General features: G+C 37.4%; 5 protein-coding genes across 6 annotated transcripts; 1 reads left to right on the top strand and 4 right to left on the bottom strand.

Moving 5' to 3' along the window:
- Nucleotides 1-7,352: 7,352 nt before the first annotated feature.
- On the top strand, nt 7,353-17,533 carry LOC123733349 (NLR family CARD domain-containing protein 3-like). Of its 2 annotated transcripts, XM_082972050.1 has the most exons (10): nt 7,353-7,478; nt 8,169-8,267; nt 11,470-11,586; nt 11,910-11,994; nt 12,124-12,352; nt 12,714-14,478; nt 14,757-14,930; nt 15,764-15,937; nt 16,111-16,157; nt 16,555-17,533. In XM_082972050.1, the coding sequence occupies exons 2-10, from the start codon at nt 8,185-8,187 to the stop codon at nt 17,079-17,081; spliced, it is 3,201 nt and encodes a 1,066-aa protein (XP_082828176.1). In that variant the 5' UTR covers nt 7,353-7,478; nt 8,169-8,184; the 3' UTR covers nt 17,082-17,533. The 2 variants fall into 2 exon arrangements, with proteins under 2 accessions (XP_082828176.1, XP_082828177.1); XM_082972051.1 differs by lacking the exons at nt 7,353-7,478; nt 8,169-8,267 and having other exon boundaries at nt 11,585-11,609.
- Nucleotides 17,534-45,897: 28,364 nt separating this feature from the next.
- LOC145876259 (NLR family CARD domain-containing protein 3-like) lies at nt 45,898-95,329 on the bottom strand. The gene is made up of 3 exons (XM_082972056.1): nt 95,059-95,329; nt 58,113-59,887; nt 45,898-48,140 (listed from the first exon to the last, which is right to left on the bottom strand). Exons 1-3 carry the CDS (start codon nt 95,327-95,329, stop codon nt 47,598-47,600), a joined length of 2,589 nt encoding a protein of 862 aa, XP_082828182.1. The 3' UTR covers nt 45,898-47,597.
- Nucleotides 95,330-103,487: 8,158 nt separating this feature from the next.
- Nucleotides 103,488-227,125, bottom strand: LOC145876258 (NLR family CARD domain-containing protein 3-like). The gene is made up of 6 exons (XM_082972055.1): nt 227,026-227,125; nt 113,597-115,394; nt 113,199-113,364; nt 106,750-106,919; nt 106,524-106,570; nt 103,488-106,164 (listed from the first exon to the last, which is right to left on the bottom strand). Exons 1-6 carry the CDS (start codon nt 227,123-227,125, stop codon nt 105,638-105,640), a joined length of 2,808 nt encoding a protein of 935 aa, XP_082828181.1. The 3' UTR covers nt 103,488-105,637.
- A 17,653-nt stretch (nt 227,126-244,778) lies between these two features.
- On the bottom strand, nt 244,779-253,534 carry LOC145876257 (stonustoxin subunit beta-like). The gene is made up of 4 exons (XM_082972054.1): nt 253,512-253,534; nt 253,123-253,296; nt 252,799-252,845; nt 244,779-247,482 (listed from the first exon to the last, which is right to left on the bottom strand). Exons 1-4 carry the CDS (start codon nt 253,532-253,534, stop codon nt 246,959-246,961), a joined length of 768 nt encoding a protein of 255 aa, XP_082828180.1. The 3' UTR covers nt 244,779-246,958.
- Nucleotides 253,535-274,039: 20,505 nt separating this feature from the next.
- Nucleotides 274,040-275,833, bottom strand: LOC145876256 (NLR family CARD domain-containing protein 3-like; the record flags this gene model as incomplete). The annotated part of the gene is made up of 1 exon (XM_082972053.1): nt 274,040-275,833. A coding segment is annotated over one exon (1,779 nt), but the record flags the coding sequence as incomplete, so codon positions are not given.
- Nucleotides 275,834-288,358: the final 12,525 nt, after the last annotated feature.

Raw genomic sequence — 288,358 nt, 5'->3', positions numbered from 1 at the left:
TCAGACAGGTGCAGCTACAATAATTGATGAAGACTATGAGACAGGTGCAACTACAATAATTGATGAAGACTATCAGACAGATGCCGCTACAATAATTGATGAAGACTATCAGACAGGTGCAGCTACAATAATTGATGAAGACTATGAGACAGATGCAGCTGCAATAATTGATGAAGACTATGAGAAGGATGCAGCTACAATAATTGATGAAGACTATGAGACAGATGCAGCTACAATAATTGATGAAGACTATGAGAAGGATGCAGCTACAATAATTGATGAAGACTATGAGACAGATGCAGCTACAATAATTGATGAAGACTATGAGACAGATGCACCTACAATAATTGATGAAGACTATGAGGAGGATGCAGATACAATAATTGATGAAGACTATGAGACAGGTGCAGCTACAATAATTGATGAAGACTATCAGAAAGTAATAATACAAATCTGATACCTTTCCAACAAAGGAAGTATCAATGTCACGCAACATAACCTTAGCAGGGATCCAAACCTGCATGTTGACCATTCTCCCTCTTTATATGTCAGATAACCTTAGCAGGGATCCAAACCTGCATGTTGACCATTCTCCCTCTTTATATGTCAGATAACCTTAGCAGGGATCCAAACCTGCATGTTGACCATTCTCCCTCTTTATATGTATTGTATTCTACCACCTGATAGAATGGTAATGTATTGTATTATTACACCTGATAGAATGGTAATGTATTGTATTCTACCACCTGATAGAATGGTAATGTATTATATTCTACCACCTGATAGAATGGTAATGTATTGTATTCTACCACCTGATAGAATGGTAATGTATTGTATTCTACCACCTGATAGAATGGTAATGTATTGTATTCTACCACCTGATAGAATGGTAATGTATTGTATTATTACACCTGATAGAATGGTAATGTATTGTATTCTACCACCTGATAGAATGGTAATGTATTGTATTCTACCACCTGATAGAATGGTAATGTATTGTATTCTACCACCTGATAGAATGGTAATGTATTGTATTATTACACCTGATAGAATGGTAATGTATTGTATTCTAACACCTGATAGAATGGTAATGTATTATATTCTACCACCTGATAGAATGGTAATGTATTATATTATTACACCTGATAGAATGGTAATGTATTATATTCTACCACCTGATAGAATGGTAATGTATTATATTCTACCACCTGATAGAATGGTAATGTATTATATTCTAACACCTGATAGAATGGTAATGTATTGTATTCTAACACCTGATAGAATGGTAATGTATTGTATTCTACCACCTGATAGAATGGTAATGTATTATATTCTACCACCTGATAGAATGGTAATGTATTGTATTCTACCACCTGATAGAATGGTAATGTATTATATTCTACCACCTGATAGAATGGTAATGTATTGTATTCTACCACCTGATAGAATGGTAATGTATTATATTCTACCACCTGATAGAATGGTAATGTATTGTATTCTACCACCTGATAGAATGGTAATGTATTGTATTATTACACCTGATAGAATGGTAATGTATTGTATTCTACCACCTGATAGAATGGTAATGTATTTTAGTCGTTGCCTCAGACATAGCAATACATGCTGTTGATAACTTGGTTGACTTTCACTGTCATTGCTGGTACATTAATAAACAACTAAGATAACATGCTGTACTATAGAGATGGCAGCCCAGACTAGCATTGTGGACAGTGACAAATGGAAGATAGGTCCATGTACCTTTGCACTCATTTGGTTTCTGTCTTTCTGGCCCTCTGCAGTGCCAGTGTCCTCCTCCATGTTATTTGGTTTCTGTCTTTTCTGTTCCTCTGCAGTGCCAGTGTCCTCCTCCATGTAATTTGGTTTCTGTCTTTCTGGCCCTCTGCAGTGCCAGTGTCCTCCTCCATGTTATTTGGTTTCTGTCTTTCTGGCCCTCTGCAGTGCCAGTGTCCTCCTCCATGTTATTTGGTTTCTTCCGTTTTCATCAGGAATCTTGTTCCAAAGGCAGCTCTGCAGAGTGGTGACTAGCTGCCACAGACACAAAGTCATAAAATCTGTTTTTAAACCCTAACCACAATGCTAACCCTAATGCCTAACCCAGGGTTCTCCAACTGGCGGCCCGCGGGCCAAATCTGGCCGCCAACAATATTATTTGGCCCCTACAAAGCCCACCAAATAAATTAATATTTTGTTCATTCAAAAAATCAATTAAAAATGTTTTATCTTGCACCTGAGATGCAAAAAGTCCCAAAAGCAATGTCCCAAGAAGGATGTGACCTCACTACATTATGCAAAAGTTACATTTTTAACTTCATTCATGAGGGGCGGCAGGATAGCCTAGTGGTTAGAGCATTGGACTAGTAACCGAAAGGTACAAATCTGTTGTTCTGCAGAGGGCCAGTTAACCCACATTTCCTAGGCCGTCATTGAAAACAAGAATGTTCTTAACTGACTTGCCTAGTTAAATAAAAAAATGGAGAGAGAATGCAGGAGACAGTCAACTAATAAAGCAGGCCATTTAGTGGTGTTGAAATGTAAAGCTGCAACCACAGCGTAATCAATAGGAGGTGAACAGTGCCTGGTGCTGAAAATATAGATAACTTGTTATGCAAGTGGCGCCAATCAACAGGTGGAGAAAAACTACACCAGTCGAGTAATTCATTTCAACAATAATCTTCATTTTAATTTGACTTTACAAACAACAAGAGGGCTTAATTTGAGTCAATGTCTTCAGAGCGAAGGCCCATATAAATAACTGTCTGAGCTAGGCTGTGTGGGGGCGAAGGCCCATATAAATAACTTAACTGTCTGAGCTAGGCTATGTTGGGGTGAAGGCCCATATAAATAACTTAACTGGCTGAGCTAGGCTGTGTGGGGGCGAAGGCCCATATAAATAACTTAACTGGCTGAGCTAGGCTGTGTGGGGGCACAGGCCCATATAAATAACTTAACTGGCTGAGCTAGGCTGTGTGGGGGCGAAGGCCCATATAAATAACTGGCTGAGCTAGGCTGTGTGGGGGCGAAGGCCCATATAAATAACTGGCTGAGCTAGGCTGTGTGGGGGCGAAGGCCCATATAAATAACTGGCTGTGCTAGGCTATGTGGGGGCGAAGGCCCATATAAATAACTTAACTGGCTGAGCTAGGCTGTGTGGGGGCGAAGGCCCATATAAATAACTGGCTGAGCTAGGCTGTGTGGGGGCGAAGGCCCATATAAATAACTGGCTGAGCTAGGCTGTGTGGGGGCGAAGGCCCATATAAATAACTTAACTGTCTGAGCTAGGCTATGTGGGGGCGAAGGCCCATATAAATAACTTAACTGGCTGAGCTAGGCTGTGTGGGGGCGAAGGCCCATATAAATAACTTAACTGGCTGAGCTAGGCTGTGTGGGGGCGAAGGCCCATAATTTAACTTAACTGGCTGAGCTAGGCTGTGTGGGGGCGAAGGCCCATATAAATAACTTAACTGGCTGTGCTAGGCTGTGTGGCTTAACAGCATCTTTCACAAGAAAACAAAATGGCCTGATAGAAGAGGGATTTGTATTTATTTATTAGGCCGAGTTACAACTGCATCATGGCCAAAAAGGCAGCATCCTACATAAAACAATAATTTAAGAAAAACAGGTGATGTCTGTGTCTGAGTGTCTGTAGCCCTGTATCAGGAGTCTGGGATAATCTGAGTGTCTGTAGCCCTGTATCAGAGTGACCAGAGTAACCTGAGTGTCTGTAGCCCTGTATCAGAGTGACCAGAGTAACCTGAGTGTCTGTAGCCCTGTATCAGAGTGACCAGAGTAACCTGAGTGTCTGTAGCCCTGTATCAGGAGTCTGGGGATAACCTGAGTGTCTGTAGCCCTGTATCAGAGTGACCAGAGTAACCTGAGTGTCTGTAGCCCTGTATCAGAGTGACCAGAGTAACCTGAGTGTCTGTAGCCCTGTACCAGAGTGACCAGAGTAACCTGAGTATCTGTAGCCCTGTATCAGGAGTCTGGGATAACCTGAGTGTCTGTAGCCCTGTACCAGAGTGACCAGAGTAACCTGAGTGTCTGTAGCCCTGTATCAGAGTGACCAGAGTAACCTGAGTGTCTGTAGCCCTGTACCAGAGTGACCATAGTAACCTGAGTGTCTGTAGCCCTGTATCAGAGTAACCTGAGTGTCTGTAGCCCTGTACCAGGAGGTCTGGGGATAACCTGAGTGTCTGTAGCCCTGTATCAGGAGTCTGGGATAACCTGAGTGTCTGTAGCCCTGTATCAGAGTAAACCTGAGTGTCTGTAGCCCTGTATCAGAGTGACCAGAGTAACCTGAGTGTCTGTAGCCCTGTATCAGGAGTCTGGGGATAACCTGAGTGTCTGTCAGACCCTGTATCAGAGTGACCAGAGTAACCTGAGTGTCTGTAGCCCTGTATCAGGAGTAACCTGAGTGTCTGTAGCCCTGTATCAGGAGTCTGGGATAACCTGAGAGTCTGTAGCCCCTGTATCAGAGTGACCAGAGTAACCTGAGTGTCTATAGCCCTGTATCAGGAGTCTGGGATGACCTGAGTGTCTGTAGCCCTGTATCAGGAGTCTGGGATAACCTGAGTGTCTGTAGCCCTGTACCAGGAGTCTGGGATAACCTGAGTGTCTGGTAGCCCTGTGTCAGGAGTCTGGGGATAACCTGAGTGTCTGTAGCCCTGTATCAGGAGTCTGGGATAACCTGCTCCTTGTAACGACAAAACAAACAGAAAATACTGTCAGCATGAGACCTAAAATAGCCATTGATAAGGCACTAATAATCACAATAATAATAATAGCAATAATAACAATTATAATAATAATAATAATAATAATTACTATAATGTTAGTAGCCTATATGACTATTTATTAAATACTAAGTGATTTACTTAATGGGAAAAGTTGCATTTCCCCTCGGACACGATCTTGTGGATGTCAGGTGAGAGGGATGTGATGTTGATGAGCAGGCAGTCCTCGGTTGCCTTATGTGAAAAGCCGGTTCCTGTCGTGAGTCGATTGCATTCATAGAGGAAAAGGAGGACTCACAGGTGTAAGATGATCCAAACATAGTTAGCACATAAAAGGAATGGTGATGACTACAACAACGATGGTGGTCAGCTGCTGCCCTCATTGGGTATAGCGAGCACCATCCCCCTCTCTCTCCCTCCATCCCTCCTCTGTCCTCCCCCATCCCCCTCTCTCCCCCTCCATCCCCCTCCCTCTCTCCCTCCATCCCCCTCTCTCTCCCTCCATCCCCCCTCTCTCCCCCCCTCCATCCCCCTCTCTCTCCCTCCATCCCCCTCTCTCTCCCTCCATCCCCTCTCTCTCTCCCATCTCCATCCCCCTCTCTCTCCCTCCTTCCCCCCTCTCTCTCCCCCCATCCCCCTCTCTCTCCCCCATCCCCCTCTCTCTCCCCCATCCCCCTCTCTCTCCCTCCATCCCCCCTCTCTCTCCCTCCTTCCCCCTCTCTCTCCCTCCATCCCCCTCTCTCTCCCCCCATTCCCCCTCTCTCTCCCTCCATCCCCCTCTCTCTCCCCCATCCCCCTCTCTCTCCCTCCATCCCCCTCTCTCTCCCATCCTCTCCCCCTCTCTCTCCCTCCATCCCCCTCTGTCTCCCTCCCATCCCCCTCTCTCTCCCTCCATCCCCCCTCTCTCCCCCTCCATCCCCCTCTCTCTCCCTTCATCCCCCTCTCTCCCCCTCCCATCCCCCTCTCTCTCCCCTCCATTCCCCTCTCTCTCCCTCCATCCCCCTCTCTCTCCCTCCATCCCCCTCTCTCTCCCTCCATTCCCCTCTCTCTCCCTCCATCCCCCTCTCTCTCACCCAGGTTCTGTTATCTCAGGTCATAAATTCCTGGAGGAGACTCTCTCCCTCGTGCAGTATAGAGAGAGGGTTTCACACTCTGATGGATGAGACAATGCAAGCCATTCATTTGTGGGGCGATTTCCTTCAACCTGCTGACCAGGCCCCTGTGTCTGTCCACCATAGCAGGAGCCCTGACGGTGATCACAAAGTTGACTTTTTCGAATGACAGGCCATGCTACGTAAACAATTGTTCCAGCTTTGTGAATAGGATGTCCCCGGCGGTGTGTCCTTCCAGGGGAACGTCCCCGGCGGTGTGTCCTTCCAGGGGAACGTCCCCGGCGGTGTGTCCTTCCAGGGGAACGTCCCCGGTGGTGTGTCCTTCCAGGGGAACGTCCCCGGTGGTGTGTCCTTCCAGGGGAACGTCCCCGGTGGTGTGTCCTTCCCATGAAAATAACGGACATATACACACAACTGTGCTACATCGGTGTTGTCAGTACTCTCATCAATAGCCAGGGGAAAATGCTCAGCCTGACTGAGCCCCTCCAGAACAATCCTATGCACATCATCCGCCAGAGCACAGACACGGCGTCCGGCTGATGTCACAGACAGGGGCACCTGTTTGACAGACGCAATTATGCTATCCATAGACTTGTCTGTAGCCAATTCCTCCAAAACTGTCACCATGCATTTTTGTTACTTTTTGAGAACGACATGTTCTCTTGCTATCAAGCTCATTGTTCTGAATGAATGTTGATATTAATAAAGTAGTGTAGACTACAGTAGGCTACGTAGACCTGTTTTTCCCCACCAATCAACACACAGAGAAATAAACAAAAAGTTATAATTGAATAGAGATATTGGTGATTTTATGATTTTATCAGATCTAAATTATTTTATTGTCACTGAATGTACTATGTACTAATCAAATGTGTTAAACATGTTGTTAAATTTGTAGTGTTGGCGTATTAATTGTGCTAATATTATATGCTAATTATGTTCTGGCCTGCCGACTTTAACTCAGAAAAAAATTCTCCCGATGTCACGTCCTGACCATAGAAAGCTGTTCTTTTCTATGGTAGAGTAGGTCAGGGCGTGACAGGGGAGTTTTCTAGTTTCGTTTTTCTATGTTGTTTTCTAGTTTTGTATTTCTATGTTGGGTTTTGTTTGGGATGATCTCCAATTAGAGGCAGCTGGTCATCGTTGTCTCTAATTGGAGATCATACTTAAGTAGGTGTTTTTCCCACCTGGGTTTGTGGAAGATTGTTTTTGAGTAGTGTATGTTTCACCTCTGCATCACGGTTTGTTGTTTTTTTGTTCTTTAGTTTATGTGTATGTATTGCATAGTTTCACAGTTCAATAAAATATGTGGAACGATAATCACGCTGCACTTTGGTCCGCTCCTCTCTATGACAACCGTGACACCCGAAGCCAAATCTAGTTGACAAACCCTGTTTTATAGTATGTCATGGCCTTTTCTGGCCAACTGCTGTTATGTTTATAATATACTATGGTGTTGTGTCACTAGACTTTGACCAGATATTATTGCATCCAAAGATCAACTGTACCTAGAACATAGATACAGAGACACTTGTTATCAGGAAGCTGCTCTCTCAGCCCAACGGAAAATATCTCAATAACTTGACATGTTCTGGTTGTGAATTCAGGCTACAAGGTAAGAATCTTCCCAGGGATTATTGGAAAGTGTGTAGAGAAATTAAATGTATGGTGTTATTTTAGTATAGTGACTGACAGTAAAACACTCAGATTTAAAAGTCCATTTCACCTGGGACAGTTATGTGACAGTTCAATCATACAAAATGGCGCTAACTGGGCGTAGGCAAGTCAAATTCAAAAACATATTGTTCATATATTCGTATATTGTGGTTATTTTACAATTTGTATATTTTTATGTATAAGTTGTAAATCGTCTTTTCAAAATATCGTAAAATTTGTTTTCTAAACTACAATGAGCTCCTCTTTCCTGTGTAATTTGGTATGAAACCACTGAACATACTTTTCTTAACATTGTTATTATGAACTGAATTCAGTAACAGCATAATAATATCATACCTGTTGAACAAAGCAACACACTAGAATGAGAGAAATTATTAAAAGAGAAAGTGACTTATTAATATTATGTTATTATTATTATTATTACTATTAGTTCCACTACATGGAGAAAAGGTTAAAATATCAGTCACGACTACATGTTCATGTGATGCATTAAATCACCTGACTGTTGGGATGTATCTGTTAGGAAATGTTTTATTTCTAAGAGATAATGAATAAAATACAACAATTGACATTCAATAATTAGTTGTCACTGTGTTAATCACAACCAACATGCTGGATCTCTGTTTAGGGGTCACTGCTCTAAAATGAGTCTCTCTTGGAAGAGAGAGAAGGGGGGCCCTGCCTCTAAAAGGAGTGTCTCTGGGGAACATGGCACCAAATCTAAGAGGTAAGATTAGTTTTGTAAAGAATTTATGAAGAGTTTATATCCAAAACACTATATCCACCATTTCTTCTCATTTGTGTTTTTTTCTACAGAAATTAAGGCTTATGGGTGTGTAAAATATTACTGTTCTAAGATTTAAAATTCATAGATTTTAGCGCATGACATTTTACTGAGAACATCACAGCAAGATGAAACAAATATTGTTGCATTCTCTAGATTCTGCATTCACCAGATTCTCACATTTCATTTGCATTATAGAGCCCCACAGTGGAGGTGTTATAATACCCATAACACCTAGCGGTCAAACAGGGAAATGGTTCCAATAGTTTTATAGAGCCCCACAGTGGAGGTGTCATAATACCCATAACACCTAGCGGTCAAACAGGGAAATGGTTCCAATAGTTTTATAGAGCCCCACAGTGGAGGTGTCATAATACCCATAACACCTAGTGGTGAAACAGGGAAATGGTTCCAATAGTTTTATAGAGCCCCACGATGGAGGTGTCATAATACCCATAACACCTAGTGGTCAAACAGGGAAATGGTTCCAATAGTTTTTCCAATAAAAAACATGAGCTGTCGCACACCCAGATAATGTTTATTTATGTGGAGGTTCTGACTAACGGCTAAACTATAAGCTATACAAAAATAGAGTCCCACACTCCATATATAAACTCCCAGTAATTTATTGGGTATTTACCAACGTTTCAGCATCACTGTGCCTTCTTCAGGGTGATGTCATCAATACTTGAACCAGGTTATGTAGACAAACAGTGCAATTAGTGCAACCAATGACAATAGAGAGGGGTGTGTCATGATTATTAAGTTAATTAGAATGAATTGAATGAAACTGTTAAAAAAACAATAGTTTCTGGCATATTGAATATATCAGGCTATTGTTATCATATAGAAACATAACTGATAATTGTACATAACATTAGCGTCAACATACATTATTGTTTAATTCAATTTCACATATTTAATTGTTTCCTATTTCAATAAAAACGTTTGTTCCATGTAATGTTTTGGTTCAACCATAATGCATAATGAGCATCATCAACAGGGGAACATATTGGATGTACTCTGATAAGCTGTAGAAAGAATATATACATTTAAAACAGAGAACTGTTCATAAGGGCCAGGAGATCAAAGTCAATATTCAGACCACTAGGGGTCCATGTTTTTAGACAGGATCTCCAGTATAGCCGTCCCTTTGTAGTAGTAGGATCTCCATGTTACCTCCTCTCCTTGGTAGAGCAACATGCTCAATGCCTGTGTATTGGAGGGAGGAGATTGGATGGTCAGCTTCAACAAAGTGAGCTGCTATTGGACAGTCAATGTTCTTACACCTGATTGAGCTGCTGTGTTCAGCTATGCGTTGTTTTAATTGTCTTTTCGTTTGTCCTACGTAGGCTTTCCCACATGAACAGGTGATGAGATGGATTACTCCCTTGGTCTTGCATGAGATGATCCCTCTAACAGGGATTGTTCCACCTGTATGTTGATGTCTGAAGATGGATGTTTTTATAGTGCTGTTGCACTGTGCTCATGAGCCACGTTTGTAGTTCCCATTTGGGATGGGTGTCAAGAGTGTCTGAATGGGCTCAGGGGGCAGGTCAGATCTCACCAAGTTATCTCCAATATTGTGACCACGCTTATAGACCACCAGTGGGGGTTCATTATAGACCACCAGTGGGGGTTCCTTATAGACCACCAGTGGGGGTTCATTATAGACCACCAGTGGGGGTTCCTTATAGACCACCAGTGGGGGTTCCTTATAGACCACCAGTGGGGGTTCCTTACAGACCACCAGTGGGGGTTCCTTATAGACCACCAGTGGGGTTCCTTATAGACCACCAGTGGGGGTTCCTTATAGACCACCAGTGGGGGTTCCTTATAGACCACCAGTGGGGGTTCCTTATAGACCACCAGTGGGGGTTCCTTATAGACTACCAGTGGGGGTTCCTTATAGACCACCAGTGGGGGTTCCTTATAGACCACCAGTGGGGGTTCCTTATAGACCACCAGTGGGGGGTTCCTTACAGACCACCAGTGGGGGTTCCTTATAGACCACCAGTGGGGGGGTTCCTTATAGACCACCAGTGGGGTTCCTTACAGACCACCAGTGGGGGTTCCTTATAGACCACCAGTGGGGGTTCCTTACAGACCACCAGTGGGGTTCCTTACAGACCACCAGTGGGGGTTCCTTATAGACCACCAGTGGGGGTTCCTTATAGACCACCAGTGGGGGGTTCCTTATAGACCACCAGTGTGGGGGTTCCTTATAGACCACCAGTGGGGGTTCCTTATAGACCACCAGTGGGGGGTTCCTTATAGACCACCAGTGGGGGTTCCTTATAGAACCACCAGTGGGGTTCCTTGAAGAGGTGTGTGTTTATTTTTCGTCTGATTGTAGAATATTCCAGTGCTTTTCCAGTATTGCTATCTATCAGAATACTTGGTGTACTTGGTGCAAAAGACGGTTGTTTTTTCTTATTTGGTCGAATTTTTGTAAATTGATGTGCACATTCACCGATGGTTTTGGTGGGAATACATTTTCTGAACATCACGCGCCAATGTAAAATCCTGTTTTTGGATATAAATATGAACTTTATCGAACAAAACATACATGTATTGTGTAACATAATGTCCTAGGAGTGTCATCTGATGAAGATCGTCAAAGGTTAGTGCTTCATTTAGCTGTGTTTTGGGTTTTATTGACACATGTCCTTGCTTGGAAAATGGCTGTGTGATTATTTTTGTCTATGTACTCTCCTAACATAATCTAATCTTTTGCTTTCACTGTAAAGCCTTTTTGAAATCGGACAATGTGGTTACATCAAGGAGAAGTGTATCTTTAAAATGGTGTAAAATAGTCATATATTTGAGAAATTGAAATTATTAGATTTTTGCGCTAGCGTCCCACGTAGCCCATAGAAGTTAAACAGTTTTAGAAATGTCAGGGTGTTTTCTATCCAATACTACCATGCATATGCATATCCTAGCTTCTGGGCCTGAGTAACAGGCAGTTTACTTTGGTCACGTTTGTCATCGAAACTTCAAAATTCTGCCCCTACCCTAAAAGCTAATACATGAACGTTTCTGAAAGTGATACATAGCGTTTTGTAATGAAACTCTTCTTATGATTCCCCATCTGAGATCAGAGTAGATGAGAGATGTAATGTTTGTCTCTCTTGTGTTGAAGTCCAATCAAGCAGGAGAGACCAGCCTCCCCTGTTCCCAGCTGTGTGTCCATGAAGAGTGACCGGTCTATGGGTCGTCCTCCAAACTTTAGAGAGGGAGACGTTTCTACTGAACAAAGGTAAGAAGAACTCATGGGTCATGGTCAGTGAGTTAATCAACACTGTCTCTAGACATTTCTCCTCTCCCATTTTCCCGTTTCTTTTGGTTGTTTTCATAATCCATAGGCTAATACTTTTGTCCATTTTCATAGTCCTAAAACAATATTAAACAAACACAACGTTCCCTCCCTGTGTGTGTGTGTGTGTGTGTGTGTGTGTGTGTGTGTGTGTGTGTGTGTGTGTGTGTGTGTGTGTGTGTGTGTGTGTGTGTGTGTGTGTGTGTGTGTGTGTGTGTGTGTGTACTCCCTGGATGAGGAGATGTAATCTCATGTTTTGTCCACAGAAACCAACAGGACAGATCAGAGTCAGAGATTCTCAGTGGTCAGTCTTCCCAGAGTCATCAAACAGACCTGGCCTCCATATTCAATGTATGTGGTCCTGTTATGTACATTTGTTTTTGTTAACCTCGAGTAAAGTTGATCTGTCAAGCATTCAATAATGTGTTAATGAGAAAGCATTTCTTCTCTTGCTTAACTTATTTTATTTATTTATTTCAGATGCTTGAAGAGAATATTATGACATTTGTGAAGAACGAGCTGAAGATGTTCAAGAGGATTCTTAGTCCAGAACTCCCAGAAGGCTTTGAGAGTCAGAAGCAGGATAAGGAAGTGGTGGATGCTGAAGATGAGAAGCAGGAGAGCAGTGCCAGAGAGGGGGCTCTGAAGATCACACTGCACGTCCTGAGGAAAATGAACCAGAAGGAGCTTGCTGACACACTGGAGAAATGTAAGATCTGTCTGCCTCATGTTGAATGCTGTTTTATAACATTTAAAAGCTGTAGCTAAAGTACAGCTAAAGTAGCTGTGTAACTCAATGATATTGTAGCAGCCTTAACACAACACCTAGTGACCTCATCATGTAGCAGCAGAGAGAGAGAGAGACAACATTAATAATACCATCAATAACACCAATATTATTATAATCAGTCACACCAGTCTGTAATGTATTATGAAAACATTTACACATTTATACAGTCAGTTAATTAAGAGAATAAATGATTATAATTTAACTTTATAACAGTCCTACAATACTGTAGGCATTAAAACAAATGTAATATTAATATCCTCCTTGTTATTTCTTCATTCAGATGAACTTGCTGTGATTTGCCAACGTGAACTCAAATCTAATCTAAAGAAGAAGTTTCAATGTGTATTTGAGGGGATCGCGAAACAAGGAAACCCAACACTTCTCAATAAGATCTACACAGAGCTCTACATCACAGAGGGTGGAACAGGAGAGGTCAATAATGAACATGAGCTGAGACAGATTGAGACAACAACCAGGAAACAAGCAAGACCAGAGACTGCAGTCAAATGTAACGACATCTTCAAACCCTTAACTGGACAAGACAAACTCATCAGAACTGTGCTGACAAAGGGAGTCGCTGGCATTGGAAAAACAGTCTCTGTCCAGAAGTTCATTCTGGACTGGGCTGAAGGAAAAGCAAATCAGGATGTTCAATTTGTGTTTTCATTCCCTTTTCGGGAGCTGAATTTGATGAAAGGAGATGAACACACTTTGATTGAACTTCTCTATCACTTCTCAATGGAAACCAAACAATCAAGAATCTCCAACTACGACAAGTACAAAGTTCTGTTCATCTTTGATGGTCTGGATGAGTGCCGACTGCCCCTAGACTTCCAGAAGAACAAGATCTGTTGTGACATCACAGAGTCAACCTCAGTGGATGTTCTGCTGACAAATCTCATCAAGGGAAATCTGCTTCCCTCTGCTCTCCTCTGGATAACTACCCGACCTGCAGCAGCCAATAAGATCCCTTCAGGGTGTGTTGACCAGGTGACAGAGGTACGAGGGTTCAATGACCCACAGAAGGAGGAGTACTTCAGAAAGAGATTCAGTGATGAGGACCTGGCCAGCAGAATCATCTCACATGTAAAGACATCAAGGAGCCTCCACATCATGTGCCACATTCCTGTCTTCTGTTGGATTTCTGCAACAGTCCTCGAACACATGTTGAAACATAAGAGAGAAGAGATGCCCAAGACTCTGACTGAGATGTACACACACCTTGTGGTGTTTCATACCAAACAGAAGAATGAAAAGTATCTTGGGAAAGAAGAGACAGATCCACACTGGAATAACGAGAGCATTCTGTCACTGGGAAAACTGGCTTTTCAACAGCTAGTGAAGGGCAATCTGATTTTCTATGAAGAAGACCTGAAAGAGGCTGGCATTGATGTCAATGAAGCATCAGTGTACTCAGGATTGTGCACACAGATCTTTAAAGAGGAATGTGGGCTGTACCAGGACAAGGTGTACTGCTTCGTTCATCTGAGCATTCAGGAGTTTCTGGCTGCTGTGTATGTGTTCCTCTCATTCATCAACAACAATGAGAATCTAATGGACAAACTGCAAACAAAAGAGAAGCCTGAAGTTACTTTCTACAAGAGTGCTGTGGATAAAGCCTTACAAAGTGAGATGGGAAACCTGGACCTTTTCCTCCGCTTCCTTCTGGGCCTCTCACTGGAGTCCAATCAGAAGCACTTACGAGGTCTACTGACAAAGACAAGAAGCAGCTCACAGAGCCATGAAGAGACAGTCAAGTACATCAAGGAGAAGATCAGGGAGAATCCCTCTCCAGAGAGGAGCATCAATCTGTTCCACTGTCTGAATGAACTGAATGACCATTCTCTAGTGGAGGAGATCCAAAGCTACCTGAGCTCAGGAAGTCTCTCAGAAACCAACCTGTCACCTGCACAGTGGTCAGCTCTGGTCTTTGTGTTGCTGACTTCAGAAAAGGAGCTGGATGTGTTTGACCTGAAGAAATACTCCAGATCAGAGGAAGGTCTTCTGAGGCTGCTGCCAGTTGTCAAAGCCTCCAGAGCTGCTCTGTGAGTAAATAAAATGACATATAAGAAGTATTCATCAGGAAGAAATATTATGTTTAGAGAAAAATATGTATTATAATATGTATATAATATTATATTGCATAACATATTGAATCAGATATTCAATCTAGTATTACAATATGACCATACAATTCTAGGAGACGGAAGATGAATCTATGTGTTGTTTGGGAATATGAACCAAATGCATCTGCCATTGTCCTTCTACACTGCTGGTGTTAAATGAACAGTGTGTTTGTGAAGTCATGATGATCTCTTTGCAGGCTGTCAGGCTGTGGAGTCACAGAGAAAGGCTGTGCTTCTCTGGTCTCAGCTCTGAGGTCAAACCCCTCACACCTGAGAGAGCTGGACCTGAGTAACAATGACCTGAAGGATTCAGGAGTGGAGCTGCTCTCTGCTGGACTGGAGAATCCCCACTGTAAACTGGAGACTCTGAGGTCAGTATTCCTGTAGTTGGTCAACAAGTGATAACTGTTCACCAGATCCACATGTTTTTACCAGACACACATAGTCCACACCATATGTGTTTGGACAGTGAAGCTTACAGTTTTAAATGTGGTGCTATGCACCAGCATGTATCTTCTCACTTAGAAAACATCCACCATTTTAATATTGGGCAAAACATAACCCAAAACACAACCAAAACAAACTGCAAAATCAATCAACGAGTTTGAGTCACAAGCTTGATGTAGTCGCTGCGTTCAAGGAATATCGGATCAAATACTCAACTTGTGACTACTTTAATACACTATGAGTGAATTGGTCAGAAAACATGACTTCTTTAAATAGGGGGACTAGATACATAAAGTGCTTTCATTTTTCTAAATGGTGAAACAGATATGTATGAAAATATCCTCAAATAAAAGGTGACATTATATACTGTCACCTCATATGAAACATTTGATCTGAAATCCAAAATGTTGGAGTTTAGAGCCACATTTAAAATGTTATCTTCACTGTCAAAATAGATATATGGTGTGGACTGTATACTCAATACAATCTAAATCTGATACCTCACTGTCTGTCTTTTGACTGATACTGCTTTTAAACTGGTCTGGTCAGTCTACTCAAATATTTGTACTATACATGTTTCTATCTGCAGGCAAAACTTTGATAATTTGTCATTTTTAATGACGATATATTAATTTACGAATAGATATGGAAGGTTTCAGGACACTGATATATCTAAATATGTTGAAAAAATATACTGCCACTATTTTCACCACCAAAGAATAGCAGTGTGGTTTTAATATGATTTGACTCTTTGCAGGCTGTCAGGCTGTCTAGTCACAGAGGAAGGCTGTGCTTCTCTGGTCTCAGCTCTGAGGTCAAACCACTCACACCTGAGAGAGCTGGACCTGAACTACAATCACCCAGGAGACTCAGGAGTCAGACTGCTCTCTGCTGGACTGGAGGATCCACACTGCAGACTGGAGAAACTCAAGTATGTAGAGGGTTTATGTCAATGTTCATATCAGACATGTTGGACTTTTCAGGCTAGTTAAGACAAACATTCTGACCACCACTTGGACAAAGTTATATGCTAACTGTGTGTGTGTGTGTGTGAGTTCAGGTGTATCCCTCATTGACTGTCTGTTTTTCTGCTTACCGCTACAGTGTGGAACATGGTGGAGAGTTCAGAATGAAACCTGGACTTAGAAAATGTGAGTGTTGACTGCTGTGAAGAATATGACTAAGAATAAGTCTTAATTCAAGTTAAGTCAAAGTCAAAGACCACCATCATTACTGACTTGGTCATATTGAATATCAGCTGTCGTTCTACAGAAACAGAAATCAGGGACACCAACGTTTACAAAGAGTTACTTTGACAATGTATGTGTGTCTGTGTGTGTGTGAGTGTTTGTGTGTAATTAATGGGAATAAGTGTTTTTTATATTACCATACAGTATAACATGTGATCATTCAACAAGTCTCAAGTCACCTTAACTTCTCCTTTTGATACCTAGAAACATCTACATTAAATGAATTAGTGAAAAGTGAGTTAACATTCTAATGTGAATGATGATGATTTCTAATATTGTGTCTGGTTTCATCCATCAGATGTCTGTGATCTCACACTGGACCTAAACACAGTAAACAGACTCCTCTCTCTGTCTGAGGAGAACAGAAAGGTGACATGGAGGAGAGAAGAGCAGCCGTATCCTGATCACCCAGAGAGATTTGACTACTGTAGACAGGTGCTGTGTAGAGAGGGTCTGACTGGGCGCTGTTACTGGGAGGTAGAGTGGAGTGGGGGGGCTGTTATAGGAGTAACATATAAAGGAATCAGCAGGAGAGGAGGGGGTGAGGACTGTAGGATTGGATACAATGACAAGTCCTGGTGTCTGTTCTGCTCTGACAACAGATACATTGCCAGATATAATAATAACTCCACTACCATAGACGTCCCCTCCTCCAGCTCCCACAGAGTAGGAGTGTATCTGGACTGGCCAGCCGGCACTCTGTCCTTCTATAGAGCCTCCTCTGACACACTGACCCACCTGATCACATTCACCTCCACATTCACTGAGCCCCTCTATCCAGGGTTTGGGGTTTATTATATTGACTCTTCAGTGTCCCTGAAATAATAACTGGACACAAACACACACACACACACACACTGGACACACACACTGGATATACACACACTCAACACACACACTGGACACACACACACTGGTTGCACACACTCACACACTCACACACTCACACACACACACACTGGACACAAACACACACACACTGGACACACACTGGACACACACACACACACACTGGACACAAACTGGACACACACACACACACACTGGACACAAACTGGACACACACACACACACACTGGACACACACTGGACACACACTGGACACACACTGGACACATACAGACACTGGACGCACACACTCACACACACACACACACACACACACACACACACACACACACACACACACACACACACACACACACACACACACACACACACACACTGGACACAAACTGGACGCACACGCACACACTGGACACAGACACACACACACACACACTGGACACAAACTGGACACACACACACACACACACACACTGGACACAAACTGAACACACACACACACACTCAACACACACACTCTCAACACACAAACTGAACACACACACACACACACACACTGAACACACACACACACACACTCAACACACACACACACACTCAACACACACACACACACACACACACACATTCTGGACATACACACACACTGAACACACACACACACTGGACACAAACTGGACACACACACATAAACACACTCAACACACATACACTCAACACACACACACACTCACACTCGACACACACTCACACTCGACACACACACACACTCGAAACACACACACTCGACACACACACACTGGACAGACACACACACACACACACTGGACAGACACACACACACTGGAAACACACACACACACACACACACTGGACAGACAGACACACACTGGACAGACACACACACACTGGACAGACACACACACACACTGGACACACACACACACACACACACACTGGACACACACACACACACACACACTGGACACACACACACACACACACACACTGGACACACACACACACACACACACACACTGGACACACACAACACTGAACACACACACAAACATAAACACACACTCAACACACACACACTCAACACACACACACTCAACACACTCGACACACTCAACACACACACACACTGAACACACACAGACACTGGACACACACACACTGAACACACACACACACACACACACACACTGAACACACACACACACACACACACACACTGGGCACATACTCACACACTGAAACACACACACACACACACACACTGAACGGACACACACTGGACACACTCTGAACACACACACACACACACACACACACACACTGAAACACACACACACACACTGAACAAACACACACTCTGGACATACACACACACACACACTGGACCCACTGGACACACACACACACTGGACACACACACACTGGACCCACTGGACACACACACCCACTGGACACACACACACACACTGGACACACACACTCACTGGACACACACACTCACTGGACACACACACTGACACACTGGACACACACACGCTTGACACACTGGACACACACGCTTGACACACTGGACACACACACGCTTGACACACTGGACACACACACGCTTGACACACTGGACACACACACAAACACACTGGACACACACACATGACAGGCTTGTAATATTTTCTGATCTTTTACCACTTTGCATTTTTTATGATATATTTTACTGTTTATGTTTGTACCACAGGAGGTTGGTGGGACCTTATTTGGGGAGGACAGGCTTGTAATGGCTGGAGTGGAATAAGTGGAATGGTATCAAACACGTGGTTTCCATGTGTTCCATTTCATTCACTCTGTTCCAGACATTATTATGAGCCGTCCTCCCCTCAGCAGCCTCCTCTGGTATGTACTGTCCTGTATGTGAGAGAGATCCAACAAGGAATTACAATGTATGTATTACTTTTAATACCTGCAAATGGCAAATAAACTACTGGAACTCCTTATAAATGTCTGCAGCCGACAAGAGGTGAAAATACTACCGGAATATTCTGCAAATGTTGATGAAGACGTCACTCAATCCACCCAAAACAACATGCAGTCTTTCCACAAGACTCCCATGAAGTTATAGTGTGACGTTATGAGTCGACGTTAAAGTAACATTCTCACAACATACTGCAATTGTTTTATCCTGTTTTAGATGGATCCTCTGTTTAAACATTTCAACTCTGACAATAACACCGTTAAAATACCAATGTGATCATTTCTTGTCTTTTATGTTGGAAAAACAAATTGTACAATTATATGTGGACATACGCTCCATAGTTGTACAAGTATACATGGTTATATTGTACTTTTCATAATAAAACATACTTGAAACAAGAAAAAGCATGTTAACTGTGAAAACAATTTCGTTATTGATTTTTACATTGCTTCTCCCTGTCTCATGTTGACGTTTGTCATGAATCTTGACCTGGAGGTAGAACTGTGCGATTTCCTCTAGATATGTCAGCTGCAAAGTCAGAATTGGCTGTGGAAAATGTTTTATGGTCTTAATTTAAGGGAAGGATTAGCAGTGAGGTTAGGGTTGAGGTTAGGATTAAAATAGGATTGTATTACTTTGTGCCTGTGCAAGCCAGTGAATACTTTGCTGAACTGCCTCCAGGGCAAGATTCATGACAATAAATGCCAACCTGCCTCCAGGGCAAGATTCATGACAATAAATGCCAACCTGCCTCCCAGTCGTCCCCTCCTTATCTTTACAAGGCTGCAGAACATGCAAGCTAGTGATGTGGGGTTCTCTCATAACCCTCAGTCCCCAGGTGGGTAGATGGCAGGTTGAATAAAGAGAAGGTAGTGATGTGGGGGTTCTCTCATAACCCTCAGTCCCCAGGTGGGTAGATGGCAGGTTGAATAAAGAGAAGCTAGTGATGTGGGGGTTCTCTCATAACCCGCAGTCCCCAGGTGGGTAGATGGCAGGTTGAATAAAAAGAAAACAATAGGCTACATAAAAGAATCCATAAATGTATAATTATTATGTAATTTACACAAAACATTAAGGACACCTTTCTTTCCATGACAAACTGACCAGGCGTAACTCAATATTAGGAAGGTATCCTTAATATTTTGTCTACTCAGTGGCTCTGACCCTTTACGTAACAGTCAATACTCTTTGCCAGGAACCTTCTGTAACGGTTGGCGTCGGATGAAGCAGACCAAGACGCAGCGGGGAAATGTGCACTAATCTTTTTTTATTTAATTGGCAAAGAAGGTGAACCAAAAATAAACACATTCACCAAAAAGACACAGCGACGAATAACAGTCTAGTAAGGCACAAGGCACACAGAAAAATCTCCCACAAAACACAAACATAACACATACCAATATATAGGACTCTCAATCAAAGCCGACTACAAACACCTGCCTCCAATTGAGAGTCCAACACCCAAATACCTAACATAGAAATACTAAACTAGAGAGAACATAGAAATACAAAAAACATAGAACATAACCCAAAACCCGGGATTAATAAATCAAACACCCTTCTAAGCAAACCACCACCCCGAACCACATAAAACAAATACCCTCTGCCACGTCCTGACCAAACTACAAACACAAATAACCCTTATACTGGTCAGTACGTGACACCTTCTTTAAATGTTCCCAAATGCTCCCACACTGATGCTCACTCACAGCTGCTCCAGGGCCTCTTGGGTTGAGGAGTCATTCTCTTCTAACCTGATCACAGCTACTCCAGGGCCTCTTGGGTTGAGGAGTCATTCTCTTCTAACCTGATCACAGCTGCTCCAGGGCCTCTTGGGTTGAGGAGTCATTCTCTTCTAACCTAATCACAAACAAAGACAAGATTCAAACAAATAAACATGATGGCCCAACATAATAGGGGACGGGGGGGGGGGGTATAGGGAAGGTAGGGGAGAGGAGGGGGGGTATAGGGAAGGTAGGGGAGAGGAGGGGGTATAGGGAAGGTAGAGGAGAGGAGGGGGTATAGGGAAGGTAGGGGAGAGGAGGGGGTATAGGGAAGGTAGGGGAGAGGAGGGGGTTATGGGGAAGGTAGGGGAGAGGAGGGGTATAGGGAAGGTAGGGGAGAGGAGGGGGGTATAGGGAAGGTGGCAGAGAGGAGGGGGTATAGGGAAGGTAGGGGAGAGGAGGGGTATAGGGAAGGTAGGGGAGAGGAGGGGGTATAGGGAAGGTAGGGGAGAGGAGGGGGTATAGGGAAGGTAGGGGAGAGGAGGGGGGTATAGGGAAGGTAGGGGAGAGGAGGGGGGCATAGAGAAGGTAGGGGAGAGGAGGGGGCATAGTGAAGGTAGGGGAGAGGAGGGGGTATAGGGAAGGTAGGGGAGAGGAGGGGTATAGGGAAGGTAAGGGAGAGGAGGTGGGGGCACAGGGAAGGTAGGGCAGAGGAGGGGGGATAGGGTAAGATAGGGAGAGGAAGGGGGGTATAGGGAAGGTAGGGGAGAGCAGGGGGTATAGGGAAGGTAGGGGAAAGGAGGGGGTATAGGGAAGGTAGGGAGAGGAAGGGGGGTATAGGGAAGGTAGGGGAGAGGAGGGGGTATAGGGAAGGTAGGGGAGAGGAAGGGGGGCATAGGGAAGGTAGGGGAGAGGAGGGGGTATAGGGAAGGTAGGAGAGAGGAGGGGGTATAGGGAAGGTAGGGGAGAGGAAGGGGGTATAGGGAAGGTAGGGCAGAGGAAGGGGGGTATAGGGAAGGTAGGGGAGAGGAGGGGGGGCATAGGGAAGGTAGGGGAGAGGAGGGGGGTATAGGGAAGGTAGGGGAGAGGAGGGGTATAGGGAAGTTAGGGGAGAGGAGGGGGTATAGGGAAGGTAGGGGAGAGGAGGGGGTATAGGGAAGGTAGGGGAGAGGAGGGGGTATAGGGAAGTTAGGGGAGAGGAGGGGGGACTTCCTCCATGTCAGGTAAGCAGCCTCCAAGTCTACCCTCACCAACTGACCAGACTGAGTGAGTTCTGAACATCCCTCTCTGTCCTCTGATGCTGCGTCCAAGTCTTCTTGGGTCTTTCTGGTGTCTCTGTCTTGATTTTTTCAGTTCTTTCCCAGGCTGCCTGAAAAACACATAAAGATGGAACATTCATAAGAGTTATAAACTATCAAAATAAAGAGAGTCCCACACTCCATATATAAACTCCCAGTCATTTATTGGGTATTTACCATTGTTTCAGCATCACTGTGCCTTCTACAGGGTGATGTCATCAATACTTGAACCAGGTTATGTAGACGAACAGTGCAATTAGTGCAACCAATGACAATAGAGAGGGGTGTGTCATAATGATTAAGTTAATTACAATGAATTAATGAAACTGTTAACCTCTATGTGCTAGGTGGGACGTCCCACCTACGTAACAGCCACTGCCAGCCTGTGGCGCGATTTTCAAAACCTTAAAAATCCTATTACTTCAATTTCTCAAACATATGACTATTTTACAGCTATTTAAAGACAAGACTCTCGTTAATCTAACCACACTGTCCGATTTCAAAAAGGCTTTACAACGAAAGCAAAACATTAGATTATGTCAGCAGAGTACCAAGCCAGAAATAATCAGACACCCATTTTTCAAGCCAGCATATAATGTCACCAAAACCCAGAAGACAGCTAAATGCAGCACTCACCTTTGATGATCTTCATCAGATGACAACCCTAGGACATTATGTTATACAATACATGCATGTTTTGTTCAATCAAGTTCATATTTATATCAAAAAACAGCTTTTTACATTAGCATGTGACGTTCAGAACTAGCATACCCCCCGCAAACTTCCGGGGAATTCGCTAACATTTTACTAAATTACTCACGATAAACGTTCACAAAAAGCATAACAATTATTTTAAGAATTATAGATACAGACCTCCTCTATGCACTCGATATGTCCGATTTTAAAATAGCTTTTTGGTGAAAGCACATTTTGCAATATTCTAAGTACATAGCCCAGGCATCACGGGCTCGCTATTTAGACACCCGGCAAGTTTAGCACTCACCATAATCATATTTACTATTATAAAAGTTTCATTACCTTTTGTTGTCTTTGTCAGAATGCACACCCAGGACTGCTACTTCAATAACAAATGTTGGTTTGGTCCAAAATAATCCATCGTTATATCCGAATAGCGGCGTTTTGTTCGTGCGTTCCAGACACTATCCGAAATAGTAAAGAAGTGTCGCACGCATGGCGCAATTCGTGACAATAAAATTCTAAATATTCCATTACCGTACTTCGAAGCATGTCAACCGCTGTTTAAAATCAATTTTTACGACATTTTTCTCGTAGAAAAGCGATAATATTCCGACAGGGAATCTCCTTTTCGGCAAACAGAGGAAAAAATCCCAAAGGCGGGGGCGGTCGGGGTCACGAGCATAAGCCCAGTGTCCCTTGATCGGCCACTTGAGAAAGGCGATAATGTGTTTCAGCCTGGGGCTGGAATGACGACATTCTGTTTTTTCCCGGGCTCTGAGCGCCTATGGACGACGTGGGAAGTGTCACGTTAGAGCAGAGATCCTTAGTAAATGATAGAGATGGAAAATAAGTTCAAGAAATGGTCAGACAGGCCACTTCCTGTAAAGGAATCTCTCAGGTTTTGACCTGCCATTTGAGTTCTGTTATACTCACAGACACCATTCAAACAGTTTTAGAAAATTTAGGGTGTTTTATATCCATATGTAATAAGTATATGCATATTCTAGTTACTGGGTAGGAGTGGTAACCAGATTAAATCGGGTATGTTTTTTATCCAGCCGTGTCAATACTGCCCCCTATCCTAAACAGGCTAAAATACATGAGAGCCTTGTGTCAAAAGGGTGGGCCAGGAGGAGCGCAAGATAGAGAGCAGAAGGTAAGAATCACATAATAAGTCAGGATTGAGAGAAGATAGAAGTGATACAGAATTGTTAGATAACAGTTACTGAGTGGAGAGCAGCATAGTTAAGTTTTAGGCAGGTATAGATGCAAACTGAATTGTAGAAGTGAGAACTTAACCTGGGGTCCACTTAGACGTGGGGCCCGATTAATGCCAGGATGATTTGTTTTTAAATTAGGAACAGGAAGAAGAGTTAAAAGCGGTACCCTCCATGTTAGGGTCCCAAGGACCTATTGATGTGGGGTTAATTAAAGGAGTTATTTTAGTATAAGTAGTCCTGAAGTCAAATTTGAGATTTTATTAAAAGTAATTATTAGTAATTTAGGAAAATTTGGGCAGAGCCATGTGTCAAAAGGGGGGATAGTAGAGCAGGTTCGGAAACACTTTGTGGCCTATTGGATAACGAACTACTTAAAAAAACATTTTTTTTTATAGATAAGTATATTAAATGGGAAGAAGCGGTCCCAACTTACTGGTTGGACACGATTAGGGTAGTTGATTTACTAGGATCTATCTCTTTAAATAATGGATTACATTTTAGCTGATCAGGTAAACCATATAGAATGCCAGAGTTAGGGAGGCCAGAACAGGTAGACATAGAAGTTGAAGATATACTAACAGAACACATGGTTAACCAAACCCGTATGTCCGAGACTTTGTGTCCAACAGGTGAATTACAGTAGAAGATGATTCACTCAATCCAACCAGGAGACTGGGTGTGGATCCAGTCCCTGAGGAGAAAAGAACTGGAAGCAGCCATGGTGGGAGGGCCCATATCAAGTGTTCCTGGTAATAGCCTTCGCGGTGAGAATAGCAGAAAGAGCTACCTGGGTTCATATCACACAATGCGGGAGGGTAAGACACACTGACACTGTCGAACAATCACAGAGTTAGGAGAAGAACCGAATACCAATAAGGTTCGGGGGTTACCTCTCTAACGAAGATTCCCTAACCCGCCCGATACTCACTGTGTGCGTTCATAGAAGTGAAAGTTTGGGTTAGCCTCTAGCCAGTGATATATTCACCGGGAGGGGGTGGGGCTTTACAGGGGTACTGGTCAGTCTGAGCTGTCTGATTGTGTAAGCCATATTCCTAATACACCATGAACCACTCGAGAAGTCAGAAAGTGGTAACTTGACCCATAGTGTAGAAGATGAGGAGTTTTTATGGCCTAGGTACAAAAGGTCACTCGATCTGGATAAAAAGGAAGTGAGAGCAGAGTTAGGGAAGGATGTCTCAATAGAGTTCTATGCAGACCAAATGGGGTCCCTAACCTCCTGGCAGTCTAGGACTCGGACTTCATGGGGAAGATATGTGTAGATCCCGGTGTAACTCATGGAATCAGGTCATAGCTCACACAGAGAGAGAAGGCTATGTCTATCCACACACCCAATATAGAAACAGATGGTGTATAGTGAAAGCCAGGGTTTTTGACTGCAATCCAGAGCAAGGGAAGTATTGCTTGAAGATAGGAATGACCAATTAAAGCATAAAGAAAGAGGATTTAGGGTTATGGTATGTTGGCCTTGACCAGACCATTGTCGACACTGCGGTACCATTCTGAGTAGTAGAGGTTAGGACAGGAGATAGTTCTACCGCCAGCCAGAATACCAGTAGTACCCCTGATAAAACGGACATTACCCGTGTAGTCATCCAGAGCCAAGGACCGGTGAGGATAGTTCAGACGAAAGATCTTAAGGAAGTGATTGAGGTGGAGACTTGGTTTGGGGATTCCAACCTATGGCTGGAATGGATTCAGTATACAGCTAGATCAGTAGCTAAAGAAGAAGGTTATGCCTGCGCAACAGCCAAACTTCAGTTGACAACCATCCCCTTTCTACCCGATGGAATTAATTTACCAAGGGGAATGGCCTGAATGGTAAAGCTGTTCATGATGGCAAGGAAGCCAGACAGTTGCACTGATCTGCATTATCTGTATCCTATGTGCCCATTAGATCCAGACTTCCCCCTTTCACAGTCGCAGGAGGAGACTATTATTGTGTGGCTCGACACAACACACACGGATGGAACGTAGGGGAAGTAAGAACATGCAATAGGACAGAGAATGTTACAACTGACACGACAATGAGGGACCTGACTGGGTGGTTGAGTTCCGAGGACTTTAGTAAGATAAAAAGGCCGAGAGCGGATGTCTGGTGGTTGTGTGGAGGTATGAAGCTGTGGCCAAACCTGCCTGCAAATTGGACTGGTATTTGTGCATTGGTACTGTTAGGCATGCCCTTCACCCTTATACAACACAAAGACCTAGTGCCAGGTGAAAGAGATGGGAGGAGTGCTCCGTCAGGGTCCTTTGAGGATAGAATTTACATTGATAGCATTGGGGTTCCAAGGGGGGTGCCTGATGAGTTTAAAGCTAGGAATCAGATATGGGCTGGATTGGAATCAAGTCTTTTTGGTGGTCAACTCTGAATAAAAATGTGGATTGGATAAATTACATTTATTATAACCAACAGCGTTTCATCAACTATACCAGAGAGGCAATTCAAGGGTTAGCAGAACAGACAGCTGCGAACACTTTGATGGTATTGCAGAATAGAATAGCTTTGGATATGCTTCTGGCTGAAAAGGGTGGTGTGTGTGTGATGTTCAGATCTGAATGCTGTACTTTCATCCCTGAGAACACTGCTCCAGATGGATTATTGACCAAGGCCCTGGTCGGTCTAAACAATTTAGTTCAGGAGTTAGCAGAAAATTTCGGGGTGGACACGGCACTCACGGGATGGTTTGGTAGTACGTTCGGAAAATGGAAAAAGGTTGTAATCACTGTGTTGTGGGCTGCTTTCACCTGTATGACTGTGTTGATATTATGTGGTTGTTGTTTGGTCCCTTGTGCGAGAGGTCTTATTTCCAGGGCTCTGGAGAGATCGATGACGGAGCAGATGGTGAGATACGGACCGATTCCAAGTTCAGACCAGTGGGATGACAAATACCTACCGCCGAGCCTGGTGGAGGATTCATTCAATTACGAGGAGCCCATGTTTAGGAAGACTGTTTCTCTAAATGAAGGTCATAGCAAAAATCCTTAATCCTGACTGGACATAGGCTTAGAACAGTCATTGATAAGTATGTAATGAAAATACATGTATTCGTTTTCTTTGATCTAGTTTGATTTTGTGTGACATTTCTGAATCCAATAAAAATAGATGTGTTAATGTGTATGTGAAATATTTAGCCAATAGGGTGGATTGTAATGGAAATAATATGATTAACCTGTTAGGGCTAGGGGGCAGTATTGACACGGCCGGATAAAAAACGTATCCGATTTAATCTGGTTACTACTACTGCCCAGTAACTAGAATATGCATATAATTATTAGCTTTGGATAGAAAATACCCTAAAGTTTCTAAAACTGTTTGAATGGTGTCTGTGAGTATAACAGAACTCCTATGGCAGGCAAAAACCTGAGAAGGTTTCATGCAGGAAGTGGCCTGTCTGACAAGTGGTCGGTCTTCTTGTCTCTGTTTATTGAAGAGTCAGGATCTTAGCTGTAACGTGACACTTCCTACGGCTCCCAAAGGCTCTCAGAGCCTGGGAAAAAGCTGAACGATATTGAGGCAGCCCCTGGCTGAAACACATTATCGCCTTTGCCAAGTGGCCGATCAGAGGACAAAGGAATTAGGTGCGTGCCCGAGTCGACCCAGTGATATATTTTCTTTCGTCTGTTTACCTAATTGCAGATTCCCAGTCGGAATATTATTGCTTTTTTACGAGAAAAATGGCATAAAAATGGATTTTAAACAGCGGTTGACATGCTTCGAAGTACGGTAATGAAATATTTAGAAATCTTTTGTCACGAGATGCGCCGTGCGCGTGACCCTTATTTACCATTCGGATAGTGTCTAGAACGCACGAACAAAACGCCGCTGTTGGAACATAACTATGGATTATTTTGGACCAAACCAACATTTGTTATTGAAGTAGAAGTCCTGGGAGTGCATTCTGATGAAGAACAGGAAAGGTAATCAAACTTTTCTAATAGTAAATCTGATTTTGGTGAAGGCTAAACTTGCTGGGTGTCTAAATAGCTAGCCCTGTGATGCCGGGCTATCTACTGAGAATATTGCAAAATGTGCTTTCACCGAAAAGCTATTTTAAAATGGGACATATCGAGTGCATAGAGGAGTTCTGTATCTATAATTCTTAACCTGTTAGGGCTAGGGGGCAGTATTGACACGGCTGGATAAAAAACTTACCCGATTTAATCTGGTTACTACTCCTGCCCAGTAACTAGAATATGCATATAATTATTGGCTTTGGATAGAAAACACCCTAAAGTTTCTAAAACTGTTTGAATGGTGTCTGTGAGTATAACAGAACTCACTTATGTCAGGCAAAAACCTGAGAAGATTTCATGCAGGAAGTGGCCTGTCTGACAAGGTGTCGTTCTTCTTGTCTCTGTTTATTGAAGAGTGAGGACCTTAGCTGTCCCGTGACACTTCCAACGACTGCCATAGGTTCTCAGAAGGCGGCAAAACGCTGAATCGTGGCTTTGCAGGCTCTGGCTGAAACAAAGTAGCGCGTTTGGGTAGTGGCTGGTTACAGTACTGTGAGACTCAGGCTCGTGCCCGCGTCGACCGAAAGCTTTGTTTTCTTTCCTCTGTGTTAGCTAAATGGACATTCCCGGTCGGAATATTATTGCTTTTTTACGAGAAAAATGGCATAAAAATGGATTTTAAACAGCGGTTGACATGCTTCGAAGTACGGTAATGGAATATTTAGATTTTTTTTGGTCACGAATTGCGCCATGCGCGCGACCCTGATTTACCATTTCGGATAGTGTCTGGTACGCACGAACAAAACGCCGCTATTCGGATATAACGATGGATTATTTTGGACCAAACCAACATTTGTTATTGAAGTAGCAGTCCTGGGAGTGCATTCTGACGAAGACAACAAAAGGTAATCAAACTTTTATAATAGTAAATCTGATATTGGTGAGTGCTAAACTTGCCGGGTGTCTAAATAGCTAGCCCGTGATGGCTGGGCTATGTACTTAGAATATTGCAAAATGTGCTTTCACCAAAAAGCTATTTTAAAATCGGACATATCGAGTGCATAGAGGAGTTCTGTATCTATAATTCTTAAAATAATTGTTATGCTTTTTGTGAACGTTTATCGTGAGTAATTTAGTAAATTGTTAGTGAATTCGCCGGAAGTTTGCGGGGGGTATGCTAGTTCTGAACGTCACATGCTGGGACCGGCGGGACGAATTCGTCCCACCTACGTAACAGCCACTGCCAGCCTGTGGCGCGATTTTCAAAATCTTCAAAATCCTATTACTTCAATTTCTCAAACATATGACTATTTTACAGCCATTTAAAGATAAGACTCTCGTTAATCTAACCACACTGTCCGATTTCAAAAAGGCTTTACAACGAAAGCAAAACATTAGATTATGTCAGCAGAGTACCAAGCCAGAAATAATCAGACACCCATTTTTCAAGCCAGCATATAATGTCACCAAAACCCAGAAGACAGCTAAATGCAGCACTCACCTTTGATGATCTTCATCAGATGACAACCCTAGGACATTATGTTATACAATACATGCATGTTTTGTTCAATCAAGTTCATATTTATATCAAAAACCAGCTTTTTACATTAGCATGTGACGTTCAGAACTAGCATACCCCCCGCAAACTTACGGGGAATTCGCTAACATTTTACTAAATTACTCACGATAAACGTTCACAAAAAGCATAACAATTATTTTAAGAATTATAGATACAGACCTCCTCTATGCACTCGATATGTCCGATTTTAAAATAGCTTTTTGGTGAAAGCACATTTTGCAATATTCTAAGTACATAGCCCAGGCATCACGGGCTCGCTATTTAGACACCCGGCAAGTTTAGCACTCACCATAATCATATTTACTATTATAAAAATGTCATTACCTTTTGTTGTCTTCGTCAGAATGCACACCCAGGACGTCTACTTCAATAACAAATGTTGGTTTGGTCCAAAATAATCCATCGTTATATCCGAATAGCGGCGTTTTGTTCGTGCGTTCCAGACACTATCCGAAATAGTAAAGAAGTGTCGCGCGCTTGGCGCAATTCCTGACAATAAAATTCAAAGTATTCCATTGCCGTACGTCGAAGCATGTCAACCGCTGTTTAAAATCAATTTTTACGTCATTTTTCTCGTAGAAAAGCGATAAAATTCCGACAGGGAATCTCCTTTTCGGCAAACAGAGGAAAAATCCCAAAGGCGGGGGCGGTCGGGGTCACGCGCATAAGCTAGTGTCTCTTGATGGGCCACTTGAGAAAGGCGATAATGTGTTTCAGCCTGGGGCTGGAATGACGACATTCTCTTTTTTCCCGGGCTCTGAGAGCCTATGGACGACGTGGGAAGTGTCACGTTAGAGCAGAGATCCTTAGTAAATGATAGAGATGGCAAAGAAGTTCCAGAAATGGTCAGACAGGCCACTTCCTGTAAAGGAATCTCTCAGGTTTTGACCTGCCATTTGAGTTCTGTTATACTCACAGACACCATTCAAACAGTTTTAGAAAATTTAGGGTGTTTTCTATCCATATGTAATAAGTATATGCATATTCTAGTTACTGAGTAGGAGTGGTAACCAGATTAAATCGGGTATGTTTTTTATCCAGCCGTGTCAATGCTGCCCCCTAGCCCTAACAGGGGAGGTATAGGGAAGGTAGGGGAGAGGAGGGGGTTATGGGGAAGGTAGGGGAGAGGAGGGGGTATAGGGAAGGTAGGGGAGAGGAGGGGGGACTTCCTCCATGTCAGGGAAGGTAGGGAAGAGGAGATGAAAAGGAAAGACTTTGTGTCAGGTAAGCAGCCTCCAAGTCTACCCTCACCAACTGACCAGACTGAGTGAGTTCTGAACATCCCTCTCTGTCCTCTGATGCTGCGTCCAAGTCTTCTTGGGTCTTTCTGGTGTCTCTGTCTTGACTCTTTAGTGAGTTTTTTCAGTTCTTTCCCAGGCTGCCTGAAAAACACAAAAAGATGGCACATACATAAGAGTTATAAACTATCAAAATAAAGAGAATCCCACACTCCATATATAAACTCCCAATAATTTATTGGTTATTTACCAACATTTCAGCATCACTGTGCCTTCTTCAGGGTGATGTCATCAATACTTGAACCAGGTTATCTAGACAAACAGTGCAATTAGTGCAAACAATGACAATAGAGAGGGGTGTGTCATAATGATTAAGTTAATTACAATGAATTAATGAAACTTTTTAAAAAAAACAATAGTTTATGGCATATTAAATATTAAAAAATAGTAGGCTATATTATACATATACGGTTCTCCATGTAATCTGATTAATTACGATCTAGGATCAGGTCCCCCCCTCTCCATGTAATCTGATTCATTATGATCTAGGATCAGGTCCCCCCTCTCCATGTAATCTGATTCATTATGATATAGGATCAGGTCCCACCTTGTCCATGTAATCTGATTCATTATGATCTAGGATCAGGTCCCCCCTCTCCATGTAATCTGATTTATTATGATATAGGATCAGGTCCCCCCTCTCCATGTAATCTGATTCATTATGATCTAGGATCAGGTCCCCCTCTCCATGTAATCTGATTCATTATAATCTAGGACCAGGTCCCCCCTCTCCATGTTTTCTGATTCATTATGATCTAGGATCAGGTCCCTCCTCTCCATGTAATCTGACTCATTATTTTCTAGGATAAGGTCCCCGCTCTCCATGTAATCTGATTCATTATGATCTAGGATCAGGTCCCCCCCCTCTCCATGTAATCTGATTCATTATGATCTAGCATCAGGTCCCCCCTCTCCATGTAATCTGATTCATTATTATCTAGGATCAGGTCCCCCCTCTCCATGTAATGTGATTCATTATGATCTAGGATAAGGTCCCCCCCTCTCCATGTAATCTGATTCATTATGACCTAGGATCAGGTCCCCCCTCTCCATGTAATCTGATTCATTATGATGTAGGATCAGGTCCCCCCTCTCCATGTAATCTGATTCATTATGATATAGGATCTTTTTATTTTTTTTATTATAATATTTATTTAACCAGGTAGGCCAGTTGAGAACAAGTTCTCATTTACAACTGCGACCTGGCCAAGAATAAAGCAAAGCAGTGCGACCGAAACACCAACACAGAGTTACCTGGAATAAACAAGCGTACAGTCAATGACACAATATAAAAAAGAAAGTCTATATACAGTGTGTGCAAATGGCGTGAGGGGGTAAGGCAATAAAAAGGCCGTAGTAGCAAAGTAATCCCCATAATTTTATCAGATTAACACTGGAGTGATAGATGAGCAGATGATGATGTGTAAGTAGTGATACTGGTGTGCAAAAGAGCAGTAAAGTAAATAAAAACAGTATGGGGATGAGGTAGGTAGATTGGGTGGGCTATTTACAGATGGACTATGTACAGCTGCAGCGATCGGTTAGCTGCTCAGATAGCTGATGTTTAAAGTTAGTGAGGGAAATATAAGTCTCCGGCTTCAGCGATTTTTGCAATTCAAAGCCAAAGGAGGTGTTGGCTTTGGGGATGACCAGTGAGATGTACCTGCTGGAGCGCGTGCTATGGGTGGGTGTTGTTATCGTGACCAGTGAGCTGAGATAAGGCGGAGCTTTACCTAGCATAGACTTGTAGATGACCTGGAGCCAGTGGGGTCTGGCGACGAATATGTAGCGAGGGCCAACCAACTAAAATGACCTGTGTTGCAATCATGAAAAAAAACTACCGGCCTTCATCGTTTGACATTGAGAACATTGGGAGAGATGAGAGCTGACGTTTTAGTAAATGTGCAGATTACGTATCTCAGTCACAGACAAGACGCTCAATTAAGACATTATCTTCACCACTGGGACTGGGGACAACAGGACCACAGGCCAAATAATACACCTCAACACTTCCATACTACCACAGTGAGTAGAATCAGGCTTCTGAACACAGAAAACTTGCAGAATTATTAATGATGAATTGTATTAGACGTTATTAGACATTTCTGTTGTTGAGGAGGATGGGAGACCCACAGAGACGTCAAAATGTTTTTAAAAAATCGTCGAAGAGTCATTTTTTTAACCTAAAGCATTTAATAAAGACACTTATAGTACAATATTATGGGGAATAGGAATGAGAGGGCTACTTACACCAGTTTTGGGAAGGGATCACAGCAGTGATTGAATGAGGGTATGAGGCATGAGTTGAGGTGTTCAGAGGCTTGACCAGTGCAGGACAGGATTTGACTGGGAAGACAATAACACAACACACTACACAGTGAGACAAAAGAGCTAAGAATGAGTTAGTCCAAGCAAGGAGTAAAGATCATAGATGTGTAATAATGTCTTTGTGATTGACTCTACATAAAGTAATGAGAGAAAATTGACAGGGGTTCCCTCACAGTGCTGGAGAGGAAACATTCAATGTGCCAGTGGATGAGTGGGCCACATGAGACGTGGCTTCCAGTTCATGTGAGGAGGTAGTTGACAATGGTAGTGGAGTGGTCATCGCTTGTTAACTTGTTATGGATGGTGGGCAGTATTTTCACGGCCGGATAAAAAAAAGTACCCGATTTAATCTGATTATTACTCCTGCCCAGAAACTAGAATATGCATATAATTATTAGCTTTGGATAGAAAACACTCCAAAGTTTCTAAAACTGTTTGAATGGTGTCTGTGAGTACAACAGAACTCATTTGGCAGGCCAAAACCTGAGAAGATTCCTTACAGGAAGTGCCCTCTCTGACCATTTCTTGGCCTTCTACACTCTCTTTATTGAAAACGGAGGATCTCTGCTGTAACGTGACACTTCCTACAGCTCCCATAGGCTCTCAGAAGGTGGCGGAACGGTGAATGATGACTTTGCAGGCCATGGCTGAAAAACAGTAGCGCATTTGGATAGTGGTCGATCTGAGAACAATGAGACTGGGGGCGCGTGCAGAGAAGACCCCATGTTTTTATTTTCAGTCTTTGAACGAAAACAACGACTCCCAGTTGGAATATTATCGCTTTTTTACGAGAAAAATCGCATAAAAATTGATTTTAAACAGCGTTTGACATGCTTCGAAGTACGGTAATGGAATATTTTTAAAATTTTTGTCACGAAAAGCACCGGGCACGTCACCCTTCGTAACTCTTCGGATAGTGTCTTGAACGCACAACAAAATGCCGCTATTTGGATATAACTATGGATTATTTGGAACCAAACCAACATTTGTTATTGAAGTAGAAGTCCTGGGAGTGCATTCTGATGAAGAACAGCAATGGTAATCCAATTTTTCTTATAGTAAATCTGAGTTTGGTGAGGGCCAAACTTGGTGGGTGTCAAAATAGCTAGCCCGTGATGGCGAGCTATCTACTCAGAATATTGCAAAATGTGCTTTCACCGAAAAGCTATTTTAAAATCGGACATAGCGATTGCATAAAGGAGTTCTGTATTTATAATTCTTAAAATAATTTTTATGCTTTTTGTGAACGTTTATCGTGAGTAATTTAGTAAATTCACAGGAAGTTTCGGTGGGTATGCTAGTTCTGAACGTCACATGCTAATGTAAAAAGCTGTTTTTTGATATAAATATGAACTTGATTGAACAAAACATGCATGTATTGTATAACATAATGTCCTAGGAGTGTCATCTGATGAAGATCATCAAAGGTTAGTGCTGCATTTAGCTGTGGTTTTGTTTTTTGTGACATTATATGCTAGCTTGAAAAATGGGTGTCTGATTATTTCTGGCTGGGTACTCTGCTGACATAATCTAATGTTTTGCTTTCGTTGTAAAGCCTTTTTTAAATCAGACAGTGTGGTTAGATTAACGAGTCTTGTCTTTAAAATTGTGTAAAATAGTCATATGTTTGAGAAATTGAAGTAATAGCATTTCTAAGGTATTTGAATAACGCGCCATGGGATTCCACTGGCTGTTGAGTAGGTGGGACGATTTCGTCCAACATACCCTAGAGAGGTTAAGCTTCAACTTTTCCGACACACACACATTAGTACATTCATCTTATAATCACTCGGTTATACCTTTTCAGGGTGAAATCATTTAGTCAAACCTTTAATCATAGTATTTCCATTACAATCAACCCTATTGGCTAAATATTTCACATACACTATAACACATCTATTTTTATTGGATTCAGAAATGTCACACAAAATCAAACTAGATCAAAGAAAACAAATACATGTATTTTCATTACATACTTATCAATGACTCTTCTAAGCCTATGTCCAGTCATAACTCTTCGGATTAGGATTTTTGCTATGACCTTCATTTAGAGAAACAGTCTTCCTAAACATTAAAGATGGTCTCGTCTAACATGGGCTCCTCGTAATTGAATGAATCCTCCACCAGGCTTGGCGGTAGGTATTTGTCATCCCACTGGTCTGAACTTGGAATCGGTCCGTATCTCACCATCTGCTCTGTCATCGATCTCTCCAGAGCCCTGGAAATGAGACCTCTCGCACAAGGGACCAAACAACAACCACATAATATCAACACAGTCATACAGGTGAAAGCAGCCCACAACACAGTGATTACAACCTTTTTCCATTTTCCGAACGTACTATCAACCCATCCCGTGAGTGCCGTGTCCACCCCGGAATTTTCTGCTAACTCCTGAGTTAAATTGTTTAGACCGGCCAGGGCCTTGGTCACTGATCCATCTGGAGCTGTGTTCTCAGGGATGAAAGTACAGCATTCAGATCCTAACATCACACACACACCACCCTTTTCAGCCAGAAGCATATCCAAAGCTATTCTATTCTGCAATACCATCAAAGTGGTCGCAGCTGTCTGTTCTGCTAACCCTTGAATTGCCTCTCTGGTATAGTTGATGAAACGCTGTTGGTTATAATAAATGTAATTTATCCAATCCACATTTTTATTGAGAGTCGACCACCAAAAAAGACTTGATTCCAATCCAGCCCATATCTGATTCCTAGCTTTAAACTCATCAGGCACCCCCCTTGGAACCCCAATGCTATCAATGTAAATTCTATCGTCAAAGGACCCTGACAGAGCACTCCTCCCCTCTCTTTCACCTGGCACTAGGTCTTTGTGTTGTATAAGGGTGAAGGGCATGCCTAACTGTACCAATGCACAAATACCAGTCCAATTTGCAGGCAGGTTTGGCCACAGCTTCATACCTCCACACAACCACCAGACATCCGCTCTCGGCCTTTTTATCTTACTAAAGTCCTCGGAACTCAACCACCCAGTCAGGTCCCTCATTGTCGTGTCAGTTGTAACATTCTCTGTCCTATTGCATGTTCTTACTTCCCCTACGTTCCATCCGTGTGTGTTGTGTCGAGCCACACAATAATAGTCTCCTCCTGCGACTGTGAAAGGGGGAAGTCTGGATCTAATGGGCACATAGGATACAGATAATGCAGATCAGTGCAACTGTCTGGCTTCCTTGCCATCATGAACAGCTTTACCATTCAGGCCATTCCCCTTGGTAAATTAATTCCATCGGGTAGAAAGGGGATGGTTGTCAACTGAAGTTTGGCTGTTGCGCAGGCATAACCTTCTTCTTTAGCTACTGATCTAGCTGTATACTGAATCCATTCCAGCCATAGGTTGGAATCCCCAAACCAAGTCTCCACCTCAATCACTTCCTTAAGATCTTTCGTCTGAACTATCCTCACCGGTCCTTGGCTCTGGATGACTACATGGGTAATGTCCGTTTTATCAGGGGTACTACTGGTATTCTGGCTGGCGGTAGAACTATCTCCTGTCCTAACCTCTACTACTCAGAATGGTACCGCAGTGTCGACAATGGTCTGGTCAAGGCCAACATACCATAACCCTAAATCCTCTTTCTTTATGCTTTAACCTGTTGGGTCTAGGGGGCAGCATTTGCACGTCTGGATAAAAAAAATGTACCCGATTTAATCTGGTTACTAATCCTACCCAGTAACTAGAATATGCATATACTTATTATATATGGATAGAAAACACTCTAAAGTTTCCAAAACTGTTTGAATGGTGTCTGTGAGTATAACAGAACTCATTTGGCAGGCAAAACCCTGAGACATTTTCTGACAGGAAGTGGATACCTGATGTGTTGTATTGACTTTAAACCTATCCCATTGAAAAACACAGGGGTTTAGGAATATTTTGGCACTTCCTATTGCTTCCACTAGATGTCACCAGCCTTTACAAAGTGTTTTGAGTCTTCTGGAGGGAGATCTGACCGAACAAGAGCCATGGAACGGTGATGTCCCATTAGACACCTGGCGCGCTACTTCATGTTGGGTACCCTCGTTCCAATACGTTATAAAAGGCTATGCATTCGTCCACCTTGAATATTATTCATGTTCTGGTTAAAAAAGGCCCTAATGATTTATGCTATACAACGTTTGACATGTTTGAACGAACGGAAATATATTTTTTCCCCTCGTTCATGACGAGAAGTCCGGCTGGCTTACATCATGTGCTAACGAGACGGAGATTTTTGGACATAAATGATGAGCTTTTTTGAACAAAACTACATTCGTTATGGACCTGTGATACCTGGAAGTGACATCTGATGAAGAGAATCAAAGGTAATGGATTATTTACATAGTATTTTCGATTTTAGATCTCCCCAACATGACGTCTAGTCTGTATCGCAACGCGTATTTTTCTGGGCACAGTGCTCAGATTATTGCAAAGTGTGATTTCCCAGTAAGGTTATTTTTAAATCTGGCAAGTTGATTGCGTTCAAAAGATGTAAATCTATAATTCTTTAAATGACAATATAATATTTTACCAATGTTTTCTAATTTTAATTATTTAATTTGTGACGCTGACTTGACTGCCGGTTATTGGAGGGAAACGATTTCCTCAACATCAATGCCATAGTAAAACGCTGTTTTTGTATATAAATATGAACTTGATAGAACTAAAAATGCATGCATTGTCTAACATAATGTCCTAGGAGTGTCATCTGATGGAGATTGTAAAAGGTTAGTGTATCATTTTAGCTGGTTTTATGGTTTTGGTGACCCTGTCTTTGACTTGACAAAACATTACACACAACTCTTGTAAATGTACTGTCCTAACATACTCTAAATTTATGCTTTCGCCGTAAAACCTTTTTGAAATCGTAAAACGTGGTTAGATTAAGGAGATGTTTATCTTTCAAATGGTGTAACATAGTTGTATTTTTGAAAAATTGGAATTTTGACATTTATTTGGATTCAAATTTGCCGCTCTTGAAATGCACCTGCTGTTGATGGAGTGCACCACGGGTGGCACGCTAGCGTCCCACCTAGCCCCAAGAGGTTAATTGGTCATTCCTATCTTCAAGCAATACTTCCCTTGCTCTGGATTGCAGTCAAAAACCCTGGCTTTCACTATACACCATCTGTTTCTATATTGGGTGTGTGGATAGACATAGCCTTCTCTCTCTGTGTGAGCTATGACCTGATTCCATGAGTTACACCGGGATCTACACATATCTTCCCCATGAAGTCCGAGTCCTAGACTGCCAGGAGGTTAGGGACCCCATTTGGTCTGCAGAGAACTCTATTGAGACATCCTTCCCTAACTCTACTCTCACTTCCTTTTTATCCAGATCGAGTGACCTTTTGTACCTAGGCCATAAAAACTCCTCATCTTCTACACTATGGGTCAAGTTACCACTTTCTGACTTCTCGAGTGGTTCATGGTGTATTAGGAATATGGCTTACACAATCAGACAGCTCAGACTGACCAGTACCCCTGTAAAGCCCCACCCCCTCCCGGTGAATATATCACTGGCTAGAGGCTAACCCAAACTTTCACTTCTATGAACGCACACAGTGAGTATCGGGCGGGTTAGGGAATCTTCGTTAGAGAGGTAACCCCCGAACCTTATTGGTATTCGGTTCTTCTCCTAACTCTGTGATTGTTCGACAGTGTCAGTGTGTCTTACCCTCCCGCATTGTGTGATATGAACCCAGGTAGCTCTTTCAGCTATTCTCACCGCGAAGGCTATTACCAGGAACACTTGATATGGGCCCTCCCACCATGGCTGCTTCCAGTTCTTTTCTCCTCAGGGACTGGATCCACACCCAGTCTCCTGGTTGGATTGAGTGAATCATCTTCTACTGTAATTCACCTGTTGGACACAAAGTCTCGGACATACGGGTTTGGTTAACCATGTGTTCTGTTAGTATATCTTCAACTTCTATGTCTACCTGTTCTGGCCTCCCTAACTCTGGCATTCTATATGGTTTACCTGATCAGCTAAAATGTAATCCATTATTTAAAGAGATAGATCCTAGTAAATCAACTACCCTAATCGTGTCCAACCAGTAAGTTGGGACCGCTTCTTCCCATTTAATATACTTATCTATAAAAAAAAATGTTTTTTTAAGTAGTTCGTTATCCAATAGGCCACAAAGTGTTTCCGAACCTGCTCTACTATCCCCCCTTTTGACACATGGCTCTGCCCAAATTTTCCTAAATTACTAATAATTACTTTTAATAAAATCTCAAATTTGACTTCAGGACTACTTATACTAAAATAACTCCTTTAATTAACCCCACATCAATAGGTCCTTGGGACCCTAACATGGAGGGTACCGCTTTTAACTCTTCTTCCTGTTCCTAATTTAAAAACAAATCATCCTGGCATTAATCGGGCCCCACGTCTAAGTGGACCCCAGGTTAAGTTCTCACTTCTACAATTCAGTTTGCATCTATACCTGCCTAAAACTTAACTATGCTGCTCTCCACTCAGTAACTGTTATCTAACAATTCTGTATCACTTCTATCTTCTCTCAATCCTGACTTATTATGTGATTCTTACCTTCTGCTCTCTATCTTGCGCTCCTCCTGGCCCACCCTTTTGACACAAGGCTCTCATGTATTTTAGCCTGTTTAGGATAGGGGGCAGTATTGACACGGCTGGATAAAAAACATACCCGATTTAATCTGGTTACCACTCCTACCCAGTAACTAGAATATGCATATACTTATTACATATGGATATAAAACACCCTAAATTTTCTAAAACTGTTTGAATGGTGTCTGTGAGTATAACAGAACTCAAATGGCAGGTCAAAACCTGAGAGATTCCTTTACAGGAAGTGGCCTGTCTGACCATTTCTTGAACTTATTTTCCATCTCTATCATTTACTAAGGATCTCTGCTCTAACGTGACACTTCCCACGTCGTCCATAGGCGCTCAGAGCCCGGGAAAAAACAGAATGTCGTCATTCCAGCCCCAGGCTGAAACACATTATCGCCTTTCTCAAGTGGCCGATCAAGGGACACTGGGCTTATGCTCGTGACCCCGACCGCCCCCGCCTTTGGGATTTTTTCCTCTGTTTGCCGAAAAGGAGATTCCCTGTCGGAATATTATCGCTTTTCTACGAGAAAAATGTCGTAAAAATTGATTTTAAACAGCGGTTGACATGCTTCGAAGTACGGTAATGGAATATTTAGAATTTTATTGTCACGAATTGCGCCATGCGCGCGACACTTCTTTACTATTTCGGATAGTGTCTGGAACGCACGAACAAAACGCCGCTATTCGGATATAACGATGGATTATTTTGGACCAAACCAACATTTGTTATTGAAGTAGCAGTCCTGGGTGTGCATTCTGACAAAGACAACAAAAGGTAATGAAACTTTTATAATAGTAAATATGATTATGGTGAGTGCTAAACTTGCCGGGTGTCTAAATAGCGAGCCCGTGATGCCTGGGCTATGTACTTAGAATATTGCAAAATGTGCTTTCACCAAAAAGCTATTTTAAAATCGGACATATCGAGTGCATAGAGGAGGTCTGTATCTATAATTCTTAAAATAATTGTTATGCTTTTTGTGAACGTTTATCGTGAGTAATTTAGTAAAATGTTAGCGAATTCCCCGGAAGTTTGCGGGGGGTATGCTAGTTCTGAACGTCACATGCTAATGTAAAAAGCTGGTTTTTGATATAAATATGAACTTGATTGAACAAAACATGCATGTATTGTATAACATAATGTCCTAGGGTTGTCATCTGATGAAGATCATCAAAGGTGAGTGCTGCATTTAGCTGTCTTCTGGGTTTTGGTGACATTATATGCTGGCTTGAAAAATGGGTGTCTGATTATTTCTGGCTTGGTACTCTGCTGACATAATCTAATGTTTTGCTTTCGTTGTAAAGCCTTTTTGAAATCGGACAGTGTGGTTAGATTAACGAGAGTCTTGTCTTTAAATAGCTGTAAAATAGTCATATGTTTGAGAAATTGAAGTAATAGGATTTTTAAGGTTTTGAAAATCGCGCCACAGGCTGCCAGTGGCTGTTACGTAGGTGGGACGAATTCGTCCCGCCTAGCCCAGAGAGGTTAAACAGCGGTTGACATGCTTCGAAGTACGGTAATGGAATATTTAGACATTTTTTGTCACGCCATGCGGCATGCGCACCACCGTGGATTACCATTCGTACAGTGTCTAGAACGCACGAACAAAACGACGCTATTTGGATATAACTATGGATTATTTGGGACCAAACCTATATTTGTTATTGAAGTAGAAGTCCTGGGAGTGCATTCTGACGAAGAACAGGAAAGGTAAGAACATTTTTCTTATAGGAAATGTTATTATGGTGAAGGCTAATCTTGCCGGGTGTCTAAATAGCTAGCCGTGATGGCTGGGCTATGTACTTAGAATATTGCAAAATGGGCTTCATCCGAAAAGCTATTTTAAAATCGGACATATCGAGTGCATAGAGGAGTAATGTATCTATAATTCTTAAAATAATTGTTATGCTTTTTGTGAACGTTTATCGTGAGTAATTTAGCAAACTGTTAGTAATTTCCCCGGAAGTTTGCGGGGGGTATGCTTTTTCTGAACGTCACATGCTAATGTAAAAAGCTGTTTTTTGATATAAATATGAACTTGATTGAACAAAACATGCATGTATTGTATAACATAATGTCCTAGGGTTGTCATCTGATGAAGATCATCAAAGGTGAGTGCTGCATTTAGCTGTCTTCTGGGTTTTGGTGACATTATATGCTGGCTTGAAAAATGGGTGTCTGATTATTTCTGGCTTGGTACTCTGCTGACATAATCTAATGTTTTGCTTTCGTTGTAAAGCCTTTTTGAAATCGGACAGTGTGGTTAGATTAACGAGAGTCGTGTCTTTAAATGGCTGTAAAATAGTCATATGTTTGAGAAATTGAAGTAATAGGATTTTTAAGGTTTTGAAAATCGCGCCACAGGCTGGCAGTGGCTGTTACGTAGGTGGGACGCAAGCGTCCCACCTAGCACATAGAGGTTAACAGTTTCATTAATTCATTGTAATTAACTTAATCATTATGACACACCCCTCTCTATTGTCATTGGTTGCACTAATTGCACTGTTCGTCTACATAACCTGGTTCAAGTATTGATGACATCACCCTGTAGAAGGCACAGTGATGCTGAAACAATGGTAAATACCCAATAAATGACTGGGAGTTTATATATGGAGTGTGGGACTCTCTTTATTTTGATAGTTTATAACTCTTATGAATGTTCCATCTTTATGTGTTTTTCAGGCAGCCTGGGAAAGAACTGAAAAAATCAAGACAGAGACACCAGAAAGACCCAAGAAGACTTGGACGCAGCATCAGAGGACAGAGAGGGATGTTCAGAACTCACTCAGTCTGGTCAGTTGGTGAGGGTAGACTTGGAGGCTGCTTACCTGACATGGAGGAAGTCCCCCCTCCTCTCCCCTAACTTCCCTATACCCCCTCCTCTCCCCTACCTTCCCTATACCCCCTCCTCTCCCCTACCTTCCCTATACCCCCTCCTCTCCCCTAACTTCCCTATACCCCTCCTCTCCCCTACCTTCCCTATACCCCCCTCCTCTCCCCTACCTTCCCTATACCCCCCCTCCTCTCCCCTACCTTCCCTATACCCCCTTCCTCTCCCCTACCTTCCCTATACCCCCTCCTCTCTCCTACCTTCCCTATACCCCCCTCCTCTCCCCTACCTTCCCTATACCCCCTCCTCTCCCCTACCTTCCCTATGCCCCCCTTCCTCTCCCCTACCTTCCCTATACCCCCTCCTCTCCCCTACCTTCCCTATACCCCCCTTCCTCTCCCTACCTTCCCTATACCCCCTCCTCTCCCCTACCTTCCCTATACCCCCTGCTCTCCCCTACCTTCCCTATACCCCCCTTCCTCTCCCTATCTTACCCTATCCCCCCTCCTCTGCCCTACCTTCCCTGTGCCCCCACCTCCTCTCCCTTACCTTCCCTATACCCCTCCTCTCCCCTACCTTCACTATGCCCCCTCCTCTCCCCTACCTTCTCTATGCCCCCCTCCTCTCCCCTACCTTCCCTATACCCCCCTCCTCTCCCCTACCTTCCCTATACCCCCTCCTCTCCCCTACCTTCCCTATACCCCCTCCTCTCCCCTACCTTCCCTATACCCCTCCTCTCCCCTACCTTCCCTATACCCCCTCCTCTCTGCCACCTTCCCTATACCCCCCTCCTCTCCCCTACCTTCCCTATACCCCTCCTCTCCCCTACCTTCCCCATAACCCCCTCCTCTCCCCTACCTTCCCTATACCCCCTCCTCTCCCCTACCTTCCCTATACCCCCTCCTCTCCTCTACCTTCCCTATACCCCCTCCTCTCCCCTACCTTCCCTATACCCCCCCTCCTCTCCCCTACCTTCCCTATACCCCCCCCCCCGTCCCCTATTATGTTGGACCATCATGTTTATTTGTTTGAATCTTGTCTTTGTTTGTGATTAGGTTAGAAGAGAATGACTCCTCAACCCAAGAGGCCCTGGAGCAGCTGTGATCAGGTTAGAAGAGAATGACTCCTCAACCCAAGAGGCCCTGGAGTAGCTGTGATCAGGTTAGAAGAGAATGACTCCTCAACCCAAGAGGCCCTGGAGCAGCTGTGAGTGAGCATCAGTGTGGGAGCATTTGGGAACATTTAAAGAAGGTGTCACGTACTGACCAGTATAAGGGTTATTTGTGTTTGTAGTTTGGTCAGGACGTGGCAGAGGGTATTTGTTTTATGTGGTTCGGGGTGGTGGTTTGCTTAGAAGGGTGTTTGATTTATTAATCCTGGGTTTTGGGTTATGTTCTATGTTTTTTGTATTTCTATGTTCTCTCTAGTTTAGTATTTCTATGTTAGGTATTTGGGTGTTGGACTCTCAATTGGAGGCAGGTGTTTGTAGTCGGCTTTGATTGAGAGTCCTATATATTGGTATGTGTTATGTTTGTGTTTTGTGGGAGATTTTTCTGTGTGCCTTGTGCCTTACTAGACTGTTATTCGTCGCTGTGTCTTTTTGGTGAATGTGTTTATTTTTGGTTCACCTTCTTTGCCAATTAAATAAAAAAAGATTAGTGCACATTTCCCCGCTGCGTCTTGGTCTGCTTCATCCGACGCCAACCGTTACAGAAGGTTCCTGGCAAAGAGTATTGACTGTTACGTAAAGGGTCAGAGCCACTGAGTAGACAAAATATTAAGGATACCTTCCTAATATTGAGTTACGCCTGGTCAGTTTGTCATGGAAAGAAAGGTGTCCTTAATGTTTTGTGTAAATTACATAATAATTATACATTTATGGATTCTTTTATGTAGCCTATTGTTTTCTTTTTATTCAACCTGCCATCTACCCACCTGGGGACTGCGGGTTATGAGAGAACCCCCACATCACTAGCTTCTCTTTATTCAACCTGCCATCTACCCACCTGGGGACTGAGGGTTATGAGAGAACCCCCACATCACTACCTTCTCTTTATTCAACCTGCCATCTACCCACCTGGGGACTGAGGGTTATGAGAGAACCCCACATCACTAGCTTGCATGTTCTGCAGCCTTGTAAAGATAAGGAGGGGACGACTGGGAGGCAGGTTGGCATTTATTGTCATGAATCTTGCCCTGGAGGCAGGTTGGCATTTATTGTCATGAATCTTGCCCTGGAGGCAGTTCAGCAAAGTATTCACTGGCTTGCACAGGCACAAAGTAATACAATCCTATTTTAATCCTAACCTCAACCCTAACCTCACTGCTAATCCTTCCCTTAAATTAAGACCATAAAACATTTTCCACAGCCAATTCTGACTTTGCAGCTGACATATCTAGAGGAAATCGCACAGTTCTACCTCCAGGTCAAGATTCATGACAAACGTCAACATGAGACAGGGAGAAGCAATGTAAAAATCAATAACGAAATTGTTTTCACAGTTAACATGCTTTTTCTTGTTTCAAGTATGTTTTATTATGAAAAGTACAATATAACCATGTATACTTGTACAACTATGGAGCGTATGTCCACATATAATTGTACAATTTGTTTTTCCAACATAAAAGACAAGAAATGATCACATTGGTATTTTAACGGTGTTATTGTAAGAGTTTAAATGTTTAAACAGAGGATACATCTAAAACAGGATAAAACAAGTGCAGTATGTTGTGAGAATGTTACTTTAACGTCGACTCATAACGTCACACTATAACTTCATGGGAGTCTTGTGGAAAGACTGCATGTTGTTTTGGGTGGATTGAGTGACGTCTTCATCAACATTTGCAGAATATTCCGGTAGTATTTTCACCTCTTGTCGGCTGCAGACATTTATAAGGAGTTCCAGTAGTTTATTTGCCATTTGCAGGTATTAAAAGTAATACATACATTGTAATTCCTTGTTGGATCTCTCTCACATACAGGACAGTACATACCAGAGGAGGCTGCTGAGGGGAGGACGGCTCATAATAATGTCTGGAACAGAGTGAATGAAATGGAACACATGGAAACCACGTGTTTGATACCATTCCACTTATTCCACTCCAGCCATTACAAGCCTGTCCTCCCCAAATAAGGTCCCACCAACCTCCTGTGGTACAAACATAAACAGTAAAATATATCATAAAAAATGCAAAGTGGTAAAAGATCAGAAAATATTACAAGCCTGTCATGTGTGTGTGTCCAGTGTGTTTGTGTGTGTGTCCAGTGTGTCAAGCGTGTGTGTGTCCAGTGTGTCAAGCGTGTGTGTGTCCAGTGTGTCAAGCGTGTGTGTGTCCAGTGTGTCAAGCGTGTGTGTGTCCAGTGTGTCAGTGTGTGTGTCCAGTGAGTGTGTGTGTCCAGTGAGTGTGTGTGTCCAGTGTGTGTGTGTGTGTCCAGTGGGTGTGTGTGTCCAGTGGGTCCAGTGTGTGTGTGTCCAGTGTGTGTGTGTGTGTGTCCAGTGTGTGTGTGTGTCCAGTGGGTCCAGTGTGTGTGTGTGTGTATGTCCAGAGTGTGTGTTTGTTCAGTGTGTGTGTGTGTGTTTCAGTGTGTGTGTGTGTGTGTGTGTGTGTGTGTTCAGAGTGTGTCCAGTGTGTGTCCGTTCAGTGTGTGTGTGTGTGTGTGTGTGTGTTTCAGTGTGTGAGTATGTGCCCAGTGTGTGTGTGTGTGTGTGTGTGTGTGTGTGTGTGTGTGTGTGTGTGTTCAGTGTGTGTGTGTGTGTGTGTGTTCAGTGTGTGTGTGTCCAGTGTCTGTGTGTGTTCAGTGTGTGTGTGTGTTGAGTGTGTCGAGTGTGTTGAGTGTGTGTGTGTTGAGTGTGTGTGTGTTGAGTGTGTGTTTATGTTTGTGTGTGTGTTCAGTGTTGTGTGTGTCCAGTGTGTGTGTGTGTGTGTGTGTGTGTGTGTGTGTCCAGTGTGTGTGTGTGTGTGTGTGTGTGTGTGTCCAGTGTGTGTGTGTGTGTGTGTGTGTGTGTGTGTGTCCAGTGTGTGTGTGTGTCTGTCCAGTGTGTGTGTGTGTCTGTCCAGTGTGTGTGTGTCTGTCCAGTGTGTGTGTGTGTGTGTGTGTGTTTCCAGTGTGTGTGTGTGTCTGTCCAGTGTGTGTGTGTGTGTGTCTGTCCAGTGTATGTGTGTCGAGTGTGTGTGTTTCGAGTGTGTGTGTGTGTCGAGTGTGAGTGTGTGTCGAGTGTGAGTGTGTGTGTGTGTTGAGTGTATGGGTGTTGAGTGTGTTTATGTGTGTGTGTCCAGTTTGTGTCCAGTGTGTGTGTGTGTTCAGTGTGTGTGTATGTCCAGAATGTGTGTGTGTGTGTGTGTGTTGAGTGTGTGTGTGTGTGTTGAGTGTGTGTGTGTGTTGAGTGTGTGTGTGTGTGTGTGTGTTCAGTTTGTGTGTTGAGAGTGTGTGTGTTGTGTGTGTGTGTGTTCAGTTTGTGTCCAGTGTGTGTGTGTGTGTGTGTGTGTCCAGTTTGTGTCCAGTGTGTGTGTGTGTGTGTCTGTGTCCAGTGTGTGCGTGTGCGTCCAGTTTGTGTCCAGTGTGTGTGTGTGTGTGTGTGTGTGTGTGTGTGTGTGTGTGTGTGTGTGTGTGTGTGTGTGTGTGTGTGTGTGTGTGTGTGTGTGTGTGTGTGTGTGAGTGTGTGCGTCCAGTGTCTGTATGTGTCCAGTGTGTGTCCAGTGTGTGTCCAGTGTGTGTCCAGTGTGTGTGTGTGTGTGTCCAGTTTGTGTCCAGTGTGTGTGTGTGTGTGTCCAGTTTGTGTCCAGTGTGTGTGTGTGTGTGTCCAGTGTGTGTCCAGTGTGTGTGTGTTTGTGTCCAGTGTGTGTGTGTGTGAGTGTGTGAGTGTGTGAGTGTGTGCAACCAGTGTGTGTGTGTCCAGTGTGTGTGTTGAGTGTGTGTGTGTCCAGTGTGTGTGTCCAGTGTGTGTGTTTGTGTCCAGTTATTATTTCAGGGACACTGAAGAGTCAATATAATAAACCCCAAACCCTGGATAGAGGGGCTCAGTGAATGTGGAGGTGAATGTGATCAGGTGGGTCAGTGTGTCAGAGGAGGCTCTATAGAAGGACAGAGTGCCGGCTGACCAGTCCAGATACACTCCTACTCTGTGGGAGCTGGAGGAGGGGACGTCTATGGTAGTGGGATTATTATTATGCCAGGCAATGTAACTGTTGTCAGAGCAGAACAGACACCAGGACTTGTCATTGGCTCCAAGACAACAGTCCTTAACCACTCCTCTCCTGTTGATTCCTTTATATGTCACTCCTATTTCAGCCCCCATTATCCCACTCCACTCTACCTCCCAGTAACAGCGCCCAGTCAGACCCTCTCTACACAGCACCTGTCCCCAGTCCTCAAATCTCTCTGGGTGATCAGGATACGGCTGCTCCTCTCTCCTACATGTCACCTTTCTGTTCTCCTCAGACAGAGAGAGGAGTCTGTTTACTGTGTTTGGGTCCAGTGTGAGATCACAGACATCTGATGGATGAAACCAGACACAATATTAGAAATCATCATCATCATTCACATTAGAATGTTAACTCACTTTTCACTAATTCATTTAATGTAGATGTTTCTAGGTATCAAAAGGAGAAGTTAAGGTAACTTGAGACTTGTTGAATGATCACATGTTATACTGTATGGTAATATAATACACACTTATTCACAATAATTACACACACACACACTTATTCACAATAATTACACACACACACACACAGTCATATCAACTCTTTGTAAACGTTTGTGTCCTGATTTCTGTAGAACTACAGATGATATTTAATATGACCAAGTCAGTAATGATGGGGGTCTTTGACTTTGACTTAACTTGAATTAAGACTTATTCTTAGTCATATTCTTCACAGCAGTCAACACTCACATTTTCTAATCCCAGGTTTCATTCTGTTCTCTCCACCATGTTACACACTGTAGCAGTAAGCAGAAAAACAGACAGTCAATGAGGGATACACCTGAACACACACACACACACACACACACAGTCAGCATATAACTTTGTCCAAGTGGTGGTCAGAATGTTTGTCTTAACTAGCCTGAAAAGTCAAACATGTCTGATATGAGCATTGACATAATGTAACAGCTGTCTTCTGCGGAAATGGACCAAGGTGCAGCAGGTTGCGTGTTCATCATGATAATTTATTAAATAAACGTGAACACGGGAAAAACAATAAACAAAAGAGAACGACAGACCGACAGTTTTACAGGCTAAGTACTTACATACAGCAGTGCAAAATCAACTACCCACAAAACCAAGTGACAAACATACTCCTACATATATGACTCCCAATCAGGAACAACGATCCCCAGCTGTTCCTGATCAGGAGTCACAAGACCAACACAGAACAATCACACACACACACAAGACTGCCACGTCCTGACCCCAAAACTACAACAACAGCTCCATCTGCTGGTCAGGACGTGACACATAAACCCTCTACATACTTGAGTTTCTCCAGTCTGCAGTGTGGATCCTCCAGTCCAGCAGAGAGCAGTCTGACTCCTGAGTCTCCTGGGTGATTGTAGCTCAGGTCCAGCTCTCTCAGGTGTGAGGGGTTTGACCTCAGAGCTGAGACCAGAGAAGCACAGCCTTCCTCTGTGACTAGACAGCCTGACAGCCTGCAAAGAGTCAAATCATATTAAAATCACACTGCTATTCTTTGGTGGTGAAAATAGTGGCAGTATATTATAGTAGTCACAAGCTGCCCCCTATCCCCAACAGTTTATACATGAAATAAATCTTTCTTCAAAAAGCATAATGCATTAACAACATTACAGTTTAGGAGCAATTCAATCATCTTTTAAATATAATACCAATTAATTATAACAAATAAACTCAATACTTGGTTCAAACAAGGGTATTACACAAACATACAGTCAATAATACAGTAGAAAAATAAGTCTATATACAATGTGAGCAAATGAAGTGAAATAAGGGAGGTAAAGGCAAAAAAAGGCCATGGTGGCAAAGTAAATACAATATAGCAATTAAAACACTGGAATGGTAGATATGCAGTGGAAGAAAGTGCAAAGTAGAAATAATGGGGAGCAAAGGAGCTAAATAAATAAATACAGTAGGGGAAGAAGTAGTTGGGCTAAATTATAAATGGGCTATGTACAGGTGGAGTAATCTGTGAGCTGCTCTGACAGCTGGTGCTTAAAGCTAGTGAGGGAGATATTTGTTTCCAGTTTTAGATATTTTTGTAGTTCGTTCCAGTCATTGGCAGCAGAAAACTGGAAGAAGAGGCGGCCGAAGGAGGAATTGGCTTTGGGGGTGACCAGGGAGATATACCTGCTGGAGCGCGTGCTACAGTTGGGTGCTGCTATGGTGACAGCCAACCTCTACCGACTAGCAGCACTGTAGAAACTATTACATTACAACGGAACGACTTGATTAGTGTAGTGTTAGTGTTAGTTAGCTAGCATTTTCGTCATTTTAGTCAATAAGATTTTCGCAACGTAAGCTTAACTTTCTGAACATTCGAGACGTGTAGTCCACTTGTCATACCAATCTCCTTTGCATTAGCGTAGCCTCTTCTGTAGCTTGTCAACTATGTGTCTGTCTATCCCTGTTCTCTCCCCTCTGCACAGGCCATACAAATGCTTCACACCACGTGGCCGCTGCCACTCTAACCTGGTGGTCCCAGCGCGCACGACCCACGTGGAGTTCCAGGTCTCCGGCAGCCTCTGGAACTGCCGGTCTGCGGCCAACAAGGCTGAGTTCATCTCAGCCTATGCTACCCTCCAGTCCCTAGACTTCCTGGCGCTGACGGAAACATGGATTACCACAGATAACACTGCTACTCCTACTGCTCTCTCCTCGTCTGCCTACGTGTTCTCGCATACCCCTAGAGCATCGAGCCAGCGGGGTGGTGGCACTGGAATCCTCATCTCTCCCAAGTGGACATTCTCTCTTTCTCCCCTGACCCATCTGTCTATCTCCTCATTTGAATTCCATGCTGTCACAGTTACCAGCCCTTTCAAGCTTAACATCCTTATCATTTATCGCCCTCCAGGTTCCCTTGGAGAGTTCATCAATGAGCTTGACGCCTTGATAAGTTCCTTTCCTGAGGATGGCTCACCTCTCACAGTTCTGGGTGACTTCAACCTCCCCACGTCTACCTTTGACTCATTCCTCTCTGCCTCCTTCTTTCCACTCCTCTCCTCTTTTGACCTCACCCTCTCACCTTCCCCCCCTACTCACAATGCAGGCAATACGCTTGACCTCATCTTTACTAGATGCTGTTCTTCCACTAATCTCATTGCAACTCCCCTCCAAGTCTCCGACCACTACCTTGTATCCTTTTCCCTCTGCTCTCATCCAACACTTCTCACTCTGCCCCTACTCGGATGGTATAGCGCCGTCCCAACCTTCGCTCTCTCTCTCCCGCTACTCTCTCCTCTTCCATCCTATCATCTCTTCCCTCTGCTCAAACCTTCTCCAACCTATCTCCTGATTCTGCCTCCTCAACCCTCCTCTCCTCCCTTTCTGCATCCAAAATCCTTGATTTTCTCTGTCCCCTATCCTCCAGGCCGGCTCGGTCCTCCCCTCCTGCTCCGTGGCTCGACGACTCACTGCGAGCTCACAGAACAGGGCTCCGGGCAGCCGAGCGGAAATGGAGGAAAACTCGCCTCCCTGCGGACCTGGCATCCTTTCACTCCCTCCTCTCTACATTTTCCTCCTCTGTCTCTGCTGCTAAAGCCACTTTCTACCACTCTAAATTCCAAGCATCTGCCTATAACCCTAGGAAGCTCTTTGCTACCTTCTCCTCCCTCCTGAATCCTCCTCCCCCTCCCCCCCCCTCCTCCCTCTCTGCGGATGACTTCGTCAACCATTTTGAAAAGAAGGTTGATGACATCCGATCCTCGTTTGCTAAGTCAAACGACACCGCTGGTCCTGCTCACACTGCCCTACCCTGTGCTTTGACCTCTTTCTCCCCTCTCTCTCCAGATGAAATCTCGCGTCTTGTGACGGCCGGCCGCCCAACAACCTGCCCACTTGACCCTATCCCCTCCTCTCTTCTCCAGACCATTTCTGGAGACCTTCTCCCCTACCTCACCTCGCTCATCAACTCATCCTTGACCGCTGGCTACGTCCCTTCCGTCTTCAAGAGAGCGAGAGTTGCACCCCTTCTGAAAAAACCTACACTCCATCCCTCCGATGTCACCAACTACAGACCAGTATCCCTTCTTTCTTTTCTCTTGAACGTGCCGTCCTTGGCCAGCTCTCCTGCTATCTCTCTCAGAATGACCTTCTTGAACCTAATCAGTCAGGTTTCAAGACTGGGCATTCAACTGAGACTGCTCTTCTCTGTGTCACGGAGGCTCTCCGCACTGCTAAAGCTAACTCTCTCTCCTCTGCTCTCATCCTTCTAGACCTATCTGCTGCCTTTGATACTGTGAACCATCAGATCCTCCTCTCCACCCTCTCCGAGCTGGGCATCTCCGGCGCGGCCCACGCTTGGATTGCGTCCTACCTGACAGGTCGCTCCTACCAGGTGGCGTGGCGAGAATCTGTCTCCGCACCACGTGCTCTCACCACTGGTGTCCCCCAGGGCTCTGTTCTAGGCCCTCTCCTATTCTCACTATACACCAAGTCACTTGGCTCTGTCATATCCTCACATGGTCTCTCCTATCATTGCTACGCAGACGACACACAATTCATCTTCTCCTTTCCCCCTTCTGATAACCAGGTGGCGAATCGCATCTCTGCATGTCTGGCAGACATATCAGTGTGGATGACAGATCACCACCTCAAGCTGAACCTCGGCAAGACAGAGCTGCTCTTCCTCCCGGGGAAGGACTGCCCGTTCCATGATCTCACCATCACGGTTGACAACTCCCTTGTGTCCTCCTCCCAGAGTGCTAAGAACCTTGGCGTGACCCTGGACAACACCCTGTCGTTCTCCACTAACATCAAGGCGGTGACCCGAATCTGTAGGTTCATGCTCTACAACATTCGCAGAGTACGACCCTGCCTCACACAGGAAGCGGCGCAGGTCCTAGTCCAGGCACTTGTCATCTGCCGTCTGTATTACTGCAACTCGCTGTTGGCTGGGCTCCCTGCCTGTGCCATTAACCTCTATGGGACCGGCGGGACGAATTCGTCCCACCTACGTAACAGCCACTGCCATCCTGTGGCGCGATTTTCAAAATCTTCAAAATCATATTACTTCAATTTCTCAAACATATGACTATTTTACAGCCATTTAAAGATAAGACTCTCGTTAATCTAACCACACTGTCCGATTTCAAAAAGGCTTTACAACGAAAGCAAAACATTAGATTATGTCAGCAGAGTACCAAGCCAGAAATAATCAGACACCCATTTTTCAAGCCAGCATATAATGTCACCAAAACCCAGAAGACAGCTAAATGCAGCACTCACCTTTGATGATCTTCATCAGATGACAACCCTAGGACATTATGTTATACAATACATGCATGTTTTGTTCAATCAAGTTCATATTTATATCAAAAACCAGCTTTTTACATTAGCATGTGACGTTCAGAACTAGCATACCCCCCGCAAACTTACGGGGAATTCGCTAACATTTTACTAAATTACTCACGATAAACGTTCACAAAAAGCATAACAATTATTTTAAGAATTATAGATACAGACCTCCTCTATGCACTCGATATGTCCGATTTTAAAATAGCTTTTTGGTGAAAGCACATTTTGCAATATTCTCAGTAGATAGCCCAGGCATCACGGGCTCGCTATTTAGACACCCGGCAAGTTTAGCACTCACCATAATCATATTTACTATTATAAAAATGTCATTACCTTTTGTTGTCTTCGTCAGAATGCACACCCAGGACGTCTACTTCAATAACAAATGTTGGTTTGGTCCAAAATAATCCATCGTTATATCCGAATAGCGGCGTTTTGTTCGTGCGTTCCAGACACTATCCGAAATAGTAAAGAAGTGTCGCGCGCTTGGCGCAATTCCTGACAATAAAATTCAAAGTATTCCATTGCCGTACGTGGAAGCATGTCAACCGCTGTTTAAAATCAATTTTTACGTCATTTTTCTCGTAGAAAAGCGCTAAAATTCCGACAGGGAATCTCCTTTTCGGCAAACAGAGGAAAAAATCCCAAAGGCGGGGGCGGTCGGGGTCACGCGCATAAGCTAGTGTCTCTTGATGGGCCACTTGAGAAAGGCGATAATGTGTTTCAGCCTGGGGCTGGAATGACGACATTCTGTTTTTTCCCGGGCTATGAGAGCCTATGGACGACGTGGGAAGTGTCACGTTAGAGCAGAGATCCTTAGTAAATGATAGAGATGGCAAAGAAGTTCCAGAAATGGTCAGACAGGCCACTTCCTGTAAAGGAATCTCTCAGGTTTTGACCTGCCATTTGAGTTCTGTTATACTCACAGACACCATTCAAACAGTTTTAGAAAATTTAGGGTGTTTTCTATCCATATGTAATAAGTATATGCATATTCTAGTTACTGAGTAGGAGTGGTAACCAGATTAAATCGGGTATGTTTTTTATCCAGCCGTGTCAATGCTGCCCCCTAGCCCTAACAGGTTAAACCCCTACAACTCATCCAGAACGCCGCAGCCCGTCTGGTGTTCAACCTTCCCAAGTTCTCTCACGTCACCCCGCTCCTCCGCTCTCTCCACTGGCTTCCAGTTGAAGCTCGCATCCGCTACAGGTCCATGATGCTTGCCTACGGAGCTGTGAGGGGAACGGCACCTCCGTACCTTCAGGCTCTGATCAGGCCCTACACCCAAACAAGGACACTGCGTTCATCCACCTCTGGCCTGCTCGCCTCCCTACCTCTGAGGAAGCACAGTTCCCGCTCAGCCCAGTCAAAACTGTTCGCTGCTCTGGCACCCCAATGGTGGAACAAGCTCCCTCACGACGCCAGGACAGCGGAGTCAATCACCACCTTCCGGAGACACCTGAAACCCCACCTCTTTAAGGAATACCTGGGATAGGATAAAGTAATCCTTCTAACCTCCCCCCCCCTAAAAGATTTAGATGCACTATTGTAAAGTGGTTGTTCCACTGGATATCATAAGGTGAATGCACCAATTTGTAAGTCGCTCTGGATAAGAGCGTCTGCTAAATGACTTAAATGTTAAATGTGACCAGCGAGCGGAGATAAGGGGGGACTTTACCTAGCAGGGTCTTGTAGATGACCTGGAGCCAGTGGGTTTGGCGACGAGTATGAAGCGAGGGCCAGACAACGAGAGCGTACAGGTTGCAGTGGTGGATAGTACAGTGGGTGGAAAAAGTATTTGATCCCCTGCTGATTTTGTACGTTTGCCCACTGACAAAGAAATGATCAGTCTATAATTTTAATGGTAGGTTTATTTGAACAGTGAGAGACAGAATAACAGCAAAAAAAATCCAGAAAAAAACGCATGTCAAAAATGATATACAATTATTTGCATTTTAATGAGGGAAATAAGTATTTAATCCCTCTGCAAAACATGACTTAGTACTTGGTGGCAAAACCCTTGTTGGCAATCACAGAGGTCAGACGTTTCTTGTAGTTGGCCACCAGGTTTGCACACATCTCAGGAGGGATTTTGTCCCACTCCTCTTTGCAGATCTTCTCCAAGTCATTAAGGTTTCAAGGCTGACGTTTGGCAACTTGAACCTACATCTTCCTCCACAGATTTTCTATGGGATTAAGGTCTGGAGACTGGCTAGGCCACTCCAGGACCTTAATGTGCTTCTTCTTGAGCCACTCCTTTGTTGCCTTGGCCGTGTGTTTTGGGTCATTGTCATGCTGGAATACCCATCCACAACCCATTTTCAATGCCCTGGCTGAGGGAAGGAGGTTCTCACCCAAGATTTGACGATACATGGCCCCGTCCATCGTCCCTTTGATGCAGTGAAGTTGTCCTGTCCCCTTAGCAGAAAAACACCTCCAAAGCATAATGTTTCCACCTTCATGTTCGACGGTGGGGATGGTATTCTTGGGGTCATAGGCAGCATTCCTCTTCCTCCAAACACGGCGAGTTGAGTTGATGTCAAAGAGCTCTATTTTGGTCTCATCTGACCACAACACTTTCACCAGTTGTCCTCTGAGTCATTCAGATGTTCATTGGCAAACTTCAGATGGGCATGTATATGTATTCTTGAGCAGGGGGACCTTGCGGGCGCTGCAGGATTTCAGTCCTTCACGGCGTAGTGTGTTACCAATTGTTTTCTTGGTGACTATGGTCCCAGCTGCCTTAAGATCATTGACAAGATCCTCCCGTGTAGTTCTGGGCTGATTCCTCACCGTTCTCATGATCATTGCAACTCCACGAGGTGAGATCTTGCATGGAGCCCCAGGCCGAGGGATATTGACAGTTCTTTTGTGTTTCTTCCATTTGCGAATAATCGCACCAAATGTTGTCACCTTCTCACCAAGCTGCTTGACGATGGTCGTGCAGCCCATTCCAGCCTTGTTTAGGTCTACAATCTTTTCCCTGACATCCTCGGAGAGCTCTTTGGTTTTGGCCATGGTGGAGAGTTTGGAATCTGATTGATTGATTGCTTCTGTGGACAGGTGTCTTTTTTACAGGTAACAAGTTGCGGTTAGGAGCACTCCCTTTAAGAGTGTGCTCCTAATCTCAGCTCGTTACCTGTATAAAAGACACCTGGGAGCCAGAAATCTTTCTGATTGAGAGGGGGTCAAATACTTATTTCCCTCATTAAAATGCAAATCAATTTATAACATTTCTGACATGAGTTTTTCTGGATGTTTTTGTTGTTATTCTGTCTCTCACTGTTCAAATAAACCATTAAAATTATAGACTGATCCTTTCTTTGTCAGTGGACAAACGTACAAAATCAGCAGGGGATCAAATACTTTTTTCCCCCACTGTATATGGGGCTTTGGTGACAAAACGGATGGCACTGTGATAGACTGCATCCAATTTATTGAGTAGGGTATTGGAGGCTATTTTGTAAATGACATCGCCGAAGTCGAGGATCGGTAGGATGGTCAGTTTTATAAGGGTATGTTTGGCAGCATGAGTGAAGGATGCTATGTTGCGAAATAGGAAGCCAATTCTAGATTTAACTTTGGATTGGAGATGCTTATAGTGAGTCTGGAAGGAGAGTTTATAGTCTAACCAGACACCTAGGTATTTGTAGTTGTCCACATATTCTAAGTCAGAACCGTCCAGAGTAGTGATGCTGGACAGGCGGGCAGGTGCAGGCAGCGATCGGTTGAAGAGCATGCATTTAGTTTTACTTGTATTTAAGAGCAGTTGGAGGCCACGGAAGGAGAGTTGTATGGCATTGAAGCTCGTCTAGAGGTTAGTTAACACAGTGTCCAAAGAAGGGCCAGAAGTATACAGAATAACACCAATAACAGAGGGGGTCTGATCTTTGTGCCTCTGTAACTTTCTCATTCATCATCATTAACGATTCATTCATGATTATTCATAATCATGGTAGCATCCACATGAACGTAGAAGTGTTCAGAAACATCTTCTATTCTTACTGACAATACAAGTGAAGTGACTCCAAAATGACAGGACATTATTCACCATTCAGTTTCTATTAGGAAAAACATAATCCAAAACACAACCAAGACAAACTGCAAATGCATTCAACAAGTTTATAGAATCACAAGCTTGATGTAATCACCTCAGGCATGGAATATGGTACAACTACTAAACTTATGACTACTTTAATACAATATAAGTGAATTTGTCCAAATAATTAAGACTTCTTCAAATGGGAGAACTACGTACAGAAAGTGCTTTAATTTCTAAATGGTAAAACAGATATATATGAAAATACCCTCAACTAAAAGGTGACATTCTGTAAGGTCACCTAATATGAAACATCTCAAATCCAAAATGCTGGAGCATTGCACCACATTTAAAACTGTAAGTTTCACTGTCCAAACACATATGGTGTGGACTATGTGTGTCTGGTAAACACATGTGGATCTAGTGAACAGTTATCACTTGTTGACCAACTACAGGAATACTGACCTCAGAGTCTCCAGTTTACAGTGGGGATTCCCCAGTCCAGCAGAGAGCAGCTTCACTCCTGAATCCTTCAGGTCATTGTTACTCAGGTCCAACTCTCTCAGGTGTGAGGGGTTTGACCTCAGAGCTGAGACCAGAGAAGCACAGCCTTCCTCTGTGACTCCACAGCCTGACAGCCTGCAAAGAGATCATCATGACTTCACAAACACACTGTTAATTTAACACCAGTAGTATAGAAGGACAATGGCAGATGCATTTGGTTCATATTCCCAAACAACACATAGATTCATCTTCCGTCTCCTAGAATTGTATGGTCATATTGTAATACTAGATTGAATATCTGATTCAATATGTTATGCAATATAATATTATATACATATTATAATACATATTTTTCTCTAAACATAATATTTCTTCCTGATGAATACTTCTTATATGTCATTTTATTTACTCACAGAACAGCCCTGGAGGCTTTGACCACTGGCAGCAGCCTCAGAAGACCTTCCTCTGATCTGTAGTATTTCTTCAGGTCAAACACATCCAGCTCCTTTTCTGAAGTCAGCAATACAAAGGCCAGAGCTGACCACTGTGCAGGTGACAGGTTGGGTTCTGAGAGACTTCCTGAGCTCAGGTAGCTTTGGATCTCCTCCACTAGAGAATGGTCATTCAGTTCATTCAGACAGTGGAACAGATTGATGCTCCTCTCTGGAGAAGGATTCTCCCTGATCTTCTTCTTGATGTACTTGACTGTTTCTTCATGGCTCTGTGAGCTGCTTCTTGTCTTTGTCAGTAGACCTCGTAAGTGCTTCTGATTGGATTCCAGTGAGAGGCCCAGAAGGAAGCGGAGGAACAGGTCCAGGTTTCCTGTCTCACTTTGTAAGGCTTTATCCAGGGCACTCTTGTAGACAGTAACTTCAGTAACTTCAGGCTTGTCTCTGAACAGCGAGAAAACGTATCTGAACATTGATTGAGGTTCATCCATTAGATTCTCATTGTTGTTGATGAATGAGAGGAACACATATACAGCAGCCAGAAACTCCTGAATGCTCAGATGAACAAAGCAGTACACCTTGTTCTGGTACAGCCCACATTCCTCTTTAAAGAGCTGTGTGCACAATCCTGAGTACACTGAGGCTTCATTGACATCAATGCCAGCCTCTTTCAGGTCTTCTTCATAGAAAATCAGATTGCCATTCACTAGCTGTTGAAAAGCCAGTTTTCCCAGTGACAGAATGCTCTCTTTATTCCAGTGTGGACCTGTCTCTTCTTTCCCAAGATACTTTTCATTCTTCTGTTTGGTATGAAACACCACAAGGTGTGTGTACATCTCAGTCAGAGTCTTGGGCATCTCTTCTCTCTTATGTTTCAGCATGTGTTCGAGGACTGTTGCAGAGATCCAACAGAAGACTGGAATGTGGCACATGATGTGGAGGCTCCTTGATGTCTTAATGTGTGAGATGATTCTGTTGGCCAGGTCCTCATCCCTGAATCTCTTCCTGAAGTACTCCTCCTTCTGTGGGTCATTGAACCCTCGTACCTCTGTCACCTGGTCAACACACTCTGAAGGGATCTTATTGGCTGCTGCAGGTCGGGTAGTTATCCAGATGAGAGCAGAGGGAAGCAGATTTCCCTTGATGAGATTTGTCAGCAGAACATCCACTGAGGTTGACTCTGTGACGTCACAACAGATCTTGTTCTTCTGGAAGTCTAAGGGCAGTCGGCACTCATCCAGACCATCAAAGATGAACACAACTTTGTACTTGTCGTAGATGGAGATTCCTGATTGTTTGGTTTCCATTGAGAAGTGATTAAGAAGTTCAATGAAAGTGTGTTTGTCCTCTTTCATCAAATTCAGCTCCCGAAAAGGGAATGAAAACACAAATTGAACATCCTGATTTGCTTTTCCTTCAGCCCAGTCCAGAATGAACTTCTGCACAGAGACTGTTTTTCCAATGCCAGCGACTCCCTTTGTCAGCACAGTTCTGATACGTTTGTCTTGTCCAGTTAAGGGTTTGAAGATGTCGTTACATTTGATTGCAGTCTCTGGTCTTGCTTGTTTCCTGGTTGTTGTCTCAATCTGTCTCAGCTCATGTTCATTATTGACCTCTCCTGTTCCACCCTCTGTGATGTAGAGCTCTGTGTAGATCTTATTGAGAAGTGTTGGGTTTCCTTGTTTAGCGATCCCCTCAAATACACATTGAAACTTCTTCTTTAGATTAGATTTGAGTTCACGTTGGCAAATCACAGCAAGCTCATCTGAATCTAGAAATAACACAGAGGATATTAATATTATGTCTGTTTTAATGCCTACAGTATTGTAGGACTGTTATAAAGTTTAAATTATAATAATTTATTCTCTTCACTGACTATAAAAATCTGTAAATGTTTTCATAATGCATTACAGACTGGTGTGACTGATTCAATTATTATTGGTATTATTGATGGTATTATTAATGCAGCTCCGTCTCAGGTTCTGCTGTTGTGCAGTGGTTGCACATCCTTTCCTCTACAGGGAGCCAGGTTTTCCTGTGTCTCTCTCTCTGCCTCTCTGGCTCCCTCTCTCTGTGGCTCCCTCTCTGTGGCTCCCTCTCTGTGGCTCTCTCTCTGTGGCTCTCTCTCTGTGGCTCTCTCTCTGTGGCTCGCTCTCTGTGGCTCTCTCTCTGTGGCTCTCTCTCTGTGGCTCTCTCTCTGTGGCTCGCTCTCTGTGGCTCTCTCTCTGTGGCTCTCTCTCTGTGGCTCTCTCTCTGTGGCTCTCTCTCTGTGGCTCTCTCTCTGTGGCTCGCTCTCTGTGGCTCTCTCTCTGTGGCTCTCTCTCTGTGGCTCTCTCTCTGTGGCTCTCTCTCTGTGGCTCTCTCTCTGTGGATCTCTCTCTGTGGCTCTCTCTCTGTGGCTCTCTCTCTGTGGCTCTCTCTCTGTGGATCTCTCTCTGTGGCTCTCTCTCTGTGGCTCTCTCCTCTGGCTCTCATCTCTCTGGCTCTCCTCTCTCCTCTGGCTCTCCTCACTCTGGCTCTCCTCTCTCTCTCTCTCTGTCTCTCTAAATTAATCAACACAACACATCCCTGCTGCTACTTGATGAGGTCACTAGGTGTTGTGTTAAGGCTGCTACAATATCACTGAGTTACACAGCTACTTTAGCTGTACTTTAGCTGCAGCTTTTAAATGTTATAAAACAGCATTCAACATGAGGCAGACAGATCTTACATTTCTCCAGTGTCTCAGCAAGCTCCTTCTGGTTCATTTTCCTCAGGACGTGCAGTGTGATCTTCAGAGCCCCCTCTCTGGCACTGCTCTCCTGCTTCTCATCTTCAGCATCCACCACTTCCTCATCCTGCTTCTGACTCTCAAAGCCTTCTGGGAGTTCTGGACTAAGAATCCTCTTGAACATCTTCAGCTCGTTCTTCACAAATGTCATCATTTTCTCTTCAAGCAACTAAAATAAATCAAGTAAATAAGTTAAGCAAGAGAATAAATGCTTTCTCATTAACACATTAATGAATAATTGACAGATCAACTTTACTTGAGGAAAACAAAAACAAATGTAGATAACAGGACCACATACACTGAATATGGAGTCCAGGTCTGTTTGATGACTCTGGGAAGACTGACCACTGAGAATCTCTGACTCTGATCTCTCCTGTTGGTTTCTGTGGACGAAACATGAGATTACATCTCCTCATCCAGGGAGTACACACACACACACACACACACACACACACACACACACACACACACACACACACACACACACACACACACACACACACACACACACACACACACACACAGGGAGGGAACGTTGTGTTTGTTTAATATTGTTTTAGGACTATGAAAATGGACTAAAGGATTAGCCTATGAATTATGAAAACAACAAAAATAAATGGGAAAATCAGAGAGGAGAAATGACTAGAGACAGTGTTGTTTAACTCACTGACCATGACCCATGAGTTCTTCTTACCTTTGTTCAGTAGAAAAGTCTCCCTCTCTAAAGGATAGAGGTTGATACATGGACTTGTTACTCTTCATGGACACACAGCTGGGTACAGGGGAGGCTGGTCTCTCCTGCTTGATTGGTCTTCAACACAACAGAGACAAACATTACATCTTTCACAGACAGGGATTTGTTTAAAATCTATCACTTGATGGTTCCATTTCAGAGACAATAGTCATGTTTGTTTTTGCAAAATGCTATATATCTGCCTCACTCTCAAATGTGACCGACAGGCTCAATTTGGTAATTAACTGAATTAACTAAATGTATGGTGTTTTTGGTTTATGTCAGTTTAATTGTTTGTTATGGTATAAGTTGTTATTTTATGTTTGTAAGTTATAAAATTAACTAGTAATTCTGAGTAATTACTACTTTATTAAGGAATTACACATTATTCAGTACTACTGCAGTTGCTAAATAATTCTAATAGATGGCAGCATAAGACCACAAATGACATTTTAGAAGATTAGTTTAGTTATGGCTAAAATAGGTCATACGTAGGGTTAGTGTTTCTGTTTTGCACTTTGTGACATCTGCTGATGAAAATGGGCTTTATAAATACATTTGATTGATTAATTGTTAGGTTTAGGGTTCTTAAGGCAAAAAACTGTGTTGGTTTATTTATATCTCTCCGGCTCCTCCCTGTGGCCTTCTGTGGGTACTACATAACAAATGTATGACACCTGCTTGGCTCATTATATGAGGTAGCAATTGCTTTAGATCTACAACTAAATGAGCTAGACCTATCCATTTGTTTTGCAACTCAGTGAACCTGCGCAGCATTCGCTCAATTTGATGTCTACGAATGAAGATTTCGATGCATATCAAATTACCCAGCAGCCATTTAGAAACAACAAGTCATCAAAAAAGTGTTATTTCTTCATTTAAAAAAAAAGTATTCCGGCTGTTTATATTGGCCACATCTGGAAAAAGAGGACAGGGACATGCGTTTTGCTTGGGTTGTATACCTTTTTCTGAAAACAAATATGGTTAACCATGACCAGAAAATGTTTAACGTTTGTTGGGTATGTGCCAGCCATCATCAAGACTGAGTCACCACAACTTTGTGGTGTCTCACAGGTGAACATTGAGCTAGCGCACCAAGTAGCTGTAAGTTTGATAATAAAGCTAATTGAACAATAAAATTCGGTGTCTCAACACTGTTGCGAGCTCTGTCATTATTCCCCAAGATCACCACAGCCCGTTCTGCGCGTAACCAGACAATATGCTTGGTAGTGATGGGTTGTTCATGAATGAGTCGGCATAGAACCGGCTCTTGTAGGAGAATGTTGGAAGCTGGCTCGCATATCAGAAGAGTCAAATCTATTTAGAAAAATATAAAATAAGTAAGATATGAATAATCAAAAGATTTAAATGAATAGAATTAACTAATTCAAAGAACAGAAAAAGACATGTCACGTCCTGACCAGTAAAGGGGTTATTTGTTATTATAGTTTGGTCATTGGACGTGGCAGGGGGTGTTTGTTTAGAGTGTTTCGGGTTTTGTTGGGCTATGTTCTTGTTAGTTTATTTCTATGTTCGTTCTAGTCTTTCTATTTCTATGTTTAGTTAATGGGGTTGACCTTCAATTGGAAGCAGCTGATCCTCGTTGCTTCTAATTGAAGGTCCTACTTATTAAGAGGGGTGTTTTTTCTATGGGATTTGTGGGTAGTTGTTCCGTGTATAGCTGTATGCCTTACAGGACTGTTCGTCGTCGTTGTTTTTGTATACGTGTGTTTTGTTTTGGTTTTCCTTCTTCCTGCCTAATAAAAAGAAGATGAGTATATACATTCCCGCTGGACCTTGGTCCAATCCCTACGACGACCGTGACAAGACAAAATAATATTGGCCTAAATGCTCAAGCACACACACATTCGTTCTGTCTGCTCAGACTAACAGCCTCACTTGTTGTTCCTGTCAATTAGACACGCAGTGTCAACCAATGAACCAAAGATGCGTGAGGGAGGGCTGAGCCAACTGTGAAGCTAGCTGTAGCGGAGCTTCGAGAAACTTGCAGGCCTGCTAGTGATAGTGGTGGAGCCAGCACCTCCACACGTGGAGATGTATCCACTCAGTCCAGTAGACCTGCTAGTGATAGTGGTGGAGTCAGCACCTCCACACGTGGAGATGTATCCATTCAGTCCAGTAGGCCTGCTAGTGATAGTGTTGGAGCCAGCACCTCAACACGTGGAGATGTATCCACTCAGTCAAGTAGACCTGCTAGTGATAGTGGTGGAGCCAGCACCTCCACACGTGGAGATGTACCCACTCAGTCAAGTATGCCTACTCCATGACCCACAGCAACGCAGTCCTCTATGGACCAGTTTATGCCAAAGTCTATGTCTGGCAAATTGATGTTGCATTGGCTAAAATGATTGCCACCGATTTCCAGCCATTTTCGATCATGGAGGACAGAAGTTTTAGAAATTATAGCAATAGTCTAAATCCAATGTACACAATTCCAAGCAGGAAAACCCTTTCAAAATCACTTATTCCACAACTGTACAAGAGCACACAGGCTTCATTGCGGGAAAGAGTCCAAAAAGCTACTGCAGTTTGCCTTACCACTGACTGCTGGACATCAACTTCATACGTCGGTTACATGTTACTTCATTGAAGATTTTTCGATGTCTAGCTGTCTTCTGGACTGCTTTGAGTTCAGTGACAGACACACCTCAGAGAACTGTTGAGAGTGGCCAGAGAATGGCAAGTAGATGGTAAAGTGGTCTGTTGTGTTAGCAACAATGTAGCCAACTTAACCAAAGCCATGACATTTTAAAATGGACCCATGTCTTGCCCACACAATCAACCTGATTGTAAGAGATGCTCTGAAGGTGATGAAGCCCACTGTGGACAAAGTGAAATCAGCTGTGGAATACTTTCACAGGATCACAGTAGATGCTGAAAAACTAAAGTCTACACAACGCCAGACGGGGATGCCTGAGCTGAGGCCTAAACAAGACTGCACTACAAGGTGGAATTCAACATTGTATATGTTGAAGCGGTTTCTTGAGTCAAAGGATGCCATCATCTCTACCCTGGCCATTGTCAATGCACCTGTTGATGCTCTGACCCAGAGGCATGGGAGGTGGTGGAGGAGGTGTGCAATGTCCTGGAACCCTTTGAGCAGTTCACTGTGGAGATCAGTGGAGAGAGGTACAGGAAGCAGTTATTACTGCATCATTATTTAATCCAGTATTATATATGTATATGAGCAGTAGATGAGAATGTAGTATCAGTAGACAAAACATGAAGCTGAACTAATAAGTTACTGCTCTCTCTTTTCAGCTATGTGACAGCCTCAAAAATGATACTTCTGTGTAAGGGTCTGCAGCGAATCACAGCCAGCCACTAGAGAGAAGCAAATGTAACCACAGGACATGTGACAGAGTTGATGGACACCCTATGTTCATCAATGGACAGAAAGTTCCACAGAATGGAATATAATCACGTGCTATCAGAAACGCTGCACTTGACCCCAGGTTTAAGAAGTTAGCCTTCAGTGATGCCATAGCGATTGATGAGGCTCTTCAAAGAATAACCTCCTCAGCAGGGAGGGACAGCCCCAGCAGTCAGCTGGCTCAGGCACCAGGGCAACAGGAAGAAGAGGGATCAGATGGAGCAGAAGCACCAGCAGTAGTGTCACAAACGTCTGCTGTTTGGATGCTGTTTGACGAGAGAGCAACTGGGGATGCAGCACGAAGGAATCTCTCAGCAGATGCCATAATGGAGGTCCGATCCTATTTGGAGGAGACCCTCCGTTTGGGAGCCAAAAGAGCCGGAATGCCCGTCACTAATTCCCCAAGAGCACCTCAGCCCACTCTGTGCGTAACCGGACAATATGCTTGTCTCCACACCGTACGTAGCATTTTGTAGCATTAGCATTTTGTCTTCATTTTGGCAGATTAACTCATGCTTATTTCTGAAGATAAACTCAGGTTTTCACCCAGCAGCTAAGGAGTTGGAGATGTGGCAGGAGTTGGACCTGTGGCTGAAAGGTGGCTGGTTCAAATCCCGGGCTGTGCGCTGGAAAATACAGGCAGACTTGATCTGACCACTGGAGGGCTGCTGGGTTCACATCCTCAAAACATTAACCTTTCGTTGATCAGAACTCTAGAGGTTCTTCTTCACTGAACCCAAAAATATATATCACTTTTAGTGATTCCATATATTAAGGAAGTGATAGAAGCCTTTTTGGTTCTATAAGGAACCTTCTTTTCTGAGTGTAAAATTAACACATTTTTCTTTTGATTATTTAATTATCTACATCATGTTATTTCAAGATATCCCTTTGGGAGCGCAACATCACGTTGTTAAAAAATAATCCTAAATTGGGCGTGGCTATAAATTAGGCAAATTGAAGGCATCTCGGGCGTAATATGTGTTCGATGAAAATGAACATTGTATGCAATGTTGTAGGCAACATTACTGGCAAGGGACTTGATGCCTACTATGCTAAAGCTATTTAGAGTTGTTAAACGGGTGTGAAGAGTGTGTTGATATAACGGTAATATTGTCAAAATTCTTATTGTAACAACGATCATAATTGGTAAAGAAAATATGCATTCCATTATATTAGGCAATAATTAATAGTAGGCAAAGTGGTCGTGTCATGTGAAAATTCTATCAAATGTGTTACATTGCAACGAGTACAGTCAGGGTGCCGTGGAGCCCCTGCAGTACCTCCACAGACCCCGGATTGAGAACCCCTGATTTAGCAGATGCTCTTATCCAGAGAGATTTACAATAAGTGCGTTCATCTTAATATATATTTGGGAATAAACGTAAAAAATTCTTCATAAAAGGATATGAACTATGACCTGTCCACCAGACATGATATCGTGTAGTGCTTCTGATCCAGTTTCTACTGGTCTGACTGAGGATATGAACTCTGACCTGTCTACCAAACATGATACCTTGTAGTGCTTCTGATCCAGTTTCTACTGGCCTGACTAAGGATAGGAACTCTGACCTGTCGACCAAACATGATACCTTGTAGTGCTGCTGATCCAGTTTCTACTGGTCTGACTGAGGATATGAACTCTGACCTGTTCACCAGATGTGATACCTTGTAGTGCTGCTGATCCAGTTTCTACTGGTCTGACTGAGGATATGAACTCTGACCTGATCACCAGACGTGATACCTTGTCCCGAAACTGTAGTTTCAACCCCCTCCCTCCCTCCCTCACTCCCTCCCTCCCTCCCTCCCAATCCATCCCTCTTTCTCCCTCCCTCAACCTCTGAATGCTCAACTATGAAAAGCATCCTGACATTTACTCCTGAGGTGCTGACCTGTTGCAACCTCTATAACCACTGTGAATATTATTTCACCCTGCTGGTCATCTAGGAACATTTGAACATCTTGAAGAACGATCTGGCCTTAATGGCCATAATCTCCACCCGGAACAGCCAGAAGAGGACTGGCCACCTCTCAGAGCCTGGTTCCTCTCTACCCAGTACAGCCAGAAGAGGACTGACCACCCCTCATAGCCTGGTTCCTCTCTACCCAGTACAGCCAGAAGAGGACTGGCCACCCCTCATAGCCTGGTTCCTCTCTACCCAGCACAGCCAGAAGAGGACTGGCCACTCCTCATAACCTGGTTCCTCTCTACCCAGTACAGCCAGAAGAGGACTGGCCACCTCTCAGAGCCTGGTTCCTCTCTACCCAGCACAGCCAGAAGAGGACTGGCCACTCCTCATAACCTGGTTCCTCTCTACCCAGTACAGCCAGAAGAGGACTGGCCACCTCTCAGAGCCTGGTTCCTCTCTACCCAGCACAGCCAGAAGAGGACTGGCCACTCCTCATAGCCTGGTTCCTCTCTACCCAGCACAGCCAGAAGAGGACTGGCCACCCCTCAGAGCCTGGTTCCTCTCCACCCAGCACAGCCAGAAGAGGACTGGCCACCCCTCAGAGCCTGGTTCCTCTCCACCCAGCACAGCCAGAAGAGGACTGGCCACCCCTCATAGCCTGGTTCCTCTCTACCCAGCACAGCCAGAAGAGGACTGGCCACTCCTCATAGCCTGGTTCCTCTCTACCCAGCACAGCCAGAAGAGGACTGGCCACCCCTCAGAGCCTGGTTCCTCTCTACCCAGTACAGCCAGTAGAGGACTGGTCACCCCTCAGAGCCTGGTTCCTCTCTACCCAGCACAGCCAGAAGAGGACTGGCCACCCCTCAGAGCCTGGTTCCTCTCTACCCAGCACAGCCAGAAGAGGACTGGCCACTCCTCAGAGCCGGGTTCCTCTCTACCCAGCACAGCCAGAAGAGGACTGGCCCACCCCTCATAGCCTGGTTCCTCTCTAGGTTTCTTCCTAGGTTCCAGCCTTTCTAGGGAGTTTTTCCAGCCACCGGGCTTCAACATCCGAACATGATCTGTTCAGCACGAGACGACTGTTAGACACCATGACGTGTTTCTGCCAATGAGCTTCAAATCAAATCAAATTGTATTTGATAAAAAATTAATTAATAATAATAACAATAAAATAACAATAACGAGACTATAAGGAGTACCCATACTGAGTCAATGTGCAGGGGTACCAGGTAGTTGAGGTAATAATGAGACTATAAGGAGTACCAGTACTGAGTCAATGTGCAGGGGTACCAGGTAGTTGAGGTAATAATGAGGCTATAAGGAGTACCAGTACTGAGTCAATGTGCAGGGGTACCAGGTAGTTGAGGTAATAATGAGACTATAAGGAGTACCAGTACTGAGTCAATGTGCAGGGGTACCAGGTAGTTGAGGTAATAATGAGACTATAAGGAGTACCAGTACTGAGTCAATGTGCAGGGGTACCAGGTAGTTGAGGTAATAATGAGACTATAAGGAGTACCAGTACTGAGTCAATGTGCAGGGGTACCAGGTAGTTGAGGTAATAATGAGACTATAAGGAGTACCAGTACTGAGTCAATGTGCAGGGGTACCAGGTAGTTGAGGTAATAATGAGACTATAAGGAGTACCAGTACTGAGTCAATGTGCAGGGTACCAGGTAGTTGAGGTAATAATGAGACTATAAGGAGTACCAGTACTGAGTCAATGTGCAGGGTACCAGGTAGTTGAGGTAATAATGAGGCTATAAGGAGTACCAGTACTGAGTCAATGTGCAGGGGTACCAGGTAGTTGAGGTAATAATGAGACTATAAGGAGTACCAGTACTGAGTCAATGTGCAGGGGTACCAGGTAGTTGAGGTAATAATGAGACTATAAGGAGTACCAGTACTGAGTCAATGTGCAGGGGTACCAGGTAGTTGAGGTAATAATGAGACTATAAGGAGTACCAGTACTGAGTCAATGTGCAGGGGTACCAGGTAGTTGAGGTAATAATGAGGCTATAAGGAGTACCAGTACTGAGTCAATGTGCAGGGGTACCAGGTAGTTGAGGTAATAATGAGACTATAAGGAGTACCAGTACTGAGTCAATGTGCAGGGGTACCAGGTAGTTGAGGTAATAATGAGACTATAAGGAGTACCAGTACTGAGTCAATGTGCAGGGGTACCAGGTAGTTGAGGTAATAATGAGGCTATAAGGAGTACCAGTACTGAGTCAATGTGCAGGGGTACCAGGTAGTTGAGGTAATAATGAGACTATAAGGAGTACCAGTACTGAGTCAATGTGCAGGGGTACCAGGTAGTTGAGGTAATAATGAGACTATAAGGAGTACCAGTACTGAGTCAATGTGCAGGGGTACCAGGTAGTTGAGGTAATAATGAGACTATAAGGAGTACCAGTACTGAGTCAATGTGCAGGGGTACCAGGTAGTTGAGGTAATAATGAGACTATAAGGAGTACCAGTACTGAGTCAATGTGCAGGGGTACCAGGTAGTTGAGGTAATAATGAGACTATAAGGAGTACCAGTACTGAGTCAATGTGCAGGGTACCAGGTAGTTGAGGTAATAATGAGACTATAAGGAGTACCAGTACTGAGTCAATGTGCAGGGTACCAGGTAGTTGAGGTAATAATGAGGCTATAAGGAGTACCAGTACTGAGTCAATGTGCAGGGGTACCAGGTAGTTGAGGTAATAATGAGACTATAAGGAGTACCAGTACTGAGTCAATGTGCAGGGGTACCAGGTAGTTGAGGTAATAATGAGACTATAAGGAGTACCAGTACTGAGTCAATGTGCAGGGGTACCAGGTAGTTGAGGTAATAATGAGACTATAAGGAGTACCAGTACTGAGTCAATGTGCAGGGGTACCAGGTAGTTGAGGTAATAATGAGGCTATAAGGAGTACCAGTACTGAGTCAATGTGCAGGGGTACCAGGTAGTTGAGGTAATAATGAGACTATAAGGAGTACCAGTACTGAGTCAATGTGCAGGGGTACCAGGTAGTTGAGGTAATAATGAGACTATAAGGAGTACCAGTACTGAGTCAATGTGCAGGGGTACCAGGTAGTTGAGGTAATAATGAGACTATAAGGAGTACCAGTACTGAGTCAATGTGCAGGGGTACCAGGTAGTTGAGGTAATAATGAGACTATAAGGAGTACCAGTACTGAGTCAATGTGCAGGGGTACCAGGTAGTTGAGGTAATAATGAGACTATAAGGAGTACCAGTACTGAGTCAATGTGCAGGGGTACCAGGTAGTTGAGGTAATAATGAGACTATAAGGAGTACCAGTACTGAGTCAATGTGCAGGGGTACCAGGTAGTTGAGGTAATAATGAGACTATAAGGAGTACCAGTACTGAGTCAATATGCAGGGGTACCAGGTAGTTGAGGTAATAATGAGACTACAAGGAGTACCAGTACTGAGTCAATGTGCAGGGGTACCAGGTAGTTGAGGTAATAATGAGACTATAAGGAGTACCAGTACTGAGTCAATGTGCAGGGGTACCAGGTAGTTGAGGTAATAATGAGGCTATAAGGAGTACCAGTACTGAGTCAATGTGCAGGGGTACCAGGTAGTTGAGGTAATAATGAGACTATAAGGAGTACCAGTACTGAGTCAATGTGCAGGGGTACCAGGTAGTTGAGGTAATAATGAGACTATAAGGAGTACCAGTACTGAGTCAATGTGCAGGGTACCAGGTAGTTGAGGTAATAATGAGACTATAAGGAGTACCAGTACTGAGTCAATGTGCAGGGGTACCAGGTAGTTGAGGTAATAATGAGACTATAAGGAGTACCAGTACTGAGTCAATGTGCAGGGGTACCAGGTAGTTGAGGTAATAATGAGACTATAAGGAGTACCAGTACTGAGTCAATGTGCAGGGGTACCAGGTAGTTGAGGTAATAATGAGACTGTAAGGAGTACCAGTACTGAGTCAATGTGCAGGGGTACCAGGTAGTTGAGGTAATAATGAGACTATAAGGAGTACCAGTACTGAGTCAATGTGCAGGGGTACCAGGTAGTTGAGGTAATAATGAGACTATAAGGAGTACCAGTACTGAGTCAATGTGCAGGGGTACCAGGTAGTTGAGGTAATAATGAGACTATAAGGATTACCAGTACTGAGTCAATGTGCAGGGGTACCAGGTAGTTGAGGTAATAATGAGACTATAAGGAGTACCAGTACTGAGTCAATGTGCAGGGGTACCAGGTAGTTGAGGTAATAATGAGACTATAAGGAGTACCAGTACTGAGTCAATGTGCAGGGGTACCAGGTAGTTGAGGTAATAATGAGACTATAAGGAGTACCAGTACTGAGTCAATGTGCAGGGGTACCAGGTAGTTGAGGTAATAATGAGACTATAAGGAGTACCAGTACTGAGTCAATGTGCAGGGGTACCAGGTAGTTGAGGTAATAATGAGACTATAAGGAGTACCAGTACTGAGTCAATGTGCAGGGGTACCAGGTAGTTGAGGTAATAATGAGACTATAAGGAGTACCAGTACTGAGTCAATGTGCAGGGGTACCAGGTAGTTGAGGTAATAATGAGACTATAAGGAGTACCAGTACTGAGTCAATGTGCAGGGGTACCAGGTAGTTGAGGTAATAATGAGACTATAAGGAGTACCAGTACTGAGTCAATGTGCAGGGGTACCAGGTAGTTGAGGTAATAATGAGACTATAAGGAGTACCAGTACTGAGTCAATGTGCAGGGGTACCAGGTAGTTGAGGTAATAATGAGACTATAAGGAGTACCAGTACTGAGTCAATGTGCAGGGTACCAGGTAGTTGAGGTAATAATGAGGCTATAAGGAGTACCAGTACTGAGTCAATGTGCAGGGGTACCAGGTAGTTGAGGTAATAATGAGACTATAAGGAGTACCAGTACTGAGTCAATGTGCAGGGGTACCAGGTAGTTGAGGTAATAATGAGACTATAAGGAGTACCAGTACTGAGTCAATGTGCAGGGGTACCAGGTAGTTGAGGTAATAATGAGACTATAAGGAGTACCAGTACTGAGTCAATGTGCAGGGGTACCAGGTAGTTGAGGTAATAATGAGACTATAAGGAGTACCAGTACTGAGTCAATGTGCAGGGGTACCAGGTAGTTGAGGTAATAATGAGACTATAAGGATTACCAGTACTGAGTCAATGTGCAGGGGTACCAGGTAGTTGAGGTAATAATGAGACTATAAGGAGTACCAGTACTGAGTCAATGTGCAGGGGTACCAGGTAGTTGAGGTAATAATGAGGCTATAAGGAGTACCAGTACTGAGTCAATGTGCAGGGGTACCAGGTAGTTGAGGTAATAATGAGACTATAAGGAGTACCAGTACTGAGTCAATGTGCAGGGGTACCAGGTAGTTGAGGTAATAATGAGACTATAAGGAGTACCAGTACTGAGTCAATGTGCAGGGGTACCAGGTAGTTGAGGTAATAATGAGACTATAAGGAGTACCAGTACTGAGTCAATGTGCAGGGGTACCAGGTAGTTGAGGTAATAAGGAGACTATAAGGAGTACCAGTACTGAGTCAATGTGCAGGGGTACCAGGTAGTTGAGGTAATAATGAGACTATAAGGAGTACCAGTACTGAGTCAATGTGCAGGGGTACCAGGTAGTTGAGGTAATAATGAGACTATAAGGAGTACCAGTACTGAGTCAATGTGCAGGGTACCAGGTAGTTGAGGTAATAATGAGACTATAAGGAGTACCAGTACTGAGTCAATGTGCAGGGGTACCAGGTAGTTGAGGTAATAATGAGACTATAAGGAGTACCAGTACTGAGTCAATGTGCAGGGGTACCAGGTAGTTGAGGTAATAATGAGGCTATAAGGAGTACCAGTACTGAGTCAATGTGCAGGGGTACCAGGTAGTTGAGGTAATAATGAGGCTATAAGGAGTACCAGTACTGAGTCAATGTGCAGGGTACCAGGTAGTTGAGGTAATAATGAGACTATAAGGAGTACCAGTACTGAGTCAATGTGCAGGGGTACCAGGTAGTTGAGGTAATAATGAGACTATAAGGAGTACCAGTACTGAGTCAATGTGCAGGGGTACCAGGTAGTTGAGGTAATAATGAGACTATAAGGAGTACCAGTACTGAGTCAATGTGCAGGGGTACCAGGTAGTTGAGGTAATAATGAGACTATAAGGAGTACCAGTACTGAGTCAATGTGCAGGGGTACCAGGTAGTTGAGGTAATAATGAGACTATAAGGAGTACCAGTACTGAGTCAATGTGCAGGGGTACCAGGTAGTTGAGGTAATAATGAGACTATAAGGAGTACCAGTACTGAGTCAATGTGCAGGGGTACCAGGTAGTTGAGGTAATAATGAGACTATAAGGAGTACCAGTACTGAGTCAATGTGCAGGGGTACCAGGTAGTTGAGGTAATAATGAGACTATAAGGAGTACCAGTACTGAGTCAATGTGCAGGGGTACCAGGTAGTTGAGGTAATAATGAGACTATAAGGAGTACCAGTACTGAGTCAATGTGCAGGGGTACCAGGTAGTTGAGGTAATAATGAGGCTATAAGGAGTACCAGTACTGAGTCAATGTGCAGGGGTACCAGGTAGTTGAGGTAATAATGAGGCTATAAGGAGTACCAGTACTGAGTCAATGTGCAGGGGTACCAGGTAGTTGAGGTAATAATGAGACTATAAGGAGTACCAGTACTGAGTCAATGTGCAGGGGTACCAGGTAGTTGAGGTAATAATGAGACTATAAGGAGTACCAGTACTGAGTCAATGTCCAGGGGTACCAGGTAGTTGAGGTAATAATGAGACTATAAGGAGTACCAGTACTGAGTCAATGTGCAGGGGTACCAGGTAGTTGAGGTAATAATGAGACTATAAGGAGTACCAGTACTGAGTCAATGTGCAGGGGTACCAGGTAGTTGAGGTAATAATGAGACTATAAGGAGTACCAGTACTGAGTCAATGTGCAGGGGTACCAGGTAGTTGAGGTAATAAGGAGACTATAAGGAGTACCAGTACTGAGTCAATGTGCAGGGGTACCAGGTAGTTGAGGTAATAATGAGACTATAAGGAGTACCAGTACTGAGTCAATGTGCAGGGGTACCAGGTAGTTGAGGTAATAATGAGACTATAAGGAGTACCAGTACTGAGTCAATGTGCAGGGGTACCAGGTAGTTGAGGTAATAATGAGACTATAAGGAGTACCAGTACTGAGTCAATGTGCAGGGGTACCAGGTAGTTGAGGTAATAATGAGACTATAAGGAGTACCAGTACTGAGTCAATGTGCAGGGTACCAGGTAGTTGAGGTAATAATGAGACTATAAGGAGTACCAGTACTGAGTCAATGTGCAGGGGTACCAGGTAGTTGAGGTAATAATGAGACTATAAGGAGTACCAGTACTGAGTCAATGTGCAGGGGTACCAGGTAGTTGAGGTAATAATGAGACTATAAGGAGTACCCATACTGAGTCAATGTGCAGGGGTACCAGGTAGTTGAGGTAATAATGAGACTATAAGGAGTACCCATACTGAGTCAATGTGCAGGGGTACCAGGTAGTTGAGGTAATAATGAGACTATAAGGAGTACCCATACTGAGTCAATGTGCAGGGGTACCAGGTAGTTGAGGTAATAATGAGACTATAAGGAGTACCCATACTGAGTCAATGTGCAGGGGTACCAGGTAGTTGAGGTAATAATGAGACTATAAGGAGTACCAGTACTGAGTCAATGTGCAGGGGTACCAGGTAGTTGAGGTAATAATGAGACTATAAGGAGTACCAGTACTGAGTCAATGTGCAGGGGTACCAGGTAGTTGAGGTAATAATGAGACTATAAGGAGTACCAGTACTGAGTCAATGTGCAGGGGTACCAGGTAGTTGAGGTAATAATGAGACTATAAGGAGTACCAGTACTGAGTCAATGTGCAGGGGTACCAGGTAGTTGAGGTAATAATGAGGCTATAAGGAGTACCAGTACTGAGTCAATGTGCAGGGGTACCAGGTAGTTGAGGTAATAATGAGGCTATAAGGAGTACCAGTACTGAGTCAATGTGCAGGGGTACCAGGTAGTTGAGGTAATAATGAGACTATAAGGAGTACCAGTACTGAGTCAATGTGCAGGGGTACCAGGTAGTTGAGGTAATAATGAGACTATAAGGAGTACCAGTACTGAGTCAATGTGCAGGGGTACCAGGTAGTTGAGGTAATAATGAGACTATAAGGAGTACCAGTACTGAGTCAATGTGCAGGGGTACCAGGTAGTTGAGGTAATAATGAGACTATAAGGAGTACCAGTACTGAGTCAATGTGCAGGGGTACCAGGTAGTTGAGGTAATAATGAGACTATAAGGAGTACCAGTACTGAGTCAATGTGCAGGGGTACCAGGTAGTTGAGGTAATAACGAGACTATAAGGAGTACCCATACTGAGTCAATGTGCAGGGGTACCAGGTAGTTGAGGTAATAATGAGACTATAAGGAGTACCAGTACTGAGTCAATGTGCAGGGGTACCAGGTAGTTGAGGTAATAATGAGACTATAAGGAGTACCCATACTGAGTCAATGTGCAGGGGTACCAGGTAGTTGAGATAATAATGAGACTATAAGGAGTACCAGTACTGAGTCAATGTGCAGGGGTACCAGGTAGTTGAGGTAATAATGAGACTATAAGGAGTACCAGTACTGAGTCAATGTGCAGGGGTACCAGGTAGTTGAGGTAATAATGAGACTATAAGGAGTACCCATACTGAGTCAATGTGCAGGGGTATCAGGTAGTTGAGGTGTCCTCCTCCCAGAGTGCTAAGAACCTTGGCGTGACCCTGGACAACACCCTGTCGTTCTCCACTAACATCAAGGTGGTGACCCGATCCTGTAGGTTCATGCTCTACAACATTCGCAGAGTACGACCCTGCCTCACACAGGAAGCGGCGCAGGTCCTAATCCAGGCACTTGTCATCTCCCGCCTGGATTACTGCAACTCGCTGTTGGCTGGGCTCCCTGCCTGTGCCATTAAACCCCTACAACTCATCCTGACCGCCGCAGCCCGTCTGGTGTTCAACCTTCCCAAGTTCTCTCACGTCACCCCGCTCCTCCGCTCTCTCCACTGGCTTCCAGTTGAAGCTCGCATCCGCTACAAGACCATGGTGCTTGCCTACGGAGCTGTGAGGGGAACGGCACCTCCGTACCTTCAGGCTCTGATCAGGCCCTACACCCAAACAAGGGCACTGCATTCATCCACCTCTGGCCTGCTCGCCTCCCTACCTCTGAGGAAGCACAGTTCCCGCTCAGCCCAGTCAAAACTGTTCGCTGCTCTGGCACCCCAATGGTGGAACAAGATCCCTCACGACGCCAGGACAGCGGAGTCAATCACCACCTTCCGGAGACACCTGAAACCCCACCTCTTTAAGGAATACCTGGAATAGGATAAAGTAATCCTTCTAACCCCCCCCCCCCCTTAAAAAATTTAGATGCACTATTGTAAGTGGTTGTTCCACTGAATATTATAAGGTGAATGCACCAATTTGTAAGTCGCTCTGGATAAGAGTGTCTGCTAAATGACTTAAATGTAATGTAAATGTAATAATGAGACTATAAGGAGTACCAGTACTGAGTCAATGTGCAGGGGTACCAGGTAGTTGAGGTAATAATGAGACTATAAGGATTACCAGTACTGAGTCAAAGTGCAGGGGTACCAGGTAGTTGAGGTAATAATGAGACTATTAGGAGTACCAGTACTGAGTCAATGTGCAGGGGTACCATGTAGTTGAGGTAATAATGAGACTATTAGGAGTACCAGTACTGAGTCAATGTGCAGGGGTACCAGGTAGTTGAGCTAATAATGAGACTATAAGGAGTACCAGTACTGTATCAATGTGCAGGGGTACCAGGTAGTTGAGGTAATAATGAGACTATAAGGAGTACCAGTACTGAGTCAATGTGCAGGGGTACCAGGTAGTTGAGGAAAGTTGATGTAATATGTACATGTAAGTAGGGGTAAAAGTGACTAGGCAATCAGGATAGAGATTACATCTCCTCATCCAGGGAGAGTACACACACACACACACACACACACACACACACACACACACACACACACACACACACACACACACACACACACACACACACACACACACACACACACACACACACACACACACACACACACACACACAGGGAGGGAATGTTGTGTTTGTTTAATATTGTTTAAGGACTATGAAAATTGAAAAAAGAAATGTGAAAATGGGAGAGGAGAAATGACTAGAGACAGTGTTGTTTAACTCACTGACCATGACCCATGAGTTCTTCTTACCTTTGTTCAGTAGAAAAGTCTCCCTCTCTAAAGGATATAGGAGGTTCCATAGACTGGTCATTCTTCATGGACACACAGCTGGGTACAGGGGAGGCTGGTCTCTCCTGCTTTATTGGACTTCAACACAACAGAGACAAACATTACATCTCTCATCTACTCTGAGCTCAGATGGGGAAACAAGTGTTTCATTCCAAAACGCTATATATCCATTTTCAGAAATGTTGGGAAATGTAATTTTATTGTTTAAAGAAATTATTAAACCACTGCAAGGCTTTATAAAGGCTTCTAACGTTTGTAATTTCCACTTCAAAATGTCAGACTTGATTTGATGAAAAAAATGGATCATCAACTACAAAAAATGTCCCTTAATTTACAATCCACACGAACAAACACATTTGCTGCTGTTTTCCTGCTGTGAGAAACTGGGTCAAATTAAGAGATGGCATCTGTAAGTGCATTCATCTAAAGATATCTAGGTGAGACAACCACATATCACAGTCAGATATACAGGATACCAACATTCCATTCCTGTTAAACAATGGATATACAGCATTTAGCAACAAAACACATTTTCACACACACATCTAAAATCTAGAACAAAATAGTCAGCTCACCTCTTAGCTTTGGTATCATGTCCCCCAGAGACACTCATTTTAGAGGCAGGACCCCCCTCCTCTCTCTCCCCAGAGAGACTCATTTTAGAGGCAGGACCCCCCTCCTCTCTCTCCCCAGAGAGACTCATTTTAGAGGCAGGACCCCCCTCCTCTCTCTCCCCAGAGAGACTCATTTTAGAGACAGGACCCCTAAACAGAGATCCAACATGTTGGTTGTGGTTAACACAGTGACAACTAAACAGAGATCCAGCATGTTGGTTGTGGTTAACACAGTGACAACTAAACAGAGATCCAACATGTTGGTTGTGATTAACACAGTGACAACTAAACAGAGATCCAGCATGTTGGTTGTGATTAACACAGTAACAACTAATTATTGAATGTAAATTGTTCTCATTTATTCATTATCTCTTAGAAATAAAACATTTCCTAACAGACACATCCAAACAGTCAGGTGATTTAATGCATCACATGAACATGTAATCATGACTGATATTTGCCACCTCATCTCCATGTTTAGTGTCAATAATAATAATAATAATAATAATAATAATAATAACAATAATAATAATAATACTAATAATAGTAATAGTAATAATAATAATAATAATAATAATAATAACAATAATAATAATAATAATAATAACAATAATAATAATAATAATAATAATAATAATAATAACAATAATAATAATAATAACAATAATAATAATAATAATAATAATAACAATAATAATAATAATAACAATAATAATAATAATAATAATAATAACAATAATAATAATAATACTAATAATAGTAATAATAATAATAATAATAATAATAATAATAATAACAATAATAATAATAATAATAATAACAATAATAATAATAATAATAATAATAATAATAACAATAATAATAATAATAATAATAATAACAATAATAATAATAATAATAATAATAATAATAATAATAACAATAATAATAATAATAACAATAATAATAATAATAATAATAATAATAATAATCATAATAATAACAATAATAATAATAATGTGTCACTCTTCGTTAAGGCAGGGGTTCCCAGATGTGCTTGGTGACCCACCAACGGAGGTGTTTTTGAGTTGGGTTGAACGGTGAAAACCAAACCATCTGACATGGATAATCCTGTGTTCTGATGCTCTAACATGATAACAACATCAGTGGGGGCCTAATTGTCTAGCTTTTATTCAGCTGATTGAAAATTATCAAAGATTATATGCTATAATTGAAAAAGTCCATTATCTTTTCTACATACTTTCTATTTGGTTTTAGTCGTTTAATAAGTTAATACTGAAAATATTTGTTTTTGGCAATGTCATCCCTCGACCCACCTGTACCCCTGCCGTGATCCACAAGTGGTCCTGACAGAGTTCACATAGGCTACCAGTAGCAGGACTCATCACCTTCAAATCAGTTTCATTCTAAATAACTGAGCATGTAGCAATATTATCTAAACATTTCCTACAGAGACCATCAGGTCATCATCAATATAAAGGATATTATCTAAACATTTCCTACAGAGACCATCAGGTCATCATCAATATAAAGGATATTATCTAAACATTTCCTACAGAGACCATCAGGTCATCATCAATATAAAGGATATTATCTAAACATTTCCTACAGAGACCATCAGGTCATCATCAATATAAAGGATATTTAAAAACATTACCTACAGAGACCATCAGGTCATCATCAATATAAAGGATATTATCTAAACATTTCCTACAGAGACCATCAGGTCATCATCAATATAAAGGATATTATCTAAACATTACCTACAGAGACCATCAGGTCATCATCAATATAAAGGATATTATCTAAACATTACCTACAGAGACCATCAGGTCATCATCAATATAAAGGATATTATCTAAACATTTCCTACAGAGACCATCAGGTCATCATCAATATAAAGGATATTATCTAAACATTACCTACAGAGACCATCAGGTCATCATCAATATAAAGGATATTTAAAAACATTACCTACAGAGACCATCAGGTCATCATCAATATAAAGGATATTATCTAAACATTTCCTACAGAGACCATCAGGTCATCATCAATATAAAGGATATTATCTAAACATTACCTACAGAGACCATCAGGTCATCATCAATATAAAGGATATTATCTAAACATTTCCTACAGAGACCATCAGGTCATCATCAATATAAAGGATATTATCTAAACATTTCCTACAGAGACCATCAGGTCATCATCAATATAAAGGATATTATCTAAACATTTCCTACAGAGACCATCAGGTCATCATCAATATAAAGGATATTATCTAAACATTTCCTACAGAGACCATCAGGTCATCATCAATATAAAGGATATTATCTAAACATTTCCTACAGAGACCATCAGGTCATCAGCAATATAAAGGATCATATCTCAAGCCTACTCTCTCTATTGAATGTTTATATAAAGGATATTTAAAAACATAATAATTAGCCTAGACTTACCAGAGTCTGTCTGTCTTTCCTTCAAATCAACACAACACAGGAAATCAAATATTTTCTGATGCTCTTGCAGAGGAAGTAGTCTATATTACAGACTTCAAAATCCTTTTTATATTCATCTCAAATACACTACAAGTTTTAAATTCCCTACATGGCAGGAAAGTTCTCATGCAAAAGGTTATACAGTTCAGATCCTGTACAGAGTTTGTCTTTGGTTTCGGGAAGGCTGAAAGATAACATTGAAATCCCCCCAAGTATTGCAAACAGGATGTTAACTTAGTCACAAGGTTGCGCTAACTACAGTAGTGTTGCAAAATCCTTTACACCCCACTCTTCCCCATCAGTCTTAAGAACAAAACATGTGGTTTAATGTAGATACATTTAGATACAACAGAAACAATATGTGGTATTCTCAACTTCTCTTTTAACAGAACAGAGACATTTCAGAGGAGGCTGGTGGGAAGTGTTATAGGAGGACGGGTTCATTTTTATGGCTGAAATGGAATAAATAAATGAATTCCATTTATTCCATTCCAGTCTTTACACTGAGCCTGTCCTCATATTGCTCCTCCACCAGCCTCCTCTGGTTTGTATGTGAAAGTATGCAGGTATTCATGTTGTTGTGGAGGGAAATTATATTTAAACAAAATACTTTTAAAAGGTATAATGCAGCCGTAAAAATAAAATAAAATCAGACAGTAGAATCAGACCTGCTCCCTGACTTTTAACACTAGAATCAGTCCTATATGATAATATCAGTTTTTACCTTTATTTAACTAGGCAAATCAGTTGAGAAAAAATTCTTATTTTCAATGACGGCCTACGAACAGTGGGTTAACTGCCTTGTTCAGGGGCAGAACGACAGATTTTTACCTTCTCAGCTCAGGGATTCGATCCAGCAACGTTTCAAGTACTGGCTCAACACTCTAACCAGTTGGCTACCTGCCGCCTCTACACTCTAACCACTAGACTACCTGTCGCCTCTACACTCTAACCACTAGACTACCTGCCACCTCTACACTCTAACCACTAGGCTACCTGCCGCCCCTCCACTCTAACCACTAGGCTACCTGCCGTCCCTCCACTCTAACCACTAGGCTACCTGCCGCCTCCACACTCTAACCACTAGGCTACCTGCCGCCTCTCCACTCTAACCACTAGGCTACCTGCTGCCTCTACACTCTAACCACTAGGCTTCCTGCCGTCCCTCCACTCTAACCACTAGGCTACCTGCCGCCCCTCCACTCTAACCACTAGGCTACCTGCCGCCTCTCCACTCTAACCACTAGGCTAACTGCCGCCTCTACACTCTAACCACTAGGCTTCCTGCCGCCCCTCCACTCTAACCACTAGGCTACCTGCCGCCTCTACACTCTAACCACTAGGCTACCTGCCTCCCCTCCACTCTAACCACTAGGCTACCTGCCACCCCTCCACTCTAACCACTAGGCTACCTGCCGCCCCTCCACTCTAACCACTAGGCTACCTGCCGCCCCTCCACTCTAACCACTAGGCTACCTGCCACCCCTCCACTCTAACCACTAGGCTCCCTGCCCCCCCTCCACTCTAACCACTAGGCTACCTGCCTCCCCTCCACTCTAACCACTAGGCTACCTGCCCCCCCTCCACTCTAACCACTAGGCTACCTGCCGCCCCTCCACTCTAACCACTAGGCTCCCTGCCCCCCCTCCACTCTAACCACTAGGCTACCTGCCCCCCCTCCACTCTAACCACTAGGCTACCTGCCGCCTCTACACTCTAACCACTAGGCTACCTGCCGCCCCTCCACTCTAACCACTAGGCTACCTGCCGCCCCCAAATGAGGCCTAACTGAATGATAAGAAGGATGAAGGGGTTGATTTAATGTAGAAAGACAATAGTGTAATGATGAGTTTGTGTTATGCCTATTTATCAGCAGCAAATCATTTGACCACACCCCCTTGTGGGTTAATAATATTCTCTTTTATGTTTTACTTTCCACAAATAAACTGTTGTGGGTCTGTTTTATTGACTGTAACTCTAACACTAATCACATGTATTGTAAGGAAATGAACACATGCTATGAGTTACAGTAGGCCTTTAGAGTGATGTAAAACATGTCCTGGACTCTGTCCAAGTTGATGAGCGGGAAACAAACAATAGCAGTCAACCTTCACAGCCGGCCCATCGACACTACTCCTAAACTATACCACAACTAATTTCACACATGATAAGAGTTATCCTGATCAGCTGGCCCATCGACACTACTCCTAAACTGTACCAAAACTAATTTCACACATGATAAGAGTTATCCTGATCAGCTGGCCCATCGACACTACTCCTAAACTATACCAAAACTAATTTCACACATGATAAGAGTTATCCTGATCAGCTGGCCCATCGACACTACTCCTAAACTATACCAAAACTAATTTCACACATGATAAGAGTTATCCTGATCAGCTGGCCCATCGACACTACTCCTAAACTGTACCAAAACTAATTTCACACATGATAAGAGTTATCCTGATCAGCTGGCCCATCGACACTACTCCTAAACTGTACCAAAACTAATTTCACACATGATAAGAGTTATCCTGATCAGCTGGCCCATCGACACTACTCCTAAACTGTACCAAAACTAATTTCACACATGATAAGAGTTATCCTGATCAGCTGGCCCATCGAAACTATACCAAAACTAATTTCACACATGATAAGAGTTATCCTGATCAGCTGGCCCATCGACACTACTCCTAAACTGTACCAAAACTAATTTCACACATGATAAGAGTTATCCTGATCAGCTGGCCCATCGACACTACTCCTAAACTGTACCAAAACTAATTTTACACATGATAAGAGTTATCCTGATCAGCTGGCCCATCGACACTACTCCTAAACTGTACCAAAACTAATTTTACACATGATAAGAGTTATCTTGATCAGCTGGCCCATCGACAGTACTCCTAAACTGTACCAAAACTAATTTCACACATGATAAGAGTTATCCTGATCAGCCGGCCCATCGACACTACTCCTAAACTGTACCACAACTAATTTCACACATGATAAGAGTTATCCTGATCAGCCGGCCCATCGACACTACTCCTAAACTATACCAAAACTAATTTCACACATGATAAGAGTTATCCTGATCAGCTGGCCCATCGATACTACTCCTAAACTATACCAAAACTAATTTCACACATGATAAGAGTTATCCTGATCAGCTGGCCCATCGATACTACTCCTAAACTATACCAAAACTAATTTCACACATGATAAGAGTTATCCTGATCAGCTGGCCCATCGATACTACTCCTAAACTGTACCAAAACTAATTTCACACATGATAAGAGTTATCCTGATCAGCTGGCCCATCGATACTACTCCTAAACTATACCACAACTAATTTCACACATGATAAGAGTTATCCTGATCAGCTGGCCCATCGATACTACTCCTAAACTATACCAAAACTAATTTCACACATGATAAGAGTTATCCTGATCAGCTGGCCCATCGATACTACTCCTAAACTATACCAAAACTAATTTCACACATGATAAGTTATCCTGATCAGCTGGACCATCGACCCGCTGTGTTTTGGTCCCCCTTTTTCGATGTATGTGACAAAATGAGCATCTATTTACCAAATCCTCCTTCAGAGTCACATGCAGGTAAAACATTGTGATTTCTATATAGTACTGTATCTGAAAGAGCAGATTCTGCAGGTTAAACATTGTGATTTCTATATAGTACTGTATCTGAAAGAGCAGATTCTGTAGGTAAAACATTGTGTTTCTATATAATACTGTATCTGAAAGAGCAGATTCTGCAGGTTAAACATTGTGATTTCTATATAATACTGTATCTGAAAGAGCAGATTCTGCAGGTTAAACATTGTGTTTCTATATAGTACTGTATCTGAAAGAGCAGATTCTGCAGGTAAAACATTGTGATTTCTATATAGTACTGTATCTGAAAGAGCAGATTCTGCAGTTTCCTTGACACTTACCTTTATCAAATAACTCTCAACATTCAAGAGGTGCAGCTTTATTTCCAAAGTTCAATTTTTCTTCAACAATATCCGTGTTGTCCATGTTTTAATCACATGACCACTCCAGCAGCAGCATTAATCTGGCAACTACGCAAAAACTATTAACACAATCAAATTAAAATCTGCTATTCTGTCGTCAATGGATGAACGGCCAATAGAAACCAGATAGAAACTGATAGTGGTGCATGTGACCTCAGTTCTGGTTAGCCACAGATGTCCAAACCAACTTGCTCAAGGTCTTTCCATGTCTGGGGAAAGATGAAACCAGGCCAGCGGGTGACTGTCTGAGACTGTCTGAGACTGTGGTTTTGAGTCACGTGGAGCCTTACATGGGCAAAGGCAGAAATGTGACTGTGGACAGCTTCTTCACATCAGTTTCCCTGTCAGACAAGTCGATTGGGAAGAAGACTAGCAAGCTAGGAACAGTGAAAAAACTAAGTTGACTAGCCTAGCCAGGTCATTATAGTATATACAGTATCTCTACCATATACAGACACCAACTAGTATCCCCTTTATGATCTAGCCAGGTCATTATAGTATATACAGTATCTCTACCATATACAGACACCAACTACTATCCCCTTTATGATCTAGCCAGGTCATTACAGTATATACAGTATCTCTACCATATACAGATACCAACTAGTATCCCCTTTATGATCTAGCCAGCTCATTACAGTATATACAGTATCTCTACCATATACAGACACCAACTAGTATCCCCTTTATGATCTAGCCAGGTCATTACAGTATATACAGTATCTCTACCATATACAGACACCAACTAGTATCCCCTTTATGATCTAGCCAGGTCATTACAGTATATACAGTATCTCTACCATATACAGACACCAACTAGTATCCCCTTTATGATCTAGCCAGGTCATTACAGTATATACAGTATCTCTACTATATACAGACACCAACTAGTATCCCCTTTATGATCTAGCCAGGTCATTACAGTATATACAGTATCTCTACCATATACAGACACCAACTAGTATCCCCTTTATGATCTAGCCAGGTCATTATAGTATATACAGTATCTCTACCATATACAGACACCATCAAGTATCCCCTTTATGATCTAGCCAGCTCATTACAGTATATACAGTATCTCTACCATATACAGACACCAACTAGTATCCCCTTTATGATCTAGCCAGGTCATTACAGTATATACAGTATCTCTACCATATACAGACACCAACTAGTATCCCCTTTATGATCTAGCCAGGTCATTACAGTATATACAGTATCTCTACTATATACAGACACCAACTAGTATCCCCTTTATGATCTAGCCAGGTCATTACAGTATATACAGTATCTCTACCATATACAGACACCAACTAGTATCCCCTTTATGATCTAGCCAGGTCATTATAGTATATACAGTATCTCTACTATATACAGACACCAACTAGTATCCCCTTTATGATCTAGCCAGGTCATTACAGTATATACAGTATCTCTACCATATACAGACACCAACTAGTATCCCCTTTATGATCTAGCCAGGTCATTATAGTATATACAGTATCTCTACTATATACAGACACCAACTAGTATCCCCTTTATGATCTAGCCAGGTCATTATAGTATATACAGTATCTCTACTATATACAGACACCAACTAGTATCCCCTTTATGATCTAGCCAGGTCATTACAGTATATACAGTATCTCTACTATATACAGACACCAACTAGTATCCCCTTTATGATCTAGCCAGGCCATTACAGTATATACAGTATCTCTACCATATACAGACACCAACTAGTATCCCCTTTATGATCTAGCCAGGTCATTATAGTATATACAGTATCTCTACCATATACAGACACCAACTAGTATCCCCTTTATGATCTAGCCAGCTCATTATAGTATATACAGTGTCTCTACCATATACAGACACCAACTAGTATCCCCTTTATGATCTAGCCAGGTCATTACAGTATATACAGTATCTCTACTATATACAGACACCAACTAGTATCCCCTTTATGATCTAGCCAGGCCATTACAGTATATACAGTATCTCTACCATATACAGACACCAACTAGTATCCCCTTTATGATCTAGCCAGGTCATTACAGTATATACAGTATCTCTACTATATACAGACACCAACTAGTATCCCCTTTATGATCTAGCCAGGCCATTACAGTATATACAGTATCTCTACCATATACAGACACCAACTAGTATCCCCTTTATGATCTAGCCAGGTCATTATAGTATATACAGTATCTCTACCATATACAGACACCAACTAGTATCCCCTTTATGATCTAGCCAGCTCATTATAGTATATACAGTATCTCTACCATATACAGACACCAACTAGTATCCCCTTTATGATCTAGCCAGCTCATTATAGTATATACAGTATCTCTACCATATACAGACACCAACTAGTATCCCCTTTATGATCTAGCCAGCTCATTATAGTATATACAGTATCTCTACCATATACAGACACCAACTAGTATCCCCTTTATGATCTAGCCAGGCCATTACAGTATATACAGTATCTCTACCATATACAGACACCAACTAGTATCCCCTTTATGATCTAGCCAGGTCATTACAGTATATACAGTATCTCTACCATATACAGACACCAACTAGTATCCCCTTTATGATCTAGCCAGGTCATTATAGTGTATACAGTATCTCTACCATATACAGACACCAACTAGTATCCCCTTTATGATCTTGCCAGCTCATTACAGTATATACAGTATCTCTACCATATACAGACACCAACTAGTATCCCCTTTATGATCTAGCCAGGTCATTACAGTATATACAGTATCTCTACCATATACAGACACCAACTAGTATCCCCTTTATGATCTAGCCAGGTCATTACAGTATATACAGTATCTCTACTATATACAGACACCAACTAGTATCCCCTTTATGATCTAGCCAGGTCATTACAGTATATACAGTATCTCTACCATATACAGACACCAACTAGTATCCCCTTTATGATCTAGCCAGGTCATTATAGTATATACAGTATCTCTACTATATACAGACACCAACTAGTATCCCCTTTATGATCTAGCCAGGTCATTACAGTATATACAGTATCTCTACCATATACAGACACCAACTAGTATCCACTTTATGATCTAGCCAGGTCATTATAGTATATACAGTATCTCTACTATATACAGACACCAACTAGTATCCCCTTTATGATCTAGCCAGGTCATTATAGTATATACAGTATCTCTACTATATACAGACACCAACTAGTATCCCCTTTATGATCTAGCCAGGTCATTATAGTATATACAGTATCTCTACCATATACAGACACCAACTAGTATCCCCTTTATGATCTAGCCAGGTCATTACAGTATATACAGTATCTCTACCATATACAGACACCAACTAGTATCCCCTTTATGATCTAGCCAGGCCATTACAGTATATACAGTATCTCTACCATATACAGACACCAACTAGTATCCCCTTTATTATCTAGCCAGGTCATTACAGTATATAGAGTATCTCTACTATATACAGACACCAACTAGTATCCCCTTTATGATCTAGCCAGGCCATTACAGTATATACAGTATCTCTACCATATACAGACACCAACTAGTATCCCCTTTATGATCTAGCCAGCTCATTATAGTATATACAGTATCTCTACCATATACAGACACCAACTAGTATCCCCTTTATGATCTAGCCAGCTCATTATAGTATATACAGTATCTCTACCATATACAGACACCAACTAGTATCCCCTTTATGATCTAGCCAGCTCATTATAGTATATACAGTATCTCTACCATATACAGACACCAACTAGTATCCCCTTTATGATCTAGCCAGGTCATTACAGTATATACAGTATCTCTACCATATACAGACACCAACTAGTATCCCCTTTATGATCTAGCCAGCTCATTATAGTATATACAGTATCTCTACCATATACAGACACCAACTAGTATCCCCTTTATGATCTAGCCAGCTCATTATAGTATATACAGTATCTCTACCATATACAGACACCAACTAGTATCCCCTTTATGATCTAGCCAGCTCATTATAGTATATACAGTATCTCTACCATATACAGACACCAACTAGTATCCCCTTTATGATCTAGCCAGCTCATTATAGTATATACAGTATCTCTACCATATACAGACACCAACTAGTATCCCCTTTATGATCTAGCCAGGTCATTACAGTATATACAGTATCTCTACTATATACAGACACCAACTAGTATCCCCTTTATGATTTAGCCAGGCCATTACAGTATATACAGTATCTCTACCGTATACAGACACCAACTAGTATCCCCTTTATGATCTAGCCAGGTCATTATAGTATATACAGTATCTCTACCATATACAGACACCAACTAGTATCCCCTTTATGATCTAGCCAGCTCATTATAGTATATACAGTATCTCTACCATATACAGACACCAACTAGTATCCCCTTTATGATCTAGCCAGCTCATTATAGTATTTACAGTATCTCTACCATATACAGACACCAACTAGTATCCCCTTTATGATCTAGCCAGGTCATTACAGTATATACAGTATCTCTACCATATACAGACACCAACTAGTATCCCCTTTATGATCTAGCCAGGTCATTACAGTATATACAGTATCTCTACTATATACAGACACCAACTAGTATCCCCTTTATGATCTAGCCAGGTCATTATAGTATATACAGTATCTCTACCATATACAGACACCAACTAGTATCCCCTTTATGATCTAGCCAGGTCATTATAGTATATACAGTATCTCTACCATATACAGACACCAACTAGTATCCCCTTTATGATCTAGCCAGCTCATTACAGTATATACAGTATCTCTACCATATACAGACACCAACTAGTATCCCCTTTATGATCTAGCCAGGTCATTACAGTATATACAGTATCTCTACCATATACAGACACCAACTAGTATCCCCTTTATGATCTAGCCAGGTCATTACAGTATATACAGTATCTCTACCATATACAGACACCAACTAGTATCCCCTTTATGATCTAGCCAGGTCATTACAGTATATACAGTATCTCTACTATATACAGACACCAACTAGTATCCCCTTTATGATCTAGCCAGGTCATTACAGTATATACAGTATCTCTACCATATACAGACACCAACTAGTATCCCCTTTATGATCTAGCCAGGTCATTATAGTATATACAGTATCTCTACTATATACAGACACCAACTAGTAGCCCCTTTATGATCTAGCCAGGTCATTATAGTATATACAGTATCTCTACTATATACAGACACCAACTAGTATCCCCTTTATGATCTAGCCAGGTCATTATAGTATATACAGTATCTCTACCATATACAGACACCAACTAGTATCCCCTTTATGATCTAGCCAGGTCATTACAGTATATACAGTATCTCTACCATATACAGACACCAACTAGTATCCCCTTTATGATCTAGCCAGGCCATTACAGTATATACAGTATCTCTACCATATACAGACACCAACTAGTATCCCCTTTATGATCTAGCCAGGTCATTACAGTATATACAGTATCTCTACTATATACAGACACCAACTAGTATCCCCTTTATGATCTAGCCAGGCCATTACAGTATATACAGTATCTCTACCATATACAGACACCAACTAGTATCCCCTTTATGATCTAGCCAGGTCATTATAGTATATACAGTATCTCTACCATATACAGACACCAACTAGTATCCCCTTTATGATCTAGCCAGCTCATTATAGTATATACAGTATCTCTACCATATACAGACACCAACTAGTATCCCCTTTATGATCTAGCCAGGTCATTATAGTATATACAGTATCTCTACCATATACAGACACCAACTAGTATCCCCTTTATGATCTAGCCAGCTCATTATAGTATATACAGTATCTCTACCATATACAGACACCAACTAGTATCCCCTTTATGATCTAGCCAGCTCATTATAGTATATACAGTATCTCTACCATATACAGACACCAACTAGTATCCCCTTTATGATCTAGCCAGGCCATTACAGTATATACAGTATCTCTACCATATACAGACACCAACTAGTATCCCCTTTATGATCTAGCCAGGTCATTACAGTATATACAGTATCTCTACCATATACAGACACCAACTAGTATCCCCTTTATTATCTAGCCAGGTCATTACAGTATATACAGTATCTCTACCATATACAGACACCAACTAGTATCCCCTTTATGATCTAGCCAGGTCATTATAGTATATACAGTATCTCTACTATATACAGACACCAACTAGTATCCCCTTTATGATCTAGCCAGGTCATTACAGTATATACAGTATCTCTACCATATACAGACACCAACTAGTATCCCCTTTATGATCTAGCCAGGTCATTATAGTATATACAATATCTCTACTATATACAGACACCAACTAGTATCCCCTTTATGATCTAGCCAGGTCATTATAGTATATACAGTATCTCTACTATATACAGACACCAACTAGTATCCCCTTTATGATGTAGCCAGGTCATTATAGTATATACAGTATCTCTACCATATACAGACACCAACTAGCATCCCCTTTATGATCTAGCCAGGTCATTACAGTATATACAGTATCTCTACCATATACAGACACCAACTAGTATCCCCTTTATGATCTAGCCAGGCCATTACAGTATATACAGTATCTCTACCATATACAGACACCAACTAGTATCCCCTTTATGATCTAGCCAGGCCATTACAGTATATACAGTATCTCTACCATATACAGACACCAACTAGTATCCCCTTTATGATCTAGCCAGGTCATTACAGTATATACAGTATCTCTACCATATACAGACACCAACTAGTATCCCCTTTATTATCTAGCCAGCTCATTATAGTATATACAGTATCTCTACCATATACAGACACCAACTAGTATCCCCTTTATGATCTAGCCAGCTCATTATAGTATATACAGTATCTCTACCATATACAGACACCAACTAGTATCCCCTTTATGATCTAGCCAGCTCATTATAGTATATACAGTATCTCTACCATATACAGACACCAACTAGTATCCCCTTTATGATCTAGCCAGCTCATTATAGTATATACAGTATCTCTACCATATACAGACACCAACTAGTATCCCCTTTATGATCTAGCCAGGTCATTACAGTATATACAGTATCTCTACCATATACAGATACCAACTAGTATCCCCTTTATGATCTAGCCAGCTCATTATAGTATATACAGTATCTCTACCATATACAGACACCAACTAGTATCCCCTTTATGATCTAGCCAGCTCATTATAGTATATACAGTATCTCTACCATATACAGACACCAACTAGTATCCCCTTTATGATCTAGCCAGCTCATTATAGTATATACAGTATCTCTACCATATACAGACACCAACTACTATCCCCTTTATGATCTAGCCAGGTCATTACAGTATATACAGTATCTCTACCATATACAGACACCAACTAGTATCCCCTTTATGATCTAGCCAGGCCATTACAGTATATACAGTATCTCTACCATATACAGACACCAACAAGTATCCCCTTTATGATCTAGCCAGGTCATTACAGTATATACAGTATCTCTACCATATACAGACACCAACTAGTATCCCCTTTATTATCTAGCCAGGTCATTACAGTATATACAGTATCTCTACCATATACAGACACCAACTAGTATCCCCTTTATGATCTAGCCAGGTCATTACAGTATATACAGTATCTCTACCATATACAGACACCAACTAGTATCCCCTTTATGATCTAGCCAGCTCATTATAGTATATACAGTATCTCTACCATATACAGACACCAACTAGTATCCCCTTTATGATCTAGCCAGGTCATTACAGTATATACAGTATCTCTACCATATACAGACACCAACTAGTATCCCCTTTATGATCTAGCCAGGTCATTACTGTATATACAGTATCTCTACCATATACATACACCAACTAGTATCCCCTTTATGATCTAGCCAGGTCATTACAGTATATACAGTATCTCTACCATATACAGACACCAACTAGTATCCCCTTTATGATCTAGCCAGCTCATTATAGTATATACAGTATCTCTACTATATACAGACACCAACTAGTATCCCCTTTATGATCTAGCCAGGTCATTACAGTATATACAGTATCTCTACCATATACAGACACCAACTAGTATCCCCTTTATGATCTAGCCAGGTCATTACAGTATATACAGTATCTCTACCATATACAGACACCAACTAGTATCCCCTTTATGATCTAGCCAGTTCATTACAGTATATACAGTATCTCTACCATATACAGACACCAACTAGTATCCCCTTTATGATCTAGCCAGGTCATTACAGTATATACAGTATCTCTACCATATACAGACACCAACTAGTATCCCCTTTATGATCTAGCCAGGTCATTATAGTATATACAGTATCTCTACCATATACAGACACCAACTAGTATCCCCTTTATGATCTAGCCAGGTCATTACAGTATATACAGTATCTCTACCATATACAGACACCAACTAGTATCCCCTTTATGATCTAGCCAGCTCATTATAGTATATACAGTATCTCTACCATATACAGACACCAACTAGTATCCCCTTTATGATCTAGCCAGGTCATTACAGTATATACAGTATCTCTACCATATACAGACACCAACTAGTATCCCCTTTATGATCTAGCCAGGAAGCAGGTCCTGTTCTCCCTCTTCCCCCAGGCACCACATCTCCCTCGGGGGAGAAAGAAGCTACAGTCACCAAGCAGGCAGCAGGTCCTGTTCTCCCTCTTCCCCCAGGCACCACATCTCCCTCGGGGGAGAAAGAAGCTACAGTCACCAAGCAGGCAGCAGGTCCTGTTCTCTCTCTTCCCCCAGGCACCACATCTCCCTCGGGGGAGAAAGAAGCTACAGTCACCAAGCAGGCAGCAGGTCCTGCTCTCCCTTTTCCCCCAGGCACCACATCTCCCTCGGGGGAGAAAGAAGCTACAGTCACCAAGCAGGCAGCAGGTCCTGTTCTCCCTTTTCCCCCAGGCACCACATCTCCCTCGGGGGAGAAAAGAAGACACAATGTCAAGTCGGCAGGTGCACACCGAACAAGGCCAATGAAAACCGATTAGATTTGTTTGTGGACGCGAAGCATAAAGAGAAGATGGGATTGATTCACGTGTAAAGGTGCGGTACAATGTCTGATACAATCAACAAATTATTGTTTTAATATCTTGTCATCAATATATTTCCACAAATATGTATTTATGAAATTCATCTTTTACAATTGTTCCCTGGTGCTTTTGATTAGGAATACAGCAAATCGTTTCACCAGCGGACCTGGCTGGTTTTATTATTATTATAGATTTTTTTGTTTCTAATTTGTCAAAAGAAACTGTAACTGGACTTTATTAATTACTATAACTCCATTACTAATCGAATCTACAAATACAGTTGATCAAATGGATTACGCTGTAGTGTTTTATTGTCAGGGAAATAGGCTGTAGGACAATTTTATTTTCTACTTTGTAGAATTAACAATTGTTATTTTATTTATATATTTCCACTCATATTTCTTCATGTAATTTATCCTTTACAATAGTTTATACACTATGTATCAAGTGTTTATTTAACAAACCATGTTTTCACACCTTGCACCTTGCTGGTTGATATGCATCTGATGCTTATGCTAATGTGGACGCCTGGCAACTTTCTCTAGCGGGGACGTATATGCTGATAGACCAGGTGGTTCTAGTGTTAAGGACTGGTAGATGGGTGTTCTGATAGACCAGGTGGTTCTAGTGTTAAGGACTGGTAGATGGGTGTTCTGATAGACCAGGTGGTTCTAGTGTTAAGGACTGGTAGATGGGTGTTCTGATAGGCTGATAGACCAGGTGGTTCTAGTGTTAAGGACTGGTAGATGGGTGTTCTGATAGACTGATAGACCAGGTGGTTCTAGTGTTAAGGACTGGTAGATGGGTGTTCTGATAGGCTGATAGACCAGGTGGTTCTAGTGTTAATTAATGACTGGTAGATGGGTGTTCTGATAGGCTGATAGACCAGGTGGTTCTAGTGTTAAGGACTGGTAGATGGGTGTTCTGATGGGCTGATAGACCAGGTGGTTCTAGTGTTAAGGACTGGTAGATGGGTGTTCTGATAGGCTGATAGACCAGGTGGTTCTAGTGTTAAGGACTGGTAGATGGGTGTTCTGATAGGCTGATAGACCAGGTGGTTCTAGTGTTAAGGACTGGTAGATGGGTGTTCTGATGGGCTGATAGACCAGGTGGTTCTAGTGATAAGGACTGGTAGATGGGTGTTCTGATAGGCTGATAGACCAGGTGGTTCTAGTGTTACGGACTGGTAGATGGGTGTTCTGATAGGCTGATAGACCAGGTGGTTCTAGTGTTAATTAATGACTGGTAGATGGGTGTTCTGATAGGCTGATAGTCCAGGTGGTTCTAGTGTTAAGGACTGGTAGATGGGTGTTCTGATAGGCTGATAGACCAGGTGGTTCTAGTGTTAATTAATGACTGGTAGATGGGTGTTCTGATAGGCTGATAGACCAGGTGGTTCTAGTGTTAAGGACTGGTAGATGGGTGTTGACCATTCACTCATGCTGACCGGCTCCAGTACTTTGTTCTTGACTAAAGCCTCCAAGTCAGCCTCCACTTTTGGTCTGATAGCAGAAGCTACAGGTCCTGCTTTCAGAACCTTTGGTTTGCTGTCTGGCTTAATGCCAAGCTTCCCTGTGATGTCGTTCATACAACCCTGCTGTCCGTTAAATCCATCTGTTTCTTTAAGATGGCAGGTAGGTCTGTGTCTCCACGTGTCATTGTCTGCACTGATGGCCAGTCCAGTGTGATTATCTCCAACTATGAACATCCCAGTAGTGATGTATAGTCTCCTTTCAGGAGGTAGAGTGGCAGCTTTCAGTTTGTCTGTATACCTGAACTGTGACATCAGTGATGTCTCTCAAGGTGACAGATTCACCTGTGTAAGTCTTTAACACGAGGTGCGCTGGTTGAAGTGGAAGGTGTTTCAGTGTGATTTCCTGGTCTGATGAGTCACTCACCTCAGTGTTCTCTTACTCAATAGTGTGAACATGTTTCTTGTTTCCCGTTTTGCATTTTCTGTTCTCTTTTTGTTTCTAGAGGATTTGTCAAGTGTGTATTTTTTTACCACAGGCTGGACAATCCATGTCCTTACACCAGCATGTAGAATCCTGACATCCCTTTTTACCACAGGCTGGACAATCCATGTCCTTACACCAGCATGTAGAATCCTGACATCCCTTTTTACCACAGGCTGGACAATCCATGTCCTTACACCAGCATGTAGAATCCTGACATCCCTTTATACCACAGGCTGGACAATCCATGTCCTTACACCAGCATGTAGAATCCTGACATCCCTTTATACCACAGGCTGGACAATCCATGTCCTTACACCAGCATGTAGAATCCTGACATCCCTTTTTACCACAGGCTGGACAATCCATGTCCTTACACCAGCATGTAGAATCCTGACACCCCTTTATACCACAGGCTGGACAATCCATGTACTTACACCAACATGTAGAATCCTGACATCCCTTTATACCACAGGCTGGGCAATCCATGTCCTTACACCAGCATGTAGAATCCTGACATCCCTTTATACCACAGGCTGGACAATCCATGTCCTTACACCAGCATGTAGAATCCTGACATCCCTTTATACCACAGGCTGGACAATCCATGTCCTTACACCAGCATGTAGAATCCTGACATCCCTTTATACCACAGGCTGGACAATCCATGTCCTTACACCAGCAAGTAGAATCCTGACATCCCTTTATACCACAGGCTGGACAATCCATGTCCTTACACCAGCATGTAGAATCCTGACATCCCTTTATACCACAGGCTGGACAATCCATGTCCTTACACCAGCATGTAGAATCCTGACATCCCTTTATACCACAGGCTGGACAATCCATGTCCTTACACCAACATGTAGAATCCTGACATCCCTTTATACCACAGGCTGGACAATCCATGTCCTTACACCAGCATGTAGAATCCTGACATCCCTTTATACCACAGGCTGGACAATCCATGTCCTTACACCAGCATGTAGAATCCTCACATCCCTTTATACCACAGGCTGGACAATCCATGTCCTTACACCAGCATGTAGAATCCTGACATCCCTTTATACCACAGGCTGGACAATCCATGTCCTTACACCAGCATGTAGAATCCTGACATCCCTTTATACCACAGGCTGGGCAATCCATGTCCTTACACCAGCATGTAGAATCCTGACATCCCTTTATACCACAGGCTGGACAATCCATGTCCTTACACCAGCATGTAGAATCCTGACATCCCTTTATACCACAGGCTGGGCAATCCATGTCCTTACACCAGCATGTAGAATCCTGACATCCCTTTATACCACAGGCTGGGCAATCCATGTCCTTACACCAGCATGTAGAATCCTGACATCCCTTTATACCACAGGCTGGACAATCCATGTACTTACACCAACATGTAGAATCCTGACATCCCTTTATACCACAGGCTGGGCAATCCATGTCCTTACACCAGCATGTAGAATCCTGACATCCCTTTATACCACAGGCTGGGCAATCCATGTCCTTACACCAGCATGTAGAATCCTGACATCCCTTTATACCACAGGCTGGACAATCCATGTCCTTACACCAGCATGTAGAATCCTGACATCCCTTTATACCACAGGCTGGACAATCCATGTCCTTACACCAGCATGTAGAATCCTGACATCCCTTTATACCACAGGCTGGACAATCCATGTCCTTACACCAACATGTAGAATCCTGACATCCCTTTATACCACAGGCTGGACAATCCATGTCCTTACACCAGCATGTAGAATCCTGACATCCCTTTATACCACAGGCTGGACAATCCATGTCCTTACACCAGCATGTAGAATCCTGACATCCCTTTATACCACAGGCTGGACAATCCATGTCCTTACACCAGCATGTAGAAGAAGCCTGATGTCCCACCTTGCCACAGTGGAAGCATGTGACTTGATTTTCCCGTCTCTGATTTTCAGTTGAAACTCTGCGCACTTTTCCTTTTTTTGTGATCAACTTTTTTATTTATTATAAAGGAACACAGACAAGAACAAAAAGCAGCAGGAATGGTTATACAGCTAGAGACACAATACTGTTAAAATATAAATATCAGTATATTATGTAAACCAGGTATTGCAGGTAAATACAATTATAATTAACCACATATAAAATCACTCACCTGAGCTGCATCAACCCCTCCTGGGACCACCCCAACCCACCCTCCATCCCCTCCTGGGACCACCCCAACCCACCCTCCTACCCCTCCTGGGACCACCCCAATCCACCCTCCTACCCCTCCTGGGACCACCCCAACCCACCCTCCATCCCCTCCTGGGACCACCCCAACCCACCCTCCAACCCCTCCTGGTACCACCCCAACCCACCCTCCAACCCCTCCTGGGACCACCCCAACCCACCCTCCATCCCCTCCTGTGACCACCCCAACCCACCCTCCAACCCCTCCTGGGACCACCCCAACCCACCCTCCATCCCCTCCTGGGACCACCCCACCCCACCCTCCATCCCCTCCTGGGACCAACCCAACCCACCCTCCTACACCTCCTGGGACCAACCCAACCCACCCTCCAACACCTCCTGGGACAGATTTTGACTCATATTGAGTGATAAGACTGAGCTATTTAAAAACACTTTTTCAACATTTCAAGATAGCAGTTAGTTCAGTTTGATCTTATTAAAGACAGCTGTATCATTTTTTTATTCATTTTGACATATTGTTTGGGACCACTTTTTTTGCTCTGTTTGAAGGCTGTCAGCTTCTTCTCAGGAAGAGAATCCCTTAGCCTTTCGACTAATTTTGGGTTAGTTCGACTAATTTTGGGTTAGTTCTCTCAAGAAGAACTAACCCATCTCAACATGACAGAAAGTAAGACAGGGAAACCCATCTCAACATGACAGAAAGTAAGACAGGAGAACCTATTTCAACATGACAGAGAGTAAGTCAGGAGTCCCTGACCTTATCTTCTCTCAAGAAGATGTCTGGTAGGCCCATTTAAATACCTTTTTTGGACATTTCAAGAGCCGTCCGCCAGTCCGGAGCCGCCAGAGCCGCCCGCCAGTCCAGAGCCGCCCGCCAGTCCGGAGCTGCCCGCCAGTCCAGAGCCGCCCGCCAGTCCAGAGCCGCCAGAGCCGCCCGCCAGTCCAGAGCCACCTAAGTGGGCGAAGCCTAGGGTGGAGCGGAGTCCACGTCCCGAACCTAAGCCACCTCCAGTATAGGTGGGTTGGGGAGGGGGGGTGTAGCACTAGTGCCGTCGTTGACGGCAGCCACCCTCCCTTCCCTCCCTTTTTGTTTAGGGGGTATTTGGGTTTTGTTTTTGTTCTTGTTTTGGGGGGGATTTTGGTTTTTCTTTTTAGGTGCATTCTGGGGTCTGCACCTTTAGGGGGGGTACTGTCACGTCCTGACCAGCAGAGGGAGTAATTGTATTATATTTGGTCAGGACGTGGCAGAGGGGTATTTGTTTCATATGGTTCGGGTTGTGTGTGTTATTTAAGGGGTGTTTGATTTATGTAGTCTGGGGTTTAAGTTTTGTTCTAGTGTTGGTGTCACGTCCTGACCAGCAGATGGAGCTATTGTTTTAGTTTTGGGGTCAGGACGTGGCAGTTTTTTGTATGAGAATGTTTGTATTGTTGATTGGGACTTCCAATTGAAGGCAGGTGTGTTGAGTTGCCGTTGATTGGAAGTCCTATATAGGTGTGTGTGTTTTTCTTTGGGGTTATTGGTGGTTGTTCTTGCACTGCGTTTTTGTATGCCTGTAAGACTGTCCCTGTTGTGTTTATTGTTTTTTCAGTGGATGCTTTACTCCTTTTTTAAAAATTAAAATATGAGCATCCATATTCCCGCTGCGCCTTGGTCCTCCTTTCAACAGCACGAAGGATTTTGTGACAGAACCACCCACCAAAGGACCAAGCAGCAGAAGAGGAGGAAGCCACTGGAGAAAAAAATGGAGGAATGGACCTGGCAGGACGAAAGACAATTCTGGGAGGACAAGTTAAGGGAGCTAAGGGAACCTGAGAGGCAGCCCCAACATTTTTTTTGGGGGGGGGCACACGAGTAGTTTGGCCAGGCCAGGGAAGAGCCGTAAGCCAGCTACCCGTGACTACAGGGAGGTGCGTATGAGGTGGAGGGCGCCATGTTACGCTGAGGTACGCACCATCTCGCCTATACGGACGCACAGCCCAGTCCGCCCGGTACCAGCGCCCCGCAGGTGCCAGGGCAAGGTGAGCATCGAGCGGAAGGGGTGAAGCCAACCCTGCACTCAAGACCACCAGTGCGCCCTTTCGGTCCGGTGTTTCCCGCTAGACGCACTAGCATGGAGGTGCGTGTCTCCAGGCTGGCACGTCCAGTACCAGCCCCACGCATCAGGAGTCTAGTGCGTCAGCCCAGTCTCGCCAGGCGTAAGTCGCCAGAGCTGCCCGCAAGTCAACAGTCACCAGAGCTGCCCGCCAGTCAACAGTCGCCAGAGCTGCCCGCCAGTCAACAGTCACCAGAGCTGCCCGCCAGTCGTACGTCACCAGAGCTGCCCGCCAGTCGTACGTCGCCAGAGCTGCCCGCCAGTCGTACGTCGCCAGAGCTGCCCGCCAGTCGTACGTCACCAGAGCTGCCCGCCAGTCGTACGTCACCAGAGCTGCCCGCCAGTCGTACGTCGCCAGAGCTGCCCGCCAGTCGTACGTCACCAGAGCTGCCCGCCAGTCGTACGTCACCAGAGCTGCCCGCCAGTCGTACAACGCCAGAGCTGCCCGCCAGTCGTACGTCACCAGAGCTGCCCGCCAGTCAGGAGTCACCAGAGCCGCCCGCTAGTCAGAAGCTGCCAGAGTGGCCCGACCGCCCGGAACTGCCAGAGTGGCCCGACTGCCCGGTTCTGCCAGGGTGGCCAGACTGCCCGGTTCTGCCAGACTGCCCGGTTCTGCCAGAGTGGCCAGACTGCCCGGTTCTGCCAGAGTGGCCAGACTGCCCGGTTCTGCCAGAGTGGCCCGACTGCCCGGTTCTGCCAGGGTGCCCTGCCTGCCCTCCGGCCCAGCCCGAGTGGCCCTCCTGTCCTCCGGCCCAGCCCGAGTGGTCCTCCTGTCCTCCGGCCCAGCCCGAGTGGTCCTCCTGTCCTCCGGCCCAGCCCGAGTGGCCCGCATGTCTTCCGACCCAGCCCGAGTGGTCGGTCTGCCAGGGTCAGCCCGAGTGGCCCGTCTGCCTGGTGCAGCTATCGGCGCCACCAAAGTGGGCGACGCCGAAGGTGGAGCGAGGTCCACGTCCTGCACCTGAGCCACCTCCAGGATAGGTGGGTTGGGGAGGGAGGGTGTAGCACAGTGCCGTCGGTGACAGCAGCCACCCTCCCTTCCCTCCCTTATTGTTTAGGGGTTATTGTTTATGGGTTTTTTGTTGGTGTTTTCTGTTGGTAGGTGCATCCCGGGGTCTGCACCTTTAGGGGGGGGTACTGTCACGTCCTGACCAGCAGATGGAGCTATTGTTTTAGTTTTGGGGTCAGGACGTGGCAGTTTTGTGTATGAGAATGTTTGTATTGTTGATTGGGACTTCCAATTGAAGGCAGGTGTGTTGAGTTGCCGTTGATTGGAAGTCCTATATAGGTGTGTATGTTTTTCTTTGGGGTTATTGGTGGTTGTTCTTGCACTGCGTTTTTGTATGCCTGTAAGACTGTCCCTGTTGTGTTTATTGTTTTTTCAGTGGATGCTTTACTCCTTTTTTAAAAATTAAAATATGAGCATCCATATTCCCGCTGCGCCTTGGTCCTCCTTTCAACAGCACGAAGGATTTTGTGACAGAACCACCCACCAAAGGACCAAGCAGCAGAAGAGGAGGAAGCCACTGGAGAAAAAAATGGAGGAATGGACCTGGCAGGACGAAAGACAATTCTGGGAGGACAAGTTAAGGGAGCTAAGGGAACCTGAGAGGCAGCCCCAACATTTTTTTGGGGGGGGGCACACGAGTAGTTTGGCCAGGCCAGGGAAGAGCCATAAGCCAGCTACCCGTGACTACAGGGAGGTGCGTATGAGGTGGAGGGCGCCATGTTACGCTGAGGTACGCACCATCTCGCCTATACGGACGCACAGCCCAGTCCACCCGGTACCAGCGCCCCGCAGGTGCCAGGGCAAGGTGAGCATCGAGCGGAAGGGGTCAAGCCAACCCTGCACTCAAGACCACCAGTGCGCCCTTTCGGTCCGGTGTTTCCCGCTAGACGCACTAGCATGGAGGTGCGTGTCTCCAGGCTGGCACGTCCAGTACCAGCCCCACGCATCAGGAGTCTAGTGCGTCAGCCCAGTCTCGCCAGGCGTAAGTCGCCAGAGCTGCCCGCAAGTCAACAGTCACCAGAGCTGCCCGCCAGTCAACAGTCACCAGAGCTGCCCGCCAGTCAACAGTCACCAGAGCTGCCCGCCAGTCGTACGTCGCCAGAGCTGCCCGCCAGTCGTACGTCGCCAGAGCTGCCCGCCAGTCAACAGTCACCAGAGCTGCCCGCCAGTCAACAGTCACCAGAGCCGCCTGCTAGTCAGAAGCTGCCAGAGTGGCCCGACTGCCCGGAACTGCCAGAGTGGCCCGACTGCCCGGTTCTGCCAGGGTGGCCAGACTGCCCGGTTCTGCCAGACTGCCCGGTTCTGCCAGAGTGGCCAGACTGCCCGGTTCTGCCAGAGTGGCCAGACTGCCTGGTTCTGCCAGAGTGGCCAGACTGCCCGGTTCTGCCAGAGTGGCCAGACTGCCCGGTTCTGCCAGAGTGGCCCGACTGCCCGGTTCTGCCAGAGTGGCCCGACTGCCCGGTTCTGCCAGAGGTGCCTGCCTGCCCGGATCTGCCAGGGTGCCCTGCCTGCCCTCCGGCCCAGCCCGAGTGGCCCTCCTGTCCTCCGGCCCAGCCCAAGTGGCCCTCCTGTCCTCCGGCCCAGCCCGACTGGCCCTCCTGCACCCCAGCCCAGCCCGAGTGGCCCTCCTGCCCCCCGGCCCAGCCCGAGTGGCCCTCCTGCCCTCCGGCCCAGCCCGAGTGGCCCTCCTGTCCTCCGGCCCAGCCCGAGTGGTCCTCCTGTCCTCCGGCCCAGCCCGAGTGGTCCTCCTGTCCTCCGGCCCAGCCCGAGTGGCCCGCATGTCTTCCGACCCAGCCCGAGTGGTCGGTCTGCCAGGGTCAGCCCGAGTGGCCCGTCTGCCCGGTGCAGCTATCGGCGCCACCAAAGTGGGCGACGCCGAAGGTGGAGCGAGGTCCACGTCCTGCACCTGAGCCACCTCCAGGATAGGTGGGTTGGGGAGGGAGGGTGTAGCACAGTGCCGTCGGTGACAGCAGCCACCCCCCTTCCCTCCCTTATTGTTTAGGGGTTATTGTTTATGGGTTTTTTGTTGGTGTTTTCTGTTGGTAGGTGCATTCCGGGGTCTGCACCTTTAGGGGGGGGGGGTACTGTCACGTCCTGACCAGCAGATGGAGCTATTGTTTTAGTTTTGGGGTCAGGACGTGGCAGTTTTGTGTATGGGAATGTTTGTATTGTTGATTGGGACTTCCAATTGAAGGCAGGTGTGTTGAGTTGATTGGAAGTCCTATATAGGTGTGTGTGTTTTTCTTTGGGGTTGTGGGTGGTTGTTCTTGCACTGCGTTTTTGTATGCCTGTAAGACTGTCCCTGTTGTGTTTATTGTTTTTTCAGTGGATGCTTTACTCCTTTTTTAAAAATTAAAATATGAGCATCCATATTCCCGCTGCGCCTTGGTCCTCCTTTCAACAGCACGATGGATTTTGTGACAGTTGGTTTTCTATGGTTTATCTAGTTGTTCTGTTTCTTTGTTAGTCTGTGTGGCTCCCGATCAGGAACAGCTGTATGTCGTTGTTCCTGATTGGGAGTCATATATTAGGAGTGTGTTTTCACCTGGGGTTTGTGGGTTGTTGATTTTGCACTGCTGTATGTAAGTCCAAAAAATGACAAACCGACAGACAGGCTTTCTTGTTTTCCGTGTTCATTTTATTCTAATTAAATAGAAGAATGAGCATTCCCATCTGCGTTTTGTCATCCATTCACCACGACAGCCATTACAACATGAGACAGGGAGAAGCAATGTAAAATCAATAATGAAATTGTTTCCACAATTAACATGCTTTTTCTTGTTTCAAGTATGTTTTATTATGAAAAGTACAATATAACCATATATACTTGTACAACTATGGAGCGTATGTCCACATATAATTGTACAATTTGTTTTTCCAACATAAAAGACAAGAAATGATCACATTGGTATTTTAACAGTGTTATTGTAAGAGTTTAAATGTTTAAACAGAGGATACATCTAAAACAGGATAAAACAAGTGCAGTATGTTGTGAGAATGTTACTTTAACGTCGACTCATAACGTCACACTATAACTTCATGGGAGTCTTGTGGAAAGACTGCATGTTGTTTTGGGTGGATTGAGTGACGTCTTCATCAACATTTTGCAGAATATTCCGGTAATATTTTCACCTCTTGTCGGCTGCAGACATTCATAAGGAGTTCCAGTAGTTTATTTGTCATTTGCAGGTATTAAAAGTAATACATACATTGTAATTCCTTGTTGGCGCTCTCTCACATACAGGACAGTACATACCAGAGGAGGCTGCTGAGGGGAGGACGGCTCATAATAATGTCTGGAACAGAGTGAATGAAATGGAACACATGGAAACCACGTGTTTGATACCATTCCACTTATTCCACTCCAGCCATTACAAGCCTGTCCTCCCTAAATAAGGTGCCACCAACCTCATGTGGTACAAACACAAACAGTAAAATATATCATAAAAAATGCAAAGTGGTAAAAGAACAGAAAATATTAACAGCCTGTCACGTGTGAGTGTCCAGTGTGTGTTTGTCCATTGTGTGTGTGTCCAGTGTGTGTGTGTGTGTCCAGTGAGTGTGTGTGTGTGTTTGTTTCAGTGTGTGTGTGTGTGTTCAGAGTGTGTCCAGTGTGTGCGTGTTTCAGTGTGTGTGTGTGTGTTCAGTGTGTGTGTGTGTGTTCAGAGTGTGTGTGTGTCCAGTGTGTGTGTGTGTGTGTGTGTCCAGTGTGTGTGTGTGTGTGTGTGTGTGTGTGTCCAGTGTGTGTGTGTGTATGTATGTGTCCAGTGTGTGTGTGTGTCCAGTGTGTGTGTGTGTGTGTGTGTGTGTGTGTGTTTCAGTGTGTGTGTGTGTGTGTGTGTGTGTTTCAGTGTGTGTGTGTGTGTTCAGTGTTTGTGTGTGTGTGTGTCCAGTGTGTGTGTGTGTGTCCAGTGTGTGTGTATGTGCCCAGTGTGTGTGTGTGTGTGTGTGTTCAGTGTGTGTGTGTGTGTTCAGTGTTTGTGTGTGTGTGTCCAGTGTGTGTGTGTGTGTTCAGTGTGTGTGTGTGTGTGTGTGTGTTCAGTGTGTGTGTGTGTGTGTTCAGTGTGTGTGTGTGTGTGTTCAGTGTGTGTGTGTGTGTCCAGTGTGTGTGTGTGTGTGTGTGTCCAGTGTGTGAGTGTGTGTCCAGTGTGTGTGTGTGTCCAGTGTGTGAGTGTGTGTGTGTCCAGTGTGTGAGTGTGTGTGTGTCCAGTGTCTGTGTTCAGTGTGTGTGTGTTGAGTGTGTGTGTGTGTGTGTGTTCAGTGTGTGTCCAGTTTGTGTCCAGTGTGTGTGTGTCCAGTGTGTGTGTGTGTGTCCAGAATGTGTGTGTGTGTCCAGTGTGTGTGTCCATTTTGTTTCCAGTGTGTGTGTGTCCTGTGTATTTGTGTGTGTCTAGTGTGTGTGTGTCCAGTGTGTGTGTGTGTCCAGTGTGTGTGTGTGTGTGTGTGTGTGTGTGTGTGTGTGTGTGTGTGTCCAGTGTGTGTGTGTGTGTGTGTCCAGTGTGTGTGTGTGTCTGTGTCCAGTGTGTGTGTGTGTCTGTGTCCAGTGTGTGTGTGTCTGTGTCCAGTGTGTGTGTGTGTCTGTGTCCAGTGTGTGTGTGTCTGTGTCCAGTGTGTGTGTGTGTGTGTCCAGTGTGTGTGTGTGTGTGTCCAGTGTGTGTGTGTGTCCAGTGTGTGTGTGTCTGTGTCCAGTGTGTGTGTGTCTGTGTCCAGTGTGTGTGTGTGTGTGTATTTGTCAGTGTCTGTGTGTATCAGTGTGTGTCAGGTAATTATTTCAGGGACACAGAGTCGCCATCAAGCCAAACCCTAAACCCTGGATAGAGGGGCTCAGTGAATGTGGAGGTGAATGTGATCAGGTGGGTCAGTGTGTCAGAGGAGGCTCTATAGAAGGACAGAGTGCCGGCTGACCATTCCAGATACACTCCTACTCTGTGGGAGCTGGAGGAGGGGACGTCTATGGTAGAGGAGTTATTATTATACCAGGCAATGTAACTGTTGTCATCGCAGATCAGACTCCAGGACTTGTCATTGTATCCAAGCCAACAGTCATCAACCCCTCCTCTCCTGTTGATTCCTTTATATGTCACTCCTATAACAGCCCCCCCACTCCACTCTACCTCCCAGTAACAGCGCCCAGTCAGACCCTCTCTACACAGCACCTGTTTACAGTCCTCAAATCTCTCTGGGTGATCAGGATATGGCTGCTCCTCTCTCCTACATGTCACCTTTCTGTTCTCCTCAGACAGAGAGAGGAGTCTGTGTACTGTGTTTAGGTCCAGTGTGAGATCACAGACATCTGATGGATGAAACCAGACACAATATTAGAAATCATCATCATTCACAATAGAATATTAACTCACTTTTCACTAATTCATTTAATGTAGATGTTTCTAGGTATCAAAAGGAGAGGTTAAGGTAACTTGAGACTTGTTGAATGATCATATGTTATACTGTATGGTAATATAAAACACAGTTATTCACAATAATTATACACACACACACCAACTCTTTGTAAACGTTGGTGTCCCTGATTTCTGCTTCTGTAGAACTACAGATGATATTTAATATGACCAAGTCAGTAATGATGTTGGTCTTTGACTTAACTTGAATTAAGACTTATTCTTAGTCATATTCTTCACAGCAGTCAACACTCACATTTTCTAAGCCCAGGTTTCATTCTGTTCTCTCCACCATGTTCCACACTGTAGCGGTAAGCAGAAGAACAGACAGTCATTGAGGGATACACCTGAACACACACACACACACACACACACACTGTCAGCATATAACTTTGTCCAAGTGGTGGTAAGAATGTTTGTCTTAACTAGCCTGAAAAGTCAAACACGTCTGATATGAACATTGACATAAACCCTCTACATACTTGAGTTTCTCCAGTCTGCAGTGTGGATCCTCCAGTCCAGCAGAGAGCAGTCTGACTCCTGAGTCTCCTGGGTGATTGTAGCTCAGGTCCAGCTCTCTCAGATGTGAGGGGTTTGACCTCAGAGATGAGACCAGAGAAGCACAGCCTTCCTCTGTGACTAGACAGCCTGACAGCCTGCAAAGAGTCAAATCATATTAAAATCACACTGCTATTCTTTGGTGGTGAAAATAGTGGCAGTATATTTCTTCAACATATTCAGATACATCAGCGTCCTGAATGAATCATGAATAGTAATGAGCAGGAAAGTTACAGAGGCTACAACAAAACATGCTAACCTCTCACCATTACCAATAACAGAGGCTACAACAAAACATGCTAACCTCTCACCATTACCAATAACAGAGGATACAACAAAACATGCTAACCTCTCACCATTACCAATAACAGAGCCTACAACAAAACACTTGTTGACCAACTACAGGAATACTGACCTCAGAGTCTCCAGTCTGCAGTGTGGATCCTTCAGTCCAGCAGAGAGCAGCTTCACTCCTGAATCCTTCAGGTCATTGTTACTCAGGTCCAGCTCTCTCAGGTGTGAGGGGTTTGAACTGAGATCTGAGGCCAACACTTTACAGGATGTGTCTGTGAGTTTACAGCCAGTGAGTCTGCCAACACAGAAGAAATACAATGACAGACAGGTTGTATTAAAATGATACGCTTAGCTTTCCCTGTTTACGCTGTTACCCGTTTACAAATAATGTGTTGGGTTTGACCTCAGAGCTGAGACCAGAGAAGCACAGCCTTCCTCTGTGACTAGACAGCCTGACAGCCTGCAAAGAGTCAAATCATATTAAAATCACACTGCTATTCTTTGGTGGTGAAAATAGTGGCAGTATATTTCTTCAACATATTCAGATACATCAGCGTCCTGAAACCTTCCATATCTATTCATAAATTAATGTATCATATTATAAATGACAAATTATCAAAGTATTGCTTGTAGAGAGAAATATGTATAGTACAAATATTTGAGTAGACTGACCAGACCAGTTTAAAAGCAGTATCAGTCAGAAGACAGACAGTGAGGTATCAGATTTAGATTGTATTGAGTATACAGTCCACACATATCTATTTTGACAGTGAAGATAACATTTTAAATGTGGCTCTAAACTCCAACATTTTGGATTTCAGATCAAATGTTTCATATGAGGTGACAGTATATAATGTCACCTTTTATTTGAGGATATTTTCATACATATCTGTTCCACCATTTAGAAAAATGAAAGCACTTCATGTATCTAGTCCCCCTATTTGAAGAAGTCATAAGTATTCTGACCAATTCATTTATAGTGTATTAAAGTAGTTAAAAGATTAGTGTTTGGTTGTAAACTAGTTGGATGCATTTGCAGTTTGTTTTGGTTGTGTTTTGCCCAATAATAAAATGGTGGATGATGACTGGATAATTTTCTGTCTAAGTGAGTAGATAACATGTTTCTAAACACTACTAAATGAATCCTGATGATGACATGATTAATACAAATCATGAATGAATCATGAATAATAATAAGTGAGGAAGTTACAGAGGCTACAACAAAACATGCTAACCTCTCACCATTACCAATAACAGAGGCTACAACAAAACATGCTAACCTCTCACCATTACCAATAACAGAGGCTACAACAAAACATGCTAACCTCTCACCATTACCAATAACAGAGGCTACAACAAAACATGCTAACCTCTCACCATTACCAATAACAGAGGCTACAACAAAACATGCTAACCTCTCACCATTACCAATAACAGAGGATACAACAAAACATGCTAACCTCTCACCATTACCAATAACAGAGGCTACAACAAAACATGCTAACCTCTCACCATTACCAATAACAGAGGCTACAACAAAACATGCTAACCTCTCACCATTACCAATAACAGAGGCTACAACAAAACATGCTAACCTCTCACCATTACCAATAACAGAGGCTACAACAAAACATGCTAACCTCTCACCTTTACCAATAACAGAGGATACAACAAAACATGCTAACCTCTCACCATTACCAATAACAGAGAATACAACAAAACATGCTAACCTCTCACCATTACCAATAACAGAGGATACAACAAAACATGCTAACCTCTCACCATTAGCAATTTATTTATTTATTTCACCTTTATTTAACCAGGTAGGCAAGTTGAGAACAATTTCTCATTTACAATTGCGATCTGGCCAAGATAAAGCAAAGCAGTTCGACACATATAACAACACAGAGTTACACATGGAGTTAAACAAATGTAACCCTCTCACCAGGCTTGAATATGACTCTAACAATATTAACATATGTAGAGTATCTCAGCAGCATGGGATGTTAGGTGAGAAGGACATCTCCAATAAGAATTCCTATTGTAAACTATCTAGGGTTATGACAATAGGGTATTAACTTCAGATGAAATGATTATAGGTTTCTGTTATTTAATCAGGATAAACCATCCCATGCATTAAATTGAAACAATCAATGACTCCACCAAGGCAACATACATAATATTCCATATGTGTATTAAAACATTTTCAAACACAAATACATGTTCAGACACAACATCAAAATAATAAAAAAAAAAATAAACCCCAAAGAGTCGTGTCCAAATTAAGCACCTCACATTGTGGTTACTCACGACTTGGTAGATACTCCCTCAGCGAAGTATGGCAGTTCCATGCAGGTTTCCTCACAAAGTCCAAGGCAAGCACAGCTACCCATGCAGACAGTACTCCTTAGCCGTAACCGATATCCCCATGGCAACACGAACTCGTTAAGCTTCCCAAGCAATTATCTCCCGGTGTCACACGATGCTAGGCTAACCTCTAGCTGGCTAATACCTCCACGACGAGACGGTAGCTTCAGTCTTTACTAAGTTTTAACTAAATTATAACAACTCTTTTATTAAATAAAACATGTATTTCCCTTCATGTCTTAGTAGCTATGGGTTTTGTTCTAGTTCTGTCGTCTTCTTTTATAATTTTTCTTCACCAACCGTCCTGAGGTAAAACGTCCATCCTTCCATCAACGTCTTTTTCCCTCCCGTTAACCAGGTCAACTCCCATTGGCCACAACTTAACAAGCGACCTTATTGCTCAAAACTTAAACTTCAAAGTAAAACAAACTATTCACTTATACATTAAATAAATATTTCTTCAAAAAGCATAATGCATTAACAACATTACAGTTTAGGAGCAATTCAATCATCTTTTAAATATAATACCAATTAATTATAACAAATAAACTCAATACTTGGTTCAAACAAGGGTATTACACAAACATACAGTCAATAATACAGTAGAAAAATAAGTCTATATACAATGTGAGCAAATGAAGTGAAATAAGGGAGGTAAAGGCAAAAAAAGGCCATGGTGGCAAAGTAAATACAATATAGCAAGTAAAACACTGGAATGGTAGATATGCAGTGGAAGAAAGTGCAAAGTAGAAATAATGGGGTGCAAAGGAGCTAAATAAATAATTACAGTAGGGGAAGAGGTAGTTGGGCTAAATTATAGATGGGCTATGTACAGGGGCAGTAATCAATGAGCTGCTCTGACAGCTGGTGCTTAAAGCTAGTGAGGGAGATAAGTGTTTCCAGTTTTAGAGATTTTTGTAGTTCGTTCCAGTCATTGGCAGCAGAGAACTGGAAGAAGAGGCGGCCGAAGGAGGAATTGGCTTTGGGGGTGACCAGAGAGATATACCTGCTGGAGTGCGTGCTACAGGTGGGTGCTGCTATGGTGACCAGTGAGCGGAGATAAGGGGGGACTTTACCTAGCAGGGTCTTGTAGATGACCTGGAGCCAGTGGGTTTAGCGACGAGTATGAAGCGAGGGCCAACCAACGAGAGCGTACAGGTCGCAGTGGTGGGTAGTATATGGGGCTTTGGTGACAAAACGGATGGCACTGTGATAGACTGCATCCAATTTATTGAGTAGGGTATTGGAGGCTATTTTGTAAATGACATCGCCGAAGTCGAGAATCGGTAGGATGGTCAGTTTTATAAGGGTATGTTTGACAGCATGAGTGAAGGATGCTATGTTGCGAAATAGGAAGCCAATTCTAGATTTAGTTTTGGATTGGAGATGCTTATAGTGAGTCTGGAAGGAGAGTTTACAGTCTAACCAGACACCCAGGTATTTGTAGTTGTCCACATATTCTAAGTCAGAACCGTCCAGAGTAGTGATGCTGGACAGGCGGGCAGGTGCGGACAGCTATCGGTTGAAGAGCATTTACTTTTACTTGCATTTAACCTGTTAGGGCTAGGGGGCAGCATTTGCACGTCTGGATAAAAAAAATGTACCCGATTTAATCTGGTTACTAATCCTACCCAGTAACTACAATATGCATATACTTATTATATATGGATAGAAAACACTCTAAAGTTTCTAAAACTGTTTGAATGGTGTCTGTGAGTATAACAGAACTCATTTGGCAGGCAAAACCCTGAGACATTTTCTGACAGGAAGTGGATACCTGATGTGTTGTATTACCTTTAAACCTATCCCATTGAAAAACACAGGGGCTGAGGAATATTTTGGCACTTCCTATTGCTTCCACTAGATGTCACCAGCCTTTACAAAGTGTTTTGAGTCTTCTGGAGGGAGATCTGACCGAACAAGAGCCATGGAACGATGATGTCCCATTAGACACCTGGCGCGCGAGTTCATGTTGGGTACCCTCGTTCCAATACGTTATAAAAGAGTATGCATTCGTCCACCTTGAATATTATTCATGTTCTGGTTAAAAAAGGCCCTAATGATTTATGCTATACAACGTTTGACATGTTTGAACGAACGTAAATATATTTTTTCCCCTCGTTCATGACGAGAAGTCCGGCTGGCTTAGATCATGTGCTAACGAGACGGAGATTTTTGGACATAAATGATGAGCTTTTTTGAACAAAACTACATTCGTTATGGACCTGTGATACCTGGAAGTGACATCTGATGAAGAGAATCAAAGGTAATGGATTATTTACATAGTATTTTCGATTTTAGATCTCCCCAACATGACGTCTAGTCTGTATCGCAACGCGTATTTTTCTGGGCGCAGTGCTCAGATTATTGCAAAGTGTGATTTCCCAGTAAGGTTATTTTTAAATCTGGCAAGTTGATTGCGTTCAAGAGATGTAAATCTATAATTCTTTAAATGACAATATAATATTTTACCAATGTTTTCTAATTTTAATTATTTAATTTGTGACGCTGACTTGACTGCCGGTTATTGGAGGGAAACGATTTCCTCAACATCAATGCCATAGTAAAACGCTGTTTTTGGATATAAATATGAACTTGATAGAACTAAAAATGCATGCATTGTCTAACATAATGTCCTAGGAGTGTCATCTGATGGAGATTGTAAAAGGTTAGTGCATCATTTTAGCTGGTTTTATGGTTTTGGTGACCCTGTCTTTGACTTGACAAAACATTACACACAACTCTTGTAAATGTACTGTCCTAACATACTCTAAATTTATGCTTTCGCCGTAAAACCTTTTTGAAATTGTAAAACGTGGTTAGATTAAGGAGATGTTTATCTTTCAAATGGTGTAAAATAGTTGTATTTTTGAAAAATTTGAATTTTGACATTTATTTGGATTCAAATTTGCCGCTCTTGAAATGCACCTGCTGTTGATGGAGTGCACCACGGGTGGCACGCTAGCGTCCCACCTAGCCCATAGAGGTTAAGAGCAGTTGGAGGCCACGGAAGGAGAGTTGTATGGCATTGAAGCTCGTCTGGAGGTTAGTTAACAGTGTCCAAAGAAGGGCCAGAAGTATACAGAATAATACCAATAACAGAGGGGGTCTGATCTTTGTGCCTCTGTAAATTTCTCATTCATCATCATTAACGATTCATTCATGATTATTCATAATCATGGTAGCATCTACATGAATGTAGAAGTGTTCAGAAACATCTTCTATTCTTACTGACAATACAAGTGAAGTGATTCCAAAATGACAGGACATTATTCACCATTCAGTTTCTATTAGGAAAAACATAATCCAAAACACAACCAAGACAAACTGCAAATGCATTCAACAAGTTTGTAGAATCACAGCTTGATGTAATCACTGCAGGCATGGAACATGGGACTAAATACTAAACTTATGACAACTTTAATACAACATAAGTGAATTTGTCCGAATATGTAAAACTTTTTCAAATGGGAGAACTAAATACATAAAGTGCTTTCCTTTCTTAACCTCTTGGGGCTAGGTGGGACGCTAGCGTGCCACCCGTGGTGCACGATCTCAAATCCAAAATGCTGGAGCATAGCACCACATTTAAAACTGTAGGCTTCACTGTCCAAACACATATGGTGTGGACTATGTGTGTCTGGTAAACACATGTGGATCTGGTGAACAGTAATCATTTGTTGACCAACTACAGGAATACTGACCTCAGAGTCTCCAGTTTACAGTGTGGATCCTCCAGTCCAGCAGAGAGCAGATTCACTCCTGAATCCTTCAGGTCATTGTTACTCAGGTCCAGCTCTCTCAGGTGTGAGGGGTTTGACTTCAGAGCTGAGACCAGAGAAGCACAGCCTTTCTTTGTGACTCCACAGCCTGACAGCCTGCAACGAGATCATCATGACTTCACAAACATTCTGTTAATTTAACACCAGTAGTGTAGAAGGACAACGGTAGATGCATTTGGTTCATATTCCCAAACAACATATAGATTCATCTTCCATCAATGCATTTATTCAATATGTTTTTCAATATACATATTATAATACATATTTTTCTCTAAACATAATATTTCTTCCTGATGAATACTTCTTATATGTCATTTTATTTACTCACAGAGCAGCTCTGGAGGCTTTGACCACTGGCAGCAGCCTCAGAAGAGTTTCCTCTGATCTGGAGAATTTCTTCAGGTCAAACACATCCAGCTCCTTTTCTGAAGTCAGCAACACAAAGACCAGAGCTGACCACTGTGCAGGTGACAGGTTGGGTTCTGAGACACTTCCTGATCTCAGGTAGCTTTGGATCTCCTCCACTAGAGAATGGTCATTCAGTTCATTCAGACAGTGGAACAGATTGATGCTCCTCTCTGGAGAGGGATTCTCCCTGATCTTCTCCTTGATGTACTTGACTGTCTCTTCATGGCTCTGTGAGCTGCTTCTTGTCTTTGTCAGTAGACCTCGTAAGTGCTTCTGATTGGACTCCAGTGAGAGGCCCAGAAGGAAGCGGAGGAAAAGGTCCAGGTTTCCCATCTCACTTTGTAAGGCTTTATCCACAGCACTCTTGTAGACAGTAACTTCAGACTTGTCTCTGTACAGCAGAGAAAATATACTGGAATTTGTTTGCTGTTTGTCCATGAGATTCTCATTGTTGTTGATGAATGAGAGGAACACATACACAGCAGCCAGAAACTCCTGAATGCTCAGATGAACGAAGCAGTACACCTTGTCTTGGTACAAAACACATTCCTCTTTAAAGATCTGTGTGCACAATCCTGAGTACACTGAGGCTTCATTGACATCAATGCCAGCCTCTTTCAGGTCTTCTTCATAGAAAATCAGATTGCCCTTCACAAGCTGTTGAAAAGCCAGTTTTCCCAGTGACAGAACGCTCTCTTTATTCCAGTGTGGACCTGTCTCTTCTTTCCCAAGATACTTTTCATTCTTCTGTTTGGTATGAAATACCACAAGGTGTGTGTACATCTCAGTCAGAGTCTTGGGCATCTCTTCTCTCTTATGTTTCAGCATGTGTTCGAGGACTGTTGCAGAAATCCAACAGAAGACTGGAATGTGGCACATGATGTGGAGGCTCCTTGATGTCTTTATGTGTGAGATGATTCTTCTGGCCAGGTCATCATCACTGAATCTCTTCCTGAAGTACTCCTCCTTCTGTGGGTCATTGAACCCTCGTACCTCTGTCACCTGGTCAACACACCCTGAAGGGATCTTATTGGCTGCTGCAGGTCGGGTCGTTATCCAGAGGAGAGCAGAGGGAAGCAGATTTCCCTTGATGAGATTTGTCAGCAGAACATCCACTGAGGTTGACTCTGTGACGTCACAACAGATCTTGTTCTTCTGGAAGTCTAGGGGCAGTCGGCACTCATCCAGACCATCAAAGATGAACAGGACTTTGTACTTGTCAAAGTTGGAGATTCTTGATTGTTTAGTTTCCATTGAGAAGTGATTCAGAAGTTCAATGAAAGTGTGTTTGTCCTCTTTCATCAAATTCAGCTCCCGAAAAGGGAATGAAAATACAAATTGGACATCCTGATTTGCTTTTCCTTCAGCCCAGTCCAGAATGAACTTCTGCACAGAGACTGTTTTTCCAATGCCAGCGACTCCCTTTGTCAGCACAGTTCTGATACGTTTGTCTTGTCCAGTTAAGGGTTTGAAGATGTCGTTACATTTGATTGCAGTCTCTGGTCTTGCTTGTTTCCTGGTTGTTGTCTCAATCTGTCTCAGCTCATGTTCATTATTGACCTCTCCTGTTCCACCCTCTGTGATGTAGAGCTCTGTGTAGATCTTATTGAGAAGGGTTGGGTTTCCTTGTTTAGCGATCCCCTCTAATACACATTGAAACTTCTTCTTTAGATTAGATTTGAGTTCACGTTGGCAAATCACAGCAGGATCATCTGAATCTAGAAATAACACAGAGGATATTAATATTATGTCTGTTTTAATAACTACAGTATTGTAGGACTGTTATAACATTTTAAATTATAATCATTTATTCTCTTAACTGAATGTATAAATGTGTAAATGTTTTCATAATGCATTACAGACTGGTGTGACTGATTATATTATTATTGGTATTATTGATGGTATTATTAATGTTGTCTCTCTCTCTCTCTCTAAATTAATCAACACAACACATCCCTGCTGCTACTTGATGAGCTCACTAGGTGTTGTATTAAGGCTGCTACATTATCATTGAGTTACACAGCTACTTTAGCTGTACTTTAGCCACAGCTTTTAAATGTTATAAAACAGCATTCAACATGAGGCAGACAGATCTTACATTTCTCCAGTGTGTCAGCAAGCTCCTTCTGGTTCATTTTCCTCAGGACGTGCACTGTGATCTTCAGAGCCCCCTCTCTGGCACTGCTCTCCTGCCTCTCATCTTCAGCATCCACCACTTCCTCATCCTGCTTCTGACTCTCAAAGCCTTCTGGGAGTTCTGGACTAAGAATCCTCTTGAACATCTTCAGCTCGTTCTTCACAAATGTCATCATTTTCTCTTCAAGCATCTGAAATAAATCAAGTAATTAAGTTAAGCAAGAGAAGAAATGCTTTCTCATTAACACATTAATGAATAATTGACAGATCAACTTTACTTGAAGTAAACAAAAACAAATGTTCATAACAGGAACACATACACTGAATATAGAGTCCAGGTCTGTTTGATGACTCTGGGAAGACTGACCACTGAGAATCTCTGACTCTGATCTCTCCTGTTGGTTTCTGTGGACAAAACACACACACACACACACACACACACACACACACACACACACACACACACACACACACACACACACACACACACACACACACACACACACACACACACACACACACACACACACACACACACACACACACACACACACACACACACACACACAAGGAGGGAATGTTGTGTTTGTTTAATATTGTTTTAGGACTATGAAAATGGACTAAAGGATTAGCCTATAGATTATGAAAACAACCAAAAGAAATGTGAAAATGGGAGAGGAGAAATGACTAGAGACAGTGTTGTTTAACTCACTGACCATGACCCATGAGTTCTTCTTACCTTTGTTCAGTAGAAAAGTCTCCCTCTCTAAACTCTATAGGATGATCCATAGACCAGTCACTCTTCATGGACACACAGCTGGGTACAGGGGAGGCTGGTCTCTCCTGCTTGATTGGTCTTCAACACAACAGAGACAAACATTACATCTCTCATCTACTCTGAGCTCAGATGGGAAACATAAGAAGACTTTCATTCCAAAATGCAACATATCACTTTACAGAAATGTTCATAAATTAGTCTTTATTGTTTAAAGAAATTAGTAAAGAGATTGTTGTGTTTTTTCACTATCTAATCATGGCATGGGGTTGTTCAATGACAGACATGTATTTGTTTAAAATCTATCACTTGATGGTTTCATTTCAGAGACAAATAATGTTTTTTGCTAAATGCAATATATCTGCCTCACTCTCAGAGAAATCAGTAGTACTGCTAGGTTTTACACAGTAATAATATATATCTGCCTCACTCTCAGAGAAATCAGTAGTACTGCTAGGTTTAATAAAGTAATACTATATATCTGCCTCTCAGAGAAATCAGTAGTACTGCTAGGTTTAACACAGTAATAATATATATCTGCCTCACTCTCAGAAAATCAGTAGTACTGCTAGGTTTTATACAGTAATAATATATATCTGCCTCACTCTCAGAGAAATCAGTAGTACTGCTAGGTTTTATACAGTAATAATATATATCTGTCTCACTCTCAGAGAAATCAGTCTTACTGCTAGGTTTTATACAGTAATAATATATATCTGCCTCACTGTCAGAGAAATCAGTAGTACTGCTAGGTTTAATACAGTAATAATATATATCTGCCTGTCAGAGAAATCAGTAGTACTGCTAGGTTTTACACAGCAATAATATATATCTGCCTCACTCTCAGAGAAATCAGTAGTACTGCTAGGTTTTACACAGTAATAATATATATCTGTCTCTCAGAGAAATCAGTAGTACTGCTATGTTTTATACAGTAAAAAATAACATAGTACTACATTTTTAATAAAGAAATGTACAAATGATACATTTGTGACATCAATATATATATATATTTTAAAAAATATTCAAGAAATTTGTATGTGATCTGTTTGTAAAACATTTACATTTGACACTTTTGTCATTTAGCAGATGTCCTTATCCAGGGCCTGGTTTCCCAAAAGCATCTGAATGAATCGTTAGAACCTTCATAGGAACATCGTTAAATCTCAGAGCTTGAAAGAGAGCGACCCGTCTCTACATATTTTACTGGTTTGTGACTCACTGACTCCACCCCCAGCCAGAGGGGAATAAAGTAGCCCAGGAGTTAACCTGTTATGGCTAGGGGGCAGTATTTTCACAGCCGGATAAAAAACGTACCCGATTTAATCTGATTATTACTCCTGCCCAGAAACTAGAATATGCATATAATTATTAGCTTTGGATAGAAAACACTCCAAAGTTTCTAAAACTGTTTGAATGGTGTCTGTGAGTATAACAGAACTCATTTGGCAGGCCAAAACCTGAGAAGATTCCATGCAGGAAGTGCCCTGTCTGACAATTTCTTGCCCTTCTTGATTATCTCTATCATTACAGAGGATCTCTGCTGTTACGTGACACTTCCTATGGCTCCCATGGGCTCTCAGAAGGCGGCAAAAAGCTGAATCGTGGCTTTGCAGGCTCTGGCTGAAAAAAAGTAGAGCGTTTGGGTAGTGGCTGGTTACAGTACTGTGAGACTCAGGCGCGTGCACGAGTCGACCGAATGCTTTATTTTCTTTTGTCTGTTTACCTAAACGCAGATTCCCGGTCGGAATATTATCGCTTTTTTACGAGAAAAACGGCATAAAAATTGATTTTAAACAGCGGTTGACATGCTTTGGAGTACGGTAATTGAATATTTAGAAATCTTTTGTCACGAATTGCGCCATGCTCGTCACCCTTATTTACACTTCGGATAGTGTCTTGAACGGACGAACAAAACGCCGCTTTTTGTATATAACTATGGATTATTTTGAACCAAACCAACATTTGTTATTGAAGTAGCAGTCCTGGGAGTGCATTCTGACGAAGACAGCAAAGGTAATAACATTTTTCTTATAGTAAATCTGACTTTGATGAGTGCTACATTTGCTGGGTGTCTAAATAGCTAGCCGTGATGGCTGGGCTATCTACTCAGAATATTGCAAAATGTGCTTTCACTGAAAAGCTATTTTAAAATCGGACACCTCAATTGCACAAATGAGTTCTGTATCTATAATTCTTAAAATAATTATTATGTTTTTTGTGAACGTTTATCGTGAGTAATTTAGTAAATTCACCGGAGGTTTGCGGGGGGTATGCTAGTTCTGAACGTCACATGCTAATGACAAAAGCTGGTTTTTGATATAAATATGAACTTGATTGAACAAAACATGCATGTATTGTATAACATAATGTCCTAGGTGTGTCATCTGATGAAGATCATCAAAGGTTAGTGCTGCATTTAGCTGTGGTTTTGTTTTTTGTGACATTATATGCTAGCTTGAAAATGGGTGTCTGATTATTTCTGGCTGGGTACTCTGCTGACATAATCTAATGTTTTGCTTTCGCTGTGAAGCCTTTTTGAAATTGGACATTGTGGTTAGATAAAGGAGAGTCTTGTCTTTAAAATGCTGTGAAATAGTCATATGTTTGAAAAAATGGAAGTTTTTGTATTTTACAGGAATTTGTAATTCGCGCCACGCCTATCATTGGATATTGGAGCAGGTGTTCCGCTAGCGGAACGTCTAGATGTAAGAGGTTTTTTAACACACTCAGGTCAGGGAGAGTTGGAGAGGCAGGTTTATGGTTCCCCCCTAGACTCTCAGGAGTTAAAACACTCAGGTCAGGGAGAGTTGGAGAGGCAGGTTTATGGTTCCCCCCTAGACTCTCAGGAGTTAACACACTCAGGTCAGGGAGAGTTGGAGAGGCAGGTTTATGGTTCCCCCTAGACTCTCAGGAGTTAACACACTCAGGTCAGGGAGAGTTGGAGAGGCAGGTTTATGGTTCCCCCTAGACTCTCAGGAGTTAACACACTCAGGTCAGGGAGAGATGGAGAGGCAGGTTTATGGTTCCCCCTAGACTCTCAGGAGTTAACACACTCAGGTCAGGGAGAGATGGAGAGACAGGTTTATGGTTCCCCCCTAGACTCTCAGGAGTTAAAACACTCAGGTCAGGGAGAGATGGAGAGGCAGGTTTATGGTTCCCCCCCTAGACTCTCAGGAGTTAATTAACACACTCAGGTCAGGGAGAGTTGGAGAGGCAGGTTTATGGTTCCCCCCTAGACTCTCAGGAGTTAACACACTCAGGTCAGGGAGAGTTGGAGAGGCAGGTTTATGGTTCCCCCTAGACTCTCAGGAGTTATAACACTCAGGTCAGGGAGAGTTGGAGAGGCAGGTTTATGGTTCCCCCCTAGACTCTCAGGAGTTAACACACTCAGGTCAGGGAGAGATGGAGAGGCAGGTTTATGGTTCCCCCCCCCTAGACTCTCAGGAGTTAACACACTCAGGTCAGGGAGAGATGGAGAGGCAGGTTTATGGTTCCCCCCTAGACTCTCAGGAGTTAACACACTCAGGTCAGGGAGAGTTGGAGAGGCAGGTTTATGGTTCCCCCTAGACTCTCAGGAGTTAACACACTCAGGTCAGGGAGAGTTGGAGAGGCAGGTTTATGGTTCCCCCCCTAGACTCTCAGGAGTTAACACACTCAGGTCAGGGAGAGTTGGAGAGGCAGGTTTATGGTTCCCCTAGACTCTCAGGAGTTAACACACTCAGGTCAGGGAGAGTTGGAGAGGCAGGTTTATGGTTCCCCCCTAGACTCTCAGGAGTTAACACACTCAGGTCAGGGAGAGTTGGAGAGGCAGGTTTATGGTTCCCCTAGACTCTCAGGAGTTAACACACTCAGGTCAGGGAGAGTTGGAGAGGCAGGTTTATGGTTCCCCCCCCCCTAGACTCTCAGGAGTTAACACACTCAGGTCAGGGAGAGTTGGAGAGGCAGGTTTATGGTTCCCCCCCCTAGACTCTCAGGAGTTAAAACACTCAGGTCAGGGAGAGTTGGAGACCAGGTTTATGGTTCCTCCTAGACTCTCAGGAGTTAATTAACACACTCAGGTCAGGGAGAGTTGGAGAGGCAGGTTTATGGTTCCCCCCCCCCTAGACTCTCAGGAGTTAAAACACTCAGGTCAGGGAGAGTTGGAGAGGCAGGTTTATGGTTCCCCCGTAGACTATCAGGAGTTAAAACACTCAGGTCAGGGAGAGATGGAGAGGCAGGCTTATGGTTCCCCCCCCCCCCCCTAGACTCTCAGGAGTTAAAACACTCAGGTCAGGGAGAGATGGAGAGGCAGGTTTATGGTTCCCCCCCTTGTCTCTCAGGAGTTAACACACTCAGGTCAGGGAGAGTTGGAGAGGCAGGTTTATGGTTCCCCCCTAGACTCTCAGGAGTTAAAACACTCAGGTCAGGGAGAGTTGGAGAGGCAGGTTTATGGTTCCCCCTAGACTCTCAGGAGTTAAAACACTCAGGTCAGGGAGAGTTGGAGAGGCAGGTTTATGGTTCCCCCCCTAGACTCTCAGGAGTTAACACACTCAGGTCAGGGAGAGTTGGAGAGGCAGGTTTATGGTTCCCCCCCCCTAGACTCTCAGGAGTTAACACACTCAGGTCAGGGAGAGTTGGAGAGGCAGGTTTATGGTTCCCCCCCCTAGACTCTCAGGAGTTAACACACTCAGGTCAGGGAGAGTTGGAGAGGCAGGTTTATGGTTCCCCCTTGACGATCAGGCTCTGGTTGTGGGGGATGTTCAGCTTGGGGTTGTGAGGAGCTGATAACAGTAACCCGCATGGATTTCGTAAAAGAGCTGTTTCCCGAAACCATCAATAACATTACACTTGGAAAATGCTTGTGATCTACCTCCTGTCTTAGACCACTAGAACAGCTGAGTGATCTACCTCCTGTCTCAGACCACTAGAACAGCTGAGTGATCTACCTCCTGTCTCAGACCACTAGAACAGCTGAGTAATCTACCTCCTGTCTCAGACCACTAGAACAGCTGATTAATCTACCTCCTGCCTCAGACCACTAGAACAGCTGAGTAATCTACCTCCTGGGTTAAGACCTCTGGGGACTGAAGTATCCATAACATACTATAGTCCTTCTGTAGGTTTAGACCTCTGGGGACTGAAGTATCCATAACATACTATAGTCCTTCTGTAGGTTTAGACCTCTGGGACTAAACATACTATAGTCCTTCTGTAGGTTAAGACCTCTAGGACTAAACATACTATAGTCCTTCTATAGGTTAAGACCTCTGGGACTAAACATACTATAGTCCTCTAGGTTTAGACCTCTGGGGACTGAAGTATCCATAACATACTATAGTCCTTCTGTAGGTTTAGACCTCTGGGACTAAACATACTATAGTCCTTCTGTAGGTTAAGACCTCTGGGACTAAACATACTATAGTCCTTCTATAGGTTAACCTCTTGGGGCTAGGTGGGACGCTAGCGTGCCACCTGTGGTGCACTCCATCAACAGCAGGTGCATTTCAAGAGCGGCAAATTTGAATCCAAATAAATGTCAAAATTCAAATTTTTCAAAAATACAACTATGTTACACCATTTGAAAGATAAACATCTCCTTAATCTAACCACGTTTTACGATTTCAAAAAGGTTTTACGGCGAAAGCATAAATTTAGAGTATGTTAGGACAGTACATTTACAAGAGTTGTGTGTAATGTTTTGTCAAGTCAAAGACAGGGTCACCAAAACCATAAAACCAGCTAAAATGATACACTAACCTTTTACAATCTCCATCAGATGACACTCCTAGGACATTATGTTAGACAATGCATGCATTTTTAGTTCTATCAAGTTCATATTTATATACAAAAACAGCGTTTTACTATGGCATTGATGTTGAGGAAATCGTTTCCCTCCAATAACCGGCAGTCAAGTCAGCGTCACAAATTAAATAATTAAAATTAGAAAACATTGGTAAAATATTATATTGTCATTTAAAGAATTATAGATTTACATCTTTTGAACGCAATCAACTTGCCAGATTTAAAAATAACCTTACTGGGAAATCACACTTTGCAATAATCTGAGCACTGTGCCCAGAAAAATACGCGTTGCGATACAGACTAGACGTCATGTTGGGGAGATCTAAAATCGAAAATACTATGTAAATAATCCATTACCTTTGATTCTCTTCATCAGATGTCACTTCCAGGTATCACAGGTCCATAACGAATGTAGTTTTGTTCAAAAAAGCTCATCATTTATGTCCAAAAATCTCCGTCTCGTTAGCACATGATGTAAGCCAGCCGGACTTCTCGTCATGAACGAGGGGAAAAAATATATTTCCGTTCGTTCAAACATGTCAAACGTTGTATAGCATAAATCATTAGGGCCTTTTTTAACCAGAACATGAATAATATTCAAGGTGGACGAATGCATAGCCTTTTATAACGTATTGGAACGAGGGTACCCAACATGAAGTAGCGCGCCAGGTGTCTAATGGGACATCACCGTTCCATGGCTCTTGTTCGGTCAGATCTCCCTCCAGAAGACTCAAAACACTTTGTAAAGGCTGGTGACATCTAGTGGAAGCAATAGGAAGTGCCAAAATATTCCTAAACCCCTGTGTTTTTCAATGGGATAGGTTTAAAGTCAATACAACACATCAGGTATCCACTTCCTGTCAGAAAATGTCTCAGGGTTTTGCCTGCCAAATGAGTTCTGTTATACTCACAGACACCATTCAAACAGTTTTGGAAACTTTAGAGTGTTTTCTATCCATATATAATAAGTATATGCATATTCTAGTTACTGGGTAGGATTAGTAACCAGATTAAATCGGGTACATTTTTTTTATCCAGACGTGCAAATGCTGCCCCCTAGACCCAACAGGTTAAGACCTCTGGGGACTGAAGTATCCATAACATACTATAGACCTTCTGTAGGTTAAGACCTCTGGGGACTGAAGTATCCATAACATACTATAGTCCTTCTATAGGTTAAGACCTCTGGGGACTGAACATACTATAGTCCTCTAGGTTAAGACCTCTGGGACTAAACATACTATAGTCCTTCTATAGGTTAAGACCTCTGGGGACTGAAGTATCTATAACATACTATAGTCCTTCTATAGGTTAAGACCTCTGGGACTAAACATACGATAGTCCTTCTATAGCTTAAGACCTCTCTGGACTGAAGTATCTATAACATACTATAGTCCTTCTATATGTTAAGACCTCTGGGACTAAACATACTATAGTCCTCTAGGTTAAGACCTCTGGGACTAGACATACTATAGTCCTCTAGGTTAAGACCTCTGGGACTAAACATACTATAGTCTTTCTATAGGTTAAGACCTCTGGGGACTGAAATATCTATAACATACTATAGTCCTTCTATAGGTTAAGACCTCTGGGGACTGAAGTATCCATAACATACTATAGTCCTCTAGGTTAAGACCTCTGGGACTAAACATACTATAGTTGTTCAATAGGTTAAGACCTCTGGGACTAAACATACTATAGTCCTTCTATAGGTTAAGACCTCTGGGACTAAACATACTATAGTCCTTCTATAGGTTAAGACCTCTGGGACTAAACATACTATAGTCTTTCTATAGGTTAAGACCTCTGGGGACTGAAATATCTATAACATACTATAGTCCTTCTATAGGTTAAGACCTCTGGGGACTGAAGTATCTGTAACATACTATAGTCCTTCTATAGGTTAAGACCTCTGGGGACTAAACATACTATAGTCCTTCTATAGGTTAAGACCTCTGCGACTAAACATACTATAGTCCTTCTATAGGTTAAGACCTCTGGGGACTGAACATACTATAGTCCTCTAGGTTAAGCCTTCTATAGGTTAAGACCTCTGGGACTAAACATACTATAGTCCTTCTGTAGGTTAAGACCTCTGGGACTAAACATACAATAGTCCTTCTATAGGTTAAGACCTCTGGGGACTGAAGTATCTACAACATACTATAGTCCTTCTATAGGTTAAGACCTCTGGGACTAAACATACTAAAGTCCTCTAGGTTAAGACCTCTGGGGACTGAAGTATCTATAACATACTATAGTCCTTCTATAGGTTAAGACCTCTGGGGACTGAAGTATCTATAACATACTATAGTCCTTCCTTCTATAGGTTAAGACCTCTGGGACTAAACATACTATAGTCCTTCTATAGGTTTAGACCTCTGGGACTAAACATACTATAGTCCTTCTGTAGGTTAAGACCTCTGGGACTAAACATACTATAGTCCTCTAGGTTAAGACCTCTGGGACTAAACATACTATAGTCCTTCTATAGGTTAAGACCTCTGGACACACACACACACACACACACACACACACACACACACACACACACACACACACACACACACACACACACACACACACACACACACACACACACCACACACACACACACACACACACACACACACACACACAGGGAGGGAACGTTGTGTTTGTTTAATATTGTTTTAGGACTATGAAAATGGACTAAAGGATTAGCCTGTGGATTATGAAAACAACCAAAAGAAATGTGAAAATGGGAGAGGAGAAATGACTAGAGACAGTGTTGTTTAACTCACTGACCATGACCCATGAGTTCTTCTTACCTTTGTTCAGTAGAAAAGTCTCCCTCTCTAAACATTATAGGAGGTTCCATAGACTGGTCACTCTTCATGGACACACAGCTGGGTACAGGGGAAGCTGGTCTCTTCTGCTTGATTGGTCTTCAACACAACAGAGACAAACATTACATCTCTCATCTACTCTGATCTCAGATGGGAAACATAAGAAGAGTTCCAAAACGCAACATATCACTTTACAGAAATGAGCTTTTATTGTTTAAAGAAATTATGTATTAATTATTACATCTCTCACAGACAAGGATTTGTTTAAAATCTATCACTTGATGGTTTTATTTCAGAGACAGAAATCATGTTTTTTTATGCAAAATGCTATATATCTCCCTCACTCTCAGATGTGACCGACCGGCTCAATTTGGTAATTAACTAAATAACTACATATATAGTGATTTTGGTTTATGTCAGTTTAATTGTTTGTTATGGTATAAGTTCTTATTTTATGATTGTAAGTGATAAAATTAACTAGTAATTCTCAGTAATTACTACTTTAGTAAGGAATAACACATGTTATCAGCACTACTTCAGTTGCTAAATAATTCCAATAGATGGGAGCATAAGACCTCAATGACATTTCAGAATATTAGTTTAGTTTTCTCCCTGGATACACCACCACTCCCCACGCTTCCTGCAGAACCCCTGCAGTACCTCCGCAGACCCCGGATTGAGAACCCCTGATTTAGCAGATGCTCTTATCCAGAGAGATTTACAGTAAGTGCATTCACCTTAAGATAGCTATTTATTTAGGAAATAAACTTAATGAATTATTCATGAAATTGTTATCTCACCTCTTAGCTTTGGTGTCATGTCCCCCAGAGAGATGCATTTTAGAGGCAGGGCCCCCCTCCTCTCTCTCCCCAGAGAGACTCATTTTAGAGGCAGGGCCCCCCTCCTCGCTCTCCCCAGAGAGACTCATTTTAGAGCACTGTCCCCTGTAAACAGAGATCCAGCATGTTGGTTGTGGTCAACACAGTAACAACTAAACAGAGATCCAGCATGTTGGTTGTGGTTAACACAGTGACAACTAAACAGAGATCCAGCATGTTGGTTGGGTTTAACACAGTGACAACTAAACAGAGATCCAGCATGTTGGTTGCGGTTAACACAGTGACAACTAAACAGAGATCCAGCATGTTGGTTGTGGTCAACACAGTGACAACTAAACAGAGATCCAGCATGTTGGTTGTGGTCAACACAGTAACAACTAAACAGAGATCCAGCATGTTGGTTGTGGTTAACACATTGACAACTAAACAGAGATCCAGCATGTTGGTTGTGGTTAACACAGTGACAACTAAACAGAGATCCAACATGTTGGTTGTGGTTAACACAGTGACAACTAAACAGAGATCCAGCATGTTGGTTGTGGTTAACACAGTGACAACTAAACAGAGATGCAGCAGGTTGGTTGTCGTTAACACAGTGACAACTAAACAGAGATCCAGCATGTTGGTTAACACAGTAACAACTAAACAGAGATCCAGCATGTTGGTTGTGGTTAACACAGTAACAACTAATTATTTTATTCATTATCTCTTAGAAATAAAACCGTTTTCTAACAGACACATCCAAACAGTCAGGTTATTTAATGTAATTACTTTTTCTAGCCCAATGACTACTCAAAACCCTCCCACAAGGCCTGAACACTAACTAATAGCCCCTGATTGGCCTACATCTTATTTTGGGGCGGCAGGTAGCCGGACGCGCGCACACGCACACGCACACAGGGAGGAAATGTTGTGTTTGTTTAATATTGTTTTAGGACTGTGAAAATGGACAAAAGGAAAAGCCTATGGATTATGAAAACAACAACAATAAATGGGAAAAGGGGAGAGGAGAAATGACTAGAGACAGTGTTGTTTAACTCACTGACCATGACCCATGAGTTCTTCTTACCTTTGTTCAGTAGAAAAGTCTCCCTCTCTAAACAGTATAGGTAGACCCATAGACTTGTCACTCTTCATGGACACACAGCTGGGAACAGGGGAGGCTGGTCTCTCCTGCTTGATTGGGCTTCAACAGAACAGAGACAAACATTACATCTCTCATCTACTCTGAGCTCAGATGGGGAAACATAAGAGTTTCATTACAAAACGCTAAATATCACTTTTCAGAAATGTTTGTAAATTATCTCATTGTTTAAAGAAATGATTAAACCACTACAAGGCTTTATATAGACTTTTAAAGTGGGTAATTTCCACAACAAATGCACATTTGCTGTTATTTTCCCAACGTGAGAAACTGGGTCAAATTAACATGGCATCTGCAAGTGAATTCATCTTTAGATATCTAGGTGGGACAACCACATATCACAGTTAAATATACTGGATACCAACATTCCACTCCTGATAAACAATGGATATATAGATATCTAGGTGGATATATAGATATCTAGGTGGATATATAGATATCTAGGTGGATATATAGATGTCTAGGTGGATATATAGATGTCTAGGTGGATATATAGATATCTAGGTGTATATATAGATATCTAGGTGAATATATAGATATCTAGGTGGATATATAGATATCTAGGTGGATATATAGATATCTAGGTGGATATATAGATATCTAGGTGGATATATAGATATCTAGGTGTATATATAGATATCTAGGTGGATATATAGATATCTAGGTGGATATATATATGTCTAGGTGGATATATAGATATCTAGGTGGATATATAGATATCTAGGTGGATATATAGATATCTAGGTGGATATATAGATATCTAGGTGGATATATAGATATCTAGTTGGATATATAGATATCTAGGTGGATATATAGATATCTAGGTGGATATATAGATATCTAGGTAGATATATAGATATCTAGGTGGATATATAGATATCTAGGTGGATATATAGATATCTAGGTGGATATATAGATATCTAGGTGGATATATAGATGTATAGGTGGATATATAGATGTCTAGGTGGATATATAGATATCTAGGTGGATATATAGATATCTAGGTGGATATAGCGTTTTGCAAAGAAACACAGTTTCATACACATCTAAAATCTAGAACAGTTATATAGAATGTACCCATAAGCAATCGTTTCTGAATAAAAAGCATTTTAGAATATACATTCTTAAACAATATTGTCAGCTCACCTCTTAGCTTTGGTGTCATGTCCCCCAGAGATGCTCATTTTAGAGGCAGGACCCCCCTCCTCTCTCTCCCCAGAGAGTCTAATTTTAGAGGCAGGGCCCCCCTCCTCTCTCTCCCCAGGGAGACTAATTTTAGAGGCAGGACCCCCCTCCTCTCTCTCCCCAGAGAGACTCATTTTAGAGCACTGAGCCCTAAACAGAGATACATGTTGGTTGTGGTTAACACAGTAACAACTAAACAGAGATCCAACATGTTGGTTGTGGTTAACACAGTGACAACTAAACAGAGATCCAGCATGTTGGTTGTGGTTAACACAGTAACAACTAAACAGAGATCCAACATGTTGGTTGTGTTTAACACAGTGACAACTAAAGAGAGATCCAGCATGTTGGTTGTGGTTCACACAGTGACAACTAATAATTTTATTCATTATCTCTTAGAAATAAAACAGTTTACTAACAGACACATCCAAACAGTCAGGTGATTTAATGTAATTTCTTTTTCTAGCCCAATGACTACTCAAAACCCTCCCACAAGGCCTGAAAACTAACTAATAGCCCCTGATAGGCCTACATCTTATTCTGGGGCGGCAGGTAGCCTAGTGGTTAGAGCGTTGGGGCGGCAGGTAGCCTAGTGGTTAGAGCGTTGGGGCAGCAGGTAGCCTGGTGGTTAGAGCGTTGAGGCGGCAGGTAGCCTAGTGGTTAGAGCGTTCGGGCGGCAGGTAGCCTAGTGGTTAGAGCGTTGGGGCGGCAGGTAGCCTAGTGGTTAGAGCGTTAGGTAGCCTAGTGGTTAGAGCGTTAGGTAGCCTAGTGGTTAGAGCGTTAGGTAGCCTAGTGGTTAGAGCGTTGGGGCGGTAGGTAGCCTAGTGGTTAGAGCGTTGGGGCGGCAGGTAGCCTAGTGGTTAGAGCGTTAGGTAGCCTAGTGGTTAGAGCGATAGGTAGTGGTTAGAGCGTTAGGTAGCCTAGTGGTTAGAGCGTTGGGGTGGCAGGTAGCCTAGTGGTTAGAGCGTTGGGGTGGCAGGTAGCCTAGTGGTTAGAGCGTTTGGGCGGCAGGTAGCCTAGTGGTTAGAGCATTGGTGCGGCAGGTAACCTAGTGGTTAGAGCGTTGGAGCGGCAGGTAGCCTAGTGGTTAGAGCGTTGGAGCGGCAGGTAGCCTAGTGGTTAGAGTGGAGGGGCGGCAGGTAGCCTAGTGGTTAGAGCGTTGGAGCGGCAGGTAGCCTAGTGGTTAGAGCGTTGGAGCGGCAGGTAGCCTAGTGGTTAGAGCATTGGTGCGGCAGGTAGCCTAGTGGTTAGAGCGTTGGGGCAGCAGGTAGCGTAGTGGTTAGAGCGTTGGGGCGGCAGGTAGCCTAGTGGTTAGAGCGTTGGGGCGGCAGGTAGCCTAGTGGTTAGAGTGTTGGGGCAGTAACCGTTAGGTTGCAGGGATGAATCCCAGAGCTGCCAAGGTAAAAATCTGTCGTTCTGCCCCTGAACAAGGCAGTTAACCCACTGTGTTCCCCGGTAGGCCATCATTGTAAATAAGAATTTGTTATCAACTGACTTGCCAAGTTAAATAAAGGTTTAAAAAAAATAATGTGTTAACCTTCAGTAGCTGTAGTATAATACTATGGTAATGAACTGAACAGGTCTATCTAATATTAATACTATGGTAATGAACTGAACAGGTCTATCTACTATTAATACTATGGTAATGAACTGAACAGGTCTATCTAATATTAATACTATGGTAATGAACTGAACAGGTCTATCTAATATTAATACTATGGTAATGAACTGAACAGGTCTATCTAATATTAATACTATGGTAATGAACTGAACAGGTCTATCTAATATTAATACTATGGTAATGAACTGAACAGGTCTATGAATCTAATATTATTACTATGGTAATGAACTGAACAGGTCTATCTAATATTAATACTATGGTAATGAACTGAACAGGTCTATCTATTATTAATACTATGGTAATGAACTGAACAGGTCTATCTAATATTAATACTATGGTAATGAACTGAACAGGTCTATCTAATATTAATACCATGGTAATGAACTGAACAGGTCTATCTAATATTAATACTATGGTAATGAACTGAACAGGTCGATGAATCTAATATTAATACTATGGTAATGAACTGAACAGGTCTATGAATCTAATATTAATACTATGGTAATGAACTGAACAGGTCTATCTAATATTAATACTATGGTAATGAACTGAACAGGTCTATCTAATATTAATACTATGGTAATGAACTGAACAGGTCTATGAATCTAATATTAATACTATGGTAATGAACTGAACAGGTCTATGAATCTAATATTAATACTATGGTAATGAACTGAACAGGTCTATGAATCTAATATTAATACTATGGTAATGAACTGAACAGGTCTATCTAATATTAATACTATGGTTATGAACTGAACAGGTCTATCTAATATTAATACTATGGTAATGAACTGAACAGGTATATGAATCTAATATTATTACTATGGTAATGAACTGAACAGGTCTATCTAATATTAATACTATGGTAATGAACTGAACAGGTTTATCTAATATTAATACTATGGTAATGAACTGAACAGGTCTATGAATCTAATATTAATACTATGGTAATGAACTGAACAGGTCTATCTAATATTAATACTATGGTAATGAACTGAACAGGTCTATCTAATATTAATACTATGGTAATGAACTGAACAGGTCTATCTAATATTAATACTATGGTAATGAACTGAACAGGTCTATCTAATATTAATACTATGGTTATGAACTGAACAGGTCTATGAATCTAATATTAATACTATGGTTATGAACTGAACAGGTCTATCTAATATTAATACTATGGTAATGAACTGAACAGGTCTATCTAATATTAATACTATGGTAATGAAATGAAAAGGTCTATGAATCTAATATTAATACTATGGTAATGAACTGAACAGGTCTATGAATCTAATATTAATACTATGGTAATGAACTGAACAGGTCTATCTAATATTAATACTATGGTAATGAACTGAACAGGTCTATGTAATATTAATACTATGGTAATGAACTGAACAGGTCTATCTAATATTAATACTATGGTAATGAACTGAACAGGTCTATCTAATATAAATACTATGGTAATGAACTGAACAGGTCGATGAATCTAATATTAATACTATGGTAATGAACTGAACAGGTCTATGAATCTAATATTAATACTATGGTAATGAACTGAACAGGTCTATCTAATATTAATACTATGGTAATGAACTGAACAGGTCTATCCAATATTAATACTATGGTAATGAACTGAACAGGTCTATGAATCTAATATTATTACTATGGTAATGAACTGAACAGGTCTATCTAATATTAATACTATGGTTATGAACTGAACAGGTCTATCTAATATTAATACTATGGTAATGAACTGAACAGGTTTATCTAATATTAATACTATGGTAATGAACTGAACAGGTCTATGAATCTAATATTAATACTATGGGTATGAACTGAACAGGTCTATGAATCTAATATTAATACTATGGTAATGAACTGAACAGGTCTATCTAATATTAATACTATGGTTATGAACTGAACAGGTCTATGAATCTAATATTAATACTATGGTAATGAACTGAACAGGTCTATCTAATATTAATACTATGGTAATGAACTGAACAGGTCTATCTAATATTAATACTATGGTAATGAACTGAACAGGTCTATGAATCTAATATTAATACTATGGTAATGAACTGAACAGGTCTATCTAATATTAATACTATGGTAATGAACTGAACAGGTCGATGAATCTAATATTAATACTATGGTAATGAACTGAACAGGTCTATGAATCTAATATTAATACTATGGTAATGAACTGAACAGGTCTATGAATCTAATATTAATACTATGGTAATGAACTGAACAGGTCTATCTAATATTAATACTATGGTAATGAACTGAACAGGTCTATGAATCTAATATTAATACTATGGTTATGAACTGAACAGGTCTATCTAATATTAATACTATGGTAATGAACTGAACAGGTCTATCTAATATTTATACTATGGTTATGAACTGAACAGGTCTATGAATCTAATATTAATACTATGGTAATGAACTGAACAGGTCAATCTAATATGAATACTATGGTAATGAACTGAACAGGTCTATCTAATATTAATACTATGGTAATGAACTGAACAGGTCTATGAATCTAATATTAATACTATGGTAATGAACTGAACAGGTCTATCTAATATTAATACTATGGTAATGAACTGAACAGGTCGATGAATCTAATATTAATACTATGGTAATGAACTGAACAGGTCTATGAATCTAATATTAATACTATGGTAATGAACTGAACAGGTCTATGAATCTAATATTAATACTATGGTAATGAACTGAACAGGTCTATCTAATATTAATACTATGGTAATGAACTGAACAGGTCTATCTAATATTAATACTATGGTAATGAACTGAACAGGTCTATGAATCTAATATTAATACTATGGTAATGAACTGAACAGGTCTATCTAATATTAATACTATGGTAATGAACTGAACAGGTCTATCTAATATTAATACTATGGTAATGAACTGAACAGGTCTATGAATCTAATATTAATACTATGGTAATGAACTGAACAGGTCTATCTAATATTAATACTATGGTAATGAACTGAACAGGTCGATGAATCTAATATTAATACTATGGTAATGAACTGAACAGGTCTATGAATCTAATATTAATACTATGGTAATGAACTGAACAGGTCTATGAATCTAATATTAATACTATGGTAATGAACTGAACAGGTCTATGAATCTAATATTAATACTATGGTAATGAACTGAACAGGTCTATGAATCTAATATTAATACTATGGTAATGAACTGAACAGGTCTATGAATCTAATATTAATACTATGGTAATGAACTGAACAGGTCTATCTAATATTTATACTATGGTTATGAACTGAACAGGTCTATGAATCTAATATTAATACTATGGTTATGAACTGAACAGGTCTATCTAATATTAATACTATGGTAATGAACTGAACAGGTCTATCTAATATTTATACTATGGTTATGAACTGAACAGGTCTATGAATCTAATATTAATACTATGGTAATGAACTGAACAGGTCAATCTAATATGAATACTATGGTAATGAACTGAACAGGTCTATCTAATATTAATACTATGGTAATGAACTGAACAGGTCTATGAATCTAATATTAATACTATGGTAATGAACTGAACAGGTCTATCTAATATTAATACTATGGTAATGAACTGAACAGGTCGATTAATCTAATATTAATACTATGGTAATGAACTGAACAGGTCTATGAATCTAATATTAATACTATGGTAATGAACTGAACAGGTCTATGAATCTAATATTAATACTATGGTAATGAACTGAACAGGTCTATCTAATATTAATACTATGGTAATGAACTGAACAGGTCTATCTAATATTAATACTATGGTAATGAACTGAACAGGTCTATGAATCTAATATTAATACTATGGTAATGAACTGAACAGGTCTATGAATCTAATATTAATACTATGGTAATGAACTGAACAGGTCTATCTAATATTAATACTATGGTAATGAACTGAACAGGTCTATCTAATATTAATACTATGGTAATGAACTGAACAGGTCTATGAATCTAATATTAATACTATGGTAATGAACTGAACAGGTCTATCTAATATTAATACTATGGTAATGAACTGAACAGGTCGATGAATCTAATATTAATACTATGGTAATGAACTGAACAGGTCTATGAATCTAATATTAATACTATGGTAATGAACTGAACAGGTCTATGAATCTAATATTAATACTATGGTAATGAACTGAACAGGTCTATGAATCTAATATTAATACTATGGTAATGAACTGAACAGGTCTATGAATCTAATATTAATACTATGGTAATGAACTGAACAGGTCTATGAATCTAATATTAATACTATGGTAATGAACTGAACAGGTCTATGAATCTAATATTAATACTATGGTAATGAACTGAACAGGTCTATCTAATATTTATACTATGGTTATGAACTGAACAGGTCTATGAATCTAATATTAATACTATGGTAATGAACTGAACAGGTCAATCTAATATGAATACTATGGTAATGAACTGAACAGGTCTATCTAATATTAATACTATGGTAATGAACTGAACAGGTCTATGAATCTAATATTAATACTATGGTAATGAACTGAACAGGTCAATCTAATATGAATACTATGGTAATGAACTGAAGAGGTCTATCTAATATTAATACTATGGTAATGAACTGAACAGGTCTATCTAATATTAATACTATGGTAATGAACTGAACAGGTCTATCTAATATTAATACTATGGTAATGAACTGAACAGGTCGATGAATCTAATATTAATACTATGGTAATGAACTGAACAGGTCTATGAATCTAATATTAATACTATGGTAATGAACTGAACAGGTCTATGAATCTAATATTAATACTATGGTAATGAACTGAACAGGTCTATGAATCTAATATTAATACTATGGTAATGAACTGAACAGGTCTATCTAATATTAATACTATGGTTATGAACTGAACAAGTCTATGAATCTAATATTAATACTATGGTTATAAACTGAACAGGTCTATGAATCTAATATTAATACTATGGTAATGAACTGAACAGGTCTATCTAATATTAATACTATGGTAATGAACTGAACAGGTCTATGAATCTAATATTAATACTATGGTAATGAACTGAACAGGTCTATCTAATATTAATACTATGGTAATGAACTGAACAGGTCTATCTAATATTAATACTATGGTAATGAACTGAACAGGTCTATGAATCTAATATTAATACTATGGTAATGAACTGAACAGGTCTATCTAATATTAATACTATGGTAATGAACTGAACAGGTCTATGAATCTAATATTATTACTATGGTAATGAACTGAACAGGTCTATCTAATATTAATACTATGGTAATGAACTGAACAGGTCTATGAATCTAATATTAATACTATGGTAATGAACTGAACAGGTCTATCTAATATTAATACTATGGTAATGAACTGAACAGGTCGATGAATCTAATATTAATACTATGGTAATGAACTGAACAGGTCTATGAATCTAATATTAATACTATGGTAATGAACTGAACAGGTCTATGAATCTAATATTAATACTATGGTAATGAACTGAACAGGTCTATGAATCTAATATTAATACTATGGTAATGAACTGAACAGGTCTATGAATCTAATATTAATACTATGGTAATGAACTGAACAGGTCTATGAATCTAATATTAATACTATGGTAATGAACTGAACAGGTCTATGAATCTAATATTAATACTATGGTAATGAACTGAACAGGTCTATCTAATATTTATACTATGGTTATGAACTGAACAGGTCTATGAATCTAATATTAATACTATGGTAATGAACTGAACAGGTCAATCTAATATGAATACTATGGTAATGAACTGAACAGGTCTATCTAATATTAATACTATGGTAATGAACTGAACAGGTCTATGAATCTAATATTAATACTATGGTAATGAACTGAACAGGTCAATCTAATATGAATACTATGGTAATGAACTGAAGAGGTCTATCTAATATTAATACTATGGTAATGAACTGAACAGGTCTATCTAATATTAATACTATGGTAATGAACTGAACAGGTCTATCTAATATTAATACTATGGTAATGAACTGAACAGGTCTATGAATCTAATATTAATACTATGGTAATGAACTGAACAGGTCTATGAATCTAATATTAATACTATGGTAATGAACTGAACAGGTCTATGAATCTAATATTAATACTATGGTAATGAACTGAACAGGTCTATGAATCTAATATTAATACTATGGTAATGAACTGAACAGGTCTATCTAATATTAATACTATGGTTATGAACTGAACAAGTCTATGAATCTAATATTAATACTATGGTTATAAACTGAACAGGTCTATGAATCTAATATTAATACTATGGTAATGAACTGAACAGGTCTATCTAATATTAATACTATGGTAATGAACTGAACAGGTCTATGAATCTAATATTAATACTATGGTAATGAACTGAACAGGTCTATCTAATATTAATACTATGGTAATGAACTGAACAGGTCTATCTAATATTAATACTATGGTAATGAACTGAACAGGTCTATGAATCTAATATTAATACTATGGTAATGAACTGAACAGGTCTATCTAATATTAATACTATGGTAATGAACTGAACAGGTCTATGAATCTAATATTATTACTATGGTAATGAACTGAACAGGTCTATCTAATATTAATACTATGGTAATGAACTGAACAGGTCTATGAATCTAATATTAATACTATGGTAATGAACTGAACAGGTCTATAAATCTAATATTAATACTATGGTTATGAACTGAACAGGTCTATAAATCTAATATTAATACTATGGTTATGAACTGAATAGGTCTATCTAATATTAATACTATGTTAATGAACTGAACAGGTCTATCTAATATTAATACTATGGTAATGAACTGAACAGGTCTATGAATCTAATATTAATACTATGGGTATGAACTGAACAGGTCTATGAATCTAATATTAATACTATGGTAATGAACTGAACAGGTCTATCTAATATTAATACTATGGTTATGAACTGAACAGGTCTATGAATCTAATATTAATACTATGGTAATGAACTGAACAGGTCTATCTAATATTAATACTATGGTAATGAACTGAACAGGTCTATCTAATATTAATACTATGGTAATGAACTGAACAGGTCTATGAATCTAATATTAATACTATGGTAATGAACTGAACAGGTCTATCTAATATTAATACTATGGTAATGAACTGAACAGGTCGATGAATCTAATATTAATACTATGGTAATGAACTGAACAGGTCTATGAATCTAATATTAATACTATGGTAATGAACTGAACAGGTCTATGAATCTAATATTAATACTATGGTAATGAACTGAACAGGTCTATCTAATATTAATACTATGGTAATGAACTGAACAGGTCTATGAATCTAATATTAATACTATGGTTATGAACTGAACAGGTCTATCTAATATTAATACTATGGTAATGAACTGAACAGGTCTATCTAATATTTATACTATGGTTATGAACTGAACAGGTCTATGAATCTAATATTAATACTATGGTAATGAACTGAACAGGTCAATCTAATATGAATACTATGGTAATGAACTGAACAGGTCTATCTAATATTAATACTATGGTAATGAACTGAACAGGTCTATGAATCTAATATTAATACTATGGTAATGAACTGAACAGGTCTATCTAATATTTATACTATGGTTATGAACTGAACAGGTCTATGAATCTAATATTAATACTATGGTAATGAACTGAACAGGTCAATCTAATATGAATACTATGGTAATGAACTGAACAGGTCTATCTAATATTAATACTATGGTAATGAACTGAACAGGTCTATGAATCTAATATTAATACTATGGTAATGAACTGAACAGGTCAATCTAATATGAATACTATGGTAATGAACTGAAGAGGTCTATCTAATATTAATACTATGGTAATGAACTGAACAGGTCTATCTAATATTAATACTATGGTAATGAACTGAACAGGTCTATCTAATATTAATACTATGGTAATGAACTGAACAGGTCGATGAATCTAATATTAATACTATGGTAATGAACTGAACAGGTCTATGAATCTAATATTAATACTATGGTAATGAACTGAACAGGTCTATGAATCTAATATTAATACTATGGTAATGAACTGAACAGGTCTATGAATCTAATATTAATACTATGGTAATGAACTGAACAGGTCTATCTAATATTAATACTATGGTTATGAACTGAACAAGTCTATGAATCTAATATTAATACTATGGTTATAAACTGAACAGGTCTATGAATCTAATATTAATACTATGGTAATGAACTGAACAGGTCTATCTAATATTAATACTATGGTAATGAACTGAACAGGTCTATGAATCTAATATTAATACTATGGTAATGAACTGAACAGGTCTATCTAATATTAATACTATGGTAATGAACTGAACAGGTCTATGAATCTAATATTATTACTATGGTAATGAACTGAACAGGTCTATCTAATATTAATACTATGGTAATGAACTGAACAGGTCTATGAATCTAATATTAATACTATGGTAATGAACTGAACAGGTCTATAAATCTAATATTAATACTATGGTTATGAACTGAACAGGTCTATAAATCTAATATTAATACTATGGTTATGAACTGAATAGGTCTATCTAATATTAATACTATGTTAATGAACTGAACAGGTCTATCTAATATTAATACTATGGTAATGAACTGAACAGGTCTATGAATCTAATATTAATACTATGGTAATGAACTGAACAGGTCTATGAATCTAATATTAATACTATGGTAATGAACTGAACAGGTCGATGAATCTAATATTAATACTATGGTAATGAACTGAACAGGTCTATGAATCTAATATTAATACTATGGTAATGAACTGAACAGGTCTATGAATCTAATATTAATACTATGGTAATGAACTGAACAGGTCTATGAATCTAATATTAATACTATGGTAATGAACTGAACAGGTCTATCTAATATTAATACTATGGTTATGAACTGAACAGGTCTATAAATCTAATATTAATACTATGGTTATAAACTGAACAGGTCTATGAATCTAATATTAATACTATGGTAATGAACTGAACAGGTCTATGAATCTAATATTAATACTATGGTAATGAACTGAACAGGTCTATCTAATATTAATACTATGGTAATGAACTGAACAGGTCTATGAATCTAATATTATTACTATGGTAATGAACTGAACAGGTCTATCTAATATTAATACTATGGTTATAAACTGAACAGGTCTATCTAATATTAATACTATGGTAATGAACTGAACAGGTCTATCTAATATTAATACTATGGTAATGAACTGAACAGGTCTATCTAATATTAATACTATGGTAATGAACTGAACAGGTCTATCTAATATTAATACTATGGTAATGAACTGAACAGGTCTATCTAATATTAATACTATGGTAATGAACTGAACAGGTCTATCTAATATTAATACTATGGTAATGAACTGAACAGGTCTATCTAATATTAATACTATGGTAATGAACTGAACAGGTCTATCTAATATTAATACTATGGTAATGAACTGAACAGGTCTATCTAATATTAATACTATGGTAATGAACTGAACAGGTCTATCTAATATTAATACTATGGTTATGAACTGAACAGGTCTATCTAATATTAATACTATGGTAATGAACTGAACAGGTCTATCTAATATTAATACTATGGTAATGAACTGAACAGGTCTATGAATCTAATATTAATACTATGGTAATGAACTGAACAGGTCTATGAATCTAATATTAATACTATGGTAATGAACTGAACAGGTCTATCTAATATTAATACTATGGTAATGAACTGAACAGGTCTATGAATCTAATATTAATACTATGGTAATGAACTGAACAGGTCTATAAATCTAATATTAATACTATGGTTATGAACTGAACAGGTCTATAAATCTAATATTAATACTATGGTTATGAACTGAATTGGTCTATCTAATATTAATACTATGGTAATGAACTGAACAGGTCTATGAATCTAATATTAATACTATGGTAATGAACTGAACAGGTCTATCTAATATTAATACTATGGTAATGAACTGAACAGGTCTATCTATTATTAATACTATGGTAATGAACTGAACAGGTCTATCTAATATTAATACTATGGTAATGAACTGAACAGGTCTATGAATCTAATATTAATACTATGGTAATGAACTGAACAGGTCTATGAATCTAATATTAATACTATGGTAATGAACTGAACAGGTCTATGAATCTAATATTAATACTAGGGTAATGAACTGAACAGGTCTATGCATCTAATATTAATACTATGGTAATGAACTGAACAGGTCTATGAATCTAATATTAATACTATGGTAATGAACTGAACAGGTCTATGAAGCTAACATTAATACTATGGTAATGAACTGAACAGGTCGATGAATCTAATATTAATACTATGGTAATGAACTGAACAGGTCGATGAATCTAATATTAATACTATGGTAATGAACTGAACAGGTCTATCTAATATTAATACTATGGTAATGAACTGAACAGGTCTATCTAATATTAATACTATGGTAATGAACTGAACAGGTCTATCTAATATTAATACTATGGTAATGAACTGAACAGGTCTATGCATCTAATATTAATACTATGGTAATGAACTGAACAGGTCTATGAATCTAATATTAATACTATGGTAATGAACTGAACAGGTCTATCTAATATTAATACTATGGTTATGAACTGAACAGGTCTATCTAATATTAATACTATGGTAATGAACTGAACAGGTCTATCTAATATTAATACTATGGTAATGAACTGAACAGGTCTATGAATCTAATATTAATACTATGGTAATGAACTGAACAGGTCTATGAATCTAATATTAATACTATGGTTATGAACTGAACAGGTCTATAAATCTAATATTAATACTATGGTTATGAACTGAATTGGTCTATCTAATATTAATACTATGGTAATGAACTGAACAGGTCTATGAATCTAATATTAATACTATGGTAATGAACTGAACAGGTCTATCTAATATTAATACTATGGTAATGAACTGAACAGGTCTATCTATTATTAATACTATGGTAATGAACTGAACAGGTCTATCTAATATTAATACTATGGTAATGAACTGAACAGGTCTATCTATTATTAATACTATGGTAATGAACTGAACAGGTCTATCTAATATTAATACTATGGTAATGAACTGAACAGGTCTATGAATCTAATATTGATACTATGGTAATGAACTGAACAGGTCTATGAATCTAATATTAATACTATGGTAATGAACTGAACAGGTCTATGAATCTAATATTAATACTATGGTAATGAACTGAACAGGTCTATGAATCTAATATTAATACTATGGTAATGAACTGAACAGGTCTATGCATCTAATATTAATACTATGGTAATGAACTGAACAGGTCTATGAATCTAATATTAATACTATGGTAATGAACTGAACAGGTCTATGAAGCTAACATTAATACTATGGTAATGAACTGAACAGGTCGATGAATCTAATATTAATACTATGGTAATGAACTGAACAGGTCGATGAATCTAATATTAATACTATGGTAATGAACTGAACAGGTCGATGAATCTAATATTAATACTATGGGAATGAACTGAACAGGTCTATCTAATATTAATACTATGGTAATGAACTGAACAGGTCTATCTAATATTAATACTTTGGTAATGAACTGAACAGGTCATTCTAATATTAATACTATGGTAATGAACTGAACAGGTCTATGAATCTAATATTAATACTATGGTAATGAACTGAACAGGTCTATCTAATATTAATACTATGGTTATGAACTGAACAGGTCTATCTAATATTAATACTATGGTAATGAACTGAACAGGTCTATCTAATATTAATACTATGGTAATGAACTGAACAGGTCTATGAATCTAATATTAATACTATGGTAATGAACTGAACAGGTCTATCTAATATTAATACTATGGTAATGAACTGAACAGGTCTATCTAATATTAATACTATGGTAATGAACTGAACAGGTCTATCTAATATTAATACTATGGTAATGAACTGAACAGGTCTATCTAATATTAATACTATGGTTATGAACTGAACAGGTCTATCTAATATTAATACTATGGTAATGAACTGAACAGGTCTATCTAATATTAATACTATGGTAATGAACTGAACAGGTCTATCTAATATTAACCTGTTGGGTCTAGGGGGCAGCATTTGCACGTCTGGATAAAAAAAATGTACCCGATTTAATCTGGTTACTAATCCTACCCAGTAACTAGAATATGCATATACTTATTATATATGGATAGAAAACACTCTAAAGTTTCCAAAACTGTTTGAATGGTGTCTGTGAGTATAACAGAACTCATTTGGCAGGCAAAACCCTGAGACATTTTCTGACAGGAAGTGGATACCTGATGTGTTGTATTGAGTTTAAACCTCTCCCATTGAAAAACACAGGGGTTTAGGAATATTTTGGCACTTCCTATTGCTTCCACTAGATGTCACCAGCCTTTACAAAGTGTTTTGAGTCTTCTGGAGGGAGATCTGACCGAACAAGAGCCATGGAACGGTGATGTCCCATTAGACACCTGGCGCGCTACTTCATGTTGGGTACCCTCGTTCCAATACGTTATAAAAGGCTATGCATTCGTCCACCTTGAATATTATTCATGTTCTGGTTAAAAAAGGCCCTAATGATTTATGCTATACAACGTTTGACATGTTTGAACGAACGGAAATATATTTTTTCCCCTCGTTCATGACGAGAAGTCCGGCTGGCTTACATCATGTGCTAACGAGACGGAGATTTTTGGACATAAATGATGAGCTTTTTTGAACAAAACTACATTCGTTATGGACCTGTGATACCTGGAAGTGACATCTGATGAAGAGAATCAAAGGTAATGGATTATTTACATAGTATTTTCGATTTTAGATCTCCCCAACATGACGTCTAGTCTGTATCGCAACGCGTATTTTTCTGGGCACAGTGCTCAGATTATTGCAAAGTGTGATTTCCCAGTAAGGTTATTTTTAAATCTGGCAAGTTGATTGCGTTCAAAAGATGTAAATCTATAATTCTTTAAATGACAATATAATATTTTACCAATGTTTTCTAATTTTAATTATTTAATTTCTGACGCTGACTTGACTGCCGGTTATTGGAGGGAAACGATTTCCTCAACATCAATGCCATAGTAAAACGCTGTTTTTGTATATAAATATGAACTTGATAGAACTAAAAATGCATGCATTGTCTAACATAATGTCCTAGGAGTGTCATCTGATGGAGATTGTAAAAGGTTAGTGTATCATTTTAGCTGGTTTTATGGTTTTGGTGACCCTGTCTTTGACTTGACAAAACATTACACACAACTCTTGTAAATGTACTGTCCTAACATACTCTAAATTTATGCTTTCGCCGTAAAACCTTTTTGAAATCGTAAAACGTGGTTAGATTAAGGAGATGTTTATCTTTCAAATGGTGTAACATAGTTGTATTTTTGAAAAATTTGAATTTTGACATTTATTTGGATTCAAATTTGCCGCTCTTGAAATGCACCTGCTGTTGATGGAGTGCACCACAGGTGGCACGCTAGCGTCCCACCTAGCCCCAAGAGGTTAATACTATGGTAATGAACTGAACAGGTCTATGAATCTAATATTAATACTATGGTAATGAACTGAACAGGTCTATGAATCTAATATTAATACTATGGTAATGAACTGAACAGGTCTATGAATCTAATATTAATACTATGGTAATGAACTGAACAGGTCTATGAATCTAATATTAATACTATGGTAATGAACTGAACAGGTCTATGCATCTAATATTAATACTATGGTAATGAACTGAACAGGTCTATGAATCTAATATTAATACTATGGTAATGAACTGAACAGGTCTATGAAGCTAACATTAATACTATGGTAATGAACTGAACAGGTCGATGAATCTAATATTAATACTATGGTAATGAACTGAACAGGTCGATGAATCTAATATTAATACTATGGTAATGAACTGAACAGGTCGATGAATCTAATATTAATACTATGGTAATGAACTGAACAGGTCTATCTAATATTAATACTATGGTAATGAACTGAACAGGTCTATCTAATATTAATACTATGGTAATGAACTGATCAGGTCTATCTAATATTAATACTATGGTAATGAACTGAACAGGTCTATCTAATATTAATACTATGGTAATGAACTGAACAGCTCTATGAATCTAATATTAATACTATGGTAATGAACTGAACAGGTCTATGAATCTAATATTAATACTATGGTAATGAACTGAACAGGTCTATGAATCTAATATTAATACTATGGTAATGAACTGAACAGGTCTATGAATCTAATATTAATACTATGGTATTGAACTGAACAGGTCTATGAAGCTAACATTAATACTATGGTAATGAACTGAACAGGTCTATGAATCTACTATTAATACTATGGTAATGAACTGAACAGGTCTATCTAATATTAATACAATGGTAATGAACTGAACAGGTCTATGAAGCTAACATTAATACTATGGTAATGAACTGAACAGGTCTATGAATCTAATATTATTACTATGGTAATGAACTGAACAGGTCTATCTAATATTAATACTATGGTAATGAACTGAACAGGTCTATCTAATATTAATACTATGGTAATGAACTGAACAGGTCTATCTAATATTAATACTATGGTAATGAACTGAACAGGTCTATCTAATATTAATACTATGGTAATGAACTGAACAGCTCTATCTACTATTAATACTATGGTAATGAACTGAACAGGTCTATCTAATATTAATACTATGGTAATGAACTGAACAGGTCTATCTAATATTAATACTATGGTAATGAACTGAACAGGTCTATCTAATATTAATACTATGGTAATGAACTGAACAGGTCTATCTAATATTAATACTATGGTAATGAACTGAACAGGTCGATGAATCTAATATTAATACTATGGTAATGAACTGAACAGGTCTATGAATCTAATATTAATACTATGGTAATGAACTGAACAGGTCTATGAATCTAATATTAATACTATGGTAATGAACTGAACAGGTCTATCTAATATTAATACTATGGTAATGAACTGAACAGGTCTATCTAATATTAATACTATGGTAATGAACTGAACAGGTCTATGAATCTAATATTAATACTATGGTAATGAACTGAACAGGTCTATGAATCTAATATTAATACTATGGTTATGAACTGAACAGGTCTATAAATCTAATATTAATACTATGGTTATGAACTGAATTGGTCTATCTAATATTAATACTATGGTAATGAACTGAACAGGTCTATGAATCTAATATTAATACTATGGTAATGAACTGAACAGGTCTATCTAATATTAATACTATGGTAATGAACTGAACAGGTCTATCTATTATTAATACTATGGTAATGAACTGAACAGGTCTATCTAATATTAATACTATGGTAATGAACTGAACAGGTCTATCTATTATTAATACTATGGTAATGAACTGAACAGGTCTATCTAATATTAATACTATGGTAATGAACTGAACAGGTCTATGAATCTAATATTGATACTATGGTAATGAACTGAACAGGTCTATGCATCTAATATTAATACTATGGTAATGAACTGAACAGGTCTATGAATCTAATATTAATACTATGGTAATGAACTGAACAGGTCTATCTAATATTAATACTATGGTTATGAACTGAACAGGTCTATCTAATATTAATACTATGGTAATGAACTGAACAGGTCTATCTAATATTAATACTATGGTAATGAACTGAACAGGTCTATGAATCTAATATTAATACTATGGTAATGAACTGAACAGGTCTATGAATCTAATATTAATACTATGGTTATGAACTGAACAGGTCTATAAATCTAATATTAATACTATGGTTATGAACTGAATTGGTCTATCTAATATTAATACTATGGTAATGAACTGAACAGGTCTATGAATCTAATATTAATACTATGGTAATGAACTGAACAGGTCTATCTAATATTAATACTATGGTAATGAACTGAACAGGTCTATCTATTATTAATACTATGGTAATGAACTGAACAGGTCTATCTAATATTAATACTATGGTAATGAACTGAACAGGTCTATCTATTATTAATACTATGGTAATGAACTGAACAGGTCTATCTAATATTAATACTATGGTAATGAACTGAACAGGTCTATGAATCTAATATTGATACTATGGTAATGAACTGAACAGGTCTATGAATCTAATATTAATACTATGGTAATGAACTGAACAGGTCTATGAATCTAATATTAATACTATGGTAATGAACTGAACAGGTCTATGAATCTAATATTAATACTATGGTAATGAACTGAACAGGTCTATGCATCTAATATTAATACTATGGTAATGAACTGAACAGGTCTATGAATCTAATATTAATACTATGGTAATGAACTGAACAGGTCTATGAAGCTAACATTAATACTATGGTAATGAACTGAACAGGTCGATGAATCTAATATTAATACTATGGTAATGAACTGAACAGGTCGATGAATCTAATATTAATACTATGGTAATGAACTGAACAGGTCGATGAATCTAATATTAATACTATGGGAATGAACTGAACAGGTCTATCTAATATTAATACTATGGTAATGAACTGAACAGGTCTATCTAATATTAATACTTTGGTAATGAACTGAACAGGTCATTCTAATATTAATACTATGGTAATGAACTGAACAGGTCTATGAATCTAATATTAATACTATGATAATGAACTGAACAGGTCTATCTAATATTAATACTATGGTTATGAACTGAACAGGTCTATCTAATATTAATACTATGGTAATGAACTGAACAGGTCTATCTAATATTAATACTATGGTAATGAACTGAACAGGTCTATGAATCTAATATTAATACTATGGTAATGAACTGAACAGGTCTATCTAATATTAATACTATGGTAATGAACTGAACAGGTCTATCTAATATTAATACTATGGTAATGAACTGAACAGGTCTATCTAATATTAATACTATGGTAATGAACTGAACAGGTCTATCTAATATTAATACTATGGTTATGAACTGAACAGGTCTATCTAATATTAATACTATGGTAATGAACTGAACAGGTCTATCTAATATTAATACTATGGTAATGAACTGAACAGGTCTATCTAATATTAATACTATGGTAATGAACTGAACAGGTCTATGAATCTAATATTAATACTATGGTAATGAACTGAACAGGTCTATGAATCTAATATTAATACTATGGTAATGAACTGAACAGGTCTATGAATCTAATATTAATACTATGGTAATGAACTGAACAGGTCTATGAATCTAATATTAATACTATGGTAATGAACTGAACAGGTCTATGCATCTAATATTAATACTATGGTAATGAACTGAACAGGTCTATGAATCTAATATTAATACTATGGTAATGAACTGAACTGTTCTATGAAGCTAACATTAATACTATGGTAATGAACTGAACAGGTCGATGAATCTAATATTAATACTATGGTAATGAACTGAACAGGTCGATGAATCTAATATTAATACTATGGTAATGAACTGAACAGGTCGATGAATCTAATATTAATACTATGGTAATGAACTGAACAGGTCTATCTAATATTAATACTATGGTAATGAACTGAACAGGTCTATCTAATATTAATACTATGGTAATGAACTGATCAGGTCTATCTAATATTAATACTATGGTAATGAACTGAACAGGTCTATCTAATATTAATACTATGGTAATGAACTGAACAGCTCTATGAATCTAATATTAATACTATGGTAATGAACTGAACAGGTCTATGAATCTAATATTAATACTATGGTAATGAACTGAACAGGTCTATGAATCTAATATTAATACTATGGTAATGAACTGAACAGGTCTATGAATCTAATATTAATACTATGGTATTGAACTGAACAGGTCTATGAAGCTAACATTAATACTATGGTAATGAACTGAACAGGTCTATGAATCTACTATTAATACTATGGTAATGAACTGAACAGGTCTATCTAATATTAATACAATGGTAATGAACTGAACAGGTCTATGAAGCTAACATTAATACTATGGTAATGAACTGAACAGGTCTATGAATCTAATATTATTACTATGGTAATGAACTGAACAGGTCTATCTAATATTAATACTATGGTAATGAACTGAACAGGTCTATCTAATATTAATACTATGGTAATGAACTGAACAGGTCTATCTAATATTAATAATATGGTAATGAACTGAACAGGTCTATCTAATATTAATACTATGGTAATGAACTGAACAGCTCTATCTACTATTAATACTATGGTAATGAACTGAACAGGTCTATCTAATATTAATACTATGGTAATGAACTGAACAGGTCTATCTAATATTAATACTATGGTAATGAACTGAACAGGTCTATCTAATATTAATACTATGGTAATGAACTGAACAGGTCTATCTAATATTAATACTATGGTAATGAACTGAACAGGTCGATGAATCTAATATTAATACTATGGTAATGAACTGAACAGGTCTATGAATCTAATATTAATACTATGGTAATGAACTGAACAGGTCTATGAATCTAATATTAATACTATGGTAATGAACTGAACAGGTCTATCTAATATTAATACTATGGTTATGAACTGAACAGGTCTATGAATCTAATATTAATACTATGGTAATGAACTGAACAGGTCTATCTAATATTAATACTATGGTTATGAACTGAACAGGTCTATGAATCTAATATTAATACTATGGTTATAAACTGAACAGGTCTATAAATCTAATATTAATACTATGGTAATGAACTGAACAGGTCTATCTAATATTAATACTATGGTAATGAACTGAACAGGTCTATGAATCTAATATTAATACTATGGTAATGAACTGAACAGGTCTATCTAATATTAATACTATGGTAATGAACTGAACAGGTCTATGAATCTAATATTAATACTATGGTAATGAACTGAACAGGTCTATAAATCTAATATTAATACTATGGTTATGAACTGAACAGGTCTATAAATCTAATATTAATACTATGGTTATGAACTGAATTGGTCTATCTAATATTAATACTATGGTAATGAACTGAACAGGTCTATGAATCTAATATTAATACTATGGTAATGAACTGAACAGGTCTATCTAATATTAATACTATGGTAATGAACTGAACAGGTCTATCTATTATTAATACTATGGTAATGAACTGAACAGGTCTATCTAATATTAATACTATGGTAATGAACTGAACAGGTCTATGAATCTAATATTAATACTATGGTAATGAACTGAACAGGTCTATGAATCTAATATTAATACTATGGTAATGAACTGAACAGGTCTATGAATCTAATATTAATACTAGGGTAATGAACTGAACAGGTCTATGCATCTAATATTAATACTATGGTAATGAACTGAACAGGTCTATGAATCTAATATTAATACTATGGTAATGAACTGAACAGGTCTATGAAGCTAACATTAATACTATGGTAATGAACTGAACAGGTCGATGAATCTAATATTAATACTATGGTAATGAACTGAACAGGTCGATGAATCTAATATTAATACTATGGTAATGAACTGAACAGGTCTATCTAATATTAATACTATGGTAATGAACTGAACAGGTCTATCTAATATTAATACTATGGTAATGAACTGAACAGGTCTATCTAATATTAATACTATGGTAATGAACTGAACAGGTCTATGCATCTAATATTAATACTATGGTAATGAACTGAACAGGTCTATGAATCTAATATTAATACTATGGTAATGAACTGAACAGGTCTATCTAATATTAATACTATGGTTATGAACTGAACAGGTCTATCTAATATTAATACTATGGTAATGAACTGAACAGGTCTATCTAATATTAATACTATGGTAATGAACTGAACAGGTCTATGAATCTAATATTAATACTATGGTAATGAACTGAACAGGTCTATGAATCTAATATTAATACTATGGTTATGAACTGAACAGGTCTATAAATCTAATATTAATACTATGGTTATGAACTGAATTGGTCTATCTAATATTAATACTATGGTAATGAACTGAACAGGTCTATGAATCTAATATTAATACTATGGTAATGAACTGAACAGGTCTATCTAATATTAATACTATGGTAATGAACTGAACAGGTCTATCTATTATTAATACTATGGTAATGAACTGAACAGGTCTATCTAATATTAATACTATGGTAATGAACTGAACAGGTCTATCTATTATTAATACTATGGTAATGAACTGAACAGGTCTATCTAATATTAATACTATGGTAATGAACTGAACAGGTCTATGAATCTAATATTGATACTATGGTAATGAACTGAACAGGTCTATGAATCTAATATTAATACTATGGTAATGAACTGAACAGGTCTATGAATCTAATATTAATACTATGGTAATGAACTGAACAGGTCTATGAATCTAATATTAATACTATGGTAATGAACTGAACAGGTCTATGCATCTAATATTAATACTATGGTAATGAACTGAACAGGTCTATGAATCTAATATTAATACTATGGTAATGAACTGAACAGGTCTATGAAGCTAACATTAATACTATGGTAATGAACTGAACAGGTCGATGAATCTAATATTAATACTATGGTAATGAACTGAACAGGTCGATGAATCTAATATTAATACTATGGTAATGAACTGAACAGGTCGATGAATCTAATATTAATACTATGGGAATGAACTGAACAGGTCTATCTAATATTAATACTATGGTAATGAACTGAACAGGTCTATCTAATATTAATACTTTGGTAATGAACTGAACAGGTCATTCTAATATTAATACTATGGTAATGAACTGAACAGGTCTATGAATCTAATATTAATACTATGGTAATGAACTGAACAGGTCTATCTAATATTAATACTATGGTTATGAACTGAACAGGTCTATCTAATATTAATACTATGGTAATGAACTGAACAGGTCTATCTAATATTAATACTATGGTAATGAACTGAACAGGTCTATGAATCTAATATTAATACTATGGTAATGAACTGAACAGGTCTATCTAATATTAATACTATGGTAATGAACTGAACAGGTCTATCTAATATTAATACTATGGTAATGAACTGAACAGGTCTATCTAATATTAATACTATGGTAATGAACTGAACAGGTCTATCTAATATTAATACTATGGTTATGAACTGAACAGGTCTATCTAATATTAATACTATGGTAATGAACTGAACAGGTCTATCTAATATTAATACTATGGTAATGAACTGAACAGGTCTATCTAATATTAATACTATGGTAATGAACTGAACAGGTCTATGAATCTAATATTAATACTATGGTAATGAACTGAACAGGTCTATGAATCTAATATTAATACTATGGTAATGAACTGAACAGGTCTATGAATCTAATATTAATACTATGGTAATGAACTGAACAGGTCTATGAATCTAATATTAATACTATGGTAATGAACTGAACAGGTCTATGCATCTAATATTAATACTATGGTAATGAACTGAACAGGTCTATGAATCTAATATTAATACTATGGTAATGAACTGAACAGGTCTATGAAGCTAACATTAATACTATGGTAATGAACTGAACAGGTCGATGAATCTAATATTAATACTATGGTAATGAACTGAACAGGTCGATGAATCTAATATTAATACTATGGTAATGAACTGAACAGGTCGATGAATCTAATATTAATACTATGGTAATGAACTGAACAGGTCTATCTAATATTAATACTATGGTAATGAACTGAACAGGTCTATCTAATATTAATACTATGGTAATGAACTGATCAGGTCTATCTAATATTAATACTATGGTAATGAACTGAACAGGTCTATCTAATATTAATACTATGGTAATGAACTGAACAGCTCTATGAATCTAATATTAATACTATGGTAATGAACTGAACAGGTCTATGAATCTAATATTAATACTATGGTAATGAACTGAACAGGTCTATGAATCTAATATTAATACTATGGTAATGAACTGAACAGGTCTATGAATCTAATATTAATACTATGGTATTGAACTGAACAGGTCTATGAAGCTAACATTAATACTATGGTAATGAACTGAACAGGTCTATGAATCTACTATTAATACTATGGTAATGAACTGAACAGGTCTATCTAATATTAATACAATGGTAATGAACTGAACAGGTCTATGAAGCTAACATTAATACTATGGTAATGAACTGAACAGGTCTATGAATCTAATATTATTACTATGGTAATGAACTGAACAGGTCTATCTAATATTAATACTATGGTAATGAACTGAACAGGTCTATCTAATATTAATACTATGGTAATGAACTGAACAGGTCTATCTAATATTAATACTATGGTAATGAACTGAACAGCTCTATCTACTATTAATACTATGGTAATGAACTGAACAGGTCTATCTAATATTAATACTATGGTAATGAACTGAACAGGTCTATCTAATATTAATACTATGGTAATGAACTGAACAGGTCTATCTAATATTAATACTATGGTAATGAACTGAACAGGTCTATCTAATATTAATACTATGGTAATGAACTGAACAGGTCGATGAATCTAATATTAATACTATGGTAATGAACTGAACAGGTATATGAATCTAATATTATTACTATGGTAATGAACTGAACAGGTCTATGAATCTAATATTAATACTATGGTAATGAACTGAACAGGTCTATCTAATATTAATACTATGGTTATGAACTGAACAGGTCTATGAATCTAATATTAATACTATGGTAATGAACTGAACAGGTCTATCTAATATTAATACTATGGTTATGAACTGAACAGGTCTATGAATCTAATATTAATACTATGGTTATAAACTGAACAGGTCTATAAATCTAATATTAATACTATGGTAATGAACTGAACAGGTCTATCTAATATTAATACTATGGTAATGAACTGAACAGGTCTATGAATCTAATATTAATACTATGGTAATGAACTGAACAGGTCAATCTAATATTAATACTATGGTAATGAACTGAACAGGTCTATCTAATATTAATACTATGGTAATGAACTGAACAGGTCTATCTAATATTAATACTATGGTAATGAACTGAACAGGTCTATGAATCTAATATTAATACTATGGTAATGAACTGAACAGGTCTATCTAATATTAATACTATGGTAATGAACTGAACAGGTCTATCTAATATTAATACTATGGTAATGAACTGAACAGGTCTATGCATCTAATATTAATACTATGGTAATGAACTGAACAGGTCTATGAATCTAATATTAATACTATGGTAATGAACTGAACAGGTCTATCAAATATTAATACTATGGTTATGAACTGAACAGGTCTATCTAATATTAATACTATGGTAATGAACTGAACAGGTCTATCTAATATTAATACTATGGTAATGAACTGAACAGGTCTATGAATCTAATATTAATACTATGGTAATGAACTGAACAGGTCTATGAATCTAATATTAATACTATGGTTATGAACTGAACAGGTCTATAAATCTAATATTAATACTATGGTTATGAACTGAATTGGTCTATCTAATATTAATACTATGGTAATGAACTGAACAGGTCTATGAATCTAATATTAATACTATGGTAATGAACTGAACAGGTCTATCTAATATTAATACTATGGTAATGAACTGAACAGGTCTATCTATTATTAATACTATGGTAATGAACTGAACAGGTCTATCTAATATTAATACTATGGTAATGAACTGAACAGGTCTATCTATTATTAATACTATGGTAATGAACTGAACAGGTCTATCTAATATTAATACTATGGTAATGAACTGAACAGGTCTATGAATCTAATATTGATACTATGGTAATGAACTGAACAGGTCTATGAATCTAATATTAATACTATGGTAATGAACTGAACAGGTCTATGAATCTAATATTAATACTATGGTAATGAACTGAACAGGTCTATGCATCTAATATTAATACTATGGTAATGAACTGAACAGGTCTATGAATCTAATATTAATACTATGGTAATGAACTGAACAGGTCTATGAAGCTAACATTAATACTATGGTAATGAACTGAACAGGTCGATGAATCTAATATTAATACTATGGTAATGAACTGAACAGGTCGATGAATCTAATATTAATACTATGGTAATGAACTGAACAGGTCGATGAATCTAATATTAATACTATGGGAATGAACTGAACAGGTCTATCTAATATTAATACTATGGTAATGAACTGAACAGGTCTATCTAATATTAATACTTTGGTAATGAACTGAACAGGTCATTCTAATATTAATACTATGGTAATGAACTGAACAGGTCTATGAATCTAATATTAATACTATGGTAATGAACTGAACAGGTCTATCTAATATTAATACTATGGTTATGAACTGAACAGGTCTATCTAATATTAATACTATGGTAATGAACTGAACAGGTCTATCTAATATTAATACTATGGTAATGAACTGAACAGGTCTATGAATCTAATATTAATACTATGGTAATGAACTGAACAGGTCTATCTAATATTAATACTATGGTAATGAACTGAACAGGTCTATCTAATATTAATACTATGGTAATGAACTGAACAGGTCTATCTAATATTAATACTATGGTAATGAACTGAACAGGTCTATCTAATATTAATACTATGGTTATGAACTGAACAGGTCTATCTAATATTAATACTATGGTAATGAACTGAACAGGTCTATCTAATATTAATACTATGGTAATGAACTGAACAGGTCTATCTAATATTAATACTATGGTAATGAACTGAACAGGTCTATGAATCTAATATTAATACTATGGTAATGAACTGAACAGGTCTATGAATCTAATATTAATACTATGGTAATGAACTGAACAGGTCTATGAATCTAATATTAATACTATGGTAATGAACTGAACAGGTCTATGAATCTAATATTAATACTATGGTAATGAACTGAACAGGTCTATGCATCTAATATTAATACTATGGTAATGAACTGAACAGGTCTATGAATCTAATATTAATACTATGGTAATGAACTGAACAGGTCTATGAAGCTAACATTAATACTATGGTAATGAACTGAACAGGTCGATGAATCTAATATTAATACTATGGTAATGAACTGAACAGGTCGATGAATCTAATATTAATACTATGGTAATGAACTGAACAGGTCGATGAATCTAATATTAATACTATGGTAATGAACTGAACAGGTCTATCTAATATTAATACTATGGTAATGAACTGAACAGGTCTATCTAATATTAATACTATGGTAATGAACTGATCAGGTCTATCTAATATTAATACTATGGTAATGAACTGAACAGGTCTATCTAATATTAATACTATGGTAATGAACTGAACAGCTCTATGAATCTAATATTAATACTATGGTAATGAACTGAACAGGTCTATGAATCTAATATTAATACTATGGTAATGAACTGAACAGGTCTATGAATCTAATATTAATACTATGGTAATGAACTGAACAGGTCTATGAATCTAATATTAATACTATGGTATTGAACTGAACAGGTCTATGAAGCTAACATTAATACTATGGTAATGAACTGAACAGGTCTATGAATCTACTATTAATACTATGGTAATGAACTGAACAGGTCTATCTAATATTAATACAATGGTAATGAACTGAACAGGTCTATGAAGCTAACATTAATACTATGGTAATGAACTGAACAGGTCTATGAATCTAATATTATTACTATGGTAATGAACTGAACAGGTCTATCTAATATTAATACTATGGTAATGAACTGAACAGGTCTATCTAATATTAATACTATGGTAATGAACTGAACAGGTCTATCTAATATTAATACTATGGTAATGAACTGAACAGGTCTATCTAATATTAATACTATGGTAATGAACTGAACAGCTCTATCTACTATTAATACTATGGTAATGAACTGAACAGGTCTATCTAATATTAATACTATGGTAATGAACTGAACAGGTCTATCTAATATTAATACTATGGTAATGAACTGAACAGGTCTATCTAATATTAATACTATGGTAATGAACTGAACAGGTCTATCTAATATTAATACTATGGTAATGAACTGAACAGGTCGATGAATCTAATATTAATACTATGGTAATGAACTGAACAGGTCTATGAATCTAATATTAATACTATGGTAATGAACTGAACAGGTCTATGAATCTAATATTAATACTATGGTAATGAACTGAACAGGTCTATCTAATATTAATACTATGGTTATGAACTGAACAGGTCTATGAATCTAATATTAATACTATGGTAATGAACTGAACAGGTCTATCTAATATTAATACTATGGTTATGAACTGAACAGGTCTATGAATCTAATATTAATACTATGGTTATAAACTGAACAGGTCTATAAATCTAATATTAATACTATGGTAATGAACTGAACAGGTCTATCTAATATTAATACTATGGTAATGAACTGAACAGGTCTATGAATCTAATATTAATACTATGGTAATGAACTGAACAGGTCAATCTAATATTAATACTATGGTAATGAACTGAACAGGTCTATCTAATATTAATACTATGGTAATGAACTGAACAGGTCTATCTAATATTAATACTATGGTAATGAACTGAACAGGTCTATGAATCTAATATTAATACTATGGTAATGAACTGAACAGGTCTATCTAATATTAATACTATGGTAATGAACTGAACAGGTCTATCTAATATTAATACTATGGTAATGAACTGAACAGGTCTATCTAATATTAATACTATGGTTATGAACTGAACAGGTCTATCTAATATTAATACTATGGTAATGAACTGAACAGGTCTATCTAATATTAATACTATGGTAATGAACTGAACAGGTCTATCTAATATTAATACTATGGTAATGAACTGAACAGGTCTATCTAATATTAATACTATGGTAATGAACTGAACAGGTCTATCTAATATTAATACTATGGTAATGAACTGAACAGGTCTATGAATCTAATATTAATACTATGGTAATGAACTGAACAGGTCTATGAATCTAATATTAATACTATGGTAATGAACTGAACAGGTCTATCTAATATTAATACTATGGTAATGAACTGAACAGGTCTATCTAATATTAATACTATGGTAATGAACTGAACAGGTCTATCTAATATTAATACTATGGTAATGAACTGAACAGGTCGATGAATCTAATATTAATACTATGGTAATGAACTGAACAGGTCTATCTAATATTAATACTATGGTTATGAACTGAACAGGTCTATGAATCTAATATTAATACTATGGTAATGAACTGAACAGGTCTATCTAATATTAATACTATGGTTATGAACTGAACAGGTCTATGAATCTAATATTAATACTATGGTTATAAACTGAACAGGTCTATGAATCTAATATTAATACTATGGTAATGAACTGAACAGGTCTATCTAATATTAATACTATGGTAATGAACTGAACAGGTCTATGAATCTAATATTAATACTATGGTAATGAACTGAACAGGTCAATCTAATATTAATACTATGGTAATGAACTGAACAGGTCTATCTAATATTAATACTATGGTAATGAACTGAACAGGTCTATCTAATATTAATACTATGGTAATGAACTGAACAGGTCTATCTAATATTAATACTATGGTAATGAACTGAACAGGTCTATGAATCTAATATTAATACTATGGTAATGAACTGAACAGGTCTATCTAATATTAATACTATGGTTATGAACTGAACAGGTCTATCTAATATTAATACTATGGTAATGAACTGAACAGGTCTATCTAATATTAATACTATGGTAATGAACTGAACAGGTCTATGAATCTAATATTAATACTATGGTAATGAACTGAACAGGTCTATGAATCTAATATTAATACTATGGTAATGAACTGAACAGGTCTATCTAATATTAATACTATGGTAATGAACTGAACAGGTCTATCTAATATTAATACTATGGTAATGAACTGAACAGGTCTATCTAATATTAATACTATGGTAATGAACTGAACAGGTCTATCTAATATTCATACTATGGTTATGAACTTAACAGGTCTATCTAATATTAATACTATGGTAATGAACTGAACAGGTCTATCTAATATTAATACTATGGTAATGAACTGAACAGGTCTATCTAATATTAATACTATGGTAATGAACTGAACAGGTCTATCTAATATTAATACTATGGTAATGAACTGAACAGGTCTATCTAATATTAATACTATGGTAATGAACTGAACAGGTCTATGAATCTAATATTAATACTATGGTAATGAACTGAACAGGTCTATGAATCTAATATTAATACTATGGTAATGAACTGAACAGGTCTATGAATCTAATATTAATACTATGGTAATGAACTGAACAGGTCTATGCATCTAATATTAATACTATGGTAATGAACTGAACAGGTCTATGAATCTAATATTAATACTATGGTAATGAACTGAACAGGTCTATGAAGCTAACATTAATACTATGGTAATGAACTGAACAGGTCGATGAATCTAATATTAGTACTATGGTAATGAACTGAACAGGTCGATGAATCTAATATTAATACTATGGTAATGAACTGAACAGGTCGATGAATCTAGTATTAATACTATGGTAATGAACTGAACAGGTCTATCTAATATTTATACTATGGTAATGAACTGAACAGGTCTATCTAATATTAATACTATGGTAATGAACTGAACAGGTCTATCTAATATTAATACTATGGTAATGAACTGAACAGGTCTATCTAATATTAATACTATGGTAATGAACTGAACAGGTCTATCTAATATTAATACTATGGTAATGAACTGAACAGGTCTATGAATCTAATATTAATACTATGGTAATGAACTGAACAGGTCTATGAATCTAATATTAATACTATGGTAATGAACTGAACAGGTCTATGAATCTAATATTAATACTATGGTAATGAACTGAACAGGTCTATGCATCTAATATTAATACTATGGTAATGAACTGAACAGGTCTATGAATCTAATATTAATACTATGGTAATGAACTGAACAGGTCTATGAAGCTAACATTAATACTATGGTAATGAACTGAACAGGTCGATGAATCTAATATTAGTACTATGGTAATGAACTGAACAGGTCGATGAATCTAATATTAATACTATGGTAATGAACTGAACAGGTCGATGAATCTAGTATTAATACTATGGTAATGAACTGAACAGGTCTATCTAATATTTATACTATGGTAATGAACTGAACAGGTCTATCTAATATTAATACTATGGTAATGAACTGAACAGGTCTATCAAATATTAATACTATGGTAATGAACTGAACAGGTCTATCTAATATTAATACTATGGTAATGAACTGAACAGGTCTATGAATCTAATATTAATACTATGGTAATGAACTGAACAGGTCTATCTAATATTAATACTATGGTTATGAACTGAACAGGTCTATCTAATATTAATACTATGGTAATGAACTGAACAGGTCTATCTAATATTAATACTATGGTAATGAACTGAACAGGTCTATGAATCTAATATTAATACTATGGTAATGAACTGAACAGGTCTATGAATCTAATATTAATACTATGGTAATGAACTGAACAGGTCTATCTAATATTAATACTATGGTAATGAACTGAACAGGTCTATCTAATATTAATACTATGGTAATGAACTGAACAGGTCTATCTAATATTAATACTATGGTAATGAACTGAACAGGTCTATGAATCTAATATTAATACTATGGTAATGAACTGAACAGGTCTATGAATCTAATATTAATACTATGGTAATGAACTGAACAGGTCTATGAATCTAATATTAATACTATGGTAATGAACTGAACAGGTCTATGAATCTAATATTAATACTATGGTAATGAACTGAACAGGTCTATCTAATATTAATACTATGGTTATGAACTGAACAGGTCTATGAATCTAATATTAATACTATGGTAATGAACTGAACAGGTCTATCTAATATTAATACTATGGTTATGAACTGAACAGGTCTATGAATCTAATATTAATACTATGGTAATGAACTGAACAGGTCTATCTAATATTAATACTATGGTTATGAACTGAACAGGTCTATGAATCTAATATTAATACTATGGTTATAAACTGAACAGGTCTATGAATCTAATATTAATACTATGGTAATGAACTGAACAGGTCTATCTAATATTAATACTATGGTTATGAACTGAACAGGTCTATGAATCTAATATTAATACTATGGTTATAAACTGAACAGGTCTATGAATCTAATATTAATACTATGGTAATGAACTGAACAGGTCTATCTAATATTAATACTATGGTAATGAACTGAACAGGTCTATGAATCTAATATTAATACTATGGTAATGAACTGAACAGGTCAATCTAATATTAATACTATGGTAATGAACTGAACAGGTCTATCTAATATTAATACTATGGTAATGAACTGAACAGGTCTATCTAATATTAATACTATGGTAATGAACTGAACAGGTCTATCTAATATTAATACTATGGTAATGAACTGAACAGGTCTATGAATCTAATATTAATACTATGGTAATGAACTGAACAGGTCTATCTAATATTAATACTATGGTTATGAACTGAACAGGTCTATCTAATATTAATACTATGGTAATGAACTGAACAGGTCTATCTAATATTAATACTATGGTAATGAACTGAACAGGTCTATGAATCTAATATTAATACTATGGTAATGAACTGAACAGGTCTATGAATCTAATATTAATACTATGGTAATGAACTGAACAGGTCTATCTAATATTAATACTATGGTAATGAACTGAACAGGTCTATCTAATATTAATACTATGGTAATGAACTGAAAAGGTCTATCTAATATTAATACTATGGTAATGAACTGAACAGGTCTATCTAATATTAATACTATGGTTATGAACTGAACAGGTCTATCTAATATTAATACTATGGTAATGAACTGAACAGGTCTATCTAATATTAATACTATGGTAATGAACTGAACAGGTCTATCTAATATTAATACTATGGTAATGAACTGAACAGGTCTATCTTATATTAATACCATGGTAATGAACTGAACAGGTCTATCTAATATTAATACTATGCTAATGAACTGAACAGGTCTATGAATCTAATATTAATACTATGGTAATGAACTGAACAGGTCTATGAATCTAATATTAATACTATGGTAATGAACTGAACAGGTCTATGAATCTAATATTAATACTATGGTAATGAACTGAACAGGTCTATGCATCTAATATTAATACTATGGTAATGAACTGAACAGGTCTATGAATCTAATATTAATACTATGGTAATGAACTGAACAGGTCTATGAAGCTAACATTAATACTATGGTAATGAACTGAACAGGTCGATGAATCTAATATTAGTACTATGGTAATGAACTGAACAGGTCGATGAATCTAATATTAATACTATGGTAATGAACTGAACAGGTCGATGAATCTAATATTAATACTATGGTAATGAACTGAACAGGTCTATCTAATATTTATACTATGGTAATGAACTGAACAGGTCTATCTAATATTAATACTATGGTAATGAACTGAACAGGTCTATCTAATATTAATACTATGGTAATGAACTGAACAGGTCTATCTAATATTAATACTATGGTAATGAACTGAACAGGTCTATGAATCTAATATTAATACTATGGTAATGAACTGAACAGGTCTATCTAATATTAATACTATGGTTATGAACTGAACAGGTCTATCTAATATTAATACTATGGTAATGAACTGAACAGGTCTATCTAATATTAATACTATGGTAATGAACTGAACAGGTCTATGAATCTAATATTAATACTATGGTAATGAACTGAACAGGTCTATCAATCTAATATTAATACTATGGTAATGAACTGAACAGGTCTATCTAATATTAATACTATGGTAATGAACTGAACAGGTCTATCTAATATTAATAATATGGTAATGAACTGAACAGGTCTATCTAATATTAATACTATGGTAATGAACTGAACAGGTCTATCTAATATTAATACTATGGTTATGAACTGAACAGGTCTATCTAATATTAATACTATGGTAATGAACTGAACACGTCTATCTAATATTAATACTATGGTAATGAACTGAACAGGTCTATCTAATATTAATACTATGGTAATGAACTGAACAGGTCTATCTAATATTAATACTATGGTAATGAACTGAACAGGTCTATGAATCTAATATTAATACTATGGTAATGAACTGAACAGGTCTATGAATCTAATATTAATACTATGGTAATGAACTGAACAGGTCTATGAATCTAATATTAATACTATGGTAATGAACTGAACAGGTCTATGAATCTAATATTAATACTATGGTAATGAACTGAACAGGTCTATGAATCTAATATTAATACTATGGTAATGAACTGAACAGGTCTATGCATCTAATATTAATACTATGGTAATGAACTGAACAGGTCTATGAATCTAATATTAATACTATGGTAATGAACTGAACAGGTCTATGAAGCTAACATTAATACTATGGTAATGAACTGAACAGGTCGATGAATCTAATATTAGTACTATGGTAATGAACTGAACAGGTCGATGAATCTAATATTAATACTATGGTAATGAACTGAACAGGTCGATGAATCTAATATTAATACTATGGTAATGAACTGAACAGGTCTATCTAATATTTATACTATGGTAATGAACTGAACAGGTCTATCTAATATTAATACTATGGTAATGAACTGAACAGGTCTATCTAATATTAATACTATGGTAATGAACTGAACAGGTCTATCTAATATTAATACTATGGTAATGAACTGAACAGGTCTATGAATCTAATATTAATACTATGGTAATGAACTGAACAGGTCTATCTAATATTAATACTATGGTTATGAACTGAACAGGTCTATCTAATATTAATACTATGGTAATGAACTGAACAGGTCTATCTAATATTAATACTATGGTAATGAACTGAACAGGTCTATGAATCTAATATTAATACTATGGTAATGAACTGAACAGGTCTATCAATCTAATATTAATACTATGGTAATGAACTGAACAGGTCTATCTAATATTAATACTATGGTAATGAACTGAACAGGTCTATCTAATATTAATAATATGGTAATGAACTGAACAGGTCTATCTAATATTAATACTATGGTAATGAACTGAACAGGTCTATCTAATATTAATACTATGGTTATGAACTGAACAGGTCTATCTAATATTAATACTATGGTAATGAACTGAACACGTCTATCTAATATTAATACTATGGTAATGAACTGAACAGGTCTATCTAATATTAATACTATGGTAATGAACTGAACAGGTCTATCTAATATTAATACTATGGTAATGAACTGAACAGGTCTATGAATCTAATATTAATACTATGGTAATGAACTGAACAGGTCTATGAATCTAATATTAATACTATGGTAATGAACTGAACAGGTCTATGAATCTAATATTAATACTATGGTAATGAACTGAACAGGTCTATGAATCTAATATTAATACTATGGTAATGAACTGAACAGGTCTATCTAATATTAATACTATGGTAATGAACTGAACAGGTCTATCTAATATTAATACTATGGTAATGAACTGAACAGGTCTATCTAATATTAATACTATGGTAATGAACTGAACAGGTCGATGAATCTAATATTAATACTATGGTAATGAACTGAACAGGTCTATGAATCTAATATTAATACTATGGTAATGAACTGAACAGGTCTATCTAATATTAATACTATGGTTATGAACTGAACAGGTCTATCTAATATTAATACTATGGTAATGAACTGAACAGGTCTATCTAATATTAATACTATGGTAATGAACTGAACAGGTCTATGAATCTAATATTAATACTATGGTAATGAACTGAACAGGTCTATGAATCTAATATTAATACTATGGTAATGAACTGAACAGGTCTATCTAATATTAATACTATGGTAATGAACTGAACAGGTCTATCTAATATTAATACTATGGTAATGAACTGAACAGGTCTATCTAATATTAATACTATGGTAATGAACTGAACAGGTCTATCTAATATTAATACTATGGTTATGAACTGAACAGGTCTATCTAATATTAATACTATGGTAATGAACTGAACAGGTCTATCTAATATTAATACTATGGTAATGAACTGAACAGGTCTATCTAATATTAATACTATGGTAATGAACTGAACAGGTCTATCTAATATTAATACTATGGTAATGAACTGAACAGGTCTATCTAATATTAATACTATGGTAATGAACTGAACAGGTCTATGAATCTAATATTAATACTATGGTAATGAACTGAACAGGTCTATGAATCTAATATTAATACTATGGTAATGAACTGAACAGGTCTATGAATCTAATATTAATACTATGGTAATGAACTGAACAGGTCTATGAATCTAATATTAATACTATGGTAATGAACTGAACAGGTCTATGCATCTAATATTAATACTATGGTAATGAACTGAACAGGTCTATGAATCTAATATTAATACTATGGTAATGAACTGAACAGGTCTATGAAGCTAACATTAATACTATGGTAATGAACTGAACAGGTCGATGAATCTAATATTAGTACTATGGTAATGAACTGAACAGGTCGATGAATCTAATATTAATACTATGGTAATGAACTGAACAGGTCGATGAATCTAATATTAATACTATGGTAATGAACTGAACAGGTCTATCTAATATTTATACTATGGTAATGAACTGAACAGGTCTATCTAATATTAATACTATGGTAATGAACTGAACAGGTCTATCTAATATTAATACTATGGTAATGAACTGAACAGGTCTATCTAATATTAATACTATGGTAATGAACTGAACAGGTCTATGAATCTAATATTAATACTATGGTAATGAACTGAACAGGTCTATCTAATATTAATACTATGGTTATGAACTGAACAGGTCTATCTAATATTAATACTATGGTAATGAACTGAACAGGTCTATCTAATATTAATACTATGGTAATGAACTGAACAGGTCTATGAATCTAATATTAATACTATGGTAATGAACTGAACAGGTCTATGAATCTAATATTAATACTATGGTAATGAACTGAACAGGTCTATCTAATATTAATACTATGGTAATGAACTGAACAGGTCTATCTAATATTAATACTATGGTAATGAACTGAACAGGTCTATCTAATATTAATACTATGGTAATGAACTGAACAGGTCTATCTAATATTAATACTATGGTAATGAACTGAACAGGTCTATCTAATATTAATACTATGGTAATGAACTGAACAGGTCTATCTAATATTAATACTATGGTAATGAACTGAACAGGTCTATCTAATATTAATACTATGGTAATGAACTGAACAGGTCTATCTACTATTAATACTATGGTAATGAACTGAACAGGTCTATCTAATATTAATACTATGGTAATGAACTGAACAGGTCTATCTAATATTAATACTATGGTAATGAACTGAACAGGTCTATCTAATATTAATACTATGGTAATGAACTGAACAGGTCGATGAATCTAATATTAATACTATGGTAATGAACTGAACAGGTCTATGAATCTAATATTAATACTATGGTAATGAACTGAACAGGTCTATGAATCTAATATTAATACTATGGTAATGAACTGAACAGGTCTATCTAATATTAATACTATGGTTATGAACTGAACAGGTCTATGAATCTAATATTAATACTATGGTTATAAACTGAACAGGTCTATGAATCTAATATTAATACTATGGTAATGAACTGAACAGGTCTATCTAATATTAATACTATGGTAATGAACTGAACAGGTCTATGAATCTAATATTAATACTATGGTTATAAACTGAACAGGTCTATGAATCTAATATTAATACTATGGTAATGAACTGAACAGGTCTATCTAATATTAATACTATGGTAATGAACTGAACAGGTCTATGAATCTAATATTAATACTATGGTAATGAACTGAACAGGTCAATCTAATATTAATACTATGGTAATGAACTGAACAGGTCTATCTAATATTAATACTATGGTAATGAACTGAACAGGTCTATCTAATATTAATACTATGGTAATGAACTGAACAGGTCTATGAATCTAATATTAATACTATGGTTATGAACTGAACAGGTCTATGAATCTAATATTATTACTATGGTAATGAACTGAACAGGTCTATCTAATTTTAATACTATGGTAATGAACTGAACAGGTTTATCTAATATTAATAATATGGTAATGAACTGAACAGGTCTATGAATCTAATATTAATACTATGGTTATGAACTGAACAGGTCTATCTAATATTAATACTATGGTAATGAACTGAACAGGTCTATCTAATATTAATACTATGGTTATGAACTGAACAGGTCTATGAATCTAATATTAATACTATGGTAATGAACTGAACAGGTCTATCTAATATTAATACTATGGTTATGAACTGAACAGGTCTATCTAATATTAATACTATGGTAATGAACTGAACAGGTCTATCTAATATTAATACTATGGTAATGAACTGAACAGGTCTATCTAATATTAATACTATGGTTATGAACTGAACAGGTCTATAAATCTAATATTAATACTATGGTTATGAACTGAACAGGTCTATCTAATATTAATACTATGGTAATGAACTGAACAGGTCTATGCATCTAATATTAATACTATGGTTATGAACTGAACAGGTCTATCTAATATTAATACTATGGTTATGAACTGAACAGGTCTATCTAATATTAATACTATGGTAATGAACTGAACAGGTCTATCTAATATTAATACTATGGTAATGAACTGAACAGGTCTATCTAATATTAATACTATGGTAATGAACTGAACAGGTCTATGAATCTAATATTAATACTATGGTAATGAACTGAACAGGTCTATCTAATATTAATACTATGGTAATGAACTGAACAGGTCTATCTAATATTAATACTATGGTAATGACCTGAACAGGTCTATCTAATATTAATACTATGGTAATGAACTGAACAGGTCTATGAATCTAATATTAATACTATGGTAATGAACTGAACAGGTCTATCTAATATTAATACTATGGTTATGAACTGAACAGGTCTATCTAATATTAATACTATGGTAATGAACTGAACAGGTCTATCTAATATTAATACTATGGTAATGAACTGAACAGGTCTATGAATCTAATATTAATACTATGGTAATGAACTGAACAGGTCTATGAATCTAATATTAATACTATGGTAATGAACTGAACAGGTCTATCTAATATTAATACTATGGTAATGAACTGAACAGGTCTATCTAATATTAATAATATGGTAATGAACTGAACAGGTCTATCTAATATTAATACTATGGTAATGAACTGAACAGGTCTATCTAATATTAATACTATGGTAATGAACTGAACAGGTCGATGAATCTAATATTAATACTATGGTAATGAACTGAACAGGTCTATGAAGCTAACATTAATACTATGGTAATGAACTGAACAGGTCTATGAATCTAATATTATTACTATGGTAATGAACTGAACAGGTCTATCTAATATTAATACTATGGTAATGAACTGAACAGGTCTATCTAATATTAATACTATGGTAATGAACTGAACAGGTCTATCTAATATTAATACTATGGTAATGAACTGAACAGGTCTATCTAATATTAATACTATGGTAATGAACTGAACAGGTCTATCTAATATTAATACTATGGTAATGAACTGAACAGGTCTATCTAATATTAATACTATGGTAATGAACTGAACAGGTCTATCTAATATTAATACTATGGTAATGAACTGAACAGGTCTATCTAATATTAATACTATGGTAATGAACTGAACAGGTCTATCTAATATTAATACTATGGTAATGAACTGAACAGGTCTATGAATCTAATATTAATACTATGGTAATGAACTGAACAGGTCTATCTAATATTAATACTATGGTAATGAACTGAACAGGTCTATCTAATATTAATACTATGGTAATGAACTGAACAGGTCTATCTAATATTAATACTATGGTAATGAACTGAACAGGTCTATCTAATATTAATACTATGGTAATGAACTGAACAGGTCTATCTAATATTAATACTATGGTAATGAACTGAACAGGTCTATCTAATATTAATACTATGGTAATGAACTGAACAGGTCTATCTAATATTAATACTATGGTAATGAACTGAACAGGTCTATCTAATATTAATACTATGGTAATGAACTGAACAGGTCTATGAATCTAATATTAATACTATGGTAATGAACTGAACAGGTCTATGAATCTAATATTAATACTATGGTAATGAACTGAACAGGTCTATCTAATATTAATACTATGGTAATGAACTGAACAGGTCTATCTAATATTAATACTATGGTAATGAACTGAACAGGTCTATCTAATATTAATACTATGGTAATGAACTGAACAGGTCGATGAATCTAATATTAATACTATGGTAATGAACTGAACAGGTCTATCTAATATTAATACTATGGTTATGAACTGAACAGGTCTATGAATCTAATATTAATACTATGGTAATGAACTGAACAGGTCTATCTAATATTAATACTATGGTTATGAACTGAACAGGTCTATGAATCTAATATTAATACTATGGTTATGAACTGAACAGGTCTATGAATCTAATATTAATACTATGGTAATGAACTGAACAGGTCTATCTAATATTAATACTATGGTAATGAACTGAACAGGTCTATGAATCTAATATTAATACTATGGTAATGAACTGAACAGGTCAATCTAATATTAATACTATGGTAATGAACTGAACAGGTCTATCTAATATTAATACTATGGTAATGAACTGAACAGGTCTATCTAATATTAATACTATGGTAATGAACTGAACAGGTCTATCTAATATTAATACTATGGTAATGAACTGAACAGGTCTATGAATCTAATATTAATACTATGGTAATGAACTGAACAGGTCTATCTAATATTAATACTATGGTTATGAACTGAACAGGTCTATCTAATATTAATACTATGGTAATGAACTGAACAGGTCTATCTAATATTAATACTATGGTAATGAACTGAACAGGTCTATGAATCTAATATTAATACTATGGTAATGAACTGAACAGGTCTATGAATCTAATATTAATACTATGGTAATGAACTGAACAGGTCTATCTAATATTAATACTATGGTAATGAACTGAACAGGTCTATCTAATATTAATACTATGGTAATGAACTGAACAGGTCTATCTAATATTAATACTATGGTAATGAACTGAACAGGTCTATCTAATATTAATACTATGGTAATGAACTGAACAGGTCTATCTAATATTAATACTATGGTAATGAACTGAACAGGTCTATCTAATATTAATACTATGGTAATGAACTGAACAGGTCTATCTAATATTAATACTATGGTAATGAACTGAACAGGTCTATCTAATATTAATACTATGGTAATGAACTGAACAGGTCTATCTAATATTAATACTATGGTAATGAACTGAACAGGTCTATCTAATATTAATACTATGGTAATGAACTGAACAGGTCTATCTAATATTAATACTATGGTAATGAACTGAACAGGTCTATGAATCTAATATTAATACTATGGTAATGAACTGAACAGGTCTATGAATCTAATATTAATACTATGGTAATGAACTGAACAGGTCTATGAATCTAATATTAATACTATGGTAATGAACTGAACAGGTCTATGCATCTAATATTAATACTATGGTAATGAACTGAACAGGTCTATGATCTAATATTAATACTATGGTAATGAACTGAACAGGTCTATGAAGCTAATATTAATACTATGGTAATGAACTGAACAGGTCGATGAATCTAATATTAGTACTATGGTAATGAACTGAACAGGTCGATGAATCTAATATTAATACTATGGTAATGAACTGAACAGGTCGATGAATCTAGTATTAATACTATGGTAATGAACTGAACAGGTCTATCTAATATTAATACTATGGTAATGAACTGAACAGGTCTAATCTAATATTAATACTATGGTAATGAACTGAACAGGTCTATCTAATATTAATACTATGGTAATGAACTGAACAGGTCTATCTAATATTAATACTATGGTAATGAACTGAACAGGTCTATGAATCTAATATTAATACTATGGTAATGAACTGAACAGGTCTATCTAATATTAATACTATGGTTATGAACTGAACAGGTCTATCTAATATTAATACTATGGTAATGAACTGAACAGGTCTATCTAATATTAATACTATGGTAATGAACTGAACAGGTCTATGATCTAATATTAATACTATGGTAATGAACTGAACAGGTCTATGAATCTAATATTAATACTATGGTAATGAACTGAACAGGTCTATCTAATATTAATACTATGGTAATGAACTGAACAGGTCTATCTAATATTAATACTATGGTAATGAACTGAACAGGTCTATCTAATATTAATACTATGGTAATGAACTGAACAGGTCTATGAATCTAATATTAATACTATGGTAATGAACTGAACAGGTCTATGAATCTAATATTAATACTATGGTAATGAACTGAACAGGTCTATGAATCTAATATTAATACTATGGTAATGAACTGAACAGGTCTATGAATCTAATATTAATACTATGGTAATGAACTGAACAGGTCTATCTAATATTAATACTATGGTTATGAACTGAACAGGTCTATGAATCTAATATTAATACTATGGTAATGAACTGAACAGGTCTATCTAATATTAATACTATGGTAATGAACTGAACAGGTCTATGAATCTAATATTAATACTATGGTAATGAACTGAACAGGTCTATCTAATATTAATACTATGGTTATGAACTGAACAGGTCTATGAATCTAATATTAATACTATGGTAATGAACTGAACAGGTCTATGAATCTAATATTAATACTATGGTAATGAACTGAACAGGTCTATCTAATATTAATACTATGGTAATGAACTGAACAGGTCTATGAATCTAATATTAATACTATGGTAATGAACTGAACAGGTCTATCTAATATTAATACTATGGTAATGAACTGAACAGGTCTATCTAATATTAATACTATGGTAATGAACTGAACAGGTCTATCTAATATTAATACTATGGTAATGAACTGAACAGGTCTATCTAATATTAATACTATGGTAATGAACTGAACAGGTCTATGAATCTAATATTAATACTATGGTAATGAACTGAACAGGTCTATCTAATATTAATACTATGGTTATGAACTGAACAGGTCTATCTAATATTAATACTATGGTAATGAACTGAACAGGTCTATCTAATATTAATACTATGGTAATGAACTGAACAGGTCTATGAATCTAATATTAATACTATGGTAATGAACTGAACAGGTCTATGAATCTAATATTAATACTATGGTAATGAACTGAACAGGTCTATCTAATATTAATACTATGGTAATGAACTGAACAGGTCTATTCTAATATTAATACTATGGTAATGAACTGAACAGGTCTATCTAATATTAATACTATGGTAATGAACTGAACAGGTCTATCTAATATTAATACTATGGTTATGAACTGAACAGGTCCTATCTAATATTAATACTATGGTAATGAACTGAACAGGTCTATCTAATATTAATACTATGGTAATGAACTGAACAGGTCTATCTAATATTAATACTATGGTAATGAACTGAACAGGTCTATCTAATATTAATACTATGGTAATGAACTGAACAGGTCTATCTAATATTAATACTATGGTAATGAACTGAACAGGTCTATGAATCTAATATTAATACTATGGTAATGAACTGAACAGGTCTATGAAGCTAATATTAATACTATGGTAATGAACTGAACAGGTCGATGAATCTAATATTAAGTACTATGGTAATGAACTGAACAGGTCGATGAATCTAATATTAATACTATGGTAATGAACTGAACAGGTCTATGATCTAATATTAATACTATGGTAATGAACTGAACAGGTCTATCTAATATTAATACTATGGTAATGAACTGAACAGGTCTATCTAATATTAATACTATGGTAATGAACTGAACAGGTCTATCTAATATTAATACTATGGTAATGAACTGAACAGGTCTATCTAATATTAATACTATGGTAATGAACTGAACAGGTCTATGAATCTAATATTAATACTATGGTAATGAACTGAACAGGTCTATCTAATATTAATACTATGGTTATGAACTGAACAGGTCTATCTAATATTAATACTATGGTAATGAACTGAACAGGTCTATCTAATATTAATACTATGGTAATGAACTGAACAGGTCTATGAATCTAATATTAATACTATGGTAATGAACTGAACAGGTCTATGAATCTAATATTAATACTATGGTAATGAACTGAACAGGTCTATCTAATATTAATACTATGGTAATGAACTGAACAGGTCTATCTAATATTAATACTATGGTAATGAACTGAACAGGTCTATCTAATATTAATACTATGGTAATGAACTGAACAGGTCTATCTAATATTAATACTATGGTTATGAACTGAACAGGTCTATCTAATATTAATACTATGGTAATGAACTGAACAGGTCTATCTAATATTAATACTATGGTAATGAACTGAACAGGTCTATCTAATATTAATACTATGGTAATGAACTGAACAGGTCTATCTAATATTAATACTATGGTAATGAACTGAACAGGTCTATGAATCTAATATTAATACTATGGTAATGAACTGAACAGGTCTATGAATCTAATATTAATACTATGGTAATGAACTGAACAGGTCTATGAATCTAATATTAATACTATGGTAATGAACTGAACAGGTCTATGAATCTAATATTAATACTATGGTAATGAACTGAACAGGTCTATGAATCTAATATTAATACTATGGTAATGAACTGAACAGGTCTATGCATCTAATATTAATACTATGGTAATGAACTGAACAGGTCTATGAATCTAATATTAATACTATGGTAATGAACTGAACAGGTCTATGAAGCTAATATTAATACTATGGTAATGAACTGAACAGGTCGATGAATCTAATATTAGTACTATGGTAATGAACTGAACAGGTCGATGAATCTAATATTAATACTATGGTAATGAACTGAACAGGTCGATGAATCTAATATTAATACTATGGTAATGAACTGAACAGGTCTATCTAATATTTATACTATGGTAATGAACTGAACAGGTCTATCTAATATTAATACTATGGTAATGAACTGAACAGGTCTATCTAATATTAATACTATGGTAATGAACTGAACAGGTCTAGATCTAATATTAATACTATGGTAATGAACTGAACAGGTCTATGAATCTAATATTAATACTATGGTAATGAACTGAACAGGTCTATCTAATATTAATACTATGGTTATGAACTGAACAGGTCTATCTAATATTAATACTATGGTAATGAACTGAACAGGTCTATCTAATATTAATACTATGGTAATGAACTGAACAGGTCTATGAATCTAATATTAATACTATGGTAATGAACTGAACAGGTCTATCAATCTAATATTAATACTATGGTAATGAACTGAACAGGTCTATCTAATATTAATACTATGGTAATGAACTGAACAGGTCTATCTAATATTAATACTATGGTAATGAACTGAACAGGTCTATCTAATATTAATACTATGGTAATGAACTGAACAGGTCTATCTAATATTAATACTATGGTTATGAACTGAACAGGTCTATCTAATATTAATACTATGGTAATGAACTGAACAGGTCTATCTAATATTAATACTATGGTAATGAACTGAACAGGTCTATCTAATATTAATACTATGGTAATGAACTGAACAGGTCTATCTAATATTAATACTATGGTAATGAACTGAACAGGTCTATGAATCTAATATTAATACTATGGTAATGAACTGAACAGGTCTATGAATCTAATATTAATACTATGGTAATGAACTGAACAGGTCTATGAATCTAATATTAATACTATGGTAATGAACTGAACAGGTCTATGAATCTAATATTAATACTATGGTAATGAACTGAACAGGTCTATCTAATATTAATACTATGGTAATGAACTGAACAGGTCTTATCTAATATTAATACTATGGTAATGAACTGAACAGGTCTATCTAATATTAATACTATGGTAATGAACTGAACAGGTCGATGAATCTAATATTAATACTATGGTAATGAACTGAACAGGTCTATGAATCTAATATTAATACTATGGTAATGAACTGAACAGGTCTATGAATCTAATATTAATACTATGGTAATGAACTGAACAGGTCTATCTAATATTAATACTATGGTTATGAACTGAACAGGTCTATGAATCTAATATTAATACTATGGTAATGAACTGAACAGGTCTATCTAATATTAATACTATGGTAATGAACTGAACAGGTCTATGAATCTAATATTAATACTATGGTAATGAACTGAACAGGTCTATCTAATATTAATACTATGGTTATGAACTGAACAGGTCTATCTAATATTAATACTATGGTAATGAACTGAACAGGTCTATCTAATATTAATACTATGGTAATGAACTGAACAGGTCTATGATCTAATATTAATACTATGGTAATGAACTGAACAGGTCTATGAATCTAATATTAATACTATGGTAATGAACTGAACAGGTCTATCTAATATTAATACTATGGTAATGAACTGAACAGGTCTATCTAATATTAATACTATGGTAATGAACTGAACAGGTCTATCTAATATTAATACTATGGTAATGAACTGAACAGGTCTATCTAATATTAATACTATGGTAATGAACTGAACAGGTCTATCTAATATTAATACTATGGTAATGAACTGAACAGGTCTATCTAATATTAATACTATGGTAATGAACTGAACAGGTCTATCTAATATTAATACTATGGTAATGAACTGAACAGGTCTATCTAATATTAATACTATGGTAATGAACTGAACAGGTCTATCTAATATTAATACTATGGTAATGAACTGAACAGGTCTATGAATCTAATATTAATACTATGGTAATGAACTGAACAGGTCTATGAATCTAATATTAATACTATGGTAATGAACTGAACAGGTCTATGAATCTAATATTAATACTATGGTAATGAACTGAACAGGTCTATGAATCTAATATTAATACTATGGTAATGAACTGAACAGGTCTATGCATCTAATATTAATACTATGGTAATGAACTGAACAGGTCTATGAATCTAATATTAATACTATGGTAATGAACTGAACAGGTCTATGAGCTAATATTAATACTATGGTAATGAACTGAACAGGTCTATGAATCTAATATTAATACTATGGTAATGAACTGAACAGGTCGATGAATCTAATATTAATACTATGGTAATGAACTGAACAGGTCGATGAATCTAATATTAATACTATGGTAATGAACTGAACAGGTCTATCTAATATTAATACTATGGTAATGAACTGAACAGGTCTATCTAATATTAATACTATGGTAATGAACTGAACAGGTCTATCTAATATTAATACTATGGTAATGAACTGAACAGGTCTATCTAATATTAATACTATGGTAATGAACTGAACAGGTCTATGAATCTAATATTAATACTATGGTAATGAACTGAACAGGTCTATCTAATATTAATACTATGGTAATGAACTGAACAGGTCTATCTAATATTAATACTATGGTAATGAACTGAACAGGTCTATCTAATATTAATACTATGGTAATGAACTGAACAGGTCTATGAATCTAATATTAATACTATGGTAATGAACTGAACAGGTCTATGAATCTAATATTAATACTATGGTAATGAACTGAACAGGTCTATCTAATATTAATACTATGGTAATGAACTGAACAGGTCTATCTAATATTAATACTATGGTAATGAACTGAACAGGTCTATCTAATATTAATACTATGGTAATGAACTGAACAGGTCTATCTAATATTAATACTATGGTAATGAACTGAACAGGTCGATGATCTAATATTAATACTATGGTAATGAACTGAACAGGTCTATGAAGCTAATATTAATACTATGGTAATGAACTGAACAGGTCTATGAATCTAATATTATTACTATGGTAATGAACTGAACAGGTCTATCTAATATTAATACTATGGTAATGAACTGAACAGGTCTATCTAATATTAATACTATGGTAATGAACTGAACAGGTCTATCTAATATTAATACTATGGTAATGAACTGAACAGGTCTATCTAATATTAATACTATGGTAATGAACTGAACAGGTCTATCTAATATTAATACTATGGTAATGAACTGAACAGGTCTATCTAATATTAATACTATGGTAATGAACTGAACAGGTCTATCTAATATTAATACTATGGTAATGAACTGAACAGGTCTATCTAATATTAATACTATGGTAATGAACTGAACAGGTCTATCTAATATTAATACTATGGTAATGAACTGAACAGGTCTATCTAATATTAATACTATGGTAATGAACTGAACAGGTCTATCTAATATTAATACTATGGTAATGAACTGAACAGGTCTAATCTAATATTAATACTATGGTAATGAACTGAACAGGTCTGATGAATCTAATATTAATACTATGGTAATGAACTGAACAGGTCTATGAATCTAATATTAATACTATGGTAATGAACTGAACAGGTCTATGAATCTAATATTAATACTATGGTAATGAACTGAACAGGTCTATCTAATATTAATACTATGGTAATGAACTGAACAGGTCTATGAATCTAATATTAATACTATGGTTATAACTGAACAGGTCTATGAATCTAATATTAATACTATGGTAATGAACTGAACAGGTCTATCTAATATTAATACTATGGTAATGAACTGAACAGGTCTATGAATCTAATATTAATACTATGGTAATAACTGAACAGGTCTATGAATCTAATATTAATACTATGGTAATGAACTGAACAGGTCTATCTAATATTAATACTATGGTAATGAACTGAACAGGTCTATCTAATATTAATACTATGGTAATGAACTGAACAGGTCTAATCTAATATTAATACTATGGTAATGAACTGAACAGGTCTATCTAATATTAATACTATGGTAATGAACTGAACAGGTCTATCTAATATTAATACTATGGTAATGAACTGAACAGGTCTATGAATCTAATATTAATACTATGGTTATGAACTGAACAGGTCTATGAATCTAATATTAATACTATGGTAATGAACTGAACAGGTCTATCTAATATTAATACTATGGTAATGAACTGAACAGGTCTATCTAATATTAATACTATGGTAATGAACTGAACAGGTCTATGAATCTAATATTAATACTATGGTAATGAACTGAACAGGTCTATCTAATATTAATACTATGGTAATGAACTGAACAGGTCTATCTAATATTAATACTATGGTTATGAACTGAACAGGTCTATGAATCTAATATTAATACTATGGTAATGAACTGAACAGGTCTATCTAATATTAATACTATGGTAATGAACTGAACAGGTCTATCTAATATTAATACTATGGTAATGAACTGAACAGGTCTATCTAATATTAATACTATGGTAATGAACTGAACAGGTCTATCTAATATTAATACTATGGTTATGAACTGAACAGGTCTATAATCTAATATTAATACTATGGTAATGAACTGAACAGGTCTATCTAATATTAATACTATGGTAATGAACTGAACAGGTCTATGCATCTAATATTAATACTATGGTAATGAACTGAACAGGTCTATCTAATATTAATACTATGGTAATGAACTGAACAGGTCTATCTAATATTAATACTATGGTAATGAACTGAACAGGTCTATCTAATATTAATACTATGGTAATGAACTGAACAGGTCTATCTAATATTAATACTATGGTAATGAACTGAACAGGTCTATGAATCTAATATTAATACTATGGTAATGAACTGAACAGGTCTATGAATCTAATATTAATACTATGGTAATGAACTGAACAGGTCTATGAATCTAATATTAATACTATGGTAATGAACTGAACAGGTCTATCTAATATTAATACTATGGTAATGAACTGAACAGGTCTATGAATCTAATATTAATACTATGGTAATGAACTGAACAGGTCTATCTAATATTAATACTATGGTAATGAACTGAACAGGTCTATCTAATATTAATACTATGGTAATGACCTGAACAGGTCTATCTAATATTAATACTATGGTAATGAACTGAACAGGTCTATGAATCTAATATTAATACTATGGTAATGAACTGAACAGGTCTATCTAATATTAATACTATGGTTATGAACTGAACAGGTCTATCTAATATTAATACTATGGTAATGAACTGAACAGGTCTATCTAATATTAATACTATGGTAATGAACTGAACAGGTCTATGAATCTAATATTAATACTATGGTAATGAACTGAACAGGTCTATGAATCTAATATTAATACTATGGTAATGAACTGAACAGGTCTATCTAATATTAATACTATGGTAATGAACTGAACAGGTCTATCTAATATTAATACTATGGTAATGAACTGAACAGGTCTATCTAATATTAATACTATGGTAATGAACTGAACAGGTCTATCTAATATTAATACTATGGTAATGAACTGAACAGGTCGATGAATCTAATATTAATACTATGGTAATGAACTGAACAGGTCTATCTAATATTAATACTATGGTAATGAACTGAACAGGTCTATCTAATATTAATACTATGGTAATGAACTGAACAGGTCTATCTAATATTAATACTATGGTAATGAACTGAACAGGTCTATCTAATATTAATACTATGGTAATGAACTGAACAGGTCTATCTACTATTAATACTATGGTAATGAACTGAACAGGTCTATCTAATATTAATACTATGGTAATGAACTGAACAGGTCTATCTAATATTAATACTATGGTAATGAACTGAACAGGTCTATCTAATATTAATACTATGGTAATGAACTGAACAGGTCTATCTAATATTAATACTATGGTAATGAACTGAACAGGTCTATCTAATATTAATACTATGGTAATGAACTGAACAGGTCGATGAATCTAATATTAATACTATGGTAATGAACTGAACAGGTCTATGAATCTAATATTAATACTATGGTAATGAACTGAACAGGTCTATGAATCTAATATTAATACTATGGTAATGAACTGAACAGGTCTATCTAATATTAATACTATGGTTATGAACTGAACAGGTCTATGAATCTAATATTAATACTATGGTTATAAACTGAACAGGTCTATGAATCTAATATTAATACTATGGTAATGAACTGAACAGGTCTATCTAATATTAATACTATGGTAATGAACTGAACAGGTCTATGAATCTAATATTAATACTATGGTTATGAACTGAACAGGTCTATGAATCTAATATTAATACTATGGTAATGAACTGAACAGGTCTATCTAATATTAATACTATGGTAATGAACTGAACAGGTCTATGAATCTAATATTAACACTATGGTAATGAACTGAACAGGTCAATCTAATATTAATACTATGGTAATGAACTGAACAGGTCTATCTAATATTAATACTATGGTAATGAACTGAACAGGTCTATCTAATATTAATACTATGGTAATGAACTGAACAGGTCTATGAATCTAATATTAATACTATGGTTATGAACTGAACAGGTCTATGAATCTAATATTATTACTATGGTAATGAACTGAACAGGTCTATCTAATATTAATACTATGGTAATGAACTGAACAGGTCTATCTAATATTAATAATATGGTAATGAACTGAACAGGTCTATGAATCTAATATTAATACTATGGTTATGAACTGAACAGGTCTATCTAATATTAATACTATGGTAATGAACTGAACAGGTCTATCTAATATTAATACTATGGTTATGAACTGAACAGGTCTATGAATCTAATATTAATACTATGGTAATGAACTGAACAGGTCTATGAATCTAATATTAATACTATGGTAATGAACTGAACAGGTCTATGAATCTAATATTAATACTATGGTAATGAACTGAACAGGTCTATGAATCTAATATTAATACTATGGTAATGAACTGAACAGGTCTATCTAATATTAATACTATGGTAATGAACTGAACAGGTCTATGAATCTAATATTAATACTATGGTAATGAACTGAACAGGTCTATCTAATATTAATACTATGGTAATGAACTGAACAGGTCTATCTAATATTAATACTATGGTAATGACCTGAACAGGTCTATCTAATATTAATACTATGGTAATGAACTGAACAGGTCTATGAATCTAATATTAATACTATGGTAATGAACTGAACAGGTCTATCTAATATTAATACTATGGTTATGAACTGAACAGGTCTATCTAATATTAATACTATGGTAATGAACTGAACAGGTCTATCTAATATTAATACTATGGTAATGAACTGAACAGGTCTATGAATCTAATATTAATACTATGGTAATGAACTGAACAGGTCTATGAATCTAATATTAATACTATGGTAATGAACTGAACAGGTCTATCTAATATTAATACTATGGTAATGAACTGAACAGGTCTATCTAATATTAATACTATGGTAATGAACTGAACAGGTCTATCTAATATTAATACTATGGTAATGAACTGAACAGGTCTATCTAATATTAATACTATGGTAATGAACTGAACAGGTCGATGAATCTAATATTAATACTATGGTAATGAACTGAACAGGTCTATGAAGCTAACATTAATACTATGGTAATGAACTGAACAGGTCTATGAATCTAATATTATTACTATGGTAATGAACTGAACAGGTCTATCTAATATTAATACTATGGTAATGAACTGAACAGGTCTATCTAATATTAATACTATGGTAATGAACTGAACAGGTCTATCTAATATTAATACTATGGTAATGAACTGAACAGGTCTATCTAATATTAATACTATGGTAATGAACTGAACAGGTCTATCTAATATTAATACTATGGTAATGAACTGAACAGGTCTATGAATCTAATATTAATACTATGGTAATGAACTGAACAGGTCTATGAATCTAATATTAATACTATGGTAATGAACTGAACAGGTCTATGAATCTAATATTAATACTATGGTAATGAACTGAACAGGTCTATGAATCTAATATTAATACTATGGTAATGAACTGAACAGGTCTATGCATCTAATATTAATACTATGGTAATGAACTGAACAGGTCTATGAATCTAATATTAATACTATGGTAATGAACTGAACAGGTCTATGAAGCTAACATTAATACTATGGTAATGAACTGAACAGGTCGATGAATCTAATATTAGTACTATGGTAATGAACTGAACAGGTCGATGAATCTAATATTAATACTATGGTAATGAACTGAACAGGTCGATGAATCTAATATTAATACTATGGTAATGAACTGAACAGGTCTATCTAATATTTATACTATGGTAATGAACTGAACAGGTCTATCTAATATTAATACTATGGTAATGAACTGAACAGGTCTATCTAATATTAATACTATGGTAATGAACTGAACAGGTCTATCTAATATTAATACTATGGTAATGAACTGAACAGGTCTATGAATCTAATATTAATACTATGGTAATGAACTGAACAGGTCTATCTAATATTAATACTATGGTTATGAACTGAACAGGTCTATCTAATATTAATACTATGGTAATGAACTGAACAGGTCTATCTAATATTAATACTATGGTAATGAACTGAACAGGTCTATGAATCTAATATTAATACTATGGTAATGAACTGAACAGGTCTATGAATCTAATATTAATACTATGGTAATGAACTGAACAGGTCTATCTAATATTAATACTATGGTAATGAACTGAACAGGTCTATCTAATATTAATACTATGGTAATGAACTGAACAGGTCTATCTAATATTAATACTATGGTAATGAACTGAACAGGTCTATCTAATATTAATACTATGGTAATGAACTGAACAGGTCTATCTAATATTAATACTATGGTAATGAACTGAACAGGTCTATCTAATATTAATACTATGGTAATGAACTGAACAGGTCTATCTAATATTAATACTATGGTAATGAACTGAACAGGTCTATCTACTATTAATACTATGGTAATGAACTGAACAGGTCTATCTAATATTAATACTATGGTAATGAACTGAACAGGTCTATCTAATATTAATACTATGGTAATGAACTGAACAGGTCTATCTAATATTAATACTATGGTAATGAACTGAACAGGTCGATGAATCTAATATTAATACTATGGTAATGAACTGAACAGGTCTATGAATCTAATATTAATACTATGGTAATGAACTGAACAGGTCTATGAATCTAATATTAATACTATGGTAATGAACTGAACAGGTCTATCTAATATTAATACTATGGTTATGAACTGAACAGGTCTATGAATCTAATATTAATACTATGGTTATAAACTGAACAGGTCTATGAATCTAATATTAATACTATGGTAATGAACTGAACAGGTCTATCTAATATTAATACTATGGTAATGAACTGAACAGGTCTATGAATCTAATATTAATACTATGGTTATAAACTGAACAGGTCTATGAATCTAATATTAATACTATGGTAATGAACTGAACAGGTCTATCTAATATTAATACTATGGTAATGAACTGAACAGGTCTATGAATCTAATATTAATACTATGGTAATGAACTGAACAGGTCAATCTAATATTAATACTATGGTAATGAACTGAACAGGTCTATCTAATATTAATACTATGGTAATGAACTGAACAGGTCTATCTAATATTAATACTATGGTAATGAACTGAACAGGTCTATGAATCTAATATTAATACTATGGTTATGAACTGAACAGGTCTATGAATCTAATATTATTACTATGGTAATGAACTGAACAGGTCTATCTAATTTTAATACTATGGTAATGAACTGAACAGGTTTATCTAATATTAATAATATGGTAATGAACTGAACAGGTCTATGAATCTAATATTAATACTATGGTTATGAACTGAACAGGTCTATCTAATATTAATACTATGGTAATGAACTGAACAGGTCTATCTAATATTAATACTATGGTTATGAACTGAACAGGTCTATGAATCTAATATTAATACTATGGTAATGAACTGAACAGGTCTATCTAATATTAATACTATGGTTATGAACTGAACAGGTCTATCTAATATTAATACTATGGTAATGAACTGAACAGGTCTATCTAATATTAATACTATGGTAATGAACTGAACAGGTCTATCTAATATTAATACTATGGTTATGAACTGAACAGGTCTATAAATCTAATATTAATACTATGGTTATGAACTGAACAGGTCTATCTAATATTAATACTATGGTAATGAACTGAACAGGTCTATGCATCTAATATTAATACTATGGTTATGAACTGAACAGGTCTATCTAATATTAATACTATGGTTATGAACTGAACAGGTCTATCTAATATTAATACTATGGTAATGAACTGAACAGGTCTATCTAATATTAATACTATGGTAATGAACTGAACAGGTCTATCTAATATTAATACTATGGTAATGAACTGAACAGGTCTATGAATCTAATATTAATACTATGGTAATGAACTGAACAGGTCTATCTAATATTAATACTATGGTAATGAACTGAACAGGTCTATCTAATATTAATACTATGGTAATGACCTGAACAGGTCTATCTAATATTAATACTATGGTAATGAACTGAACAGGTCTATGAATCTAATATTAATACTATGGTAATGAACTGAACAGGTCTATCTAATATTAATACTATGGTTATGAACTGAACAGGTCTATCTAATATTAATACTATGGTAATGAACTGAACAGGTCTATCTAATATTAATACTATGGTAATGAACTGAACAGGTCTATGAATCTAATATTAATACTATGGTAATGAACTGAACAGGTCTATGAATCTAATATTAATACTATGGTAATGAACTGAACAGGTCTATCTAATATTAATACTATGGTAATGAACTGAACAGGTCTATCTAATATTAATAATATGGTAATGAACTGAACAGGTCTATCTAATATTAATACTATGGTAATGAACTGAACAGGTCTATCTAATATTAATACTATGGTAATGAACTGAACAGGTCGATGAATCTAATATTAATACTATGGTAATGAACTGAACAGGTCTATGAAGCTAACATTAATACTATGGTAATGAACTGAACAGGTCTATGAATCTAATATTATTACTATGGTAATGAACTGAACAGGTCTATCTAATATTAATACTATGGTAATGAACTGAACAGGTCTATCTAATATTAATACTATGGTAATGAACTGAACAGGTCTATCTAATATTAATACTATGGTAATGAACTGAACAGGTCTATCTAATATTAATACTATGGTAATGAACTGAACAGGTCTATCTAATATTAATACTATGGTAATGAACTGAACAGGTCTATCTAATATTAATACTATGGTAATGAACTGAACAGGTCAATCTAATATTAATACTATGGTAATGAACTGAACAGGTCTATCTAATATTAATACTATGGTAATGAACTGAACAGGTCTATCTAATATTAATACTATGGTAATGAACTGAACAGGTCTATGAATCTAATATTAATACTATGGTAATGAACTGAACAGGTCTATCTAATATTAATACTATGGTAATGAACTGAACAGGTCTATCTAATATTAATACTATGGTAATGAACTGAACAGGTCTATCTAATATTAATACTATGGTTATGAACTGAACAGGTCTATCTAATATTAATACTATGGTAATGAACTGAACAGGTCTATCTAATATTAATACTATGGTAATGAACTGAACAGGTCTATCTAATATTAATACTATGGTAATGAACTGAACAGGTCTATCTAATATTAATACTATGGTAATGAACTGAACAGGTCTATCTAATATTAATACTATGGTAATGAACTGAACAGGTCTATGAATCTAATATTAATACTATGGTAATGAACTGAACAGGTCTATGAATCTAATATTAATACTATGGTAATGAACTGAACAGGTCTATCTAATATTAATACTATGGTAATGAACTGAACAGGTCTATCTAATATTAATACTATGGTAATGAACTGAACAGGTCTATCTAATATTAATACTATGGTAATGAACTGAACAGGTCGATGAATCTAATATTAATACTATGGTAATGAACTGAACAGGTCTATCTAATATTAATACTATGGTTATGAACTGAACAGGTCTATGAATCTAATATTAATACTATGGTAATGAACTGAACAGGTCTATCTAATATTAATACTATGGTTATGAACTGAACAGGTCTATGAATCTAATATTAATACTATGGTTATAAACTGAACAGGTCTATGAATCTAATATTAATACTATGGTAATGAACTGAACAGGTCTATCTAATATTAATACTATGGTAATGAACTGAACAGGTCTATGAATCTAATATTAATACTATGGTAATGAACTGAACAGGTCAATCTAATATTAATACTATGGTAATGAACTGAACAGGTCTATCTAATATTAATACTATGGTAATGAACTGAACAGGTCTATCTAATATTAATACTATGGTAATGAACTGAACAGGTCTATCTAATATTAATACTATGGTAATGAACTGAACAGGTCTATGAATCTAATATTAATACTATGGTAATGAACTGAACAGGTCTATCTAATATTAATACTATGGTTATGAACTGAACAGGTCTATCTAATATTAATACTATGGTAATGAACTGAACAGGTCTATCTAATATTAATACTATGGTAATGAACTGAACAGGTCTATGAATCTAATATTAATACTATGGTAATGAACTGAACAGGTCTATGAATCTAATATTAATACTATGGTAATGAACTGAACAGGTCTATCTAATATTAATACTATGGTAATGAACTGAACAGGTCTATCTAATATTAATACTATGGTAATGAACTGAACAGGTCTATCTAATATTAATACTATGGTAATGAACTGAACAGGTCTATCTAATATTCATACTATGGTTATGAACTTAACAGGTCTATCTAATATTAATACTATGGTAATGAACTGAACAGGTCTATCTAATATTAATACTATGGTAATGAACTGAACAGGTCTATCTAATATTAATACTATGGTAATGAACTGAACAGGTCTATCTAATATTAATACTATGGTAATGAACTGAACAGGTCTATCTAATATTAATACTATGGTAATGAACTGAACAGGTCTATGAATCTAATATTAATACTATGGTAATGAACTGAACAGGTCTATGAATCTAATATTAATACTATGGTAATGAACTGAACAGGTCTATGAATCTAATATTAATACTATGGTAATGAACTGAACAGGTCTATGCATCTAATATTAATACTATGGTAATGAACTGAACAGGTCTATGAATCTAATATTAATACTATGGTAATGAACTGAACAGGTCTATGAAGCTAACATTAATACTATGGTAATGAACTGAACAGGTCGATGAATCTAATATTAGTACTATGGTAATGAACTGAACAGGTCGATGAATCTAATATTAATACTATGGTAATGAACTGAACAGGTCGATGAATCTAGTATTAATACTATGGTAATGAACTGAACAGGTCTATCTAATATTTATACTATGGTAATGAACTGAACAGGTCTATCTAATATTAATACTATGGTAATGAACTGAACAGGTCTATCTAATATTAATACTATGGTAATGAACTGAACAGGTCTATCTAATATTAATACTATGGTAATGAACTGAACAGGTCTATCTAATATTAATACTATGGTAATGAACTGAACAGGTCTATGAATCTAATATTAATACTATGGTAATGAACTGAACAGGTCTATGAATCTAATATTAATACTATGGTAATGAACTGAACAGGTCTATGAATCTAATATTAATACTATGGTAATGAACTGAACAGGTCTATGCATCTAATATTAATACTATGGTAATGAACTGAACAGGTCTATGAATCTAATATTAATACTATGGTAATGAACTGAACAGGTCTATGAAGCTAACATTAATACTATGGTAATGAACTGAACAGGTCGATGAATCTAATATTAGTACTATGGTAATGAACTGAACAGGTCGATGAATCTAATATTAATACTATGGTAATGAACTGAACAGGTCGATGAATCTAGTATTAATACTATGGTAATGAACTGAACAGGTCTATCTAATATTTATACTATGGTAATGAACTGAACAGGTCTATCTAATATTAATACTATGGTAATGAACTGAACAGGTCTATCAAATATTAATACTATGGTAATGAACTGAACAGGTCTATCTAATATTAATACTATGGTAATGAACTGAACAGGTCTATGAATCTAATATTAATACTATGGTAATGAACTGAACAGGTCTATCTAATATTAATACTATGGTTATGAACTGAACAGGTCTATCTAATATTAATACTATGGTAATGAACTGAACAGGTCTATCTAATATTAATACTATGGTAATGAACTGAACAGGTCTATGAATCTAATATTAATACTATGGTAATGAACTGAACAGGTCTATGAATCTAATATTAATACTATGGTAATGAACTGAACAGGTCTATCTAATATTAATACTATGGTAATGAACTGAACAGGTCTATCTAATATTAATACTATGGTAATGAACTGAACAGGTCTATCTAATATTAATACTATGGTAATGAACTGAACAGGTCTATGAATCTAATATTAATACTATGGTAATGAACTGAACAGGTCTATGAATCTAATATTAATACTATGGTAATGAACTGAACAGGTCTATGAATCTAATATTAATACTATGGTAATGAACTGAACAGGTCTATGAATCTAATATTAATACTATGGTAATGAACTGAACAGGTCTATCTAATATTAATACTATGGTTATGAACTGAACAGGTCTATGAATCTAATATTAATACTATGGTAATGAACTGAACAGGTCTATCTAATATTAATACTATGGTTATGAACTGAACAGGTCTATGAATCTAATATTAATACTATGGTAATGAACTGAACAGGTCTATCTAATATTAATACTATGGTTATGAACTGAACAGGTCTATGAATCTAATATTAATACTATGGTTATAAACTGAACAGGTCTATGAATCTAATATTAATACTATGGTAATGAACTGAACAGGTCTATCTAATATTAATACTATGGTTATGAACTGAACAGGTCTATGAATCTAATATTAATACTATGGTTATAAACTGAACAGGTCTATGAATCTAATATTAATACTATGGTAATGAACTGAACAGGTCTATCTAATATTAATACTATGGTAATGAACTGAACAGGTCTATGAATCTAATATTAATACTATGGTAATGAACTGAACAGGTCAATCTAATATTAATACTATGGTAATGAACTGAACAGGTCTATCTAATATTAATACTATGGTAATGAACTGAACAGGTCTATCTAATATTAATACTATGGTAATGAACTGAACAGGTCTATCTAATATTAATACTATGGTAATGAACTGAACAGGTCTATGAATCTAATATTAATACTATGGTAATGAACTGAACAGGTCTATCTAATATTAATACTATGGTTATGAACTGAACAGGTCTATCTAATATTAATACTATGGTAATGAACTGAACAGGTCTATCTAATATTAATACTATGGTAATGAACTGAACAGGTCTATGAATCTAATATTAATACTATGGTAATGAACTGAACAGGTCTATGAATCTAATATTAATACTATGGTAATGAACTGAACAGGTCTATCTAATATTAATACTATGGTAATGAACTGAACAGGTCTATCTAATATTAATACTATGGTAATGAACTGAAAAGGTCTATCTAATATTAATACTATGGTAATGAACTGAACAGGTCTATCTAATATTAATACTATGGTTATGAACTGAACAGGTCTATCTAATATTAATACTATGGTAATGAACTGAACAGGTCTATCTAATATTAATACTATGGTAATGAACTGAACAGGTCTATCTAATATTAATACTATGGTAATGAACTGAACAGGTCTATCTTATATTAATACCATGGTAATGAACTGAACAGGTCTATCTAATATTAATACTATGCTAATGAACTGAACAGGTCTATGAATCTAATATTAATACTATGGTAATGAACTGAACAGGTCTATGAAGCTAACATTAATACTATGGTAATGAACTGAACAGGTCGATGAATCTAATATTAGTACTATGGTAATGAACTGAACAGGTCGATGAATCTAATATTAATACTATGGTAATGAACTGAACAGGTCGATGAATCTAATATTAATACTATGGTAATGAACTGAACAGGTCTATCTAATATTTATACTATGGTAATGAACTGAACAGGTCTATCTAATATTAATACTATGGTAATGAACTGAACAGGTCTATCTAATATTAATACTATGGTAATGAACTGAACAGGTCTATCTAATATTAATACTATGGTAATGAACTGAACAGGTCTATGAATCTAATATTAATACTATGGTAATGAACTGAACAGGTCTATCTAATATTAATACTATGGTTATGAACTGAACAGGTCTATCTAATATTAATACTATGGTAATGAACTGAACAGGTCTATCTAATATTAATACTATGGTAATGAACTGAACAGGTCTATGAATCTAATATTAATACTATGGTAATGAACTGAACAGGTCTATCAATCTAATATTAATACTATGGTAATGAACTGAACAGGTCTATCTAATATTAATACTATGGTAATGAACTGAACAGGTCTATCTAATATTAATAATATGGTAATGAACTGAACAGGTCTATCTAATATTAATACTATGGTAATGAACTGAACAGGTCTATCTAATATTAATACTATGGTTATGAACTGAACAGGTCTATCTAATATTAATACTATGGTAATGAACTGAACACGTCTATCTAATATTAATACTATGGTAATGAACTGAACAGGTCTATCTAATATTAATACTATGGTAATGAACTGAACAGGTCTATCTAATATTAATACTATGGTAATGAACTGAACAGGTCTATGAATCTAATATTAATACTATGGTAATGAACTGAACAGGTCTATGAATCTAATATTAATACTATGGTAATGAACTGAACAGGTCTATGAATCTAATATTAATACTATGGTAATGAACTGAACAGGTCTATGAATCTAATATTAATACTATGGTAATGAACTGAACAGGTCTATGAATCTAATATTAATACTATGGTAATGAACTGAACAGGTCTATGCATCTAATATTAATACTATGGTAATGAACTGAACAGGTCTATGAATCTAATATTAATACTATGGTAATGAACTGAACAGGTCTATGAAGCTAACATTAATACTATGGTAATGAACTGAACAGGTCGATGAATCTAATATTAGTACTATGGTAATGAACTGAACAGGTCGATGAATCTAATATTAATACTATGGTAATGAACTGAACAGGTCGATGAATCTAATATTAATACTATGGTAATGAACTGAACAGGTCTATCTAATATTTATACTATGGTAATGAACTGAACAGGTCTATCTAATATTAATACTATGGTAATGAACTGAACAGGTCTATCTAATATTAATACTATGGTAATGAACTGAACAGGTCTATCTAATATTAATACTATGGTAATGAACTGAACAGGTCTATGAATCTAATATTAATACTATGGTAATGAACTGAACAGGTCTATCTAATATTAATACTATGGTTATGAACTGAACAGGTCTATCTAATATTAATACTATGGTAATGAACTGAACAGGTCTATCTAATATTAATACTATGGTAATGAACTGAACAGGTCTATGAATCTAATATTAATACTATGGTAATGAACTGAACAGGTCTATCAATCTAATATTAATACTATGGTAATGAACTGAACAGGTCTATCTAATATTAATACTATGGTAATGAACTGAACAGGTCTATCTAATATTAATAATATGGTAATGAACTGAACAGGTCTATCTAATATTAATACTATGGTAATGAACTGAACAGGTCTATCTAATATTAATACTATGGTTATGAACTGAACAGGTCTATCTAATATTAATACTATGGTAATGAACTGAACACGTCTATCTAATATTAATACTATGGTAATGAACTGAACAGGTCTATCTAATATTAATACTATGGTAATGAACTGAACAGGTCTATCTAATATTAATACTATGGTAATGAACTGAACAGGTCTATGAATCTAATATTAATACTATGGTAATGAACTGAACAGGTCTATGAATCTAATATTAATACTATGGTAATGAACTGAACAGGTCTATGAATCTAATATTAATACTATGGTAATGAACTGAACAGGTCTATGAATCTAATATTAATACTATGGTAATGAACTGAACAGGTCTATCTAATATTAATACTATGGTAATGAACTGAACAGGTCTATCTAATATTAATACTATGGTAATGAACTGAACAGGTCTATCTAATATTAATACTATGGTAATGAACTGAACAGGTCGATGAATCTAATATTAATACTATGGTAATGAACTGAACAGGTCTATGAATCTAATATTAATACTATGGTAATGAACTGAACAGGTCTATGAATCTAATATTAATACTATGGTAATGAACTGAACAGGTCTATCTAATATTAATACTATGGTTATGAACTGAACAGGTCTATGAATCTAATATTAATACTATGGTAATGAACTGAACAGGTCTATCTAATATTAATACTATGGTAATGAACTGAACAGGTCTATGAATCTAATATTAATACTATGGTAATGAACTGAACAGGTCTATCTAATATTAATACTATGGTTATGAACTGAACAGGTCTATCTAATATTAATACTATGGTAATGAACTGAACAGGTCTATCTAATATTAATACTATGGTAATGAACTGAACAGGTCTATGAATCTAATATTAATACTATGGTAATGAACTGAACAGGTCTATGAATCTAATATTAATACTATGGTAATGAACTGAACAGGTCTATCTAATATTAATACTATGGTAATGAACTGAACAGGTCTATCTAATATTAATACTATGGTAATGAACTGAACAGGTCTATCTAATATTAATACTATGGTAATGAACTGAACAGGTCTATCTAATATTAATACTATGGTTATGAACTGAACAGGTCTATCTAATATTAATACTATGGTAATGAACTGAACAGGTCTATCTAATATTAATACTATGGTAATGAACTGAACAGGTCTATCTAATATTAATACTATGGTAATGAACTGAACAGGTCTATCTAATATTAATACTATGGTAATGAACTGAACAGGTCTATCTAATATTAATACTATGGTAATGAACTGAACAGGTCTATGAATCTAATATTAATACTATGGTAATGAACTGAACAGGTCTATGAATCTAATATTAATACTATGGTAATGAACTGAACAGGTCTATGAATCTAATATTAATACTATGGTAATGAACTGAACAGGTCTATGAATCTAATATTAATACTATGGTAATGAACTGAACAGGTCTATGCATCTAATATTAATACTATGGTAATGAACTGAACAGGTCTATGAATCTAATATTAATACTATGGTAATGAACTGAACAGGTCTATGAAGCTAACATTAATACTATGGTAATGAACTGAACAGGTCGATGAATCTAATATTAGTACTATGGTAATGAACTGAACAGGTCGATGAATCTAATATTAATACTATGGTAATGAACTGAACAGGTCGATGAATCTAATATTAATACTATGGTAATGAACTGAACAGGTCTATCTAATATTTATACTATGGTAATGAACTGAACAGGTCTATCTAATATTAATACTATGGTAATGAACTGAACAGGTCTATCTAATATTAATACTATGGTAATGAACTGAACAGGTCTATCTAATATTAATACTATGGTAATGAACTGAACAGGTCTATGAATCTAATATTAATACTATGGTAATGAACTGAACAGGTCTATCTAATATTAATACTATGGTTATGAACTGAACAGGTCTATCTAATATTAATACTATGGTAATGAACTGAACAGGTCTATCTAATATTAATACTATGGTAATGAACTGAACAGGTCTATGAATCTAATATTAATACTATGGTAATGAACTGAACAGGTCTATGAATCTAATATTAATACTATGGTAATGAACTGAACAGGTCTATCTAATATTAATACTATGGTAATGAACTGAACAGGTCTATCTAATATTAATACTATGGTAATGAACTGAACAGGTCTATCTAATATTAATACTATGGTAATGAACTGAACAGGTCTATCTAATATTAATACTATGGTAATGAACTGAACAGGTCGATGAATCTAATATTAATACTATGGTAATGAACTGAACAGGTCTATGAAGCTAACATTAATACTATGGTAATGAACTGAACAGGTCTATGAATCTAATATTATTACTATGGTAATGAACTGAACAGGTCTATCTAATATTAATACTATGGTAATGAACTGAACAGGTCTATCTAATATTAATACTATGGTAATGAACTGAACAGGTCTATCTAATATTAATACTATGGTAATGAACTGAACAGGTCTATCTAATATTAATACTATGGTAATGAACTGAACAGGTCTATCTAATATTAATACTATGGTAATGAACTGAACAGGTCTATCTAATATTAATACTATGGTAATGAACTGAACAGGTCTATCTACTATTAATACTATGGTAATGAACTGAACAGGTCTATCTAATATTAATACTATGGTAATGAACTGAACAGGTCTATCTAATATTAATACTATGGTAATGAACTGAACAGGTCTATCTAATATTAATACTATGGTAATGAACTGAACAGGTCTATCTAATATTAATACTATGGTAATGAACTGAACAGGTCTATCTAATATTAATACTATGGTAATGAACTGAACAGGTCGATGAATCTAATATTAATACTATGGTAATGAACTGAACAGGTCTATGAATCTAATATTAATACTATGGTAATGAACTGAACAGGTCTATGAATCTAATATTAATACTATGGTAATGAACTGAACAGGTCTATCTAATATTAATACTATGGTTATGAACTGAACAGGTCTATGAATCTAATATTAATACTATGGTTATAAACTGAACAGGTCTATGAATCTAATATTAATACTATGGTAATGAACTGAACAGGTCTATCTAATATTAATACTATGGTAATGAACTGAACAGGTCTATGAATCTAATATTAATACTATGGTTATAAACTGAACAGGTCTATGAATCTAATATTAATACTATGGTAATGAACTGAACAGGTCTATCTAATATTAATACTATGGTAATGAACTGAACAGGTCTATGAATCTAATATTAATACTATGGTAATGAACTGAACAGGTCAATCTAATATTAATACTATGGTAATGAACTGAACAGGTCTATCTAATATTAATACTATGGTAATGAACTGAACAGGTCTATCTAATATTAATACTATGGTAATGAACTGAACAGGTCTATGAATCTAATATTAATACTATGGTTATGAACTGAACAGGTCTATGAATCTAATATTATTACTATGGTAATGAACTGAACAGGTCTATCTAATTTTAATACTATGGTAATGAACTGAACAGGTTTATCTAATATTAATAATATGGTAATGAACTGAACAGGTCTATGAATCTAATATTAATACTATGGTTATGAACTGAACAGGTCTATCTAATATTAATACTATGGTAATGAACTGAACAGGTCTATCTAATATTAATACTATGGTTATGAACTGAACAGGTCTATGAATCTAATATTAATACTATGGTAATGAACTGAACAGGTCTATCTAATATTAATACTATGGTTATGAACTGAACAGGTCTATCTAATATTAATACTATGGTAATGAACTGAACAGGTCTATCTAATATTAATACTATGGTAATGAACTGAACAGGTCTATCTAATATTAATACTATGGTTATGAACTGAACAGGTCTATAAATCTAATATTAATACTATGGTTATGAACTGAACAGGTCTATCTAATATTAATACTATGGTAATGAACTGAACAGGTCTATGCATCTAATATTAATACTATGGTTATGAACTGAACAGGTCTATCTAATATTAATACTATGGTTATGAACTGAACAGGTCTATCTAATATTAATACTATGGTAATGAACTGAACAGGTCTATCTAATATTAATACTATGGTAATGAACTGAACAGGTCTATCTAATATTAATACTATGGTAATGAACTGAACAGGTCTATGAATCTAATATTAATACTATGGTAATGAACTGAACAGGTCTATGAATCTAATATTAATACTATGGTAATGAACTGAACAGGTCTATGAATCTAATATTAATACTATGGTAATGAACTGAACAGGTCTATCTAATATTAATACTATGGTAATGAACTGAACAGGTCTATGAATCTAATATTAATACTATGGTAATGAACTGAACAGGTCTATCTAATATTAATACTATGGTAATGAACTGAACAGGTCTATCTAATATTAATACTATGGTAATGACCTGAACAGGTCTATCTAATATTAATACTATGGTAATGAACTGAACAGGTCTATGAATCTAATATTAATACTATGGTAATGAACTGAACAGGTCTATCTAATATTAATACTATGGTTATGAACTGAACAGGTCTATCTAATATTAATACTATGGTAATGAACTGAACAGGTCTATCTAATATTAATACTATGGTAATGAACTGAACAGGTCTATGAATCTAATATTAATACTATGGTAATGAACTGAACAGGTCTATGAATCTAATATTAATACTATGGTAATGAACTGAACAGGTCTATCTAATATTAATACTATGGTAATGAACTGAACAGGTCTATCTAATATTAATAATATGGTAATGAACTGAACAGGTCTATCTAATATTAATACTATGGTAATGAACTGAACAGGTCTATCTAATATTAATACTATGGTAATGAACTGAACAGGTCGATGAATCTAATATTAATACTATGGTAATGAACTGAACAGGTCTATCTAATATTAATACTATGGTAATGAACTGAACAGGTCTATCTAATATTAATACTATGGTAATGAACTGAACAGGTCTATCTAATATTAATACTATGGTAATGAACTGAACAGGTCTATCTAATATTAATACTATGGTAATGAACTGAACAGGTCTATCTACTATTAATACTATGGTAATGAACTGAACAGGTCTATCTAATATTAATACTATGGTAATGAACTGAACAGGTCTATCTAATATTAATACTATGGTAATGAACTGAACAGGTCTATCTAATATTAATACTATGGTAATGAACTGAACAGGTCTATCTAATATTAATACTATGGTAATGAACTGAACAGGTCTATCTAATATTAATACTATGGTAATGAACTGAACAGGTCGATGAATCTAATATTAATACTATGGTAATGAACTGAACAGGTCTATGAATCTAATATTAATACTATGGTAATGAACTGAACAGGTCTATGAATCTAATATTAATACTATGGTAATGAACTGAACAGGTCTATCTAATATTAATACTATGGTTATGAACTGAACAGGTCTATGAATCTAATATTAATACTATGGTTATAAACTGAACAGGTCTATGAATCTAATATTAATACTATGGTAATGAACTGAACAGGTCTATCTAATATTAATACTATGGTAATGAACTGAACAGGTCTATGAATCTAATATTAATACTATGGTTATAAACTGAACAGGTCTATGAATCTAATATTAATACTATGGTAATGAACTGAACAGGTCTATCTAATATTAATACTATGGTAATGAACTGAACAGGTCTATGAATCTAATATTAATACTATGGTAATGAACTGAACAGGTCAATCTAATATTAATACTATGGTAATGAACTGAACAGGTCTATCTAATATTAATACTATGGTAATGAACTGAACAGGTCTATCTAATATTAATACTATGGTAATGAACTGAACAGGTCTATGAATCTAATATTAATACTATGGTTATGAACTGAACAGGTCTATGAATCTAATATTATTACTATGGTAATGAACTGAACAGGTCTATCTAATATTAATACTATGGTAATGAACTGAACAGGTTTATCTAATATTAATAATATGGTAATGAACTGAACAGGTCTATGAATCTAATATTAATACTATGGTTATGAACTGAACAGGTCTATCTAATATTAATACTATGGTAATGAACTGAACAGGTCTATCTAATATTAATACTATGGTTATGAACTGAACAGGTCTATGAATCTAATATTAATACTATGGTAATGAACTGAACAGGTCTATGAATCTAATATTAATACTATGGTAATGAACTGAACAGGTCTATGAATCTAATATTAATACTATGGTAATGAACTGAACAGGTCTATGAATCTAATATTAATACTATGGTAATGAACTGAACAGGTCTATCTAATATTAATACTATGGTAATGAACTGAACAGGTCTATGAATCTAATATTAATACTATGGTAATGAACTGAACAGGTCTATCTAATATTAATACTATGGTAATGAACTGAACAGGTCTATCTAATATTAATACTATGGTAATGACCTGAACAGGTCTATCTAATATTAATACTATGGTAATGAACTGAACAGGTCTATGAATCTAATATTAATACTATGGTAATGAACTGAACAGGTCTATCTAATATTAATACTATGGTTATGAACTGAACAGGTCTATCTAATATTAATACTATGGTAATGAACTGAACAGGTCTATCTAATATTAATACTATGGTAATGAACTGAACAGGTCTATGAATCTAATATTAATACTATGGTAATGAACTGAACAGGTCTATGAATCTAATATTAATACTATGGTAATGAACTGAACAGGTCTATCTAATATTAATACTATGGTAATGAACTGAACAGGTCTATCTAATATTAATAATATGGTAATGAACTGAACAGGTCTATCTAATATTAATACTATGGTAATGAACTGAACAGGTCTATCTAATATTAATACTATGGTAATGAACTGAACAGGTCGATGAATCTAATATTAATACTATGGTAATGAACTGAACAGGTCTATGAAGCTAATATTAATACTATGGTAATGAACTGAACAGGTCTATGAATCTAATATTATTACTATGGTAATGAACTGAACAGGTCTATCTAATATTAATACTATGGTAATGAACTGAACAGGTCTATCTAATATTAATACTATGGTAATGAACTGAACAGGTCTATCTAATATTAATACTATGGTAATGAACTGAACAGGTCTATCTAATATTAATACTATGGTAATGAACTGAACAGGTCTATCTAATATTAATACTATGGTAATGAACTGAACAGGTCTATCTAATATTAATACTATGGTAATGAACTGAACAGGTCTATCTACTATTAATACTATGGTAATGAACTGAACAGGTCTATCTAATATTAATACTATGGTAATGAACTGAACAGGTCTATCTAATATTAATACTATGGTAATGAACTGAACAGGTCTATCTAATATTAATACTATGGTAATGAACTGAACAGGTCTATCTAATATTAATACTATGGTAATGAACTGAACAGGTCTATCTAATATTAATACTATGGTAATGAACTGAACAGGTCGATGAATCTAATATTAATACTATGGTAATGAACTGAACAGGTCTATGAATCTAATATTAATACTATGGTAATGAACTGAACAGGTCTATGAATCTAATATTAATACTATGGTAATGAACTGAACAGGTCTATCTAATATTAATACTATGGTTATGAACTGAACAGGTCTATGAATCTAATATTAATACTATGGTTATAAACTGAACAGGTCTATGAATCTAATATTAATACTATGGTAATGAACTGAACAGGTCTATCTAATATTAATACTATGGTAATGAACTGAACAGGTCTATGAATCTAATATTAATACTATGGTTATAAACTGAACAGGTCTATGAATCTAATATTAATACTATGGTAATGAACTGAACAGGTCTATCTAATATTAATACTATGGTAATGAACTGAACAGGTCTATGAATCTAATATTAATACTATGGTAATGAACTGAACAGGTCAATCTAATATTAATACTATGGTAATGAACTGAACAGGTCTATCTAATATTAATACTATGGTAATGAACTGAACAGGTCTATCTAATATTAATACTATGGTAATGAACTGAACAGGTCTATGAATCTAATATTAATACTATGGTTATGAACTGAACAGGTCTATGAATCTAATATTATTACTATGGTAATGAACTGAACAGGTCTATCTAATATTAATACTATGGTAATGAACTGAACAGGTCTATCTAATATTAATACTATGGTAATGAACTGAACAGGTCTATGAATCTAATATTAATACTATGGTTATGAACTGAACAGGTCTATCTAATATTAATACTATGGTAATGAACTGAACAGGTCTATCTAATATTAATACTATGGTTATGAACTGAACAGGTCTATGAATCTAATATTAATACTATGGTAATGAACTGAACAGGTCTATCTAATATTAATACTATGGTTATGAACTGAACAGGTCTATCTAATATTAATACTATGGTAATGAACTGAACAGGTCTATCTAATATTAATACTATGGTAATGAACTGAACAGGTCTATCTAATATTAATACTATGGTTATGAACTGAACAGGTCTATAATCTAATATTAATACTATGGTTATGAACTGAACAGGTCTATCTAATATTAATACTATGGTAATGAACTGAACAGGTCTATGCATCTAATATTAATACTATGGTTATGAACTGAACAGGTCTATCTAATATTAATACTATGGTTATGAACTGAACAGGTCTATCTAATATTAATACTATGGTAATGAACTGAACAGGTCTATCTAATATTAATACTATGGTAATGAACTGAACAGGTCTATCTAATATTAATACTATGGTAATGAACTGAACAGGTCTATGAATCTAATATTAATACTATGGTAATGAACTGAACAGGTCTATGAATCTAATATTAATACTATGGTAATGAACTGAACAGGTCTATCTAATATTAATACTATGGTAATGAACTGAAAAGGTCTATGAATCTAATATTAATACTATGGTAATGAACTGAACAGGTCTATCTAATATTAATACTATGGTAATGAACTGAACAGGTCTATCTAATATTAATACTATGGTAATGACCTGAACAGGTCTATCTAATATTAATACTATGGTAATGAACTGAACAGGTCTATCTATTATTAATACTATGGTAATGAACTGAACAGGTCTATCTAATATTAATACTATGGTAATGAACTGAACAGGTCGATGAATCTAATATTAATACTATGGTAATGAACTGAACAGGTCTATGAATCTAATATTAATACTATGGTAATGAACTGAACAGGTCTATCTAATATTAATACTATGGTTATGAACTGAACAGGTCTATGAATCTAATATTAATACTATGGTAATGAACTGAACAGGTCTATGAATCTAATATTAATACTATGGTAATGAACTGAACAGGTCTATCTAATATTAATACTATGGTAATGAACTGAACAGGTCTATCTAATATTAATACTATGGTAATGAACTGAACAGGTCTATCTACTATTAATACTATGGTAATGAACTGAACAGGTCTATCTAATATTAATACTATGGTAATGAACTGAACAGGTCTATCTAATATTAATACTATGGTAATGAACTGAACAGGTCTATCTAATATTAATACTATGGTATTGAACTGAACAGGTCTATCTAATATTAATACTATGGTAATGAACTGAACAGGTCTATCTAATATTAATACTATGGTAATGAACTGAACAGGTCGATGAATCTAATATTAATACTATGGTAATGAACTGAACAGGTCGATGAATCTAATATTAATACTATGGTAATGAACTGAACAGGTCTATGAATCTAATATTAATACTATGGTAATGAACTGAACAGGTCTATGAATCTAATATTAATACTATGGTAATGAACTGAACAGGTCTATCTAATATTAATACTATGGTAATGAACTGAACAGGTCTATCTAATATTAATACTATGGTAATGAACTGAACAGGTCTATCTAATATTAATACTATGGTAATGAACTGAACAGGTCTATCTAATATTAATACTATGGTTATGAACTGAACAGGTCTATCTAATATTAATACTATGGTAATGAACTGAACAGGTCTATCTAATATTAATACTATGGTAATGAACTGAACAGGTCTATCTAATATTAATACTATGGTAATGAACTGAACAGGTCTATCTAATATTAATACCATGGTAATGAACTGAACAGGTCTATCTAATATTAATACTATGCTAATGAACTGAACAGGTCTATGAATCTAATATTAATACTATGGTAATGAACTGAACAGGTCTATGAATCTAATATTAATACTATGGTAATGAACTGAACAGGTCTATGAATCTAATATTAATACTATGGTAATGAACTGAACAGGTCTATGCATCTAATATTAATACTATGGTAATGAACTGAACAGGTCTATGAATCTAATATTAATACTATGGTAATGAACTGAACAGGTCTATGAAGCTAACATTAATACTATGGTAATGAACTGAACAGGTCGATGAATCTAATATTAGTACTATGGTAATGAACTGAACAGGTCGATGAATCTAATATTAATACTATGGTAATGAACTGAACAGGTCGATGAATCTAATATTAATACTATGGTAATGAACTGAACAGGTCTATCTAATATTTATACTATGGTAATGAACTGAACAGGTCTATCTAATATTAATACTATGGTAATGAACTGAACAGGTCTATCTAATATTAATACTATGGTAATGAACTGAACAGGTCTATCTAATATTAATACTATGGTAATGAACTGAACAGGTCTATCTAATATTAATACTATGGTAATGAACTGAACAGGTCTATGAATCTAATATTAATACTATGGTAATGAACTGAACAGGTCTATGAATCTAATATTAATACTATGGTAATGAACTGAACAGGTCTATCTAATATTAATACTATGGTAATGAACTGAACAGGTCTATCTAATATTAATACTATGGTAATGAACTGAACAGGTCTATCTAATATTAATACTATGGTAATGAACTGAACAGGTCTATCTAATATTAATACTATGGTTATGAACTGAACAGGTCTATCTAATATTAATACTATGGTAATGAACTGAACAGGTCTATCTAATATTAATACTATGGTAATGAACTGAACAGGTCTATCTAATATTAATACTATGGTAATGAACTGAACAGGTCTATCTAATATTAATACTATGGTAATGAACTGAACAGGTCTATGAATCTAATATTAATACTATGGTAATGAACTGAACAGGTCTATGAATCTAATATTAATACTATGGTAATGAACTGAACAGGTCTATGAATCTAATATTAATACTATGGTAATGAACTGAACAGGTCTATGAATCTAATATTAATACTATGGTAATGAACTGAACAGGTCTATCTAATATTAATACTATGGTAATGAACTGAACAGGTCTATCTAATATTAATACTATGGTAATGAACTGAACAGGTCTATCTAATATTAATACTATGGTAATGAACTGAACAGGTCGATGAATCTAATATTAATACTATGGTAATGAACTGAACAGGTCTATGAATCTAATATTAATACTATGGTAATGAACTGAACAGGTCTATGAATCTAATATTAATACTATGGTAATGAACTGAACAGGTCTATCTAATATTAATACTATGGTTATGAACTGAACAGGTCTATGAATCTAATATTAATACTATGGTTATGAACTGAACAGGTCTATCTAATATTAATACTATGGTTATGAACTGAACAGGTCTATGAATCTAATATTAATACTATGGTTATAAACTGAACAGGTCTATGAATCTAATATTAATACTATGGTAATGAACTGAACAGGTCTATCTAATATTAATACTATGGTAATGAACTGAACAGGTCTATGAATCTAATATTAATACTATGGTAATGAACTGAACAGGTCTATCTAATATTAATACTATGGTTATGAACTGAACAGGTCTATCTAATATTAATACTATGGTAATGAACTGAACAGGTCTATCTAATATTAATACTATGGTAATGAACTGAACAGGTCTATGAATCTAATATTAATACTATGGTAATGAACTGAACAGGTCTATGAATCTAATATTAATACTATGGTAATGAACTGAACAGGTCTATCTAATATTAATACTATGGTAATGAACTGAACAGGTCTATCTAATATTAATACTATGGTAATGAACTGAACAGGTCTATCTAATATTAATACTATGGTAATGAACTGAACAGGTCTATCTAATATTAATACTATGGTTATGAACTGAACAGGTCTATCTAATATTAATACTATGGTAATGAACTGAACAGGTCTATCTAATATTAATACTATGGTAATGAACTGAACAGGTCTATCTAATATTAATACTATGGTAATGAACTGAACAGGTCTATCTAATATTAATACTATGGTAATGAACTGAACAGGTCTATGAATCTAATATTAATACTATGGTAATGAACTGAACAGGTCTATGAATCTAATATTAATACTATGGTAATGAACTGAACAGGTCTATGAATCTAATATTAATACTATGGTAATGAACTGAACAGGTCTATGAATCTAATATTAATACTATGGTAATGAACTGAACAGGTCTATGCATCTAATATTAATACTATGGTAATGAACTGAACAGGTCTATGAATCTAATATTAATACTATGGTAATGAACTGAACAGGTCTATGAAGCTAACATTAATACTATGGTAATGAACTGAACAGGTCGATGAATCTAATATTAGTACTATGGTAATGAACTGAACAGGTCGATGAATCTAATATTAATACTATGGTAATGAACTGAACAGGTCGATGAATCTAATATTAATACTATGGTAATGAACTGAACAGGTCTATCTAATATTTATACTATGGTAATGAACTGAACAGGTCTATCTAATATTAATACTATGGTAATGAACTGAACAGGTCTATCTAATATTAATACTATGGTAATGAACTGAACAGGTCTATCTAATATTAATACTATGGTTATGAACTGAACAGGTCTATCTAATATTAATACTATGGTAATGAACTGAACAGGTCTATCTAATATTAATACTATGGTAATGAACTGAACAGGTCTATCTACTATTAATACTATGGTAATGAACTGAACAGGTCTATCTAATATTAATACTATGGTAATGAACTGAACAGGTCTATCTAATATTAATACTATGGTAATGAACTGAACAGGTCTATCTACTATTAATACTATGGTAATGAACTGAACAGGTCTATCTAATATTAATACTATGGTAATGAACTGAACAGGTCTATCTAATATTAATACTATGGTAATGAACTGAACAGGTCTATCTAATATTAATACTATGGTAATGAACTGAACAGGTCTATCTAATATTAATACTATGGTAATGAACTGAACAGGTCTATCTAATATTAATACTATGGTAATGAACTGAACAGGTCGATGAATCTAATATTAATACTATGGTAATGAACTGAACAGGTCTATGAATCTAATATTAATACTATGGTAATGAACTGAACAGGTCTATGAATCTAATATTAATACTATGGTAATGAACTGAACAGGTCTATCTAATATTAATACTATGGTTATGAACTGAACAGGTCTATGAATCTAATATTAATACTATGGTTATAAACTGAACAGGTCTATGAATCTAATATTAATACTATGGTAATGAACTGAACAGGTCTATCTAATATTAATACTATGGTAATGAACTGAACAGGTCTATGAATCTAATATTAATACTATGGTTATAAACTGAACAGGTCTATGAATCTAATATTAATACTATGGTAATGAACTGAACAGGTCTATCTAATATTAATACTATGGTAATGAACTGAACAGGTCTATGAATCTAATATTAATACTATGGTAATGAACTGAACAGGTCAATCTAATATTAATACTATGGTAATGAACTGAACAGGTCTATCTAATATTAATACTATGGTAATGAACTGAACAGGTCTATCTAATATTAATACTATGGTAATGAACTGAACAGGTCTATGAATCTAATATTAATACTATGGTTATGAACTGAACAGGTCTATGAATCTAATATTATTACTATGGTAATGAACTGAACAGGTCTATCTAATATTAATACTATGGTAATGAACTGAACAGGTTTATCTAATATTAATAATATGGTAATGAACTGAACAGGTCTATGAATCTAATATTAATACTATGGTTATGAACTGAACAGGTCTATCTAATATTAATACTATGGTAATGAACTGAACAGGTCTATCTAATATTAATACTATGGTTATGAACTGAACAGGTCTATGAATCTAATATTAATACTATGGTAATGAACTGAACAGGTCTATCTAATATTAATACTATGGTTATGAACTGAACAGGTCTATCTAATATTAATACTATGGTAATGAACTGAACAGGTCTATCTAATATTAATACTATGGTAATGAACTGAACAGGTCTATCTAATATTAATACTATGGTTATGAACTGAACAGGTCTATAAATCTAATATTAATACTATGGTTATGAACTGAACAGGTCTATCTAATATTAATACTATGGTAATGAACTGAACAGGTCTATGCATCTAATATTAATACTATGGTTATGAACTGAACAGGTCTATCTAATATTAATACTATGGTTATGAACTGAACAGGTCTATCTAATATTAATACTATGGTAATGAACTGAACAGGTCTATCTAATATTAATACTATGGTAATGAACTGAACAGGTCTATCTAATATTAATACTATGGTAATGAACTGAACAGGTCTATGAATCTAATATTAATACTATGGTAATGAACTGAACAGGTCTATGAATCTAATATTAATACTATGGTAATGAACTGAACAGGTCTATGAATCTAATATTAATACTATGGTAATGAACTGAACAGGTCTATCTAATATTAATACTATGGTAATGAACTGAACAGGTCTATGAATCTAATATTAATACTATGGTAATGAACTGAACAGGTCTATCTAATATTAATACTATGGTAATGAACTGAACAGGTCTATCTAATATTAATACTATGGTAATGACCTGAACAGGTCTATCTAATATTAATACTATGGTAATGAACTGAACAGGTCTATCTAATATTAATACTATGGTAATGAACTGAACAGGTCTATCTAATATTAATACTATGGTAATGAACTGAACAGGTCGATGAATCTAATATTAATACTATGGTAATGAACTGAACAGGTCTATGAATCTAATATTAATACTATGGTAATGAACTGAACAGGTCTATCTAATATTAATACTATGGTTATGAACTGAACAGGTCTATAAATCTAATATTAATACTATGGTTATAAACTGAACAGGTCTATGAATCTAATATTAATACTATGGTAATGAACTGAACAGGTCTATGAATCTAATATTAATACTATGGTAATGAACTGAACAGGTCTATCTAATATTAATACTATGGTAATGAACTGAACAGGTCTATCTAATATTAATACTATGGTAATGAACTGAACAGGTCTATCTAATATTAATACTATGGTAATGAACTGAACAGGTCTATCTACTATTAATACTATGGTAATGAACTGAACAGGTCTATCTAATATTAATACTATGGTAATGAACTGAACAGGTCTATCTAATATTAATACTATGGTAATGAACTGAACAGGTCTATCTAATATTAATACTATGGTATTGAACTGAACAGGTCTATCTAATATTAATACTATGGTAATGAACTGAACAGGTCTATCTAATATTAATACTATGGTAATGAACTGAACAGGTCGATGAATCTAATATTAATACTATGGTAATGAACTGAACAGGTCAATCTAATATTAATACTATGGTAATGAACTGAACAGGTCTATCTAATATTAATACTATGGTAATGAACTGAACAGGTCTATCTAATATTAATACTATGGTAATGAACTGAACAGGTCTATGAATCTAATATTAATACTATGGTTATGAACTGAACAGGTCTATGAATCTAATATTATTACTATGGTAATGAACTGAACAGGTCTATCTAATATTAATACTATGGTAATGAACTGAACAGGTTTATCTAATATTAATAATATGGTAATGAACTGAACAGGTCTATGAATCTAATATTAATACTATGGTTATGAACTGAACAGGTCTATCTAATATTAATACTATGGTAATGAACTGAACAGGTCTATCTAATATTAATACTATGGTTATGAACTGAACAGGTCTATGAATCTAATATTAATACTATGGTAATGAACTGAACAGGTCTATCTAATATTAATACTATGGTTATGAACTGAACAGGTCTATCTAATATTAATACTATGGTAATGAACTGAACAGGTCTATCTAATATTAATACTATGGTAATGAACTGAACAGGTCTATCTAATATTAATACTATGGTTATGAACTGAACAGGTCTATAAATCTAATATTAATACTATGGTTATGAACTGAACAGGTCTATCTAATATTAATACTATGGTAATGAACTGAACAGGTCTATGCATCTAATATTAATACTATGGTTATGAACTGAACAGGTCTATCTAATATTAATACTATGGTTATGAACTGAACAGGTCTATCTAATATTAATACTATGGTAATGAACTGAACAGGTCTATCTAATATTAATACTATGGTAATGAACTGAACAGGTCTATCTAATATTAATACTATGGTAATGAACTGAACAGGTCTATGAATCTAATATTAATACTATGGTAATGAACTGAACAGGTCTATGAATCTAATATTAATACTATGGTAATGAACTGAACAGGTCTATGAATCTAATATTAATACTATGGTAATGAACTGAACAGGTCTATCTAATATTAATACTATGGTAATGAACTGAACAGGTCTATGAATCTAATATTAATACTATGGTAATGAACTGAACAGGTCTATCTAATATTAATACTATGGTAATGAACTGAACAGGTCTATCTAATATTAATACTATGGTAATGACCTGAACAGGTCTATCTAATATTAATACTATGGTAATGAACTGAACAGGTCTATCTAATATTAATACTATGGTAATGAACTGAACAGGTCTATCTAATATTAATACTATGGTAATGAACTGAACAGGTCGATGAATCTAATATTAATACTATGGTAATGAACTGAACAGGTCTATGAATCTAATATTAATACTATGGTAATGAACTGAACAGGTCTATCTAATATTAATACTATGGTTATGAACTGAACAGGTCTATAAATCTAATATTAATACTATGGTTATAAACTGAACAGGTCTATGAATCTAATATTAATACTATGGTAATGAACTGAACAGGTCTATGAATCTAATATTAATACTATGGTAATGAACTGAACAGGTCTATCTAATATTAATACTATGGTAATGAACTGAACAGGTCTATCTAATATTAATACTATGGTAATGAACTGAACAGGTCTATCTAATATTAATACTATGGTAATGAACTGAACAGGTCTATCTACTATTAATACTATGGTAATGAACTGAACAGGTCTATCTAATATTAATACTATGGTAATGAACTGAACAGGTCTATCTAATATTAATACTATGGTAATGAACTGAACAGGTCTATCTAATATTAATACTATGGTATTGAACTGAACAGGTCTATCTAATATTAATACTATGGTAATGAACTGAACAGGTCTATCTAATATTAATACTATGGTAATGAACTGAACAGGTCGATGAATCTAATATTAATACTATGGTAATGAACTGAACAGGTCTATGAATCTAATATTAATACTATGGTAATGAACTGAACAGGTCTATGAATCTAATATTAATGCTATGGTAATGAACTGAACAGGTCTATCTAATATTAATACTATGGTTATGAACTGAACAGGTCTATGAATCTAATATTAATACTATGGTTATAAACTGAACAGGTCTATGAATCTAATATTAATACTATGGTAATGAACTGAACAGGTCTATCTAATATTAATACTATGGTTATGAACTGAACAGGTCTATCTAATATTAATACTATGGTAATGAACTGAACAGGTCTATCTAATATTAATACTATGGTAATGAACTGAACAGGTCTATGAATCTAATATTAATACTATGGTAATGAACTGAACAGGTCTATGAATCTAATATTAATACTATGGTAATGAACTGAACAGGTCTATCTAATATTAATACTATGGTAATGAACTGAACAGGTCTATCTAATATTAATACTATGGTAATGAACTGAACAGGTCTATCTAATATTAATACTATGGTAATGAACTGAACAGGTCTATGAATCTAATATTAATACTATGGTAATGAACTGAACAGGTCTATGAATCTAATATTAATACTATGGTAATGAACTGAACAGGTCTATCTAATATTAATACTATGGTAATGAACTGAACAGGTCTATCTAATATTAATACTATGGTAATGAACTGAACAGGTCTATCTAATATTAATACTATGGTAATGAACTGAACAGGTCTATCTAATATTAATACTATGGTTATGAACTGAACAGGTCTATCTAATATTAATACTATGGTAATGAACTGAACAGGTCTATCTAATATTAATACTATGGTAATGAACTGAACAGGTCTATCTAATATTAATACTATGGTAATGAACTGAACAGGTCTATCTAATATTAATACTATGGTAATGAACTGAACAGGTCTATGAATCTAATATTAATACTATGGTAATGAACTGAACAGGTCTATGAATCTAATATTAATACTATGGTAATGAACTGAACAGGTCTATGAATCTAATATTAATACTATGGTAATGAACTGAACAGATCTATGAATCTAATATTAATACTATGGTAATGAACTGAACAGGTCTATCTAATATTAATACTATGGTAATGAACTGAACAGGTCTATCTAATATTAATACTATGGTAATGAACTGAACAGGTCTATCTAATATTAATACTATGGTAATGAACTGAACAGGTCGATGAATCTAATATTAATACTATGGTAATGAACTGAACAGGTCTATGAATCTAATATTAATACTATGGTAATGAACTGAACAGGTCTATGAATCTAATATTAATACTATGGTAATGAACTGAACAGGTCTATCTAATATTAATACTATGGTTATGAACTGAACAGGTCTATGAATCTAATATTAATACTATGGTTATGAACTGAACAGGTCTATCTAATATTAATACTATGGTTATGAACTGAACAGGTCTATGAATCTAATATTAATACTATGGTTTTAAACTGAACAGGTCTATGAATCTAATATTAATACTATGGTAATGAATTGAACAGGTCTATCTAATATTAATACTATGGTAATGAACTGAACAGGTCTATGAATCTAATATTAATACTATGGTAATGAACTGAACAGGTCTATCTAATATTAATACTATGGTTATGAACTGAACAGGTCTATCTAATATTAATACTATGGTAATGAACTGAACAGGTCTATCTAATATTAATACTATGGTAATGAACTGAACAGGTCTATGAATCTAATATTAATACTATGGTAATGAACTGAACAGGTCTATGAATCTAATATTAATACTATGGTAATGAACTGAACAGGTCTATCTAATATTAATACTATGGTAATGAACTGAACAGGTCTATCTAATATTAATACTATGGTAATGAACTGAACAGGTCTATCTAATATTAATACTATGGTAATGAACTGAACAGGTCTATCTAATATTAATACTATGGTTATGAACTGAACAGGTCTATCTAATATTAATACTATGGTAATGAACTGAACAGGTCTATCTAATATTAATACTATGGTAATGAACTGAACAGGTCTATCTAATATTAATACTATGGTAATGAACTGAACAGGTCTATCTAATATTAATACTATGGTAATGAACTGAACAGGTCTATGAATCTAATATTAATACTATGGTAATGAACTGAACAGGTCTATGAATCTAATATTAATACTATGGTAATGAACTGAACAGGTCTATGAATCTAATATTAATACTATGGTAATGAACTGAACAGGTCTATGAATCTAATATTAATACTATGGTAATGAACTGAACAGGTCTATGCATCTAATATTAATACTATGGTAATGAACTGAACAGGTCTATGAATCTAATATTAATACTATGGTAATGAACTGAACAGGTCTATGAAGCTAACATTAATACTATGGTAATGAACTGAACAGGTCGATGAATCTAATATTAGTACTATGGTAATGAACTGAACAGGTCGATGAATCTAATATTAATACTATGGTAATGAACTGAACAGGTCGATGAATCTAATATTAATACTATGGTAATGAACTGAACAGGTCTATCTAATATTTATACTATGGTAATGAACTGAACAGGTCTATCTAATATTAATACTATGGTAATGAACTGAACAGGTCTATCTAATATTAATACTATGGTAATGAACTGAACAGGTCTATCTAATATTAATACTATGGTTATGAACTGAACAGGTCTATCTAATATTAATACTATGGTAATGAACTGAACAGGTCTATCTAATATTAATACTATGGTAATGAACTGAACAGGTCTATCTACTATTAATACTATGGTAATGAACTGAACAGGTCTATCTAATATTAATACTATGGTAATGAACTGAACAGGTCTATCTAATATTAATACTATGGTAATGAACTGAACAGGTCTATCTACTATTAATACTATGGTAATGAACTGAACAGGTCTATCTAATATTAATACTATGGTAATGAACTGAACAGGTCTATCTAATATTAATACTATGGTAATGAACTGAACAGGTCTATCTAATATTAATACTATGGTAATGAACTGAACAGGTCTATCTAATATTAATACTATGGTAATGAACTGAACAGGTCTATCTAATATTAATACTATGGTAATGAACTGAACAGGTCGATGAATCTAATATTAATACTATGGTAATGAACTGAACAGGTCTATGAATCTAATATTAATACTATGGTAATGAACTGAACAGGTCTATGAATCTAATATTAATACTATGGTAATGAACTGAACAGGTCTATCTAATATTAATACTATGGTTATGAACTGAACAGGTCTATGAATCTAATATTAATACTATGGTTATAAACTGAACAGGTCTATGAATCTAATATTAATACTATGGTAATGAACTGAACAGGTCTATCTAATATTAATACTATGGTAATGAACTGAACAGGTCTATGAATCTAATATTAATACTATGGTTATAAACTGAACAGGTCTATGAATCTAATATTAATACTATGGTAAGGAACTGAACAGGTCTATCTAATATTAATACTATGGTAATGAACTGAACAGGTCTATGAATCTAATATTAATACTATGGTAATGAACTGAACAGGTCAATCTAATATTAATACTATGGTAATGAACTGAACAGGTCTATCTAATATTAATACTATGGTAATGAACTGAACAGGTCTATCTAATATTAATACTATGGTAATGAACTGAACAGGTCTATGAATCTAATATTAATACTATGGTTATGAACTGAACAGGTCTATGAATCTAATATTATTACTATGGTAATGAACTGAACAGGTCTATCTAATATTAATACTATGGTAATGAACTGAACAGGTTTATCTAATATTAATAATATGGTAATGAACTGAACAGGTCTATGAATCTAATATTAATACTATGGTTATGAACTGAACAGGTCTATCTAATATTAATACTATGGTAATGAACTGAACAGGTCTATCTAATATTAATACTATGGTTATGAACTGAACAGGTCTATGAATCTAATATTAATACTATGGTAATGAACTGAACAGGTCTATCTAATATTAATACTATGGTTATGAACTGAACAGGTCTATCTAATATTAATACTATGGTAATGAACTGAACAGGTCTATCTAATATTAATACTATGGTAATGAACTGAACAGGTCTATGCATCTAATATTAATACTATGGTTATGAACTGAACAGGTCTATCTAATATTAATACTATGGTAATGAACTGAACAGGTCTATGCATCTAATATTAATACTATGGTTATGAACTGAACAGGTCTATCTAATATTAATACTATGGTAATGAACTGAACAGGTCTATGCATCTAATATTAATACTATGGTTATGAACTGAACAGGTCTATCTAATATTAATACTATGGTTATGAACTGAACAGGTCTATCTAATATTAATACTATGGTAATGAACTGAACAGGTCTATCTAATATTAATACTATGGTAATGAACTGAACAGGTCTATCTAATATTAATACTATGGTAATGAACTGAACAGGTCTATGAATCTAATATTAATACTATGGTAATGAACTGAACAGGTCTATGAATCTAATATTAATACTATGGTAATGAACTGAACAGGTCTATGAATCTAATATTAATACTATGGTAATGAACTGAACAGGTCTATCTAATATTAATACTATGGTAATGAACTGAACAGGTCTATGAATCTAATATTAATACTATGGTAATGAACTGAACAGGTCTATCTAATATTAATACTATGGTAATGAACTGAACAGGTCTATCTAATATTAATACTATGGTAATGACCTGAACAGGTCTATCTAATATTAATACTATGGTAATGAACTGAACAGGTCTATCTAATATTAATACTATGGTAATGAACTGAACAGGTCTATCTAATATTAATACTATGGTAATGAACTGAACAGGTCGATGAATCTAATATTAATACTATGGTAATGAACTGAACAGGTCTATGAATCTAATATTAATACTATGGTAATGAACTGAACAGGTCTATCTAATATTAATACTATGGTTATGAACTGAACAGGTCTATAAATCTAATATTAATACTATGGTTATAAACTGAACAGGTCTATGAATCTAATATTAATACTATGGTAATGAACTGAACAGGTCTATGAATCTAATATTAATACTATGGTAATGAACTGAACAGGTCTATCTAATATTAATACTATGGTAATGAACTGAACAGGTCTATCTAATATTAATACTATGGTAATGAACTGAACAGGTCTATCTAATATTAATACTATGGTAATGAACTGAACAGGTCTATCTACTATTAATACTATGGTAATGAACTGAACAGGTCTATCTAATATTAATACTATGGTAATGAACTGAACAGGTCTATCTAATATTAATACTATGGTAATGAACTGAACAGGTCTATCTAATATTAATACTATGGTATTGAACTGAACAGGTCTATCTAATATTAATACTATGGTAATGAACTGAACAGGTCTATCTAATATTAATACTATGGTAATGAACTGAACAGGTCGATGAATCTAATATTAATACTATGGTAATGAACTGAACAGGTCAATCTAATATTAATACTATGGTAATGAACTGAACAGGTCTATCTAATATTAATACTATGGTAATGAACTGAACAGGTCTATCTAATATTAATACTATGGTAATGAACTGAACAGGTCTATGAATCTAATATTAATACTATGGTTATGAACTGAACAGGTCTATGAATCTAATATTATTACTATGGTAATGAACTGAACAGGTCTATCTAATATTAATACTATGGTAATGAACTGAACAGGTTTATCTAATATTAATAATATGGTAATGAACTGAACAGGTCTATGAATCTAATATTAATACTATGGTTATGAACTGAACAGGTCTATCTAATATTAATACTATGGTAATGAACTGAACAGGTCTATCTAATATTAATACTATGGTTATGAACTGAACAGGTCTATGAATCTAATATTAATACTATGGTAATGAACTGAACAGGTCTATCTAATATTAATACTATGGTTATGAACTGAACAGGTCTATCTAATATTAATACTATGGTAATGAACTGAACAGGTCTATCTAATATTAATACTATGGTAATGAACTGAACAGGTCTATCTAATATTAATACTATGGTTATGAACTGAACAGGTCTATAAATCTAATATTAATACTATGGTTATGAACTGAACAGGTCTATCTAATATTAATACTATGGTAATGAACTGAACAGGTCTATGCATCTAATATTAATACTATGGTTATGAACTGAACAGGTCTATCTAATATTAATACTATGGTTATGAACTGAACAGGTCTATCTAATATTAATACTATGGTAATGAACTGAACAGGTCTATCTAATATTAATACTATGGTAATGAACTGAACAGGTCTATCTAATATTAATACTATGGTAATGAACTGAACAGGTCTATGAATCTAATATTAATACTATGGTAATGAACTGAACAGGTCTATGAATCTAATATTAATACTATGGTAATGAACTGAACAGGTCTATGAATCTAATATTAATACTATGGTAATGAACTGAACAGGTCTATCTAATATTAATACTATGGTAATGAACTGAACAGGTCTATGAATCTAATATTAATACTATGGTAATGAACTGAACAGGTCTATCTAATATTAATACTATGGTAATGAACTGAACAGGTCTATCTAATATTAATACTATGGTAATGACCTGAACAGGTCTATCTAATATTAATACTATGGTAATGAACTGAACAGGTCTATCTAATATTAATACTATGGTAATGAACTGAACAGGTCTATCTAATATTAATACTATGGTAATGAACTGAACAGGTCGATGAATCTAATATTAATACTATGGTAATGAACTGAACAGGTCTATGAATCTAATATTAATACTATGGTAATGAACTGAACAGGTCTATCTAATATTAATACTATGGTTATGAACTGAACAGGTCTATAAATCTAATATTAATACTATGGTTATAAACTGAACAGGTCTATGAATCTAATATTAATACTATGGTAATGAACTGAACAGGTCTATGAATCTAATATTAATACTATGGTAATGAACTGAACAGGTCTATCTAATATTAATACTATGGTAATGAACTGAACAGGTCTATCTAATATTAATACTATGGTAATGAACTGAACAGGTCTATCTAATATTAATACTATGGTAATGAACTGAACAGGTCTATCTACTATTAATACTATGGTAATGAACTGAACAGGTCTATCTAATATTAATACTATGGTAATGAACTGAACAGGTCTATCTAATATTAATACTATGGTAATGAACTGAACAGGTCTATCTAATATTAATACTATGGTATTGAACTGAACAGGTCTATCTAATATTAATACTATGGTAATGAACTGAACAGGTCTATCTAATATTAATACTATGGTAATGAACTGAACAGGTCGATGAATCTAATATTAATACTATGGTAATGAACTGAACAGGTCTATGAATCTAATATTAATACTATGGTAATGAACTGAACAGGTCTATGAATCTAATATTAATGCTATGGTAATGAACTGAACAGGTCTATCTAATATTAATACTATGGTTATGAACTGAACAGGTCTATGAATCTAATATTAATACTATGGTTATAAACTGAACAGGTCTATGAATCTAATATTAATACTATGGTAATGAACTGAACAGGTCTATCTAATATTAATACTATGGTTATGAACTGAACAGGTCTATGAATCTAATATTAATACTATGGTTATAAACTGAACAGGTCTATGAATCTAATATTAATACTATGGTAATGAACTGAACAGGTCTATCTAATATTAATACTATGGTAATGAACTGAACAGGTCTATGAATCTAATATTAATACTATGGTAATGAACTGAACAGGTCAATCTAATATTAATACTATGGTAATGAACTGAACAGGTCTATCTAATATTAATACTATGGTAATGAACTGAACAGGTCTATCTAATATTAATACTATGGTAATGAACTGAACAGGTCTATGAATCTAATATTAATACTATGGTTATGAACTGAACAGGTCTATGAATCTAATATTATTACTATGGTAATGAACTGAACAGGTCTATCTAATATTAATACTATGGTAATGAACTGAACAGGTTTATCTAATATTAATAATATGGTAATGAACTGAACAGGTCTATGAATCTAATATTAATACTATGGTTATGAACTGAACAGGTCTATGAATCTAATATTAATACTATGGTAATGAACTGAACAGGTCTATCTAATATTAATACTATGGTTATGAACTGAACAGGTCTATCTAATATTAATACTATGGTAATGAACTGAACAGGTCTATGCATCTAATATTAATACTATGGTAATGAACTGAACAGGTCTATCTAATATTAATACTATGGTAATGAACTGAACAGGTCTATCTAATATTAATACTATGGTAATGAACTGAACAGGTCTATCTAATATTAATACTATGGTAATGAACTGAACAGGTCTATCTAATATTAATACTATGGTAATGAACTGAACAGGTTTATCTAATATTAATACTATGGTAATGACCTGAACAGGTCTATGAATCTAATATTAATACTATGGTAATGAACTGAACAGGTCTATGAATCTAATATTAATACTATGGTTATGAACTGAACAGGTCTATGAATCTAATATTAATACTATGGTAATGAACTGAACAGGTCTATCTAATATTAATACTATGGTAATGAACTGAACAGGTCTATCTAATATTAATACTATGGTAATGAACTGAACAGGTCTATCTAATATTAATACTATGGTTATGAACTGAACAGGTCTATAAATCTAATATTAATACTATGGTTATGAACTGAACAGGTCTATCTAATATTAATACTATGGTAATGAACTGAACAGGTCTATGCATCTAATATTAATACTATGGTAATGAACTGAACAGGTCTATCTAATATTAATACTATGGTAATGAACTGAACAGGTCTATCTAATATTAATACTATGGTAATGAACTGAACTGGTCTATCTAATATTAATACTATGGTAATGAACTGAACAGGTCTATCTAATATTAATACTATGGTAATGAAATGAACAGGTCTATGAATCTAATATTAATACTATGGTAATGAACTGAACAGGTCTATGAATCTAATATTAATACTATGGTAATGAACTGAACAGGTCTATCTAATATTAATACTATGGTAATGAACTGAACAGGTCTATCTAATATTAATACTATGGTAATGAACTGAACAGGTCTATGAATCTAATATTAATACTATGGTAATGAACTGAACAGGTCTATGAATCTAATATTAATACTATGGTAATGAACTGAACAGGTCTATCTAATATCAATACTATGGTAATGAACTGAACAGGTCTATCTAATATTAATACTATGGTAATGAACTGAACAGGTCTATCTAATATTAATACTATGGTAATGAACTGAACAGGTCTATCTAATATTAATACTATGGTAATGAACTGAACAGGTCTATCTAATATTAATACTATGGTAATGAACTGAACAGGTCTATCTAATATTAATACTATGGTAATGAACTGAACAGGTCTATGAATCTAATATTAATACTATGGTAATGAACTGAACAGGTCTATCTAATATCAATACTATGGTAATGAACTGAACAGGTCTATCTAATATTAATACTATGGTAATGAACTGAACAGGTCTATGAATCTAATATTAATACTATGGTAATGAACTGAACAGGTCTATCTAATATTAATACTATGGTAATGAACTGAACAGGTCTATGAATCTAATATTAATACTATGGTAATGAACTGAACAGGTCTATGAATCTAATATTAATACTATGGTAATGAACTGAACAGGTCTATCTAATATTAATACTATGGTAATGAACTGAACAGGTCTATCTAATATTAATACTATGGTAATGAACTGAACAGGTCTATCTAATATTAATACTATGGTAATGAACTGAACAGGTCGATGAATCTAATATTAATACTATGGTAATGAACTGAACAGGTCTATGAATCTAATATTAATACTATGGTAATGAACTGAACAGGTCTATCTAATATCAATACTATGGTAATGAACTGAACAGGTCTATCTAATATTAATACTATGGTAATGAACTGAACAGGTCTATGAATCTAATATTAATACTATGGTAATGAACTGAACAGGTCTATCTAATATTAATACTATGGTAATGAACTGAACAGGTCTATGAATCTAATATTAATACTATGGTAATGAACTGAACAGGTCTATCTAATATTAATACTATGGTTATGAACTGAACAGGTCTATAAATCTATTATTAATACTATGGTTATGAACTGAACAGGTCTATGAATCTAATATTAATACTATGGTAATGAACTGAACAGGTCTATGAATCTAATATTAATACTATGGTAATGAACTGAACAGGTCTATCTAATATTAATACTATGGTAATGAACTGAACAGGTCTATCTAATATTAATACTATGGTAATGAACTGAACAGGTCTATGAATCTGATATTAATACTATGGTAATGAACTGAACAGGTCTATAAATCTATTATTAATACTATGGTTATAAACTGAACAGGTCTATGAATCTAATATTAATACTATGGTAATGAACTGAACAGGTCTATGAATCTAATATTAATACTATGGTAATGAACTGAACAGGTCTATCTAATATTAATACTATGGTAATGAACTGAACAGGTCTATGAATCTAATATTATTACTATGGTAATGAACTGAACAGGTCTATCTAATATTAATACTATGGTAATGAACTGAACAGGTCTATCTAATATTAATACTATGGTTATGAACTGAACAGGTCTATCTAATATTAATACTATGGTAATGAACTGAACAGGTCTATGAATCTAATATTAATACTATGGTAATGAACTGAACAGGTCTATCTAATATTAATACTATGGTAATGAACTGAACAGGTCTATGAATCTAATATTAATACTATGGTAATGAACTGAACAGGTCTATCTAATATTAATACTATGGTAATGAACTGAACAGGTCTATCTAATATTAATACTATGGTAATGAACTGAACAGGTCTATCTAATATTAATACTATGGTAATGAACTGAACAGGTCTATCTAATATTAATACTATGGTAATGAACTGAACAGGTCTATGAATCTAATATTAATACTATGGTAATGAACTGAACAGGTCTATAAATCTAATATTAATACTATGGTTATGAACTGAACAGGTCTATAAATCTAATATTAATACTATGGTTATGAACTGAATTGGTCTATCTAATATTAATACTATGGTAATGAACTGAACAGGTCTATGAATCTAATATTAATACTATGGTAATGAACTGAACAGGTCTATCTAATATTAATACTATGGTAATGAACTGAACAGGTCTATCTATTATTAATACTATGGTAATGAACTGAACAGGTCTATCTAATATTAATACTATGGTAATGAACTGAACAGGTCTATGAATCTAATATTAATACTATGGTAATGAACTGAACAGGTCTATCTAATATTAATACTATGGTAATGAACTGAACAGGTCTATGAATCTAATATTAATACTATGGTAATGAACTGAACAGGTCTATGAATCTAATATTAATACTATGGTAATGAACTGAACAGGTCTATGCATCTAATATTAATACTATGGTAATGAACTGAACAGGTCTATGAATCTAATATTAATACTATGGTAATGAACTGAACAGGTCTATGAAGCTAACATTAATACTATGGTAATGAACTGAACAGGTCGATGAATCTAATATTAATACTATGGTAATGAACTGAACAGGTCGATGAATCTAATATTAATACTATGGTAATGAACTGAACAGGTCGATGAATCTAATATTAATACTATGGTAATGAACTGAACAGGTCTATCTAATATTAATACTATGGTAATGAACTGAACAGGTCTATCTAATATTAATACTATGGTTATGAACTGAACAGGTCTATCTAATATTAATACTATGGTAATGAACTGAACAGGTCTATCTAATATTAATACTATGGTAATGAACTGAACAGGTCTATGAATCTAATATTAATACTATGGTAATGAACTTAACAGGTCTATGAATCTAATATTAATACTATGGTAATGAACTGAACAGGTCTATCTAATATTAATACTATGGTAATGAACTGAACAGGTCTATCTAATATTAATACTATGGTAATGAACTGAACAGGTCTATCTAATATTAATACTATGGTAATGAACTGAACAGGTCTATCTAATATTAATACTATGGTAATGAACTGAACAGGTCTATCTAATATTAATACTATGGTAATGAACTGAACAGGTCTATCTAATATTAATACTATGGTAATGAACTGAACAGGTCTATGAATCTAATATTAATACTATGGTAATGAACTGAACAGGTCTATAAATATAATATTAATACTATGGTTATGAACTGGACAGGTCTATAAATCTAATATTAATACTATGGTTATGAACTGAACAGGTCTATCTAATATTAATACTATGGTAATGAACTGAACAGGTCTATGAATCTAATATTAATACTATGGTAATGAACTGAACAGGTCTATCTAATATTAATACTATGGTAATGAACTGAACAGGTCTATGAATCTAATATTAATACTATGGTAATGAACTGAACAGGTCTATCTAATATTAATACTATGGTAATGAACTGAACAGGTCTATGAATCTAATATTATTACTATGGTAATGAACTGAACAGGTCTATCTACTATTAATACTATGGTAATGAACTGAACAGGTCTATCTAATATTAATACTATGGTAATGAACTGAACAGGTCTATGAATCTAATATTAATACTATGGTAATGAACTGAACAGGTCTATGCATCTAATATTAATACTATGGTAATGAACTGAACAGGTCTATGAATCTAATATTAATACTATGGTAATGAACTGAACAGGTCCATGAATCTAATATTAATACTATGGTAATGAACTGAACAGGTCTATGCATCTAATATTAATACTATGGTAATGAACTGAACAGGTCTATGAATCTAATATTAATACTATGGTAATGAACTGAACAGGTCTATGCATCTAATATTAATACTATGGTAATGAACTGAACAGGTCTATCTAATATTGATACTATGGTAATGAACTGAACAGGTCTATGAAGCTAACATTAATACTATGGTAATGAACTGAACAGGTCGATGAATCTAATATTAATACTATGGTAATGAACTGAACAGGTCGATGAATCTAATATTAATACTATGGTAATGAACTGAACAGGTCGATGAATCTAATATTAATACTATGGTAATGAACTGAACAGGTCAATGAAGCTAATATTAATACTATGGTAATGATCTGAACAGGTCTATGAAGCTAATATTAATACTATGGTAATGAACTGAACAGGTCGATGCTTGTCAACAACAGCCAGTGTTTTATTACCTGTAGCCTAATCTGACTGTTACCTTCAATCTAATGCATTCTAACATCTGATCAGCCATTGAGATATAACTGTTACCTTCAATCTAATGCATTCTAACATCTGTCCAGCCATTGAGACAGAACTGTTATCTTCAATCTAATGCATTCTAACATCTGATCAGCCATTGAGATAGAACTGTTACCTTCAATCTAATGTATTCTAACATCTGATCAGCCATTGAGATAGAACTGTTACCTTCAATCTAATGCATTCTAACATCTGATCAGCCATTGAGATAGAACTGTTACCTTCAATCTAATGTATTCTAACATCTGATCAGCCATTGAGATAGAACTGTTACCTTCAATCTAATGCATTCTAACATCTGATCAGCCATTGAGATAGAACTGTAACCTTCAATCTAATGTATTCTAACATCTGATCAGCCATTGAGATAGAACTGTTACCTTCAATCTAATGTATTCTAACATCTGATCAGCCATTGAGATAGAACTGTTACCTTCAATCTAATGCATTCTAACATCTGATCAGCCATTTAGACAGAACTGTTACCATGGTCACACTTGATAACTTCCAATTGAATTAACTAAACTTGGACATTAATAGTTGCATAATAACACAAGGCTACAACAACAATAAACTGAAGTTACAGGCTATTTATTCAATCATTTTACCAGCTCCAGGTAGGCTACACAAGTGACACAAAATGATTTGCAACGACTCCAGTCATTTCAACATATTTATAGTATTAAATGGTACAGTAGCCTAGATAGGCATAAAGATTAATAGGTTACAGTAGCCTAGGTAGGCATAAAGATTAATAGGCTACAGTAGCCTAGATGGGCATAAAGATTAATAGGCTACATTAGCCTAGGTAGGCATAAAGATTAATAGGCTACAGTAGCCTAGATAGGCATAAAGATTAATAGGCTACAGTAGCCTAGATGGGTTTAAAGATTAATAGGCTACAGTAGCCTAGGTAGGCATAAAGATTAATAGGCTACAGTAGCCTAGATGGGCATAAAGATTAATAGGCTACAGTAGCCTAGATAGGCATAAAGATTAATAGGCTACTTGACGGCCAACAGATGTTTCATTCTCCACATTTAATGTCAGTTTCATTGTGGAGTTTTTCTCATAACAGAAGCACATGTTGGAGTTCCAGAACTTTCATTTCTAATTTCCACTCCAGAGACCCAATAACAGAGCATGAGTAGAAACCTCCTCATGATATGGTTTTCCATCAGCAAAGTCACATTATAACGCAGTTTAAACCACCTGCAAGGGAATTTATCTAACGCGCTCTAGAGAACCTACAGTAGTTTTCCTGTGTTTTGTCCCCTTATCTCTAGAGAAACTAAAGTAGTTTTCCTGTGTTTTGTCCCCTTATATCTAGAGAACCTAAAGTAGTTTTCCTGTGTTTTGTCACCTTATCTCTAGAGAACCTAAAGTAGTTTTCCTGTGTTTTGTCCCCTTATCTCTAGAGAACCTAAAGTAGTTTTCCTGTGTTTTGTCCCCTTATATCTAGAGTCACTACAGTAGTTTTCCTGTGTTTTGTCACCTTATCTCTAGAGAACCTAAAGTAGTTTTCCTGTGTTTTGTCCCCTTATCTCTAGAGAACCTAAAGTAGTTTTCCTGTGTTTTGTCCCCTTATCTCTAGAGAACCTAAAGTAGTTTTCCTGTGTTTTGTCCCCTTATCTCTAGAGAACCTAAAGTAGTTTTCCTGTGTTTTGTCCCCTTATCTCTAGAGTCACTACAGTAGTTTTCCTGTGTTTTGTCACCTTATTTATTGATGCGACTCAGTTCTAGAGAGTAAATATGTTTTATGGAAAAAGGGTTGTAAAATAGGTGTCTCCATAATGACAATTTAAATAGCCTACCTTATAACATGCAGGGCTACTAATTAGTTTCCACTTTTAAAACTGCTTGTTACGGAGTCTAGTTGATAGGTAATCGACTCCCCGGACTCTGTGTGACATGAACAAGGATATTGAACTTGACATTTGTGTCTGTCTTTATTATTTATCCAACATATCATACTGAAACACTGCTGTCTATCAGCAACTCAGCTCAAGTAGCAGTTCTACTAACTAGTAATATCTCATTCCAGGTATTCATTCACATACTCTGTCCTTTAGAATAGATTATTGTTCAGAAAACTTACTTTATTTTTCAGTAATATCCATATAGTGTTTTCTGCTCTGTCATCTCAAAATGGATCCTTTACAAAATAACAAATGGACAATCTGTTCCACCCTGACAATAGTGTTTTATTGGTATCTTCCACTAGATGGCAGTAAACACCTGCTGTAACTAGACTTTTCAACAACAGTGACCACGTTTACATGCACACCAATATCCCGCTTTTATTCGGGGTACTCAAATATTCTGTTTTTAAATTGATGCATGTACACATCTTACCCATTTACTGTTGTTTCTGCTGTCTGCTCAGGCTGTTCACATATTAAGTTTTCATCTGATTGTCAAAAAAATCTAATTCAAAAAGTAGGCTACCTGTGTGGTTTGATACTCTGTACTGGACTGTATAGCCTGCTGACTACAATTTAGATACATTTCTGCTTATCATTTTCAACATTTCGTAGGCCATTTGTTTGTCAATTATAGTTTGATACATGCAGCTTCTCTTCTGGCATAAATTGTTGCCCCAGAAGACTAAATAAAGTAGTTCTCTCCAGAATAATGTTTTACATTGATAGACTAAATAAAGTAGTTCTCTCCAGAATAATGTTTTACATTGATAGACTAAATAAAGTAGTTCTCTCCAGAATAATGTTTTACATTGATAGACTAAATAAAGTAGTTCTCTCCAGAATAATGTTTTACATTGATAGACTAAATAAAGTAGTTCTCTCCAGAATGATGTTTTACATTGATAGACTAAATAAAGTAGTTCTCTCCAGAATAATGTTCTACATTGATAGACTAAATAAAGTAGTGCTCTCCAGAATAATAATTTACATTGATAGAATGAATGCATTAGTTATCTACTAGTTAACACTAGTAAAATTGACGTTTAGTTTAGGGACCGGGGAGAAAACGCAATAACTCCAGAACAGTGGAAAGACTGGTCCTGTGCAAAATGTCCATATCTCATCAGTCTGAAGGGTTTTAAGGAAATGAAAAGCTGAGAAAACGATGAAACACGTTTCTGATAAGGTTGAAAATACTGTCTGCTTGCATCATATTGTAAAAGATAACACCTTACACTCTCATTCACATTATCTCAAGAGATACTGAAATAAATAATATTTATCCACCCCTAAATTATCATTTGTTGTTTCATTTAAATTCAAGAAATGCATAATTCTGCAGTTAATATTATATTAGATTATAGACCTACAGTCAGTATCCAGATTTCAGATCATATTTTATTAGATTATAGACCTACAGTCAGTGTCCAGATTTCAGTTAATATTATATTAGATTATAGGCCTACAGTCACTACAGTCAGTGTCCAGATTTCAGTTCATATTATATTAGATTATAGGTCTACAGTCAGTGTCCAGATTTCAGTTCATATTTTATTAGATTATAGACCTACAGTCAGTGTCCAGATTTCAGTTAATATTATATTAGATTATAGGCCTACAGTCACTACAGTCAGTGTCCAGATTTCAGTTAATATTATATTAGATTATAGGCCTACAGTCAGTGTCCAGATTTCAGTTAACGTTACTATTTAATTTAACCCATTTGAATTGAAATGAGGAATATTCTGTTTATTTATGCCTACAGGGATACTCGTGAACGGGATATCAGAGAACACCGCAGTTCCGGGAGAGTAGTGGGTGAAACCATTCACCTCAGAAAGAGGGGTGATATGAATAACGTTTCCTTTCATTATGTGTTGTCGAATTCATAAAAATATATTTTCTGCCATTGTAGTAAGGTTGTTAATACGAGAGGTCTTCAGACTTACCATTATTTTTGTATTATTTTCCTTGAAAGAACAAGTAGAGGGTTTTGAGTGCTTCTCCCCTATTGGAAAGTTGGTCTGCCTGCTGTTCAGTCAGAGATATTCTGACAGGACGTCTCCTTCTGCTGGACATAAAAACTGTTTAAAACTGTATAACACTATAGTGTATCTGGAACACTGGGTCATATATCACAAAGTCAATAGTGAATGTGACTATGTATATATTTATTGTGTATTTAAAGCATATTTCTGCAAGTTTATCAAGTGTCTGCTAGCTTAGCTAGCCATGTTAATGACGAATTAACCAGCACCGTCAATCAGTGCACTGTAATGTCACGCTAGCTATTGCTAGCAGGGGATTTATTGGTAATTCAAGACTTCTTTATTGAAATATTAAGTCAATGTTTATTTTCTTACTACCTTAAAAGGTTTATATAAAAAGGGTGGTACTTGTGCTCTGTATTTATGGTTTAATGTCACTTCACATTGAGGGCATGTATCATTACTGTTGTTCCTATCTAACAGTTATGTTGTGTCCTACCTAACCATGTATCATTACTGTTGTTCCTATCTAACAGTTATCTTGTGTCCTACCTAACCATGTATCATTACTGTTGTTCCTATCTAACAGTTATCTTGTGTCCTACCTAACCATGTATCATTACTATTGTTCCTATCTAACAGTTATCTTGTGTCCTATCTAACCATGTATCATTACTGTTGTTCCTATCTATCAGTTATCTTGTGTCCTACCTCACCAGTGAACGTGTGGCTGTGACCGTCCTGTCAATGCCTGTCCTGGAGACTCATTTTACATTTTAGTAATTGAGCAAACACTCTTATCCAGAGCAATTTAAAGTTGGTCCTGGTGACTCCTGGGCCCTAATTCATAAAGGAAGTGTCTCAGAGCTGATCTAGGATCAGGTCCTCCTCTCCATGTAATCTGATTCATTATGATCTAGGATCAGGTCCCCCCTCTCCATGTAATCTGATTCATTATGATCTAGGATCAGGTCCTCCTCTCCATGTAATCTGATTCATTATGATCTAGGATCAGGTCCCCCCTCTCCATGTAATCTGATTCATTATGATCTAGGATCAGGTCCCCCTCTCCATGTAATCTGATTCATTATGATCTAGTTGTCAGAGCTAGAGTGGTGTTTGTCAGACCATGAGACATCCTGAAAATCTGTATTCTCACAAAATCGTATGTAGAGTCTGAATGGTTTGGCCAACAAACTATTATGGTACCACTCTATTGAAAGCTGAGATTCGTATGGACATGATGGTGTTCTCTGTTTTGCTCTAGGAATTACAACAAACTAACAGGGTGGAAGTGATATTAGGGGGACACAGAAAAACTTAAATTAAATAATATGAATGAAAAATGAATGAATGAATGACATTTTATTTTTGTGTCAAATCGCCAACTGGTAACCCATCCCTTATGGGGTTAATTGCCACATAAATAAACATTACAATAATTCACTGTGGTAATTAAATGATAATTCCTCTTCAGTGCTCTCTGCATTGAGCATCACATGAAGAATGAAAACAACGTAAGGTAAAAATCAATACATAATAGTAAATAAGGTGATGCAAACAATAATTATATCCCTAGAGCAGAACAATAATATACATATATACACACACTGTATATATGCACATACATACATACACACTGTATATATACACATACATACATACATACTGTATATATACACATACATACATACACACACACTGTATATATACACATACATACATACACACTGTATATATACACATACATACATACACACTGTATATATACACATACATACACACTGTATATATACACATACATACATACACACTGTATATATACACATACATACATACATACACACTGTATATATACACATACATACATACATACATACACACTGTATATATACACATACATACATACATACATACATACACACTGTATATATACACATACATAACATACATACACACTGTATATATACACATACATACATACATACATACATACACACTGTATATATACACATACATACATACACACTGTATATATACACATACATACATACACACTGTATATATACACATACATACACACTGTATATATACACATACATACATACACACTGTATATATACACATACATACATACACACTGTATATATACACATACATACATACACACTGTATATATACACATACATACATACACACTGTATATATACACATACATACACACTGTATATATACACATACATACATACACACTGTATATATACACATACATACATACACACTGTATATATACACATACATACATACACACTGTATATATACACATACATACATACACACTGTATATATACACATACATACATACACACTGTATATATATACATACATACATACATACACACTGTATATATACACATACATACATACACACTGTATATATACACATACATACATACACACTGTATATATACACATACATACATACACACTGTATATATACACACACATACATACACACTGTATATATACACATACATAACATATACACTGTATATATACACATACATACATACACACTGTATATATACACATACATACATACACACTGTATATATACACATACATACATACACACTGTATATATACACATACATACATACATACACACTGTATATATACACATACATACATACACACTGTATATATACACATACATACATACACACTGTATATATACACATACATACATACACACTGTATATATACACATACATACATACACACTGTATATATACACATACATAACATATACAGAAAAAAATAAACAGAAGGCATTTGAACCCAGTCTGGCACAAAGAGAAGATTCATATGGGAGACAGTCTAGGTACATATCTGTTGTTCTGCCCCTGAACAAGGCAGTTAACCCACTGTTCCTAGTATGTGATGAGGACAAATTAAATGTTTTTTGTCCATTGTGTATTTCCATTTGCAGAATATTTAGGTTTTACCTTTATTTAAACTAGGCAAGTCAGTTATGAACAAATTCTTATTTTCATTGAGCTGTCATTGAAAATAAGAATTTGTTCTTAACTGACCTGCCTAGTTTAAATAAAGGTAAAACCTAAATATTCTGCAAATGGAAATACACAATGGACAAAAAAACATTTAATTTCTCCTCATCACATACTGCCAGGGTATATGTGGTGGTCTTTCTGGAATAAGAGCAAGCGTATATCGTGGTAGAAAGGGCAATAGAGGATCAAATTAGTTTCATTCTCTATTTCTTTGAGTTCACAATAGTTACATACAATTTACTGGAAACCAGGTTTAGTTGGGGTTTTTTATCTCCAAAATATGAGTTACTGTAGGACTTTAATAATTGTTTACAGGCCTACAAACCCAAAAGGTTTTAATTTGAGAATGTTAATTTGTATGCCTCAAATATTAAACTGTCTTAAAATATTTAATGATTAGTTGAATCAGGTGTGTACGTGCTGGTAAGAACAAAAGGATTGAGAAACCCTGAGATAAACATAAAACCATATAATGTAAAAGCTCCTCCACCATCTTTACCAGACGTTTTACTGATAACATGTAGACCTACTGATTAGTTTCCACTTTGAAAACTGCTGTCTGTCAGCAACTCAGCTCAAGTAGCAGTTCTACTAACTAGTAATATCTCATTCCTAGTATTCATTCTCTTACTCTGTCCATTAGAATAGATTATTGTTCAGAAATACTTACTTTATTTTTCAATAATCTCCATATAGTGTTTTCTGCTCTGTCGTCTCAAAATGGATCCTGAACAAAAGAACAACTTTACTTTCTGTTTCAGCTCAGCCGCCTCCCGAGTGGTGCAGAGTCCCGCCTCTTGCGTCACTGCAGTACCTGGTTAGAGTCCAGGCTGCATGACTGGGAGTCCCATAGGGCGGCGCACAATTGGCACAGCATCGTCAAGGTTTGGCCGGGGTAGGCCGTCATTGTTAATAAGAATTTGTTCTGACTTACCTAGTTAAATAAAAGTGAAATAAAAATACAATATCTTCCACTAGATGACAGTAAACACCTGCTGTAACCTGACTTTACAGGAGTATTATTATGATATAAACAGCTAAACTGATCTTAGATTAGCTCTCTTATGAAGACTGTCACAGGTTTACAGCAGTATCAATATGATATAATAAGCTAAACTGATCCGAGATCAGCTCTCCTATGAAGACTGTCACAGGTTTACAGCAGTATCAATATGATATAATAAGCTAAACTGATATGAGATCAGCTCTCCTATGAAGACTGTCACAGGTTTACAGCAGTATCAATATGATATAATAAGCTAAACTGATCCGAGATCAGCTCTCCTATGAAGACTGTCACAGGTTTACAGCAGCTGACAGTTGCTACTTCATCGCTACTAACTCAAACTACCTTGGTTTAAATAAAGACAATATATGTAAAGATTAAAAGGTATATAACTTATAAATCATGAGCCTCATCTTGAGGAGTATGTGATTGGATGTTATAGACCCCATCTGAACAGTTTATTTTCCCATGCTGTGGCCCTCACCATCTGGCCCATAGAGACTAAAGGACTATGCTGTGGCCCTCACCATCTGGCCCATAGAGACTAAAGGACTATGCTGTGGCCCTCACCAACTGGTCCATAGAGACTAAAGGACTATGCTGTGGCCCTCACCATCTGGCCCATAGAGAGTAAAGGACTATGCTGTGGCCCCCACCATCTGGCCCATAGAGACTAAAGGACTATGCTGTGGCCCTCACCATCTGGCCCATAGAGACTAAAGGACTATGCTGTGGCCCTCACCATCTGGCCCATAGAGACTAAATGACTATGCACTCTACGCACTTACACACCTTTTTATTTGTAAAATAGCGTTTACTCAACACTGTATTTTGTTAATTATCGTTTACCACTTCTTATGCGTTTCCAGCGTTAAGTCTAAATTCTATCGCAGAAACCGGGCCCAGGTTGGTCAGCATGATAAAGAATCATATCTCAAGGTTACTCTGTCTATTGAATGTCTGACTACGACCTAACTTTATAATAGTTATATGTAGCCAAGACTTACCAGAGTCTGTCAGTCTGTCCTTCAAATCAACACATTTATCCTACTTCTAATTTTGCAGAGAAATGTGCGCTACATTTTCTACAGTCATGTTGTAACGGTGTAGACTACACAGTTACTTTCACTTTCATATGAGGAAATCACGTCCCTTCTGACGTCACTGGTGTATGGGAAAATAATGATGACAGAAGAGATCTACTAACTAGTAATAATATGTCATTCCAGGTATTCATTATCTTACTCTGTCCTTTATTGTTCAGAAATACTTTATTTGTACTTCTCTCCATATAGTGTGTTTTCCTCTTTTGTCATCTCACCATGGATCCTGCACTCAGCCGTCTCCCCACCCTGATAATAAAGTGTTTTATTGGTATCTTCCACTAGATGGCAGTAAACACCTGCTGTAACTAGACTTTACAACAGCATTCCTTATTCATAAAGGCAGTGTCTCAAAGGAGGAGTGCTGAATCAGGATCAGGTCCCCCTGTCTATGTAATCTGATTCATTATGATCTAGGATCAGGTCCCCCCTCTCCATGTAATCTGATTCATTATGATCTAGGATCAGGTCCCTCCTCTCCATGTAATCTGATTCATTATGATCTAGGATCAGGTCCCTCCTCTCCATGTAATCTGATTCATTATGATCTAGGATCAGGTCCCTCCTCTCCATGTAATCTGATTCATTATGATCTAGGATCAGGTCCCCCCTCTCCATGTGATCTGATTCATTATGATCTAGGATCAGGTCCCCCTCTCCATGTAATCTGATTCATTATGATCTAGGATCAGGTCCCTCCTCTCCATGTAATCTGATTCATTATGATCTAGGATCAGGTCCCCCCTCTCCATGTAATCTGATTCATTATGATCTAGTTGTCAGAGCTAGAGTGGTGTTTGTCAGACTATGAGACATTCCGGTTTGGCCAACAAACTATTATGTTACCTCTCTATTGTAAACTGTGACTCGTACAAACAAGCTGGTGTTCTATGTGTTGCTCTAGGAATTACAACAAACTAACAGGGTGGAAAGTGATATTAGGGGGACACAGAAAAACTTAAATTAAATAACATGAATGAACAAATGAATGAACAAATGAATGAATGAATGATATTTTATTTTTGTGTCAAATCGCCAACTGGCAACCCATCCCTTATGGGGTTAATTGCCACATAAACAAACATTACAATAATTGACTGTGGTAATTAAATGATAATTCTCCTTCCGGTGTTCTCTGCATTGGGCATCGCATGAATAGTGAAAAAAATAAGGTAAAAATCAATACATAATAGTAAATAAGGTGATGCAAACAATAATTATATCCCTAGAGCAGAACAATAATATACACATATACACACTGTATATATGCACATACATACATACACACTGTATATATACACATACATACATACACACTGTATATATACACATACATACATATATACATACTGTATATATATACATACATACATACACACTGTATATATACACATCACATACATATATACATACTGTATATATATACATACATAACATATACAGATAAATAAATACAGAAATACAGTCTGACACAAAGAGAAGATTCATATGGGAGACAAGTCTATACACAATCTATATATACACATACCATTTACCACATAGAAGACTCATATGGGAGACAAGTCTATACACAATCTATATATACACATACCATTTACCACATAGAAGACTCATATGGGAGACAAGCCTATACACAATCTATATATACACATACCATTTACCACATAGAAGATTCATATGGGAGACAAGTCTATACACAATCTATATATACACATACCATTTACCACATAGAAGAGTCATATGGGAGACAAGTCTATACACAATCTATATATACACATACCATTTACCACATAGAAGACTCATATGGGAGACAAGTCTATACACAATCTATATACACATGTACCATTTACCACATAGAAGACTCATATGGGAGACAAACCTATACACAATCTATATATACACATACCATTTACCACATAGAAGAGTCATATGGGAGACAAGTCTATACACAATCTATATACACATGTACCATTTACCACACAGAAGCTAAATATTTTTACAATTTAATTATAGATAAACATTTTTCTTATATTCCAGGATTTATCTAAATATTCCACAAACGGAAATACACAATGGACAAAAAAACATTTCAATTTCTCCTCATCACTCATCACATACTGCCAGGGTATATCTGGTGGTCTTTCTGGAATAAGAGCAAGCGTATATCATGGTAGAAAAGGAAATAGAGGATTAAATCAGTTTAATTCTCTATTTCTTTAAGGTCACAATAGTTACATAGTCTTTCCTCCATTTCACCACAATACTGACCTGTTTCAATACTCAGAGAAAATATCCCTGATCTTACCTGTTTCAATACTCAGAGGCAATATCCATGATCGTACCTGTTTCAATACACAGAGACAATATTCCTGAAATAATCTGTTTCAATACTCAGAGACAATATCCCTGATCTGACCTGTTTCAATACTCAGAGACAATATCCCTGATCTGACCTGTTTCAATACTCAGAGGAAATATCCCTGATCTGAACTGTTTCAATACTCAGAGACAATATCCCTGATCTGACCTGTTTCAATACTCAGAGGAAATATCCCTGATCTGAACTGTTTCAATACGCAGAGACAATATCCCTGATCTGAACTGTTTCAATACGCAGAGGCAATATCCCTGATCTGACCTGTTTCAATACACAGAGACAATATCCCTGATCTTCCCTGTGCACATAGAGATCTCTTGCTTTTAGGTAGGTTATACATAATATATCTCTCACACACCAATTCACCCTGAATCAAACAAAAGGTTCTCAATTTGGGTTTATGATTCATCTCCTCCACCCATCTTTTTTTCATGTCGCATCAACAGTTGTTTTTTAATCATATCTATGTCTCCCTTCATTTGGTTTTGGTACAGATGTTCATAGTTACACTGTTGAAAAAGCTCAGACATTTCAGTTGCCCAGGCTTCCCCTATGGATAGATAAATACAATAATCATGAAAAAAGTCATTGATGAAAGAGACTTCAACTAGGACTATAAAATAATGAAGAAACAGTTTAACATTTTGTTATTTTATGGCTTATATTTCTTGTAGAAGTTGATAAATAACACCTGGGGACAAAAACGCCTACATCTTCTGACAAAAAGTGTTAAAATGCATAACATTCCCTTTCAGGATCCATATTTTGGTGTTTATAAGGTAAAGGACACCTTATATTTAAAGCCTTTTTGAATCCACATTTTACACTAAATAAGAACTGATTTTTCCCGGGGACAGAAAAGACACCACATGGTAGGAATGACTCAGCAGCACTCCTACACTAGTTTAGTGGATTCCAAATGTTCCCTCTACTTTATTCTAGATTATTGACCTGAAATACTCACTTTACTTGGAAACTGAGTTGCAGTTTAGAGGTTAAACTATGAGCTGCTCTGTCATCTCAAAATGACCCTGTACAGATACTTTCTTATATTCAGTTTCAACTGTAGTCAAGGAGTCACCCTTCATATAACAACAGTAACCAGAGGGTGGAGCTAACAGTCAGTTTCAACTGTAGTCAAGGTGTCACCCTTCATATAACAACAGTAACCAGAGGGTGGGGCTAACAGTCAGTTTCAACTGTAGTCAAGGTGTCACCCTTCACATAACAACAGTAACCAGAGGGTGGAGCTAACAGTCAGTTTCAACTGTAGTCAAGGAGTCACTCTTCATATAACAACAGTAACCAGAGAGTGGAGCTAACAGTCAGTTTCAACTGTAGTCAAGGAGTCACCCTTCACATAACAACAGTAACCAGAGGGTGGAGCTAACAGTCAGTTTCAACTACAGTCAAGGAGTCACCCTTCACATAACAACAGTAACCAGAGGGTGGAGCTAACAGTCAGTTTCAACTGTAGTCAAGGAGTCACCCTTCATATAACAACAGTAACCAGAGGGTGGAGCTAACAGTCAGTTTCAACTGTAGTCAAGGAGTCACCCTTCATATAACAACAGTAACCAGAGGGTGGAGCTAACAGTCAGTTTCAACTGTAGTCAAGGTGTCACCCTTCATATAACAACAGTAACCAGAGGGTGGAGCTAACAGTCAGTTTCAACTGTAGTCAAGGAGTCACCCTTCACATAACAACAGTAACCAGAGGGTGGAGCTAACAGTCAGTTTCAACTGTAGTCAAGGAGTCACCCTTCATATAACAACAGTAACCAGAGGGTGGAGCTAACAGTCAGTTTCAACTGTAGTCAAGGAGTCACCCTTCACATAACAACAGTAACCAGAGGGTGGAGCTAACAGTCAGTTTCAACTGTAGTCAAGGAGTCACCCTTCATATAACAACAGTAACCAGAGGGTGGAGCTAACAGTCAGTTTCAACTGTAGTCAAGGTGTCACCCTTCACATAACAACAGTAACCAGAGGGTGGAGCTAACAGTCAGTTTCAACTGTAGTCAAGGTGTCACCCTTCACATAACAACAGTAACCAGAGGGTGGAGCTAACAGTCAGTTTCAACTGTAGTCAAGGTGTCACCCTTCATATAACAACAGTAACCAGAGGGTGGAGCTAACAGTCAGTTTCAACTGTAGTCAAGGAGTCACCCTTCACATAACAACAGTAACCAGAGGGTGGAGCTAACAGTCAGTTTCAACTGTAGTCAAGGTGTCACCCTTCACATAACAACAGTAACCAGAGGGTGGAGCTAACAGTCAGTTTCAACTGTAGTCAAGGTGTCACCCTTCATATAACAACAGTAACCAGAGGGTGGAGCTAACAGTCAGTTTCAACTGTATTCAAGGAGTCACTCTTCATATAACAACAGTAACCAGAGGGTGGAGCTAACAGTCAGTTTCAACTGTAGTCAAGGAGTCACCCTTCACATAACAACAGTAACCAGAGGGTGGAGCTAACAGTCAGTTTCAACTGTAGTCAAGGAGTCACCCTTCACATAACAACAGTAACCAGAGGGTGGAGCTAACAGTCAGTTTCAACTGTAGTCAAGGTGTCACTCTTCATATAACAACAGTAACCAGAGGGTGGAGCTAACAGTCAGTTTCAACTGTAGTCAAGGAGTCACCCTTCACATAACAACAGTAACCAGAGGGTGGAGCTAACAGTCAGTTTCAACTGTAGTCAAGGAGTCACCCTTCACATAACAACAGTAACCAGAGGGTGGAGCTAACAGTCAGTTTCAACTGTAGTCAAGGAGTCACCCTTCACATAACAACAGTAACCAGAGGGTGGGGCTAACAGTCAGTTTCAACTGTAGTCAAGGAGTCACCCTTCACATAACAACAGTAACCAGAGGGTGGAGCTAACAGTCAGTTTCAACTGTAGTCAAGGAGTCACCCTTCACATAACAACAGTAACCAGAGGGTGGAGCTAACAGTCAGTTTCAACTGTAGTCAAGGTGTCACCCTTCACATAACAACAGTAACCAGAGGGTGGAGCTAACAGTCAGTTTCAACTGTAGTCAAGGAGTCACCCTTCATATAACAACAGTAACCAGAGGGTGGAGCTAACAGTCAGTTACAACTGTAGTCAAGGAGTCACCCTTCATATAACAACAGTAACCAGAGGGTGGGGCTAACAGTCAGTTTCAACTGTAGTCAAGGTGTCACCCTTCACATAACAACAGTAACCAGAGGGTGGGGCTAACAGTCAGTTACATGAGACAGCAGTAACGTGACATTGTTCTGAATCTTGCTTAAAAAATGTTATAGTCCTTCTTCAAGACATCTCTCTTACATTATTTTAGCTAAACTTATAATTTACTCGAAATCAGGTTTAGTTGTGTTTTTCCCCTGTAAGGTGTGTACGTGCTGGATAAGAACCAAAGGATGAGAAACCCTGAGATAAACATAAAACCATATAATGTAAAAGCTCCTCCACCATCTTTACCAGACGTTTTACTGATAACATGTAGACCTACTGATTAGTTTCCACTTTGAAAACTGCTGTCTGTCAGCAACTCAGCTCAAGTAGCAGTTCTAACTAGTAATATATCATTCCTAGTATTCATTCACATACTCTGTCATTTAGAATGAATTATTGTTCATAAATACTTACTTTATTTGTCAGTATTGTCCATATAGTGTTTTCTGCTCTGTCATCTCAAAATGGATCCTGTACAAAATCACATATTTACTTTCAGTCACCTCCTGGGTGGTGCAGTGGTCTAAACCACCCCATCTGAACAGTTTCTCACCAACTGGCCACCTGGTCTATAGAGACTAAATGACTATACACTCTACGCTGCACACCACATCAACGGGGATGTAGTGGAGGGTAAACCCACGTTAACACGCTTACGCACCTTTTTATTTGTAAAATAGCGTTTACTCAACTTTGTATTTTGTTAATTATCGTTTACCACTTCTTATGCGTTTCCAGCGTTAAGCCTAAATTCCATCGTGGAAAACGGGCCCAGGTTGGTCAGCATGATAAAGAATCATATCTCAAGGTTACTCTGTCTATTGAATGTCTGACTACGACCTAACTTTATAATAGTTATATGTAGCCAAGACTTACCAGAGTCTGTCAGTCTGTCCTTCAAATCAACACATTTATCCTGCTTCTAATGTTGCTGAGAAATGTGCGCTACATTTTGTAACCACAGTTACTTTCACTTTCATATGAGGAAATCACGTCCCTTCTGACGTCACCGGTGTATGGGTAAATAATGATGACAGAAGAGATCTACTAACTAGTAATAATATGTCATTCCAGGTATTCATTATCTTACTCTGTCCTTTATTGTTCAGAAATACTTTATTTGTACTTCTCTCCATATAGTGTGTTTTCCTCTTTTGTCATCTCACCATGGATCCTGCACTCAGCCGTCTCCCCATCCTGATAATAAAGTGTTTTATTGGAATCATCCACTAGATGGCAGTAAACACCTGCTGTAACTAGACTTTACAACAGCATTCCTTATTCATAAAGGCAGTGTCTCAAAGGAGGAGTGCTGAATCAGGATCAGGTCCCCCTGTCTATGTAATCTGATTCATTATGATATAGGATCAGGTCCCTCCTCTCCATGTAATCTGATTCATTATGATCTAGGATCAGGTCCCCCTCTCCATGTAATCTGATTCATTATGATCTAGGATCAGGTCCCCCCTCTCCATGTAATCTGATTCATGATGATCTAGGATCAGGTCCCCCCTCTCCATGTAATCTGATTCATTATGATCTAGGATCAGGTCCCCCTCTCTCCATGTAATCTGATTCATTATGATCTAGGATCAGGTCCCCCCTCTCCATGTAATCTGATTCATTATGATCTAGGATCAGGTCCCCCCTCTCCATGTAATCTGATTCATGATGATCTAGGATCAGGTCCCCCCTCTCCATGTAATCTGATTCATTATGATCTAGGATAAGGTCCCCCCTCTCCATGTAATCTGATTCATTATGATCTAGGATCAGGTCCTCCTCTCCATGTAATCTGATTCATTATGATCTAGGATCAGGTCCCTCCTCTCCATGTAATCTGATTCATTATGATCTAGGATCAGGTCCCCCTCTCCATGTAATCTGATTCATTATGATCTAGGATCAGGTCCCCCCTCTCCATGTAATCTGATTCATTATGATTCATCATTATGCTTTGTTTGGCGACTTTTTATCCATTGCCTATTGTGGTGAAATGTCAGGAACACATTTTTTTAAATGTACTTCGTATCGTTTTAGAAACGTTTAAATGACCCACATGGATTCTAACTGGGGATTCAGCTAAAACTTGTATTTTTGGGACCAAATAAATTGATACCAACAGTGGACAATTCACAGCAAAAGCATGGAGCTACAACTGTCAAGAGGAGAATAGGGGGAGTATTCCCCTTGGAGAACCCAGAGTGCAACACTGAAGAAAAACATATTGGAGAATAACAACAATCTCAATCTGAAGCTCTAAAGAAAAAATAGGAATTGTGGAAATCAGGACCACCATTCTTCCTCCTGCCCACCTATTGTCCCTGTATGAATCAGGACCACCATTCTTCCTCCTGTCCACCTATTGTCCCTGTATGAATCAGGACCACCATTCTTCCTCCTGTCCACCTATTGTCCCTGTATGAATCAGGACCACCATTCTTCCTCCTGCCCCACCTATTGTCCCTGTATGAATCAGGAACACCATTCTTCCTCCTGTCCACCTATTGTCCCTGTATGAATCAGGAACACCATTCTTCCTCCTGTCCACCTATTGTCCCTGTATGAATCAGGACCACCATTCTTCCTCCTGTCCACCTATTGTCCCTGTATGAATCAGGACCACCATTCTTCCTCCTGTCCACCTATTGTCCCTGTATGAATCAGGAACACCATTCTTCCTCCTGTCCCACCCATTGTCCCTGTATGAATCAGGACCACCATTCTTCCTCCTGTCCACCTATTGTCCCTGTATGAATCAGGACCACCATTCTTCCTCCTGTCCACCTATTGTCCCTGTATGAATCAGGACCACCATTCTTCCTCCTGTCCACCTATTGTCCCTGAATGAATCAGGACCACCATTCTTCCTCCTGTCCACCTATTGTCCCTGTATGAATCAGGACCACCATTCTTCCTCCTGTCCACCTATTGTCCCTGTATGAATCAGGAACACCATTCTTCCTCCTGTCCACCTATTGTCCCTGTATGAATCAGGAACACCATTCTTCCTCCTGTCCACCTATTGTCCCTGTATGAATCAGGAACACCATTCTTCCTCCTGTCCACCTATTGTCCCTGTATGAATCAGGGCCACCATTCTTCCTCCTGCCCCACCTATTGTCCCTGTATGAATCAGGAACACCATTCTTCCTCCTGCCCCACCTATTGTCCCTGTATGAATATTAGTTGGCATCTAATTGAAGAACATACTGCTTTATAGATCCCAGCCTGACAAACAATTGTCTGGACCTTACTTTGAGCACTTGCACTGGGCCTCCATTGAGTCTCCATGTGTCAAGCAGTACAGAGAAACCCCCTCTAGATGACAGCAGAGGCTCTTGGATCTACCCTGTCTATCCACCAGTTTAGTGACCTTGTTCCATCAATATGTCCATACTACTTCACAACCCATTTGAGGTCTTGACCAGCAATGTCCCATTGGGCTCAACCAAGCCGAGAGTGAGGTTCTAGAAAGAGTACTGACTTTCATACCAACTCCTAAACAGGTGGACTGACTTTCATACCAACTCCTAAACAGGTGGACTGACTTTCATACCAACTCCTAAACAGGTGGACTGGCTTTCATACCAACTCCTAAACAGGTGGACTGACTTTCATACCAACTCCTAAACAGGTGGACTGACTTTCATACTAACTCCTAAACAGGTGGACTGACTTTCATACCAACTCCTAAACAGGTGGACTGACTTTCATACCAACTCCTAAACAGGTGGACTGACTTTCATACCAACTCCTAAACAGGTGGACTGACTTTCATACCAACTCCTAAACAGGTGGACTGACTTTCATACCAACTCCTAAACAGGTGGACTGACTTTCATACCAACTCCTAAACAGATGGACTGACTTTCATACCAACTCCTAAACAGGTGGACTGACTTTCATACCAACTCCTAAACAGGTGGACTGACTTTCATACCAACTCCTAAACAGGTGGACTGGGAGGAGCTCCGGAGGGGATCTACACGTCTATCATAGAAGATTGAAGTTATCAGATCATTTTGAATATGAAACAGATTTTCCTCAGATACTATTTCCAAACCCCTCACATTGGGAACCTCAGTTGGAGTCAGAAACTATACAGACTCTGATATGTAGGGATGTGACTTCCTTTTCACAATTCAGAACCAGACCTTTTTTATCACCTTAACCTTACAAATGGTTAAAAATCAAGCTCTAGAAATATAGTGATTAAACCAGCAGATAAGGGGCTCAGATTGTTGTAATGGATAAAGTGAATATCTTCTTGAAGCCAATAGACAATAGGATCATGTTAAACACTATGTTCCATTGTCCCACTCAACACAACCGGAAAACACAAAGATGAATCCAGGAGATAAACTGTATGAGGATAAGTACATTACAGATAAACAGATGGTCTGTCTTTTTGGGACAGATTCTCCAAGGCCTAGGCAGTTTTACTTACTGCCTAAAATACATATCTCCTGAGACGTGGGCGGTTCCCTGCAGCTGACCAATAGGAAGTGATTGTGTCTCAGAGACGTTTACGGTTCCCTGCGGCTGACCAATAGTAAGTGATTGTGTCTCAGAGACGTGGGCGGTTCCCTGCGGCTGACCAATAGGAAGTGATTGTGTCTCAGAGACGTGGGCGGTTCCCTGCAGCTGACCAATAGGAAGTGATTGTGTCTCAGAATCTTACTGTATTGCTGAATATATAGACTTTTATTGCTGAATATATAGACTTTTATATCAACCCTCTATCCCAGAAACACCCAGCTATGTTCAAGGTACTGATGAATGAAGGTTTTATTACTATTGTAGTACTGACTTTAATATCAACCCTCTATCCCAGAAACACCCAGCTATGTTCAGGATACTGATAAATGAAGGGTTTATTACTATTGTAGTACTCTTTTTATAAACTTAGCTACTGACTTGTTCTATTGTTGTTGCATTGTCAAGAAGTTAACCTGCAAGGAAGCATTTCAGTACATAATACTTGTATTGTACTTTATATTATTATAGATATTTTAGGGTTGCCATGGATTTCAAGCAGGCAATGCCATCAGGTCCAAACCCAAAACAAGGAAATTGTAGGAGACAGGCGTGTTGGGGTTTCCTGCCAGCATGACCATCCGCTTCACTTCCTGAACATGAAAAAGGGTGAAAGGTGGGATGCAGTAATAAGGAGGTTTTTTTCAGTTTCTTTTTCAGTATTTTATTTCAGTGTTGATTAATTTAGTTAATTTAGTAAATTGTATTTAGTTATTTAGTGCAGATAATGATGTACTTCTTCTGTAGTTTGTCAAATGCAGTGAACCTGCTGAGAGATGAAGGAGGGGATGAGAGGCCAGAACATCAACCTCATCTTCATGGAGGACATTGATGCCAGATGCAGTGAACCTGCTGAGAGATGAAGGAGGGGATGAGAGGTCAGAACATCAACCTCATCTTCATGGAGGACATTGATGCCAGATGCAGTGAACCTGCTGAGAGATGAAGGAGGGGATGAGAGGCCAGAACATCAACCTCATCTTCATGGAGGACATTGATGCCAGATGCAGTGAACCTGCTGAGAGATGAAGGAGGAGATGAGAGGCCAGAACATCAGTCTCATCTTCATGGAGGACATTGATGCCAGATGCAGTGAACCTGCTGAGAGATGAAGGAGGGGATGAGAGGCCAGAACATCAGTCTCATCTTCATGGAGGACATTGATGCCAGATGCAGTGAACCTGCTGAGAGATGAAGGAGGGGATGAGAGGCCAGAACATCAACCTCATCTTCATGGAGGACATTGATGCCAGATGCAGTGAACCTGCTGAGAGATGAAGGGGATGAGAGGCCAGAACATCAATCTCATCTTCATGGAGGACATTGATGCCAGATGCAGTGAACCTGCTGAGAGATGAAGGAGGAGATGAGAGGCCAGAACATCAATCTCATCTTCATGGAGGACATTGATGCCAGATGCAGTTTTATTTATTTATTTATTTAACCTTTATTTAACCAGGAAGGGCTCATTGAGATTTAAAATTCAAGAGCGTCCTGGCCAAGATAGGCAGCGCCAAGTCATTACAAAAATTACAGACAAACATGAAAAACTACAAGCAATCTAGTAAAAACCATAGAATTCACAAGAGTATAACAAAATCAAAAACAGCAAATTAAAAACATTGACATGTCAGGGAATCAGTCTCCAGATCATTCATCAGTGATTTAAAAACACCAATCAGGACCAGTTCTTCCAGTTTAAAAGTATTTTGTAAGACGTTCCAAGACGATGGTGCAGAGTACATAAAAGCCCTTTTACCAAATTCAGTTCGGACATTTGGAACAGTTAGCAGGATAAAGTCCCGCGAACGAAGAGAGTACCCACCACATTTCTGAACAATAAAAATGCCCAAATAAAAAGGTAGTAAACCCAAAATGTCTTTGTAAATAAAAGTATACCAGTGACTGAGCCTACGAGTGACTAGAGAAGGCCAGCCAACCCTGGTATACAAAGTGCAGTGGTGCGTAAAGGTTTTGCAATTTAAAATAAATCTCAAAGTGCCATGGTAAAGGGTGTCAATTGATCTCAAACACTGAGCGGAAGCATTCATATATAAAATATCCCCATAGTCTAGTAAAGGCATAAATGTAGCTGATACTAGCCTCCTTCTGGCTTCAAAAGAAAAACAAGCCTTATTCCTAAAATAAAATCCTAATTTCAGCTTCAATTTTTTTGTAAGTTGTTGAATATGCATTTTAAAAGAGAGGCCATCATCAATCAAAATTCCAAGATATTTATATGAGGTTACAACCTCAATCTCATTGCCCTGACAGGTAGTAATAGGTGAAAGGTTCAGAGGTCTATTTCTTGCTTTAGAAAACACCATTAGTTTAGTTTTGTCAGTATTCAGGATAAGCTTCAATCGAGACAAGGTATGTTGAACAGTATTAAAAGCAGTTTGCAAGTTCTGGAAAGCTTTTGTAAGAGATGAAGCACAACAGTAAATAACAGGATCATCAGCATAAAAATGAAGTTGTGCATTTTGGACATTTTTGTCTAAATTATTTATATAAATAGTGAATAAGAGAGGACCAAGTACAGAGCCTTGGGGCACACCATTCAAGACAGACAATTTAACAGACCTAAGCCCATCAAATTGAGTGCACTGAGTTCTATCAGACAGATAGTTAACAAACCATGCAACTGCATGCTCTGAAAGACCTACACTCAACAATCTCTGCCTTAGTATAGCATGATCAACTGTATCAAAAGCCTTAGAGAGATCAATAAAAAGTGAGACACAATGCTGTTTTTTGTCAAGAGCTTCAGTGATATCATTTAAAACCATCATGGCTGCTGTAATTGTGCTATGCTTCTTCCTGAAACCCAATTGGTACATTGATAAAATAGAGTTAGTATATAAAAACTCTTTTAGCTGGTCACTCACAAGGGTTTCAAGTATTTTCACCAGGGGTGACAGCTTTGAGATTGGCCTATAATTATTTAAAAGAGTTGGATCTCCCCCTTTTAAAAGTGGCAGGACAAATGCTGATTTCCAGATCTTTGGAATTTCATTCCATTCCAGGGTTAGATTAAACAGATATGCAAGTGGTTCAGCTATGAAATCAGCTGCCAGATTTAAAAAGCAGGGATCCAAAAGATCAGGACCTGCAGGCTTTCTCTGATCTAAGGATTTCAGGGCCTTATGTACCACCTGCACTGAGAATGGCAAAAAGCTAAAAGTTTGACCAGCTCTCACTGGTTCATCAACACAAGGTTGTACAGAGACAGAGGACACTGAATCAAACAGCCTACCAGATGATACAAAGTGCTCATTGAAACAATTCAGCATTTCAGTTTTGTCATATATAGCAACAGAGTCCTTCAATACACATGATGGTAATTCATTAACATTACTGTTACCAGACATAGACTTAATAGCCTTCCAAAACTTTCTAGGGTCATTCAGGTTATCAGTGGTAACAGACATAACATATTCAGACTTGGCCTTCCTGAGAAGAGAAGAACACTTGTGTCTGTCTTGTGTCTGTGTGTGTGTGTCCAGTGTGTGTGTGTGTTTGTGTGTCTGTGTGTGTGTGTCCAGTGTGTGTGTGTGTTTGTGTGTCTGTGTGTGTGTTTGCATATGTGTGTCCAGCATGTGTGTGTGTGTCCATTGTGTATGTGTGTGTGTGTGTGTGTTCAGTGTGTGTTTGTTTCCAGTGTGTGTGTGTGTGTGTGTGTGTGTGTGTGTGTGTGTGTGTGTGTGTGTGTGTGTGTGTGTGTGTGTGTGTGTGTGTGTGTGTGTGTGTGTGTATCCTGTGTGTGTGTGTGTGTGTGTGTATCCAGTGTGTGTGTGTGTGTGTTTGTGTGTCCAGTGTGTGTGTGTCCAGTGTGTGTGTGTGTGTGTGTGTCCAGTGTGTGTATCTAGTGTGTGTGTGTCTGGTGTGTGTGTGTGTCCAGTGTGTATTTGTGTCCAGCGTGTTTGTCCAGTGTGTGTCCAGTGTGTGAATCCATTGTATGTGTCCATTGTGTGTATGTGTATCCAGTGTGTGTGTGTGTGTGTGTGTGTGTCCAGTGTGTGTGTGTGTGTGTGTGTGTGTGTATGTGAATGTGTCCAGTGTGTGTATGTTTATTCAATGGGTGTATCTGTGTGTGTGTGTGTGTGTGTGTGTGTGTGTGTGTGTGTGTGTGTGTGTGTGTGTGCGTGCGCGTGTCCACTGTGTGTGTGTGTGTGTCCAGTGTATGTGTATGTGGGTGTCCAGTGTGAGTGTGTGTGTGTGTGTGTCAGTGTGTGTCAGTGTGTGTGTGTGTGTGTGTGTGTCCAGTGTGTGTATATGTGTGTGTGTGTGTGTGTGTGTGTGTGTGTGTGTGTGTGTGTGTGTGTGTGTGTGTGTGTGTGTGTGTGTGTGTGTGTGTGTGTGTGTGTGTGTGTGTGTGTGTGTCAGGTTATTATTTACAGGGACACTGAGGAGTCATTATAAACCCAGAACCCTGGATAGAGGGGCTCAGTGAATGTGGAGGTGAATGTGATCAGGTGGGTCAGTGTGTCAGAGGAGGCTCTATAGAAGGACAGAGTGCCGGCTGGCCAGTCCAGATACACTCCTACTCTGTGGGAGCTGGAGGAGCGGACGTCTATGGTAGTGGAATTATTATCGTGACAGGCATAGTAACTGTTGTCAGAGCAGGTCAGACTCCAGGACTTGTCATTACATCCAAGACAACAGTCATTAACCTCTCCTCTCCTGTTGATTCCTTTATAAGTCACTCCTATAACAGCCTCCCTCCCACTCCACTCTACCTCCCAGTAACAGCGCCCAGTCAGACCCTCTCTACACAGCACCTGTCTACATCCCACAAATCTCTCTGGGTGATCAGGATACGGCTGCTCCTCTCTCCTCCATGTCACCTTTCTGTTCTCCTCAGACAGAGAGAGGCGTCTGTCTACTGTGTTTGGGTCGAGTGTGAGATCACAGACATCTGATGGATGAAACCAGACACAATATTAGAAATCATCATCATTCACATTAGAATGTTAACTCACTTTTCACTAATTCATTTAATGTAGATGTTTCTAGGTATCAAAAGGAGAAGTTAAGGTAACTTGAGACTTGTTGAATGATCATATGTTATACTATGAGGTCTACCTGTGTTGATTCTATTCTTCCTGGAGCAACCGGAAGTGGTTAAATTCACCCTAAAGGTGTTTTGATGCACCAAACCTGCAGTTTGTGAAAATCACTGTATTCAACTCAGGATTCTGTAAAAGCCTACCCCAATGAGGATATGTGTTTACTTTTAGCTTCCTGTGCCAACCGGAAGTGCCTTAAATTGGGGGCATAGGGGCTGTTTCGAAGGGTTAAAAAAGTCACATCTTTCCAAAACTTCATATGTGTGATTAGGCAACCCTCATGAACCTCTAAATCAGTCATTTATCCCATCAGATTTGCAAAACAAACTAACACACATACACATCTAGGCCATAGTAACACAGTGTGGGGCTTAGAGACATACACTGCCTGCAATAGTTAACTTCATTTGAACTATCAAAGAACCGTCAGACCTAGAGCTCTGAAACTTTAGAAACCTGTTCTAGAGCTCAAGTCGATAGTGCACGGTGAGTTACGTGGCTCTAGGAGGTTCTCAGACCGAGAAACAGACTCGTACATTTGCAATAACATCACAAAAATGACGACATTTAAAAAAGTCCCAGAGTCGCAAGACTAGGTGCATTGAAACCGCCTCGGCCCATAGAGATGGACCCTAACGTTTCATTCAAGGACCCCGTAGCAACTCCCGGAAAATGTGGATTTTCAGCACCAATTAAGGTCGCTGCTCGGGCTTCAAATGACCTATCGAGCCGAAACTTAGGATTCGGTGTCGCCTCAGCTAGGCCTACACATAATGTCCGAACTGGACCCACAGCTAGAACGTAACTATGTGTTTTATGTTTTTATTATGGTTTAACTTGTTAGTGCTAGGGGGCAGTATTTTCACCGCCGGATAAAAAACGTACCCGATTTAATCTGGTTACCACTCCTACCCAGTAACTAGAATATGCATATACTTATTACATATGGATAGAAAACACCCTAAAGTTTCTAAAACTGTTTGAATGGTGTCTGTGAGTATAACATAACTCATTTGGCAGGCAAAAATCTGAGAAGGTTTCATGCAGGAAGTGGCCTGTCTGACAAGGAGTCGTTCTTCTTGTTTCTGTTTATTGAAAAGTCAGGATCTTAGCTGTTACGTGACACTTCCCACAGCTCCAATGGGGTCTCAGAGCCCGGGAAAAACCTGAATGACGTAATTCAAAGCCCTGGCTGAAACACAGGAGCACTTTTGCTAAGTGGTCTATCAGGGGACAAAGGGCTTTAGGCGCATGCACAGTCTGCCCCCATCTTTCTGTTTTTCCCTCATTTTACAGACACGCAGATTCCCGGTCGGAATATTATCGCTTTTCTACGAGATAAATTGCATAAAAATTGATTTTAAACAGCGGTTGACATGCTTCGAAGTACGGTAAAGGAATATTTATAATTTTTTTGTCACGAAATGCGCTATGCGCACGACCGTTATTTACCATTTCGGATAGTTTCTGGAACGCACGAACAAAACGACGCTATTCGGATATAACGATGGATTATTTGGGACCAAACCAACATTTGTTATTGAAGTAGAAGTCCTGGGAGTGCATTCTGACGAAGAACAGGAAAGGTAAGACCATTTTTCTTATAGTAAATGTGATTTTGGTGAAGGCTAAACTTGCCGGGTGTCTAAATAGCTAGCCCGTGATGGCTGGGCTATGTACTTAGAATATTGCAAAATGTGCTTCATCCGAAAAGCTATTTTAAAATCGGACATATCGAGTGCATAGAGGAGTTCTGTATCTATAATTCTTAAAATAATTGTTATGCTTTTTGTGAACGTTTATCGTGAGTAATTTAGTAAATTGTTAGTAAATTCCCCGGAAGTTTGCGGGGGGTATGCTAGTTCTGAACGTCACATGCTAATGTAAAAAGCTGTTTTTTGATATGAATATGAACTTGATTGAACAAAACATGCATGTATTGTATAACATAATGTCCTAGGTGTGTCATCTGATGAAGATCATCAAAGGTTAGTGCTGCATTTAGCTGTCTTCTGGGTTTTTGTGACATTATATGCTAGCTTGAAAAATGGGTGTCTGATTATTTCTGGCTGGGTAGTCTGCTGACATAATCTAATGTTTTGCTTTCGTTGTAAAGCCTTTTTGAAATCGGACAGTGTGGTTAGATTAACCTGTTAGGGCTAGGGGGCAGCATTGACACGGCTGGATAAAAAACATACCCGATTTAATCTGGTTACCACTCCTACTCAGTAACTAGAATATGCATATACTTATTACATATGGATAGAAAACACCCTAAATTTTCTAAAACTGTTTGAATGGTGTCTGTGAGTATAACAGAACTCAAATGGCAGGTCAAAACCTGAGAGATTCCTTTACAGGAAGTGGCCTGTCTGACCATTTCTGGAACTTCTTTGCCATCTCTATCATTTACTAAGGATCTCTGCTCTAACGTGACACTTCCCACGTCGTCCATAGGCTCTCATAGCCCGGGAAAAAAGAGAATGTCGTCATTCCAGCCCCAGGCTGAAACACATTATCGCCTTTCTCAAGTGGCCCATCAAGAGACACTAGCTTATGCGCGTGACCCCGACCGCCCCCGCCTTTGGGATTTTTTCCTCTGTTTGCCGAAAAGGAGATTCCCTGTCGGAATTTTATCGCTTTTCTACGAGAAAAATGACGTAAAAATTGATTTTAAACAGCGGTTGACATGCTTCCACGTACGGCAATGGAATACTTTGAATTTTATTGTCAGGAATTGCGCCAAGCGCGCGACACTTCTTTACTATTTCGGATAGTGTCTGGAACGCACGAACAAAACGCCGCTATTCGGATATAACGATGGATTATTTTGGACCAAACCAACATTTGTTATTGAAGTAGACGTCCTGGGTGTGCATTCTGACGAAGACAACAAAAGGTAATGACATTTTTATAATAGTAAATATGATTATGGTGAGTGCTAAACTTGCCGGGTGTCTAAATAGCGAGCCCGTGATGCCTGGGCTATCTACTGAGAATATTGCAAAATGTGCTTTCACCAAAAAGCTATTTTAAAATCGGACATATCGAGTGCATAGAGGAGGTCTGTATCTATAATTATTAAAATAATTGTTATGCTTTTTGTGAACGTTTATCGTGAGTAATTTAGTAAAATGTTAGCGAATTCCCCGTAAGTTTGCGGGGGGTATGCTAGTTCTGAACGTCACATGCTAATGTAAAAAGCTGGTTTTTGATATAAATATGAACTTGATTGAACAAAACATGCATGTATTGTATAACATAATGTCCTAGGGTTGTCATCTGATGAAGATCATCAAAGGTGAGTGCTGCATTTAGCTGTCTTCTGGGTTTTGGTGACATTATATGCTGGCTTGAAAAATGGGTGTCTGATTATTTCTGGCTTGGTACTCTGCTGACATAATCTAATGTTTTGCTTTCGTTGTAAAGCCTTTTTGAAATCGGACAGTGTGGTTAGATTAACGAGAGTCTTATCTTTAAATGGCTGTAAAATAGTCATATGTTTGAGAAATTGAAGTAATATGATTTTGAAGATTTTGAAAATCGCGCCACAGGATGGCAGTGGCTGTTACGTAGGTGGGACGAATTCGTCCCGCCGGTCCCATAGAGGTTAACGAGAGTCTTGTCTTTAAATAGCTGTAAAATAGTCATATGTTTGAGAAATTGAAGTAATAGCATTTCAAAGGTTTTGAAAATCGCGCCACAGGATTCAACTGGCTGTTACGTAGGTGGGACGAATTCGTCCCACCTAGCCCAGAGAGGTTAAACAGAAGATGCTGTGAATTATGGAACTGCTCTGAAATATGTGATAGTTGGCTGCTAAACTAATTGGAAAAAGTTGGTGTGGTGTCAGTATGTATCAGTTTGGTGTCAGAATGATATCTAATTGACTGATGGACGGTGACTTGCTGGCTGACTTGTGTCCATTTGCAATAAGATTCAACAGTGAAAAAACATCACCAAATGGACATGATGAAATCAACACAACGAGCGATGGAGAGGACCCACTAGCACTGCCCGGCCATCCCGAGTTCATCGGGCCAGTCAATTTTGCATTTCTGCAGTATTTTTGAGCATGTCAAATTAAAACATATTGCAAATGGACAGCCGTGCACCTGGTGATTGGAATGGGTTACCAGGAGCACATTTTAAAAACGTTTTTTAATGCCTTTAGGGGGAGCAAGGGGTCTACGGTTGGGTAGGGAGCACCCCCCACCCATGCCCATCCAATAGGGGGCGCCCCTGGTCATTTTGGACGTTTTTCAAAATGTTAAAAACAACAGAGTCCCACTTCTCCCTCATCATACATGACACATAGACCATCTAGGTTGATTCATGGCTTAACATAGGGCTATATGTCATTCGGGCAGTATAAATGCCATTTGGACATGGTTCACTGACTTTTGGGTTTGGAAACCAACTTCCTATGATCGCACATGGCAAATGGACATAACATCCTGATTTGGCACTTTCAATACTTTCATATTGCATTTGGACATTTCTTATGGCATTTGGGAATGGTTCACTGACTTTTGACTTCGACGTTTGACTTCCTATGAAATCATATTGCAAATTGGCAAAACATATGCCTTATGGACAAGTAAAAAAAATATGAGAATATAATATGACAAAGGTATGTTCATACAGTTCTTATACATATATAATTGACAAAAAAAATCGAAAGAATTTTGAAAAACGGTCTAGAGAGCACTTTTTTAGAGGGTGATACATTTTTGTGTTTTTTTTTTCACATTTTCAAAATTTGACCCTTGGGTCTTGACTTGATGTGCATTTGCAATATGACAATTTACTGTGGAGCGCGCTTGCCATCTTATGGATTTTTGCTGTGTGACACTTGGCATTTTCCATATGAGATTTGCCATAAGCTTTGAAATAAATGCCGTCCATTTGAGTGGTATTGGACATCGTGTATATGTTTCGTACGGTGCCAATATGTTCCCATTCATAATTGTCCATTTCAGGATGGACACACACACACACACACTGGACACACACTGGACACACAAACACACACACACACACACACACACACTGGATACACACACACACACACACACACACAGGATACACACACACACACAGGACACACACACTTGAATTAGGACTTATTCTTTGTCATATTCCTCACAGCAGTCAACACTCACATTTTCTAAGCCCAGGTTTCATTGTGTTCTCTCCACCATTTTCCACACTGTAGCGGTAAGCAGAAGAACAGACAGTCAATGAGTGATACACACACACACACACACACACACACACACACACACACACACACACACACACACACACACACACACACACACACACACACACACACACACACACACACACACACACACACACACACACACACACACACACAGAGTCAGCATAGAACTTTGTCCAAGTGGTGTTAAGAATGTTTGTCATAACTAGCCTGATAAGTCAAACATGTCTGATATGAACATTGACATAAACCCTCTACATACTTGAGTTTCTCCAGTCTGCAGTGTGGATCCTCCAGTCCAGCAGAGAGCAGTCTGACTCCTGAGTCTCCTGGGTGATTGTAGCTCAGGTCCAGCTCTCTCAGGTGTGAGGGGTTTGACCGCAGAGCTGAGACCAGAGAAGCACAGCCTTCCTCTGTGACTAGACAGCCTGACAGCCTGCAAAGAGTCAAATCATAATAAAATCACACTGACATTCTTTGGTGGTGAAAATAGTGGCAGTATATATTTTTTCTACATATTCAGATATATCAGTGTCCTGAAACCTGCCATATCTATTCATAAAATAATGTATCATTACTAGAAATGACAAATGATCAAAGTATTGCTTGTTGAGAGAAAAATGTATAGTACAAATATTTGAGTAGACTGACCAGACCAGTTTAAAAAGCAGCATCAGTCAAAAGACTCAGATTTAGATTGTATTGAGTATACAGTCCACACCATATCTATTTTGACAGTGAAGATAACATTTTAAATGTGGCTCTAAACTCCAACATTTTCGATTTCAGATCAAATGTTTCATATGAGGTGACAGTATATAATGTCACCTTTTATTTGAGGGTATTTTCATACATATCTGTTTCACCATTTTGAAAAATAAAAGCACTTTATGTATCTAGTCCCCCTATTTGAAGAAGTCATAAGTATTCTGACCAATTCACTTATAGTGTATTAAAGTAGTCACAAGTTGAGGATTTGGTTGGTTTACTCATTGGTATGATTTGCAGTTTGTTTTGGTTGTGTTTTGGGTTATGTTTCAACTTCATGTAATTGTCAATAAAAGCCTTTGACACTCATGAAATGCTTGTAATTATACTTCAGTATTCCATAGTAACATCTGACCAAAAATATCTAAAGACACTGAAGCAGCAGACTTGTGAAAAATAATATTTGTGTCATTCTCAAAACCTTTGGCCACGACTGTATATGTATGAATACCTTTAAATAAAAGGTGACATTCTGTACTGTCACCTAATATGAAACATTCGATCTCAAATCCAAAATGATGGAGCATAGCACCACATTTTAAACTGTAAGCTTCACTGTCCAAACACATGTGCTGTGGACTATGTGTGTCTGGTAAACACGTGGATCTGGTGAACAGTTATCACTTGTTGACCAACTACAGGAATACTGACCTCAGAGTCTCCAGTTTACAGTGGGGATTCCACAGTACAGCAGAGAGCAGCTTCACTCCTGAATCCTTCAGGTCATTGTTACTCAGGTCCAGCTCTCTCAGGTGTGAGGGGTTTGACTCCAGAGCTGAGACCAGAGAAGCACAGCTTTCCTCTGTGACTAGACAGCCTGACAGCCTGCAAAGAGTCAAATCATATTAAAATCACACTGCTATTCTTTGGTGGTGAAAATAGTGGCAGTATATTTTTTAAACATATGAAACCTTCCATATCTATTCGTAAATTAATATATCATCATTAAAAATGACAAATGATCAAAGTATTGCCTGCAGATAGAAACATGTATAGTACAAATATTTGAGTAGACTGACCAGACCAGTTTAAAAGCAGTATCAGTCAAAAGACAGACAGTGAGGTATCAGATTTAGATTGTATTGAGTATACAGTCCACACCATATCTATTTTGAAAGTGAAGCTGACATTTTAAATGTGGCTCTATACTCCAACATTTTGGATTTGAGATCAAATGTTTCATATGAGGTGACTGTATAAAATGTCACCTTTTATTTGAGGGTATTTTAATACATGTCTGTTTCACGTTTAAAAATGAAAACACTTTATGTTTCCTGTCTCCCCATTTGAAGAAGTCATAAGTATTCTGACCAATTTACTTATAGTGTATTAACCTCTACGGGCTAGGGGGCAGTATTGAGAATTTTGAAAAAAATATGTGCCCATTTTGAACTGCCTCCTACACCAACTCAGAAGCTAGGATATGCATATTATTAACAGATTTGGATAGAAAAAACTCTGAATTCTCTAAAACTGTTTGAATGGTGTCTGTAAGTATAACAAAACTCATATGGCAGGCAAAAACCTGAGAAAAATACAACCAGGAAATGAGAATTTTGTGGCTGTACTATTTTCGAGTCATTGCTAATAGATCACACAGTGACAAAGGATTCATTTCGCACTTCCTACGGCTTCCACTAGATGTCAACGATCTTTATAAAGTTGATTGAAGCGTCTATGATGAACAGAGACCGGATGACAAGGAAGGGAAGTTGACGTCCCTGGGAGGTCGTCACTTCATTATTGCCCACACCTGCGCGTGCATGTGAGGCGAGACATTTTTCAAAAACGTTTTTCAAGACACAGGAGAGGTCGGGTTGAAATATTACTGATGTTTCACGTTAAAAATGGCCCTAAAGATTGATGCTAAACAACGTTTGACATGTTTGAACGAACGTAAATAGATTTTTTTTTTACTTTTCGTCGTGACTTTTCCCCCCCCGCCCTACATTTTGAGGAGCCTACTGAACGCCTAACAACATGGAACAACTTGGAGTTATTTGGACATAAATTATGAACTTTGTCGAAAGAAACCACATTTGTTGTGGACCTGGGAGTCCTGGAAGTGCCTTCTGATGAAGATAATCAAAGGTAAGGGATTATTGACAATAGTATTATTGATATTAGATGGTTCTATCCTGTATATCCTAGCCTATTGTTCTTAGCACAGCACCCCGTTTATTGCAAAGTATGATTTCCCAGTAAAGTTATTTTGAAATCTGGCAATGCGGTAGCATTTACGAGATGTTCATCTATAATTCTTTGAATGACAATATTATAATTGACCAATGTTTTCGAATAGTAATTTTGTAAATTGTAACGCTGATTCACCGGAAGCATTTGAGGGAGAAAAAAAATCTGAATTTCACCGCTACTGTAAAATGCTGTTTTTGGATATAAATATGAACTTGATGGAACAAAAAATGCATGTATTGTATAACATAATGTCCTAGTAGTGTCATCTGATGAAGATCATCAAAGGTTAGTGCATAATTTTAGCTGGTTATCTGCTTTTGGTGACGCCTGTCTTTGAATTGACAAAACATTACACACAGCTATTTTCAATGTACTGTCCTAACATAATCTAACTTTATGATTTTGCCGTAAAGCCTCTTTGAAATCGGACAATGTGGTTGGATTTAGGAGATGTTTATCTTTCAAATGGTGAAAAATAGTTGATTGTTTGAGAAATTGAAATTCTTAGATTCTTGCAGATTTGAATTTCCTGCCATGGTCTCTTGACAATAAATCCCAATACCGGGATCAGGTTAGTAGTCAAAGATTAGTGTTTGGTCGTAAACGAATCATCAATAATAATGAGTGAGAAAGTTACAGAGGTTACAACAAAACATGCTAACCTCTCACAATTGCCCATAACAGGGATACAACAAAACATGCTAACCTCTCACCATTACCAATAACAGAGGCTACAACAAAACATGCTAACCTCTCACCATTACCAATAACAGAGGATACAACAAAACATGTAAATCTCTCACCATTACCAATAACAGAGGCTACAACAAAACATACTAACCTCTCACCATTACCAATAACAGACGCTACAACAAAACATGATAACCTCTCACCATTACCAATAACAGAGGCTACAACAAAACATGCTAACCTCTCACCATTACCAATAACAGAGGCTACAACAAAACATGCTAACATCTCACCATTACCAATAACAGAGGCTACAACAAAACATGCTAACCTCTCACCATTACCAATTACAGAGGCTACAACAAAACATGCTAACCTCTCACCATTACCAATAACAGAGGCTACAACAAGATGCGCTAACCTCTCACCATTACCAATAACAGAGGCTACAACAAACATGCTAACCTCTCACCATTACCAATAACAGAGGCTACAACAAAACATGCTAACATTTCACCATTACCAATAACAGAGGCTACAACAAAACATGCTAACCTCTCACCATTACCAATAACAGAGGCTACAACAAAACATGCTAACCTCTCACCATTACCAATAACAGAGGATACAACAAAACATGTTAACCTCTCACCATTACCAATAACAGAGGCTACAACAAAACATACTAACCTCTCACCATTACCAATAACAGAGGCTACAACAAAACATGATAACCTCTCACCATTACCAATAACATAGGCTACAACAAAACATGGTAACCTCTCACCATTACCAATAACAGGGGCTACAACAAAACATGCTATTATCTCACCATTACCAATAACAGAGGCTACAACAAAACATGCTAACCTCTCACCATTACCAATTACAGAGGCTACAACAAAACATGCTAACCTCTCACCATTACCAATAACAGAGGCTACAACAAGATGCGCTAACCTCTCACCATTACCAATAACAGAGGCTACAACAAACATGCTAACCTCTCACCATTACCAATAACAGAGGCTACAACAAAACATGCTAACATTTCACCATTACCAATAACAGAGGCTACAACAAAACATGCTAAGCACTCACCATTACCAATAACAGAGGCTACAACAAAACATGCTAACCTCTCACCATTACCCATAACAGATGCTTCAACAAAACATGCTAACCTCTCACCATTACCAAAAACAGAGGCTACAACAAAACATGCTAACCTCTCACCATTACCAATAACAGAGGCTACAACAAAACATGCTAACCTCTCACCATTACCAATAACAGAGGCTACAACAAAACATGCTAACCTCTCACAATTACCAATAACAGAGTCTACAACAAAAAATGCTAACCTCTCACCATTACCAATAACAGAGGCTACAACAAAACATGCTAACCTCTCACCATTACCAATAACAGAGGATACAACAAAACATGCTAAGCACTCACCATTACCAATAACAGAGGCTACAACAAAACATGCTAAACTCTCACCATTACCAATAACAGGGGATACAACAAAACATGCTAACCTCTCACCATTAACAATAAGAGGTTACAAAACATGCTAACCTCTCATCATTACCAATAATAGAGGCTACAACAAAACATGCTAAACTCTCACCATTACCAATAACAGAGGCTACAACAAAACATGCTAACCTCTCACCATTAACAATAAGAGGTTACAAAACATGCTAACCTCTCATCATTACCAATAATAGAGGCTACAACAAAACATGCTAAACTCTCACCATTACCAATAACAGGGGATACAACAAAACATGCTAACCTCTCACCATTACCAATAAAAGAGGCTACAACAAAACATGCTAACCTCTCACCATTACCAATAACAGAGGCTACAACAAAACATGCTAACCTCTCACCATTACCAATAACAGAGGCTACAACAAAGCATGCTAACCTCTCACCATTACCAATAACAGAGGCTACAACAAAACATGCTAACCTCTCACCATTGGCAATAACAGAGGCTACAACAAAACATGCTAACCTCTCACCATTAACAATAACAGAGGCTACAACAAAACATGCTAACCTCTCACCATTACCAATAACAGAGGCTACAACAAAACATGCTAACCTCTCACCTTTACCAATAACAGAGCCTACAACAAAGCATGCTAACCTCTCACCATTACCAATAATAGAGGCTACAACAAAACATGCTAAACTCTCACCATTACCAATAACAGAGGATACAACAAAACATGCTAACCTCTCACCATTACCAATAACAGAGGCTACAACAAAACATGCTAACCTCTCACCATTACCAATAACAGAGGATACAACAAAACATGCTAACCTCTCACAATTAACAATAACAGAGGCTACAACAAAACATGCTAACCTCTCACCATTACCAATAACAGAGGCTACAACAAAACATGCTAACCTCTAACCATTACCAATAACAGGGGCTACAACAAAACATGTTAACCTCTCACCATTACCAATAACAGAGGCTACAACAAAAAATGCTAACCTCTCACCATTACCAATAACAGAGGCTACAGCAAAACATGCTAACCTCTCACCATTACCAATAACAGAGACTACCGCAAAACATGCTAACCTATCACCATCACCAATAACAGAGGATACAACAAAACATGCTAACCTCTCACCATTACCAATAACAGAGGCTACAACAAAACATGCTAAGCACTCACCATTACCAATAACAGAGGCTACAAAACATGCTAACCTCTCACCATTACCAATAACAGAGGATACAACAAAACATGCTAACCTCTCACCATTACCAATAACAGAGGATACAACAAAACATACTAACCTCTCCACATTAACAATAACAGAGGCTACAAAAAAACATGCTAACCTCTCACCATTACCAATAACAGAGGCTACAAAACATGCTAACCTCTCACCATTACCAATAACAGAGGCTACAAAACATGCTAACCTCTCACCATTACCAATAATAGAGGCTACAACAAAACATGCTAAACTCTCACCATTACCAATAACAGAGGCTAAAACAAAACATGCTAACCTCTCACCATTACCAATAACAGAGGCTACAACAAAACATGCTAACCTCTCACCATTACCAATAACAGAGGCTACAACAAAACATGCTAACCTCTCACCATTACCAATAACAGAGGCTACAACAAAACATGCTAACCTCTCACCATTACCAATAACAGAGGCTACAACAAAACATGCTAACCTCTCACCATTACCAATAACAGAGGCTACAACAAAACACGCTAACCTCTCACCATTACCAATAACAGAGGCTACAACAAAACATGTTTACCTCTCACCGTTACCAATAACAGAGGATACAACAAAACATGCTAACCTCTCACCATTACCAATAACAGAGGCTATAACAAAACATGATAACCTCTCACCATTACCAATAACAGAGGCTACAACAAAACATGCTAACCTCTCACCATTACCAATAACAGAGGCTACAACAAAACATGCTAACATCTCACCATTACCAATAACAGAGGCTACAACAAAACATGCTAACCTCTCACCATTACCAATTACAGAGGCTACAACAAAACATGCTAACCTCTCACCATTACCAATAACAGAGGCTACAACAAAACATGCTAACCTCTCACCATTACCAATAACAGAGGATACAACAAAACATGTAAATCTCTCACCATTACCAATAACAGAGGCTACAACAAAACATACTAACCTCTCACCATTACCAATAACAGACGCTACAACAAAACATGATAACCTCTCACCATTACCAATAACAGAGGCTACAACAAAACATGCTAACCTCTCACCATTACCAATAACAGAGGCTACAACAAAACATGCTAACATCTCACCATTACCAATAACAGAGGCTACAACAAAACATGCTAACCTCTCACCATTACCAATTACAGAGGCTACAACAAAACATGCTAACCTCTCACCATTACCAATAACAGAGGCTACAACAAGATGCGCTAACCTCTCACCATTACCAATAACAGAGGGTACAACAAACATGCTAACCTCTCACCATTACCAATAACAGAGGCTACAACAAAACATGCTAACATTTCACCATTACCAATAACAGAGGCTACAACAAAACATGCTAACCTCTCACCATTACCAATAACAGAGGCTACAACAAAACATGCTAACCTCTCACCATTACCAATAACAGAGGATAAAACAAAACATGTTAACCTCTCACCATTACCAATAACAGAGGCTACAACAAAACATACTAACCTCTCACCATTACCAATAACAGAGGCTACAACAAAACATGATAACCTCTCACCATTACCAATAACATAGGCTACAACAAAACATGGTAACCTCTCACCATTACCAATAACAGGGGCTACAACAAAACATGTTATTATCTCACCATTACCAATAACAGAGGCTACAACAAAACATGCTAACCTCTCACCATTACCAATTACAGAGGCTACAACAAAACATGCTAACCTCTCACCATTACCAATAACAGAGGCTACAACAAGATGCGCTAACCTCTCACCATTACCAATAACAGAGGCTACAACAAACATGCTAACCTCTCACCATTACCAATAACAGAGGCTACAACAAAACATGCTAACATTTCACCATTACCAATAACAGAGGCTACAACAAAACATGCTAAGCACTCACCATTACCAATAACAGAGGCTACAACAAAACATGCTAACCTCTCACCATTACCCATAACAGATGCTTCAACAAAACATGCTAACCTCTCACCATTACCAAAAACAGAGGCTACAACAAAACATGCTAACCTCTCACCATTACCAATAACAGAGACTACAACAAAACATGCTAACCTCTCACCATTACCAATAACAGAGGCTACAACAAAACATGCTAACCTCTCACAATTACCAATAACAGAGTCTACAACAAAAAATGCTAACCTCTCACCATTACCAATAACAGAGGCTACAACAAAACATGCTAACCTCTCACCATTACCAATAACAGAGGATACAACAAAACATGCTAAGCACTCACCATTACCAATAACAGAGGCTACAACAAAACATGCTAAACTCTCACCATTACCAATAACAGGGGATACAACAAAACATGCTAACCTCTCACCATTAACAATAAGAGGTTACAAAACATGCTAACCTCTCATCATTACCAATAATAGAGGCTACAACAAAACATGCTAAACTCTCACCATTACCAATAACAGAGGCTACAACAAAACATGCTAACCTCTCACCATTAACAATAAGAGGTTACAAAACATGCTAACCTCTCATCATTACCAATAATAGAGGCTACAACAAAACATGCTAAACTCTCACCATTACCAATAACAGGGGATACAACAAAACATGCTAACCTCTCACCATTACCAATAAAAGAGGCTACAACAAAACATGCTAACCTCTCACCATTACCAATAACAGAGGCTACAACAAAACATGCTAACCTCTCACCATTACCAATAACAGAGGCTACAACAAAGCATGCTAACCTCTCACCATTACCAATAACAGAGGCTACAACAAAACATGCTAACCTCTCACCATTGGCAATAACAGAGGCTACAACAAAACATGCTAACCTCTCACCATTAACAATAACAGAGGCTACAACAAAACATGCTAACCTCTCACCATTACCAATAACAGAGGCTACAACAAAACATGCTAACCTCTCACCTTTACCAATAACAGAGCCTACAACAAAGCATGCTAACCTCTCACCATTACCAATAATAGAGGCTACAACAAAACATGCTAAACTCTCACTATTACCAATAACAGAGGATACAACAAAACATGCTAACCTCTCACCATTACCAATAACAGAGGCTACAACAAAACATGCTAACCTCTCACCATTACCAATAACAGAGGATACAACAAAACATGCTAACCTCTCACAATTAACAATAACAGAGGCTACAACAAAACATGCTAACCTCTCACCATTACCAATAACAGAGGCTACAACAAAACATGCTAACCTCTAACCATTACCAATAACAGGGGCTACAACAAAACATGTTAACCTCTCACCATTACCAATAACAGAGGCTACAACAAAAAATGCTAACCTCTCACCATTACCAATAACAGAGGCTACAGCAAAACATGCTAACCTCTCACCATTACCAATAACAGAGACTACCGCAAAACATGCTAACCTATCACCATCACCAATAACAGAGGATACAACAAAACATGCTAACCTCTCACCATTACCAATAACAGAGGCTACAACAAAACATGCTAAGCACTCACCATTACCAATAACAGAGGCTACAAAACATGCTAACCTCTCACCATTACCAATAACAGAGGATACAACAAAACATGCTAACCTCTCACCATTACCAATAACAGAGGATACAACAAAACATACTAACCTCTCCACATTAACAATAACAGAGGCTACAAAAAAACATGCTAACCTCTCACCATTACCAATAACAGAGGCTACAAAACATGCTAACCTCTCACCATTACCAATAACAGAGGCTACAAAACATGCTAACCTCTCACCATTACCAATAATAGAGGCTACAACAAAACATGCTAAACTCTCACCATTACCAATAACAGAGGCTAAAACAAAACATGCTAACCTCTCACCATTACCAATAACAGAGGCTACAACAAAACATGCTAACCTCTCACCATTACCAATAACAGAGGCTACAACAAAACATGCTAACCTCTCACCATTACCAATAACAGAGGCTACAACAAAACATGCTAACCTCTCACCATTACCAATAACAGAGGCTACAACAAAACATGCTAACCTCTCACCATTACCAATAACAGAGGCTACAACAAAACACGCTAACCTCTCACCATTACCAATAACAGAGGCTACAACAAAACATGTTTACCTCTCACCGTTACCAATAACAGAGGATACAACAAAACATGCTAACCTCTCACCATTACCAATAACAGACGCTACAACAAAACATGATAACCTCTCACCATTACCAATAACAGAGGCTACAACAAAACATGCTAACCTCTCACCATTACCAATAACAGAGGCTACAACAAAACATGCTAACATCTCACCATTACCAATAACAGAGGCTACAACAAAACATGCTAACCTCTCACCATTACCAATTACAGAGGCTACAACAAAACATGCTAACCTCTCACCATTACCAATAACAGAGGCTACAACAAGATGCGCTAACCTCTCACCATTACCAATAACAGAGGCTACAACAAACATGTTAACCTCTCACCATTACCAATAACAGAGGCTACAACAAAACATGCTAACATTTCACCATTACCAATAACAGAGGCTACAACAAAACATGCTAACCTCTCACCATTACCAATAACAGAGGCTACAACAAAACATGCTAACCTCTCACCATTACCCATAACAGATGCTTCAACAAAACATGCTAACCTCTCACCATTACCAAAACCAGAGGTTACAACAAAACATGCTAACCTCTCACAATTACCCATAACAGGGATACAACAAAACATGCTAACCTCTCACCATTACCAATAACAGAGGCTACAACAAAACATGCTAACCTCTCACCATTACCAATAACAGAGGATACAACAAAACATGTTAACCTCTCAACATTACCAATAACAGAGGCTACAACAAAACATACTAACCTCTCACCATTACCAATAACAGAGGCTACAACAAAACATGATAACCTCTCAGCATTACCAATAACATAGGCTACAACAAAACATTCTAACCTCTCACCATTACCAATAACAGAGGCTACAACAAAACATGCTAACATCTCACCATTACCAATAACAGAGGCTACAACAAAACATGCTAACCTCTCACCATTACCAATTACAGAGGCTACAACAAAACATGCTAACCTCTCACCATTACCAATAACAGAGGCTACAACAAGATGCGCTAACCTCTCACCATTACCAATAACAGAGGCTACAACAAACATGCTAACCTCTCACCATTACCAATAACAGAGGCTACAACAAAACATGCTAACATTTCACCATTACCAATAACAGAGGCTACAACAAGACATGCTAACCTCTCACCATTACCAATAACAGAGGCTACAACAAAACATGCTAACCTCTCACCATTACCCATAACAGATGCTTCAACAAAACATGCAAACCTCTCACCATTACCAAAAACAGAGGCTACAGCAAAACATGCTAACCTCTCACCATTACCAATAACAGAGGCTACAACAAAACATGCTAACCTCTCACCATTAACAATAACAGAGGCTACAACAAAACATGCTAACCTCTCACCATTACCAATAACAGAGGCTACAACAAAACATGCTAACCTCTCACCTTTACCAATAACAGAGCCTACAACAAAGCATGCTAACCTCTCACCATTACCAATAATAGAGGCTACAACAAAACATGCTAAACTCTCACCATTACCAATAACAGAGGATACAACAAAACATGCTAACCTCTCACCATTACCAATAACAGAGGCTACAACAAAACATGCTAACCTCTCACCATTACCAATAACAGAGGATACAACAAAACATGCTAACCTCTCACAATTAACAATAACAGAGGCTACAACAAAACATGCTAACCTCTCACCATTACCAATAACAGAGGCTACAACAAAACATGCTAACCTCTAACCATTACCAATAACAGGGGCTACAACAAAACATGTTAACCTCTCACCATTACCAATAACAGAGGCTACAACAAAAAATGCTAACCTCTCACCATTACCAATAACAGAGGCTACAGCAAAACATGCTAACCTCTCACCATTACCAATAACAGAGACTACCGCAAAACATGCTAACCTATCACCATCACCAATAACAGAGGATACAACAAAACATGCTAACCTCTCACCATTACCAATAACAGAGGCTACAACAAAACATGCTAAGCACTCACCATTACCAATAACAGAGGCTACAAAACATGCTAACCTCTCACCATTACCAATAACAGAGGATACAACAAAACATGCTAACCTCTCACCATTACCAATAACAGAGGATACAACAAAACATACTAACCTCTCCACATTAACAATAACAGAGGCTACAAAAAAACATGCTAACCTCTCACCATTACCAATAACAGAGGCTACAAAACATGCTAACCTCTCACCATTACCAATAACAGAGGCTACAAAACATGCTAACCTCTCACCATTACCAATAATAGAGGCTACAACAAAACATGCTAAACTCTCACCATTACCAATAACAGAGGCTAAAACAAAACATGCTAACCTCTCACCATTACCAATAACAGAGGCTACAACAAAACATGCTAACCTCTCACCATTACCAATAACAGAGGCTACAACAAAACATGCTAATCTCTCACCATTACCAATAACAGAGGCTACAACAAAACATGCTAACCTCTCACCATTACCAATAACAGAGGCTACAACAAAACATGCTAACCTCTCACCATTACCAATAACAGAGGCTACAACAAAACACGCTAACCTCTCACCATTACCAATAACAGAGGCTACAACAAAACATGTTTACCTCTCACCGTTACCAATAACAGAGGATACAACAAAACATGCTAACCTCTCACCATTACCAATAACAGACGCTACAACAAAACATGATAACCTCTCACCATTACCAATAACAGAGGCTACAACAAAACATGCTAACCTCTCACCATTACCAATAACAGAGGCTACAACAAAACATGCTAACATCTCACCATTACCAATAACAGAGGCTACAACAAAACATGCTAACCTCTCACCATTACCAATTACAGAGGCTACAACAAAACATGCTAACCTCTCACCATTACCAATAACAGAGGCTACAACAAGATGCGCTAACCTCTCACCATTACCAATAACAGAGGCTACAACAAACATGTTAACCTCTCACCATTACCAATAACAGAGGCTACAACAAAACATGCTAACATTTCACCATTACCAATAACAGAGGCTACAACAAAACATGCTAACCTCTCACCATTACCAATAACAGAGGCTACAACAAAACATGCTAACCTCTCACCATTACCCATAACAGATGCTTCAACAAAACATGCTAACCTCTCACCATTACCAAAACCAGAGGTTACAACAAAACATGCTAACCTCTCACAATTAACCATAACAGGGATACAACAAAACATACTAACCTCTCACCATTACCAATAACAGAGGCTACAACAAAACATGCTAACCTCTCACCATTACCAATAACAGAGGATACAACAAAACATGTTAACCTCTCAACATTACCAATAACAGAGGCTACAACAAAACATACTAACCTCTCACCATTACCAATAACAGAGGCTACAACAAAACATGATAACCTCTCACCATTACCAATAACATAGGCTACAACAAAACATTCTAACCTCTCACCATTACCAATAACAGAGGCTACAACAAAACATGCTAACATCTCACCATTACCAATAACAGAGGCTACAACAAAACATGCTAACCTCTCACCATTACCAATTACAGAGGCTACAACAAAACATGCTAACCTCTCACCATTACCAATAACAGAGGCTACAACAAGATGCGCTAACCTCTCACCATTACCAATAACAGAGGCTACAACAAACATGCTAACCTCTCACCATTACCAATAACAGAGGCTACAACAAAACATGCTAACATTTCACCATTACCAATAACAGAGGCTACAACAAGACATGCTAACCTCTCACCATTACCAATAACAGAGGCTACAACAAAACATGCTAACCTCTCACCATTACCCATAACAGATGCTTCAACAAAACATGCTAACCACTCACCATTACCAAAAACAGAGGCTACAGCAAAACATGCTAACCTCTCACCATTACCAATAACAGAGGCTACAACAAAACATGCTAACCTCTCACCATTAACAATAACAGAGGCTACAACAAAACATGCTAACCTCTCACAATTACCAATAACAGAGTCTACAACAAAAAATGCTAACCTCTCACCATTACCAATAACAGAGGCTACAACAAAACATGCTAAGCTCTCACCATTACCAATAACAGAGGATACAACAAAACATGCTAACCTCTCACCATTACCAATAACAGAGGCTACAACAAAACATGCTAACCTCTCACAATTACCAATAACAGAGGCTACAACAAAACATGCTAACCTCTCACCATTACCAATAACAGAGGCTACAACAAAACATGCTAAGCACTCACCATTACCAATAACAGAGGCTACAAAACATGCTAACCTCTCCCCATTACCAATAACAGAGGATACAACAAAACATGCTAACCTCTCACCATTACCAATAACAGAGGATACAACAAAACATACTAACCTCTCCACATTACCAACAACAGAGGCTACAAAAAAACATGCTAACCTCTCACCATTACCAATAACAGAGGCTACAAAACATGCTAACCTCTCACCATTAACAATAAGAGGTTACAAAACATGCTAACCTCTCATCATTACCAATAATAGAGGCTACAACAAAACATGCTAAACTCTCACCATTACCAATAACAGGGGATACAACAAAACATGCTAACCTCTCACCATTACCAATAAAAGAGGCTACAACAAAACATGCTAACCTCTCACCATTACCAATAACAGAGGCTACAACAAAACATGCTAACCTCTCACCATTACCAATAACAGAGGCTACAACAAAGCATGCTAACCTCTCACCATTACCAATAACAGAGGCTACAACAAAACATGCTAACCTCTCACCATTGGCAATAACAGAGGCTACAACAAAACATGCTAAACTCTCACCATTAACAATAACAGAGGCTACAACAAAACATGCTAACCTCTCACCATTACCAATAACAGAGGCTACAACAAAACATGCTAACCTCTCACCATTACCAATAACAGAGGCTACAAAACATGCTAACCTCTCACCATTAACAATAAGAAGTTACAAAACATGCTAACCTCTCATCATTACCAATAATAGAGGCTACAACAAAACATGCTAAACTCTCACCATTACCAATAACAGGGGATACAACAAAACATGCTAACCTCTCACCATTACCAATAAAAGAGGCTACAACAAAACATGCTAACCTCTCACCATTACCAATAACAGAGGCTACAACAAAACATGCTAACCTCTCACCATTACCAATAACAGAGGCTACAACAAAGCATGCTAACCTCTCACCATTACCAATAACAGAGGCTACAACAAAACATGCTAACCTCTCACCATTACCAAAAACAGAGGCTACAGCAAAACATGCTAACCTCTCACCATTACCAATAACAGAGGCTACAACAAAACATGCTAACCTCTCACCATTACCAATAACAGAGGCTACAACAAAACATGCTAACCTCTCACAATTACCAATAACAGAGTCTACAACAAAAAATGCTAACCTCTCACCATTACCAATAACAGAGGCTACAACAAAACATGCTAAGCTCTCACCATTACCAATAACAGAGGATACAACAAAACATGCTAACCTCTCACCATTACCAATAACAGAGGCTACAACAAAACATGCTAACCTCTCACAATTACCAATAACAGAGGCTACAACAAAACATGCTAACCTCTCACCATTACCAATAACAGAGGCTACAACAAAACATGCTAAGCACTCACCATTACCAATAACAGAGGCTACAAAACATGCTAACCTCTCACCATTACCAATAACAGAGGATACAACAAAACATGCTAACCTCTCACCATTACCAATAACAGAGGATACAACAAAACATACTAACCTCTCCACATTACCAACAACAGAGGCTACAAAAAAACATGCTAACCTCTCACCATTACCAATAACAGAGGCTACAAAACATGCTAACCTCTCACCATTAACAATAAGAGGTTACAAAACATGCTAACCTCTCATCATTACCAATAATAGAGGCTACAACAAAACATGCTAAACTCTCACCATTACCAATAACAGGGGATACAACAAAACATGCTAACCTCTCACCATTACCAATAAAAGAGGCTACAACAAAACATGCTAACCTCTCACCATTACCAATAACAGAGGCTACAACAAAACATGCTAACCTCTCACCATTACCAATAACAGAGGCTACAACAATGCATGCTAACCTCTCACCATTACCAATAACAGAGGCTACAACAAAACATGCTAACCTCTCACCATTGGCAATAACAGAGGCTACAACAAAACATGCTAAACTCTCACCATTAACAATAACAGAGGCTACAACAAAACATGCTAACCTCTCACCATTACCAATAACAGAGGCTACAACAAAACATGCTAACCTCTCACCATTACCAATAACAGAGGCTACAAAACATGCTAACCTCTCACCATTAACAATAAGAGGTTACAAAACATGCTAACCTCTCATCATTACCAATAATAGAGGCTACAACAAAACATGCTAAACTCTCACCATTACCAATAACAGGGGATACAACAAAACATGCTAACCTCTCACCATTACCAATAAAAGAGGCTACAACAAAACATGCTAACCTCTCACCATTACCAATAACAGAGGCTACAACAAAACATGCTAACCTCTCACCATTACCAATAACAGAGGCTACAACAAAGCATGCTAACCTCTCACCATTACCAATAACAGAGGCTACAACAAAACATGCTAACCTCTCACCATTGGCAATAACAGAGGCTACAACAAAACATGCTAAACTCTCACCATTAACAATAACAGAGGCTACAACAAAACATGCTAACCTCTCACCATTACCAATAACAGAGGCTACAACAAAACATGCTAACCTCTCACCTTTACCAATAACAGAGCCTACAACAAAGCATGCTAACCTCTCACCATTACCAATAATAGAGGCTACAACAAAACATGCTAAACTCTCACCATTACCAATAACAGAGGATACAACAAAACATGCTAACCTCTCACCATTACCAATAACAGAGGCTACAACAAAACATGCTAACCTCTCACCATTACCAATAACAGAGGATACAACAAAACATGCTAACCTCTCACCATTAACAATAACAGAGGCTACAACAAAACATGCTAACCTCTCACCATTACCAATAACAGAGACTACAACAAAACATGCTAACCTCTAACCATTACCAATAACAGGGGCTACAACAAAACATGCTAACCTCTCACCATTACCAATAACAGAGGCTACAACAAAACATGCTAACCTCTCACCATTACCAATAACAGAGGCTACAACAAAACATGCTAACCTCTCACAATTACCAATAACAGAGTCTACAACAAAAAATGCTAACCTCTCACCATTACCAATAACAGAGGCTACAACAAAACATGCTAAGCTCTCACCATTACCAATAACAGAGGATACAACAAAACATGCTAACCTCTCACCATTACCAATAACAGAGGCTACAACAAAACATGCTAACCTCTCACAATTACCAATAACAGAGGCTACAACAAAACATGCTAACCTCTCACCATTACCAATAACAGAGGCTACAACAAAACATGCTAAGCACTCACCATTACCAATAACAGAGGCTACAAAACATGCTAACCTCTCACCATTACCAATAACAGAGGCTACAACAAAACATGCTAAGCTCTCACCATTACCAATAACAGAGGATACAACAAAACATGCTAACCTCTCACCATTACCAATAACAGAGGCTACAACAAAACATGCTAACCTCTCACAATTACCAATAACAGAGGCTACAACAAAACATGCTAACCTCTCACCATTACCAATAACAGAGGCTACAACAAAACATGCTAAGCACTCACCATTACCAATAACAGAGGCTACAAAACATGCTAACCTCTCACCATTACCAATAACAGAGGATACAACAAAACATGCTAACCTCTCGCCATTACCAATAACAGAGGATACAACAAAACATACTAACCTCTCCACATTACCAACAACAGAGGCTACAAAAAAACATGCTAACCTCTCACCATTACCAATAACAGAGGCTACAAAACATGCTAACCTCTCACCATTAACAATAAGAGGTTACAAAACATGCTAACCTCTCATCATTACCAATAATAGAGGCTACAACAAAACATGCTAAACTCTCACCATTAACAATAACAGAGGCTACAACAAAACATGCTAACCTCTCACCATTACCAATAACAGAGGCTACAACAAAACATGCTAACCTCTCACCATTACCAATAACAGAGGCTACAAAACATGCTAACCTCTCACCATTAACAATAAGAGGTTACAAAACATGCTAACCTCTCATCATTACCAATAATAGAGGCTACAACAAAACATGCTAAACTCTCACCATTACCAATAACAGGGGATACAACAAAACATGCTAACCTCTCACCATTACCAATAAAAGAGGCTACAACAAAACATGCTAACCTCTCACCATTACCAATAACAGAGGCTACAACAAAACATGTTAACCTCTCACCATTACCAATAACAGAGGCTACAACAAAGCATGCTAACCTCTCACCATTACCAATAACAGAGGCTACAACAAAACATGCTAACCTCTCACCATTGGCAATAACAGAGGCTACAACAAAACATGCTAAACTCTCACCATTAACAATAACAGAGGCTACAACAAAACATGCTAACCTCTCACCATTACCAATAACAGAGGCTACAACAAAACATGCTAACCTCTCACCTTTACCAATAACAGAGCCTACAACAAAGCATGCTAACCTCTCACCATTACCAATAATAGAGGCTACAACAAAACATGCTAAACTCTCACCATTACCAATAACAGAGGATACAACAAAACATGCTAACCTCTCACCATTACCAATAACAGAGGCTACAACAAAACATGCTAACCTCTCACCATTACCAATAACAGAGGATACAACAAAACATGCTAACCTCTCACCATTAACAATAACAGAGGCTACAACAAAACATGCTAACCTCTCACCATTACCAATAACAGAGGCTACAACAAAACATGCTAACCTCTAACCATTACCAATAACAGGGGCTACAACAAAACATGCTAACCTCTCACCATTACCAATAACAGAGGCTACAACAAAACATGCTAACCTCTCACCATTACCAATAACAGAGGCTACAGCAAAACATGCTAACCTCTCACCATTACCAATAACAGAGACTACAGCAAAACATGCTAACCTATCACCATCACCAATAACAGAGGATACAACAAAACATGCTAACCTCTCACCATTACCAATAACAGAGGCTACAACAAAACATGCTAAGCACTCACCATTACCAATAACAGAGGCTACAAAACATGCTAATCTCTCACCATTACCAATAACAGAGGATACAACAAAACATACTAACCTCTCCACATTACCAATAACAGAGGCTAAAAAAAAACATGCTAACCTCTCACCATTACCAATAACAGAGGCTACAAAACATGCTAACCTCTCACCATTACCAATAACAGAGGCTACAAAACATGCTAACCTCTCACCATTACCAATAATAGAGGCTACAACAAAACATGCTAAACTCTCACCATTACCAATAACAGAGGCTAAAACAAAACATGCTAACCTCTCACCATTACCAATAACAGAGGCTACAACAAAACATGCTAACCTCTCACCATTACCAATAACAGAGGCTACAACAAAACATGCTAACCTCTCACCATTACCAATAACAGAGGCTACAACAAAACATGCTAACCTCTCACCATTACCAATAACAGAGGCTACAACAAAACATGCTAACCTCTCACCATTACCAATAACAGAGGCTACAACAAAACACGCTAACCTCTCACCATTACCAATAACAGAGGCTACAACAAAACATGTTTACCTCTCACTGTTACCAATAACAGAGGATACAACAAAACATGCTAACCTCTCACCATTACCAATAACAGAGGCTACAACAAAACATGCTATCTTCTCACCATTACCAATAACAGAGGCTACAACAAAACATGCTAACCTAACACCAATACAAATAACAGAGGCTACAACAAAACTCGCTAACCTCTCACCATTACCAATAACTGAGGCCACAACAAAACATGCTAACCTCTCACCATTAACCTCAAATAAAAGGTGACATTCTGTACTGTCACCTAATATGAAACATTCTATCTCAAATCCAAAATGCTGGAGCATAGCACCAAATGTAAAATGTAAGCTTCACTGTCCAAACACATATGGTGTGGACTATGTGTGTCTGGTAAACACATGTGGATCTGGTGAACAGTTATCACTTGTTGACCAACTACAGGAATACTGACCTCAGAGTCTCCAGTTTACAGTGGGGATTCCCCAGTCCAGCAGAGACCAGCTTCACTCCTGAATCCTTCAGGTCATTGTTACTCAGATCCAGCTCTCTCAGGTGTGAAGGGTTTGACCTCAGAGCTGAGACCAGAGAAGCACAGCCTTTCTCTGTGACTCCACAGCCTGACAGCCTGCAACAAGATCATCGTGACTTCACAAACACACTGTTTATTTAACACCAGTAGTGTAGAAGGACAATGATATTCATTTCTTCCTGATGATAAGTTCTTAAATGTCATTCTATTTACTCACAGAGCAGCACTGGAGGCTTTGACCACTGGCAGCAGCCTCAGAAGACCTTCCTCTGATCTGAAGAATTTCTTCAGGTCAAACACATCCAGCTCCTTTTCTGAAGTCAGCAACACAAAGATCAGAGCTGACCACTGTGCAGGTGACAGGTTGGGTTCTGAGAGACTTCCTGAGCTCAGGAAGCTTTGGATCTCCTCCACTAGAGAATGGTCATTCAGTTCATTCAGACAGTGGAACAGATTGATGCTCCTCTCTGGAGAGGGATTCTCCCTGATCTTCTTCTTGATGTACTTTACTGTCTCTTCATTGCTCTGTGAGCTGATTCTTGTCTTTGTCAGTAGACCTTGTAAGTGCTTCTGATTGGACTCCAGTGAAAGTCCCAGAAGGAAGCGGAGGAACAGGTCCAGGTTTCCCATCTCACTTTGTAAGGCTTTATCCACAGCACTCTTGTAGAAAGTAACTTCAGGCTCATCTTTTGTTTTCAGTTTGTCCATGAGATTCTCATTGTTGTTGATGAATGAGAGGAACACATATACAGCAGCCAGAAACTCCTGAATGCTCAGATGCACGAAGCAGTACACCTTGTCTTGGTACAGAACACATTCCTCTTTAAAGAGCTGTGTGCACAATCCTGAGTACACAGAGGCTTCATTGACATCAATGCCAACCTCCTTCAGGTCTTCTTCATAGAAAATCAGATTGCCCTTCACAAGCTGTTGAAAAGCCAGTTTTCCCAGTGACAGAATGCTCTCTTTATTCCAGTGTGGACCTGTCTCTTCTATCCCAAGATACTTCTCATTCTTCTGTTTGGTATGAAACACCACAAGGTGTGTGTACATCTCAGTCAGAGTCTTGGGCATCTCTTCTCTCTTATGTTTCAGCATGTGTTCGAGGACTGTTGCAGAAATCCAACAGAAGACTGGAATGTGGCACATGATGTGGAGGCTCCTTGATCTCTTTATGTGTGAGATGATTCTGCTGGCCAGGTCCTCATCACTGAATCTCTTCCTGAAGTACTCCTCCTTCTGTGGGTCTTTGAACCCTCGTACCTCTGTCACCTGGTCAACACACCCTGAAGGGATCTTATTGGCTGCTGCAGGTCGGGTAGTTATCCAGAGGAGAGCAGAGGGAAGCAGATTTCCCTTGATGAGATTTGTCAGCAGAACATCCACTGAGGTTGACTCTGTGACGTCCCAACAGATCTTGTTCTTCTGGAAGTCTAGGGGCAGTCGGCACTCATCCAGACCATCAAAGATGAACAGAACTTTGTACTTGTCGAAGTTGGAGATTCTTGATTGTTTGGTTTCCATTGAGAAGTGATTGAGAAGTTCAATCAAAGTGTGTTTTTCCCCTTTCATCAAATTCAGCTCCCGAAAAGGGAATGAAAATACAAATTGGACATCCTGATTTGCTTTTCCTTCAGCCCAGTCCAGAATGAACTTCTGCACAGAGACTGTTTTTCCAATGCCAGCGACTCCCTTTGTCAGCACAGTTCTGATACGTTTGTCTTGTCCAGTTAAGGGTTTGAAGATGTCGTTACATTTGATTGCAGTCTCTGGTCTTGCTTGTTTCCTGGTTGTTGTCTCAATCTGTCTCAGCTCATGTTCATTATTGACCTGTCCTGTTCCTCCCTCTGTGATGTAGAGCTCTGTGTAGATCTTATTGAGAAGTGTTGGGTTTCCTTGTTTAGCGATCCCCTCAAATACACATTGAAACTTCTTCTTTAGATTAGATTTGAGTTCACGTTGGCAAATCACAGCAAGCTCATCTGAATCTAGAAATAACACAGAGGATATTAATATTACGTCTGTTTTAATAACTACAGTATTGTAGGACTGTTATAACATTTTAAATTATAATCATTTATTCTCTTAACTGAATGTATAAATGTGTAAATGTTTTCATAATGCATTACAGACTGGTGTGACTGATTATATTATTATTGGTGTTATTGATGGTATTATTAATGTTGTCTCTCTCTGTCTCTCTAAATTAATCACCACAACACATCCCTTCTGCTACTTGATGAGGCCACTAGGTGTTGTGTTAAGGCTGCTACAATATCATTGAGTTACACAGCTACTTTAGCTGTACTTTAGCTACAGCTTTTAAATGTTATAAAACAGCATTCAACATTAGGCAGACAGATCTTACATTTCTCCAGTGTGTCAGCAAGCTCCTTCTGGTTCATTTTCCTCAGGACGTGCAGTGTGATCTTCAGAGCCCCCTCTCTGGCACTGCTCTCCTGCTTCTCATCTTCAGCATCCACCACTTCCTCTTCCTGCTTCTGACTCTCAAAGCCTTCTGGGAGTTCTGGACTAAGAATCCTCTTGAACATCTTCAGCTCGTTCTTCACAAATGTCATCATTTTCTCTTCAAGCAACTAAAATAAATCAAGTAAATAAGTTAAGCAAGAGAAGAAATGCTTTCTCATTAACACATTAATGAATGATTGACAGATCAACTTTACTTGAGGTAAACAAAAACAAATGTACATAACAGGACCACATACACTGAATATAGAGTCCAGGTCTGTTTGATGACTCTGGGAAGACTGACCACTGAGAATCTCTGTCTCTGATCTCTCCTGTTGGTTTCTGTGGACAAAACATGAGATTACATCTCCTCATCCAGGGAGTACACACACACACACACACACACACACACACACACACACACACACACACACACACACACACACACACACACACACACACACACACACACACACACACACACACACACACACACGTGGAGGGAACGTTGTGTTTGTTTAATATTGTTTTAGGACTATGAAAATGGACTAAAGGATTAGCCTATGGATTATGAAAACAACCAAAAGAAATGTGAAAATGGGAGAGGAGAAATGACTAGAGACGGTGTTGTTTAACTCACTGACCATGACCCATGAGTTCTTCTTACCTTTGTTCAGTAGAAAAGTCTCCCTCTCTAAACATTATAGGACGATTCATAGACCAGTCACTCTTCATGGACACACAGCTGGTTACAGAGGAGGTTGGTCTCTCCTGCTTGATTGGTCTTCAACACAACAGAGACAAACATTACATCTCTCATCTACTCTGATCTCAGATGGGAAACATAAGAAGAGTTCCAACATGCAACATATCATTTTACAGAAATGTTCGGAAATTTTCCTTTTATGGTTTAAAGAAATTATGGAAGAGATTGGTGTGTTTTTTCACTATCTAATCATGGCATGGCGTTGTTCAGTGACAGACATGTATTTGTTTAAAATCTATCACTTGATGGTTTCATTTCAGAGAGAGAAATAATGTTTTTTTGCTAAATGCTATATATCTGCCTCACTCTCAGAGAAATCAGTAGTACTGCCAGGTTTAACACAGTAATAATATATATCTGCCTCACAGAGAAATCAGTAGTACTGCTAGGTTTAATACAGTAATAATATATATCTGCCTCTCAGAGAAATCAGTAGTACTGCTAGGTGTAATACAGTAATAATATATATCTGCCTCTCAGAGAAATCAGTAGTACTGCTAGGTTTAATACAGTAATAGTATATATCTGCCTCACTCTCAGAGAAATCAGTAGTACTGCTAGGTTTAACACAGTAATAATATATATCTGCCTCACTCTCAGAGAAATCAGTAGTACTGCTAGTTTTAACACAGTAATAGTATATTTCTGTCTCACTCTCAGAGATCAGGCTATACGGAGTACCAGTACTGAGTCAATGTGCAGGGGTACCAGGTAGTTGAGGTAATAATGATACTATAAGGAGTACCAGTACTGAGTCAATGTGCAGGGGTACCAGGTAGTTGAGGTAATAATGATACTATAAGGAGTACCAGTACTGAGTCAATATGCAGGGGTACCAGGTAGTTGAGGTAATAATGAGACTATAAGGAGTACCAGTACTGAGTCAATGTGCAGGGGTACCAGGTAGTTGAGGTAATAATGAGACTATAAGGAGTACCAGTACTGAGTCAATGTGCAGGGGTACCAGGTAGTTGAGGTAATAATGAGGCTATAAGGATTACCAGTACTGAGTCAATGTGCAGGGGTACCAGGTAGTTGAGGTAATAATGAGACTATAAGGAGTACCAGTACTGAGTCAATGTGCAGGGGTACCAGGTAGTTGAGGTAATAATGAGACTATAAGGAGTACCAGTACTGAGTCAATGTGCAGGGGTACCAGGTAGTTTAGGTAATTGAGGTAATATGTACATGTAGGTAAGGGTAAAAGTGACTAGGCAATCAGGATAGAGATTACATGTCCTCATCCAGGGAGAGCACACACACACACACACACACACACACACACACACACACACACACACACACACACACACACACACACACACACACACACACAGGGAGGGAATGTTGTGTTTGTTTAATATTGTTTAAGGACTATGAAAATTGAAAAAATAAATGGGAAAATGGGAGAGGAGAAATGACTAGAGACAGTGTTGTTTAACTCACTGACCATGACCCATGAGTTCTTCTTACCTTTGTTCAGTAGAAAAGTCTCCCTCTCTAAAGTATATAGGTTCACCCATAGACTTGTCACTCTTCATGGACACACAGCTGGGAACAGGGGAGGCTGGTCTCTCCTGCTTGATTGGACTTCAACACAACAGAGACAAACATTACATCTCTCATCTACTCTGATCTCAGATGGGAAACATAAGAAGAGTTCCAAAACGCAACATATCACTTTACAGAAATGAGCTTTTATTGTTTAAAGAAATTATGTATTAATTATTACATCTCTCACAGACAAGGATTTGTTTCAAATCTATCACTTGATGGTTTCATTTCAGAGAGACAAAAATCTTTTTTTTTATGCAAAATGCTATATATCTCCCTCACTCTCAAATGTGACCGACCGGCTCAATTTGGTAATTAACTAAATAACTACATATATAGTGATTTTGGTTTATGTCAGTTTAATTGTTTGTTATGGTATAAGTTGTTATTTTATTGTAAGTGATAAAATTAACTAGTAATTCTCAGTAATTACTACTTTAGTAAGGAATAACACATTTTTTCAGCACTACTGCAGTTGCTAAATAATTCCAATAGATGGGAACATAAGACCACAATGACATTTCAGAATATTAGTTTAGTTTTCTCCCTGGATACACCACCACTCCCCACGCTTCCTGCAGAACCCCTGCAGTACCTCCGCAGACCCCGGATTGAGAACCCCTGATTTAGCAGATGCTCTTATCCAGAGAGATTTACAGTAAGTGCATTCACCTTAAGATAGCTATTTATTTAGGAAATAAACTAAATCAAGTATTCATAAAATTGTCATCTTACCTCTTAGCTTTGGTGTCATGTCCCCCAGAGAGATGCATTTTGGAGGCAGGGCCCCCCTCCTCTCTCTCCCCAGAGAGACTCATTTTAGAGGCAGGACCCCCCTCCTCTCTCTCCCCAGAGAGACTCATTTTAGAGGCAGGGCCCCCCTCCTCTCTCTCCCCAGAGAGACTCATTTTAGAGGCGGGGCCCCCCTCCTCTCTCTCCCCAGAGAGTCTCATTTTAGAGGCAGGTCCCTCCTCTCTCTCCCCAGAGAGACTCATTTTAGAGCACTGACCCCTGTAAACAGAGATCCAGCATGTTGGTTGTGGTTAACACAGTGACAACTAAACAGAGATCCAGCATGTTGGTTGTGGTTAACACAGTGACAACTAAACAGAGATCCAGCATGTTGGTTGTGGTTAACACAGTAACAACTAAACAGAGATCCAGGATGTTGGTTGTGGTTAACACAGTGACAACTAAACAGAGATCCAGCATGTTGGTTAACACAGTGACAACTAAACAGAGATCCAGCATGTTGGTTGTGGTTAACACAGTGACAACTAAACAGAGATCCAGCATGTTGGTTGTGGTTAACACAGTCATTCTTTAATGTCAATTGTTGTAATTTATTAATTATCTCTTATCTCTTATGAAACATTTACTAACAGACACATGGAAACAGTCAGGTGATTTAAAGCATCACATGAACATGTAGTTGTGACATTTCATCTCCATGGTAACTGTCAATAATAATAATAAGTCACTGTTTGTTAAGGTAGTTATAGACAGAACAGCAACAACAATAATAATAATAATAATAATTCACTGTTTGTTAAGGTAGTTATAGACAGTACAGCAACAATAATAATAATAATAATAATAATAATAATAATAATAATAATAATTAGTCTCTGTTTGTTAAGGTAGTTATAGACAGTACAGCAACAATAATAATAATAATAATAATAATAATAATAATAATAATAAGTCACTGTTTGTTAAGGTAGTTATAGACAGTACAGCAACAATAATAATAATAATAATAATAATAATAATAATAATAATAATAATTAGTCTCTGTTTGTTAAGGTAGTTATAGACAGTACAGCAACAATAATAATAATAATAATAATAATAATAATAATAATAATAATAATAATAATAATAATAATAATAATAAGTCACTGTTTGTTAAGGTAGTTATAGACAGAACAACAACAATAATAATAATAATAATAATAATAATAATAATAATAATAATAATAATTAGTCTCTGTTTGTTAAGGTAGTTATAGACAGTACAGCAACAATAATAATAATAATAATAATAATAATATTAATAATAATAATAATCATAATAATAATAATAATAATAATAATAATAATAATAATAATAATAAGTCACTGTTTGTTAAGGTAGTTATAGACAGAACAACAACAATAATAATAATAATAATAATAATAATAATAATAATAATAATAATAATAAGTCACTGTTTGTTAAGGTAGTTATAGACAGAACAACAACAATAATAATAATAATAATAATAATAATAACAATAATAATAATAATAATACGTCGCTGTTTGTTAAGGTAGTTATAGACAGTACAGCAACACAAGGCCATGTCTCACACGTATTTGTATTCACTAACAGTAGACTATTTATTGTCTTTCAATCTGTTCTTTTCTAAACGTATCTGAGAATGTAGACAGAAGGGCTAAAACGGACATGATTGATCCGAGGAGGAAATTGTTGATCCATTCTGGAAGTTTTTTTTTTTGCATCAAGTGAGAGATGTTATATTATGTAAAGTAGACTAGGTTATAATGTATAATAGCAGTTTGTTAGTGATATGCAGATCAAGGTCTATACCTCGGCTATAACCTACATATCATAGATGACCAGTCTAAACCTGTTCAGATCAACATAATGTTATAGTCCTACCAGTAGCAGGAAAGAGAATGTACTGCATATAACCTACATATCATAGATGACCAGTCTAAACCTGTTCAGATCAACATAATGTTATAGTCCTACCAGTAGCAGGACAGAGAATGTACTGTATATAACCTACATATCATAGATGACCAGTCTAAACCTGTTCAGATCAACATAATGTTATAGTCCTACCAGTAGCAGGACAGAGAATGTACTGTATATAACCTACATATCATAGATGACCAGTCTAAACCTGTTCAGATCAACATAATGTTATAGTCCTACCAGTAGCAGGACAGAGAATGTACTGTATATAACCTACATATCATAGATGACCAGTCTAAACCTGTTCAGATCAACATAATGTTATAGTCCTACCAGTAGCAGGACAGAGAATGTACTGTATATAACCTACATATCATAGATGACCAGTCTAAACCTGTTCAGATCAGTTCACAGAGAACATCAGGTTTGTCGGCATGATAAGTGATCATAGCCTTATAATAGTTTGTAGGTAGTCTAGACCAACAGTACGAGAGTCTGCCCGTCTTTCCTACATACCAACACATTTATTCAATGTTACCGAGAAATATGTGCCACAGTTTCATCAGCCATTTTTGTAACTGCGTAGACTACACACTTACTTTCACGTTCATATGAGGAAATCACAAAACTTCTGACAGTCACTGGTGCAGCCGCCTGTTTTCTTGCAGATGAAGTAGCTTTCACAGGCAGCTCATTCAACCGGCCTAAACAACAGTAAATACAAGATGTCAAATGGTCAAAAGTGAATCTCAATAGAGCCATATACATTAGAGAGAGGTATATTGCTGCAGATGTTGGATCTTAATTTGAGCCAGTTTGCTACACCAGGAAAATAATCCTGCAGAAACAGGACATTTGAATTATTGTGTGGATTATAATTAATTATAATTAATGAACAGTTTTAAAATGGAAAAGTGGAATTTATCATCTTCAGAAACCTTTTCTAAAGTTTAATTACACTCAATTACACTACAAGTTTAGTTTTTCTGCAACAGGGTGATCAAATTAAGATCCTACATCTGTACAGAGTTTATGTCTTTATCTGAAAAGGGCAGTTTGAATTATTAGCAATAACATTGCAACTGTCAGCTGATGTAAACCTCTGTGATTGGATGTTATAGACCCCCATTCATATCCCCATGTACAATTATGTGTACAGATGTAGGATCTTAATTTGATCACCCCCCACTGCAGAATAACTTTCCAGCAATGCAGGAAATGTAAAACTTGTAGTGTATTTGAGGTTTAAAAAGGCTTCTGAAGTTTGTAATTTCCACTTAGAAATTTCAGACTTGTGTTTTCCTTACGAAAAATGTAGTAACCCCTACAAAAATGTCCATTAATTATAATTCACATAATAATTCACATTTTCTGTTGCTGCAGGAATATTTTCCTGCTGTAGTAAACTGGCTCAAATGAAGATCCTACGTGCAAATGTACTTGGTGAATAAAGGTGATTGTGATTCTACAAAGGTTGAGTCTCTAGATTCCCTTGCTGCTCTGGAGAAATAATGAAATGGTTGTCATGGTGATTTAAACAGGGACCTGGTTACCTCCCAACTCTGATGTCATTTGTTACATTTCACCCTGTTGATAAAGGCAGCTACAAGGATGAACCCAGAAGACAACTCTAAATCAACACTCACTGATATTATCCTGAAATCCTTTCACTCATATTGTGGTGTCTCTTCGTTTAACAGATAGTCTATGATATTAATATTGTAGCAAACAGTGGTGCAGGGCAGTGAACCCAGGTCGCTGGTGAACAAGGAAAAAACCCTATGCAGCGCACAAATAGGGTTAACCCAGTATTTATTCATTTATTTTACTAGGCAAGTCAGTTAAGAACAAATTCTTATTTTCAATGACGGCTTAGGAAAAGTGGGTTAACTGCCTTGTTCAGGGGTAAACAACTGATTTTTACCTTGTCAGCTCAGAGATTTGATCTTGCAGCATTTCTGTTACTAGTCCAACGCTCTAACTAACCACTAGAGCGTTGGAGCGCAGCTACCTGCCGCCCCAAGTAAGATTAACCCAGTATCAGTATTAATATTGTTAACCCAGTATCAGTATCAATAGTGTTAACCCAGTATCAGTATTAATAGTGTTAACCCAGTATCAGTATCAATAGGGTTAACCCAGTATCAGTATCAATAGGGTTAACCCAGTATCAGTATCAATAGGGTTAACCCAGTATCAGTATTAATAGGGTTAACCCAGTATCAGTATTAATAGGGTTAACCCAGTATCAGTGTTAATAGTGTTAACCCAGTATCAGTATCAATAGTGTTAACCCAGTATCAGTATTAATAGTGTTAACCCAGTATCAGTATCAATAGTGTTAACCCAGTATCAGTATCAATAGGGTTAACCCAGTATCAGTATTAATAGTGTTAACCCAGTATCAGTATCAATAGGGTTAACCCAGTATCAGTATCAATAGGGTTAACCCAGTATCAGTATTAATAGGGTTAACCCAGTATCAGTATTAATAGTGTTAACCCAGTATCAGTATCAATAGGGTTAACCCAGTATCAGTATCAATAGGGTTAACCCAGTATCAGTATTAATAGGGTTAACCCAGTATCAGTATTAATAGTGTTAACCCAGTATCAGTATCAATAGTGTTAACCCAGTATCAGTATCAATAGGGTTAACCCAGTATCAGTATCAATAGTGTTAACCCAGTATCAGTATTAATAGGGTTAACCCAGTATCAGTATTAATAGGGTTAACCCAGTATCAGTATTAATAGTGTTAACCCAGTATCAGTATCAATAGGGTTAACCCAGTATCAGTATCAATAGGGTTAACCCAGTATCAGTGTTAATTAGTCCCGTGCTTCAGCTACTCAGACCCCTCACACATCCGGTCCATTCTGATGACCTCACAGACACCATACCACTTCTGACACCAATGTAGCAAACAGCTGGGCAGGGAAGTGAACCCAGGTCGCACCTGAACTATAGTATCTGAATATTGATATATTGAATTTGACTTGACCACATCCAGTCAGCTCCATTTTGTCTGATTAAACTGACACCAACCTGTCTCAGTAGTAGTAGACTGTTAGGAGTGTTTTACTGTCATTCACTATACTAACATTACACCAACCTGTCTCAGTAGTAGTAGACTGTTAGGAGTGTTTTACTGTCATTCACTATACTAACATTACACCAACCTGTCTCAGTAGTAGTAGACTGTTAGGAGTGTTTTACTGTCATTCACTATACTAACATTACACCAACCTGTCTCAGTAGTAGTAGACTGTTAGGAGTGTTTTACTGTCATTCACTATACTAACATTACACCAACCTGTCTCAGTAGTAGTAGACTGTTAGGAGTGTTTTACTGTCATTCACTATACTAACATTACACCAACCTGTCTCAGTAGTAGTAGACTGTTAGGAGTGTTTTACTCTCATTCACTATACTAACATTACATTTAATTTATCTACACACTTTACAATAATCCCTGGCAGGATTCTCACCTTGAAACTTCATTGTGATTATTTTCTGTTCTGTTCTGAATATTCTGATGGGTGAGGCCTGAGCTGGAATGTGAAGCTAACTGAAGCTGGCTAGCTTTAGAAAACCAGTATATCAAGCCTGTATCATAGTATACCCCTCAGGCTACGTTCAGGTTTCAGCAAGAGGCAGGTATCAACATGCCGAGTCGTAGGCGACAACCTGGGTTGTATTCATTAGTTTACTCCACAGCCAACAGTTTTAAGATGTTAAATAAAACATAAACCGTTTACTCTAAACGCTGCACAATGTGACCTAACCGGTTTCTGTTGCCAAACGTTTTGCTACGGTGGGCACTAATGAATACACACAAACTGTTTTGAGGAAGTGTAAGTTGTTGTTAGTCTCTCCACAATATTTTTGTCTCTCTTTCACACAACATACCTTCCTGAGTGAAAAGAGTTAACTGTAGATTATAAAGAGAACATGTTTGTTTGTTACTTGTTGTGTTTTAAGCCTGTTTTGAGAAGACAAGTCTATAGACCTATGATACAGTACACTCTTAGAATAAAGGGTTCCAAACGGGTCCTCCGGCCGTCCCCATAGGAGAACGCTTTTGGGTTCCAGGTAGAACCCTTCTGGCTTCCATGTAGAACCCTCTGTGGAAAGGGTTCTTCACGGAACCCAAAAGTGTTCTACCTAGTACCAAAAAGGGTTCTACAAAGGGTTCTCCTATGGGGACAGCCAAAGAACCCTTTTAGATTCTAGATAGTGTAGGAGCGATCACCCTGGGGCACACAGATGAGCACAGAACGAATTCACCCCACGCATCTAATTTATATCAAAAACATTTTATGGAGAATAGGACTATTATAACACTGTCCACCAAAAATATAATTAACTATATGAATACACATAACAATATCATCAACTATATTAATACACATAACAATACCATCAACTATATTAATACACACAACAATACCATCAACTATATGAATACACATAACAATATCATCAACTATATTAATACACATAACAATATCACCAACTATATTAATACACACAACAATACCATCAACTATATGAATACACATAACAATATCATCAACTATATTAATACACATAACAATACCATCAACTATATTAATACACATGACAATATCATCAACTATATTAATACACATGACAATATCATCAACTATATGAATACACATGACAATATCATCAACTATATTAATACACATAACAATATCATCAACTATATTAATACACATGACAATATCATCAACTATATTAATACACATAACAATACCATCAACGATATGAATACACATGACAATCGTCGTCTTACCTTTTATCTCTCAATATAAACAGAGTCTGTAATGATCATTCGGTCGTCGAAAGTTACTTTCGTTTGCTCTGCTCATTTACATATCAGGTTCTGCCTGTTCTCTCTCCGAGTCCCTCTCTCTTTACAGCTCTTACAATGAGCCTTGGCAAACATTCTACAACTGTCTGGAAGTCTATTGGAGGGATGTGACACCATTCTTCCACAAGAAATTACAGCATTTGGTGTTTTATTGATGGTAAATTTTCAATTGTGTTGAGACTCTGACCTGTCCAATGAGCCACATTGATTAAAGAATCCTACAGTACCAAAACACCCTCTCTCTCACACACACACACACACACACACACACACACACACACACACACACACACACACACACACACACACACACACACACACACACACACACACACGCGCAGTGCAGTAATTAGAATCCCAGTCTACTGTACACTCCCATCCTCTGCCTCTCTCCATCACTTTCTCTGTGTCGTCTGTTGCTGTCTCTGTTGGTGAGGGTTAGGCCTACTACAATACAACATTCACAACATGACAACACAACTACACAACACCATTAAATACAGTTGGTTACTACAATACAACATTCACAACATGACAACACAACTACATAACACCATTAAATACAGTTGGTTACTACAATACAACATTCACAACATGACAACACAACTACATAACACCATTAAATACAGTTGAGGGTTACTACAATACAACATTCACAACATGACAACACAACTACATAACACCATTAAATACAGTTGGTTACTACAATACAACATTCACAACATGACAACACAACTACACAACACCATTAAATAAGGTTGGTTACTACAATACAACATTCACAACATGGCAACACAACTACATAACACCATTAAATACAGTTGTTTCCTACAATACAACATTCACAACATGACAACACAACTACATAACACCATTAAATACAGTTGAGGGTTACTACAATACAACATTCACAACATGACAACACAACTACACAACACCATTAAATACAGTTGGAATGTAGTTAGAACTCTCAAACTGTTTCCATCAAACAGAAAAACAACCAGAAAGCTGGATCAACACCTTTAGATTTCTAGATGCTGCATGTTGCTGTTTCATTACCCAGACAGCTGTTTAAGGTCATACCAAGGCAGAGTGCAGTATCAGCATTTTAAGGGTCATAGGTCAGATCAGTGGTCATGGTTGATATGCATGGACTAGAAAACAAATTTAAAGTCATTTTTCTCAGATTCACTGTTTGTGTAGATGCTGTTTGTCTATGTAGGACAGTAGTTCAGGTGGCTGTTTGTGTAGATGCTGTTTGTCTATGTAGGACAGTAGTTCAGGTGGCTGTTTGTGTAGATGTTGTTTGTCTTTGTAGGACAGTAGTTCAGGTGGCTGTTTGTGTAGATGCTGTTTGTCTTTGTAGGACACTAGATCAGGTGGCTGTTTGTGTAGATGCTGTTTGTCTTTGTAGGGCAGTAGTTGGCTTCCCTTGTACCTTAGTCTGCCTCCTGTCCCTCCTATCTCCATGGTTGCACCTTCCTGAAAACAATGACTCCATACTTTGCTGAAACCTGTTCTGCCAGATCATGTCCTTAAAGACTAGAATGTTCCATTGTGGTTACCCAAAAAGATGACAAGATAGTTCACACATTTATCATCCAGGGTTACTGTCAAACAGACATGTGACATTTCTGGTTTGTCCATAACTTGTTTCCTGCTTGTAGCAGGCCGTGTTAACAGGAATCATTTTCTCTAACTAGAAGTCATGTGATTTTGTCACGCTTGTCGTCGGTGATGGAGGACCAAAACGCAGCAGGTATGTGAATGCTCATCTTGATTTTTAATTATCTTCAAAAATGAACATACAAAATAACGAAAAAACGAACACTCGACAAATAAACAGTCTGGTAAGGCACAAGGCTATACACAGAATAATCACCCACAAATCACACACACAAACACACCCTCATATATGGGACTCTCAATCAAAGGCAGATAGACAACACCTGCCTTCAACTGAGAGTCCCAACCCCAATTAACCAAACATAGAAACACACACACCAGACTAACCATAGAATACAAACACATAGACCATCAACCAAAAACCCGGAAATACTAAATCAAACACCCTTTACACAAACACACCACCCCGAACCACATAAAACAAATACCCTCTGCCACG

The sequence above is a fragment of the Salmo salar genome, unplaced genomic scaffold, assembly GCF_965601325.2.
Source record: "Salmo salar unplaced genomic scaffold, fSalSal1 ptg000536l, whole genome shotgun sequence".
NCBI lineage: Eukaryota > Metazoa > Chordata > Actinopteri > Salmoniformes > Salmonidae > Salmo > Salmo salar.
This window is presented reverse-complemented; position numbering and strand designations above follow the sequence as displayed.

What these genes read in the sequence shown, in the direction of transcription:
- LOC123733349 (XM_082972050.1), top strand. Translation starts at nt 8,185, where the DNA reads ATGAGTCTCTCTTGGAAGAGAGAGAAGGGGGGCCCTGCCTCTAAAAGG. An exon ending in TGCTGACACACTGGAGAAAT is followed by an intron (nt 12,353 to 12,713) that starts GTAAGATCTGTC and finishes TTCTTCATTCAG; the next exon opens with ATGAACTTGCTGTGATTTGC. An exon ending in TGCAGACTGGAGAAACTCAA is followed by an intron (nt 15,938 to 16,110) that starts GTATGTAGAGGG and finishes TTACCGCTACAG; the next exon opens with TGTGGAACATGGTGGAGAGT.
- LOC145876259 (XM_082972056.1), bottom strand. Translation starts at nt 95,329, where the DNA reads ATGTTCATAGTTGGAGATAATCACACTGGACTGGCCATCAGTGCAGAC. An exon ending in ACTGGAGCCGGTCAGCATGA is followed by an intron (nt 59,888 to 95,058) that starts GTGAATGGTCAA and finishes TGTTATTTCTAG; the next exon opens with ATTCAGATGAGCTTGCTGTG. An exon ending in AGGAAGGTCTTCTGAGGCTG is followed by an intron (nt 48,141 to 58,112) that starts CTGCCAGTGGTC and finishes TGTGTCTGGTTT; the next exon opens with CATCCATCAGATGTCTGTGA.
- LOC145876258 (XM_082972055.1), bottom strand. Translation starts at nt 227,125, where the DNA reads ATGAAAGGAAACGTTATTCATATCACCCCTCTTTCTGAGGTGAATGGT. An exon ending in CTCTGATATCCCGTTCACGA is followed by an intron (nt 115,395 to 227,025) that starts GTATCCCTGTAG and finishes TGTTATTTCTAG; the next exon opens with ATTCAGATGATCCTGCTGTG. An exon ending in AAAGCCTCCAGAGCTGCTCT is followed by an intron (nt 113,365 to 113,596) that starts GTGAGTAAATAA and finishes ATCTCGTTGCAG; the next exon opens with GCTGTCAGGCTGTGGAGTCA.
- LOC145876257 (XM_082972054.1), bottom strand. Translation starts at nt 253,534, where the DNA reads ATGCTGCTTTTTAAACTGGTCTG. An exon ending in CTGCTTTTTAAACTGGTCTG is followed by an intron (nt 253,297 to 253,511) that starts GTCAGTCTACTC and finishes GACTCTTTGCAG; the next exon opens with GCTGTCAGGCTGTCTAGTCA. An exon ending in TGCAGACTGGAGAAACTCAA is followed by an intron (nt 252,846 to 253,122) that starts GTATGTAGAGGG and finishes TTACCGCTACAG; the next exon opens with TGTGGAAAATGGTGGAGAGA.